At 47.1% G+C, this 254,607-nt stretch overlaps 1 protein-coding gene across 1 annotated transcript; it reads left to right on the forward strand.

Annotated features, from left to right (window-relative positions):
• Positions 1–835: 835 nt before the first annotated feature.
• LOC145343558 (putative ATP-dependent RNA helicase DDX60) lies at positions 836–131,595 on the forward strand. The gene is made up of 37 exons (XM_080189807.1): positions 836–1,433; positions 7,550–7,610; positions 10,195–10,384; positions 11,051–11,404; positions 13,515–13,631; positions 18,025–18,189; positions 21,410–21,562; positions 28,317–28,458; positions 32,973–33,128; positions 36,133–36,238; positions 36,316–36,443; positions 39,741–39,922; positions 41,138–41,393; positions 43,228–43,406; positions 51,730–51,888; positions 60,862–61,011; positions 61,879–61,998; positions 64,069–64,164; positions 65,815–65,930; positions 70,119–70,261; positions 74,150–74,259; positions 75,287–75,391; positions 80,054–80,182; positions 82,429–82,553; positions 87,449–87,607; positions 88,979–89,114; positions 92,676–92,828; positions 99,403–99,507; positions 100,930–101,130; positions 104,956–105,060; positions 109,903–110,044; positions 112,344–112,465; positions 116,226–116,373; positions 117,083–117,231; positions 123,042–123,193; positions 127,416–127,478; positions 131,234–131,595. The coding sequence occupies exons 1-37, from the start codon at positions 1,127–1,129 to the stop codon at positions 131,337–131,339; spliced, it is 5,490 nt and encodes a 1,829-aa protein (XP_080045933.1). The 5' UTR covers positions 836–1,126; the 3' UTR covers positions 131,340–131,595.
• The last annotated feature ends 123,012 nt before the right edge of the window (positions 131,596–254,607 follow it).

Raw genomic sequence — 254,607 nt, forward strand, 5'->3', positions numbered from 1 at the left:
ACCATCAAATAAACCTGTTGGACTTTACCCTGGTGTTGTGAGGCTTCTGACTGTGTTTACCCCAGTCCAACGCCGGCATCTCCGCATCATAATCTGTATGGTACTGGAGATCTTCCAGCTCAGCTGTGAAGGGTGTGGCTCAAAACCCACAGCAGGACTTGTTAGCCACAGGCAGAGGAATGGGACACAGCTTTAAGTTAAGGCATGGTAGTTATAGGACGGATGTCAGAGGTAGGTTCTTTACTCAGGGGGTAGTAAGGGCGTGGAATGCCCTGCCTGCAGCAGTTGTGGACTCGCCAACTTTAAGGGCGTTCAAATGGTCAGTGGATAGGCATATGGATAACATTGGAATAGATTCGGTTAGAGGCTCATTAGATTGGTTCCACTGGTCGACACAACATTGCTGTAATGTTCTATGTTCCATGAATCATTTGATAATCAGCCAGCCCAGCCTGCCAGCAATGAGGAACACTGCGGGGAGCCCCTGACTTATTCGGATTTGCACACTGAGTTTTGAGTTTGCTTCTGCATTTCCTATCATGCTTTCGTTTTGTTAAACCTTACGTGGCAAATGGACTCTGAGGCTTTTGTTTATATATCTTTTTCTAAGACCATCGGTCTTAGAAGGCCGGTCATGAGAAGATCTTGTACGTTGGCCTGTTGTGGCACTGTGCCTTCATGTACAGTAGTTGCGAAACAAAATAGAAATTAGTTGGGAAAGTGAAACTTAACTTGGTCATGTAACATGCAGGAAATGAAAGTCAGTTTTGTATTGGTCAATATAAATACAATGATAACATCTGTGTACAGTCACTGCAGTGTGTTCATTCCCTGGACTGGGTTGGTCCATCACAGGAGAAAGTGGAGACTGGTGAAATTGCTGATTACCTGGGCTACCCAGCACTGAGAAAGCTATTTGCCAGTGCAAGCTGGAATAAACAGGTTGAGGAACAACTGGGCAGCCCAACTGACAGGTTCAAACCTGGGACAAGTGAGCATTCGGAGTAAGCAGGGTCCCCAAGGGCTGGTTCAAGCAGCCAGAAACAGGACAAGGTCCACCCCTCGTTGGCAAGCCCCGAGTCGCTTCTCCACACCCAAGGCTCTGGGTCAGGAAGGCAGGAGCAGCATGGAGGGCGGAAGCCGCTCAGGCTACCCGGACGAGGAAAATGGAAGCGACTTGGGCGAGGAAGAGTCAGACAGCCTTGGAGAAAGTGATGAGGACAGTCTGGACGAGGAAGCTGCCGTGGAAATGAAGTTACGTTCCATCAAGCAGCTGAGCGACACCGTGGGGGAGCTGAAATTGGACAAACTGTTACCCGAGCCCTCCACCTGCGAGGGGTCAGGTGAGGGAGCCGGCACCTTGCAGGCTGGAGCCAAGGGTTTGGGAGTGAACAAAGCCGTTCCTTTAGGGAAAGGAGAAGCTGCCTCAGATGGTAAGTATTGTTTGACAAGTATAGCCACTCCTCAGAGAATACACAAGGGTGAAGTGCAGGCGTCAGGTAAAACTGGCATCTCCTCTATTCTAAGGGGTGTTGTGTGGAGTTTCTGATTTGATTTATTATCAGACTCATAGAGGCTTACAGCATGGAAACAGGCCCTTCAGCCCAACTTGTCTATGCCGCCCATTTCTTTTTTAAACCCCTAAGCTAATCCCAATTGCCCGTGCTTGGCCTTCTGTACCCATCTTATCCATAGAACTGTCTAAATGCTTTTTAAAAGACAACATTGTATTTGCCTCCCTCTGGCGCATGTATCGTTTCTTGCGCTCTACGCAGACAAAGCATATCGTTCATAAGAAAGAAAGGAGAGGGTGCAGAATGTAGTGTTACAGTCATAGCTCCGATGTAGAGAAAGATCAACTTATTATGTGTTAAGTCCAAAGATGTGCTGGTTTGGTGGATTGGCCATGCTAAATTGCCCCTTAGCATCAGGGGGACTAGCTGGGATAAACGCATGGGGTTGTGGGATAGGGCCTGGACCGGAACGTGGTCAGTGCAGATCTGATGAGCCGAATGGTCTTTTTCTGCACTGTAGGATTCTAGGGTTCAAAAGTCTGACGGCAGCAGGGAAGAAACTGTTCTTGAGTCAGTTGGTACATGAGCTCAGACTTTTGTATCTTTTTTTCCAACGGAAGAAGGTGGAAGAGAGAATGTCTGGGGTGTGTGGGGTCCTTAATTATGCTGGCTGCTTTGCTGAGGCAGCGGGAAGTGTAGACAGAGTCAATGGATGGGAGGCTGGTTTGCGCGATGGATTGGGCTACATTCACAACCCTTCGTAGTTCCTTGCGGTCTTGGGCAGAGCAGCAGCCCATCCCAAGTTGTGATACGACCAGAAAGAATGCTTTCTATGGTGCGTCTGTAAAAGTGTCGTAGCCGACTTTCTTCAGCCTCATCAGAAAGTAGAGGTGCATTGCAAAGCCCAAAGTGGGCAGCACATCCTCGAGGGGCCAGAGTAATCTCAACAACAAAAAGATGTTTACATAGCAGCACAACAGAACGAAACAGCCCAACCCTAATTCTAGAGGGCACGCACTGAAGGTGGGAGGGGTAAATTTTTTTTTACACAGAGTGGAAATCTGCACTCGTGATTAGTTAATGCTGTGAGAAGGTGCAGAGGTTGTTTAAATTTGAGCAATATCTTTTGATAAATCGGATTTATTTTGCACCAGAAGTTCCTTGACTGCTCCCTTGTGTTGCTTGGGGCAAATCTTGCAGAAGAAACTAACACAGTCTTGTATGACCTTTGTTACCGATATCAGCTCTTGCTAAATATTAGCCAATTAATTTTTTGTTTACAGATCCTAATCCTGTCCTCAACGTGCCATTCTGGCACCCGCTTGTATCACCAGTTCTTAATTTAATGATGTTTAATGATAAGACATTTTTAATAAAGTTATTAGTATTATTCAGCTCTTTTAGAATCATTGAATCCCTTTGCTACAGAAGGAGTCCATTTGGCCCATCAAGTCTGTGCCAGCAACAATCCCACCCAAGCTCTATCTCTGTAACCATGTATATTTGCCACACTAATACCCCTGACACTAAGGGGCAATTTAGCTTGGCCAATCCACCTAACCTTCATATCTTTGGAGGAAACTGGAGCACCTGGAGGGAACCCAGGCAGACACAGGGAGAATGTGCAAACCCCACATAGACAGTCACCCAAGGCTGGAATTGAACCCAGGTCACTGGTACTGTAAGGCAGAAGTGCTAACCACTGTGCCACTGTGCCACCCAGTGTTCCTCATTTGACAGTACATGTAACTGATGTGATTACCATTGATACTTCTTTTTATGTGGGGTGTGGGCATTGCTAGCTGGGCCAACATTTATTGCCCATGCCTAGTTGCCCTTGTTCAGAAAGTACTTAGTCTATCACATTGCTGTGGATATGATTTGTTTTATTATTTTCACATGTATTCGTATACAATGAAAAGTATTCTTTCTTGCGTGCTATACAGACAAAGCATATCATTCATAGAGAAGGAAAGGAGAGGGTGCAGAACATAGTGTTACAGTCATAGCTAGGGCATAGAGAAAAATCAACTTAATGCAAGGTAGGTCCATTCAGAAGTCTGATGGCAGCAGGGAAGACGCTGTTCTTGAGTCAGTTGGTACATTCCCTCAGACTTGTATCTTTTTTCTGATGGAAGAAGGTGGAAAAGAGAATCTCTGGGGTATGTAGGGTCCTTAATTACATTGGCTGCTTTGCTGAGGGAAGGGTAGACAGAGTCAATGGATGGGAGGCTGGTTTGCGTGATGGATTAGGTTACATTCACGACCTTTTGTAGTTTTTTGCGGTCTTGGGCAGAGCAGGAGCCCATACCAAGCTGTGATACAACCAGAAAGAATGCTTTCTATGGTGTATCTGTCAAAGTTGATGAGAGTCATAGTAGATGTGCCAAATTTCCTGGAGTCACACGTAGGCCAGACCAGATAAGCTTGGCAAATTTCCTTCCCTAAAGGACGTTAGTGAACCAGATGGGATTTTACAACAATCGACAATGGTTTCATGGTCATCAGTAGACTTTTAATTCCAGATTCTTATTGAATTCAAATTTCATCAACTGCCGTGGCGGGATTTGAACCCGGGTCCCCAGAGCATTACTCTGGGTCCCTGGATTACACTACTACATCACTACCTCCCTTGCTATGCCCTCACTCGGGCTGTTCCTTGTAGCAGCCATTTTTTAAAATTTATTTATCAGTCTTTAGTAGGCTTACATTAACAATGTAATGAAGTTACACTCCGATGCCTGTTCAGGTTTACTGAAGGAGAATTTAGCATAGCCAATACACCTAACCCCATCTTTCAGACTATGGGAGTAAACCGCAGCATCTGAAGGAAACCCACGCAGACACGGGGAGAACTTGCAAATTTTGACACACTACATTTGGTCCCCAACTCCAAATCATCTAAATCGTAAAGAATTGCGGTCCCAACACTGATCCCTGAGGAACACCACTAGTCACTGATCGCTAACCAGAAAAACACCTATTCACACCCAGTCTCTGTTAGTTAACCAATCCTCTATCCATGCTAATACATTGCCCGTAACACCATGCACCTTTATCTCATGCAGCAGCCTTTGGTGTGGCACCTTGTCAAATCCAGAAGGAAATCCAAATACACCACACCCACAGATTCCTCATTGTCCACTGCACGTATAATGTTCTCAAAGAATTCCACCAAATTAGTCATACATGACCTGCCCTTCATGAACCCATGCTGTGTCTTCCCAAAGGGACAATTTATATCCAGATGCCTCACTATTTCTTCCTTGATGATAGATTCAAGCATTTTCCCTACTACAAAAGTTAAGCTAATTGGCCTATAATTACACGCCTTTTGTCTACCTCCTTTTTTAAACAGTGGCGTCACATTTGCTGTTTTCCAATCTACAGGAACCATCCCAGAGTCCAGTGAATTTTGGTAAATTACCTCTAGTGTATTTACTATTTCTCCCACCATCTCTTTTGGTACCCTGGGATGCATTCCATCAGGGTCAGGAGACTTGTCTACCTTTAGCCCCATTAACTTGCCCAACACGACCTCTTTCATGATAATGATAGTTTCTAGGTGCTCACCTGCTATAGCCTTCCTGTCATCAATTTTTGGCATGTTACTTGTGTCTTCCACTGTGAAGACCGACACAAAATACCTGTTCAACGCCTCCGCCATTTTCTCATTTCCAGTTATTACATCTCCCTTCTCATTCTCTACAGGACCAATGTTTACTTTAGCCACTCTTTTTTGTTTTATATATTTGTAGAAACCTTTGTTATGTGTTTTTATATTTTGAGTTAGTTTACTGTCATAATCCATCTTACTTTTCTTTATAGCTTTCTTTGCGACTTTTAGTTGACCTTTAAAGGTTTCCCAATCCTTTTGTTTCCCACTAATCTTTTCCTCTTTATATTCATTTCCTTTCAGTTTGCTACCCTCCTTTATTTCCTAAGATATGCATGGCTGATTATCTCTTTCTCTACAGTCCTTCCTTTTCACTGGTATGTACTTTGGCTGAGCACAGTGGAAAAATTGCTTTGAAAGTCCTCCACTATTCCTCAATTGTCCCCCAATAAGGTCCATTCCTCTCTCATCCCTTTGTAGTCTCCTTTGTTGAAGCACAAGACACTGGTATTGGGTTTTACCTTCTCACGCTCCATCTGTATTTTAAATTCAACCATACTGTGATCGCTCCTTCCAAGAGAATCCCTAACTGCAAGATCACTAATTATTCCAGTCCAACGCTGGCATCTCCACATCATCATTACACAGGACCAGATCTAGGATAGCTTGCTCCCTTGTAGGTTCCATTACATACTGTTCAAGGAAGCTAACGTGGATACATTCTATGAACTCCTCCTGGTTTGACCAATTGATATGTAGATTAAAGTCCCCCATGATAATTGCTGTACCATTTTTACATGCATGAGTTATTTCTTTGCGTATTTCTCGCCCCCACCATGATGTCATTATTTGGTGGCCTATAGACGATACCCATCAGTGACTTTTTCTCCTTACTATTTCTAATTTCCACCCAAATGGATTCAACCGTTTTTTCCATAGAACCTATATCATCTCTCACTACTGCCCTGGTGGTATCATTAAATATCAGAACTGCACCACCTTCCTCTCAGTCCCTCCGAACAGTCAGATAACCCTGGGTATTTAACTCCCAGTAGTAGCCATCCTGCCAACCATGTCTCTGTATTGGCCACCAAATCAAACTCCTTTGCAATGATGTGTGCCGTCAATTCATTTAACTTGTTTCAAATGCTACGGGCATTCAGATAAAGTGCCCTTCTGCACTTTTCGTACCTTCTTCTTGAATTTTAGTATCTCCATTAATAACATAAATGTACAAAGAAGGGTTTGACAGAGCTGCAGTATAAATACACCCTCTCCTCCTCCTTCGCCCCAACTGATGTTCCTCCCCAAACAGGGCATGCACCCTTGCACCCCATTGGCTTACATTTTGTGCAGCCTCTCCATTGGATCCAGCCCGATCACATGGCCCTCAAGGCTTGGCCTACTTAAAGGGGACACCTGACCACACGAGCCATTTAAGTAATACTGTACCGATATGTTTTACCTGCCAAAATGAATGATGTCACATCTATCCACGTTACTCTGCATCTGCGTGTATTTGTCCACTCACTCACTCAACTTGCCTAGATTGTCCTGAAGCATTTTAACACCCTTCTCGCCGCTCGCGTTCTCACCACGTTTTTCAAATATCCATTATTGCGGGAAATATTGATATGTCATCATAGGTATAAAAGAAGAGAGCAGTGGGGCAAAAAGGGGAGGGCAACTGCCACCTGCCACAGCTCTCAGCACCATCTAGATGGCAAAGGTACCAAAGAAGGAAGAGGAAAGAAGAGCGAGGCTCTAGACAGAAGAATCAACAGAGAAGGCTCAGGATATTCCAGAAGATACAAAACCTGGTTGTAAAGAGTAACTAAATGCTATTTTGTTAATGAGTGAGAATTGTATATATTGGAATAGCATACCATTAGAATCTTATTTGGATTGTTAATAGTTTAGTAACTGCTAGTTAGATAAATTGTTATGTCTTGATTTTAGAGAGTGAGTGTCAGGGATTTATTTTGTATTTAACCACTAGGAGTTGCTGAAGAGCAGGTCACACTACTTCACACACACTTGTTATAGATTATAAGGCAAAGTCCTCTTCTTTGGAGTTAGTTCTCAGAGGGGGCAATCAACCTTCACTTCATAACAATAAGGTGTATCTGTAAATGTTGGTGAGAGTCGCAGCTGACATGTCAAATTTCCTTAGACTTCTGGGAAAATAGAGGCACTGGTGTGTTTTCTTAACCATAGTGTGAGCATTGGGGGGACCAGGACAGCTTGTTGGTGATTTGGGCACCTAAAAACTTGAAGCCCTTGACCATTTCTACTTTGTCCCCATTGATGTAGACAGGGCCCTGTCCTCAACTACGCTTCCTTCGTGTTGTTGACATTGAGGGAGAGATTACTGTTGCCGCACCTTGTTTACCAGATTCTCTGTCTCTTCCTTTAACAGCACTTAAGGGAAACTTACGCAGTTTGTCACGGTATTTAACCTCCATCTATACAAAAAGCCAGTAAGTATACACCGCTTTAACCAGTGGGGGGCTGGAGATGGGGGGACGGGGGATAGGGGGACGGGGGTGGGAGGGCAGAAGGGGCAGGCTTCTTTGTTGGAGGTCACTCATACAAAATGATTTCAATCCCAGTGGATGACCGGGTTGGCTGTGAACGAGTGACAATTCAGAGCCCCGTAATAGTTTGGGGAACCTCAGTAAAAGGCATGATGGGTGAATTAGCCATGGGTTAATATTTATGGAGTGAATGTTTGCACGTTAGCAGCAGTTGCACATTAATTTTCTGATGCAAACAACAAAACAAGAAAAGTGGCTCAATCATGGGTTCAGAAAAGAATTTAAAGGATGGTGTTGGATCCAAAGAGGAGTCCTAAAAACATGCTGCAAAGAATGGCAAACCTCAGGATTGGGAAGAGTTCGGTATTCAGCAACGGAGGGCTAAGAGATTAAGAGGGGAAAATATAGAGTATGAAAGTAAACTTGCAAGTAACATAAAACTAGATTGTAAAAGTTTATACATGTACATAAAAAGAGAGATGAGTGGTGAAGACAAATGTACCATAAGACAGAAGCAGAATTAGGCCATTCGGCCCATCGAGTCTGCTCCACCATTCAATCATGGCTGATATTTTTCCCATCTCCATTCTCCTGCCTTTTCCCCGTAACCCCTGACCCCCTTTTTAATCAAGAACCTATCTACCTCTGTCTTAAAAACACTCAATAACCTGGTCTCCACAGCCTTCTGAGGCAAAGAGTTCCACAGGTTCACCACTCTCTGCCTGAAGGAATTCCTCCTCATCTCTGTTTTAAAGGATCGTCCCTTTAACCTGAGGTTGTGCCCTCTGGTTCTAGTTTTTCCTGCCAGTGGAAACACCCTCTCCACGTCCACTCTAACCAGGTCTTGAAGTATCCTGTAAGTTTCAATAAGATCCCCTTGCAGTCTGAAACTTTTTTTTTATTCATTCATGGGCGTCGCTGGCTGGCCAGCATTTATTGCCCATCCCTAGTTGCCAGAGGGCAGTTGAGAGTCAACCACATTGCTGTGGCTCTGGAGTCACATGTAGGCCAGATCGGGTAAGGACGGCAGATTTCCTTCCCTAAAAGGCCATTAGTGAACCAGATGGGTTTTTCCAACAATCAACAGTGGCTTCATGGTTATCAGTAGCTTCTTAATTCCAGATTTTTTTAAATTGAATTCTATCATCTGTTGTGGTGGGATTCGAACCCGGGTCCCCAGAACATCAGCCGAGTTTCTGGTTTGACAGTATTTGTGGAGAGAGAATAGAGCCAGCATTTTGAGTCTGAATGACCCTTCGTCAGAGCTAAACACAAAGAAAATGGGAAAAGATTTATTCTCTGAGGCTGAGAGAGGAGGGGGGTTGAGTAGGTGAGCAAAGAGTCAGAGAGAAAGTTTATTTATTAGATGGCACAAATAGGCTCATGTTAACACTGCAATGAAGTTGCTATGAGAATTCCCTAGTCTGCCACACTCCAGCACACATTTGACTGCACAGAGGGAGAATTTAGCATGGCCAAGGTACCTAACCAGCACACCTTTCAGACTGTGGGAGGAAACCGGAGCACCCAGTGGAAACCCACGCAGACACGGGGAGAATGTGCAAACTCGGCGCAGACGGTGACCTCAGCTGGGAATCGAACCTGGGTCCCTGGCACTGTGAGGCAGCAGTGCTAACCACTGTGCCACCTCAGGACTAAGGGAACGAAAATGGTGGTTATAAAGGCTGAGAGTGGTGCCAATAGTGTCCATTAAGAACACTAAAGGCGCAAAGTCAAAAGAGACTAAGAGTGTCTCTTAATGAATGCTTTTTGGGGCAGCACAGTGGCACAGTTGTTAGCACTGCTGCCTCACAGTGCCAGGGACCCAGGTTCGATTCCTGACTTGGGTCACTGTCTGTGCAGAGTCTGCGCACCCGGGTCTGCGTGGGTTTCCTCCGGGTGCTCCGGCTTCCTCCCGCAGTCTGAAAGACGTGCTGGTTAGGGTGCATCGGCAGCAACAATTTACAAAGGAACAACAATTTATACTGCACGAGGAAAGGGTGCTGATCGATTAGTGGGGCAGCCCTGATTGGTCATGGCGTTGCCACGGAAAATGCACCAGGGAGTTATATGCCGGAATTTTACCGCCTCGCCCACCCGAGGCTCGTTAAGATCCCACCCGTGGCCAATGGGCAGTGCTGCTCCGTGAGCTACGCCCGCCCTGGAATCGGGGCCGGGCGGGCGAATTGGCCAGGCTAAATTCTCCCTCAGGGTGCCCGAACAGGCGCTGGAGCGTGACAACTCGGGGGCTTTCGCCGTAACTGCATTGCACTATTAATGTGAGCCTATTTGTGATACTAATAAAACTTAACACCATTCATGTCCTTTTGCCCATGACACCTTGCTCAAATACAGCACCCCCTTCCTCCGCCTCACAGTATCGCCTGCGCCCTATTTTCTTCGTCTTCTGCTCTGATGAAGGATCTTCCAAACTCGAAACGTTGGCCCTATCCTGTCAGACCCGCTGAGATTCTCCAGCATTTTGTTTCGATGGGTTTACCCTTTCTGCTTTCTTTCTGACACACAGGAAATTGAGCTTACTGCGTGACTTTGTGGAGTCCGAGTTCTTTGTTATCGATGGAGACTCTTTGATGATGATGTTCATTCACGAGGATTCCCTTGACATCGGACAGAACCTGCACTTCTTTTACCTGGTGGAGTGTTTCTTGTTTGACTTGTCCCAAAAAATGGCAAAGTATGTCGTTACGTTCTTCAAGGTAAGGACGAAACCTCACCCTCCATCACTTTAATAGTTCTATAGACAGAGAAATCTTGTGGTGCAGTGGTAGTGTCCCTGGCTCTGGATCAGAATTTCCAGGTTCAAGTCCCTGATCCTGCCTACATAGGAACCCGTCCTCTGCAGACAAAAGGAACATGTCCAACATTGTGCCTTTCTTGAATTAAACCAAAGATGTAGGGTACTATTGCTGGAATTTTACTGGCACCCCCCACCCCAATTCCAAGTGGGCATGACTTGCAGAACAGCAGCCTCCACTGGCCGCGGGAGGGACCTTATGAGCTTCGGGTGGGCAAGGCGGTAAAATTCCAGCATATAACTCCGGCATGTAACTCCCTGGTGCGTTTTCCATGGAGATACCATGACTAATCAGAGCTGACCCACGAATCAATCAGCACCAATTCCTCAATTGTTGTTCCCTTGTAAACTTGGAATCTTTACATCTGCCCTGCTGAGTGCAAGACAAAAAACTTTGACTGCCTGCCTCTTTTTCTTCCCAGCAATACTCAGGTCTCTATTATCCGGCCAATTTCCTGTGGAACTGGAAGAGGGAAGTCCTGCGTGATACGGTGGATAATAGGGGCAGCAGGTAACACAACAAATATTCCCTTAATTTCAGCTTGATTGGCCCCTGTTTTCTTCGTAGGACACAGAATGTATATGGAATGAAAGTTGCCTTTACCTCTCAATACGGGCTGCACTGATTCTCCACCTTCAGTACAAGACGAATGTCCGAGTCCACACGGAGTTCTCCAACTGCTTTGATTCAAAATGGATGAGCTTTTTGGAGGAGAACCACCCCTATTTTATACTGATTTCCGACAAAGCTTTTCCTCGGCAGAGAAGGCACCTGGCCACCGGAATGTTCCACACCCTGATGCTTCACACCCTGGGGCACAAAGTAAGTGTCGTCCTGTCATCCGGAATGAGCCAGGACATTCTCCGAGTATACGGGTATCACGCATGCAGCAGGCCATCTATTGTTTCAACATTTCAGGAGGTAAGAGGGCATTTGCTCTGAAATATTTCTCATTTTCTTTCTACCAACCAATTTCAGACTGATGGGTAAAGGAATCTCATATCTATCTGTTTGCCGACCTGCTTATCCATCCATCCATCTGTTGGTCATTATTTTGTTTACCTCACTCCTAAAATTCTCACCCTGCTACTCAAATCCCTCCACCACCCTCCCCCCCGCCCCATCTCCCCGAGCCCTACAATCCTCCAAGACATTTGCACTCATCCAATTACGACCTCTTGTACATCCAGCTGCAGTTTGATACGACCAAGGGCCTTACTTTGCTGGTTATTTCAACGTTTAAGAGGACAAGCATTCTGAAATACTTTTGCCTCTCCTTCTGTTACGAATTCAAGGGGTTGGCACGGTGCTTGGTGCTGCTGCCCCACAGCGCCAGGGATCCGGCTCGGATTCCCGGCTTGTGTCACTGTCTGTGTGGAGTTTGCACGTTCTCCCCGTGTCTGCGTGGGTTTCCTCCCATACTTGAAAGATGTGTAGGTTAGGTGGATTGGATGTGCCAAATCCTCCCTCAGTGTATCCGAACAGGCGCCAGAGTGTGGCAACTAAGGGATTTTCACAGTAACTTTGTTGCAGTGTTAATGTAAGCCTACTTGTGACTTATAAATAAACTTTATTTATACTTTACTTTAAGGACTGATAAATAATTAAATATGTACTGAGAGGAGGGTCCATCCAAGGGTTAGGCCACTGAGTCTATATGGGTAGAATTGAGAAATAAGAATGAGGAAATGACTTTGATAGGGTTGTACTATAGGCCGCCAAATAGTTGGCGGGAAATTGGAAGGTATTTTGAGAGACAGGATCTACAGGCATTTAGAGATGTAAGGACTGATTAGGGACAGTCAGCATGGCTTTGTGAATAGAAAATCATGTCTCACAAATTTGGTTGAGGCTTTTGAAGGGATAGCCAAGAAGGTAGATGAGGGCAGTGCAGTTGATGTTGTCTACATGGACTTCAGCAAGGCCTTTGACAAGGTACCGCATGGTAGGTTGTTGCATAAGGTTAAATCTCATGGGACCCAGGGTGAGGTATCTATAGGGATACAAAATTGTCTTCTTGACAGAAGTCTCACAACACCAGGTTAAAGTCCAACAGGTTTATTTGGTAGTAAATGCCACTAGCTTTCGAAACATTGTTCCTTCGTCAGGTGAGTCTTGACAGAAGCCAGAGGGTAGTTGTAGAAACTTGCTTTTCAAACTGGAGGCCTGTGACCAGGGGTGTGCCTCAGGGATCAGTGCTGGGTCCACTGCTATTTGTCAATTGTATTAATGATTTGGATGAGAATACAAAAGGCATGGTTAGTAAGTTTGCAGATGACACCAAGATTGGTGGACAGTGAAGAAAGTTATCTCCAATTGCAACGGGATCTTGATCAATTGGGCCAGTGGGCTGACAAATGGCAGACGGAGCTTAACTTAGACAAATGTGAGGTGATGCATTTTGGTAGATTGAACCAGGGCAGGACTTACTCAGTTAATGGTAAGGCGTTGGGGAGAATTACAGAACAAAGAAATCTAAGGGCACACGTTCATATTTCCTTGAAAGTTGGGGTACGGAATTCTACAGATTCACAGTCCTTTGGGAGAGGTAGTCTCTCCTCAACCCTGTTTTAAATTTGCTGTCCCTCATCCTAAGGCTATGACCTCTCGTCCCAGAATGCCCCACAAGAGGAAGCATCCACTTCACCTCTACTTTATCCATACCTTTTATCACCTTGTATCATCTCAATTTGATCTCCCCTCATTTTTCCAAATTCCAAAGAGTATCGGCCTAAACTGTTCAATCTCTCTACATACGCCAAACCCCTCATCTCTGGAATCAATCTAGTGAACCTCCTCTGAACCGCCTCCAACGCCACAACATCTTTCCTCAGATAAAGGGGACCAAAACTGTGCGCAGTACTCCAGGTGCGGCCTCACCAATGCCTTGCAAAGTTGTAGCAATGCTTCCTTACCTTTATATTCTATTCCTTTTGTACCGTATCCAAAGCCTGGACTACAAATGTTTAAAGTGAATGTTTTTTTTTCCTGGTTGTCTCTGAATATTTTGCATTTCTTTCCTTCAATAAAGAACAAGGCAAACTTAAGAAGCATCCAGGTTCATCTGGTGAGCCGAGCGCCCAAATTTTCCGAACACATGTTTCAGAATGAAAACGAAGAAGAACTGGTGAAGAGAATGCAGAGTGAGGTAGGATCACTTTCTCCTTAGCTCCAAGTATCGATGCCGAATGAAACTGGAAAATTAGATCTCTTTGTAAATATAGGCCAGAATTCTCCCACCTTTCACGTCAGCGGGGCTCTCCAGTCCTGCCGGCGGTGCAGCTCCAACACGCGGGTTTCCCCTCAGAGCGGGATGACTCAGAGCGGAAATTCCCATTGACAGCGGCGGGGCTGGAGAACCCCGCTGCTGGCAAACAACACGCCACCTCCCCCTGGCGGGAAACATGTGGCTGGGAGGCCAGAAAATCATGCCCATTGTTTTTCAGGCCCGAATATCTACGGCTGGCGAGAGAGCTTGGCCCACGGGGAATGGGGAGGGGGCATACATCCCCACCAACTCCGCTGCCATTTTATGCTCCAATAAATTAGCACGAGTCGGGATTTCCACTCTGCATCCTGGAGGAAGTTTCCATCTTGGAGGTAATTGGCCCGATAGCAGTCCAGCCCCCTCCAGAAACAGTGCTGCTGTGGCCGGAAGAGGTACCGCACCAAGCCTCCTGAGCCTAAGTCCCGGGAGCCTGGAGAAAGGGTAGGTGTCGGGGGGTGTCTGGGAGGGGAGGGTCGGGAAGGGGCGAGTAAAGTTCTGGCTATTGCGTTTTGTGCTCCCAAAAAGACCATTCAGCTCAGTAGGTCCATAGAACATAAAAATCCTAGAGTGCAGAAGAAGGAGGCCATTCAACCCATTGAGTCCGCTCCAACTCTGCTAATCATTATGCTCCACATGAGTCTCCGCCCACACCGTTTTGTAAAGCATTATCTAGTTCTTCAGAACTTCCCTCTAAATGTGCTATGATGAGCTTTGAGACATGCCAAGATCCTCAAACATGCTACAAATCTTTCTTGATACATAATTTTCTGTGAAACTCTTCAAATCTGGAATATATAAAGCTAGTTTCAGCAATGCTGACCATGGAACAATCGTTGGTAGTAAGCAAAAACCTATCTAGTTCACTGATGTCCTTTAGGGTTGGAAATCTGCCGTCCTTACCCGGTCTGGCCTACATGTGACTCCAGAGCCACAGCAATGTGGTTGACTCTCAACTGCTTTCCGAAATGGCCTGGAAAGCCACTCAGTTCAAGAGCAGCTAGGGATGGACAACAAATGCTGAACTCGGAGGCCATCCGGCCCCTCGAGCCTGCCCCGCCATTCAGTAAGATCATGGATGATCTTTTTGTGGGCTCAGCTCCACTTACCCACCCGCTTGCCCTAACCCTTAATTCCTTCACTGATCAAAAATCTCTCCATCTTTGCCTTAAAAACATTCAATGAGGTAGTCTCAACTGCTTCACTGGGCAGGGATCTCAACTCAATCCTAAATCTGCTTCCCCTTATTTTAAGGCTATGCCCCCTAGTTCTAGTTTCACCTGCCAGTGGAAACAACCTCACTGCTTCTATCTTATCTATGATGTGAAAATGCCAGCACAGTAAGGTGGGCATAGTAAGAAGCCTCAAAATACCAGGTTAAAGTCCAACTTTATTTGGTAGCACGAGCTTTCTTCATCTGCTCTTTCATCAAGTGAGTGGAGGATTGGGTACACAAACAGGGCATATGTAGGCATCGATTCAATTTACAAGATAATGGAATGAGAATCTTAATAGATAATCAAGACTTTATAGGTGCAGACAATGCAAGCGGAGAGAGGGTTAAGTACAGTTTAAAAAGGTGTGAATTGTCTCAAGCCAGGACAGTTAGTGAGATTTTACAATTCCAGGCAAGATGTGGGGGGTTACAGATAGTGTGACGTGAACCCAAGATCCCAGTTGAGGCCATCCTCATGTGTGTGGAACTTGACTATCAGTTTCTGCTCGGTGATTCTGTGTTGTCATCGGCCAGTTGGGATATATCCTAAGACACTTTGGGAGACAAGAGATGAGATTGCGGAGCCTTTAGCTTTGATCTTTGGGTCCTCACTGTCCACGGGGATTGTGCCAGAGAACTGGAAAGTGGCAAATGTTGTTCCTCTCTTCAAGAAAGGAAATAGGAATGACCCTGGTAATTATAGACCAGTTAGTCTTACTTCAGTGGTTGGTAAGTTAATGGAAAGGGTCCTGAGGGATAGGATTTATGACCATTTGGAAAGATGCAGTTTAATCAGGGATAGTCAGCACGGTTTTGTGAGAGGTAAGTCTTGCCTCACAAATTTGATTGAATTCTTTGAGGAGGTAACTAAGTGTGTGGATGAAGGTAGAGCAGTTGATAGTGTATGCATGGATTTTAGTAAGACATTTGATAAAGTTGCCCATGGTAGGATCATGAAGAAAGTAAGGAGGTGTGGGATAGAAGGAAATTTGGCCGATTGGATAAGTAACTAGCTGTCTCATCGAAGACAGAGGCTGGTGGTGGAAGGAAAATTTTCAGACTGGAGGCCAGTTACCAGGGGTGTACCACAGGGACTAGTGCTAGGTCCTCTGCTATTTGTGATTTTTATCAATGACTTGGAAGAAGGGGTTAGAAGTGGGTTAGTAAATTTGCTGATGACACCAAGATTGGAGTAGTGGATGAGGTGGAGGGCTGTTGTTGGCTGCAAAGAGACATCGATAGGATGCAGAGCTGGGCTGAAAAGTGGCAGATGGAGTTTAACCCTGATAAGTGCAAGGTGATTCATTTTGGTAGGACAAACTTGAATGCAGATTACAGGGTCGACAGCAGGGTTCTGAGGAATGGAGAGATCTTGGGGTTCATATCCTCAGATCTCTGAAGGTTGCTACTCAAGTGGATAGAGCCGTGAAGAAGGCTTATAGTGTGTTAGCGTTTAATAACAGGGGGTTTGAGTTTAAGAGCTGTGGGTTTATGCTGCAACTATACCGGACGTTGGTGAGGCCACATTTGGAATATTGTGTTCAGTTCTGGTCACCTCACTATAAGAAGGATGTGGAAGCATTGGAGAGAGTGCAGAGGAGATTTACCAGGATGCTGCCTGGTTTGGAGGGTATGTCTTATGAGGAAAGGTTGAGGGAGCTGGGGCTTTTCTCTTTAGAGTGGAGGAGGATGAGAGGTGACAAAATAGAGGTTTATAAATTGATGAGGGGGTTAGATAGAGTGGATGTGCAGAGACTATTTCCTTGGGTGGATGTAGCTGTTTCAAGGGAGCATAACTATAATGTTCATGGTGGGAGATATAGGAGGGATGTCTGAGGTAGCTTCTTCACTCAGAGTGGTTGGGGTGTGGAATGCACTGCCTGCTGTGATAGTGGAGTCGGACACTTTAGGAACTTTCAAGTGGTTATTGGATAGGCACATGGAGCACACCAGAATTATAGGGAGTGGAATAGCTTGATCTTGGGTTTGGATATAGCTCGGCACAACATTGAGTGCCGAAGGGCCTGTACTGTGCTGTAATGTTCTATGTTTCTATGTTGTCATGTGTCTTGAAGGCTGCCTTGGAGAACGCTTACCCAAAGATCAGAGACTTCTTACTGTGCCTATCTTATCTATTCCCTTCATAATTTTAGGTGTTTCTGTAAGATTCCGCCACTGAGCCAGGACTGTTGCCTAATTAGATCATTGCCCCAAAAGAATATAAAAATGCGTATGGTTGTGGGGGACATGTAGGAGAATGTGATTAGACTGAGCAACTCACGTGAAGAAAGCAGGTTTAATGAGATGAACGGTGTCCCAGTGGTTAGCACTGCTGCCTCTCAGCTCCAGGAACCGGGTTTTATTCTAGCCTAGGCTGACTGCCTGTGCCAAGTCTGCACATTCTCCCCGTGTCTGCGTGGGTTTCCTCCGGGTGCTCCGCTTTCCTCCCTCAGTCCAAAGATGTGTAGGTTAGGTGGATTGTCCATGCTAAATTGCCCTTTAGTGTCCAAAGATTAAAGTTTATTTATTTATCAGTGTCACAAGTAGGCTTATGTTAACGCTGTAATGAAGTTACTGTGAAAATCCCCTAGTTGCCACACTCCGGCGCCTGTTTGGAAACACTGAGGGGGAATTTAGCACGGCCAATGCACCTAACCAGCACGTCTTTCGGACTGTGGGAAGAAATTGGAGGAAACCCACTCAGATACGGGGAGAATGTGCAAACTCCACACAGGCAGTGACCCAAGCCGGGAATTGAACCCGGGTCCCTGCCACCTGTGAGGCAGCAGTGCTAACCCCACTGTGCCACCCCAAAGATGTGTAGGTTAGTTGGATTGGCCATGGTAAATTGCCCCTCAGTGTCTAAAGATGTGCAGTGTAACAGGGAAGGGCGGAGGATTGGGCCTGGGTGGGACGCTCTTTTGGAGAGTTGCCGAATGGCCTCCTTGGCAACGTAGGACTCCTATGATTCTCACGTCCAGTTCTCCAGTGGTCACATTTGCTGGTCTGTTAAATGAAACAGTGGGTCACACTCTCTTCCATATACTCTAACTCTTTCAGATTCACCTCAGCTACTCGAGACTGAAGGCGTTGCGGCCCTCGAGATCAGACATCAGCAGGATCGTCTGCGCTGTGTCCTGCTCTGTGGCTCTGAACCTTCACGCCCGCCAGCTGATGAAGGCAGAAACTGCAGGGCAAAAAGGAGCCAGAACAGAAGGCAAAGAGGTAACACTCCCTTTTGTCACCCCTGGTTGAACAGGATGTGTGCCCCTGGCTGTGGGGAGGTCCCACTCAGCAGTGCAAACCGTAACCCGAGTCCGGAAGCTATGGGTGTGCCGCTGGTTTTGGTGAGGCAAAGCTGTGCTGAGATTTCCATGTAAATGTATCATAGAAACATAAAAACATAGGAAAACTACACCACAATACAGGCCCTTCGGCCCACAAAGTTGTGCCGAACATGTCCCTACCTTAGAGATTACAAGGCTTACCTATAACCCTCTATCTTACTAAGTTCCATGTACTTACCTAAAAGTCTCTTAAAAGACCCTATCGAATCCGCCTCCACCACCACCGTTGCCCATTCCACTCACCCACCACCCTCTGAGTGAAAAACGTACCCCTGACATCTCCTCTGTACCTACTCCCCAGCATCCTAAACCTGTGTCCCCTTGTGGCAGCCACTCCAGCCCTGGGAAAAAGCCTCTGACTACCCACTCGATCTATACCTCTCAACATCTTATACACCTCTATCAGGTCACCCCTCATCCTTCGTCTCTCCAAGGAGAAAAGACTGAGCTCTCCCTCAACCTATCCTCATAAGGCATGCTCCCCAATCCAGGCAACATCCTTGTAAACATCCTCTGTACCTTTTCAATAGCTTCCACATCCCTCCTGCAATGAGGTGACCAAAACTGAGCACAGTACTCCGAGTGGGGTCCGACCAGGGTCCTATATATCAGCATAAACCAGAAGGTCAAATCTGCTGCATGTCAGCAGTGGTTGCCGACGCAATAACATCTCGCGGTATTGCGAAGCATCACCAGAAAAATGAGTCAATTTCCAATGTTGAACTCAGGGCAAACCCATTGACGGTTTTAGTGCATTCCTTTTAACTTTTCAACTGGCTTTGATTGATTGCTGATGGCATAGAAACCTGACTGAAAATCCAGTTGGCCCTCCAGCTTCTTAACAACTGAATTCAAGTTTTAAACCTGGTGTTAAGCCCCCTGTAGATGCTTTGGAGACAGTAAGAAGTCTCACAACACCAGGTTCAATTCCAACCAGTTTATTTGATAGTAATCTCACAAGCTTTCGGAAACGGTGTTCCTTTGTCAGGTGTGTGGAAGGTTCTGATCAGAGTCACACACAGTTTACAGAATACTGAAATAGTATTGGAATACTGTATCAGTATTCAGACACACAACAGTATACAGAATACTGTATCAGTATTCAGACACACAACAGTATACAGAATACTGTATCAGTATTCAGACACACAACAGTATACAGAATACTGTATCAGTATTCAGACACACAACAGTATACAGAATACAGTATCAGTATTCAGACACACAACAGTACACAGAATACAGTATCAGTATTCAGACACACAACAGTATACAGAATACTGTATCAGTATTCAGACACACAACAGTGTACAGAATACTGTATCAGTATTCAGACACACAACAGTATACAGAATACAGTATCAGTATTCAGACACACAACAGTATACAGAATACTGTATCAGTATTCAGACACACAACAGTATACAGAATACTGTATCAGTATTCAGACACACAACAGTATACAGAATACTGTATCAGTATTCAGACACACAACAGTATACAGAATACTGTATATAGAATACAGAATACAGTATTCTGTATACTGTTGTGTGTCTGAATACTGATACAGTATTCCAATACTATTTCAGTATTCCGTAAACTGTGTGTGGCTCTGATCAGAACCTTCCACACACCTCACGAAGGGACACCGTTTCTGAAAGCTTGTGGGTTTACTGTGAAATGAACCTGTGGGACTCTAACTCTGGTGTTGTGAGACTTCTTACTGTGTTTACCCCAGTCCGACGCCCCGCCTCTCTACATGATGCTTTGGAGAGTCAGGGATTGGTGGGGGCAGCTGATGCCCCTGTAGCTAGGCGGACCCACTGGGTGAGCGGCCTACCAAATGGGCACCGCCAAAAACATTTGTTATGAAATCAGGAGGAGGACAGCCGAGGGCCGAGGTCTCGACTCTACACCAACCCATCCCTGCTCCCTTTCTCTTTGTCCGATTCCTCCGACTTTCTGGGAATCATAGAGACTAGAAGCAGAGTAGGCCATTCTGCCCTTCGAGCCTGCTCTGCCATTCATTTTGATCATGGCTGATCATCGAACTCAATATCCTGATCTCCCCCCCACTTCCTCCCATATCCCTTGATCCCTTTAGCCCCTAGAGCGATATCTAATTTCTTCTGGAAAATACGCAACGTTTTGGCCTCACCTACATTCTGTGGTAGTGAATGCCACACATTCACCACCCTCTGGGTGAAGAAATGTCTCCTCGCCTCAGTTCTAAAAGTAACTTGAGTAGTCACCTATCTGGGTGCACTGAGGAAGAATTTAGCACGGCCAATCAACCTAACTCACACATCTTTGGACCGTGGGAGTAAACCGGAGCACCCGGAGGAAACTCAGGCAGACACTGGGAGAACATGCAAACTCCGCTCAGACAGCGACCCCAGGCTGGAATCGAACCCAGGTCCCTAGCGCTGTGAGGCAGCAGTGCTAACCACTGTGCCATCACGCCGCCCAGATGAAGCCTCCCTCAGTCTGAAAGACGAGCTGGTTAGGCACATTGTCCGTGGTAAATTCTCCCCCAGCGTATCCGAACAGGCGCCAGAGTGTGGCGACTAGGGGATTTTCACAGTAACTTCATTGCAGTGTTAATGTAAGCCTACTTATGACATTAGCAAATAAATAAATATTTCCGGTGCCTGTGTCAGCTGTGGATGCTTTGTTTCCTATGGATGGAGAAATGCCTTCGCATTGAAACCATTTCCTGTAAACGGCGAGGTTTGCACTTGAAGTAAAAGTAAACTTTATTTATTCGTCACGAGTAGGCTTACGTTCACACTGCAATGTAGTTACTGTGAAATCTTATAGTCACTACACTCTCGTGTCTATTCAGGTACACTGAAGGACAATTTAACATGGCCAATGCACCTAACCGTTACACCTTCGGACTGTGGGAGGAAAACGGAACACCTGAGGAAACCCACCCAGACACAGGGAGAATGTGCAAACTCCACACAGACAGTGACCCAAGCCGGGAATTGAACCCGTGTCCCTGGTGCTATGAGGAAGCAGTGCTAATCACTGTGCCACCGTGCATTTAAGTCAAGGTTTAAACTTCTGGTTTTGCGTGTGTGTGTTGAAAACAGGATGGACCTCAAGGATTGACCATTCCAGCGGCAGCAGACCTATGCAGAATGTATTGCCTCCATGTGGCCCTTCTCCGGAACTTACCTCTGTCCCAGAGAGCACTCAAACCCAACAGTCAATGGACAGGCCCTGCTCGTAACTTCTTACTGCTGGTGAGTACCGATGACAGTATCTATTGGAGCGAATTGTGGAGCCGTGAAACAGTCCAACTGAGTCCGTGCCAGTCCATTCTCCACACAATCCGCATCCTAACCCGATTCATCCAATCCATTTATGAATGGTTTATTCACATGTTATGGGTGTGACTAGCTAAGTCACTATGGTTGAACGTCCTTGACTGTCCTTGGGCAGGTGCTGGTGAGCTAGGGAGCGCTGTTAGGGAAGGGGTTCCTGTGTTTCGACCCAGCGACATCGAAAGGCACAGCGATATATTTTCAAGTGGCACAGGTTTAAGGTGAGAGGGGAGAGATACAAAAGGGTCCAGTTGGGCAATTTTTTCATACAGAGGGTGGTGAGTGTCTGGAACAAGATGCCAGAGTTGGCAGTACAGGCGGGTACAATTTTGTCTTTTGAAAAGCATTCAGATAGTTATGTGGGTAAAATGGATTTAGAGGGATATGGATCAAATGTGGGCAATTGGCACTAGCTTAATGGTAAAAACTGGACGACATGGACAAGCTAGGCCAAAGGGCCTGTTTCCCATGCTGTCAACCTCTATGTGAGATGGTGAGGGCCTTGGAGGGGAACTTGCAGGTGATGGTATTCCCATGCCGTGGGTAGAACCCTTGCTGGAGTTGAACTTGGAGGGTGACAAGGGCAGATGAGTAAGTGAGATTGTGGTGTACCAGGACCCAGATGACCCTGCCTCTGTTCAAGTCAAGTCCTGGGCAGGTTGGTCAACGATCAGCCTTCACACTCCGCCACCACTTAATTGGCCAATTAGTGACCACTTAAGGCTCTCATCCCACCGTCACCTGTAATACGACAGCCACAAGCCTGACACCATAAGGTGTGAACAAGTAGTTAACCGGTACAGGCTACTTGTCACTGCCAGGGCATCCTGCTGTGGGGGTGGGGTGGGTGGTGGTGGGGGGGGCGGGGGGGGGGGGCGGGGGGGGAAGTCAAATGATCAAAGGCATTCAGATCCTGGAAGTGGACATTGGGAAAGGGAGACCCCTACCGTTGCTGCCAACACCTGATGCAGCACTCTCTCTGCAACTCTCAGCCCTTGATGCCACTCCCAGCAGCGACACCCCCACCACCCACCTTACCCACATCCCTCTCAACAACATTCCTTAGCTGTTGCTTTGGTCTGGGATTGTGATGCCTGTCATTCCGGCTGCAGCCACAGCCTCCGCAGTGGCGCTGATGAGCACAAAAGCTGCTGGCCTCTGATTGGCTGGCAGCTTCCAATAGGCAAGGCTTCCGAGCCCTGGGGTCTTTGTTCCAGAGGAAGGCCCACATGGCTGGCCTCACCAGCTGCCTGTTTCGCTTGTGAGTCAGTCAGCGGGAAGGGAAAAGCATTAGCGCGAGTCTCTTGTCGGTGCTCTAGCAGGCAGGCAGGACAACCGATACCTCAACAAGATTCGGCCCTCAGCTGCCCTCGCCATTAGACCATAAGATATAGGAGCAGAATTAGGCCACTCGGCCCATTGAGTCTGCTCCGCCATTCAATCATGACTGATACTTTTCTCCTTATTAATCAAGAACCTATCTATCTCTGTCTCAAAAACACTCAATGACCTGACCTCCACAACTTTCTATGGCAAAGAGTTCCACAGATTCACCACCCTTTGGCTGAAAAAATTCCTCTTCATCTCTGTTTTAAAGGATCGCCCCTCTAGCCTGAGGTTGTGCCCTCTGGTTCTAGTTTTTCCTTCTAGTGGAAACATCCTCTCCACGTCCACTCTATCTGCAGTATCCTGTAAGTTTCAATAAGATCCCCTCCTCATCCTGCTAAACTCCAATGACTATGGACCCAGAGTCCTCCAACACTCCTCATGCAACAAGCTCTTCATTCCAGAGAATTCTAGAATCTTCTCCTCTTCTTCGCTTCCTCTCTTCTCCTTAAAATCTCATTGGTTCCTTGTGAATTCCACTGTCTCAGCAAAAATATCTTCTCAATTTCCTCATTGAATTTTTTTGTGATTATCTTCTGTTTACCCCATCGAGTACTGAGCTCATGCAAGGAGTGAATCCATCTTCTCTACCTCTACCCCTTCGAACTCCTTCAGCCAGTTCTGCTCTTGAGAGAGGGTGAGAATGGCGAAGACTGGTCTGCCATTCCCAGAGAGATGTGGTGGGTGGTCTGGATTGTTGTTTGGGATGGAGTGGTAGCTGGTGACCCTTCTGTCAAGAGTGACCACAGTGTGTTGCACATTGGAAGTAACAGTGGTTAGCACTGCTGCCTCATCAACAGTGACCTGAGGGCCGAGATTCAATTCTGGCCTCGGGTTGCTGTCTGTGTGGAGATTGCACATTCCCCCCATGTCTGCACGGGTTTCCTCCAGGTGCTCCGGTTTCCTCCCACAGTCCAAAGATGTAAGGGTTAGGTGGATTGGCCATGCTAAATTGCCCCTTAGCATCCCAATGATGTGTAGGTTAGGGGGATTAGTAGGGTAAATACGTGGCTGATGGGAATAGGGCCTGGGTAGGATTGTTGTCAGTGCAGGCTCAGTGGGCCGAATGGTCTCCTTCTGGCCATCCTTTCATCCTAAAAGACTGTCCAGAGTCAGCAGTGCAAACTTTTGCAGGTGCAATCCCGGTGTAACTATCATGAACAGTCAGATGCATTTCCACCAGGTCAGAGGCTAGAGATACTCCGGCAAGTAACTCATCTCCTGACTCCCCAAAGCCTGTCCACCATCTACAAGACACAAGTCAGGAGTGTGATGGAGGTTTTTCACACAGAGGGCAGTGGGGGTATGGAATGCTCTGCCAAGCAAGGTGGTGGAGGCAGGTATGCTGGAGTTGTTTAAGAGTAACTTAGACAGGCACATGAGTGGGTTGGAGATGGAGGGATATTGGAGATTGTTTTAAATGCGGGTCATTAGCATTGGGACGTCCCTGGTAATGTATAAGGATGTGGAATGATACTAATGTTTTTCTCTTTTAATTCACAGGTTTTAAGTCGGTCCGCCTTGTTGTCCAATGAGGGGCATACACGTGATGGGTCGTACTAGGGCTGCTCTTGGTTGTTTCGAGAATAGCCTAGTACTTCATGTCGTTAGTGTGTGCTTAAACTGGACCAGATGCTGGGCAACACGACAGCTCAGTGACTATCACTGATTGCTGTGCAGACATATGGATTAGGGCCAGTGCCTGTGGGAGTTTGCGCATTCTCCCCGTGCTTGCGTGGGTTTTCTCCGGGTGCTCTGGTTTCCTCCCACATCCCAAAGATGTGCTATTAGGCTGATTGGAGGTAATAAATTGTCCCTAAATTAGTTTTCCCTCAATGTGGAATGCCATAAGCATAGATAAGGGTCATGGGTGGAGAGGGGGACTGGTAATGTTAAAATGGTGGCGCGGGCTCATTGGGCCGAAGGGCCTGTTTCCCGGGCTGTTTTTGTTCTTTGTTCTTTATACTCCCCACTTGCCTGGATGGGTGCAGCTCCAAGTACACTCAAGAAACTTGGCACCATCCAGTACAAAGCAACCCGCTTGATTGGCACCCCATCTACAAACATCCACTCCCTCCACCACCGACGCTCAGTAGCAGCAGTGTGTATCATCTACAAGGTGCACTGCAACAATTCAAAGATCCTTAGACAACACCTTCCAAACCTGTGACCTCTACCACCTAAAAGGGCAAGGTTAGAAGATACATGGGAACACCACCATCTACAAATTCTCCACCAAGCCACTCATCATCCTGACTTGTAAATATATTGCAGTTCCTTCACTGTCACTGGGTCAAGATCCTGAAACTCCCTCCCAAACAACACTGTGGGTGTACCTACACCATGTTGACTGCAGTAGTTCAAGAAGAAGTCTCACAACACCAGGTTAAAGTCCAACAGGTTTATTTGGGATCACAAGCTTTTGGAACACTACTCCTTCATCAGATAGTGAAGAGTTGTGTTCACAAACACGGCATATATAGACAAAGGCTCAATTGCAAGATAATGGTTGGGCTTTGAGTCTGTACAGGTAATCAAGTCTCTACAGACACAGATAGGGTGAGTGGAGAGAGGGATAATCAGAGGTTAAAGAGGTGTGAATTGTCTCCAGCCAGGACAGTTAGTAGGATTTTGCAAACCCAGGCCAAATGGCGAGGGTTACATGTAGAGTAACATGAACCCAAGATCCCAGTTGAGGCCGTCCTCATTCTCCAAGGCGGCACGGTAGCACAGTGGTTAGCACTGCTGCTTCACAGCACCAGGGACCTGGGTTCAATTCCTGGCTTGGGTCACTGTCTGTGTGGAGTTTATACGTTCTCCCCGTGGGTTTCCTCCCATATCCTGAAAGATGAGCTGGTTAGGGGTGCATTGATCCAAAGAGGCGCCTAACTGTGACTAGGGGAATTTCACAGTAGCTTCATTGCAGTGTTAATGTAAGCCTCACTCACGACTAATAAGCAAGTAAACTTAGAGATAAAACTGGGATCTTAGGTTCATGTCACATTACATGTAACCCTCACCATTTGGCCTGGGCTTGCAAAATCCTGCTAACTGTCCTGCCTTGAGACAACTCTTTAACCTGTGATTATCTCTCGCTCTACTCACATTATCTGTACTTGTAGAGACTCGATTACCTGTAAAAACTCGCATTCCAACCATTAACTTGCAATTAAGTCTCTGTCTATGTATGTCATGTTTGTGAACACACCTCTCCACTCACCTGACGAGGGAGTAGCGTTCTGAAAGCTCGGTGATTCCAAATAAACCTGTTGGACTTTAATCTGGTGTTGCGAGACTTCTTATTGTGCCCACCCCAGGCCAACGCCAGCGTCTCCACATCACGGTTCAAGAAGGCAGCTCACCACTACCTTCTCAAGAGCAATCAGGAACATCAATGCCAGCTACAATCACAACTCACGGATTGTTTTTTTGGCCTTTTTGTCAATGATTGCCAACACTGGCATTTATTCAGCCAGTAGAGAACCAGGTCAGGTTGTCGGTCATCTGGATACCTAAAAACGTGAAGCTTTCCACCATTTCTACTTCCTCCCGTTGATATAGACAGGGGCATGTTCTCCTTTACGCCTCCTGAAGTCAATGACAATCTCCTTCATTTTGTTGGCTTTGAGGGAGAAGTTACATCATCACGTCAGCTGATCACATCATTTTATCTGTCACTATAACAGATCCAATGTTATCATTGATAACATTCTAACAATACATAGATTCTTGATTCCAGATATTTTGTATTGAATTCAAATTCCATTACCTCCCATGGTGGGATTCGAACCCGGGCCTCCGATGAACTGAATTTCTGGATTAGCAGTCTAACGATAATACCACTAGGCCATCGCCTTCCCTTTGTCCAGGACCATTTCCAGGCCTTGACCTCATTCTCCTGGGCAATGTATCCACTGCTGTAATCTTCTGGGAGGTCTCCTCCCAGCTGGCTACACCCAAATCGTCTATAGAGTCAAAGGGAGCCATGCCGCCTTGGAAGGACAGAGGCCCCACTGGCAGCGGTGGGCACTGCCACAGCAGGGAGGGGAAACCATTGGGGGCACTGCCATTTTGAGCAAAGCTCAGGAGGTTTGAATATTTTTCTGAGATGCCCTGTAGCCTACCCCCCACCCTTAGATCAATGAGGGGGTGGAGGGGGGTGGGGCAGGTATGCATGAGAACAGGGGAGGCGATGGCCTAGTGATATTAATCGCTAGACTATTAATCCAGAATCTCAGCTAATGTTCTGAGGACCCATGTTCGAATCCCACCACAATAGAATTTGAGTTCAATGAAAATATCTGGATTTAAGATTCTAATGATGACCATGGAACCATTGTCGATTGTCAGAGAAACCCATCAAGTTCATGAATTGGGGAAGGAAATCGGCCATCTTTACCTGGCCTTGTCTACACGTGACTCCAGAGCCACAGCAATGTGGTTTATTCTAAGCTTCTAACGATGAACATGGAACCTCTGTCAATTGTCGGAAAAAACCCACGACCAGCTAGTGATGCCCATGTCCCATGAATGACTAAAACAAAATTCTTCCCTATGAGGGCTATTTAATTAGTCCCATTAACTACGCTGAAATCAGAAAGACGTGCTGGTTAATTGCATTGATCCATAGTGTGGCAACTCGGGGATTTTCACACTAACCAATAGGTTGAGGGAGCTAGGTCTTTTCTCCCTAGAGAGATGAAGGATGAGAGGCGACCTGATAGAGGTTTATAAGATGTTGAGAGGCATAGATAGGGTGGATTCTCAGAGGCTGTTTCCCGGGGCTGAAATGGTTGCTACGGGAGGACACAGATTTAAGGTGCTGGGGAACAAATACAGAGGAGATGTCAGGGGTAAGTTTTTCACTCAGAGGGTGGTGAGTGAGTGGAATCGGCTGCCATCGGTGGTGGTAGAGGCGAACTCGCTGGGGTCTTTTTAAGAGACTTCTGGATGAGTACATGGGATTTCATGAGATTGAGAGTTATAGATAGAACTGGTAGGTATGGATATGATCGGCGCAACTTGTGGGCTGAAGGGCCTGTTTGTGCTGTAGTGTTCTAAGTTCTAACTTTATAGTTAATGTAAGCCTTACTTGTGACTAATAAATAAACTTTACTTTTACTTTACTTCCTGGTTTTTCCCACTCTCCCTGAAAATATTTACCTTCCAGTTATTTATTGAATTTCCTTAGGAATTTTACGATTGAACCCCAAGCCAACGCTTCTCCGGATAATACACCCCGGATCACAACTAATTGGAAATCACTTTTTTTTCCCCCCCTTTCTAGAGAAGAATGGCGGAGTATCTTTTTCTGAAAAAGCTGCCTGTCACTGGCTGGGATCTTGACCTGACGTATTTGACTGATCTGAGTGACAACCACCTGCTGATGATTGTCGCTACGATGTGCGCTGAAGTGCCAGCTTGTGCAGGTAAATTCCTGAAGCGCTGGAGACAGCATCTCCCCTACCGCCACCTCCCAGCGGGGGTGGGGTTGGAATTGTAGGTTATTATCAACGCATAAAGAAGGTTTTCCTCACTCTCCTCTCCCCTGCGTTTCTTGCCTGAAACCTTAAAGCTGTGACCGCCTCCTTCCCCACCCCCCCCCCCCCACCACCACCCCCCCCCACCACCACCCCCACCACCACCACCCCCCACCACCACCACCCCCCACCACCACCACCCCCCCCCACCCCCCCCCACCCCACCCCCCCACCCCCACCCCACCCCACCCCCCCACCCCCACCCCCACCCCACCCCCACCCCCCCACCCCCCCACCCCACCCCCCCACCCCCCCACCCCACCCCCACCCCCCCCACCCCACCCCCACCCCCCCCACCCCCACCCCCCCCACCCCCAGCCCCCCCACCCCCACCCCCCCCACCCCCACCCCCCCCACCCCACCCCCACCCCCCCCACCCCACCCCCCCCCACCCCCCCCACCCCACCCCACCCCACCCCACCCCCCCCACCCCCCCCACCCCACCCCCCCCACCCCCCCCACCCCACCCCACCACACCCCCACCCCCCCCACCCCACCCTACCCCCCCCCCCCACCCCCGACCCCCTGACGTTGTAGAATCAAAAAGTGTGGCACGGTGGCACGGTGGTCAGCGCCGCTGCCTCACAGCGCCAGGACTCAGGTTCGAATCCCGGCTTGGGTCACCGTCTGTGCAGAGTCTGCACGTTCTCCCCGCGTCTGAACAGAGAACGAAATACAGCACAGGAACAGGCCCGTCAAGCCTGTACCGATCACATTGAACTATCTAATCAATTGCTTATATCCCATCTACTCCCCGTCTGTTCATGCGTCCACCCAGATAAATCTGAAATGCCACTGCCATATCTGCCTCAATCACCTCATTTGGCAGTGCATTCCAAGCCCCCGCCATCCACTGTAAAAAACCTCCCCCCTCACGTCTCCACTGAACCTTCCCCTCCCGTCACCCTTACCTTGAACTTGTGCCTCCTTGTAATTGTCCTTTCTGCCCTGGGAAAAAGCTTCCCAATGTTCACCCGATCTATACTTCTCAATATTATAGACTTTTACCCGGTGGCCCCTCAGCCTCTGTCTTTCCAGGAAGAACAACCCCAGTTTATTCAATCTCTCCTCATAGCTCATACCCTCCACTCCCGGGCAACACCCTGGTAAACCTTTTCTGTACTCTCTCCAAAGCCTCCACCTCCTTCCGTGGTGACCAGAATTGGACACAGTATTCCAAATGTGGCCTAACCAATGTTTTATATAACTATAACATAGTTTGTTAGCTTTTATACTGGATGCCCCATCCAATGAAGCCCGATTCTTGACCACCTTTTTCACCTGTGCTGCCACTTATAAGGATCTGTGGGCCTGTATTCCCAGATCTCTGTGTGTGTCTATGCCCCTGATGGTTCTGCCATTTATTTTATATCTCCTACCTGAATTGGATCTACAAAAATGCATCCCTTTGCATTTGTCCGGATTAAATTCCATCTGCCATTTCTCCGCCCAAGTTTTCCAGCCTATCCTATATCCTGCTGTACTCTCTGACAATCTTCATCACTATCAGCAACTCCACCAATCTTAGTATCATCCACAAACTTGCTAATCAGACCAGCTATGTTTTCTTCCAAGACATTTATGTATATTACCACGCGCGTGTGTGTTTCCTCCGGATGCTCCGGTTTCCTCCCACAGTCTGAAAGACGTGCTGGTTAGGGTGCATTGGCCGTGCTAAGTTCTCCCTCAGTGTACCCGAACAGGCACCGGAGCGTGGCGACTCAGGGATTTTCACAGTAACTTCATTGCAGTGTGAATGTAAGCCTACTTGTGACTAATAAATAAATAAACTTTAAAAGCTCATGGGAACACCTTCTCCTCATTTAACCCAGCTGCAATGCTGTGAACCTCCATCCCATCTCTCCTCAACTTCCTTTCCACCAAAGGCCCAGCTTCCCCAACCTAACACTCCAGCTCTTCACTAAGCCTCCCCTGCTCACCGTGATGGCTGGAGCATCAGGACAAGATACTCCCCTACTCTAGGCAATGGCCTAGTGAATCATAGAATAGAATCGTAGAATCCCTACAGTGCAGGAGGAGGCCATTCAGCCCATTGAGTCTGCACCAACTACAATCCCACCCAGGCATTATCCCATAACCCCACATATTTACCCCTCTAACCTATGCATCCCAAGACACTAAGGGGCAACTTAGCACGGCCAATGCCTGACCTGCACATCTTTGGACTGTGGTACTATCATTGGGCTATTAATCCAGAAACTCTGACAAAGGGTCACCCAGACTCGAAACATTGGCTCTATTCTCTCGCCACAGATGCTGTCAGATCTGCTGAGATTTTCCAGCATTTTCTACTTCTGTATTAATCCAGAAACTCAACTAATGTTTTGGGGACCCGGGTTCGAATCCCGCCACGGCAGATGGTGGAGTTTGAATTCTATAAAAAATATCTAGAATTAAGAATCTACTGATGACCATGAAACCATTGTCGGAAAAACCTGTCTGGTTCACTAATGTCCTTTAAGAAAGAGTTCCAGCACCCGCGATATTTTGCTCTTATTCCGGGATGAGTTGTCTGAAGTCGTGGTGGGTGCATTCGAGTGTGGCGACTAGGGGATTTTCACAGTAACTTCATTGCAGTGTTAATGCAAGTCTGCTTGTGATACTAATAAATAAATCTAAACTGAAAGGGCACTGCAACATTTCTCTGTCGGTCAGTGAGCTGAGTGTAGGGAGGTGAGTTTTGTACTGGGCTACACACCCTGTAAGAATGCCTGGCAGATAATCAGGAAACTGGAGCATTGAAGACGGGCTGTGAGAGGTGTTGTTGTTCATCCATCGTCATCAACGAGGACCTTGACACCATTAGCCACTTTGAGGCTGGTTGTGGTGTGTCTGAAGATGACTGATCAGGCCAATTCGGACACGGAATGTCTTGGCACATATTGGACAGACTTGTGTAGACACTGTAGTTGTTGTGCTGGTGGCTCTGGGCTTGCGCAGCTCACGCTTAAGTTGTGCTTCAGCAATACACCTTGCTTCGTGAGCTTGGCAGCCTTTGTAGATGAGGCAGTGCCAGGTAGGGTGGTTTTGTGCCAGCATTTCCCAGGTGGTCGTGTCAATGTCAGGCGACTCCAGGGAGGCTTTGAGTGTGTCTTTGAAACGTTTCTTCTGCCCTCCATGTGACTGTCTTCCAGCAGAGAGTTCCCCAAAAAGGAGCTGCTTGGGTATGCGCTCGTCTGACATACGGATGACGTGACCTGCCCACCAGGTCTGTGCTCTCATCAGCAGTGTGTGGACTGATGGTAGACTTGCTCTAGAGAGAACTTCAGTGTCTGGTACTTTGTCTTGCCATCTGATGTGTAATATTCTGTGAAGACAAGTCATGTGGAAATGATTGAGCTGTCTTGCATGCCTTTGATACACAGTCCATGTTTCACAGGCATACAGGAGGGTAGTGAGTGCCACAGCGCTGTAGACGTTCAGTTTTGTTGCTGGACTGAGTCCTTGACGTTCCCATACAGTGGAGCGCAGTCTATCAAAAGCAGAACTTGCCTTTGCTATTCTGCAGTTAACTTCTGCATCAATAGTCACTGCTTGGGAGAGGGTGCTGCCAAGATAAGTGAACTGGTCCACTGGCTGTAGTTTCTGCCCTTTGATTGTGATTATGGGTTCTGTGTACGGTGCATGAGGAGCAGGCTGGTGCATGACTTCGGTTTTTTTAATGGTGAGTCCAAAGTTGTCACAAGCCGTGGAAAATTTGTCCATACTGACTTGCATCTCTGGCTCTGAGCCAGTATACAGGGCACAGTCATCGGCAAAGAAGAAATCTCTCAGAACAGTCTCTTTCACTTTGGTAATAGCTTGAAGTCTCCTCAGGTTGAAGATCTTCCCATCCACTCTGTACTTGAGGCTGGTTCCAGCAACACTGTCCTGGAAGGCATCATTCAGCATGGCAGTAAACATCATGCTGAACAGTGTGGGTGCGAGCACACAGCCCTGTTTGACGGCATTGGTGACTGGGAATGCCTCAGAGGGTTCTCCGCCATCCAGTACTCTGGCCATCATGGAACTGGCGTACCATCTGAATGAATTCAGATCTGAATTCAGTCCGAAAGACATGCTGGTTAGGTGCGTTGGTTAAATTCTCCCTCAGTGTACCCAAACAGGTGCCGGAGTGTGGTGACTAGGGGATTTTCACAGTGACTTCATTGCAGTGTTAACGTAAGCCTGCTTGTGACCCTAATAAATAAACGTAAACTGAAAGGCCACACTGCAACATTTCTCTGTCTGGGATGTTGGTCAGTGAGCTGAGTGTAGGGAGGTGAGTTTTGTATCAGGCTACACCCTGGCAGATAATCAGGAAACTGGAGCATTGAAGACAGGCTATGAGAGTGTAAGCTTGTAAATTTGTGATGCCAAGAATATCTACTTTTCCTTGACAGAATCAGAACACCGCTTAGGCAGGAAGATCGGAGGTGAATACAGACACATCTGGGAAACAGTCGCAAAGATATCTCCTGACATTGATGTGGGACCTGCTTTCCCCGTGATGTGTACCCCTGGGATTGTCCTACCACCAGCCTCCGATGCAGAGCCAGGTATATTAAACAGCAGAGCGTCTCACTCTATGTTGCTTAGCTCTATATTAAGAACTGCCACCCCCCCCCACCCCCCAAAACCTTCCTCTTCCTCCCCGGCTCATCTTCCTCATCACCTCCCCAATCCCCCAACTTCAATGATCATAAGGAGCCAAGGAAACCCAAGTTGAGAATAGGCCATTCAGCCCATCAAACCTTCTCCATCCATAGGCAATTCCTCAAACAACAACTTTTCCCTTAACATTGCACAATTCCCCAAGGTGCCTCAGAAGGGCATCATCAAACAAAATACCAGAAATCGCTGAAGTTATGCCCATCATGAAAGAGTGAGCTAGACTGGGAAAGCTGAGGGATGATGTGAACAAAGTCTTCAGACTAACAGAAAGATCTAATCATATGGGCGTAGGAGAGATGTTTCCATGACATCAAAGTTGGAGGCTGAATTCCGGCCTTGGGTGACCGTCCGTATGGAGTCTGCGCATTCTCCCTGTGTCTGTGTGGGTTTCCTCTTGGTGCTCCTGTTTCCTCCCATGCTCCAAAAGATGTGCGGGTTAGGTGGATTGGATGTGCTAAATTGCCTCTGAGTGGAGAATTGCCAGGATACATATGTGGGGATAGGGCCTTGGTGGGATTGCGGTCTGTACAGACACGATGGGCTGAATGGCCTCCTTCTGCACTGTCAGGATTCCGTGAATGCGATTGGCTTATTCAGCTGGAAACCAGGTAGAGCGAGTTCTGTAGTGGAATGAATTCTGAAGCTTAGGCCCAAGGCAGCTGAGGGGTGTGACCACTAATGGCAGGATGATGACCATGAGGACTGTGTGCAAGGAGCCAGAATGAGAGGATTGCAGATATCCCAGTGGGTTGTGGAGCTAGATGAGAAGAGAGAGGAACTGAGGGGGCAGAACCATGAAAACTAGAATTGAAGCTTTGCCAGACTGGGATCCAATGTGCTTTGGGGACGACGGGTGAACAGGATTTGGCACGAGTTAGGATCTTCAGCCGTCAACAACTGTTGTCCCCCCATCTTCAGAAGCTACCTTCAACATCTGGGGTGGGGTGTGTGGGGCAGGGGCATTCAGAAATTAATTGATAATAAATTTGGAGAAGGTTAATGTGTGTCAAATGAATGACTAAGTTGCCAGTTCACGCGATTGGTAACTAGAATTGTATCAGAAAGAAGATGGCTACGACTCCAAAGATGTGTGAATTAGATTGACTGGCCATGGAAAATTGCCCCTTAATGTCAGGGGGACTAACAAGGTAGATATATGGGGCTATGGGCAGTGCAGACTCGATGGGCCAAATGGTCTCCTTCTGCACTGTAGGGATGATTGAAATACCCTCAGAGGCTGGTGTCCCTTCACCAAATTTGTTTTATTTATACATTCTATTCCACTCCTAGAGTGCTCTGGTACACAGCCAGAAGTGCCAGTGGACCTGACACTCCCATTTTTATACAGGGGTGAGGCTCCCTAACTGGGCAGGCAACTATGACCTCAATCAAGGAGCTCATACTCCGGGAGGCCAACCTCATGGTTCTCGTTGAAGTCGTTACAACTGCAAAACAGATCGATTCTGTGCACCCTTATTGAGAACATATCGCAATCTCTGTTAGAGCAGATCCAACTGCGTAACTTAAAATACATGCATTCAATCATGCCCTTTGGAATTCTCCACTCATGTCTCCTACCTGGTCATTTCCCACACAGTTTGACCATGTTCTCAGTACCTCCTGTCCGTTCCCCATCCCTGTTCCCGTGTATTTAGTGTCCCTCCCCTCTTATCCTTTTCTTGTTACTGTAATGTTTTCAGCCCGTGAGCTGCAGTAGCTTAAATAATTGTGGTCCTTCCAACACAGATTATTTAAACCCTCACTAACTCATTCTTGGAATGAGAGGGTTGTCCTAGCAAGAGAGACTAAATAGTCTGGGTCTGCATTCCTAGAAGATTAGAAGAGAGTGAGGGGTGACCTTATTCAAATACAGAGGGTCCAATTTTATGGCCTTACTCGCTGTGGATCCGGAAAATCCCACCCGGGGCCAAGGGATATTTCCACGGTCTTCCTCTTCCCGCTCCGATTCTTGTCATTGGTGGGATGGTAAAACGTGCCCTATAGGTTCCCGAGGGGGCTCGACAAGGCAAACAGGTCCCCGAGGGGGCTCGACAAGGTAACTAGGTCCCCGAGGGGGCTCGACAAGGGTCTTCAGCAAGGGGACAGAGCTACAAGATAAATGGCCGGTCATTTAAAACTGAGGTGCGTAGAAATTTCTTCTCGCAGAGGGTGGTGAATATTTGGAACTCTTTAGCCCAACGGGTAGTGGAGACTGGATCATTAGATGCATCTAGAGTGGGAGGTGGATAAATATTTGATCGTTTGAGGAATAGAGGGCTAGGGGGAAATGGCACAGAGAAGGAGTTGACATAGATCAGCCATGGTCATATTGAACAGTGGGGCAGGCTCGAAGGGCCTTTTGGACCACTCCGACTCCCATTTCTTGAGTTATTATGTGTACAGTGAGATCAGGATGACAATAAGACTTCGAGCTTGTGATTGTTGTTGATACAGGCTCGATGGGCTGAGTGGCCTCCTTCTGCACTGGAGGAATTGTACGATAAGCCCTTTGGTGGCACGATGGCACAGCGGGTTAGCACTACTGCCTCACACTGCCAGGACCTGGGTTCAATTCCGACCTGGGGGGGTCACTGTCTGTGCAAACTCCGCACATTCTCCCCGTGTCTGCGTGGGTTTCCTTCGGGTGCTCCGATTTCCTCCCACAGTCCAAAGGTGTGTGAGTTGGGCTATGCTAAATTAACCCTTAATGTCAGGGGGACTGGCTGGGATAAACGCATGGGAATAAGGGGATAGGCCCTGAGTGGGACTGTCGTCGGTGCAGGCCTGATGGGCTGAATGGCCTCCTTCTGCACATTCTATGATTCTAAGTCGGGGCTATGAGGAGCAGGTCACAAAACTGAACTCCATCTCTGGATTTCTCTCATACAGATACATCCTCGCAGAGAATACCAACCATTGGTTTGATACCAATCACGTCACCCTTAGCTGAAGAGTTTGTTGGGGATCTGTTGGAGCAGTTGCCACATCTCGGCAGGTACAGAGAATACTGGCTGACAACATTGAGCCTCAGGCTTTGGCCCTTACTAACCAGGCTTGTTTCTTTGCCCTCAGTGAGGACCCTGCAGTTGAATCACTCTTGAAGTGGAAAACGTTTGATGAGGTCTTACACTGGCATTCCAGAAAACCGCTTGTAGAAAGCCAGTATGGGATAATGAACGACATGAGAATAACTACAAAAGGTAAAATAGACTGATTTATTTGTTTGTGTAGGTATATAATATGTACTGTATGGAAATATGTATTTTGAATACATTTCATAGAATGTGCTGCCCAGCAGTAGGACCATTGAGTCCAACCAGACCATGCTGGTACTTATACCCCACTTGCCCCTCCTACATTTACTAATCTAACTCCACTATTATAGCCCTCAGTTCCTATTTTCCCCCCCAAGGCTTGTCTAGCTCCTCTTTAAACAGCAGTATCGAACTTCTGTCACGTCTCAGTTGTATAGAACTTTAGTTAGGCCATGCTTAGGCTTCAAATTTTTAAGTGGCCAGATCACCAGCAACCAGTTCTGGTCTCCCCCCCATGCCAACACTATAGATAAGAAAGCCCACCAATGCCTCATCTTTCTCAGAAGACTAAGGAAATTTGACATCTCAGCTACGACTCTCACCAACCTCTACAGATGCACCATAGAAAGCATTCTTTCTGGTTGTATCACAGCTCGGTATGGGCTCCTGCTCTGCCCAAGACCGCAAGGAACTACAAAAGGGCGTGAATGTAGCCCAATCCATCACGTAAACCAGCCTACCATCCCATTGACTCTGTCTACACTTCCCGCTGCCTTGGCAAAGCAGCCAGCATAATTAAGGATCCCACGCACACTGGACATTCTCTCTTCCACTTTCTTCCGTTGGGAAAAATATACAGAAGTCGGAGGTCACGTACCAACTGACTCAAGAACAGCTTCTTCCCTGCTGCCATCAAACTTTTGAATGGACCTACCTCGCATTAAGTTGATCTTTCTCTACACCCTAGCTATGACTGTAACATTACATTCTGCACTCTCTCATTTTCTTCTCTGTGAATGATATGCTTTGTTTGTACAGCAAGACAGACGCATGAAAAAGTACTTTTCACTGAACATTAATACATGCGACAATGACAAATCAAATCTTTTGGAATACTGCAAACAGTTCTGGTCGCCACGCTACCAGAAGGATTAATGGCTTTGCAGAAGGTTTACCAGGATATTGCCCGGTTTGGACAATGTTAGCTATGAGGAAAGATTGGATGAGCTTAGAACATAGAACACTACAGCACAAACAGGCCCTGTGGCCTACAAGTTGTGCCAATCATATCCATACCTACCAGGCCTATCTATAACTCTCAATCCCATTAAATCCCATGTACTCATCCAGAAGTCTCTTAAAAGACCCCAACGAGTTGGCCTCCATCACCACTGATGGCAGCCGATTCCACTCACTCACCACCCTCTGAGTGAAAAACTTAGCCCTGACATCTCCTCTGTACTTGCTCCCCAGCACCTTAAGCCTGTGTCCTCTCGTAGCGACCATTTCAGCCCTGGGAAACAGCCTCCGAGAATCCACCCTATCTATACCTCTCAACATCTTATAAACCTCTATCAGGTCATCTCTCAACCTTCGTCTCTCCAGGGAGAAGAGTCCCAGCTCCCTCAACCTATCCTCATAAGGCATGCCTCCCAATCCAGGCAACATCCTTGTAAATCTCCTCTGCACCCTCTCAATAGCTTCCACATCCTTCCTGTAATGAAGAGACCAGGACTGAGCTCCCTCAACCTATCACAGCTTCGTATGGCTCCTGCTCAACTTGGTTTGTTTTCAATTGAAGATCGGAGTTTGAGGGGCGACCTAATAGAGGTTCACAAAAATTACGAGGGGGCTGGATAGAATGGGTAGTCGGATTCTTTTTCCCAGGGTAGAAATGCCAGTTACTCAGAGACGGTAGGTTTAAAGTAAAAGGGGGAAAGTTTAAAGGAGATGTGAGAGGCATGTTTTTTTACCCAGAGGGTAGGGAGTGCCTGGAATGTACTGCTTGAAGAGGTGGTAGAAGCACATACAATAGCCAGGTCTAAGAGGCATCTTGACAAATACATGAATAGACAGGGAGGGGTTCGGACCACGTAGAAGTTTAGAAATATTCCAGCACAGGCTTAGTGGGCCACCACTCAGAGGGTGGTGAGTGAGTGGAATCGACTGCCATCGGTGGTGGTAGAGGTGAACTCGCTGGGGTCTTTTAAAAGACTTCTGGATGAGTACATGGGATCTAATGGGATTGGGAGTTACAGATAGCTCTATGGCCTGGTAGGTACGGATGTGATCGGTGTAACTTGTGGGTCGAAGGGCCTGTTTGTGCTGTAGTGTTCTATGTTCTATAAGGCCTGATTCTGGGCTGCAACGTTCTTTGATGCGTCTATAATATTCACTTCAACCACTCCATGTTATTGAGTTCCATGTTCTTCCAGCTGTTTGGGTAAAGATATTTATTTTAAGTTCCCTATTGGATTTTGTGGCGATGATCCTACATTGATGGCTTTTAGAAACACAAGGTAGTAGCAGGAGGAGGCCATTCAGCCCTGCTCCGCTATTCAATAGGATCATGGTTGATCCTCTAACTCCCACGCACTCCACATATTCCTCGACGCCTTTCGAGTCGAGAAGCCTAATTCTTTCTCAAAGATGACTTGGGCCAGAATTTTAGCAGCCCGCCTGCTACAGGAATCGGAGTGGGTGGGTTTGCTGACCTCGGGTGGGATATTATGGTTTCAGGACAAGCGAGGCCATAAAATCCCAACCCAATGGACTCCACAACCTTCCGTGGTGGTAAAACACTCTTCTTCACAAGAGGAAGCATTTGCTTCCCCCCCCCACCACACACTCCAGAGGAAATATCCTCAATTTATCCACTCTTATCAAAAACCTTCCAGTGCTTTCAATACTTCTCAGAGTTAAGGTTTATTTATTAGTCACAAGTAAGGCTTACATTAACACTGCAATGAAGCTATTGTGAAATTCTCCTAGGCGCCACATTCTGGTGCCTGTTTGGGTCAATGCACCCTAACCAGCACGTCTTTCAGACTGTGGGAGGAAACCCACGCAGACACGGGGAGAACATGCAGACTCCACACAGGCAGTGAGGTCACCCCTCAGCTTTCTCTTTTCAAGGGAGGAGACTTTCAGCCTATTAATCCTTCCCTGATGTGTGCTGGCATACATTTCTGGTATCACCCTAGAAGTAGTCTCCGCACCCTCTCTACTGCATCGATTTTCTCTATTATATGGTGTTGGTGCATGCAATGTTCTAAGGGTGGGTTGGAACTGCACACCCAAAAGTACAAAGAGTCCTCTCTCGAAAGAGCAAGTGTCTCTTATCTCAATTAGCAAGAGGCACTTTCAATAAACACGTGTGTGTACGTCCACTGCACTCTGCTAATTGAGAAATCGAGTGTGCGTCTTGACTTAATGCACTTTTTCATTCAACCTTCTTCAAAGATCCATGGGAAAGGAAGAAAATATTACGCAGTCAGCAAAAGCAGGTTGTGTTTGAGAGACTTTATGCAGAAACCTTGGAAGAAAACGCAGCAGTCACAATTGTCACCAGTCAGGGTGCGGTTTCCAAAGGCCCATCAAAGCAGCAACCACCCTCCGAAAAGGGCAACAGCAAGAAAGCAGAGGTAAGCAAACACCAGCTTCTGCCCTTTAATTCCTTCATTTTGACAACTTTGATTCCCTTTGACTCCCTTTCTTCCAGAAAGGCTTTTACTCCATGCTTGGGTCTTTCCTGGGTAGCAGGACTCACATACAACTTTTAGCTATTTTTATGTTCCTTGTGGAGAATATTTGTGCTCACTTATCTCACGCCTGACCCACCACTGCTGAAGATGTATTAAACATTGGTCGCCACAACTTTGCCCATGCTTACTTTATCCAGCAGGCAGCCTTCAAGACACATGACAATGCAGAATCGGTGAGCAGAAACTGATAGCCAAGTTCCGCACACGAGGACGGCCTCAACCGGGATCTTGGGTTCATGTCACACTGCATGTAAACCGCACACCCCCTCCCCCCCTCCTCCCTCCCCCCTCCCCTCCCCCCCCCCTCCCCTCCCCCTCCCCTCCCCCCCCCCCTCCCCCCCCCCTCCCCTCCCCCCCCCTCCCCTCCCCCCTCCCCTCCCCCCCCCCCCCCCCTCCCCTCCCCCCTCCCCCCTCCCCCCCCCCCTCCCCTCCCCCCCTCCCCTCCCCTCTCCCCTCCCCCCCTCCCCTCCCCCCCTACCCTCCCCTCTCCCCTCCCCCCCTCCCCTCCCCCCCTACCCCCCTCCCCTCCCCTCCCCCCCTCCCCCCTCCCCTCCCCTCCCCCCCCCCCCCCCTCCCCTCCCCCCCCCCCTCCCCTATCTTGAGGCTGTGCCCTCTAGTCCTGCTGTCCTTTCTGAGCGGGAAGAATCTCTCTACCTCTACCCTATCCATCCCCTTCATTATCTTATACGTCTCTATAAGATCCCCCCTCATCCTTCTAAACTCCAACGAGTACAGACCCAGTCTATTTAGTCTCTCTTCATAGTCCGACACCCTCATCTCCAGTATCAGCCTAGTGAACCTCCTCTGCACTCCTTCCAAGGCCAAAATATCCTTGCGTAAGTGCGGCGCCCAAAACTGCACACGGTACTCCAGCTGCGGCCTCACCAGTGCTTTGTACAGTTGCAGCAAGACCTCCCTGCTTTTATATTCTATCCCCCTCGCTATAAAGGCCAAGCGTCCTATTTGCCTTCCTGATCACCTGATGAAGGAGCAGCACTCCTAAGGCACGTGATACCAAATAAACCTGTTGGACTTTAAACCTGGTGTTGCGAGACTTTTTAACTTTATCTAAGCTGCTTTCATAACCTCTGTCAGATTCCGAAGAAGAAGGACCTCATCATTGAAGCACAGAATAAGAAGAAGAAAGAGGAAGAGGAGAGAAAGTCTATGGAAGCATGGAACACACGGCAAGAATCCATAAAGAGAGAGATCAGCCAGGACATGGACAAAGGAATCAAATCTCTGGAGAAGTTTCTGCAGAATTGTAACAGTGACAACGTGAAGGTCATCGCTGAGATGGAGGCGATTGAATGTTGTTATAAAGCCTGGGTCGAAAACTGCCAATCTAAAGGTAGGAATGGCACGCTCACTTTGGACTCTTATGGGTGGAATTTTCCCATCCCGCCCACCATGGGAGTCATGGTGGGTGGGTCACGGACCGTGCAAAGATCCAATGTCCTCAGGCAGGATTTTCCGGCCTTGGGGGTGAGCATTCCCACCCGATATGTTTTGTTTTCAGGCAGAACTGATGACACAATGAAATCCTAGGGAAGAAAATCGCTCATTATTAGCTGGTCTCACCTACGTGCGACTCCAGACCCACAAAAATGTGGTCGACCGTTAATTTCCCTCAGAAACGGACTACCAAGCCACCCATACTAAAGTAAGGAGTCTCACGACACCAGGTTGAAGTCCAACAGGTTTATTTGGAGTCACGAGCTTTCAGAGCGCTGCTCCTTCATCAGCTGAGTCAGCCTCTCCTCACCTGATGAAGGGGCAGTGCTCCAAAAGCTCGTGACTCCAAATTAACCTGTTGGACTTCAATCTGGTGTTGCGGGACTTCTTACTGTGTCCACCCCAGTCCAACGCCGGCATCTCCACATCACAGCTCAAAAGCAATTAGGGATGGGCAATAAATGCTGGTCTAGCCGTCGACTCCCTCATCCTGTAACAGAATTGTTTCTAAAAGCTCCACTGATGTAAATCCCTTTAATGTAATAGACCTCAAGCGCTACCCACCAGGGAGACATTTAACACTCAGCAAGATATTAGAGCCGCTGGTCTGAAGCTTTGGTGAAGGAGGAGGTTTTAAAGAATGCTTTAAAGTTTGGTGTATATTTATTAGTCACAAGTAAAGCTTACATGAACACTGCAACGGAGTTACTGTGAAATTCCCCTAGTCACCACATTTCAGCACCTATTTGAATCATTTAGGTAACCAATATGTCTTTAAGACAATGGAAGGGAACTGGAACACCCAGAGGAAATCCACACAGACATGGGGAGAATGTGCAGATCCGTGCAGCCAGTGACCCGAGTCCAGAATTGAACCCAGGCCCCTGGCGCGGTGAGGCAGCAGTGCTGTCCACTGTACAACTGTGCCACCATTGACAACGGGAAGGGGGTTAAAGAGAGAAACCCAGAGTTTGGGCATCTGAAGACACCACGGCCAAAAATTCAAATTTCACCATCAAGAATCATAGAATCTCTACAGTGCAGCAGGAAGCCATTCAGCCCATTGAATCTGTACTGACCACAATCTCACCCAGCCCCCATCTCCATAACCCCACCTACTAACCCTGCTAGCCTTCTGACACTAAAGGGCAATTTAGCATGGTCAATCAACATTTGGACTGTGGGAAGAAGCCGGAGCACCCGGAAGAAACCCACGCAGACAGGGGGAGCACATGCAGACGCCACACAGACAGTGACTCAAGCCAGGAATTGAACCCGGGTCCCTGGCACTACGAGGCAGCAGCGCTAACCACTGTGCTGCTCCTATCGACATAGCATCTCACCAAAGCTCATCCCCTGCAGGTCCATATGTTTATTCTGCTAATCCCCAATTTCAGAGGGCATTTAAGGCTCACCCACATTGCTATAGATCTGGAGCCACGTGTAGGCCAGACTAGGTAATGACGGCAGCAATAATTCCCTAAAGGACATTAGTGACCTAGAAGGGTTTTTACAACAATTGACAACAGTTTCATGGTCATCGTTGGACTTTTAATTGAATTCAAGTTTCACCATCGACTGTGGTGGGATTTGAACCCAAGTCCCCAGAGCATTACTCTGGGTCTCTGAATTACTAGCCTAGTGACAATACCACTATGCCATCACCTCCCCTGTGAAAGGCCGCAAATTAAATTGACACTATGTGTTTCTATCTCTAATTTTCTGAGCAGGGAAACACTCAAAGGACATGGACTTTGCAGTGTTTTTGATGCGAAGAATTCACGATGTTCTGGGCAGACATGAGGATCTACTGACTCCCAAAATGCTAAATAAGTTGGCTCAATACCTCAACAGTCTGGGATTCCTGAACCTAAGAGATACCATTATGAAGATGATAGATGCAAAGCAGGTAAGACCCATGTGTCTTCAGCTTATATTAGTATCATAGAATGATACAGCAAAGAAGGAGATCATTCAATCTATTGTGCATATGCTGGCTTTTTGAAATAGCTACACATGACTCTCACACATCCTGATCCTCACCCATAGCACTGTAACTTTTGGCTCCTTTAAGTATTTATCCAATTCCTTTTTGAGGAGTTACTAATCCTTCAAATCAATGCATTCCAGACATTACAATCTGCACAGAGACCAATCATTTTTAAAGAAAAATTGAGCTTCAAATTAACAGCTGAAAGAACATGTCAACATTTCACAACCAGTACTTTTACTGTAACAAATAACTAAAAGAACACTATTGACCAAACATTATTTTCATTTATGGACAACTTATACTGTAAACTATAGAAATAAGCAGTTCCTTTTTATTCATAGAACCTTTTACTAAATTGTTATTACTGTAAACAGTTCACAGCTGCTCCCAGCTTCCATTGGGTTGCTTTATTTTACCTTTCCCGGATGGGTAATTTATAATCGCACAACTGTCTCTTGCAGGGAAAGTTACGCTGTAGATTTCTCTGGTTTCAAGGCATCCAGCAAATCTTGCAGCCTCCCTTACCTCCTCAAAATCTTTGTCCTCAATCAGCACACTAGTCCCACCCACGTTATACATGGTGAACAATGGAGTCAGAATTTTCTCTGCTTATGGTGCAGACTTAGCTTCTTCAACCCTGTCTCTCTCTCTCTCCCTCCCTCTCACACGACTGCTGACCACACAACACAAAACTTCAACTGTTGGCTAGCTGCCTGATATTCTTTCTTTTTAGGGAAGTCTGTAACCTGATCTCAAAATGGCTTCCCCAACCCGCAGCCCATTAACTTTGCATCTAAGTAAAAATGCTAATTAGCTATCCTTGATGCCAACTTTGTTTCATTTCAGAAATAAATGGAGAATTTACAAGTCTCACAACACCAGGTTAAAGCCCGACGGGTTTATTTGCAATCACGAGCTTTCAGAGTGCTGCTCCTTCATCAGGTGAGTGCATGATTCTTCCTCATGACTCATCTGAGGAAGGAACAGCGCTCTGAAAGCTCATGATTCCAAATAAACCTGTTGGACTTTAACCTGGTGTTGTGAGATTTCTTACTGTGCCCACCCCAGATCAACACCGGCATTGCTGCAAAATCACTGCTTATAACCCGATATCTGTAGCACCTTCGTGGGACTTTGGGAGTCTTTATGATCGACTTACAAACTGGTCTCTGAGCACCTCCCTGAGCCTTCCTCAGATCTGTAACAACTTAACTGCCTAAGTTTGCTGCAAGGCAGTCAGCGGAGATCACGAGACCTTACATTTACATATCAACCTTATATTTAAAGCTACTGTCACAGTATATAGTAACCCTATAACCAACAGATATAATCCTAAAATAGAATAGAAACCTCACAATTGTACCACAGATCATAACAATTGTTTGCATAAAAATATTCTCCTTGATTGCCCCATTACGTCTTTTGCCAATTATTACACGGAATTGCATGGCATATATGGCACAGAATCAGACCACCCAGCCCATCTTGTACAGATCAATGTTTCTGTTCCATTCATAGAGTTACAGACATTTACACTATGGAAACAGGCCCTTCAGCCCAACTTGTCCATGCTGCCCTTTTCTTTCTTAAACCACAAAGATAGTCCCAATTGCCCGTGTTTGGCCCATATCCCTCTGTACCCATCATACCCTGTAAATGTGTAAGTGTTTTTTAAGAGACAAAATTGTATCCGCCTTTACTACTACCTCTGGCAGCTTGTTCCAGGCACTCACCACCCTCTAGGAAAAAAATGCCCCTCTGGACCCTTTTGTGTCTATCCCATCTCCTGTTAAACCTATGCCCTCTAGTTTTAGGCTCCCCTATCTTTGGGATATTGACTATCTAGCCAATCTGTGCCCCTCATTATTTTATAGACCTCTATAAGATTATCCCTCAGCCTCCTATGCTTCAAGGAAAAAAGGTCCTTATCTATCCAGATAACTCAAACCATCAAGTTCTGGTAGCATCCTAGTAAACCTTTTCTGAACTCTTTCTAGTTTAATAATATCCTTTCTATAATAGGGTGACCAGAGCCGTACACAATATTCCAAGTGTGGCCTTACCAATATCTTGTACAAGATGTCCCAACTGCTGTTTTCAATGTTCTGACTGATGAAACTGAGCATACTGAATGCTTTCTTCACCACTCTGTCCACCGATGACTCCACTTTCAAGGAGCTATGAATCTGTACACCTAGATTTTTGTTCTGTAATTCTCCCCGATGCCTGCCATTAATTGACCAAGTCCTGCTCTGGTTCAATTGACCAAAATGCATCACCTCGCATTTATCTAAATTAAACTCCATCTGTCATTCATCAGCCCACTGGCCCAATTGATCAAAATCCTGTTGCAATTCCAGATGATTGTGCACTATGCCACCAACCTTGGTGTCATCCTCAAGCTTACTAACGACGCCTCCTGAATTCTCATCAAATCATTAATGTAGATGGCAAGTAACAGTGGAGCCAGCACTGATCCCCGAGGCACACCGCTGGTCACATGCCTCCAGTTTGAAAAACAGCTCTCTACAACCGCCCTCTATCTCACTGGAGCGACCTGATAGAAGCCTACAGGATTATGAGAAGCGTGGACAGAGTGGATCGTCAGAAGCTTTTTCCCCTTGGTGGGAGAGTCAGTCACTAGGGGGCATTGGTTTAAGGTGCGAGGGGCAAGGTTTAAAGGAGACGTATGAGGCAGATTATTTTTTACACAGAGTAGTGGGTGCCTGGAACTCGCTGCTGGGGGGGTGGTAGTGGAAGTGGATACAGCAGTGACTTTTAAAAGGGGCGACTTGTCAAGTACATGAATAGGATAGAAATAGAGGGATATGGTCCCCGTTAGAGGGGGTTTTAGTTACATCGGGCAGCATGGTCAGTACAGGCTTGGAGGACCTGTTCCTGTGCTGTAATTTTCTTTGTTCTTTGTTTTCTGTCATCAAGCCAATTTTATATCCATTTAGCTACCCCACCGCACTCAAGCTTTCTTATTGTTACTCACAATAAATGGCTGCAGTGGAAAGATCAATCCTGACTGTTTTTTTATATATGTTCAAGCCAGTTTATTTATAAGGCACTCCCTCAGTTCTACTGACCAACAAGATTCTCTCCACCCCAAAGTGTTCCAGCTCTCTCTATTCATAGGACAATCAATGTCACATGTTTAACTAGCAATTCCCTTAACGAAATAATTGTCATCTTTAAAGAACTCAACGAGCTCCATGGGGAATCTCTAATTGAGCTTCCAGTGGGGCCTGTTGAATGCAGGTTCCCCTGGTAACAGGCAATGGCCTGCCCAGATGGAATCATCACCTGTGCTCCTTTCTCAGGCAGATACTGGGAAGGGTCAGCAGAGCTATTGTCCCAGTTGGGACTTACATTTGTACGCCATGGAGTAGTGGCATTATTTTGTGTTTATCAATAATTAGTGTTCTTTACAGTCAACCTTCCTGAGTTATTACGCCACACTCTATGATTAATAGTACATTGGCACTTATGCCCTTTACCATCTAATGCTAACAGCATAACCCACTACCTCCTACTCCTTCACATACTTACATAGCTTCCCCTGAAAAGCATCTATTCAATTCAATTCAACTCAACTACGCCCTGTAGTGTGTTCCACACTTTAATCGTTGTTTGGTTAAAGGAGTTTCTTCTCAATTCCCTATCGACTTTCTTGGTGACTATCTTGTAGAGATAGCCTCATCCCCACCAGTGGAACCACTCTCCCTGTGCCTGCTCCTTTAAGACTGAGTAAATGAGAACAGCAGGTCACATTCCAGAGGCCTGAAGTAATGATCTAGGAAAATGGGCAGGAATTTTATCGGATGGTGATGTTGTGGCAAGCTTGCTGCCAGTGGGACTAACTTGGCAATTTTACTGCAGGCAGCTTTCAAGTGGAACTAATCTGACAATTAATTTAAGACAATCAGTTGAGCACATTATGTGACCCATTTACTGGAAGCATATATTTATACACAGAGACCCGTTCACTGCAAACAAAAGGAATATGTTCAAGCCTTTTTTAAAATTACCTGAGAAATTGGGGAGCTCCCTGTTGTGGGATAGCACGGTGGCACAGTGGTTAGCACTGCTGCCTCACAGTGTCAGGGACCTGGGTTCAATTTCCAGCTTGGATCACTGTCTGTGCGGAGTCTGCACGTCCTCCCTGTGCCTGCATGGGTTTCCTTCAGGTGGCTCCAGTTTCCTCCCACAGTCCGAAAGACTTGCTCATTGCCCATGCTAAATTCTCCTTCGGTGAACCTGAACAGGCGCCTGAGTGTGATGACTGGGGGAGTTTTCACAGTAACTTCGTTGCAGTGTTAATGTAAGCCTACTTGTGACTCATAAATAAACTTAAATTCAAATTTAGTTTTCTCTATGGAAAAGACTCAGCCAATCAGAGTCAATTTATCAACCAATCAGCACTCGTTTCCTTTGTAGTCGGAATTCTTGTGATGGTTTGAAATTTGGCATTCTTGTGTTTGTCCTGATGAGTGCAAGATAAAAATCTTCAGTGACTTGTCCCTCTTTTCAGCAATATTGATGGCCAGTGACATCTCCATAACCCCAATACCCACCCCTCAAAATTAAAAAAAAGCTAGCATTAGTAACAATGACCATGAAACTGCAGGATTTCCATAAAAACCTAAACCACCTGGTTTAATGATGACTTTTAGGGAAGGAAATCTTCCAATATTATCTGGTCTGGTCTACATATGACGACAGACCCACAGCAATGTGGTTGCTCTTTTTTCATCCAGTTGTAAAACATGGGCTTTGTTGGCTGGCCAGGATTTATTGCCCATCCATGGTTGCCCTTGAGGTGCCACTTCAGAGGGCATTTAAGAGTCAACCACATTGCTGTGGCTCTGGAGTCACATGTAGGCCAGACCAGGTAACGATGGCAGATTTCCTTCCCTAAAGGAGATTAGTGAACCGGATGGGTTTTTCCAACAATGGTTTCGTGGTCATCAGTAGATTCTTAATTCCAGATTTTTTTTTATTGAATTCAAATTCCAGCATCTGCCCTAGCTGGATTCGAACCCGGGTTCCCGAAACATTAGCTGAATTTCTGGGCTGATAGACTAGCAATAATACCACTAGGCCATCGCCTTCCCTTAACTGTCTCTTAATTGCCCTCTGAAATGGACTCGCAAGTCACCCAGCTGTATCGAAAGCACAACGGGAATTATAATCCATGTGGGATGCAAGAGTTCAAGAACGCAGCTCACTTGCACTCCTCCCAAAGGGCAGTTGAGGAATCTCAAGGAGTTGGTTTGCAGGGGTAGCGGGTTATTAAGAAGACAAATAGAATTTTGTCCTTCATTGCTAGAAGGATAGAGTTTAAAAATAGCAAGATTCAATTGCAGCTATATAAGGTGCTGGTGAGGCCACACCCTGAGTACTGTGTACAGTTTTGGTCTCCTTATTTACATAAGAACATAAGAAATAGGAGCAGGAGTAGGCCATCTAGCCTTTCGAGCCTGCCCCGCCATTCAATAAGATCATGGCTGATCTGTCGTGGCTCAGTTCCACATTCCCGCCCTCTCCCCATAACCCTTAATCCCCTCGCTTATCAAAAACCCATCAACCCGCGTCTTAAAAATATTTAGCGAGGCAGCCTCCACCACTTCAACGGGCAGAGAATTCCAGAGATTCACCACCCTTTGAGTGAAGAAGTTCCTCCTCAACTCCGTTCTAAACCGCCCCCCCTTTATCTTGAGGCTGTGCCCCCTAGTCCTACTGTCTTTTTTGAGCGGGAAGAGTCTCTCCACCTCTATCCTATCCATCCCATTCATCATCTTATACGTCTCAATGAGATCTCCCCTCATTCTTCTAAACTCTAACGAGTACAAGCCTAGTTTATTCAGCCTCTCCTCATAGTTCAACCCCCTCAACTCCGGTATCAGCCTAGTAAACCTCCTCTGCACTCCCTCCAAGGCCAAAGAAAGGATATACTGGCACTGGAGGGGGTGCAGAGGAGATTCACTAGGTTGATTCTGGAGTTGAGAGGATTGACTTATGAGGAGAGACTGAGTAGACTGGGGCTATACTCAATGGAATTCCGAAGAATGAGGGGAGATCTTATAGAAATATATAAGATTATGAAGGGAATAGATCAGATAGAAACAGGGAAGTTGTTTCCATTGGTGGGTGAAACTAGAACTAGGGTGCATAGCCTCAAAATAAGGGGAAGCAGATTTAAGACTGAGTTGAAGAGGAACTTCTTCACCCAAAGGGTTGTGAATCTGCGGAATTCCCTGCCCAGTGAAGCAGTTGAGGCTACCTCATTGAATGTTTTTAAGGCAAAGGTAAATAAATTTTTGAACAGTAAAGGAATTAAGGGTTATGGTGAGCAGGCGGATAAGTGGAGCTGAGTCCACGAAAAGATCAGCCATGATCTTCTTGAATGGCGGGGCAGGCTCGAAGGGCCAGATGGCCTACTCCTGCTCCTAGTTCTTATGTTCTTGTGAGAAATGGGAAACAAGCGGTGGCCCAGCCAGAGATGTCCAGATCCCCTGAATAAATTAAAAAATAGGCTCCATCTGCTCTTAAATTAGTTTATCATTTATTAGTTTAATATTTCTTGGTGTCACAAGGAGGCTGACATTAACATTGCAATGAAATTACTCTGAAGATCCCCTAGTCATCACACTCCGGTGCCTGTTTGGGTACACTGAGGGAGAATCTAACATGGCCAGTGCACCTAACCGGCACGTCTCTCGGACTGTGGTAGGAAATCGGAGCACCTGGAGGAAACCCACGCAGACATGGGGAGAATGTACAAACTCCGCACAGACAGTGACCCAAGCTGGGAATCGAACCCGGGTCTCTGGCGCTGCGAGGCTGCAGTGCTAACCACCGTGCTACCCATGTAACAACCACCTTCTGAACTGTAGTTCTTTTTTTCCCTTTTTTCCCAGTAACTGAAATTGTCAATGTCCAAAATAAGGTCTTTTACTAATTAGACTAATTAGTCTTAGACTAATTAGACAGTGGAATAACGGAGATACAGGTTGGAATTTTACTGGCACACCCGACCCAGAATTGAGGCAGGCGAGGCTTGTGAAACGGCATTCTCCGTTGGCCTCTGGCGGAATCTTACAAATGTTGGGTGCGCGAGGTGGTAAAATTCTGGCATCAATATTTTTATAGTTTTTCCTCTGACAATCACTGCATTGAATCAACTGGTTTATAAATGCGAGCATGGTTTTGTGAAAATAGCAATTGAGATGCTTGAGTATCTGTGATACACAAATGTGAGAGAAAATTGTGGCGTAGTGCTAATATCACTGCATTAGAAATCTAGCTAGGCCATACTGATATGCAGGGAGTATGGGTTTATGACCAACTTCTGGAGTTGGCAGAATTTAAATTCAATTAATCAGTAAATTGTGAATTGAAAAACTCTAATGAAAAGAACGGAACTATCATTGATGGTCATCAAAACACATCTGGTTCATTGATGTATTTTAGGGAAGGAAATCTGCCACCCTTACCTGGTCTGGCCTACAAGTGACCCCAGACCCACAGCAATGTGGTTGACTTTTCAATGCCTCTGAAAAGCTCTCTCAGTTCAAGGGCATTTAGGAATAGTCAACAAATGCTGGTCCACATCCCATGAAAGAATTTAGAGTCATAGAGGTTTACAGCATGGAAACAGGCCCTTCGGCCCAATTTGTCCATGCCACCCTTTTTTTTAAACCCCCAAGCTAGGCTCAATTGCCCGCATTTGGCCCATATCTCTCTATACCCAATGTACCCATGGAACTATCGAAATGCTTTTTAGAAGACAAAATTGTACCCACCTCTACTACTACCTCTGGCAGCTTGTTCCAGACACTCACCACCTTCTGAGTGAAAAAATTGCCCCTCTGGACCTTTTTGTATCTCCCCCCTCTCACTTTAAACCTATGCCCTCTAGTTTTAGACTCCCCTACCTTTGGGAAAAGATATTGACTATCTAGCTGATCTGTGCCCCTCATTATTTTATAGACCTCCATAAGATCACCCCTCAGCCTCCTACACTCCACAGAAAAAAGTCCCAGTCTATCCACCCTCTCCTTATAACTCAAACCATCAAGTCCCGGTAGCGTCCTAGAAAATCTTTTCTGCTCTTTTTCTAGTTTAATAATATCCTTTCTATAATAGAGTGACCAAAATTTTAAAAACTGAAGCTCTCCCAGTTATCAGTGAAGAGTTACATAAACTTAAGCTTCACAATTTTTCACCGCAGGATCAAGGAGTGAAGACTAAAGCGATGGGAGATCCCAAGTTTCCACTCGGCATAGGAGCATCTCGATTCCAGCTGCAATACATGGGTCCTTATCTATTCCGGGAGGAACGGAAGGATCCTGATCCCAGGGTTCAAAATTTCATACCAGATGCTTGGCAGGTAACGTACAGGGGGTCAGGGGCTGTAAAGAAATGCATCCGTGTGGGGTTAGTCACATGACATGCTGTGACATCAACAGAGGCATTCTCAGGGTTCCATCCTTCTCCCATCTCACACCATAAGATATAAGAGCAGAAGTAGGCCATTTGGCCCGTTGAGCCTGCTCTGCCATTCAATCATAGCTGGTATGGTTCTCAACGGCATTCTCCTGTCCTTTCCTCATTCCCTTTGACCCCTTACCAATAAAGAACCTATTTATCTCCGTCTTAAAGACACCTGGCTTTCTGCGGCAAAGGGTTCCACAGATTCACCATGTAGACCAATGTAAATAAACTCTGACTTGTTGGACTGAGTAATGCATGGCGTGGCTGCCTATTCTTTAGCTCTTTGCTGTAGAGGTGGCAAAGTACCCAAAACACAACAGAGGGAGAAGAGGAATACATGGAAATGTCATAAGCAATTACTCTCTGGTTGAAATTATGAATAGCCCTGAGTAGTGTCTGTAAGGAAGGGGGGAAGGTGTTTAACACATTGTAGAATTATTTTCTTTTGCGCTTTTTGATAGAGGTCCTTGTCATGGCACAGCACTGGAAGATTTTTGATTTGATTTATTATTATCACGTGTATTGGGATACAGTGAGAAGTATTGTTTCTTGTGCACGAGGCAGACATAGCATTCTGTTCATAGAGTACATAGGGGAATTGAATTGAATTGATTTATTATTGTCACACATATTCGTATGCACATATTACTTTATGTGTTGGCATTCCTGTTGCAAGGAAAAGCCTGTATTCTTATTTCATGAATTAGAATCAGAGTCCCATATATCATTAAACAAAGTCTGACGCTAAGTCATGTTATGTTTAGCCAGGTGATTAACATCAAATTTTTAGGTGTCCAGATCACCAACAGTCTGTCCTGTCCTGGTCCCCCCCCATGTCGACACTATAGTTAAGAAAGCCCCACCAACGCCTCTACTTTCTCAGAAGGCGAAGGAAATTCGTCATGTCAGCTACGACTCTCACCAACTTTTACAGATGCCCCATAGAAAGCATTCTTTCTGGTTGTATCACAGCTTGGTATGGGCTCCTGCTCTGCTCAAGACCGCAAGTAACTACAGAAGGTCATGAATGTAGCCCAATCCATCACACAAACCAGCCTCCCATCCATTGACTCCGTATACCCTTCCCACTAACACGATAAAGCAGCCAGCATAATTAAGGACCCCACCCACCCCGGGCATTCTCTCTTCCACCTTCTCCCATCGGAAAAAAGATACAAAAGTCTGAGGTCACATACCAACCGACTCAAGAACATTTTCTTCCCTGCTGCCATCAGACTTTTGAATGAACTTACCTTTTATTACGGTGATCTTTCTCTGCACCCTAGCTATGACTGTAACACCACATTCTGCACTCTCTCCTTTCCTTCTCTGTGAACAGAATGCTTTGCCTATGTAGTGTGCAAGAAATAATACTTCTCACTGTGTGTTAATAATGTGACAATAATAAACCAAATCAGATCAAATCTTGGTCAAAGAGTTGGATTTTAAGTAGCATCTTAAGAAGAAAAGTCATGTGGAGAACTGGAGAGGTGCAGGGAGCAAATTCCAGAGCTCAGGACCAGGCAACTGAAAGACCATCCATCAGTGGAAGAGTAATTAAAACTGGGGATACTCAAGAGACCAGAACTGGAGGCATATGGACATAGAAACATAGAAACTAGAAGCAGGAGTAGGCCATTTAGGCCATTCGGCCCATTCAAACCTGCTTTGCCATACATTTTGATCACGGCTGATCGTCGAATTCGATATCCTGATTCCCCCTTGCTCCCGTATCCCTTGATCCCTTTAGCCCCAAGAGCTATATCTAATTTCTTCTTGATATCAGACAACTTTTTGGCTTCAACTACATTAATTAGTAGTGAACTCCACACATTCACCATCCTTTGGGTGAAGAACTGTCTCCTCACCTCAATCCTGAAATGTTTACCCCTTATCCTCAAACTAAGTAGTAATTTCTGGACTACTATCGATGCCTTGTGCTAGTTAGAGTAGGAATAGGAAGATTAGACAGATGAGTGACTAGTAATTTAATTTTAATTTTAATTTAATTTAATTTTAATTACATGGTGACTAGTGGAGTGCCCCAGGGGTCGGTGCTGGGGCCTCAGCTTTTTACCATTTATATAGATGATCTGGAGGAGGGAACCGAGTGTAGAGTGTCGAAATTTGCTGATGACACCAAGACTGGGGGAACGGCAAATTGTGCGGAGGGTGTGGAGAGTCTGCAGAAGGATCTAGATAGGCTGGGCGAATGGGCCAGGAAATGGCAAATGGAATTTAATGTTGGCAAGTGTGAGGTGGTCCACTTTGGTAGGAAGAATGGTAGGAAGGACTATTACTTACGGGGCGAAAAACTGCAGCAGGCGACGGTGCAGAGGGACCTCGGGGTCCTTGTGCATGAGTCGCAAAAACCCAGCTTGCAGGTGCAGCAGGTGGTCAGGAAGGCGAATGGGATGCTGGCCTTCATAGCGAGGGGGATTGAATATAAAAGTAGGGAGGTCTTGCTGCAGCTGTATAGGGCATTGGTGAGGCCGCAACTGGAGTACTGTGTGCATTTTTGGGCGCCACACCTGCACAAAGATATTTTGGCCTTGGAGGGAGTGCAGAGGAGGTTTACTAGGCTGATACCGGAGTTGAGGGGGTTGAGCTATGAGGAGAGGCTGAATAAACTAGGCTTGTACTCGTTAGAGTTTAGAAGAATGAGGGGAGATCTCATTGAGACGTATAAGATGATGAATGGGATGGATAGGATAGAGGTGGAAAGACTCTTCCCGCTCAAAAAAGACAGTAGGACTAGGGGGCACAGCCTCAAGATAAAAGGGGGGCGGTTTAGAACGGAGTTGAGGAGGAACTTCTTCACTCAAAGGGTGGTGAATCTCTGGAATTCTCTGCCCGTTGAAGTGGTGGAGGCTGCCTCGCTAAATATTTTTAAGACGCGGGTTGATGGGTTTTTGATAGGAGAGGGGATTAAGGGTTATGGGGAGAGGGCAGGAAAGTGGAACTGAGCAGCGACAGATCAGCCATGATCTTATTGAATGGCGGGGCAGGCTCGAAGAGCTAGATGGCCTACTCCTGCTCCTATTTCTTATGTTCTTATTATGTTCTTATGAGTGCATGTCTTGAGAGCTGGTGCAGGGGGCAAGGATTTGGATTTTTGGATCATTGGGATCTCTTCTGGGAAAGGAGAGACCTATTCAAGAGGGACAGGTTACACTTGAATTGGAGGGGGACTAACATCCTGGCGGGGAGATTTGCTAGAGCCACGCGAGAGGGTTTAAACTAGTTTGGCGGGGATGTGGGTTCCAAAGCAGTAGGGAAACGAAAGGCTAAGAACAGCACAGAAGTTAAGGAGAGCACATTAAACATTAAAGGCAGTGTCAGTAATCCTATTACCAGACAGACCAGGCAAAAGCAAGACAGAGAGCAAAGCAAGTCCAGATTAAACTGCATTTATTTCAATGCAAGAGGCCTGATGGGCAAAGCAGATGAACTCAGGGCATTGATGGGCACTTGGGACTGGGATATTATAGCAATTACTGAAACATGGCTAAGGGAGGGACAGAACTGGCAGCTCAATGTTCCAGGGCACAGTTGATATAGGGAAGATAGAACAGGAGGTAAGAGAGGAAGGGGAGTTGCACTTTTGATTCGGAGAAACATTACACAGGACTGAGAGGGGATATATCCGAGGGTTTGGCCACTGAGTCTATATGGGTAGGAGTGAGAAATAAGAAGGGGGAAATCACTTTGATAGGGTTGTACTATAGGCCCCTAAATAGTCGATGGGAACTTGAGGAGCAAATATGTAAGGAGCTTACAGATAGCTCCAAGAAAAATAGGATGGTAAGAGTAGGGGATTTTAACTTTCCCAACATTGACTGGGACAGCCATAGTATTAGAGGGTTGGATGGAGAGAAATTTGTTGAGTGTATTCAGGAGGAATTTCTCATTCAGTATGTGGATGGTCCGACTAGAGAGAAGGCAAAACTTGACCTCCTCTTGGGAAATAAAGAAGGGCAAGTGACAGAAGTGTGCGTTAAGGATCACTTTGGGGCCAGTGACCATAATTCTATTAGTTTTAAGATAGCTATGAAGAACGATAGGTCTGGCCCAAAAGTTAAAATTCTAAATTGGGTCAAGGCAGGAACTTTTACAATTTAATTGGGGGAGTCCGTGGGAAGGCAAAGGGGCATCTAGAAAGTGGGAGGCTTTCAAAAGTGTGTTAACCAGGGTCCAGGGTAAACACATTCCTCTAAGAGTGAAGGGCAAGGCTGGCAGAAGTAGAGAACCCTGGATGACTCGGGATATTGAGGCCCTGGTCGAGAAGAAGAAAGAAGCACATGACGTGAATAGATAGCTGGGATCAAGTGAATCTCTTGAAGAGTATAGGGAGTGTAGGTGTAGAGTTAAAAGAGAAATCAGGAGGGCAAAAAAGGGACATGAGATTGTTTCGGCAGATAAAGCAAAGGAGAACCCAAAGAGCTTCTACAAATATATAAAGGGCAAAAGAGTAACTGTGGAGAGAGTAGGGTTTCTTAAGGATCAACAAGGTCACCTATGTGCGGATCCACAAGAGATGGATGAGATCCTAAGTGAATATTTCTCATCAGTATTTACTGTTGAGAAAAGCATGGATGTTAGAGAACTTAGGGAAATAAATAACAATGTCTTGAGGAGTGTACACATTGTAGAGAAGGAGGTGCTGGAAATCTTAGAGGATAATCAAGGTAGATAAATTCCCAGGACTTGATGAAGTGTATCCCAGGACATTGTGGGAGGCTAGGGAGGAAATTGCAGGTTCTCAGCAGAGATATTTGAATCATTGATAGTCACGGGTGAGGTGCCTGAAGATTGGTAGGTGTCAAATGTCGTGCTTTTGTTTAAAAAGGGCTGCAGGGAAAAGCCTGGGATCTACAGGCCAGTGAGTCTCACACCAGTGGTGGGTACATTGTTGGAAGGTATTCTGAGAGACAGGATCTACAGTAATTTAGAGACACAAGGACTGATTAGGGACAGTCAGCATGGCTTTGTGAATGGAAAATCATATCTCAGAAATTTGATTGAGTTTTTTGAAGGGGTAACAAAGAAGGTAGATGAGAACAGTGCAGTTGATGTTGCCTACATGGACTTTAGCAAGACCTTTGACAAGGTACCGCATAGTAGGTTGTTGCATAAGGTTAAATCTCATAGGATCCAGGTGACGTAGCTAAATGGATAAAAAAATGGCTTCTTGCCAGAGCCAGAGGGTGGTCGCAGAGGGTTGTTTTTCATACTGGAGGTCTGTGACCAGCGGTGTGCCTCAGGGATCAGTGTTATTTATCATTTATACCAATGATTTGGATGAGAATATCGGAGGCATGGTTAGTAAGTTTGCAGATGACACCAAGATTGATGGCATAGTGGACAGTGAAGAATGTTATTTCAGATTGCAGTGGGCTGACGAATGGCAGATGGAGGTTAATTTAGATGAATGCGAGGTGATGCGTTTTGGTAGATTGAACCAGGGCGGGACTTGCTCAGTTAAGGACATTGCGGACAGTTACATAACAAAGAGACCTGGGATACAGGTTCATAGCTCCTTGAAAGCAGGGTCATAGATGTGGTGAAGAAGGCATACAGCATACTTGATTTCATTGGTCAGAACATTGAATACAGGAGTTGGGACATCTTGTTGAAGTTGTACAAAACATTGGAAAGGCTACACTTGGAATATTGTGTACAGTCCTAGGCACCTTATTATAAAAAGGATATTATTAAACTAGAAAGAGTGCAGAAGAGACTTACTAGGATGCTACCGGGACTTGATGGTTTGAGTTATAAGGAGAGGTTGGATAGACTGGGACATTTTTCTCTGCAGCGTAGAAGGCTGAGGGGTGATCTTATGTGGTCTATAAAATAATGAGGAGTATAGATCAGCTAGATGGTCAATATCTTTTCCCAAAGTTAGGGGAGCCTAAACCAGAGAGAATAGGTTTAAGTTGAGAGGGGAGAGATACAAAACTGTCTGGAGGGGAATTTTTTTCACACAGAGGGTGGTGAGTGTCTGGAACAAGCTGCCAGAGGCAGTAGTGGATGCAGGTAGAGTTTTGTCTTTTAAGAAGCATTTAGACAGTTACATGGGTACGATGGGTATAGAGGGATATGGGCCAAACACAGGCAATTGGGCTAGCCTAGGGGTTAAAAAAAAGGGCAGCATGGACAAGTTGGGCCAAAGGGCCTGTTTCCATGCTGTAAACCTCTAAGACTCAGTGACTCGATGACCCCTTAATTGTAGAGTTCCCCACCATTGGCAACATTGTAACCTACCCTGTCTAACCCTGCTAGAATTTTATAAGTCTCTATGAGATCCCGTCTCACTCTTCACATTCTGGAGGTTTGCGGAGCGTCAGGTGGTCTTCCAAAATAGCAACCACTTTTTTTTTGATATTTGTAGGATGGGGGTGGGATGCTAACCAGGCCAATATTAATTCCCTATCCCTAATTGTCCCTGAGAAGGTGGTAGTGAGATGCCTTCTTTAACTGCTGCAGCCCATGAAGCATAGAAACATAGAAGATAGGAGCTAAGAGGAGGCCATTTGGCCCTTCAAGCCTGCCCTGCCGTTCATCATGATCATGGCTGATCATCCAACTCAATAGCCTAATCCTGCTTTCACTCCATAACTTTGATTCCATTTGCCCCAAGTGCTCTATACAACCACCTCTTGAATACATTCAATGTTTTGGCATCAACTATTTCCTGTGGTGGTGAATTCCACAAGCTCACCACTCTTTTGGTGAGGAAATGTCTCCTCATCTCTGTCCTAAATGGCCCACCCTGAACCCTCAGACTGTGACCCCTGGTTCTGGACTCCCCCACTATCGGGAACATCCTCCCTCCATCTACCCTGTCTGGTCCTGTTAGAATTTTACATAAGAACATAAGAACATAAGAAATAGGAGCAGGAGTAGGCCATCTAGCCCTTCGAGCCTGCCCCGCCATTCAATAAGATCATGGCTGATCTGTTGTGGCTCAGTTCCACTTTCCCGCCCTCTCCCCATAACCCTTAATCCCCTCTCTTATCAAGAACCCATCAACCCGCTTCTTAAAAATATTTAGCGAGGCAGCCTCCACCACTTCAACGGGCAGAGAATTCCAGAGATTCACCACCCTTTGAGTGAAGAAGTTCCTCCTCAACTCCGTTCTAAACCGCCTCCCCTTTATCTTGAGGCTGTGCCCCCTAGTCCTACTGTCTTTTTTGAGCGGGAAGAGTCTCTCCACCTCTATCCTATCCATCCCATTCATCATCTTATACGTCTCAATGAGATCTCCCCTCATTCTTCTAAACTCTAACGAGTACAAGCCTAGTTTATTCAGCCTCTCCTCATAGCTCAATCCCCTCAACTCCGGTATCAGCCTAGTAAACCTCCTCTGCACTCCCTCCAGGGCCAAAATATCCTTGCGCAGGTGCGGCGCCCAAAACTGCACACAGTACTCCAGCTGCGGCCTCACCAATGCCCTATACAGCTGCAGCAAGACCTTCCTACTTTTATATTCAATCCCCCTCGCTATGAAGGCCAGCATCCCATTCGCCTTCCTGACCACCTGCTGCACCTGCAAGCTGGGTTTTTGTATGTCTCTGAGATTCCTCCCTCATTCAGCGGAACTCCAGCGAAAACAATTCTAACCTAGTCAATCGAGGTTAATGAGTGGGGATCTCACAGAGGTTTATAAAATTCTAACAGAGCTAGACAGGGTAGATGGAGGGAGGATGTTCCTGATGGTGGGGGAGCCCAGAACCAGGGCTCACAGTCTGAGGATTCAGGGTAGACCGTTTATGATGGAGGTGAGGAAATGTTTCTTCACCCAGAGAGTGGTGGAATTCATAACCACAGGAAGTAGTTGATGGCAAAACATTGAATGTATTCAAGAGGCAGCTGCATATAACACTTGGGGTGAATGGGATCAAAGGTTATGAGAAGAAAGCAGGATTAGACTACTAAGTTGGACAATCAACAATGATTGTGATGAATGGCGGAGCAGGCTCGAAGGGCCAAATGGCCTCATCCTTCTCCTATGTTTCCATGTTTCAATCTCCCCTCATACATCAGTCCTGCTGAGGTGTAGGTACACCACAGCGCTGTTAGGGAGGGAGGGATTCCAGGGTTCTGACCCAACTCAGTGGTTTTTCATCAGAAATAATATTAAACTTTGATAGATGCCTTCATGCCAGCTGGAATAGTGCATCCAGTTGTGGGTGCCGCGCTTTGGGAATGTTGCCAAGACTTTGGAGCGCGTGTGGAAGAGACTTACTAGAATGTTAAGACTTTGGTTATGTGGAGAGATTGGAGGAAGATTACGGTGGCATGGTAGCACAGTGGTTAGCACTGCTGCTTCACAGCTCCAGGGACCTGGCTTCGATTCCCGGTTCGGGTCACTGTCTATGTAGAGTTTGCATGTTCTCCTCGTGTCTGCATGGGTTTCCTCCGGGTGCTCCGGTTTCCTCCCGCAGTCCAAAGATGTGCAGGTTAGGTTGATTGGCTATGCTAAAATTGCCCCTTAGTGTCCTGAGATGCTTAGGTTAGAGGGGTTATGGGGATAGGGCCTGGGTGGGATTGTTGTCGGTGCAGACTCAATGGGCCGAAGGGCCTCTTTCTGCACTGTAGGATTCTATGATTCTATTGCTTCCCCTTAGGGTCAAGAAGGCTAAGTGGAGATTGTTCAAAATCATAATACGTCTATCCCATTCTCTCACCAAATAACAACACGCTTCCCTTTCCCCCATAATAATTTGACACAATGGAAACTGAATGTGTATTTAAAAAGTAACTTGCTCCTCTCCTTGTGACAGCCAAACTGGAGGCTGTATAGATTGCTTTATTACAGGATAGAGCAGTAAAGCCTATGAACGTTTTTACGATTGAATTTCAGAGGGAGTTGCTGGATGCAGTGGACAATAATGAATCTGCAGTGATCGTGGCCCCAACATCATCTGGGAAAACCTATGCGTCATACTATTGCATGGAGAAGGTGCTGAGGGCCAGTGATACTGGCATTGTGGTGTATGTTTCACCCACCAAGGTAAGGAACAGCGTTTGGTTCGCTCAGAAACATCTTTGAGTTACAAAGAAAGAAAGACATGCTTTTCCTTCGCTTTCTTTCCTTGACTTGGCTTTTTCCCAGGTGTCAATTACAAGGGGGCACAGGTTGAAGGTGAGAGGGGGGAAGTTTAAGGAAGATGTACGGGGGAAGTAAGGGATATAAGCCAGATATGGGCAGTTAGGACTAGCTTAGAGGTAAAAACTGGATGGCATGGACAAGGTGGGCCGAAGGGCCCGTTTCCATGCTATAAACCTCCAAGACTCGTGTGTGTGTGTGTGTGTGTGTGTATGCATGTGTGTGAATGTGAGTGTGTATGAGTGTGAGTATGTATGCGTATGTATGCATGTGTGTGTGTGTGAATGTGTGTGTGTGCATGTATATGCATGTGAGTGTGTGTGTGTGTGTATGTGTGTGAATGTGTGTATATGTGTGTGTGTGCATGTATATGCATGTGAGTGTGTGTGTGTGTGTATGTGTGTGAATGTGTGTGTATGTGTGTGTGTGCATGTATATGCATGTGTGTGTGTTTGTGTGCGTGTATATGCATGTGAGTGTGTGTGTGCAAGTATATGCATGTGAGTGTGTGTGTGTGCATGTATATGTATGTGCGTGTGTGTGTGTGCATGTATATGCATGTGAGTGTGTGTGTGTGTGCATGTATATGCATGTGAGTGTGTGTGTGTGCATGTATATGCATGTGTGTGTGTGTGTGTGTGTGCGTGAGTGTGTGTGTGCCTCTGCCTCTTTGCTGTTTCTGGGCAGGATTGGGTGAGTCGCTATTTTAAATTAACACCCAGCAGAATCTTGAATTTTAAATGTAATGATATCACCTGCTTCTCCTAACAGGCGCTTGTCAACCAGGTGGTGGCCACTGTCTATGGAAGGTTTACCAAGTCCCTACCCCAAGGAATGGTGGTGTGTGGGTACTTCACAAGAGATTACCGGAGCCATGTACATAACTGTCAGGTATATTTCCAGAGCTATTACACAATCGAATAGTCAATAAGATGCCGACAAATGCCAAGGAGTTAGAAAATAATTCTCCTGGGCCGCATTGCCCATCTTTTGTTACCCTAATTATGTGATAGGTTTAACCATATAGTGTGAGACTGGAGTCGCAGGCAGCTTCAGATCATAGAACATAGAACACTACAGCGCAGTACAGGCCCTTTGGCCCTCGATGTTGCGCCGACCAGTGGAACCAATCTAATGACCCTCTAACCTAAACTATTCCAATGTTATCCATATGCCTATCCACTGACCATTTGAATGCCCTTAAAGTTGGCGAGTCCACAACTGCTGCAGGTAGGGCACTCCACGCCCTTACTACCCTCTGAGTAAAGAATCTACCTCTGACATCCGTCCTATAATTACCACCCCTTAATTTAAAGCTATGTCCCCTCGTGTTAGCCATCACCATCCGAGGAAAAAGGCTCTCACTGTCCACCCTATCTAACCCTCTGATCATCTTGTATGCCTCAATTAGGTCACCTCTTAACCTTCTTCTCTCTAACGAAAATAACCTCAAGTCCCTCAGCCTTTCCTCATAAGACGTTCCCACCATACCAGGCAACATCCTGGTAACCTCCTCTGCACCCTTTCCAATGCCTCCACATCTTTCTTATAATGCGGCAACCAGAACTGTACACAATACTCCAAGTGCGGCCGCACCAGAGTTTTGTACAGTTGCAATATGATCTCACGGCTCCGAAATTCAATCCCTCTACTGATGAAAGCTAACACATCGTATACCCTCTTAACAACCTTATCAACCTGGGTGCCAACTTTCAGGGATCTATGCACATGTATGTACATCTATGCACATGTATGCGCAGATCAGGCAGAGATAAGTCTCCACTGGGTTTTGTACAAGTCTGTCACATTAGTCATTTTAATCGATTGAAACTTAATCTGCTCGTTTGGGTCTTGATTTGATTTGATTTATTATTGTCACATGTATTAACATACAGTGAAAAGTATTGTTTCTTGCGTGTTACATAGACAAAGCACATCGTTCATAGAGAAGGAAACGGGAGTGTGCAGGATGTAGTGTTACATTCATAGCTCAGAGGTGGAGAAAGACTAGCTTAATGTAGGGTAGGCCCATCCAAAAGTCTGACAGCGGCAGGGAAGAAGCTGTTCTTGAGTTGGTTGGGACGTGATCTCAGACATTTATACCTTTTTCCCAAAGGAAGAAGGTGGGAGAATATCCGGGGTGCGTGGTGTCCTTAATTATGCTGGCTGCCATGCCGAGGGAAGTGTGGACACAGTCAATGGATGGTAGGCTGCTTTTGCGTGATGGATTGTTCATGATCCTTTGGAGCAGGAGCCCATACCAAGCTGTGACACACCCAGAAAGAATGCTTTCTAAGGTGCACCTGTAAAAATTGATCTTTGGGTCATCATATGGCCTCCCCTGGGCTGTAACAATTCTGTGATAACCCTGTACGTGCACCATGAGTCCACAGCACCCATGCAATTTGGTATTCCAATTTCATTGTTAGTAGCAGGCAAAAGGCAAGTTACTGAGGTCCGCTCACTGTAAGTCTGGATAAGTTACACCAAATGATACACCTCAAAGTAGATTGCTAATAACAAATCATGCACACTAAGAACAATTTATACCTGAACAACCCACGCAGACACAAGGGGAAAGTGCAAACTCCGCACAGACAGTGACCCAAGTCGGGAATCTGATCGGATCCCTGGAGCTGTGAGGCAGCAGTGCTAACCACTGTGGTACAGTGCCGCCTAGAGATGCATAGGTTAGGTGGATTAGCCATGGTAAACTACCCCACGCTGTCCCAAGACGTATAGGTTTAGGTGGATTGGGCCTGGTAAATGTGTGGGGCTATGGAGCTAGAACGAGGGAGGGGCCTAGGTAAGGTGATCTGTTAGAGGGTCTGTGCAGACTCGATGGGCCGAATGGTCTCCTTCTGCACTGGAGCGGTTCAATAAATGGTGATTAAAGAGTAGATTTTAAGGAGTGTCCTAGAACCATGAAATCAATTTTGATGATATGTTATTTCTCTACAGGTGCTTGTCACAGTCCCGCAGTGCTTAGAGATTCTCCTGCTCTCTCCCCATCTGCAGGACTGGGCCAGTAGGATTCAATATGTGATTTTTGATGAGGTAAGAAAGGGGGCTGGATACTACTGAGCTGGGAGACCAATGCAGGCCACTTAAACATCGCCAATTAAACATAGAAATATCAAAGATAGGAGCAGGAGGAGGCCATTCGGCCCTTCGTATCTCCTCCTCCATCCATCACGATCATGGCTGATTGTCCAACTCAGTAGCCGAACCCTGCTTTCCCCCCATAAACTTTGATCCCTTTCACCCCAAGAAGCATCACTCCCTGTCCCTCCGCCCTCCCCCCACCCCTCAAGGTGATTTCTTGGTATTTTATCAGTGTCCAACATCAAATGGGGAGGTAAACTTTGAGTGACTTCAAGAAGGTCGATACAGCCCTTGGGGCTAAAGGCATCAAGGAATATGGGGGGAAAGGGGGGGATCAGAGTATTGAATTTGACGATCAGCGATGATCAGTATGAAAGGCGGAGCAGGCTCGAAGGGCCAAATGGCCTACCCCTGTTTCTAGCCTCTATATTGAGTCCCGTGACTCGGGAGAGGGGAGATATGAGGGAATATATGCCCCTGATAAGCATTCAGCTGGATTGTGTGGGGAGTTCGCACATAGGCATTACAATATGGAAAAGAGGTCAGTTCTCCCTCCCCGTTTATTCTGGTGTCTCTCCTTCACAAGCACAGGTCGTTCTAATCCCATTTACCCACCCTCTTCCTGGATGCCTTCACCCTCTCGTCTTTGTTTAACCCCTCCAGCCAAATCTCCACCCTTTTGTTCCCCCCCCCGGTCAAAAAGGGCGAGGAGTGATTTCCAGCTCTTTACGCCTCTCTGGATCAATGGGTTTCTCCGGTTCTCTCTTCAGAATCCTACGTGTCACCTCGGTCTGCTGGAAGTGGCAGGTGCTGGAGGTACACAGGATGTGAGGCAGGCCACTCAGCCCTGTGCTGGTGTTCAGGGCTCACAAGAGCCTCCTCCCGCTCTGCTCATAGAGCTATAGAGGTTTACAGCCTGGAAACAGGCCCTTCAGCCCAACTTGCCCATGCCACCCTTTGTTTTAACACTAAGCTCCTCCTAATTGCCTACGTTTCAGTCAGAGGGTGGTGAGTGTTTGGAACGAGCTGCCAGAGGTCGGAGTAGAGGTGGGTACAATTTTGTCTTTTAAAAAGCGTTTCAACAGCAAGATGGATATGGAGGGATTTGGGCCAAACGTGGGCAATTGGGACGAGCTTAGTGACTAAAAAGAGGGCAGCATGGATAAGCTGGGTCAAAGGGCCTGTTTCCATGATTCTATAATTAGGGATGGACAACAAATGTTGGCAATGAATCTCATAGAAACCCTACAGTGCAGAAAGAGTCTGCACCAACCACAATCCCATCCAAGCCCTACCCCCAAAACCGTACAGATTTGCCCAGTAATCTCTTCAACCTACGCATCTTAGGACTCTCAGGGCCAATCAACCTAACCCGCACATCTTTGGACTGTGGGAGGAAACCGGAGCACCCGGAGGAAACCCATACAGATACGAGGAGAATGTGCAACAAAGGATGGCATGGGCTGTGAGCAAATAAATAAGAAGAATCTTGGTTTTGTTCCCGTTACCCAAAATGACCTTTGATGACTCTTTTTGTTTCTTCATTGTTGATTCAGTGAGAAGTGTGAAGTGAGAGTACGATCTGTTATTTTTGTGTTCCAGGTTCATTGTCTGGGTGGTGAAATTGGTGCAGAAGTCTGGGAGCATCTCTTGGCGCTAATCCGTTGTCCTTTCCTGGCCCTGTCAGCGACTATCAGCAATCCAGAAGACCTGACTCAGTAACTTCATAAGTTCATAAATGCATAAGTTTATAAGCTCATAAGCTATAGGAGCAGAATTAGGCCATTCGGCCCATTGGATCCATGCTGCCATTTGATCATGCTCCTCACCCCCATTTTCCTGCCTTCTCCCCATAACCCTTCAACCCATGACCAATTAAAAACCTAACTCCTCCTTAAATTTACTCACTGTCCCAACACCCACCACACTTTGGGGCAGTGAATTCCACAGATTCACAACCCCTTGGGAGAAATAGTTTCTCCTCAACTCTGTTTTAAATTTGCTGCCCCTTATCCTAAGACGTTGGTCTCTCGTCCTGGAATGCCCCAGAAGTGGAAACATCCGGTCCACGTCTACTTCATCCATACCTTTTATCATCTTGTATATTTCAATTTGATCTCCCCTCATTCTTCTGAATTCCAGAGAGTAGGAGACCTAACCTGTTCAATCTCTCTTCACACGACAAACCCCTCAGATCTGGAATCATTTTAGTGAACCTCCTCTGAAAAATTCTGGCAAATGATTACTGAATCATTCTGTGCTGCTGCAGTTACTCATACAAGTCGCAGTGTTTTGCTAATCCGAAATCTGTGTCCTTTGGTAGCTAATCCTCCACTGGAAACAATCTCTACTTCACCATAACTATAATTACCATGGTTAAATCTTGTCTTAACCTTCTTTGTTCTAAGGCATAACGCAAAGGCGAAGGAATTGATTTGATTTATTATTGTCGCATGTATTAGCATACAGTGAAGAGTATTGTTTCTTGCGCGCTATACGGGCAAAGCATACTGTTCATAGAGAAGGCAATGTGAGGGTGCGGAGTTTAGTGTTACAGTCATAGCTAGGGTGTAGAGAAAGACCAACTTAATGCAAGGTAGGTCCATTCAACAATCTGATGGCAGCAGGGAAGAAGCTGTTCTTGAGTCTGTTGGTACGTGAACTCAGACATTTGTGTCTTTTTTGTGGAACGTGGAAGCGAGAATGTCCGGGTGCGTGGGATCCTTGATTATGCTGGCTGCTTTGCCAAGGCAGCAGGAAGTTGAGACAGAGTCAATGGGAAGCTGGTTTGAGTGATAGACTGGGCAATGAACACAACCCTTTTGTATTTTCTTGTGGTCTTGGTTAGAGCAGGAACCCTATCATACATCTGGAAAGGATACTTTCTATGGTGCATCTGTAAAAATTGGTGAGAGTCATCGTGGACATGCTGAATTTCCTTAGGTGTGAGGAGATTTGATTACTCAAAATCATAAGGGGTCTGGGCAAAGTAGGTGGCAGAAATGCTCAGTGGCACTGCCATTGCTGAATCCCTTCATACCAACATCATTGTCAACACCTATATCAACACCAATGATTGGAAAATGAACTGGGTCAATCATATAAATACTGTGGCTACAAAAGCAGGTCAGAGGCTGGGAATATCACGGTGAGTAACTCACCTCCTGACTTCTCAAAGCCTGTCCACCATTGATTCCCCAAAGCTTGTCCACCATTGACTTCCTAAAGCCTGTCCAGCATTGACTCCCCAAAGCTTGTCCACCATTGACTCCCCAAAGCTTGTCCACCATTGACTCCCCTAAGCCTGTCCACCATTGACTCCCCAAAGCCTGTCCATCATTAACTCCCCAAAGCCTGTCCACCATTGACTCCCCTAAGCCTGTCCACCATTGACTCTCAAAGCCTGTCCACCATTGACTCTCAAAGCCTGTCCACCATTGACTCCCCTAAGCCTGTCCACCATTGACTCCCCAAAGCCTGTCCATCATTAACTCCCCAAAGCCTGTCCACCATTGACTCCCCAAAGCCTGTCCACCATTGACTCCCCAAAGCTTGTCCACCATTGACTCTCAAAGCCTGTCCACCATTGACTCCCCAAAGCCTGTCCACCATTAACTCCCCAAAGCCTGTCCACCATTGACTCCCCAAAGCCTGTCCACCATTGACTCCCCAAAGCTTGTCCACCATTGACTCTCAAAGCCTGTCCACCATTGACTCCCCAAAGCCTGTCCACCATTAACTCCCCAAAGCCTGTCCACCATTAACTCCCCAAAGCCTGTCCACCATTGACTCCCCAAAGCCTGTCCACCATTGATTCCCCAAAGCCTGTCCACCATTAACTCCCCAAAGCCTGTCCACCATTAACTCCCCAAAGCCTGTCCAGCATTGACTCCCCAAAGCCTGTCCACCATTGACTCCCCAAAGCCTGTCCACCATTGACTCCCCAAAGCCTGTCCACCATTGACTCCCCAAAGCTTGTCCACCATTGACTCTCAAAGCCTGTCCACTATTAACTCCCCAAAGCTTGTCCACCATTAACTCTCAAAGCCTGTCCACCACTGACTCCCCAACGCCTGTCCACCATTAACTCCCCAAAGCCTGTCCACCATTGAATCCCCAAAGCCTGTCCACCATTGACTTCCTAAAGCCTGTCCAGCATTGACTCCCCAAAGCCTGTCCACCATTGACTCCCCAAAGCCTGTCCACCATTGAATCCCCAAAGCCTGTCCACTATTGACTTCCTAAAGCCTGTCCAGCATTGACTCCCCAAAGCCTGTCCACCACTGATTCCCCAAAGCCTGTCCACTATTGACTTCCTAAAGCCTGTCCAGCATTGACTCCCCAAAGCCTGTCCACCATTGATTCCCCAAACCCTGTCCACCATTGACTTCCTAAAGCCTGTCCAGCATTGACTCCCCAAAGCCTGTCCACCATTGACTCCCCAAAGCCTGTCCACCATTGAATCCCCAAAGCCTGTCCACCATTGACTCCCCAAAGCCTGTCCACCATTGACTTCCTAAAGCCTGTCCACCATTGACTCCCCAAAGCCTGTCCACCATTGAATCCCCAAAGCCTGTCCACCATTGAATCCCCAAAGCCTGTCCACCATTGACTTCCTAAAGCCTGTCCACCATTAACTCCCCAAAGCCTGTCCACCATTAACTTCCTAAAGCCTGTCCACCATTGACAAGACACAAGTCAGGAGTATGATGGAACACTCCCCACTTGCCTGGATGGGTGCAGCCCTAGCAACACTCAAGAAGCACAACACCATCCAGGACACAATAGCCTGTTCGATTGTCACTCCTTCCACAAAGTGGTCAGCACTGCTGCCTCACACTACCAGAGACCCGTGTTCGATTCCTAGCTTGGGTCACTATCTTTGTGGATTTTGCACGTTCTCCTCCCGGTGCTCCGGTTTCCCCCCCACAGTCCAAAAGATGTGCAGTGGGCTAGGTTGATTGGCCATGATAAATCGCTCCTTAGTGTCAGGGGGACTAGCTAGGGTAAATGCACAAAGTAATGGAAATAGGGTCTGGTGGGATTGTAGTCAGTGCAGATTCGATAGGCTGAATGGCCTTCTGCTGCACTGTTGGGATTCTACGACTATAGTAGATTGTTAATGAAGACCATGAGACATAGGAGCAGAAGTAGACCACTCGGCCCATCGAGTCTGCTCCATCGTTCAGCCATGGCTGATATCTTTCCCATCCCCATTCTCCTGCCTTTTCCCCATAATCCCTGATCCACTTATTAATCAAGAACCTATCTATCTCTGTCTTAAAGACACTCATTGACCTGGCCTCCACAGCTTTCTTTTATTGAATTCAAATTCTACCATCTGTTGATTTGATCTGATTTATTATTGTCACATGTATGAGTATACAGCGAAAAGTACTGTTTCTTGCGTGCTAGGCAGACAAAGCATGCCGTTCATAGAGAAGAGAATGTAGTGTTACAGTCATAGCTAGGGTGCAGAGAAAAATCGACTTAGTGCGAGGTAGGTCCATTCAAAAGCCTGACCGTAGCAGGGAAGAAACTGTTCTTGAGTCGGTTGTTGCGTGATCTCAGACTTATTCCCATGGGAAGAAGCCGGAAGAGGGAATGCCCTGGGTACTTGGGGTTCTTAATTATGCTTTTCTGAGGCAGCGGGAAGTGTAGACAGAGTCAATGGATGGGAGGCTGGTCCGCCACGGTGGGATTCGAACTCAGGTCCCCAAAACATTAGCTGAGATTCTGGATGAATAAACTAGTGACAATACCACCAGGCCAATGGCTCCCTGCAGGGAAAGACTCATGTGGAGCATAAATGCCAACATACTGAATGGCCTGCTCTTGGGCTGTTTATTCTGTGGATTCAGTTAACTCTATAATGACGATATCTAACTGTGTTATATTGCTGGCAGGTGGCTCCAATCTGTGAAGACCTATTGGGAGACAGTGGAGAACAGTTCAGAGGAACCTCCTTCAACTAACGCGAAGCGGAAAAGTAAGAAGAAGCAGCAAGGCGAACCTCGCAAGTGCAGCCAGAGCTTTAAAGTGAGACTAGGTACTGAGAACTGGACCATGTGAAAAGAAATGGTGCAATACTTGATGTTTATTTATTCGTGTTTCAAGTAGGCTTACATTAACACCTGTGAAGTTACTGTGACAATCCCCTAGTCACCACACTCTGGCATCTGTTCGGGTACACCGAGGGAGATTTTAGCCTGGCCAAAGGGTATTCAAATGATCAGTGGATAGATATATGGATAATATTGGAATTGTTTAGGTTAGAGGGTCATTAGATTGGTCAGCGCAACATCGAGGGCCGAAGGGCCTGTACTGCGCTGTGATGTTCTATGTGCCCAACCAGCTCATTCTTTGGACTGTGGGAGGAAACCCACGGAGACAACTTGCAGACTCTGCACAGACAGTGACCCAAGCCGGGAATCGAACCCGGGTCCCTGCCACCAACCATTGTGCCACCAATACTTTGCAATGAGTTTCCAGCATGCTCCAGTCTGCTTTCCATTCTTACTACCCATCGATGTGGTGAAGATATTGAGAAACTTTGCAGCTGATGGGTAAAAGTTGGACTGCTCAAGCTCACTGTGAGTGAGGGCAATCTGTGTGGCATGACTTGGGCTCAGGTTTCTGACACCGAGGCGGGCCACTCGAATCCGGCAATTTCCGGTGAAAATTTGGAACTCTCTTCCACAAATTTGGCAGATGGAGTATAATGTTAGCCAGTGCGAGGTTATCTACTTTGGCAGAAATAATAGGAGGAGGGATTATTATTTAAAGGGCGAAAAGCTGCAGCATGCTACGGTGCAGAGGGACCTGGGGGTCCTTGTGCATGAGTCGCAAAAACCCAGTCTGCAGGTGCAGCAGGTGGTCAGGAAGGCAAATGGGATGCTGGCCTTTATAGCGAGGGGGGTAGAATATAAAAGCAGGGAGGTCTTGCTGCAGCTGTATAGGGCATTGGTGAGGCCGCAGCTGGAGTACTGTGTGCAGTTTTGGTCGCCTCATTTGCGGAAGGGTATTTTGGCCTTGGAGGGAGTGCAGAGGAGGTTCACTAGGCTGATACCAGAGATGAGGGGGTTGGACTACGAAGAGAGACTAAATAGACTGGGTCTGTACTCGTTGGAGTTTAGAAGGATGAGGGGGGATCTTATAGAGACGTATAAGATAATGAAGGGGATGGATAGGATAGAGGTAGAGAGATTCTTCCCGCTTAGAAAGGACAGCAGGACTAGAGGGTACAGCCTCAAGATAAGGGGGTGCAGTTTAGAACGGAGTTGAGGAGGAACTTCTTCACTCAAAGGGTGGTGAATCTCTGGAATTCTCTGCCCATTGAAGTGGTGGAGGCTGCCTCGCTAAATATATTTAAGTCACCGGTAGATAGGTTTCTGATAGACAAGGGAATTAAGGGTTATGGGGAGAGAGCGGGAAAGTGGAACTGATCCACTTCAGATCAGCCATGATCTTATTGAATGGCGGGGCGGGCTCGAAGGGTTAGATGGCCTACTCCTGCTCCTATTTCTTATGTCCTTAAATTGCTGCTAAATCTATTGTAAATTTTAAATCTGAGATTGATCGATTTTTGTGAAGCAGTCCTGCTGAGGGATATGGAGGGAGGTCACAGATAGACAGAAGGCGGGTAACTATAGGCCGGTTAGCTTAACTTCTGCAGAGGGGAAAATGCTTGAATCTATCACCAAAGAAGAAATAGCGAGACATCTGGATAGAAATTGTCCCCTTGGGCAGACGCAGCATGGGTTCATAAAGGGACGGGCATGTTTAACTAACTTACTGGAAATCTTTGAGAACATTACGAGTGCGGTGGACAATGGGGAACCAGTAGCTGTGGTGTGTCTGGATTTCCAGAAAGCATTCAACAAGGTGCCCGCACCAAAGGCTGTTGCATAAGACAAATGTGCACGGTAATACAGGTAATGTATTAGCATGGATAAAGGATTGGTTAACTAGTGGAAAGCAAAGAGGAGGGATAATGGGTGTCTTTCTGTTTGGCGATCAGTGACTAGTGGTGTACCTCAGGGATCAGTGTTGGGACTGCAATTGTTTACTATTTACGTGGATGATTTTGAGTTGGGGAGCAAATGTTCGCAAATGACACTAAGATGAGTGGTGGAGCAAAGTGTGCAGAGGATGCTGAAAGTCTGAAAAGGGATATAGATCATCTAAGTGAGTAGGCAAGGTCTGGCAGATGGAGTACGATGTTGGTAAATGTGAGGACATCCACTTTGGCAGGAATAACAGCCGAATGGACTATTATTTAAATGGTAAAATATTGCAGCATGCTGCTGTGCAGAGGGACCTGGGTGTCCTTGTGCAAGAATCAGAAGGAGTTGGTTTGTAGGTGAAGCAGGTAATTAAGAAGGCAAATGGAATTTTGTCCTTTATTGCTAGAGGGATGGAGTTTAAAAGCAGGGAGATTATGTCACAGCTGTATAAGGTGCTGGTGAGGCCATACTTGGAGTACTGTGTACAGTTTTGGTCTCCTTGCTTGGGAAAGATATACTGGCACTGGAGGGGGTGCAGAGGAGATTCACTCAGTTCATTCCAAGGTTGAGAGGTTTGGGGTTTTGAGGAGAGACTGAGTAGACTGGGACTACACTCATTGGAATTTCAAAGAATGAGGGGAGATCTTATCAAAATATATAAGATTATGAAGGGAATAGATAAGATAGAAACAGAGAGGTTGTTTCCGCTGGCAGGTGAAACTAGAACTAGGGGGCATAGCCTCAAAATAAGGGGGAGCAGATTTAGGACTGAGTTGAGGAGGAACTTCTTCACACAAAGGGTTGTGAATCTGTGGAATTCCCTGCCCAGCGAAGCAGTTGAGGCTACCTCATTGAATGTTTTTAAGGCAAGGATAGACAAATTTTTGAACAGTAAAGGAATTAAGGGTTATGGTGAGCAGTAAGTGGAGCTGAGTCAACGATGAGATCAGCCATGATCCTATTCATAGAATCATAGAACCCTACAGTGCAGAAAGAGGCCCTTCGGCCCATCAAGTCTGTACCAACCACAATCCCACCCAGGCCCTACCCCACATACTTTATCTGCTAATCCCTCTAACCTAAGCATCCTAGTCCACCAAGGGGCAATTTTTTTTAGCATGGCCAATCAACCTAACCCACACATCTTTGGACTGTGGGAGGAAACTGGAGCACCCGGAGGAAACCCACACAGACACGAGGAGAATGTGCAAACTCCACACAGACAGTGACCTGAGTCGGGAATCGAAGCCAGGTCCCTGGAGCTGTGAAGCAGCAGTGCTAACCACTGTGCCACCGTGCCGCCCATATTGAATGGCGGAGCAGGCTCGAGGGGCCAGCTGGCCTACTCCTGCCCCTAGTCCTTACGTTCTTATGACAGGCCTGACCTCAGTGAGCTCACTCAGAGCCAAGCGGCTTCCTCCAGTTCTTATGGTTAAGGGGAGGGGATAAGTAAATGAGGGAGAGAGAAAGTGAAGGATGCATTAGGGGCCGGATTCTCCCACCTCCCCCCATAGTTGGGATTTTCCAGTCCCACTGCAGTGAACGGATTTGGCTGGGTGCCAAATTTCCCACTACCGCTGGCAGCAGTGGTGGGGGTGGAGCGGGGGGGGGAGAGGCACTTGAGCCCAGAGGATTTCTACCTAAATGAGTGAGAGTCGGAGAAGGTTGGTGTGCAGCATAGGAGAGTGACTCCTATCCGAGCGCGCCCATTCTACGTAACTGAAACAGCCTGAGTGAGACCTTCAAGTTCTGGGGTGGGTTTTCACCTTATGATTCAATCGAGTTGCGTCGCCAGAAGCAATGATTTTGATTTGACTTTTATTATTCCGTCCCGATATTAATCACACACGCACTGCAGTTTCACCTCAGTCGAAGTATTATTGCGCTAAGACATCGTGCCATTGTGATCTTATCTCTTCTTCTTGTTGCAGTGACCTACGGGGAACGATACAACGACCTCGAAAAATACGTGTGTGACTTTAAAAATAATAAATACAAGTTTGTCCCTTACCATCCCTGTGCTGCCTTAACTGTGAACCATGTAAGTTCTCAATTAGCTGTCGTGTTAATGGAATCATAGAATTACAGAACCTTACAGCGCAGGAGGAGACCATTTGGCCCATCGAGTCTGCACTGACAACAATCCCACCCAGATCCTATCCCCCATAACCCCACGTATTTACCCTGCTAATCCTCCTGATACTCAGGGCCGATTTAGCATGACAAATCCACCTAACCTGCACAACCCTGTTCGTCCATCGTCATCGATGAGGACCTCGACGCCATTAGTCATTTTGAGGCTGGTTGCGGTGTGTCCGAAGATGACTGATCAGGCCAATTCGGGCCCGGAATGTCCTGGCACAGCCTTAGAGTGTGGGAGGAAGCCGGAGCACCCGGAAGAAACCCACGCAGACACTGGGAGAACGTGCAGGCTCTGCACAGACAGCGACGCGAGGCCAGAATCGAACCCGGGTCCCTGGCGCTGTGAGGCATCAGTGCTAACCACTGTGCCAGCCCAAAACGGAGACCGGGCCTCCTTCGAGCCGGAATTGGACCAGCGACCTCAGGATGTCAGCTTTCGTCGTCCGCAGTCCTCCTCCACTCTACCGGCTGCGCTGCCGAGGGGGAGTTTTGGGAATCCGTGTGGAGTTTGCGCGTTCTCCCTGTGTCTGCATGGGTTTCCTCCGGTTCCCTTCCAAAGGTGTGCAGGTTAGGTGGATTGGCCATGCTAAATTCACCCTTGGTGTCAGGGGGACTAGCAGGGTAAATAGGTGGGGTTACGGTGGGTGGGGGGGGAGTAGGGTGGGATTATTGTCAGTCCAGATGGTGGGCCAATTGACCCCCTTCTGCACTATGGTAATCTATGGATATGGAGTGATCAGGGGATTTGGCCTTCTGCAGATCCCCCACTATGGTATAAACATAAAACTGTTTAAACAAATGAACTGAAATGTGATCATTGCGAATTTTGTAACTCTTCACTCAATGACGATCTGTGACATTGCTGAAGGATTTTATTTATTCTGCCGTGTCCGATTCCGAACCAAATCGCACTTTTGTCTTTTTAGGTCAGGAATTACGGAATCCCGTCGGATCTTGCTCTTTCTCCACCCGAAAGCCTCAGACTGTACGACGTGATGGTACAGGCGTTCCCCACGTGGCCCAGGGCACAGGTATAGAAAAACATGCAATGTGGCAGAAATGCCCAAAACACGAAACCTATCACATTGAAGGAGGTCAGTTTGCTCTTACTAATCATTCCCTCTCTCTGATGAGATGTTAAACTGATCCATCAGATAGATGTGGAGTGTCCATTCGGAAAAGGCACGGTAAGTAGTAGTCTCGCAACACCAGCTTAAAGTCCAACAGGTTTATCTGGTAGCTCGAGCTTTCGGAGTGCCACCCCTTCATCAGGGTGAGGGCACTCACCCGAAGAAGGAGCGGCGCTCCGAAAGCTCGCGCTACCAAATAAACCTGTTGGACTTTAACCTGGTGTTGTGAGACTTCTTACTGTGCCCACCCAAAACCAACGCGGGCAACTCCACCTCACTCAAAGGAAGAGGTTCTCCCTGGTGTCCTGGCCAACATTCATCCCTCGCTCAAAATCACAATGGTCACATTGTTGTCTGTGAGGGTTTGCTGTGTGCTGAAAGGTTCCTGGCTCCCCCACGATTCATATACTAACAAAGGTGACTAGATTTCAACAGTAAGTCAGTGACTGTAAATGCCTTTGGGAGAACATAAGAACTAGGAGCAGGAGTCGGCCATCTGGCCCCTCGAGCCTGCTCCGCCATTCAATAAGATCATGGCTGGTCTTTTTGTGGACTCAGCTCCACTTACCTGCCTGTTCACCCTTAAATCCTTTATAATTCAAAAGTTTATCTATTCTTGCCTTAAAAACATTCAATGAGGTAGCCTCAACCACTTCACTAGGCGGGGAAGTCCACAGATTCACAACACTTTGAGTGAAGAAGTTCCTCCTCAACTCAGCCCTAAGAGATGCGAGGCTTTCGTAACGAGATGCGCATATCCAAGTTCTTTGCTCTTTTCATGGTCTGGGAGCTGAGGTTGGCATTAAAGCTCCCCTTTTATCCTGCCCAGTTGATTCTAAAATCGAATCTGCAACTGCATTGAAACTGATTTTACTGCGGCTATTTTCCTCACTATTTTCCTTCATTATTGAATTTCTCATTTCGCCCCCGTCCGTATTTTCCTCTAATCCGAGGAAGCCATCATCGTCTTCAAGACTTAAAGTTTCGTCTACCTGACCACCAAAAGTGGAAAACACGGCGGCACTATAGCTCGCCCGACTGCTTCACCGCGCCAGGGATCCGGGGTCAATCCCTGGCTTGTGTCACTGTCTGTGGGGAGTTTGCACCTTCTCTTTGCGTGGGTTTCCTCCGGGTGCTCCGGTTTCCTCCCACAGTCCAAAGACGTGCAGGTTCATTTTATTGGCCATGTTATATTGACCCTAGTGTCGGGGGGACTAGCAGTGTAAATGTCTGGGTTGTGGTTGGTACAGACTCAACGGCGGAATGGCCTCCTTCTGCACTATAGGAATTCTCTAATCGTAGAATCAGAACCTGATTCACTTCATATCTCTATTGGATTGTTTAAGTTCTCTCTTTCTTTCTTCAGTTTAATATATCCCACCATTTGTCTTTGGTCAGAGATTTTCTTGTTTGTTTCGGATTTTAAAAGCTCAGCAATTTTGCAAAGTATATCTGCTCAACTTTCAGGCATTAATTCTAATTCTGTAAGGGTTTCAGTTTCTTCCTCCGACCAAGCTGAACAAATCTTCCTGCGTTAAAATGTCTGGGTCAATGTCCCGCCATTCCCTCTCAAACAGCATCGTGGGTGTACCTGCAGCACGGGGACTGCAGCGGTTCAAGAAGGCAGCTCACCACAAACCTTCGCGAGGGGCAATTAGGGGGTGGGCAATAAGTGCTGTTACGAAACCCCACTGGCGTTATCCGCGAGAGCGTTCCAGCCGGAAACACCCGTTTCCCGCGGGGTCATTTCTTTTGGATTTACTGAGAATATTAGCTGATGGAAGTGGTGGCAACTGAGACCTCTCTTTTGTCAAATAACAATTAAAGAGTATTAATTAAAGTAGAAGAAAGATAACAAAATGCCACCAAGAGCAACCTTATATTTCGGCAAATTAACACAAAGCACTTAGTCCCTCAAAAATTGAAAACCCAAAAGTATCCATTTCCCCCCGAATCCTAAACTCTGCTGAGATCCCTGTTTCCCAAACAATAGCCATAAATCGATAGGTCAAACATGGCCAGTGATTACCACACCACGCAGCTTACGTGATCAGAACTTGGGAATGATCTTCATAGGAAGAACATCTCACTAACTGTCCTGTCTGGAGACAATACATATCTTTTTAACCTATGCTTAATGCTATCTCCACTCACATTGTCTGCACTTTTAAGACTTGATTAGAAACATAGAACATTACAGCACAGTACAGGCCCTTCGGCTCTCGATGTTGTGCCCAGCTACGTCCAATCCCAAGATCAAGCTATCCCGCTCCCTATCGTTCTGGAGTGCTCCATGTGCCTATCCAATAACCGCTTGAAAGTTCCTAAAGTGTCTGACTCCACTATCACAGCAGGCAGTGCATTCCACACCCCAACCACTCTCTGAGTAAAGAATCTACCTCGGACATCCCTCCTATATCTCCCACCATGAACCTTATTAGCTGTAAAGACTCGCATTCTAATCAGAGTTCTGTAAACCGAATGCCTTTATATGCCCTGATGTGATCGGAACACCCCACTCACCTGACGAAGGGGAAAACATAAGAAGATAAGAACATAAGAAATAGGAGCAGGAGTAGGCCATCTAGCCCTTCGAGCCTGCCCCGCCATTCAATAAGATCATGGCTGATCTGAAGTGGATCGGTTCCACTTTCCCGCTTTCTCCCCATAACCCTTAATTCCCTTGTCTATCAGAAACCCATCTACCCGTGACTTAAATATATTTAGCGAGGCAGCCTCCACCACTTCAACGGGCAGAGAATTCCAGAGATTCACCACCCTTTGAGTGAAGAAGTTCCTCCTCAACTCCGATCTAAACTGCCCCCCCTTTATCTTGAGGCTGTGCCCTCTAGTCCTGCTATCCTTACTCCTGAAAGCTAATGGCATTTGCTACCAAATAAACCTGTTGGACTTTAACCTGGTGTTATGAGACTTCCTACCGTGTTTACCTCAGTCCAACGCCGGCATCTCCACATAATGAACATCATATTAGTGAAGAAAAAGATCTTTTGCACAAACTGGCTTTTGCCATCAGCATTTGATCTCTGTTTCATGAGACTGGCTACCCCCTCGCCCATGCTCTTCTCCTGCCTTCAGCCCCTAATCTCTGGCTGAACTGGTTCATGGCAACAGCTGCCCCTCTCTCTCTCTTGCTGCTGCTTCTTCAACACCTCATCTGTGTGTCTACATTACCTCTTGGCTCACAGCACTCTGACTACCAATTATATCAGTTACAAAGACACCATGTCCTTTCCTTTCTTTGAGTCGCTGCACAGACATAGGGTGGAATTTTCCCATCCTGCCTTGTTACGGGAATCGTAGTGGGCGGAATCCGGACCATGTAAAAGTTTGTTGATCTCGGGTGAGATTTTCTACCCTTGGGGCAAGTGGGGCCAGAAAACCCCATTCGTGGTTTGCATATTGCATGACAGATTGATTTTACTTGTAGAAAAATGAGTTAATTAAAGGCCATCCCATCATTGTGTGACATCGCTGGCCTAGTCACTGACACTCACAGCCCAAGAATGAATTGAGTCTGCACCGACCACAATCCCACCTATTCCCACAACCCCACTCATATACCCTGCTAATTCCCCTGATGCCAACGGGCAATTTAACATGACCAATCAACCCAACCCACGCATCTTTGGACTGTGGGAGGAAACTGGAGGAGGAAACCCACACAGACACGGGGAGAATGTGCAAACTCCACACAGACAGTGACCCGACGCCAGATTTGAACTTTGGACCCTGGCACTGTGAGGCAACAGTGCTAACTACTGTGCCACTGTGCTGCCCAAATTGAATGAGCCAGGGAGGAGGAGAGAGTAGACAAGATCTGTCAGATCCTTAGTGCATATATAGTGCTATAAACTCTTTTTGTTAGAGCCACATTGAATCACCTCCAGTTATTACAATTACATAATAATTCATTATTAGCAATACTATGACATCAAGATCTGACATTGTTACCAAGACCTTGAACATAAGAACATAAGAGCTAAGGACAGGAGGAGACCATCTGACCTCTTGAGCCTGCTTCACCATTCTATAAGATCATGGCTGATCTTTTTGTGGACTCAGTTCCACTTACCCGCCCGCTCACCATAACCCTTAATTCACCCTTGATAACTGCTTAAAAATTGATCTATCCTTGCCTTAGAAACATCCAACGAGGCAGTCTCTGGGTAGGGAATTCCACAGATTCACAACCCTTTGGCTGAAGAAGTTCCTCCTCTTTCTCCTTCTTACTCAGTGGAAAATGTAGTCCTGTAAGTATTATCTTCACCCAGTGCTGCTGCCTCACAGCGCCAGGGACCCGGCTTCCATTCCCGGTTTGGGTCACTGCCTGTGCGGAGTCTGCACGTTCCCCCCCCCGTGTCTGCGTGGGTTTCCTCCGGGTGCTCCGGTTTCCTCCCACATTCTGAAAGGCGTGCTGGTTAGGGTGCATTGACCCGAACTGGAGTGTGGCGGCTCGGGGAATTTCACAGTGACTTCACTGCGGTGTGAATCTGACGAGCTTTAAACTTTAGAACTACCGCTCGCCCTCTGGTTTTTCTGCAGGAACTGGAGCCTGAGGAGTACAAGTGCTTCAAAAACAAAGTCGTCATCAGAAAGCGGGATGTGAGAGAGTACGAGGCTGAACTGAAGAGAGAATTGGTGGGCTGGGTTGAAGCAGGGCGGAGGAACGAGGTGGGTGTGCCCTCACTGTAAAGTCCACCGGGTTACAGAGACATGCAGCTCAACGGGTTCAGGTTTATGCTCCTCATAACTCTCCACCCACCCCTCTTCGTTCAATCCTACAAGCATTCTTACCAATTCACAAGAACGCATGCACAGCAGAAACAGGAGCAGGAATAGACCATTCAGCCCCTCCAGACTGCCTCACCTTCCGGTACGATCAAGGATCATCGTGGGTTTCAACTTCATGGTGCCGGAACGTGGCGACTGGGGGAATTTTCACAGTGACTACATTGTAGCCATAGTGTGACACCAATAACTAATCTTTAGCCAAAGGCACTCATTAAACCATCTGATATCTATTGATCCAGGGCCACTGTGTCCATAAAGCCATTAGCTTGAAGGACTATCTGGGATCACAGGAATGGAAGATAGGAGGAGTCAAGGCTTTATTTAATGCAATAGAGGTTTACAGCGTGGAAACAGGCCCTTTGGCCCAACTTGTCCATGCTGCCCTTTTTTTAACCCCTAATCTAATCCCAATTGCCCACATTTGGCCCATATCCCTCTATACCCATCTTTCCCAAGTCTGAACGCTTTTTAAAAGACAAAATTGTACCTGCCTCTACTACTACCTCTGGCAGCTTGTTCCAGACACTCACCACCCTCTGTGTGAAAAAAAATTGTCCCTCTGGACACTTTTGTATCTCTCCCCTCTCACCTTAAACCTATGCCCTTTAGTTTTAGACTCCCCTATCTTTGGGAAAAGATATTGACTATCTAGCTGACCTGTGCCCCTCATTATTTTATAAACCTCTATAAGATCACCCCTCAGCCTCCTACGCTCCAGAAAAAAAGTCCCAGTCTGTCCAAGCTCTCCTTATAACTCAATCCATCAAGTCCCGGCAGCATCCTAGTAAATCTTTTCTGCACTCTTTCTAGTTTAATAATATCCTTTCTATAATGGAGTGACCAGAACTGTACACAGTATTCCAAGTGTAGCCTTACCAATGTCTTGTACAGCTTCAACAAGATGTCCCAACTCCTGTATTCAATATTCTGAAGTGGAGATGCCAGCGTTGGACTGGGGTAAACACAGTAAGAAGACTCACAACACCAGGTTAAAGTCCAACCAGTTTATTTGATAGTAAACCCACACGCTTTTGGGGTTTGGCCCTTCATCAGATGAATGGAGAGTTATGCTCTGTTTGAGACCAGAATTCTCCACTCATCTGATGAAGAGGCAAACCCCAAAAGCGTGTGGGTTTACTATCAAATAACCTGGTTGGACTTTAACCTGGTGTTGTGAGACTTCTTTAAATGTTCTGACCAATGAAACCAAGCATGCCAATTGCCTTCTTCACCACTCTGTCTACCTGTGACTCCATTTTCAAGGAGCTATGAACCTGTACCCCTAGATCTCTTTGTTCTGTAACTCTCCCCAGTGTCCTACCAGTAACTGAGTAAGTCCTGCCCTGGTTCAATCTACCAAAATGCATCACCTCACATTTATCTAAATTAAACTTCATCTGCCATTCGTCAGCCCACTGGCCCAATTGAGCAAGACCCAGTTGCAATCGGAGATAACTTTCTTCATTGTTCTTCTTCAGTGTCTCACTGGTAAGATGGCATGTCTGACAATGCAGCACTCCCTGAGTACCGCGTTGAGAAATTGGGGTCAGAGAGTGGAGATTTGATGGAGGTATTCAAATTCTTGAGCACGTAGTGGTTAGGGAGACAAAAAAAGTAGGGCCAAGAACTGGGGCAGACTGATTTATAGTGATTGGCAAAAGAACAAATGGTGACATGAGGAAACCATTGTAACACATGGAGTGGTTAGGATTGGGAATGGAATGCCAGAGATTGTAATGGAGGCAGATTCATTCAAAGCCTCCAAGAGAGAATTGGCTAATTACCTGAAGAGAAACAAAAATAAAGGTTTAGTTACAGCAGAAAGACTACAAAATGGGACTAGCCGAATGCTCTCGCAGAGTACACGCACTGAAACGATGGGCCGAATGGTCTCATTCTCCACTTTAATTATTCTATAATTCTGTGTAGTGAGACCTCTGAGACGATGAGCAGTGTTGCCAACGCCATAGTGTCACATGACTGCCGGAATAGTGGAAGGTAGCTGGATCTTGGTTCTTTTCAGGTCTCTAATTCTCCAGTACAGCTGAGGCCTGGCCTTTTAGAATTGCTGTTTGGGGTAGCCATGTTACCATTGGTGATGTAACGTTGGAGTTGATTTTCCTTAGGTTGAGGCTGTGCTGCGTTTGCTGAACCCACCAGCTGAAGGGACATTTGGAAGATACGAGGGAAGCTTCCCTCTTCTCGTTGAAACGCTCCAGAAGATGGATTTGTTACCTGCTTTATTTTTTGCGTGAGTACCTATCAACCATTACTGGGGGAGATGGGACCAGTGCTAGCACTACATGTTGTTATGGTTCAGGTCAGAAACTCCAAAATGTTGTATGGAGTCTACCTGGATCATACGTTTTGCATTTTTGAATTTGGCGAGGATAAGCACAATACAGTCCACTTCAGGTATGATTCAAGTGACCCATGAGGGAGCTTTTATCAAACAAAATTTATTTAAGAATATAGTTAACATGTATAATAAAAAAATTAGCGAGAACTTTTATCAATTACAAACAAGAAACAAATCAACCACTTATTAACAGAGGTTTGAGTTTAAGAGCCGTGGGGTTATGCTGCAACTGTACCAGACGTTGTTGAGACCACATTTGGAATATTGTATTCAATTCTGGTCACCTCACTATAAGAAGGAAGTGGAAGCATTGGAGAGAGTGCAGAGGAGATTTACTACGATGCTGCCTGGTTTGGAGGGTAGGTTTTATGAGGAAAGGTTGAGGGAGCTGGGGCTTTTCTCTTTGGAGCGGAGGCGGATGAGTGGCGACTTAATAGAGGTTTTTAAGATGAAGAGTGGGATTGATAGAGTGGACGTGCAGAGACTATTTCCTCGGGTGGATGTAGCTGTTACTAGGGAGCATAATTATAAGGTTCATGGCGGGAGATATAGGAGGGATGTTCAAGGTAGATTCTTTACTCAGTGAGTGGTTGGGGTGTGGAATAGACTGCCTGCTGTGATAGTGGACTCGGACACTTTAGGAACTTTCAAGTGGTTATTGGATAGGCACATGGAACACTCCAGAATTATAGGGAGTGGGATAGCTTGATCTTGGGATTAGGCATAGCTCAGCACAACATTGAAGGCTGAAGGGCCTGTACTGGGCTGTACTGTTCTATGTTCAACCACTGTAATGTATAACTCTTAATGAATACATCTAAAACATTCCAATTAGAACCAAGCTTCCTTTAGACAAAACTCTTTAAACAAATTCAATACAACAAAGTCCACTGCTCACGTGATACTGCAAATTGAGACCTTTGGTTGAAGTCTGCGGTTCTCTGGATTCAGTCCGAAGAGTTTGAATTCAAAACAGTTTCTCAGAACACCAGGGAGAGACTCCAACCCCAGGATCTTTACTGCAGGAAGGCAAGACCATTGCTTTTAGATAGTCAGCAGAATTTCCAAAAGAACAAGGAGACTCTGCTCCAGCTCTCTGCAAAAGCAGGTTTTCACTCCTCAGGAAAACCAGATCTTGTTTTCAGCTAACCAACAGAGGGAAAGAGACTTCTCTTTCTGCTTGATGCTTCTAACACTCCAATTCCCAGACTGAAACTGAAAATGATACTTCTGCCATCTGACCCACCCGGTTTATTTCTCCTCCCAACAATGACATCACCTCTGGCTGTGAGCATGGACTAAAAAAAACTCTTAAAGGTACACTCACAATGCAACGATATGACAAATCTGTTTAAAAACACACAAGAATAATTTTGCACTGCATGTTGTGATAATACTGAGTGCTATTTTGCTACATTCGATCTTTAACGTGGGGTTGTTTTAAGAAGGAGTGTCTTGTTACCACCAGATCATAAGATGTAGGGGCAAAATTAGATCATGCGGCCCATCAAATCTGCTCCTCCATTCAATCATAGCTGACATATTTCTCAACCCCATTCTCCCATCTTTCCCCCGTAACCTTTGATCCCCTCTCCAATCCAGAATCTATCTATCTCTGTCTTAAATACACTCAATGACCTGGCCTCCCACAGCCTTCTGCGCCAATGAATTCCACAAATTCACCACCTTCTAGCTGAACAAAATTCCTCCTCATCCAGGTTCTAAAATGTTGCCCCTTTCCTCTGAGGCTGTGCCCTCGGATCCTAGTCCCTCCTGCTAATGGAAACATCTTCTCCATGTCCACTCTATCCAGGCCTTCTGGTATTCCGTAAGTTTCAATAAGATTCAGCCTCATCCTTCTAAACTCCATCAAGTACAGACCCAGAGTCCTCAAACGTTCCTTACAAAACAACCTTTTCATTTCCAGGAGGTTATTGCAGAAGGTCAGGGGACATGGAGTTGGGGGTAGGGTGTTAGCGTGGATAGAGGATTGGTTGTCAAATAGGAGGCAGAGAGTGGGGGTCAATGGGTGCTATTCGGATTGGCGGTTGGTGACTAGTGGGGTGCCCCAGGGGTCGGTGCTGGGGCCTCAGCTATTTACCATTTATATAGATGATCTGGAGGAGGGAACCGAGTGCAGGGTGTCGAAATTTGCTGATGACACCAAGATTGGGGGAAAGGCAAATTGTGCGGAGGGTGTGGAGAGTCTGCAGAAGGATCTAGATAGGCTGGGCGAATGGGCCAGGAAATGGCAAATGGAATTTAATGTTGGCAAGTGTGAGGTGGTCCACTTTGATAGGAAGAATGGTAGGAAGGACTATTACTTACGAGGCGAAAAACTGCAGCAGGCGACGGTGCAGAGGGACCTCGGGGTCCTTGTGCATGAGTCGCAAAAACCCAGCTTGCAGGTGCAGCAGGTGGTCAGGAAGGCGAATGGGATGCTGGCCTTCATAGCGAGGGGGATTGAATATAAAAGTAGGGAGGTCTTGCTGCAGCTGTATAGGGCATTGGTGAGGCCGCAGCTGGAGTACTGTGTGCAGTTTTGGGCGCCGCACCTGCGCAAGGATATTTTGGCCCTGGAGGGAGTGCAGAGGAGGTTTACTAGGCTGATACCGGAGTTGAGGGGATTGAGCTATGAGGAGAGGCTGAATAAACTAGGCTTGTACTCGTTAGAGTTTAGAAGAATGAGGGGAGATCTCATTGAGACGTATAAGATGATGAATGGGATGGATAGGATAGGGGTGGAGAGACTCTTCCCGCTCAAAAAAGACAGTAGGACTAGGGGGCACAGCCTCAAGATAGAGGGGAGGCGGTTTAGAACGGAGTTGAGGAGGAACTTCTTCACTCAAAGGGTGGTGAATCTCTGGAATTCTCTGCCCGTTGAAGTGGTGGAGGCTGCCTCGCTAAATATTTTTAAGAAGCGGGTTGATGGGTTCTTGATAAGAGAGGGGATTAAGGGTTATGGGGAGAGGGCGGGAAAGTGGAACTGAGCCACAACAGATCAGCCATGATCTTATTGAATGGCGGGGCAGGCTCGAAGGGCTAGATGGCCTACTCCTGCTCCTATTTCTTATGTATCATTCTTGTGAGCCTCGTCTGGACTCTTTTCAAGGCCAGCACATCCTTCCTTAGATATGGGTCCAAAGCTGCTCACAATACTCCAGACGTGGTCTGACCAGAGTCTTATACAACCTCAGCAGTACATCCCTGCATTTGTATTCTAGTCCTCTCGACATGAATGCTAACATTGCATTTGCCTTCCCAACTACTAACTCAACCTGAAGATAACCCTGAACTCCCATGTCGCTTTGCACTTCCCACTTTTGTTACAAGAATCTGCTGAGCATGCATCAGATGCTAAGAATATAGGACAATCATTGATTTTAGACTAAGTATGCAAAGTCATGTAAGTTTCATGATTGGGTTGATTGACAGAGTCAGCATCATGTGGTTAATAGGGGAGTTCAGCTTGCAGGAACAAAACAGTTTCATTCTCATTTTAAAAATACAAACAGTTGCTGCCTAGGCTACTAGAAGAAAGGAATATCTTTCTGTGTTTCTTTCTCTGGAGCTGCTGTGAAAGCTCTAATCTGACAACCTAAGTTAAAGCAAATATGCCTGTGTTTCACTTTATAATTTTAAGCGTGGATAGAGGATTGGTTGTCAAATAGGAGGCAGAGAGGGTGCTATTCGGATTGGCGGTTGGTGACTAGTGGAGTGCCCCAGGGGTCGGTGCTGGGGCCTCAGCTTTTTACCATTTATATAGATGATCTGGAGGAGGGAACCGAGTGTATGGTGTCGAAATTTGCTGATGACACCAAGATTGGAGGAAAGGCAAATTGTGCGGAGGGTGTGGAGAGTCTGCAGAAGGATCTGGATAGGCTGGGCGAATGGGCCAGGAACTGGCAAATGGAATTTAATGTTGGCAAGTGTGAAGTTGTCCACTTTGGTAGGAATAATGGTAGGAAGGACTATTACTTACATGGCGAAAAACTGCAGCATGCGATGGTGCAGAGGGACCTCAGGGTCCTTGTGCATGAGTCGCAAAAACCCAGCCTGCAGGTGCAGCAGGTGGTCAGGAAGGCGAATGGGATGCTGGCCTTCATAGCGAGGGGGATTGAATATAAAAGTAGGGAGGTCTTGCTGCGGCTGTATAGGGCATTGGTGAGGCCGCAGCTGGAGTACTGTGTGCAGTTTTGGGCGCCGTACTTACGCAAGGATATTTTGGCCTTGGAGGGAGTGCAGAGGAGGTTTACTAGGCTGATACCGGAGTTGAGGGGGTTGAGCTATGAGGAGAGGCTGAATAAACTAGGCTTGTACTCGTTAGAGTTTAGAAGAATGAGGGGAGATCTCATTGAGACGTATAAGATGATGAATGGGATGGATAGGATAGAGGTGGAGAGACTCTTCCCGCTCAGAAAGGACAGTAGGACTAGGGGGCACAGCCTCAAGATAAAGGGGAGGCGGTTTAGAACGGAGTTGAGGAAGAACTTCTTCACTCAAAGGGTGGTGAATCTCTGGAATTCTCTGCCCGTTGAAGTGGTGGAGGCTGCCTCGCAAAATATTTTTAAGATGCGGGTTGATGGGTTTTTGATAAGAGAGGGGATTAAGGGTTATGGGGAGAGGGCGGGAAAGTGGAACTGAGCCACGACAGATCAGCCATGATCTTATTGAATGGCGGGGCAGGCTCGAAGGGCTAGATGGCCTACTCCTGCTCCTATTTCTTATGTTCTTACGTTCTCATGTTGGTGATTTCAAACACTTATTTGCCTTTATCGCTGTTTCAGGTTTGACATAAAGTTGGTTGAACTGGTTGCTTCCGAGCTGTTGGAACACCTTAAACAAAAACTAGAAAGAAGAAGGAAGCCAGAGGATGCTAAAATGAAGAGGCAGGTGGAAAATCAGCTACAGAAACACTCAAAATACCTGGAAAAAGAAGAAACCTTGTAAGCATTTTCTTATCATTTCCGCTTCAAAGGTAGACTTCATCCACACAGGTTTTCCCCTCTAGAAAGATGCCTTGCCAGATTGACCACATCCCAGGAAAGATTAAGACAAAAGAATAGTGGAATAAAACAAAGTTTAAAGTTTATTCATTATTTGTCACAAGGAGGCTTACATTAATACTGTAGTGAAGTTACGGTGAAAAATCCCCTAGTCGCCACACTCCGGTGCCTGTTTGGGTGCACTGAGGGGCAATTTAGCATGGCCAATGCACCAAAGCTTCGTCAGAGCTGGCAATGTAGGGTCATCCAGACTTTGAAACGTTGGCTCTATTCTCTCTCCATAGATGCTGTCAGACCTGCTGAGATTTTCCAGCGTTTTCTGCTTTTGTTTCAGATTCCAGCGTCCACAGCATTTTGCCTTTATCCCATCCATTGACTCTGTCTACACTTCCCGCTGTCCCAGGGAAAACAGCCAGCAAAATCAAAGATCCCACGCACGCCGGACATTCTCTCTTCCACCTTCTTTCTCCAGGGAAAAGATACAAAAGTCCAATCACATGCTAACCCGACTCAAAAACAGCTTCTTCCCTGCTACCAATAGATGTTTGAGTGGTCCTAGTACACATTAAGCTGATCTTTCTCCTCACCCTATCTGTAACTGCAACACCATATTCTGCACCCTCTCTTTTCCTTCCTCCCTTTGTGTGGTATGTTTTGTCTGTATGGCTCAAAAGAGACAATATTTTTCATTGCGTATCAATGGATGTGGCACGGTGGCACAGTGGTTAGCACTGCTGCCTCACAGCGCCAGGGACCTGGGTTCAATTTCAGTCTTGGGTCACTGTCTGCGTGGAGTTTGCACATTCTCCCCGTGTCTTCGTGGGTTTCTTCCGGATGCTCCGGTTTCCTCCCACGCTCCAAAGGTGCGTGGGTCAGATTGATTGGTCAAGTTAAATTGTCCGTTAATGTCAGGGAGATGAAAAGGGTAAATACGTGTAGTTAGGGGATAGGGCCTGGGTGGCATTGTTGTTGGTGCAGGCTCAACGGGTTGAATTGCCTCCTCCTGCACTGTAGGGATTCTATAATTCCACGTGACAATAATCAATCAATCAAGTGGGTGGATGGGCCCCCATTCAATATCACATCCAGAAGATGGCACCTCTGACAGTGCGGCACTCCCACACTGGGGAAATTGACCTGAATTCTGTGCTGACGTCAATAGAGTGAGACTTGAACCCAAAGCCTGCTGGCAAATGCTACCCAGTGTGACAAGGAAATGCCAATGGCGCGTAGCCCCCATTACCACTGACGTTATTTTCCATCCTTACCTCTTTTGTTCAACGGGGTCTTTGTGAATTTTTACCTTGAAAGGACGAACCCGAGCAAAAAGCAAGCTGAGAAACTGATTCTGTGCAGGAACAGGTATGACGAACTACTCACGAAATACGCAAAGCTGACCGAGCTCCCTCCAGACTGCACGTTTGCACAGATTTCTACAGACAGCAAGGTAAGGGATTGGATTTTGTATAATGTGGACATAGAAAGATGGAAACGTAGAAGATAGGGGCAGAAGGAGGCCATTCGGCCCTTCAGGCCTGCTCCGCCACTCATTATGATCATGGCTGATCGTCCAACTCAATAGCTGGGTCAAAATCCTGGAATTCCCTCCCTCACGGCATTGTGGGTCAACCCACAGCATGCGGACTGCAGCGATTCAAGAAGGCAGCTCACCACCACCTTCTCCAGGACAACTAGGGTTGGGCAATAAATGCTGGCCAGCCAGCGACACCCATGTGCCATGAACTGGGGAGGAGTTGGCCTCGTAGTATTATTGCTAGACTATTAATCCGGAAACTCAGCTAGTGCTCGGGGGATCTAGGTTCGAATCCCATCAAACAGATTGTGGAATTTGAATTCTATAAAGAATATCTGGAATTAAGAATCTACTGATGGCTATGAAACCATTGTCGATTGTCAGAAAAACCAATCTGGTTCATCAATGTCCTTTAGGGAAGGAAATCTGCCGTCCTTACCAGGTCTGGCCTACATGTGACTCCAGAGTATGGGTTAGAATCTTAGAATCCTACAGTGCAGAAGGAGACCATTTGGTGCATTGAGTCTGCGATGACAACAATCCCAGCCGGGCCCTATCCCCACATTTAACCGAATTAGCACCCCTATCCCTAAGGGGCAACTTATGCCCCTGCATGTCTTTTGGACTGTGGGAGGGAACTGGAGCATCTGGAGGAAACTTATGCAGACATGGGGAGAATATGCAGATACCGCACAGGCAGCGACCCAAGCCGAGATTTGAACCTGGGTCCCTGGCGCTGTGAGGCAGCAGTGCTAAGCACTCTGCCACCATGCTGACTCCCAAAGACAGAGTTGACTCTCAACTGCCCCTCTGGAAAAGGGCAACTAGGGGTGGGCAATAAATGCGGCCAGCCAGTGACGCCTGTGTCCCATGAATGAATTAAAAAAAGAATAAAGGAATGGCAAAACTCTTACACCTAGAGTGGGAACTATTAGAGAGAAAAACCAGAGAGTTCACGCCACCTGCTTATGACTAACAGCCCCTTCCACTAGAAGGGAACATGCAAAGCATCCCACATCAAAGCACTGGCCACTCCTGCGTGGTATAATCATTCTAGTCAGAGATCAAAGTGGTAATCTGTAATCACTCGATCCAGGTGGGGCTCTGATGCCTGCTGGTGTGAGTGAATTGGATTCAGATAAGAAGCAGGAATAGAGGGAGTGTATGATTACATTAAGATGAGGAAAGAAATGCAAACAAGTAAGAAAAATATTTCAGTGGGTTAAATGAACAATCTGAATAAAACGACAGAACCATTTAATCTGTTCCCTTCCTGGGCATTACATTAACAACGATGACTAGATGGACATTTACGCTAATAATTACCCAACTCGAGCTCTCTGCTGGGTGTTTAATATGCAAATCCATCAAGTTCTTAAAATAGTCAGGGCGGTTACATAGAAAATAGGAGCAGGTGGAGGCCTTTTGGCCCTTTGAGCCTGTTCTGCCATTCATCACGTTCATGTCTGATCGTCCAACTCAATAGCCGTAATCCTGCTTTCTCTCCATAACCTTTGATCCCGTCCGCCCCCAAGCGCTATATCCAGCCGCCTCTTGAATACATTCAATGTTTCGGCATCAGCTGCTTCCTGGGGTAGTGAATTCCACAGGCTCACCGGGTGAAGAAATGTCTCCTCTCCTCCGTCCTAAATCCTACCCTGACTCCTCAGACTGTGGTTGAGGGCACGATGGTGTTTGTGCAAAGCAAACCTTCCTTTGATGGAAATCAAGTAGCAAGTCCGAGAGATTTGTAACTGATAGAGTAACTCTTCAACTCCGAAGGCTGTTGGCCGATTCAGAACAGCGTGAGTGAGTAACAAGCTGTTCTTGTTCTAGGAAGATTTGGTTTGACTATTTTATCGATTAAAACACGCATAAGAACATAAGAACATAAGAAATAGGAGCAGGAGTAGGCCATCTGGCCCTTCGAGCCTGCCCCGCCATTCAATAAGATCATGGCTGATCTGTCGTGGCTCAGTTCCACTTTCCCGCCCTCTCCCCATAACCCTTAATCCCCTCTCTTATCAAAAACCCATCAACCCGCTTCTTAAAAATATTTAGCGAGGCAGCCTCCACCACTTCAACGGGCAGAGAATTCCAGAGATTCACCACCCTTTGAGTGAAGAAGTTCCTCCTCAACTCCGTTCTGAACCGCCCCCCCTTTATCTTGAGGCTGTGCCCCCTAGTCCTACTGTCTTTTTTGAGCGGGAAGAGTCTTTCCACCTCTATCCTATCCATCCCATTCATCATCTTATACGTCTCAATGAGATCTCCCCTCATTCTTCTATAGATGTTATAGATATCTTAGCTTCATCTTATTTTTTTCAAATTGCACGCTGGCAAAAGGATAAGAGGTAAAGCCTGAGAACCATGGAATTCATAGAATCCCTACAGTGCAGAAGGGAACCATTCAGCCCATCGAGTCTGCACTGACTCTCCAACAGAACATCTTGCCCAGTCTGACCCCCTTCCCTACCCTGTAACTCTATGCATTTACCACCCTAACCTACACATCTTTGGACACCAAGGGGCAATTTACCATGGCCAATCCACCTAACCTACACATCTTTTGGACTGTGGGAACAAACTGGAGCACCTGGAGGAAACCCGCGCAGACACAGGGAGAATGTGCAAACTCTGCACAGTCATCTAAGGCCGGAAACAAACTAGGGTCCCTGGCCTTGTGAGGCAGCAGTGTTAACCATTGTGTGTGCGTGCGTGCGTGTGTGCATGTTTGTGCGTGCGAAGTTCATTCTTAGAATGTGGGGGATACTGGCAAGGCCAATGTGCATCACCCTTTCCAAATTATCCTAAGATGAATGCTTGTGCATATGAAGTTGGATATCAGTTCACACACAACACATGTATTTTGACAGTTTGTGAAGTTACATTGAGCAAGTTCTCAATGTATCTACCTGGCAATTAAGTATGTTTTAGTAGCTAAACAGTGGAGGAATGCATGGATTAATGAGCAAATATATATTTTATTCAATCCTGGGACAAGGGTGTTGCTGGCTGGCCAGCATTTATTGCCTATATCTGTGTTCCCCTTGGAGGGCAGCTGAGAGTCAACCACAGTGCTGTGGATCTGGAGTCACTAGACCAGGTAAGGACAGCAGATTTCCCTCCCTGAAGGACATTAGTGAATCAGATGGGTTTTTCCAACAATCGTCGGTTTCATGGTCACTGGTAGACTCTTAATTCCAAATTTTTTTTAATTGAATTCAAATTTCACCATCAGCCGTGGCGGGATTCGAACCCAGGTCTCCGGAACGTTAGCTGAGTGAATCAATAAGCGAGCGATGATACCACGAGGTCATCGCTTCCCCAGATGATGAATTAAGGAATGTGGTTTAACCAGGCAGAACATAGAACATGGAACACTACAGCACAAATAGGCCCTTTGGCCCACAAGTTGCGCCGATCACATCTATACCTACCAAGGTTAACTGATTCCAATTTCTGCTCTCCTAGTTCATGAACAAGGTCTTCTTCCGCATGCGAAAAGTACACATTGCTGGCTACTATCAAAGTATGCTGCGTCGAGGCATCGGCTACCACCATGCATCAGTCAATCGTCACGTGAGGCAAGCTGTGGAGATGTTATTCAGACGCGGGTTTATCAAGGTCAGTAACCATTCAGTAGTGCAGTGTTTGCAATGCGTCATGTTGCAAAAAAGCTCCCTTTGTTTTGTGGGTCAGGATGGCCTGACTATTAATAAACTAACAGACGGATATCAGGTTTGCTGATATGAGCTGAGACGTTATCAGAGCAGTGTGATGTACGAACCGTGCGAGGGGTTGTGGGTTTCAACAAAGAGGAAAGGATGCGGTTCACAAACGTAGATTCAAGCCAAAGAACAAAGGACAAGGAAACGCACTCGGGTCTACGGAGGGAGGAGTCTGGGAGGTTGACCGAGAGTGCAATGGCAAGTTCGACCCTGGCGTCAGGGAAGGCAGGGATTGCAGGTTTCAAAGAAGAATAAAGAAAAGTACAGCACAGGAAAGGCCCTTCGACCCTCTAAGCCTATACTCATTAAGATGTCCTAACTAAACCGAAAAAAACCTTCTGGCCTTACTCCGTCCATATCCCTCTATTCTCTCCCTATCCAGGTACCCATCCAGATGTCTCTTAAATGTTGCTAATGTGCCTGCTTCCACCACCTCCCCTGGCAGCGCGTTCCAGGCACCCACCACTCTCTGCAATGAAAAACCTTCCCCCCGCACATCCCCCTTAAACTTTCCCCCTCTCGCCTTGAACCTGTGACCCCGTGTAACTGACACTTCCACCCTGGGAAAAAAACCTCCGACTATCCATCCTGTCTCTGCCTCTCATAATTTTGTAGGCCTCTATCAAATCTCTCCTCAGCCTCCAGTGAAAACAATCCTAGTTTATTCAACCTCTCCTCATAGCCAACACCCTCCAGACCAGGCAACATCCTGGTGAATCTTACTTGCACTCTCTCCAAAGCATCCAATGCCCTTCTGATAGTGTGGTGACCAGAACTGCACGTAATACTCCAAATACGGCCTAACCATGGTTTTTTATAGCTGCAACACGATTTCCCAACTCCTGTACTTAGTGCCCCAGGTAATGAAGACAAGCATGCCATATGCCTGCTCAATCACCTTGGCCACCTATGTTACCACTTTTAGGGAACGAGCAACAGCAGATTTATTCGAGGAGGTCTTCTGTGTACAGAATACAAGCACACAAGAAAATAAAAGCAGCAGCCCCTGCAAACACCCTAATCTCATTGCCAGCAAATCATGTCATCAGCTCTTAAAGCAACCTGCAATCCTTTTAAATATATAACAAGTAGAGAGTGGGATGGATGTTGGAGTGGGTCTTCTTTATCCAGAGATTTTGAGACTCTGGACTGAGGTTTTGATAGTGTGATGGGTGCTGACTGTCTGTCTCCCTTCAAGAGAGAGCTGGACTCAACCACATTGCTGTGGGTATGGAGTCACATGTAGGCTAGCCCAGGTAAGGATGGCAAATTTCCTGCCCAAAAGGGCATTAGCGAACCAGATGGGATTTTACAACAATTAACAATGGTTATAAACAAAAATTGAGTTTGCACCAACTCTCTGACAGCATCTTTCTGAGACCCTCTCCATCCCTGTAATCCCACACACATTTAGCGTGGCTAATCGCATCTAACCTATGCACGTTTTGGGACACTAAGGGGCAATTTGCCACGGCCAATCCACCTAACCCGCATATCTTTGGAGCACCCAGAGGAAACCCATGCAGACACCAGGAAGAATGTGAAAACTCCTCACAGAAGTGACCCAAGGCTGGAAGTGAATCCGAGTCCCTGGAGCTGGGAGGCAGCAGTGCTAATCACTGTGCCATCGTGCTCTTGTTGGACCCTTAGAAGACGAGAAGGGGGATTTAATAATGGGGAACGAGGAAATGGCCGAGGCCTTAAACAAGTTTTTTGTGTCGGTCTTCACGGTAGAGGAACAAATAGCGTACCGATAAATGACGGTCACGGGACTGTAGGGGGTGAGGAACTTAAAACGATTACTATTACTAAAGAGGTAGTGCTTGGTAGACTAATGGGACTAAAAGTAGACAAGTCCCCGGTCCGGATAGAATGCATCCCAGGGTAAAAGAAACGACAGAAGTAATAGCAGATGCGTCAGTTGTAATTTATCAAAATTCGCTGGACTCTGGGAAGGTGCCAGTTGATTGGAAAACAGCTAATGTAATGTCACTGTTTGAAAAAGGAGGTAGACAAAAGGCGGGTAACTACAGGCCGGTTAGTTTAACATCCGTAGTTGGGAATATGCTGGAATCTATCATTGAGGAAGAAATAGCAGGACACCTGGAAAAGAATGGTACAATCAAGCAGACACAGCAAGGATTCATGAAGGGAAGGTCACGTTTGATGAATTTACTGGATTTTTATGAAGATGTAACGAGTGTGGTTGACAGAGGGGAACCGGTGGATGTGGTGTTTTTAGATTTCTAGGTGTTCGATAAGGTGCCTCACAAAAGGTTGCTGCAGAAGGTTAGGGTGCACGGAGTTGGGGGTAAGGTGTTAGCGTGGATTGAGGATTGGCTTTCTAACAGGAAGCAGAGAGTTGGAATAAATGGGTGCTATTCCGGTTAGCAGTTGGTGACTAGTGGCGTGCCGCAGGGATCGGTGCTGGGGCCTCAACTGTTTACCATATACATAGACAATCTGGAGGAGGGGGCTGAGTGTAGGGTAACAAAGTTTGCGGATGACACAAAGATGAGTGGGAAAGCAAAATGCGTGAAGGACGCAGAAAGTCTGCAGAGGGATTTGGACAGGCCAAGTGAGTGGGCAAGGATCTGACAGATGGAGTATAACATTGGCAAGTGTGAGGTTATCCACTTTGGGAGGATTAATAGTAGGATGGACTATTATTTAAATGGTGAAAAATTACAACATGCTACAGTGCAGAGGGGCCTGAATGAATCACAAAAACTCAGTCTGCAGGTGCAGCAGGTGATCAGGAAGGCGAATGGGATGCTGGCCTTTATAGCGAGGGGGATTGAATATAAAAGCAGGGAGGTCTTGCTGCAATTGTACAGGGCACTGGTGGGGCTACAACTGGAGTAATGTGTGTAGTTTTGGTCCCCATATTTGAGAAAGGATATATTGGCCTTGGAGGGAGTACAGAGGAGGTTCACCAGGCTGATACCGGAGATAAGGGTGTTAGCTTATGAGGAGAGATTGAGTAGACTGGGTCTGTACTCATTAGAGTTTAGAAGGCTGAGGGGAGATCTTATAGAGACATATAAGATAATGAAAGGGCTAGATAGGGTAGAAGCAGAGAGATTATTTCCACTTAGAAAGGAAACAAGAACTAGAGGACACAGCCTCAAAATAAGGGGGAATCAATTTAGAACAGAGTTGAGGAGGAACTTCTTCTCCCAGAGGGTAGTGAATCTTTGGAATTCTCTGCCCATTAAAGTAGTGGAGGCTAGCTTTAAGTGTGTTTAAGTCACAGGTAGATAGATTTCTGATCAATAAGGGAATTAAGGGTTATGGGGAGAAAGCGGGAAAGTGGAACTGAACCACTATCAGATCAGCCATGATCTTATTGGATGGTGGGCCAGGCTCGAGGGGCTAGATGGCCTACTCCTGCTCCTAGCTCTTATTTGCCACCCAAATATCCATCATTAGACTTTTAATTCCAGATTTTTATTGAATTCAAATTTCACCATCTGCCATGGTGGGATTCGAAACCAAGTCCCCAGAGGTTACCCTGGCCTCTGGATGCTTGTCCAGTGACAGTACCACTATGCCACTGCCTCCCCTAAATCTTGAATTAGATTGGTTGAGGCGTTGCCTTGGAGAAGTACCAGGGAGCTACTGACCACCTCCCCCCAATCCTTTTGTTTCACATTGGCTGTTTACAATGTTCACAGTGGCTACAAACGCAGGCCAGAGGCTCAGAATAGTGCAGCGAGTAGCTCACCTCCTGACTGCTCAAAGCCTACCCACCACCTACAAGGCACAAGTCAGGAGTGTGATGGAATACTCCCCACTTGCCTGGATGGGCACAGCTCCAGCAAGACTCAAGAAGCTCAACACCATCCAGGACAAAGCAGCCGCACTTGATTAGCACCACATCTACAAACACCCACTCCCACCATCCCCGACGCTCAGTAGCGGCAGTGTGTACTATCTACAAGACACACTGCAGCAATTCACCAACAATCCTTAGACAGCACCTCCCAAACCCATGACCGCTTCCATCTAGAAGGACAAGGGCAGCAGATACAGGGGAACACCACCACCTGCAAGTTCCTCTCCGAGCCACTCACCATCCTGACTTGGAAATATATCCACCAGTCGCTGGATCAAAATCCCGGAATTCCCTCCCTAACGATATTGTGGGTCAGCCCACAGAACAGGGACTGCAGCGATTCAAGAAAGCAGCTCACCACCACCTTCTCAAGGGCAACTAGGGATGGACAATAAATACTGGCCAACCAACAGTCCCACAAATGAAGTAAAAAAAAGACAGAATGCTGACCACACTTAACCTGCCTGTAGTCGCAACATTCAGACATAAAGCTTAATGTTAGATGCAATTTCATGACCAGTGCCTAATTTGCTGGATAATCCTGGTTATGTTAATTATTACACGAACAGTCAATTTAAGGTTATCAGTCATGCTCGCAATGTGGTTCACTTTTGCTTGCGAGAAGCCATTTATATTCACACACAGGGACCTAACCTCTGCAGATGAAAGGAATATGTTCAGGCATTGCGTCTTTTTTGAATTAACTTTTAGCTTTTATCTAGTAAGTAAGCCACTATTAGAAGGATAACAAGCTATTCTAGATTGGGTAATGTGCAAAGAAATAGAATTAACTAATGACTTCATAACAAACATTCTCCTTGGTAACAGTGATCATAATATCATTAGATTTCACATTCAGTTTGATGGTAATAAGAATGGGTCTAAGGTGAATGGATTAAACTTAAATAAGGGCACTTATGAGGATATGAAGGCACAGTTGGCTAAAGTGAACTGAGAAAATAAAATGAGGGGTATATTAGTAGATTGCAGTGGCAGACATTTGAGAAGATATTTCATATAACAATCAGCAAAGGTACATTCCAGTGAGAAAGAAAGACTTTAGGGGAAAGGTGCACCATCTGTGGATAATTAAGCAAGTAGTATAAAGTTGAAAGAATAATAGTGAGCAACAGGTCAGAAGAATGGGCACAGTAAGAGTTCTCACAACACCAGGTTACTGTGCCCACTCCAGTCCAACGCTGGCATCTCCACATCAGGTCAGACAATTGGAAAGAATATAAAACCCAGCAAAGCTTCCGAGTGTGACAGTAACATCATGCCTGGAGTGAAACATCCTATCCTTGTATTAATGCCAAAATGGCAAATTATTGGGGATCTAGTCTGACTTCATAATATATAGTTAAACTTTATTAGACACAAGTAAGGCTAATGTTAACACTACAACGAAGTTACCTTGGAATCCCCCTAGTTGCCACAGTCCGGCGCCTGGTCAGGTCAATGCACCCTAACCAGCACCTCTTTCACAATGTGGGAGGAAACCGGAGCACCCGGAGGAAACCCACGCAGACACGGAGGGGACATGCAAACTCCACACAGACAGTGACCCAAACCAGGAATCGAGTCCAGATCTTTGGCGCAGTGCTAACCACTGTGCCACCTATATTGGATACATGTTATCTCATGGGCTCAGATGTTGAATTAAGACACTTTCACAGAGGTCAGAACAAAGAACAGCACAGCACAGGAAACAGGCCCTTCGGCCCCACAAGCCCGTGCCGCCCACTTAACACACTCAGTGAGTGCCTTATTCAAGTCTTTCGTCGCTCGTCGACATTTTTGCCTGGAAAACTGGAAGGAGCAAGAGGAATTTTAAGTCATGCATTGATCCAGCTGATCCAAGAACCTAACATCTTATTGAAACATATAAGAGATCCCGAGGGTGGACGCTGGAAAAGATGTTTGTGGGAGAGATCAGAACTACTGAATATTTTTAAGACAAGAATTAGACTAACAAGGCAGTCAAATGTTATCGGGGGTAAGCAGAAGGTAGAGTTAAGGCCAACAATCAGATCAGTCATGATCTTATTGAATGGCAATTTTGTGGTGGTGACCAGTATTTTGTATTGTGTGTGTGTGTGGGTATGTGGGTTATATTTAGTCATGGCTATCATTGTGCATTATTATTGGCAAGGACGGTGATCTCTGTAAAATTATTTTGTATGACTGTGAATGCCTTTGAACTCTTTTATCTGGTGAAATAACAGAAGTGAAAATATATATTAGTTCATAGAAAGTTCAAGGAGTAAGGTTCAAGTAGGGCAGCATGGGTGGCACAGTGGTTAGCACTGCAGCCTCACAGTGCCAGGGTCCCGCGTTCAATTCCAGCCTAGGGTCACTGTCAGTGTGCAGTTTCCACTTTCTCCCCTGGGTTTGCTCCAGGTGCTTCAGTTTCCTCCCACAGTCTAAAGATGTGCAGTCTAGGAGGGTTGGCCATGCTTAATTTCCTCTTAGTGTCAGGGTAAGTGTATGGGGAAAGGGCCTGGGTGGGATTGTGATCAGTGCAGACTCGATGGGCTGAATGGCCTCCTTCTGCACTGTGGAATTCTACGAAACGCACAGTGGAAGACAGAGTTCAGTATAAATGGCTAAACCTTTCTCTTTCTCTATTCAGGTGGTTAGTGCTACCTCGACGCTTGCTTTGGGAATCAACATGCCCTGCAGGACTGTTGTCTTTCTTCAGGATTCGGTGCACTTGGATTCTCTCACTTATAGACAGGTATTAGAAACAGAATGTGGTCAAGTAAGGGGAGGCGATGGCCTAGTGGTATTATCGCTGGACTTAATCTGGAAACTCAGCTAATGTTCTGGAGACCTGGGTTCAAATCCCGCCACGGCAGATGGTGGAATTTGAATTCAGTAAAAATTTGGAATTAATAATCTACTGATGACCATGAAAACGTTGCTGATTGTCAGGGGGAAAAATCCATCTGGTTCACTCCTGCCCTTTAGGGAAGGAAATCTGCCGTCCTTAGCTAGTCTGGCCTACCTGTGACTCCAGAGACAATGTGGTTGACAATCAACTGCCCTCCCAGGGCAACTAAAGATGGGTAATAAAAGCTGGCCAACCAGTAATGCCCATGCCCCATGAATGATAATTGGTTTAGGGAAAGATCATACTTTCTAGTGGTACCAGGCTTCTGGGGCTCAAACTCAATATAAGGCCCAACGTGAGATTATCAGGCCTTTGGGCTGAACCCATCATGTGGCTTTAACAAAGCACATTGGACCTCCCTCACACGAGTTGGACCCAGATACCACCAGAATTGCAGGGGCCAATACAGCCTCTGGCCTGCAATCTTCTGGCAGCCAGTAGGAGGCGCAACTGTTTGGCATAGATTGGACTTTTAATGAATGTTGAGGCCATGATCCACAGCTGTTTAAATTTATTTTACGGGGGGGTGGGGAGGGGGGGGTGGATGTTGAGGGTCTCACTTCTGACTCCCTTCAGACTGCTCCCTTTCTCCATCCACCTCAGGGTGGGGAAAGCGTTCTGTCCCCTACAATCATGCCTCCCTTTAGAAATTGGGTCCTTAGCTAGTGATTAGAAAGCGTAAAGTATCCATTGTTTTACTGTTGTTAACTTCAGCGGAGACACGGGGAGTGCATTTTCCAGGAGGTATCTGCTGACATTAAGGCAGCAACTCCAGGAATGTGAAAGCGAGAAGGTAGGAAATGGTATCAAGAGTAGGCCATTGTCCACCATTCAGTGGCCGAACCTCTGTCTCAGCTCCACCACACTGCCCTAGCTCCTTATTCCTAGATCCCCTCAGAGTTTAAATATCTGTCAACCTCTGCCTGAAATAGAGTCAACTCCAAAGATTCACACATTTCTGAAGACATTTCTCGCCATCTCAGCCCTAAAGACTGAGCCTGCCATTCCTGGTCAAGAGCCACCATTCAAGAGAAATAGACCAGGATTTTACAAACTTGCTTGGGTGGGGCTCGTAAAATCCCGCCCGAGGCCAACGGGGAATTCCGTTCTGCGGGCCTCGTACGCCCCGATTCCGGGATGGGGCAAGGCGGTAAAATTCCAGCCATAGTCGCTCAACACCTCCCCCTGTAAGAATCGACATTGGAACCAGGTATTGCAGCCTTCCTCTATCAGATTCAGGTATAACCGTCTTCCTTCCCGTTACAGATGTCGGGGAGAGCCGGGCGTCGGGGTATGGATAACATCGGGAAAGTGATTTTCCTGAACGTGCCTCTACCGAAGATACAGAGACTGATAAAAGCCAACGTCCCTCAACTGAAGGGCCAGTTCCCCCTGAGTATAACCTTGGTGCTTCGCCTCATGCTGTTAGCTGCCCGGGCAGATGACAAGCTCGATGCCAAGGCCAAGGTACTTTGACATTTTTCTCACTCGGTCAATGTCCTCTTCTTGTTCCTTTGCTGTGTTGCTGTCACCAGACCCTCTTCCCCGATCACCTCAGCGCTCGCTGAGCGATGTTGGCCCTCAATTAAGCAATTCTTCTATTTGAAGATCCTCATTCTGGTTTGCAAATCTTTCCATGGTCTTTCCCTTCCCTATCTCTGCAACCTGCTCCAAACCCACATCCCTACTCTCTTCCAATCCCAGTACTCCCAGTGTTAATCACCCTGCTGTTGGCAGCTCTGTTTCTAGTTGTCTTGCCCCTAAGCTCTGGAACTCCCTCCCTCAACCTCTCCACCTCTCCATCTTTGACTTTGACTTTGATTTGATTTATTATTGTCACACGTATTAGTATACAGTGCACGCAGTGCAGACAAAACATACCATTCATAGAGAAGGAGAGGAGGGGGGTGCAGAGTGTAGTGTTACAGTCATAGCTAGGGTGTGGAGAAAAATCAACTTAGTGCGAGGTAGGTCCATTCAAAAGTCTGACAGCAGCGGGAAAGAAGCTGTCTTTGAGTCAGTTGGTACATGACCTCAGACTTTTGTGTCTTTTTCCCGACGATAGAAGATGGAAGAGAGAATTTCCGGGGTGTGTGGGGTCCTTAATTATGCTGGCTGCTTTTGCGAGGCAGTGGGAAGTATAGACAGAGTCAGTGGCTGGGAGGCTAGTTTGCGTGGTGGATTGGGCTACATTCACGACCTTTTGTAGATCCTTGCGGTCTTGGGCAGAGCAGGAGCCCATACCAAGCTGTGATACAACCAGAAAAAATGTGTTCTATGGTGCATCTGTAAAAGCTGGTGAGAGTCAAAATCCTTTCTATGCCAAATCTCTCTCATTCTCTCTCTCTCTCACTCTCTCTCTCTCTCTCCCCCCCGCCTCTGAGGTATTAGATATATATAAATAAGGACAGCATGGTGGCACAGTGGTTAGCACTGCTGTCTCATAGTGCCAGAGATACAGGTTCAATTCCCAACTTTAGTTGCTATCTGTGTGGAGTCTGTACGTTCTCCCCGTGTCTGCGTGGGTTTCCTCCGGGTGCTGTAGTTTCCTCCCACAGTCCTGAAGATGTTAGGTACATTGGCCATGCTAAGTCCTCTCTCAGTGTACCTGAGCAGGCGCCAAAGTAGGGGATTTTCAGAGTAACTTCATTGCAGTGTTAATGTAAGCCTATGCGTGACACTAATGAATAAACCTAAAACTTAGACTTCAAATGCAAATTGTGAAGTTTATTGAGAGAATGGGGAATAAGGTGGTATAAGGTCAGGATGGCGTTAATACGGCTCAGATAGAGAATAAAGAGCAATATGGGATTGATTCAGACAAAGGGCTGTTTGATAATTTCTACGTAATTACAATAATGAAACTGAGAGATGTTTGCTAGGCATGGAGTGGACAGTCTGGGCAGGTAGATGGAGATCAGTGACACATCAACCATGAAATAACTGAATGAGGGAACAGGCTCGAGAGGCTGAATGGCCTCCTCTTATTCCTATGTTCCTTCCTATTTAATTCTATCAGGGTGGGGGAATGGGTCCCTCTCTCTCCATCTCTCTGACATCTATCCATTTCTCTCTCTCTCTCTTGCTGTCTCTCTCTTTCTGTCCCCTCTCTCTCTAAATCTCTTTCTGTCTCTCTCTCTCTCTGTCCCTCCCCATTTCCCTGCCTCTCCATCTCTCTCTGAGTCTCAACCTCTCTTTTGTCCTCTCTCTTTCTATCTCTATCTCTCTCTCCCTGTCTCTTTCTGTCTTGGTGTCTCTCTTTCTGTCTTATTCCCTCTCTGTTTCTCTTTCTGTCTTTCTCTCTCTCTATCAGGGTGGGGGAATGGGTCCCTCTCTCTCCATCTCTCTGACATCTATCCATTTCTCTCTCTCTCTCTTGCTGTCTCTCTCTTTCTGTCCCCCTCTCTCCAAATCTCTTCCTGTCTCTCTCTCTCTCTCTCTGTCCCTCCCCATTTCCCTGCCTCTCCATCTCTCTCTGAGTCTCAACCTCTCTTTTGTCCTCTCTCTTTCTATCTCTATCTCTCTCTCCCTGTCTCTTCCTCTCTTAGTGTCTCTCTTTCTATCTTATTCCCTCTCTGTTTCTCTCTCTTTGTCTTTCTTTCTCCCTCTGTCTGTCTATCTCTCTCTGACCCTCTTGCTCTTTGTCGTGACATTAGTGTACCTTGAGGAGACGTTTTTAAAAAATCCTGCTCTCACAGCCTAAGCTGATAGCGTTGTTCCCGAGTTGTCTATGAAGTGTCCTTTTATTGCTCCTTACGTGGCTTAAGTGGGGACCTCCGGAACTTTCTGGGATTAGTTTTATGGCCCTGCATTGTTAGGAGGAAAAATGGTTGACAGGTCAGATGACAGGAGCTCTTTCATTTTCAGTTTTGAGCTGCTGTTTATATTTGGTTTTTGAAAGGGACAGCAAACCGAAAAGAAGTGTTTCTCCATCTCCCTGTTTTATTTGGAAATTCTGCTGGTTAGTTGAAAGCCTTTCTGGAATAGAAAATCTGCTGTTGGTTTGTCTTGAACCTCTCTGGTGTTCTGGGAAGCTGTTCTGAATTTAGACTGTTCTGAGTGTATCAGGAGAACTGCAGAATTCATCCAAAGGACTCATTTCCAGTATCTCGTGAGCATTGGTCTTTGCTATGTTGATCTTATTTACAGGGTTGTTTATGGGATTAGTTTTGATTAGAACATCTCTGATTTATTTGTTGAAGGATATACATTGTTGTAGTTCTGTTTTTGTTTGTAATTGATAGAAGTTCTTGCTAATTTTCTTACTACATATGTTAATTATATTCCTAATTAAACTTAGCTTGCTGAAAGCTCCCTCGTGGGTCATTTGAATCATACCTGAAATGAAATATTTCATGTTTATCCTAGCCAAACTCAAAATACAAAACTTATGATCCAGGCATGTTCCACAAAACACTTTCTGACCTGAACCATAACACAGTGTCTCTCTCTCTCTCCCTCTCTGGCCCCACACTGTCTCTTGCTCACTCTCTGTTCACTTGCTGTCTCTTTCTCTCTCTCACACTCTCTCTCTCGCCCTCTCTCTGTCCCTCTGTGTTTCGCTTTCTCTCTCTCACTTTCACTCTTACTCTCTCTCTCTCATTCTGTCTCTTGCTCTCTCACTCCACCTCTCCCTCGCTCTCTCTCTCTCCGACTTTAGCTCTTTCTCTCCACCACTTCCTCTCTCTCTCTATTTCTTCCCTTCTCACAACTGACTTTCCAAAATCAACATTGATAAGTTCTGGGGAGAAGGAGCTCGCAGCGGTTTGTTATCTGAGAGTAAGCTGACATCTAAGAACATATACACGACTAAGGGGTGAGGTGGGAGGGGAGAAAGGGAGGAGGTGGATAGATTGAGGTTTTTATTAGTGTCACAAGTAGGCTTACATTAACTCTGCAATGAAGTTACTGTGAAAATCCCCTAGTTGCCGCACTCCGATGTCCGTTTGGGTACACTGAGGGAGAATTTAGCATGGTCAATCCACCTAACCAGCACGTTTTTGGACTGTGGGAAGAAACCGGAGCACCCGGAGGAAACCCATGCAGACACGGGAAGAATGTACAGGCTCCACACAGACAGTGACCCAAGCTGGGAACCGAACCCGGGTCCCTGGCGCTGTGAGGCAGTAGTGCCAACCACTGAGGACATGTGAAGGGGGGAGAAGAGGGAAAAGAAGAGCGGGGAGACAACCAGGCGGCTGGTGAGGGGTGGGAAAAGCCCATTCGGTGGTCGAACCAGTAAGATGAAGGTTTCTTCACCGAAGTGACTGTGTTAAAAACTCTTCCAAACAGGCGCTGTCAGTGCTGCAACATTCCATGATGACCTACAATCAACCCATAAAGCAGAACATTGTCAAACTCTACTTCCTGTTCACACTGCAGTTTCTGCTCCGAGAGGTGAGTGGATTAGCCATTCGTTGAATCAATCGTGTCTTCGGTATTTGGGCTTTGGAAACCTCCGGCAGGAGATACATTAGTCAGGAATTTCCTCTCTCTAGCCCAGGTTTGACGTTGCCTGAAGCATATTGGAAAATCTCAGTTACTTCACTTGTTGCAAGGTGACAGTGGGAGGGGGGGGGGTGGGGGGGGGGTGGGGGTGGGGGTGGTGCGGTGGGGAGGTGGTGAGGAGGGACCAGCTTCCACCCTCCAGTCTCTGCAATGGAGGAACCCACTTTTCCACATTGATCTGGCATTTATCAGCCACGCCTGTGGGTGGCGCTGTGACCGGCAGATCGAAGGGTACCTCACGGAATATTGGCTCCAAACTCAACCCCTGCAACACCGTCTGTGCATTGGACGTCGATCGGCCTGCGTTCAGATGCATAACCTCTTTACAAATCCATCAAGCGGCAGAGTTGAGGGCTCGGTGGGGGAAAACGTATATTAGGCAGCGAAATAACTCCTCCAAGGCCGGTTCCCCTTCACCAAATTCCCTTCCTTTACAAACTCGATTCCGCTCCTGAGTACTTGTGCTACAAAGTCAGAATCCGGAGTGTCGGTGGCCCTGACACTCCTCAATGTACACGCAGGTGAGACTCCCTGGTGGGTTAGGCAACCGTTATCTCAATCAGGGAGCTCGTACTCATAGGCCTCATTGAGGCCATTACAGCCAGTCACTAATAAAACCAGTCGTGAACTCAGGAGAATTTTTATTCCCTAGAGCTATTGCTGTCACAGGGGATAGTTAAGACAAAAATAGTGAAAATATTCCTCACACAATCAGCAAGGTATGAATGACCAGAGAATCTGTGTTTATAATGTTGGTTGGGGGATAAATATTGGCCAGGGTCCCCGGGCACGGGAGAAGGGCACTATCTCCCCTGTCATTTGCCGAAATAGTGCCACTGGATCTTTTACATCCAGTCAGAAGTCTGACAACACCAGGATGGAGAGTTAACACAAGAACATAAGAACATAAGAAATAGGAGCAGGAGTAGGCCATCCAGCCCTTCGAGCCTGCCCCGCCATTCAATAAGATCATGGCTGATCTGTCGCAGCTCAGTTCCACCTTCCCGCCCTCTCCCCATAACCCTTAATCCCCTCGCTTATCAAAAACCCATCAACCCGCGTTTTAAAAATATTTAGCGAGGCAGCCTCCACCACTTCAACGGGCAGAGAATTCCAGAGATTCACCACCCTTTGAGTGAAGAAGTTCCTCCTCAACTCCGTTCTAAACCACCTCCCCTTTATCTTGAGGCTGTGCCCCCTAGTCCTACTGTCCTTTCTGAGCGGGAAGAGTCTCTCCACCTCTATCCTATCCATCCCATTCATCATCTTATACGTCTCAATGAGATCTCCCCTCATTCTTCTAAACTCTAACGAGTACAAGCCCAGTTTATTCAGCCTCTCCTCATAGCTCAACCCCCTCAATTCCGGTATCAGCCTAGTAAACCTCCTCTGCACTCCCTCCAAGGCCAAAATATCTTTGCGCACCTGACGAAGGGAGAAACCCCGAAAGCTTGTGAGTTTACTATCAAATAAATCAGTTGGATTTTAACCTGGTGTTGTCAGACTTCTCCCTGTGTTTACCCCAGTCCAACGCCGGCATCTCCACATCTTTTACACCCAGCCAGATGGGCAGACAGGGTCTCAGTTTAGCATCTCACTGGAAAGACTGCACCTCCAACAGTGCTGCACTCCCTCAGTGCTTTAAAAGCCAAGCCTTGTCCGCCCTATCAGGTGCCCTGAGAGGGCAGGGAAAAGGAACGAGAGAGTTACTCCTGGTACACTGACTGTTCATTATTTCCCAGCCTACCTCTCTGAAACAGATGATTTGGTCATTTACCACAACCCTGATTCTCTGTAACATTGGTGGACAACCTACAACCCAGGGGACATATGCATCCCGTCTAGGTTCTGAGTATGAGCCACAAGATATTTTGCCCATGCACGAGGTGGCCACATTGCACTGATTTCCATCCATGGAGCTTTTTTTCCCACTGGTATTATTGTTTTTTATTGTTCATTCTTGGAACATGGGCATCGCTGACTGACCAGCAATTATTGCCCATCCCTAGTTGCCCTTGGAGGGCAGTTGAGAGTCAACCACATTGCTATGGCTCTGGGGTCACACGTAGGCCAGACCAGGTAAGGAAGGCAGGTTTATTTCCCTGAAGGACATTTTATAGATTTTTCTGACAATTGACAATGGTTTCATGATCATCAGTACATTCTTAATTCCAGATATCTTTTATTGAATTCAAATTCCACCATCTACCGTGGGGGGATTCGATCCCGGGTCTCCAGAACATGAGCTGAGTTTCTGGATTGATAGTCATGGGATCACAGAAAACTACAGTGCAGGAGAGGCCCTTCGGCCCATTGCACCGACACATGAAAGTCCCTGACCTGCTCACCTAATCCCACTTGCCAGCACTTGGCCCATTACCTTGAATGTTATGGTGTGCCAAGGACTCATCCAGGTGCTTTAACTTTACAGAACAGTCTGTCATTCAGACCTTGTCAAAAGCCTTCTGAAAGTCTAAATAAACCACATCCATTGGTTCTCCTCGGTCAACTCTATTTGTTAATCCTCAAAAAATTCCAATATCTTCGCCAAGCGTGATTTCTCTTTTGTAAATCCATGCTGACTTTGTTTGATTATACCACTGCTTCCAAATGCTGAGTAATAAAAACCTTGATAACGGACTCTTGCAATTGCCCCAGTATCAACGTTAGGCTCACTGCTCTATAGTTCCCTGTTTTCTCTCTACCTCCATTTTTGAACAGTGGGCTTACATTAGCTACCCTCCAATCTGTAGGAACTATTCCAGAGTCTCCAAGCGTTTTGGAAAATAACCACCAATAAATCTACTATTTGAATGGATGTGGGGAATCCCACCTCCGTCATCCTCCCAGGCAGCGCATTCCAGGCCCACACCACCCTCTGGGTAGAAAAGATTTGCCTCAAATCCCACGAAGTGATTTGCATGTAAAGCAAGGTCAAGTGAAGTGAGGTGTGTGTTGATTGCTCACAACACTGACTGTGAGAGTTGTGCACTCCCTCGGCGTCCAAAGTGTCAATATTTCTTTGACCTTTACAAAGAGCAACACAGCACGGGAAGCAGGCCCTTTGGCCCAACGAGCCCGCGCCCCCATTTCGACATTGTGAGTCCCTTCCTCCACCCGTGTCTGCGCTTACGGCACTCCAGATTGGAAACCAGATTGAGGGGAGACTAATTTAGGGACAATTTGTTACACCAATCGGCCTAATAGCCCATCTTTGGGAGGAAACCAGAGCACCCGGAGAAAACCCACGCAAGCACGGGGAGAATGCGCAAACTCCCACAGACACCGGCCCAAATCCAAATCACAGCAAACAGTGATAGTCACTGAGCTGTCGTGTTGCCCAGCATCTGGTCCAGTTTAGGCGTACGCTAATGACAGTGAAGTTGATGACAGTTCTCTGAATATATAAATGATGCAGCATTTTCTATAACTTGTTATTAAATATTTGGCGTGTATTAAATGTATTTAATCTTATTCATGGGGTCATGGTGAGTGAGCAAGCCCCATTTCAATCTTGCGGCTCATTGAAATGAAGGAGGGCCATTCATGAGGTCCAATCATGAGCCTAGGCTGCCTTCCACAACTCTGTAAGAAAGGGGGTGAAAGGTTATAGCGGGTAGATGGGAATGTGGTGTTGAAGCGCGGCATGGTAGCACAGTGGTTAGCACTGCTGCTTCACAGCTCCAGTGGTCCTGGGTTCGATTCCCGGCTCGGGTCACTGTCTGTGTGGAGTTTGCACATTCTCCTCGTGTCTGCGTGGGTTTCCTCCGGGTGCTCTGGTTTCCTCCCACGGTCCAAAGATGTACGGGTTAGGTTGATTGGCCATGCGAAGAAATTGCCCCTTAGTGTCCAGGGAAGAGTAAGTTAGAGGGATTAGTGGGTATAATATGTAGGGATATGGGGGTAGGGCCTGGGTGGGATTGTGTTCGGTGTGGACTCGATGGGCCGAAGGGCCTCTTTCTGCACTGTAGGGTTCTATGAGAAGCAATATTGTATTTAGTCATGATCTTATTGAATGGTGGAATAGGCTTGAATGGCCTACTCCTGCTTCTAGCTTGTCTGTTTCTATGTTACAAACTTACATAGGTCCTAATTCACATGTTTGTATCTTGTTAGTGGGAGCTTTCTTCGCATGAAGGAAATCAACATTAGTAGAGAAATGGTTTGGGGGAAATTGATGGGATTGAAGGTGGGTAAACCTCCAGGTCCTGATAATCTTAATCCCAGAGTATTTAAGGAAGTAGCCCTGGAAATAGTAGATCCGTTGGTGGCTGTTGTCCAAAATCCTTTAGACTCTGGAATAGTTCCTACAGATTGGAGGGTAGCTAATGTAAGCCCACTGTTCAAAAAGGAAGGTAGAGAGAGAACAGGGAGCTATAGAGCAGTGAGCCTAACGTCAGCACTGGGAAAGTTGCTAGAGTCCATTATCAAGGATTTCATTACTCAGCATTTGAAAGGCAGTGGTGCCCAACAAGGCTGTGTCCTCTTCTCCTTACTATGCTCCTTATATACTTATGACTGTCTCTAGGTCTAGTTTCTATAAATTGGCTACCTCCTGCAATAGTGACAACAATTCAAAAGTACAAATTTTTAGGGATGTCCTGTCTAAATATAAGTCTTTCCTTTCTTGCGTCCTTCTATTTCGAGTTAATTTTCTGAAGCGTGTTAAAGTTGGTTTGTGAAAAGGGGAGAGGAAGCTGGGTATTTGACTGCAATGATTGGTGGCTTTAGGGCTATCTGGATCAAGACGGTGAACCGCAGGGATTCGCCGGCCTGGTAATGCACATCCACTACCACGAACCCGCCAACTTTGTCTTTATCCGGTTCCTGCTCGATGGACTGCTCCACAAGGTCTGCCAGCCCCCGAAAGCACGTGAGTTTTAAAGCGTTCCTCAGGTCAGGAATCTCCCCCGGGGATGGGTAAGGACAGCGAGTACCCCGTGATCAGCCTTACCCCCAGCACCCCCCCGCTTTGCTGGCACCTCAGTGACAATACTGGATATTCCTTTAAAACCAGGTTTCCGTCAATCGCGACGGGCCGAATGGCCTCCTGCTGCGCCTCAACGTCTCTGTTTCACCCCCATCTTCTCTCATGGTGGGAGGGCAGGAAAGCCTTCGTGGTGTGCCCGGAACTTCACGCACCCCGGACATTCTCTCTACCACCATCTTCCGTTGGGAAAATGATATAAAAGCCTGAGGTCATGTACCAACCGACTCAAGAACAGCTTCTTCCCTCATGCATTGAGTTGATCTTTCTCTACACCCTAACTATAACTGTAACACTACATTCTGCACGCTCTCATTTCCTTCTCTATGAACGGTATGCTTTGTCTGTATAGTGTGCAAGAAACAATACTTTTCACGGTATGTTAATACATGAGGCAATAATAAATCAAATGAAATCAAGTCATGCGGCTGGGAGCCTGGAGAATTCACAAGAACATAAGAACATAAGAAATAGGAGCAGGAGTAGGCCATCTAGCCCTTCGAGCCTGCCCCGCCATTCAATAAGATCATGGCTGATCTGCCGTGGCTCAGTTCCACATTCCCGCCCTCTCCCCATAACCCTTAATCCCCTTGCCTACCAAAAACCTATCTACCCGCGTCTTAAAAATATTTAGCGAGGCAGCCTCCATCACTTCAACGGGCAGAGAATTCCAGAGATTCACCACCCTTTGAGTGAAGAAGTTCCTCCTCAACTCCGTTCTAAACCGCCCCCCCTTTATCTTGAGGCTGTGCCCCCTAGTCCTACTGTCCTTTCTGAGCGGGAAGAGCCTCTCCACCTCTATCCTATCCATCCCATTCATCATCTTATACGTCTCAATGAGATCTCCCCTCATTTTTCTAAACTCTAACGAGCACAAGCCTAGTTTATTCAGCCTCTCCTCATAGCTCAACCCCCTCAGCCTGTGATCTCTGCCTGATGCACACAAACATATGAATTAGGAGCTGTATATGGCCTCAATTCCACATTCTGCCTAATCCAGTCAGGAAAAGGCCAAGCTTCTTTAAGGACCCAGTGATGCATTCCTTTGATTTGATTGATTATTGTCACATATGTTAACAGAGTGAAAAATATTGTTTCTTGTGCTATACAGACAAAGCATACCGTTCATAAAGAAAGAAAAGGAGAGGGTGCAGAATGTAGTGTTACCGTCATAGCTAGGCTGTAGAGAAAGATCAACTTAATGCAAGGTAGGTCCATTCAAAAGTCTGACAGCAGCAGGGAAGAAGCTGTTCTTGAGTCGGTCGGTACGTGACCTCAGACTTTTGTACCTTTTTCCAGATGGAAGAAGGTAGAAGAGAGAATGTCTGGGGAGGGCATGGGGTCCTTAATTATGCTGGCTGCTTTGCCAAGGCAGTGGGAAGTGTAGACAGAGTCAATGGATAGGAGGCTGGTTTGAGTGACGGAGGCTCTCTTGAAATTTTTAAGAATTGATATGCAACATACTGTTGCAACAATGTCATGTTACGAGTACATTGAAGGTAGGTTCTTGGCTTATTGTCTTCTGATGCTTTGCCCTGAGATACTTCCTTGGGCAGATCTTGCTAACTCAAGGAGCTATCCAATAAGCCTCATCCCTGCTGCTCTTTTCCCCATATCTCTGATGTGGAGATGCCGGCGTTGGACTGGGGTGGGCACAGTCAGAAGTCTCACAACACCAGGTTAAAGTCCAACGGGTTTATTTGGTAGCACGAGCTTTCGGAGTGTTGCCCCTTCATCAGATGAGTTCACTCGCAGTTCTTCCATTCGTTCACCTGATGAAGGAGCAGCACTCCGAAAGCTCCTAATAAACCTGTTGAACTTTAACCTGGTGTTGCGAGACTTCTTGCTGCCCTCATATCCCTGCAATGGTTTCCCCTCACGCCACGACTGATTGTCTCTTTTCCAATGCTGTTCAAAATATTTTAGTTGGACGCAAGCCCGGGTCACTGTTTTAAACTGAGATATTTACAAGCATATTGGTGAGGATGAATGGGTGAGAAACCAGATTGAAATAAGGTCATTGTGTTGCTGCAAATTGTTTGACGATCTTCTTGGCATTTTGTAACATTTGCGTTATGGGGAGATGGAAGCTTTTGAGGCACCGTTCTCGCTAATGATGTGACGCTGAGGGACGCCGGCACATGACCCGCACTTTCATCAGCTTTGCCCTCAATCTCTTCAACAGCTTCAAGGATGTTTTCAGAAGACGTGATGGAGACATTGGTTCTCATTCTGGCAAACCTTTTTGGCAGGAGGCACCTCCCAGCATGCTTGAAGGAAGAGGCGATTACGTTTGATCAGTCCAAGGTGAGTGACGGATGGGCGAACGTGGCTCCATGCCCATTCACCCTTCCCCTCGATATTCACGCCATTCTCTCAAAGAACACAGAACAAAGGAAATTACAGCACAGGAACAGGCCCTTCGGCCCTCCAATCCTGCACCGGCCATGCTGCCTGACTTAACTTAAACTCCCTACCCTTCCGGGGACCATATCCCTCTATTCCCATCCTTTTCATGTAATTGTCAAGACACTCCTTAAAAGTCACTACCATATCTGCTTCCACTACCTCCCCTAGCAACAAGTTCCAGGCACTCTCTTTTACACTCTCTGTATAAAATGTCTGCCTCGTACATCTCCTTTAAACCTTGCCCCTCGCACCTTAAACCTGTGCCCCGTAGTGATTGACTCTTCCACCCTGGGAAAAAGCTTCTGACTATCCACTCTGTCCACGCCCCTCATAATCTTGTAGACTTCTATCAGGTCTCCACTCAACCTCCATCGTTCCAGTGAGAACAAACCAAGTTTCTCCAACCTCTCCTCATAGCTAATACCCTCCATACCAGGCAACATCCTGGTAAATCTTTTCTGTACCCTCTCCAAAGCCTCCACATCCTTCTGGTAGTGTGGCGACCAGAATTGAACAATGTGGCCTAACTAAGGTTCTATAAAGCTGCAACATGACTTGCTAATTTTTAAACTCAGTGCCCCGACCGATGGAGGTAAACATTCCATATGCCTTCTTGACTACCTTCTCCACCTGCGTTGCCACTTTCAATGACCTGTGTACCTGTACACCCAGATCCCTCTGCCTATCAATACTCTTAAGGGTTCTGCCATTTACTGCATATTCCCTATCTGTATTAGACCTTCCAAAATCCTCATATTTGTCCTGATTAAACTCCATCAGCCATCTCTCCAGTCCAACTGATCTATATCCTGCTGTATCCTCTGACGGTCCTCATTGGTATCCGCAAATCCACCAGCTTTTGTGTTGTCTGCAAACTTACTAATCAATCCAGTTACATTTATCTCCAAATCATTTATATATATTACAAACAGCAAAGGCCCCAGCACTGATCCCTGAGGAACTTGTCACAACCCTCCATTCAGAAACGCTCCCTCCCACTGCTACCCTCTATATTCTTTGACCAAGCTAGTTTTGTATCCACCTTGCCAGCTTACCTGTGATCTCAAGCGACTTCACCTTCTGCACCAGTCTGCCATGAGGGACCTTGTCAAAGGCCTTACTGAAGTCCATGTAGACAACATCCACAGCCCTACCCTCTTCAATCATCTTCCTCACTTCCTCAAAAAACTCGATCAAGTTCGTGAGACATGACCTCCCCTTCACAAAACCATGTTGCCTCTCACTAATACATCCACTTTTTTCTAAGTGGGAATAAATCCTGTCTCAAAGAATCCTATCTAATAATTTCCCTACCACTGATGTAAGTCTCATCAGCCGGTAATCACCTGGATTATTCTTGCTACCTTTTTTAACCAATGGAACAACATTGGCTATTCCCCAATTCCCTGGGACCTCCCCTGTGAGGCCAGTGAGGATACAAAGATTTCTCTCAACGCTGTCGCAATTCCCTCCCTTACCTCTCTCAGTATTCTGGGGTATATCCCATCAGACCCTGGGGACTTGCCTACCTCAATGTTTCTCATGAACCCCAATACCTCCTCCTTTTTGATCTCAACATGACTCAAACTATCAAAACATTCTTTCCCAGACTCATCATCCACTAAGTCCTTCTCTTCGGTGAATACTGACACAAAGTACTCATTTAATATCTCGTCCATTTCCTCTGGCTCCACACATGGATTCCCTCCCTTGTCCTTGAGTGGGCCAACTCTCTACCCTCTTGCTCTTTATATATGTATAAAAAGCCTTGGGATTTTCCTTAGTCCTGCTGGCCAATGTTTGTAGCCCTTCTTACTCCCTGCTTTAGTTTCTTTCTACTTTCACACTTGCTTCTTGTGTTCCCAGCCTCCTTCCAGTGAAGGAGCAGAATTAGGCCTGGTAGGGAGGGTCAAACGTCAACCATGGCAGAGAGGCCAGGAATTTATTTGCCACCTCTTTCAAATGGTTTCATGAGAGAGGGCAAAGAGGAGATTTATGAGGATGTTGCCAGGACTGGAGGATTCTAGCCATGAGAAACAATGAAAGCATAGATTTCCTACAGTGCAGAAGGAAGCCATTCGGCCCAACGAATCTGCACCCACTACAATCCCACCCAAAAACCCTAACCCTATAATCCCACATATTTATCCTGGTAATCCCCGACACGAGTGTCAGTTTAGCACGGCCAATCCACCTAACTCACACATCTTTGGACTTGTGGGAAGAAACCGGAGCACCCAGAGGAAACCCACGCAGACACAGGGAGAATGTGCAAACTCCACGCAGACAGTGACCCAAGCCGGGAATCAAACCCGGGTCCCTGGCGCTGTGAGCCGTGCTAACCACTGTGCCACCATGCCGCCCTGTCATTCTGCTGTCGTTCTCCATTTAAATAACAAATGTTGGCCTTGCGAACGAATTAAAAAAGTATGTTTTTTTTAACTGGAGACTGTTATGTCTAAGGGTGTTGACCCTTTAAGAGGGTGGGTCAAGTAACCTGGGGCAAGGGGGTAACATACCTGGGCACCTGTCCCTACAGCAGTGGAGGGCTGGAGTGCGAGAAGAACAGTTCACTGATGAACCCCTAATTGATCCTGTAGCTTGCCTCCATGTGAGTTCTTTGGAGCTACTCCACTCCCCTCCTCCCCCACCAACATTGTCTCTGATGTAACACAGACAGTCTTTTTGAACCTGTATCCAGTGTGACACTTGAAATTCCTTTTGATTAAATTTCCCAGTCCTGGTGCCAGCGAAACAGATTGGGGATCATAAGACATAGGAGCAGAATTAGGCCACTCGGCCCATCGAGTCTGCTCTGCCGTTCAATCATGGCTGATATTTTTCTCATCCCCCATTCTCCTGTCTTTTTCCCATCACCCCGATCCCTTATTAATCAAGAACCTATCTATCTCTGTCTTAAAGACACTCAATGACCCGGCCTCCACAGCCTTCTGCAGCAAAGAGTTCCACAGATTCACCACTCTCTGGCTGAAGAAATTCCTCCTCATCTCTGTTTTAAAGGATCGTCCCTTTAACCTAAGGTTGTGCCCTCTGGTTCTAGTTTTTCCTACGAGGCAAGGCTGAGGGACTTGAGGTTGTTTTCGTTAGAAAGAAGAAGGTTGAGAGGTGACCTATTTGAGGCATACAAGATGATCAGGGGATTGGATAGGGTGGATAGTGAGAGCCTTTTTCCTCGGATGGTGACGGCTAACACTTGGGGACATAGCTTTAAATTGAGGGGTGGTAATCAGAGGTAGGTCCTTTACTCAGAGGGTAGTAAGGGTGTGGAATGCCCTGCCTGCAGCAGTTGTGGATTCACCAACTTTAAGGGTGTTCAAATGGTCAATGAATAGTTTAGGTTAGAGGGTCATTAGATTGGTTCCACTGGTCGGTGCAACATCGAGGGCCGAAGGGCCTGTACTGTGCTGTAATGTTCTATGTTCTATGAGTGGAAACGTCCACTCTATCTAGGCCTCGCATTATCAGCCGTATATAATGGGGCTTTTTAGTCCTTCCTTGTTCTGGAGAGTTTGTGGAAGTCTTGGTGGCGCTCAGTAATGCACCTTAAGCCTGATTGTCCCCACACACACGGATAAATAGACACCTTCCTTTGATTCCGCTCGCACTCTCCATCTGACAAGCGAATCTGCGATTTCAGGTATTCCTCGATGACCTTCCCGATGAGTTTGCGGCCTCCGTTCAGGAATACAACAGGAGCGTGCTTCAGATCTTTGGGAATTTCTTTCTCTCCATCTCCAACCAGGCCAACTTGGAAGAAGAATATAAGCTTCCTCTCTCGGGCACGTGTAAGTACTCCTGTTTATTAACAAAGCAGCCTGATACACTCTGTAGAGCTGCAGGTCACAAGCACATCCCTGAGTGGCCTTCTCCTGCTCTGATCTTCTATCCAACCCTGATTCCTCCTATATCCTTTAATCCTCTTCGCCCCCTAAGTGAGACAACTCCATCATGGTTATAAGCATGCAGTGGGCAGAAGGGATCTCTGGGGTTGCTCCTGGCTTAGTGAGGAAGCGACTTTCTTTGTGCATTTAATTACAATTGGGACTTTTTTCTCTGGAGCGTAGGAGGCTAAGGGGTGATCTTATAGAGGTCTATACAATAATGAGGGGCATAGATCAGTGAGATAGTCAATATCTTTTCCCAAAGTTAGGGGAGTCTAAAACTAGAGGGTACAGGTTTAAGGTGAGAGGGGGGAGATACAAAAGTGTCCAGAGGGGCAATTTTTTCACGCAGAAGGTGGTGAGTGTCTGGAACAAGCTGCCAGAGGTAGTAGTAGAGGTGGGTACAATTTTACCTTTTAAAAAGCATTCAGACAGTTACATGGGTACAGAGGGATAGGGGCCAAACACAGGCAATTGGGACTGCTTAATGGATAAAAAAAGGGCGGTGTGGACAAGTTGGGCCAACAGGCCTGCTTCCATGCCATAAACCCCTACGATGCTATGGTTCTAAGATGGTAAATTTTTGACAATCGTGTCCATTTTATTTACCCAGCGTTTAAGGGTCTCCATTTACCTGGAGCCAACGACTTCTGCTCGGAGATGGCCAAAGCTTCAAGGAGTCCAACAACAGCTGTGTCACCATTCGCCTGCTTGTCCAGACACTCTGATTTTGACCTGTTTGAGGAGGGCAATGTGGATCCAGTAAGTTCCTTCACTGACCTAATGCTAACATCATCACCGGGGGGGGGGGGGGGGGGGGGGTAAGGATTTGGGGTTAAGTTGGTTCCTGCCCCCTGAAGGTCAGTACAGCCCACATCCCCCCAGTCCCTCCTGTGCTGCAAGGTTCTACGAGGTGGCATGAATCTAATGGAAAGTGTTGGCCAATACTTTGGACAAGAGCAATACGTGTTGGTGGGGCGCGGGGGGGTTGCAGGGAGGGGGGAAGCTATCCGTAATCAGATGTTGTCCTTGTCTAATGTTCAGCATCTTGCCTGAGTCAGAACGTTGTGGGTTCAAGACTGGTGTCAGGACCAAGTCAAACAGTTGATACTTGAGGGCAGTGCCGAGGGAGGGCTGCATCACTGAGGGGTCCGTGAGATATTGATCCAAGGGCGGTGCTCGGAGGGACCCTCCTGGGATTATCCGCAGTACCACCCTCAGGAAGGCGGATCTTTCAAGCTTTATGGGATCTTGCTGTGCGCACATTGACTGCCATGTTTCCGATATTACAACAGTAGCTACATCTCAAAGTGTGCTTCATTGCGCACAGAGCGTCTTTCTTGAACGGTGAATCTTAATGGCGGCATAGCACTGATGCTAACTGATGTCTCAACCCGTCCACTCCTCTCCCCTCCCCTCCATCCTTCCCCTCTCCCCTCCTCTCTTCATTCTTAGAATCCCTACAGTGCAGAAGGAGGTAATTCGGCCCATCGAGCCTGCACCGACAACAATCCCACCCAGGCTCTATCCCCACATCCCCACATATTTACCCTCCTAATCCGCCCTGAAGCTAGGGTCAATTTAACATGGCCAATCAACCTAACCTGCACATTTTTGGACAGTGGGAGGAAACCGGAGCACCCGGAGGAAACCCACGCAGACACGGGGAGAATGTGCAAACTCCACACAGACGGTTACCCAAGCCTGGAATGGAACCCGGGTCCCTGGCGCTGTGAAGCCGCAGTGCTAACCACTGTGCCACTTTCTCCTCCTGCCCCCTTTCCTACCCACTTCTTGTTGCCCGTTCATCTCCCTTAGAATCATAGAAAAGCTACAGGACAGAAAGAGGCCATTCAGCCCAACATACCTGTGCCAGCTGAAAAAAATAGAACCACCCATTTTAGTCCCAACCTTCCAGCAGCTGGTCTGTTAGCCTTGCTGCTTACAGCAGTACAGATACACATCCAATCGCCTTTTAATGAGATGAGGGCTCCCACCTCAATAAGCAATTCAGGCAGCAGATTCCAGATGCCTAACCTCAGGGTGAGAAAGGTTTTCCTCATGTCCCCTCCAATCCTTCCACCAATTAACTTCAATCTATGCCTCCTGGTAACTCATCTTTCTGCTTGGAAAAACAAGTTTACCCTGTCTAGACACCTCATAATTCTGGACACCTCAATTGCGTTACCCTCTTAGCCTCCTCTGTTCCAAGGAAAACAACCCTAACCTACTTGATCTCACCTCATAGATGTAATTTTCAAGCCCTGGCAACATTCTTGTGAATCTCCCCTACACTCTCTCCACAGCAATACATCCTTCCTGTATTATGGTGACCAAAACTGTACACAAAACTCCAGCTGTGGCCTAACTAGTGTCTGATATAATTGGATCCTTACACCCCTGTGTTTGCTTACAATACTTAGAAACTAGAAGCAGGAGAAGGCCATTCGGCCGTCACAGCCTGCTTCACCGTTCATCTTAGAACATAGAACATTACAGCACAGTACAGGCCCTTCGGCCCTCAATGTTGTGCCTAGCTATGTCCAATCCCAAGATCAAGCTATCCCCTCACAGCTGATCATCGAATTCAATATCCTGATTCCCCCTGTCCCCCATATCCCTTGATCCCTTTAGCCCCAAGATCTATATCTAATTTCTTCTTGGAATCTCACAACATTTTGGCCTCAATTACATTCTGTGGGAGTGAATTCCACACATTCACCACCCTCTGGGTGAAGAAATTTCTCCTCACCTCAGTCCTAAAAGACTTAATCCTTATCCTCAAACTATGACCTCTTGTTCTGGACTCTCCCACCACTGGGAACATTCTTTCTGAATCTACCCTCTCTAACCCTGTTAGAATTTTATAAGTTTCTATGAGATCCCCTCTCACTCTTCTAAACTCCAGTGAATATAATCCTAACCGACTTAATCTCTCCTCGTATGACAGACCTGCCAATACCTCACCCAATGAAGGAAAGCATTCAACACCTTATCCGCCTGTTCTGCCATCTTCAGGGACCTCAGTACATGCATTGTGGTGTCTCTCACTTCCTCTACATCTCTGAGTACCCTCTGGTTTACTGAGTATTCCCTTGTTCTGCTTTGCTCTCCCCAAATGCATCACCTCCCGCTTTTCCGGACTGAATTCCATTTGCAAACTCTATGCTCATTGATACCACTCTGGAGATGACAGCTAGCTTTTCTATGCTTTCCAGTATCAACTACACAGCCAATTTTAATGCCATCTGCAAATTTCCCCATCATGCCTCCCACATTTAGAAGGTAAGAGCAGGAGTAGGCCATCTGGCCCCTCGAGCCTACTCCGCCATTCACTAAGATCATGGCTGATCTTTTTGTGGACACAGCTCCACTTACCCACCCGCTCACCATAACCCTTAATTCCTTTACTGTTCAAAAATCTATCTTTATCTTAAGATCATATAATGAGGTAGCCTCAACTGCTTCACTAGAGTGGGAATTCCACAGAATAACAACTCTTTGGGTGAAGAAGTTCCTCCTCAACTCAGCCCTAAATCTGCTCCCTAGTTCTAGTTGCACCCACCAGTGGAAACAACTTCCCTGCTTCTATCTTATCTATTCCCTTCATAATCTTATATGTTTCTATAAGATCTCCCCTCATTCTTCTGAATTCCAATGAGTATAGCCCCAGTCTACTCAGTCTCTCCTCATAAGCCAACCCTCTCCACTCTGGAATCAACCTCGTGAATCTCCTCTGCACCCTCTCCAGTGCCAGTATATCCTTTCTCAAGTAAGGAGACCAAAACTGTACACTGTACTCCAGGTGTGGCCTCACCAGCACCTTATACAGCGGCAACATAACCTCACTGTTTTTAAACTCCATCCCTCTAGCAATGAAGGACAAAATTCCATTTGCCTTCTTAATTACCTGCTGCACCTGCAAACCAACTCCTTGCGATTCCTGCACAAGGACACCCAGATCCCTCTGCACAGCAGCACGCTGCAATTTTTTACCATATAAATAATAATCCATTTCGCTGTTATGCCTATTTAAGTCCAAATCATTAACATATACCACAAACATCAAGGGCCTCAATATGGCGGAATACCACAGGAAACAGCTTCACATTCACAAAAACATCCATCAACCTTTGTTTCCCTTCACTGACCCACCTCACCACCTTCCCCTGTATCCCATGAGATCCCACTTTTTTGGACAGTCTGCCATGTGGGACCTTGTCAAATGCCTTACTGATTCCTTGTAGGCAACATCCACTGCACTACCCTGCTCGATCTTCCTTGTTACTTCATCTTCTTCTGGCCGCTCCCCATTCCCCCCCTACCTTCTCTCCTTTCCTCTCCTTCTAACCTCTTGCCTCATCTTGCCTTCATCCCTGCCAATCTCTCTTTGCTCCCTTTTGTCCCAATAGCCTCACCTCTCATTCCCTTCACTTCCCTCTGACCTACTCAATTACACTCACCTCCCCTCTCGTTGACTCCGTCTCTGGGTGTTAGCGGAGGTAAACGGATACCCCTGGAAAGCCTCCCTCTATCAAAGGAATTGCCCTTGCACAATAACAATGCTTTGGATGAGAATATAGAAGGCATGGTTAATAAGTCTGGAGGCATATTGGACAGTGAAGAAGATTATCTATGCTTGCAATGGGATCTTGATCAATTGGGCCAGTGATGAATGGCAGATGGAGTTTAATTTAGATAAATGCGAGATAATGCATTTTGGTAGATCAAACTGGGCCAGGACTTACTCTGTTAATGGTAGGGCATTGGGGAGAGTTACAAAGAGATCTAGGGATACAGGTTCATAGCTCCTTATAAGTGGAGTCACAGGTGGACAGAGTGGTGAAGAAGGTATTTGGCGTGCTTGGTTTCATCGCTCAGAACAATGAACACAGGAGTTGGAACGTCTTGTTGAAGTTGTACAAGACATTGGTAAGGCCACACTTGGAATATTGTGTACAGTTCTGCTCACCCTATTATAGAAAGGATATTATTAAACTGGAAAGAATGAAGAAAAAATTTACTAGGATGCTGCTGGGACTTGATGGTTTGAGTTACAAGGAGAGGCTGGATAGACTGAGATTCTTTTCCCTGGAACATAGGAGAACTAGGGGTGATCTTATAGAGTTTATAAAATAACGTGAGGCATAGATCAGCCAGATAATCAACATCTTATAAAATGTTGAGAGGAATAGATAGGGTGGATTCTCAGAGGCTATTTCCCCGGGTTGAAATGGTCGCTACGAGAGGACACAGTTTTAAGGTGCGGGGAGGAGAGTACAGAAGTGATGTTAGGGGTAAGTTTTTCACTCAGAGGGTGGTGAGTGAATGGAATCGGCTGCCGTCAGTGGTGGTGGAGGTGAACTCGCTGGGGTCTTTTAAAAGACTTCTGGATGATTATATGGGGTTTAATGGGATTGGGGGTTATAGATAGGTCTATAGATTGGTAGGTGTTGATGTGATCGGCGCAACTCGTGGGCCGAAGGGCCTGTTTGTGCTGTAGTGTTCTATGTTCTATGTTTATCTTTTCCCAAAGGTAGGGGAGTCTAAAACTAGAGGGCACAGGTTTAAAGTGTGAGGAAAGAGCTAGAAAAGGGTCCAGAGGGGCACTATTTTCACTCACAGGGTGGTGAGTGTCTGGAACAAGCTGCCAGAGGCAGTAGTAGAGGCGGGTACAATTTTGTCTTTTAAAAAATATTTAGGCAGTTACATGGGTAAGATGGGTATAGAGGGATATGGGCCAAATGCAGGCAACTGGGATTAGCTTAGTGGTTAAAAAAGAAGGCAGCATGGACAAGGAGAACCATAGAACCCCTATAGTACAGAATGAGACCATTCAGCCCATCTAGTCTGAACTGACCACAATCCCACCCAGGCTCTACCCCGATAACCCTACATATTTTACTGGCTAATCCCGCTAACCTAAGCATCTTAGGACACAAAGGGGCAATTTTAGCATGGCCAATCAACCTAACCCGCACATCTTTGGACTGTGGGAGGAAACCGGAGCACCCAGAGGAAACCCACGCAGACACGAGGGGAATGTGCAAACGCCACACAGACAGTGACCCAAGGTGGGAATCCGCTTAGAAAGGATAGCAGGACTAAAGGACACAGCCCCAAGATAAGGGGAATGGGGGGGCAGTTTAGATCAGAGTTGAGGAGGAACTTCGTCACTCAAAGGGTGGTGAATCTCTGGAATTCTCTGCCCGTTGAAGTGGTGGAGGCTGCCTCGCTAAATATATTTAAGTCACGAGTCGATAGATTTCTGATAGACAAGGGAATTAAGGGTTATGGGGAGAAGGTGGGAAAGTGGAACTGATCCACTTCAGATCAGCCATGATCTTATTGAATGGCGGGGCAGGCTCGAAGGGCTAGATGGCCTACCTATTTCTTGTGGGAATCGAACTCAGGTCCCTGTAGCTGTGAAGCAGCAGTGCTAACCACTGTGCTACCGTGGTGCTATCAGTTGTGCTATCGACAAGTTGGGTCAAAGGGCCTGTTTCCGTGCTGTAAATCCCCGATGACTCTACGACTAACAATGTGGATGTGCTTTTTTTTGCCCCTTTCAGATAGTTTTCCGCACACTTGGAATTCACACGCACAACATCCCTGTCCTGCACTTGAAGTGCTACGACAGGCAAGGCCGGTGCATGCCTCTTAATGCCTACGCTCTCGACTTCTACAAGCATGGCTGTTTAGATGCCTTACACAGTGATAATGGGTGAGAATTGATTGTCTGTGTATTTATTCTGTAATTTAGTAGCTTAATTGCTGCAGACTGCACATTTCCCTCTCTTTCCTTAGTACACCTTTGTTTTGATTTGATTTATTATTGTCATATGTATTAACAGACAGAGAAAAGTCTTGTTTCTCGCACGCTATGCAGACAAAGCACACCGTTCATAGAGAAGGAAAAGGGAGAGTGCAGAATGTAGTGTTACAGTCATAGCTAGGGTGCAGGGAAAGATCAACTTAATGCGAGGTAGGTCCATTCAAAAGTCTGACAGCAGCAGGGGAGAAGCTGTTCTTGTGCCGGTTGGTACGTGACCTCAGATTTTCGTACCTTTTTCCTCATGGGAAGAGAGAACCTCCGGGGTGTACGGACTCCTTAAATTACGCTGGCTGCTTTTCCAAGGCAGCGGGAAGTGTAGACGGAGTCAATGGATGTGAGGCTGGTTTGTGTGATGGATTGGGCTACATTCACAACCTTTTGTAGTTCCTTGCAGTCTTGGGCAGAGCAGGAGCCCAGACCAAGCTGTGATACAACCAGAAAGAATGCTTGGTTGGTGAGAGTTGTAGCTGACATGTCAAATTTTCTCAGTCTTCTGAGAAAGTAGAGGCGTTGGTGGGGCTTTCTTAACGATAGTGTCAAGATTGGGGAACCAGGACAGGTTATTGGTGCTCTGGACAGCTAAAAACTTGAAGCCCTCGACCCTTTCTACTTCGTCCTCATTGATGTAGACAGGGGACATGTTCTCCTTTACGCTTCCTGAAGTTGATAACAATCTCCTTCATTTTGTTGACATTGAGGGAGAGATTATTGTTGCCGCACCAGTTCACCAGATTCTCTATCCCATTGCCATACTCTGACTCATCATTGTTTAAGGTCCAAACCACTACAGTGGTGTCGTCAGCAAACTTGAAAATTGAATTGGAGGGCAATTTGGCCACACAGTCAGAGGTGTATGAGGAGTGTAGTAGGGGGCTGAGAACACAGCCTTGTGAGGCACCGGTGTTGAGGATGATCATGGAGGATGTATTGTTGCCGATCCTTACTGATTGTGGTCTGTGAGTTGGGAAGTTCAGGATCCAGTCGCAGAGGGAGGAGCCGAGGCCCAGGCCACAGAGTTTGGAGATGAGTTTTGTGGGAATAATGGTGTTGAAGGCTGAGCTGCAGTCAATAAATAGGAGTCTAACATTGGTGTCCTTGTTATCCAGGGTTGAGTGTAGGGCCAGGGAAAAAAAAATTGCCCCTCTGGACACTTTTGTATCTCTTCCCTCTCACCTTAAACCTATGCTCTCTAGTTTTAGACTCCCCTACCTTTGGGAAAAGATATTGACTATCTAGCTGACCTGTGCCCCTCATTATTTTATAGACCTCTATAAGATCACCCCTCAGCCTCCTACGCTCCAGAGAAAAATGTCCCAGTCTATCCCGCCTCTCCTTATAACTCAAACAATCAAGTCCCGGTACCATCCTAGTAAATCTTTTCTGCACTCTCTCTAGTTTAATAATATCCTTTCTATAATAGGGTGATCAAAATTGAACACAGTATTCCAAGTGTGGCCTTACCAATGTCTTTTACAACTTCAACAAGACATTCCAACTCCTGTATTCAATGTTCTGACTGATGAAACCAAGCATGCTGGATGCCTTCTCCACCACTCTGACCACCCGTGACCCCACTTTCAAGGAGCTATGAACTTATACCCCTAGACCTCTTTGTTCTGTAACTCTCCCCAACGCCCTACCATTAACTGAGTAAGTCCTGCCCTGGTTCAATCTACCAAACTGCATTAGCTCGCATTTGTCTGAATTAAACTCCACCTGCCATTCACCAGCCCACTGGCCCAACTGATCGAGATCCTGATGCAATTGGAGATAACTCTCTTCACTGCCCACTATGCCACCAATCTTGGTGTCATCTGCAAACTCACTAACCATGCCTCCTATATTCTCATCCAAATCATTAATATAAATGACAAATAACAGTGGACCCAGCACTGATCCCTGAGGCACACTGCTGGTCACAGGCCTCCAGTTTGAAAAGCAACCCACTACAACCACCCTCTGGCTTCTGTCAAGAAGCCAATTTTGTATTCGTTTAGATACCTCACCCGGGTCCCATGAGATTTAACCTTGTGCAACAACCTACCATGCAGTACCTTGTCAAAGGCCTTAATAAAGTCCATGTAGACAACATCGACTGCACTGCCCTCATCTACTTTCTTGGTGTAGAGGATGTTCCCACTGGTAGGAAAAGCTAGAACCAGAGGGCAAAACCTCAGACTAAAGGGACGATCCTTTAAAACAGAGATGAGGAGGAATTTCTTCAGCCAGAGAGTGGTGAATCTGTGGAACTCTTTGCTGCAGAAGGCTGCGGAGATCAGGTCATTGAGTGTCTTTAAGACAGAGATAGATAGGTTCTTGATTAATAAGGGGATCAGGGATTATGGGGAAAAGGCAGGAGAATGGGGATGAGAAAAATATCAGCCATGATTGAATGGCAGAGCAGACTCGATGGGCCGAGTGGCCTAATTCTGCTCCTATGCCTTATGTTTTATAGTGTGGCGGGGCAGGATCCAGCTTGTACAGGGAAATCAAACCCGTGGGAGCTACAGAGAGAAGTAACTCTTTCTCTTTCTGAAGATTGGAGACTGGGACCTGCCAGGAAATAAGTCCATTTCTCTGACGTTCTGCTGTTTGAAATTGACTCTTTTTCTAGGGACTGCTGTATGGGAGTCAAGAGACAGGTGTGTGTCTGGATCTCTGTCCAGAGGGGTTAAGAAGCTGGAAACCTATCATCCATGTGCTTTTGTGCTAATTGATTCTGAAGAAGGATATATGGCAATGGGGATATTGTGTACGTTGGAACAATAGAGATAGTCAGCTGTTAAGAACTACACCCGCTCTGAAGAAGGGTCATCTCAGCTTGAAGGGTTGGCTCTGTTCTCTCCCCACAGATGCTGTCAGACCTGCTGAGATTTTCCAGCATTTTCTGTTTCTGTTTCAGGTTCCAGCAACCACAGCATTTTGCTTTTGTATAAGAATTATGCCTTGTTATGTCTCATTATTTCAGTGAGTAAAAGCTATGCTAATTCTTTTTGTTATATTTTAACTGTGTCCTTAAATAAAGTTTGTTTTGATAGCAGCTTCCTAAGGAGGAACTAGGCTTCCTAGTGATCATACCTGGGTGCAAAACATCTTGCGGGGGGAGTGGGGTGGTGGGGGGGGTTGGGGGGCGGGGGGATTCTCTCAGCCCCTGTGCTGTGCCTTAGGAGCAAAGCAGGCTGGAAGAGTCAAGCGGAGGCCATGTAGCGGCCTGCCCCCGAGACGCCGCGACCTCCACCACAGCTCGCCGGATTTCCGGTGTCATCCGTGCAAAGCTGTATAAGATATTCTAATGAGAATCTCATTACCCCAGCGGTGTGGGGTTCACGGGGCTGGCCAGTGATCGGGAGGCCGGCAGCGCGGAGCTACCGCGCACGCGTCAATCTCGGCGCTGACAGACTGGCGCGTGCGCAGTGGCCCACTCAGCGCGACGCTGCCCGCCTCTCGGGTGCCGATCGGTCCCAACTGACCACCGGACGGGCAACACGACAGCTCAGCGACTATCACTGTCTGCTGTGCAGACACACGGATTTGGGCCGGTGTCCGTGGGAGTTTGCACATTCTCCCCGTGATTGCGTGGGTTTTCTCCGGGCGCTCCGGTTTCCTCCCACACCCCAAAGATGTGCTCTTAGGCTGATTGGTGTTAACAAATTGACCCTAAATTAGTCTTCCCTCAATCTTCCCCAATAGGCGTAGGCAAAGGTCATAGGTAGAGGAGGGCAGTCATAATGTTGAAATGGCGGCGTGGGCTCATTGGGCCGAAGGGCCTGTTTCCCTTTGCTGGGTTGTTCTTTCTTCTTTGTTCTAACCCCTGATTTTTGATGAGGTTCACACTGGGGGCACTCTGCAGGGCACAGAGCATGGGAGATTCGTTTTGGAAATCCCGCTGAAAAGAAATCAGCGGGATTTACTCCAGCTTTGATGTGAATCCGAAATTTTTTTGGGACAATCCCGAAACCTTATGCACACACTGATGCCTAAAATCAAAAACGGTCGGGGGTCTGGGCTAACATATCTTGGAATTTCTGATGTGATCTCTAACGAAACAAATATATGTAACTGTGTAAGGCTTTTCTGAGCAGTAAACTTGATTCTCTCTTTAATTTATTAGGTTAAACAGAGGGGAGGCCTTCCAACTGGTCAAAGATTTCTCCTTGGTCATTGCTGCAATCAGGTAAATCTATGTTTGTTTCTCAAATAACAGAAACGCCTTGTTTTATTTTGTTTAGTTTAGTTTTAGCTTGTATTATTTTATTTTAATTATTTTTATTCAGTTGGATGACCTACAGAATCTCAGACAGTAACTCAGGAAGGTGCAGGACTTTGAGGCAGATGGGGCAAAGGAGAGGTGGAGACCATTCAGCCCCGCAAGCCTGTTCTACCAATAAATTAGCACGGGTGCCTCGCAGTGCCAGGGACCCGGGTTCGATTCCCGGCTTTAGATCGCTGTCTTGGTGTGGAGTCTGCACGTTCTCCCCGTGTCTGCGTGGGTTTCCTCCTGCACTCCAAAGATGTGCGGGTTAGGTAGATTGGCCACGCCAAATTGACCCTTAGTGTTAGAGGATTAGCAGGGTAGATACGTGGGGTTACAGGAATGGGGCTTGGGTGGGATTGTGCATACTTGATGGGCCGAATGGCCTCCTTATGCGCTGTAGAGATTCTATGATTCTATTCTATGATTCAGTTAGATCACGGTTGAAGTCCATTTACTGCCCTGCGCTCCTGTCATTGGGTATAGTCAAGGCTGAGATTGATAAAGTCTTGGAAACGAAGGTAACCAAAGACTATGGGGAGCGGGCAGCAAAGTGGAGTTGAGAGAGAAAGATTAATTATAATGCTGCTGAATGTTACTGAATCCTCTGGTTACCAGTGCTGGTCGGGGACTAGAATTCTGCAGCTATTTATCCATTTAATATTTCACCCATTCCACAGTACAAAATGATCATGACACTAAAGAGTTACGCCATTTACACAAGAACCTATAGTATACACAATAATCAATGCCAAAAAGCTTTTATACAGCCTGTCCATCATCGACAAGGCACAAGTCAGGAGTGTGATGGAAAACTCCCCACTTGCCTGGACGGGTGCAGCTCCAACAACACTTAAGAAGCTCAACACCATCCAGGACAAAGCAGCCCCACTTGATTGGCACCCCATCCACCAGCTTATACATTCACTCGGTCCAGCATTGAAGGACAAGGGCAGTAGATACCTGGGAACACCCCCGCCTGGAGGTTCCCCTCCAAGTCACTCACCACCCTGACTTGGAAGAAAATCACCATTCCTTCACTGTCACTGGGTCAAAGTCCTGGAACTCAGAGAACAAAGAAAATTACAACACAGGAACAGGCCCTTCGGCCCTCCAATCCTGTACCGACCATGCTGCCTGACTGAACTAAAACCGCCTATCCTTCTCGGGATCACATCCCTCTATTCCCATCCTATTCATGTATTTGTCCAGAAGCCCCTTAAAAGTCACTATCATATCTGTTTCCACTACCTCCCCCAGCAGCAAGTTCCAGGCACCCACTGAGTAAAAAACTTGCCTGGTACATCTCCTATAAACTTTGCCCCTCGCACCTTAAACCTGTGCCCCCGAGTAATTGACTCTTCCACCCTGGGAGAAAGCTTCTGACTATCCACTCTGTCCATGCCTCTCATAATCTTGTAGACTTCTATCGGGTCTCCCCTTAACCTCTGTCGTTCCAGTGAGAACAAACCAAGTTTCTCCATCCTCTCCTCATAGTTAATGCCCTCCATACCAGGGCAACATCCTGGTAAATCTTTTCTCTATCCTCTCCAAAGCCTCCACATCTTCCTGGTAGTGTGGTGACCAGAGTTAAACACTATTTTCCAAGTCCGGCCTAACTAAAGTTCAATAAAACTGCAACATGACTTGCCAGTTTTTAAACTCAATGGACAATGAAGGCAAGCATGCCGTATGCCTTCTTGACCACCTTCTCCACCTGCGTTGCCATTTTCAGTGACCTGTGTACCTGTACACCCAGATCCCTCTGCCTATCAATACTCCTAAGGGTTCTGCCATTTACTGTATATTTCCTGTCTGTATTAGACCTTCCAAAATGCATTACCTCACACTTGTCCAGATTAAATTCCATCTGCCATCTCTCTGCCCAAGCCTCCAACCGATCTATATCCTGCTGTATCCTCTGATGGTCCTCATCGCTATCCGCAAATTCACCAAACTTTGTGTCATTGGTAACTTCCTCCCTAACGACACTGTAGGTGTACCTTGTTAACTAAGATCCTTACTCCAGTTAATTGATAGACACAAAAACTTTATCTTTAAATCAAATCGCGTCGTTATTACGGAAATGTAACAAAACATGAAATACTTATGACTGCTGCAAGACTGACTCTCACACACTGTATAACAATGGCTGGCACGGTGGCACAGTGGTCAGCACTGCTACCTCACAGCACCACAGACCCAGGTTCGATTCCCAGCTCGGGTCACTGTCTGTGCAGAGTCTACACATTCTCCCCGTGTCTGCGTGGGTTTCCTTCAGGTGCTCCAGTTTCCTCCCACAATCCAAAAGACGCGCTGGTTTGGCGCATTGGCCATGTTAAATTCTCCCTCAGCGTACCCGAACAGGCGCCAGAGTGTGGCGTCTAGGGAATTTTCACAGCAACTTCATTGCAGTGTTAAGTCTACTTGTGACTAATAAATAAACTTTAATTTTGACATGTGATTCCAGAGCCACAACAATGTGGTTCATAGATCATAGAACCATAGAACTCTACAGTGCAGGAAGAGGCCCTTCAGCCCATCGAGTCTGCACCGAACACAATCCCACCCAGGCCCTACCCCCCAATCCCTACATATTATACCCACTAATCCCTCTAACCTCCGCTACCCTGGACACTAAGGGGCAATTTCTTAGCATGACCAATCAACCTAACCCGCACATCTTTGGACTGTGGGAGGAAACCCATGCAGACATGAGGAGAATGTGCAATCTCCACACAGACAGTGACCCAAGCTGGGAATCGAACCCAGGACCCTGGAGCTGTGAGACAGCAGTACTAACCACTGTGCCAGTGTGCTGCCCAATAAGTGACGGGTAATAAATGCTGGCCTAGCCAGCGATGCTCACATGTCATGAAAGATAAAGCAAAATCCATTGGCCATGTGGCCTACTCCAAATAATATTTCTGATTTTCTTAAAACCCTCCCTTGGATCCCCAGTCCTGGAGGTCGCCTGATGTGGAGAGACTGAGTAGACTGGGGCTATACTCATTGGAGTTCAGAAAAATGAGGGAAGATCTGATGGAAACATATAAGAGGGTTTCCTCCGGGTGCTCCGGTTTCCTCCCACATCCCAAAGATGTGCTTTTAGGCTGATTGATTGGGTATTAAATTGTCCCTAAATTGGACCTCCCTGATCCTCGCACATTAGGCCTAGACTAAAATCATGAATAGGTCACTGGGACAGTGGGACGGCGGCGCGGGCTCGTTGGGCCGAAGGGCCTGTTTCCCGTGCTGTGTTGTTCTTTGTTCTTTGTTCTTTATTATGAAGGGAATCGATAAGATAGAAGCAGGGAAGTTGTTTCCACTGGTGGGTGCAACTAGAACTAGGGAGCATAGCCTCAAAATAAGGGGGAGCAGATTTAGGATTGAGCTGACGAGGAACTTCTTCACCCAAAGGGTTGTGAATCTGTGGAATTCCCTGCCCAGTTGAGGCTACCTCATTAAATGTTTTTGAGGCAAGGATAGACAAGTTTTTGGGCAGTAAAGGAATTAAGGGTTATGGTGAGCGGGTGGGCAAGTGGAGCTGAGTCCACAAAAAGATCAGCCACGATCTTATGGAATGGCAAAGCAGGCTCGAGGGGCCAGATGGCCTACTCCTGCTCCCAGTTCTTATGTTCTTAATACTCACAGGCTGTTTTGTTGTGTTTTGGCAGCACCTCTCTCACCGAACTATGCGACAACGAAGATGACTTGGTGGTATTAGCATTTCAGCAGCTGAACGAAAGCTACCACAGCAAGTTCCGGATGGTTTGTAGCTAACAGCAGTGACATCGGAAATTAGCCAGACCACTACACTTAACGCCAGTCACTGCGCTGAAGGATACTTCTTTGCATCTGAAATTCTTTCAATGAGATGTGAAAAAAACATTGTGTATTTCTACATTTATTAAGCATAAATATTGCCCATACAAAATTTATGAAGCGGGCTCTCAGGGAATATTTATGTTGAGATTTGATTTGATTTGATTTCTCTCTCACCAACAGATGCACCAACTTTTACAGATGCACCATAGAAAGTATTCTTTCTGCTTGTATCACAGTTTGGTGTAACTCCTGCTCTGCCCAAGACCGCAAGGAACTACAAAAGGCCATGAATGTAGCCCAGTCCATCACACAAACCAACCTCCCATCCACTGACTCTGTCTACACTTCCCGCTGCCTTGGAAAAGCAGCCAGCATAATTAAGGATTCCATGTACTCTGGACATTCTCTCTTCTTTTCCATTGAGAAAAAAATACAAAAGTCTGAGGTCACATACCAACTGACTCAAAAATAGCTTCTTCCCTGCTGCGTCAGACTTTTGAATGGACGTACTTTGCATTAAGTTGATCTTTCTCTATATCCTAGCTATGACTGTAACACTACATTCAGCACTCTCACTTCTTTCCCTATGTATGGTATGCTTTGTCTGTGCAGCATGCAAGAAACAGTACTTTTCACTGTATGCTAATATGCGACAATAATAAATCAAATCAAAATCAAATGGATTTATTATTGTCAGATGTATTAGTATACAGTGAAAAGTATTGTTTCTTGTGCGCTATACAGACAAAGCATACTGTTCATTGAGAAGGAAACGAGGGAGTGCAGAATGTAATGTGACAGTCATAGCTAGGGTGTAGAGAAAGATCAACTTGATGCAAGCCCATTCAAAAGTCTGATGGCAGCAGAAAATAAGCTGCTTTTGAGTTAGTTGGTACATGACCTCAGACTTCTGTATCTTTTTCCCGAAAATGGTGGAAGAGAGAATGCCCTGGGTGTGCGGGGTCCTTCATTATGCCGGCTGCTTTTCCGAGGCAGCGGAAAGTGTAGACAGAGTCAATGGATGGGAGGCTGGTTTGAGTGATGGACTGGACTTCATTCATGGCACTTTGTAGATCCTTGCGGTCTTGGGCAGAGCAGGAGCCCATACCAAGCTGTGATACAACCAGAAAGAATGCTTTCTATGGTGCATCTGTAAAGGCTGGTGAGAGTCGTAGCAGGAATGCCAAATTTCCTTAGTCTTCTGAGAAAGTAGAGTCATTTCTAAATTATAATGTTGGCATGGAGGGATCAAGACAAGTTGTTGGTGCTCTGGACACCAAAAAACTTGACGCTCTCGACCCTTTCTACTTCGCCCCATTGACGTAGACAGGGGCACGTTCTCCTTTATGCTGCCTGAAGTTGATGACAAGCTCCTTCATTTTGTTGACAATGAGGGAGAGATTATTGTTGCCGCACCAGTTCACCAGATTCTCTATCTCATTCCTGTACTCTGTCTCAGAATTGTTTGAGATCCGACCCCACCACGGTGGTGTCGTCAGCCAACTTGAAAATCGAACTGAAGGGGGATTTGGCCGCACGGTCAAAAAATGGTGCGATGGGATTTGAACTCATGTCTCTAGCTCACTGATCAAGGCCCCCGGACTGCAATCCAGTAATGTATCCACCATTAAAGCCTTCACTCTCTGCATGTTTTTGCGCCACTTAGCACCAGGTTATAAGTCAAAGGAGAGGATTGATTGTCCTATCATTCTGGGAAGGAGGATCCACATGGGAAAACTTGCATTTAGATGTGTTGCTTAGCTTTCCATAGACCACAAGACCATAGGGGCGGGATTAGGCCATTTGGCCCTTCTGGTCTCCTCCGCCATTCAATCATGGCTGATAGGTTTCTCAACCCCATTCTCCCACCATTTCCCCGTAACTTTTGATCCCCTTACCAGTCAAGAACCTATTTATCTCTGTCTTAAATACATGCAATGATCTGATCTCCACATCCCTCTGCGGCAGTGAATTCCACACATTCACCACCTGAAGGAATTCCTCCTCATCTCAGTTCTAAAGGGCTATCCCTGTACTCTGAGGCCTGTTTCCCGTGCTGTGTTGTTCTTTGTTTGTTGTGTCCTTGGGTCCTAGTCTCTCCTACTAACAAAGACACCTTCCCCATGCCCACTCTATCCAGGCCTTGCAGTATTCTGTAAGTTTCAATGGGATTGCCCCCTCGTCCTTCTAAACTCCATCCAGTACAGGTCAGGATCCTCATACGACAAGCTTTTCAATTCCAGGATCATTCTTGTGAACCTTCTCTGGACTCTCTCCAGGGATCCTTCCTTGGGTAGGGGGCCCAAAATTGCTTGCAATATTCTAAATGTGGTCTCACCAGAGTTTTATAAAGCCTCAGCAGCATATTCTTGCTTTCATACCGATAAATCCTGTTGCACAAATGTTGAAGAATGGAAACCGTCCTTTCGATATTTTCTTGCTTTTTGGGGTTTTTGGTTATCAGAATAAAATATCTTCCATTAGTCTGGTGCTTCCATCTGTTTCTTTGACATTTTGATAACAGTTCACGGGATTACTTAAGAGTTTTACAGCGCCACACAGGCCATTCAGCCCATTAGTCAACACAATGGGTGGCGTACTGCTGCTGCCCCACATAAGAACTTGGTGCAGGGGTCAGCAATTCAGTTCCTTGAGCCTGTTCCATCATCCAATACGATCTCATTTTGGCCTCAACCCCAGTTTCCTGACCATTCTCCCTAACTCTTCAACCCATTAGTAGTTAAAAATTTGTCTATATCCTCGGAATCCACCGCACTCTGGGGTAGTGAATTCCACAGCGTCAGGGACCTGGGTTCAAATCTGCCCTTGGGTGACTGTCCCCGTTTCGGAATGGGTTTCCCCAGGGTGCTCCGCTTTCCTCCCACACTCCAAAGATGTGCAAGTTTGGTGGATTGACCATGCTAAATTGCTCCTTCGTGTCCAAAGATGTGTAGTTAGGGGGATTGACCGTGTTAAATGCATGGGAATAGGGAGGGGGAATGGGTCTGAGGGGAGTGCTCTTTCAGAGGGTTAGTGTACACTTGGTGGGCTGAATGGTGTCCCTCTACACAGCAAGGATTCTATCGTCTATGCCAGTGTCCTAGCAATGCTTCATCAAAGTCAACTGGCATAAACCACCACTCCCTCACGTGCTGAGCTCACTTCCCCACCAATCAATCAACAGCATTCACCTGAATTATTCTGGGAGGAGTAAGTGGTACATTCCAAACACGCGCTGGGTGAAGAGGTTTCTCTCCAATTCCCTTTAAATTGTTTGTCACTATCTGATATTTATGCAAACATTCACCAAACCTTCACATTCTGTCGAAGAACTTTACTGGGTCATTTAAATGAGGCTTACTAACAACCTTGCTGACTATCCATCTTGCTCACCACTGAACCTGCTCACTACTGAACCTGCTCATTATTGAACCTGCTCACTACTGAACCTGCTCACTACTGAACCTGCTCACTACTGAACCTGCTCACTATTGGAACCTGCTCACTACTGAACCTGCTCATTACTGAACCTACTCACTACTGAACCTGCTCACTACTGAACCTGCTCATTACTGAACCTGCTCACTACTGAACCTGCTCACTACTGAACCTGCTCACTATTGAACCTGCTCATTACTGAACCTGCTCACTATTCAACCTGCTCACCACTGAACCTGCTCACTATTGAACCTGCTCACTACTGAACCTGCTCATTACTGAACCTGCTCACTATTGAACCTGCTCACTACTGAACCTGCTCACTACTGAACCTGCTCATTACTGAACCTGCTCACTATTGAACCTGCTCATTACTGAACCTGCTCACTACTGAACCTGCTCACTATTGAACCTGCTCACTACTGAACCTGCTCACTACTGAACCTGCTCACTACTGAACCTGCTCACTATTGAACCTGCTCACTACTGAACCTGCTCATTACTGAACCTGCTCACTATTGAACCTGCTCACTACTGAACCTGCTCACTACTGAACCTGCTCATTACTGAACCTGCTCATTACTGAACCTGCTCACTATTGAACCTGCTCACTACTGAACCTGCTCACTATTGAACCTGCTCATTACTGAACCTGCTCACTATTGAACCTTCTCACTACTGAACCTGCTCACTAACCCCCTGCTCACTACTGAACCTGCTCACTATTGAACCTGCACATTCCTGAACCTGCTCATTACCCCCTTGCTCACTCCTGAACCTGCTCACTACCCCCCTCCTCACTCCTGAACCTGCTCACTACCCCCCTCCTCACGCCTGAACCTGCTCACTACCCCGCTGCTCACTACTGAACCTGGTCACTCCTGAACATGCTCACTACCCAATTATTCGGGATAGGATTTATAGTTATTTGGAGAGTAATGAATTGATTGGAGACAGTCAGCATGGTTTTGTGGTGGGTAGGTCGTGCCTTACTAACCTTATTGAGTTTTTTGAGAAAGTGACCAAAGAGGTGGATGGGGGTAAGGCAGTGGACGTGGTATATATGGATTTTAGTAAGGCGTTTGATAAGATTCACCATGGTAGGCTTCTGCGGAAAATGCAGATGTATGGGATTGGGGGAGATCTAGGGAATTGGATCAGGAATTGGCTAGCGGATAGGAGACAGAGGGTGGTGGTTGATGGTAAATATTCATCATGGAGTTCGGTTACGAGTGGTGTGCCTCAGGGATCTGTTTTGGGGCCACTGCTGTTTGTAATTTTTATTAATGATCTGGATGAGGGTATAGTTGGGTGGATTAGTAAATTTGCTGATGACACCAAAGTCGGAGGTGTGGTAGATTGTGAGGAAGGGTGTCATAGTTTGCAGGAAGACTTAGACAGGTTGCAGAGCTGGGCCGAGAGGTGGCGGATGGAGTTTAATGCAGAGAAGTGTGAGGTAATTCACTTTGGTAGGAATAACAGATGTGTCGAGTATAGGGCTAACGGGAGGACTTTGAATAGTGTGGATGAGCAGAGGGATCTAGGTGTATGTGTACATAGATCCCTGAAAGTTGGGAATCAAGTAGATAAGGTTGTTAAGAAGGCATACGGTGTCTTGGCGTTTATTGGTAGGGGGATTGAATTTAGGAGTCGCAGCGTTATGTTGCAACTGTACACAACTCTGGTGCGGCCGCACTTGGAGTACTGTGTGCAGTTCTGGTCCCCACATTACAGGGAGGATGTGGAGGCTTTGGAGAGGGTGCAGAGGAGGTTTACCAGGATGTTGCCTGGTATGGAGGGGAGGTCCTATGAGGAGAGGCTGAGGGATTTGGGGTTGTTTTCGCTGGAAAGAAGGCGGCTAAGAGGGGATCTTATTGAAACATATAAGATGATTAGAGGTTTAGATAGGATGGATAGTGATAGCCTTTTTCCTCTGATGGAGAAATCTAGCACGAGGGGGCATGGCTTTAAATTAAGGGGTGGTAGTTATAGGACGGATGTCAGGGGTAGGTTCTTTACCCAGAGGGTGGTGAGGGATTGGAATGCCCTGCCTGCTGCAGTTGTAAATGCGCCTAGTTTGGGGGCGTTTAAGAGATCCGTGGATAGGTTTATGGACGAAAAGGGATTGGTTTAGGTTAGTGGGTCATTGTTTTGTAACTGGTCGGCGCAACATCGTGGGCCGAAGGGCCTGTTCAGCGCTGTAATGTTCTATGTTCTATGTTCTACCCCCCTGCTCACTCCTGAACCTGCTCACTACCCCCCGCTCACTACTGAACCTGCTCACTACCCCCCTGATCACTACTGAACCTGCTCACTACCCCCCTGATCACTACTGAACCTGCTCACTACTGAACCTGCCCATTCCTGAACCTGCTCACTACCCCCTTGCTCACTCCTGAACCTACTCACTAACCCCCAGCTCTCTCCTGAACCTGCTCACTACTGAACCTGCCCATTCCTGAACCTGCTCACTACTGAACCTGCCCATTCCTGAACCTGCTCACTACTCCCTGTTCACTATTGAACCTGCTCACTACCCTCCTGCTCACTACCGAACCTGCTCACTCCTGAACCTGCTCACTACCCCCCTGCTCACTACTGAACCTGCTCACTACCCCCCTGCTCACTACTGAACCTGCTCACTACTGAACCTGCCCATTCCTGAACCTGCTCACTACTGAACCTGCCCATTCCTAATACTGTTCACTACTCCCTGTTCACTATTGAACCTGCTCACTACCCTCCTGCTCACTACTGAACCTGCTCACTACCCCCCTGCTCACTCCTGAACCTGCTCACTACTCACCCTGCTCACTACTGAATCTACTCACTACTGCTGCTCACTACTGAACCTGCTCACTATTGAACTTGCTCATTTCTGAACCTGCTCACTCTTCAACCTGTTCACTACACATCCTGCTCACTACTAAATCTGCTCACTACTGAACCTGCTCACTCCTGAACCTGCTGACTACTCACCATGCTCACTCCTGAATCTGCTCACTACTGAACCTGCTCACTACCTCCCTGCTCACTATTGAACCTGCTCACCACTGAATATGCTCCCTACCCACCCTGCTCATTAGTGAACTGCTCAGTACTGAATCTGCTCACAACTGAACTTGCTCACTACGGAACCTGCTCACTATTGAACCTGCTCACTACGGAACCGGTTCACCACTGAACCAGCTCACTACGGAACCTGTTGACCATTGAACCAGCTCACTACGGAACCTGTTCACCATTGAACCAGCTCACTACGGAACCTGCTCACTACTGAACCTGCTCACTACGGAACCTGTTCATCATTGAACCAGCTCACTACGGAACCTGCTCACTACTGAACCTGCTCACTATTGAACTTGCCCATTCCTGAACCAGCTCACTACGGAACCTGTTCACCATTGAACCAGCTCACTACGGAACCTGTTCACCATTGAACCAGCTCACTACGGAACCTGTTCACCACTGAACCAGCTCACTACCTCCCTGCCCACTACTGAACCTGCTCACTACCCATCCTACTTCTCCAGCCTTTTCTCCACACAGGCTCCTGGTCACTCTCCCCTGCGCTGCTGTCTGGTCCTGTCCTTGCGCCGTTCCCTGACCCACCCTCTCTCCGCCGACCCTGGGCGCTGCACCAAGTTGGAGCTGCTCCCCGCTCCCTCACACTGCTCACCCTCCAGAGTCCACACTCGCAGCGAGGGCCTCAGGAGAAGGGACGCGGGGAGCGCGGGAGTCGGGGAGCGGGGTGTTCACTAAGGGGAAGGGTCGGAGCGGGGATGAGCCAGGGAGCGTTGGAGAGCGTAGAGCTCGGAGGGTGAGCAGCGAGAGGGTGGGTACGGGAGTGAGAAAGATCCACTCCTCACGGCCTGACATCTGCAAGGACTTCCAGATAAACCTCACGATGTTAAACCAAATATACAGATCCCACCAACCAACTGAACAGAAGGTGCAACATTAAACTGGCACTGATAGTACTATATTGTAAGAAATTTATAATAAGTATTTACTATAAGAAAATAATATATTTCTTAAAATATTAAGAAAATAATATTTTCTTATGTTATTAAGAAAGTAAAATATTCACTAGCAACCACCTCAACAAAGCAAAGCCCATGATAAGAGAGGGGATTAAGGGTTATGGGGAGAGGGCGGGAAAGTGGAACTGAGCCAAGGCAGATCAACCATGATCTTATTGAATGGCGGGGCAGGCTCGAAGGGCTAGATGGCCTACTCCTGCTCCTATTTCTTATGTTCTTATGTTCTCACCCCCTCACTGAGAGACCTGTTTTAATGCAGTTCCTCTCTTGCACAGTAGGGGGAGGTGTTACCCTAGATCACCCAATATCCAGAAGCACACCCCAGATTCTCCCCGACAAATGCTTTTCACTTCACCACTCGCAACTCTTTCTAACGTTCCGCAGATCAGGGAACAGTACAGCACAGGAGCGGGCCCTTCGGCCCGCAATGTTAGAGCAAAGAAAACAGCGCAGCGCGGGAAGAACAGGCCCTTCGGCCCTCTAGGCCTGCGCTAGCCCCGATGCCCTAACTGAGCTAAGGAAAAAGGCCTTCTGCCCTTCCTCGGTCCGTATCCCTCTGTCCTCTCCTTATTCATGTACACATCCAGATGCCTCTTAAATGTGGCTAACGCGCCTGCTTCCACCGCCTCCTCTGGCAGCGCGTTCCAGGCACCCACCCCTCACAGCGTGAAAAACCTCCCCCCCCCACATCCCCCTTCAGCTTTCCCCCTCTCACCTTGAGCCTGTGCCCCCTTGTAATTGACTTTCCCGCCCTAGGGGAAAAAGCCTCTGACTATCCAGCCTGCCTGTGCCCCTCATAATGTTCTAGGCCTCTATCAGGTCTCCCCTTAGCCTCTGTCCTTCCAGTGAAAACAAGCCTAGTTTATACAACCTCTCCTCACAGCCAACATCCTGGAGAACCTAAACGTTCTGGTGATGTTGCGCCAAGCATGACGCAGAATTAAATGAATCGGTTCTCCCTGCCCTTTGTCCGTATCTCACTATTCCTTGCATATCCTTGTGCTTATCTAAAAGCCCCTTTAAATACCCCTATTGTACCTGTCTGCACCACCGCTCCCTGGCAGTGTGTTCCAGACACCTACCACTCTCTGTGTAAAGAAGTTACCCCTCACATCTCCTTTGAAGTCCACCTTCCCTCCCCCCCCGGCTCGCCTCACCCTAACTGTGTGCAAGTCCCCTGGTAGTAGATATTTCGGGCTTCACAGTGGCACAGTGGTTAGCGTTGCTGCCTCACAGCGCCGGGGACCCGGGTTCAATCCCGGCCTCGGGTCACCGCCTGCGTAGCTTTCCTCCGGGCGCCCTGGCTTCCTCCCAGAGTCCAAAAGACACGCCGGCTAGATTGATTGGCCGTGCCAAATTGCCCCGAGTGCCAGGGGAGACCAATAGGATAAAGAGGTGAGGTTAAGGGCCTGGGTGGGTTGGTGCAGACCTGATGGGGGAGATGGCCTCCTTCCGCACAGTAGGAATTCTTTGATTCTACTTGAAGTTTATTTGTTAGCAGGCTTACGTTAACACTGCAATGAAGTTACTGTGAAAATCCCCTAGTCGCCACACTCCGGCGCCTGTTTGGGTAACACTGAGGGAGAATTTAGCACCCGAACCAGCCCGTCTTTTAGACAGTGGGAGGAAACCGGAGCTGCAGTGCCAACCGCTGTGCCACAACATCGCTCTACCTCAAATCTGGAAAGAGATAATGTGGGAGTCAATTCTTTGGAAGAGGTTATTGACCTGTGGGACAAAGCGGGGAGGGGCAGGTTCAGGGGCAGCTGCCAGGCTCAGTACCTGGCAAGGCCCCAGAGGACACACACGGCCTGTGATTGGAGAAGGGCCTCAATCCAAGAACATTCCGGTGAGTGAGTGAGTGGCCAGTCTGTGGAACAGGCTCTCCCGGGAGGCCTTGAAATGTAATTACAATCGATCCTTTCCAATGTAAATTGAATTGGCTTTGAGCAGAAAATAAAATTTTGGGACTCAGTGTGTAAGCGGTTTGAGACGTGACTTGTGGTGATTTGAGCCTGTCTGGGAGGATCTCATGGCTATACTTCCCAAAGCTCTCCCGCCACTGGGACCTTCCTCGGGGAAAGGGTCAACTGGTAAATCCCAGGGATCACAGGATGCAAGATTTCCTCATTCAATCATAGAATCCCTGAATTATACAATCCCCTACAATGCAGGAAGGAGGCCATTCGACCCATCGAGTCTGCACTGACTCTCTGACAGAGTACCCCACCCAGGCCCACACCCTATTACCCCATGCACTTAGCATGGCCAATTTCTCTAACTTTGGACATGAAGGGGTAATTTAGCATGGCCAATCTCTCTAACTTTGGATACTAAGGGGTAACTCATCATGGCCAATCTCTCTAACTTTGGATACTAAGGGGTAACTCATCATGGCCAATCTCTCTAACTTTGGATACTAAGGGGTAACTCATCATGGCCAATCTCTCTAACTTTGGATACTAAGGGGTAATTCATCATGGCCAATCTCTCTAACTTTGGATACTAAGGGGTAATTCATCATGGCCAATCTCTCTAACTTTGGATACTAAGGGGTAATTCATCATGGCCAATCTCTCTAACTTTGGATACTAAGGGGTAATTCATCATGGCCAATCTCTCTAATTTTGGATACTAAGGGGTAATTCATCATGGCCAATCTCTCTAACTTTGGATACTAAGGGGTAATTCATCATGGCCAATCTCTCTAACTTTGGACATGAAGGGGTAATTTAGCATGACCAATACATCTAACTTTGGTCACTAAGGCGTAACTTAATATGGTCAATCTATCTAACTTTGGGCACTAAGGGGAAATTTAGCATGGCCAATACATCTTTGGATGGCAGGAGGAAACTGGATCACCCAGAAGAAACCCATGCAGACACGAGGAGAACGTGCAGAGTCCACACACAGACAGTGACCCAAGGCTGGGAATTGAACCCAGGGTCCCTGGCGCTGTGAGGCAGCAGTGCCAACCACTGTCCTGCCATGTCATCCTTGACCTGGAGCTTTAATTCCCTAGGGTTTGTGACGTTGACCCCTTACCCCGACGTCCGACTCCATTGACTGGACCAGACAGGAAGGCAGTCAGTAACAGCAGCAGCAGGGGTGAGTCCTCACACCAGGGCTGGGGGGAGGGTGGGGGTTGGGGTAAGATCAAGGATGAAGAATAAGGATGTTGACCATGCTGTGGGCGATTGGGGTGTGGGGGGAGGGGAAAATAGGGCTGTTGGGAGGGTCATGGTCAGATGGGGAGGGGTGTAGTATGGAATTAAACCCCTGAATCATAGAACCTCTACAACGCAGGAAGGAGGACGCTCAGCCCATCGAGTCAGCGTTGACTCTCTGACAGAGTATTTTACCCAGGCCTCCTCCCTGTTACCCTACACATTTGCTATGGCCAATCCATCTAACTTTGGACACTGAATCCCTACAGGTCAGAAGAAGGCCATTCGGCCCATCAAGCCTGCACCGACTCTTTGACAGAATATCTTACCCAGGCCCTATCCCCATAACCCGGCATATTTACCCCCTAACCTGCACATCTTGGGACACCAAGGGGCAATTTAGCACGGCCGATGCACCCTAACCCGCACATCTTTGGACTGTGGGAGGAAACCGGAGCACCCGGAAGAAACCCATGCAGACACGAGGAGAACATGCAGACTCCGCACAATTCCACGCCAGGAATTAAACCACCCACAAGTTTCCAAGTTCAATTCTCAGTTGGGGGAAGGGTCGATTCGAATGGAGTCAGCCCGAGGGAGAGGAGAGGGAGGTGAATGGGGGAATGGAGGGAGGAGGGAGGGGCGCTGACAGTATTGGGATCAATCAGGGTGTTGGAGAGATTGTGTGGGGAGAGCGGGAGACACATTCGATCAAGGTGCAGTCAACCAGGGAAAGGGAGGGGGCTTTTTTATCAGTTGGTGGGGGGGGGAGGTGGTGGAGGTCATTTGGAGAAGGAGGGAATGTCAGTCAGGGAATCGATCAAGGGCGAATGGGGGAGTGATTGTGGAGTGCGGAGAGGTGTTACTCTGGATTGGCAGGTCGGGGCGGCGGGGGGAGGAGGGGGCGGGGGGAGGAGGGGGCGGGGGGAGGAGGGGGTTGCGGGGGGGTGGAGGGCGGGGTGGGGTGGTGGTGGACGGTGGGTGAAGCATCCCTGGGATGAAGAGCTTGTTGTATGGGGAACGGTTGAGGACTCGGGGTCTGTACTGATTGGAGTTTAGAAGGATGAGGGGGGGGATCTCATTGAAACTTACAGGATTACTGCGAGGCCTGGATAGAGTGGACACGGAGAGGATTTTTCCACTGGTAGGAAATACTAGAACCAGAGGGCACAACCTCAGGCTAAAGGGATGATCCTTTAAAACAGAGATGAGGAGGAATTTCTTCAGCCAGAGAGTGGTGAATCTGTGGAACTCTTTGCTGCAGAAAGCTGTGGGATCATAGAACCATAGAACGCTACAGTGCAGAGAGAGGCCCATCGAGTCTGCACCGACCGCTATCCCACCCAGGCCCTAGCCCCATATCCCTGCATATTATACCCACTAATCCCTCGACACTAAGGGACAATTTCTTAGCACGGCCAATCAACCTAACCCGCACATCTTTGGACTGTGGGAGGAAACCGGAGCACCCGGAGGAAACCCACGCAGACACGAGGAGAATGTGCAAACTCCACACAGACAGTGACCCGAGCCAGGAATCGAACCTGGAGCTGTGAAGCAGCAGTGCTAACCACTGTGCTATCGTGGAGGCCAGGTCATTGAGTGTCTTTAAGACAGAGATAGATAGGTTCTTGGTTAATAAGGGGATCAGGGGTTATGGGGAAAAGGCAGGAGAATGGGGATGGGAAAAATATCAGCCATTATTGGATGGCGGAGCAGACTTGATGGGCCGAGTGGCCTAATCCTGCTCTTATGTCTTACGGAGGAGGAGAAGGAGATGGGGGCGACGTACGTGGAACTTTCCATAGAATCTCTACAGTGCAGAAGGAGGCCATTCAGCCCATCGAGCCTGCACCACAGTCTCATCCAGACCCTATCTCCATAATCCCAACGTTTTTACCCTGCTAATCCCCCTGGTGCTAAGGGACAATTTAGCACAGCCAACGATTGGAGGGGAAGGTGTAGCTGATGAGTGAATGAGGAACTCTGAGCTGGCTGTGGGGCAATGGGAGAGTGATTGACTGGGTGGAAGGTGCCAGGGTGGGCCATGTGGTGCGGTTGGCAGCCTCATGGTAATAAGGGGCATCAGAGACCCTTGGCGGGGGAGGGGTGAGGGGTGTGGTGGGGGGAGGGGGGAGTGGTGATTGGTATTTTACCTCGGTTGGGGAGTGAGATAGGATTTTTTTCGAGGCTCGGTGGCAGGGCAGAAATCACAGAGCAAAGGAAATTACAGCACGGGAACAGGCCCTTCGGCCCTCCAAGCCTGCACCAACCATGCTGCCCGGCTGAACTAAAACCCCCTACCCTTCCGGGAACCATATCCCTCTACTCCCATCCTATTCGCATATTTGTCAAGATGCCTCTTAAAAATCACTGTCATATCTACTTCCATACTTCCCCCGGCAACGAGTTCCAGGCATCCACCGCCCTCTGTGTAAAAAATGCCTCGTACATCGCCTTTAAACCTTACCCCTCACACCTTAAACCTGTGCCCCCCTAGTGATTGACTCTTCCATCCTGGGGAAAAAGCTTCTGACTATCCACTCTGTCCATGCCTCTCATCATCTTGTAGACTTTTATCAGGTCGCCCCTCAACCTCCATCGTTCCAGTGAGAACAAACCAAGTTTCTCCAAACTCTCCTTATAGCCAATACCCTCCATACCAGGCAACATCCTGGTAAATCTTTTCTGTACCCTCCACATCCTTCTGGTAGTGTGGCATCCAGAATTGAACACTATATTCTAAGTGCAGCCGAACTAAAATTCTATAAAGATGCAACATGACTTGCCAATTTTTAAACTCAATGCCCCGGCCGATGAAGGCAAGCATGCCATGTGCCTTCTTGACTACTTTCTCCACCTGCATTACCACTTTCAATGACCTGTGTATCTGTACACCCAGATCCCTCTGCCTATCAATACTCCTAAGGGTTCTGCCATTTACTGTATATTTCCTATCTGTATTAGACCTTCCAAAATGCATTACCTCACATTTGTCCGGATTAAACTCCATCAGCCACCTCTCTGCCCAAGTCTCTAACTGATCTGTATCCTGCTGTATCCTCTGATGGTCCTCATCGCTATCCTCAAGTCCACCAACCTTTGTGTCGTCTGCAAACTTACTAATCAATCCAGTTACATTTTCCTCCAAATCATTTATATATATCACAAACAGCAAAGGTATTCGGAGTGGATGGGAATCACGGCTTGGAGATAGTGACGAATAGAGAATTTATAATGAGATCGGTTGCCTCAAGGAGAAGGCTGGATGATGTGCTGGTTAGGTACATTGGCCATGCTAAATTCTCCCTCAGTGTACCCGAACAGGCATCGGAGTGTGGAGACTAGGGGATTTCCACAGTTACTTCATTGCAGTGTTAATGTAAGCCTGCTTCTGACATAAAATCAATAAACTTCACTTTAAAGGCCTATGTGGTAAGGCCCAATCACAGAGCCTTCAGAGGTAGGCCCCTGTTTCCAGGCTGTAGGTGTGAAACCCTCGCCTCATGAGCCTTCGCCTGAGGGGAGCTGCCAGGTTCGCTGACGCTCGGAAACGTGGTCAACAGCGGGTAAAATTGAACGTCCGAAAGACATTTTTCCCAGCATTTTCCTGTGTTTATCTCGGATTTCCAGCATCCTCAGTATTTGTCATTTTTCATAGAATCCCTGAAGTGCCAAAGGAGGCCATTCGCCCCGTTGAGTCGGCACCGACCACAATCCCATCCAGGCCTTATTCCTGCAACCCCACACATTTACCCTTCTAATCTCCCTTTCTTTTATTCAGCCGTGGGACATGGGTGTCACTAGCTGGCCAGCATTTATTGCCCCTTCTAGTTCCCCAAGGGCAGTCAACCACATAGCTGAGGCTCTGGACTCACTGACACTCGGGTTAATTTGGCACGGCCAATCCACCTAACCCGCACGTCTTTGGAGTGTGGGAGCAAACGGGAGGAAACCCACGCAGACACGGGGAGAATGTACAATCTCATCATGGACAGTGGCCCGAGGCCGGAATTGAACCCGGGTCCCTGACGCCGTGAGGCAGCAGTGCTAACCACAGCGCCGCCCTGTTTTTATAATGCCTTTCACAGCTGAAGGGCCAGGAGTGTAACCACCCCACCCCATCACAGTGTATCACCTTCTCCCCAGCGGACACCGCAAGCCAGTTAGTTTGCTGCGTTGTTTGGCTGGTCTGTGACAGCCCCTCGAGTGAGAGGGGTCTTCAGATCCTAGCCTGGGACGTTCTTCGCAGCCAAAGAAATTCTTGAGTGGTGCTGTCACTGCCGTGACGTACGGGGAAAGTTTTCCGATTCGAAATTGTTAAGCTGATGTGATTTGATTTAATATTGTCACACGTATTGGTGGAAAGTATTGTTTCTTGAGCGTTATATAGACAAAGCATACCGTACATAGAGTACATAGGGGAGGAGAGAAGGAGAGGGCGCAGAATTTTTTAAAAATTTATTCGTGGGACATGGCGTCGCTGGCTGGCCAGCATTTATTGCCCATCCTAAGCAAGTCTCGATGGGCTGAATGGCCTCCTTCTGCACTGTAGGGATTCTACGAAAAGCAGCTTGGTCATTAATAATCCTGAACCCCACCCCCTGAAGACAGGCGCTTAAACCGTGTGAGTGAAGTAGAAAGATCTTTATTTCGCGTTGACTGTTGTATCAAGGGTTCTCCGTGGAAAGCAGAGCCTATTCCCTCCAGCACTTCCCGTCAGTTAAGAGGCGTTTGATGGGACAGGGGCAGAATCTAATTTACGGTCGTGTCAGCTATCTTTGCCTCAAGACGGAAGCTTCAGTTCGAAACCTCAGTGGCGGCGGCGAGACTGCACCAGCCCACTTCAGCACACAGGGGGAGGCGATTGTGAATGAAAGTTCTTGCGAACTGATTGAGCACTTACGAGGCTTAAGCGTGGAGGATTCTGTCTGATCAAGAGGATAAAGAGTGAAGCTTACTGCTCTTATTTGGTTTCCACTGAGTGTTGAAAGATTGAAAGCGTTATGCTCTCTACCCGTGGTGAAATTCTTTAACGCTTGGCAGATGAGAAAGGCACCTTGTTCTTTGTGTTTTCACGGCTGGAAGGCTGTTCCCAGCGGATTTCTCTAGGGCTCAGTGGAAACTGTACCCCACCCCTCCTCCCCAACTAATTCCCCCTCCTTCCTCTTTATATCAGTGAGTGAGATCTAAATGTAGGAGGCACGATTGAGGAGTTTTCTATTGGTACTAAATTGTGGCTGATAGGGGGTGGAGAACTTTTGAAATCGCAGGGATCTGTCAGTGGATTGATCATGTGGGCAGAATGGGCAACTGAACCTCAGAGAAGTCTGAGGCCCTGCATCTGCACAGGACCATAAGGCATAGGAGCAGAATTAGGCCACTCGGCCCATCGAGTCTGCTCCGCCATTTAATGGTGGCTGATTTTTTTCCTCATCCCCCATTCTCCTGCCTTTTCCACACAATCCCTGGTCCTCTTATTAATCAAAAACCTATCCATCTCTGTCTTAAAGGCACACAATGACCTGGCCTCCACAGCCTTCTGCGGCAAAGAGTTCCACAGATTCACCACTCTTATAGCGTCATAGAGGTTTGCAGCGTGGAAACAGGCCCTTCAGCCCAACTTATCCATTCCACCCTTTTTTTTTAAAACCTGTAAGCTAACTCCAATTGCCGGCATTTGGCCCCATATCCCTCTCTACCCATCGTACCCATATAACTGTCTAAATGCTTTTTAAAGATAAAATTGTACCCACCTCTACTACTACCTCTGGCAGCTTGTTCCAGACACTCACCACCCTCTGTGTGGAAAAATTACCCCTCTGGTCCCTTTTGTCCCTCTCCCCTCTCACCTTAAACCTATTCCCTCTAGTTTTAGACTCCCTCACCTTTGGGAAAAGATACAGACTATCCAGCTGATCTGTGCCCCTCATTATTTTATAGACCTCTATAAGATCACCCCTCAGCCTCCTACGCTCCAGAGAAAAAAGTCCCAGTCTATCCAGCCTCTCCTTATAACTCAATACATCAAGTCCCAGTAGCATCCTAGTCAATCTTTTCTGCATTCTTTTTAGTTTCACTCTCTGACTGAAGAAATTCCTCCTGTTTTAAAAGATCATCCCTTTAGTCTGAGGTTGTGCCCTCTGATTCTAGTCTTCCCTACTTGTGGAAACATCCTCTTCACTCTACCCAGGCCTCGCAGTATCCTACAAGTTTCAATAAGATCCCCCCACATCCTTCTAAACTCCAATGACTACAGACCCAGAGTCCTCAACTGTTCCTCATACAACAAGCTCTTCATTCCAGGGATCATTCTTGTGAACCTCCTCTGGACCCTTTCCAAGACCAGCACACCCTTCCTCAGATATGGGGCCCAAAACTGCTCACAATGTTCCAAATGGGGTCTGACCAGAGTCTTATACAGCCTCAGAAGTACATCCCTGCTCTTGTATTCTAGCCCTCTCGACATGAATGTCAACATTGCCTAGACAACCCAGGTAAGACAGCACACAAAAAGTTGTAGGATTCTGAGAAATGTACAGGAACAGGGAGAATGCATGCCCACAGACCCCTGAAGATAGCAGTGCAGGTGGGTAAGGTGGGTAAAGAAGGCATCAAATACAAGAGCTGGGAGTCATGGTGTGGAGTTGCAGGCATTGGACTGGGGTGGGCACAATAAGAAGTCTCACAATACCTGGTTAAAGTCCAACAAGTTTATTTGGTAGCACAAGCTTTTGGAGTGTCGTTCCTTCTTCAGGTGAGTGACGAGTTGTGTTCACGTGTGACATGAACCCAAGATCCCGGTTGAGGCTGTCTTCATGTGTGCGGAACTTGACTATCAGTTTCTGCTCAGTGTTTCTGCGTTGGCGTGTGTCTTGAAGGCCACCGTGGAGACGCTTACCCGAAGATCAGAGGCTGAATGCCCGTGACTGCTGAAATGTTCCCCGACATGAATAGAACACTCCTGCCTGGTGAATGAATGAAGACCGTTCGACAATCACCAGGCAGGAGTGTTCCATTTCTGTTGGCGAACACTTCAGCCGTCACGGGCATTCAGCATCTGATCTTCAGTTATGTGTTCTCCAAGGCGGCCTTCAAGACATACGACAGCGCAGAAACACTGAGCAGAAACTGATAGCCAAGTTCCGCACACATGAAGACAGCCTCAACCAGAATCTTGGGTTCATGTCACACTATCTGTAACCCCCACAACTTGCCTGGGCTTGCAAAGTCTCACTAATTGTCTTGGCTGGAGACAATACACATCTCTTTAACCTGTGCTTAATGCTCTCCCCACTCACATTGTCTGTACCTTTAAGACTTGACTACCTGTAAAGACTTGTATTCCAATCATTATCTTGTTAATTGAGTTTGTATCTTTCTATGCCCTGTTTGTGAACACAACTCCTTACTCCCCTGAAGAAGGAGCGAGACTCCAAAAGCTTGTCATACCAAATAAACCTTTAACCTGGTGTTGTGAGACTTCTTAACAAGTTTACCTCGGAGCAGAGGAGGTCTTTCAGATAAGATAGTACACTTCTACAACAGCAAAAAGCCGTCAAATTCATTACAGAAATCTGATGAAACAATTTATTTTGACCCATGATGTTTAAAAATATATCTGGCACAAAAATGACACAATTGTGTTCCAAATTAGCACTGCATACACGCAGCTAATTATCCTGAAACTGTACAGGTTTCATTTTCCACCCAGCTGCTATGTAATAATTGCATCTGGTCTGTTATCAATGAAATGTTATAATGCTACAAAACCAATCTCTGTGAGAAGTCATAATGATCACATGCCAGGAATTCTTTTGAAAATAGCCCCTTGGTAGGACCGGGAGTTGAGTATTGCTGGAAATAAGACATGTTGTCAAAACGTTTGGTCTTGCACTCATCAGGACTTGGGCGGCACGGTGGCACAGTGGTTAGTTAGCATTGCTGCCTCACAGTGCCAGGCATCCAATTTTAATTCCTGCCTTGGGTGACTGTCTGTGTGGAGTTTGCACATTCTCCCTGTGTCTGCGTGTGTTTCCTCTGGGTGCTGCGGTTTCCTATCACAGTCCAAAGACGTGCGAGTTAGGTAGATTGGCCACACTAAAATTGCCCCTTAGTTTCCAAAGGTGTGCAGGTTAGGTGGATGGTGTGTGGGGTTACAACAATAGGCCGGGGGAGGAGAGGCCTAACTGGGATACTCTTTTGGAGAGTGGATGCAGACTCCCATGGGCCAAATGGCCTCTTTCTGAACTGTAGACAGACAGTGACCCATGGCTGGAATTGAACCCGGTTCCCTGGCACTGTGAGGCAGCAGTGCTAACCTCTGCGCCACTCTGCCACCCCAACCTGTTTGGCCGTGTTATGAACACACTTTCCTTGACCTTCAAGTCCTGGGGTGGGACTTGAATCTGGAGTATCTGCAGCATCTTCCTGCTCAGAAAGGACAGTAGGACTAGAGGGCACAGCCTCAAGATAAAGGGGGGGGGGGGGCGGTTTAGAACGGAGTTGAGGAGGAACTTCTTCACTCAAAGGGTGGTGAATCTCTGGAATTCTCTGCCCGTTGAAGTGGTGGAGGCTACCTCGCTAAATATTTTTAAGACGCGGGTTGATGGGTTTTTGATTGGCGAGGGGATTAAGGGTTATGGGGAGAGGGCGGGAATGTGGAACTGAGCCACGACAGATCAGCCATGATCTTATTGAATGGCGGGGCAGGCTCGAGGGGCTAGATGGCCTACTCCTGCTCCTATTTCTTATGTTCTTAGAGGCAGGGACGCTACCCTCATCTTAAATGGGTGACCTTTTATTTTTAAACTGGTCCAAGTAAAATTCCTCTAAGCATCCACCTTTGTCAAGTCTACTTAGCACTGCAAAGTTTCGATAATATCCAAGTAAATACCCAGACTCCCTTTAATAGAGTTCTGTGTGAAAAACATTTTGTTCACTTTTTAATATCTAGAATATTATTCACCCCTGGTCACCATATATTGAACAATTAAAAGCAAGTACCTCATTGCTTGTCTGTGAGAACAGTAAATGTTGCTGTATTTTTACAATGTGATTGATTACAATGTTTAGAGCTGTAGAATTGCATTATTTAGTGTTTCTATCAGGTACAATTACAGCATTCATTGCTGGAGGGAATTTGAATTTAAATTTATAGTCGTGAGAATGAGGAACTGCACAGGGTCCAGTCTGCCTCAGACTGTGCATTGTGTTTATCCAGTAACAATAACACTAACTGTTAGGGTGGCACGGTAGCACAGTGGTTAGCACTGCTGCCTCACAGTGCTAGGGACTCAGGTTCAATTCACTGTCTGTGCGGAGTCTGCATGTTCTCCCTGTGTCTGCATGGGTTTCCATAGAACCATAGAAAATTACAGCTCAGAAACAGGCCTTTTGGCCCTTCTTGTCTGTGCCGAACCATTTTTTGCCATGTTCCACTGACCTGCAATTGGGCCATATCCCTCCACACCCCTCTCATCCATGAACCCATCCAAGTTTTTCTTAAATGTTAAAAATGCCCCCACTTTATCCGTCAGCTCATTCCACACTCCCACCACTCTCTGCGTGAAGAATCCCCCCCTAATATTCCCTTTAAACTTTTCCCCCTTCACCCTTAACCCATGCCCTCTGGTTTTTTTCTCCCCTAGCCTCAGTGGAAAAAGCCTGCTTGCATTCACTCTATCTATACCCATCAAAATCTTATACACCTCTATCAAATCTCCTCTCATTCTTCTACGCTCCAGGGAATAAAGTCCTAACCTATTCAATCTCTCTCTGTAACTCAGCTTCTCAAGTCCCAGCAACATCCTTGTGAACCTTCTGCACTCTTTCAACCTTATTTACATCCTTCCTGTAACGAGGTGACTAAAACTGTACACAATACTCTAAATTCGGCCTCACCAATGCCTTATATAACCGTACCATAACATTCCAACTTTTATACTCAATACTCCGATTAATAAAGGCCAATGTACCAAAAGCACTCTTTACAACCCTATCCACCTGTGACGTCACTTTTAGGGAATTCTGTATCTGTATTCCCAGATCCCTCTGTTCAACTGCACTCTTCACAGTCCTACCATTTACCCTGTACGTTCTACTTTGGTTTGTCCTTCCAAAGTGCAATACCTCACACTTGTCTGCATTAAATTCCATCTGCCATTTTTCAGCCCATTTTTCTAGTTGGTCCAAATCCCTCTGCAAGCTTTGAAAACCTTCCTCACCGTCCACTACACCTCCAATCTTTGTATCATCAGCAAATTTGCTGATCCGACTTACCACATTACCATCCAGATCCTCCAGGTTTCTTCCCGCAGTCTGAAAGATGTGCGGGTTAGGTGCAATGGCCGTGCTAAATTCTCCCTCAGTGTACCCGAACAGGCGCCAGAGTGTGGTGACCAGGGGAATTTCACAGTAACTTCATTGCAGTGTTAATGTAAGTCTTCCTTGTGACGAAAAAATAAACGTTTTTAAAAAGACTGGACAAGACATTACAGGGGAAGATTGTTGCAGGGCTATCAGGGTAAAAGCAGGACAAGTGGCACTAAATGGACAGTTTCACCAAAGGGGCAGTCCAGGCACGATGGAATGTGATGTTACTTTGCTATATTTTATTTTAAGGAGGGGTTACTTTGAGAGGCAGTGTTCTGTTACAGGAGTTGATTTGTCTGGTAATCATGCAGCAGATGCTAAGAATACAGCCTAACAACTGATTTTAGTGAGGTGTGTGCTACTTTGTAAAATTCATGTACCTTTTGTTTATTTAAGTTCCTTTGGTAGTTTATACTAGTTATGCAGAGTCATGTGAACTTTTGATTAGGTCGATTGACAGAGACACAGTGGCACAGTGGCTAACGCTGCTGCCACACAACACTAGAGACCTAGGTTCAATCTCGGCCTTAGGTCACTCTCCGTGTGGAGTCTGCACAGTTTCCCCTTGTCTGTGTGGATTTCCTCTGGGTACTCTGGATTCCTCCCAAAGATGTGCCGGTTAGGTGCTTTGGCCGTGGTGAATTCTTCCTCAGTGTGCCCGAATAGATGCAGACTGTGGCGACTGGAGGGTTTTCACAGTATCTTCATTGCAGAGTTAATGTGAGCCCACCTGTTCCATTAATAAATAAACTTATAAATGTAACAGAGTTGTGTGGTTAATGGGGAGGCGGGGGGGTGGGGGGCGTGGGGGCTAAGCCTGCAGGAACAAAAGAGTTTCATTTTCATTTTAGAAATACAAGCAGTTGCTGCCTGGGTTGCCAGAGGAAAGCAGTCTCTCTCTCTCTCTAAAAGCTTTCTGAAAGCTTGGTAACCTGAGTGCAAGCAAGTATGCCTGTGTTTTGCTAACTAATTTTAAAGAGGGATTCAAGTCTATAAGAGAAATATTGCTTGATTGGAATGCATGGTGATAGATCAGTAGTTGAGTATTGTTCAGTTGTTAAAAGTTAAGTAAATTCATTTGTTATAGTTAAACTGTATTATCAAATAAAGTCTGTTTTGATTAAAGCTTTCTTGTTCGTCAGTAGCATTGCGCCTGGAGTGAAACAGCTTATCTTCACACTAATGCCAGAATAAAAAAATATTGGGGTCTCGTCTGATTTCATAATACACCTTGGGGTTCTGGTATCCTAACAGCAATGAATCGTCTTCATTGCAGAAGGGTAGATTGGGACCATTTGAGTATGAGAATGAGCAACTCAGGGTTTAGTTATTTTTTTCCTCATTATCCACCTAATTAGCTTTCTAATTAAGCAGGGATATGGTTACAAGGTGACCAAGTCTGGAGTCTGAATATTCAAGTGTGTTTGACGTTTCGGGATAGGGGAAAGGAAAAGAGGGTAGGGTAACTCTGTTAATAAAAGGATGAGATAAATGCAGTTGTGAGAAATGATCCTGGTTCAGAAAATCAAGAATCAGAAAGAGATTGGGTGGAGATAAGAAAGAACAAAGGAAAGGAGTCACTGGTGAGTGTAGTTTACAGGGCCCCTAAAGGATCAATGCTTGAGGACAGAATCTACATCAAGAAATAATAGGAGTTAGCAAGATAGGTACTGCAAAAATCTTTAATCATCATATCAACTGGACAAATCAAATTGGCAAAATTGGGCTAGAGGGCAGGTTCAAAGGCTAGGATTCTCCATTGGCTTCAGGTGGGATTTTACAAACCTCATCCGAGAGGATCATAAAATCCCACCAATAGAATCCATTTGGGACAGTTTCCAACAAAACCATGTTCTTCAACATAGCAGTGACCAGCCCTGTCTGAAATACCAGAGTTACCTCTGAGTACGGGCTCTGTGATTTTTCTTACCCGGGGATTTGATGGGCTGAATGGACTGTAGGGATCTATGAGTCTAGACTGGCCACCTTTCGACCCTGGCGCTGCTGGGACTTACAGAGCTGTTGTCCAATCAGCTTCGGCATGACCTTACTGGATGGTGGAGTAGGATCGAAGGGCCGAGTGGCCTACTCCTGCTCCTAGTTCTTCTGTTTCTACGGTCATTGAATGGCCAGGATCTCACGGGAGCAGAACCTCCTTCCAGACATCCCACTCTGAATCAACCAAGGCCATTCCCCATGTGTCATCTTCTGAGTTGATGGTCTCACAATGGACTGTACCATTATTGGGGTTGTGGCGGAGTGGGAGGGTGGGGGAGGGGCTGGGGTGAGGGAGGGAGGATCTCATAGAAATGTATCTGCCCAGGAAACTATCCAGCGTGAGGTTGTGAAGGGGCTTGCCAGGGCAGATGCTGTGTGGATCTTCCCCCCAGTGGGGGAATCTTGAACAAGGGGCACGGTTTCAGAACATGAATTCTCCTGTTGAATATAGAGGCGGGGGGTGGAATTTATTCTCTCAGAGGGCCACTTCTCTCTGGAATTGGCTTCCACGTTGTGCAGTGGAGGCTGGCTCGAGGTATTAGAAGGCCTACAACTGTTCTTAACTCCTCATGTACCTCGGATCAGTTCAGAGCCTCTCGGTTGACAGATTCAGAGATTTTCAGTTCTGTCATTCAGAAACTCCTCATGCCTTGTATTGACTAGAAAGACCACAGAAAAGATTTACTAGGATGCTACCAGGACTTGATCATTTGAGTTATAAGGAGAGGTTGGATAGACTGGGACTTTTTTCTCTGGAGTGTAGGAGGCTGAGGGGTGATCTTATAGAGGTCTATAAAATAATGAGGGGCACAGATCAGCTGGATAGTCAATATCTTTTCCCAAAGGTAAGGGAGTCTAAAACTAGAGGGCGTAGGATTAAAGTGAGAGGGGAGAGATACAAAAGTGTCCAGAGGGGCAATATTTTCACACAGAGGGTGGTGAGTATCTGGGACAAGGTGCCAGAGGTAGTAGTAAAGGCGGGTACAATTTTATCTTTTAAAAAGCATTTAGATAGTTACATGGATAAAGATGGATATAGATGGATAATGGGCCAAACACGGGCAAGTGGGACTAGCTGAGGGGTTTTAAAATAAAGGGGTGACATGGACAAGTTGGGCCAAAGGGCCTGTTTCCATTCTGTAAACCTCTATGACATTTTAAAATATTTATTTATTAGTCACATGTAGGATTACACTAACGCTGCAATGAAGTTACTGTGAAAATCCCCTGATCGCCACACTGTGGCACCTGTTCAAGTGCACAGAGGGATAATTTAGCCAATGCACCTAACCAGCGGGCATTTTGGGCTGTGGGAGGAAACTGGAGCAGCCGGAGGAAACCCACACAGACACAGGGAGAATGTGCACAGACCCCACCCAAGGTGGGAACCGAACCCAGGTCCCTGGCGCTATGAGGCAGCAGTGCTGACCACTGTACGACTGAGGAAGAAGACTCAGTGGTGATCGAAGTAATGACAACAATGTTGAACAGGAAGACGTGGGGGTGGGGGGGGGTGGGGGTGAAAAAAACTGTTATTTGTACACTTAAAGAGACCTCTGAACAAACAAAATCCTTTCATTTCACAGCATCAGCAACTTGTTGTTTCAAATTAGCCTATTTACCTCGGGAGAAAGTGCTTTATGTAAGTGGTTTCATGAAGACAATTCCTGGTGAGCTCAGGGCACTAATGAGTACATACACTTTTTACATATGTCACCCTTGATATTTATCTCGTTCAGTTTTGAACTCACCTCCTTTCAAAGAAGACCTTAGGAATCACTCATGCTGGTAATCATGCGCTAGAGCAACTTTATGGTCTAGCAATTAAATTCTCACAGCTAATCTCTAAATTAAATAGTTCTAACTTTCACGCAGGGAGATGGATTCCCACGTCCAAGCCACAGAATGGCGTTCATAGAGTCATAGAGGTCTACAGCATGGAAACAGGCCCTTTGGCCCAACTTGTCCACGCCGCCCTTTTTTTTAAAAACCCCTAAACTAATCCCAATGCCCGCATTTGGCCCGTATCCATCGTCCCCATGTAAATGTCTAAATGCTTGTTAAAAGATAAAATTGTACCCGCTTCTACTACTGCCTCTGGCAGCTCGTTCCAGACACTCACCACCCTCTGTGTGAAAAAATTGCCCCTCTGGGCACTTTTGTATCTCTCCCCTCTCATCTTAAACCTATGCCCTCTAGTTTTAGACTCCCCTACCTTTGGGAAAAGATATTGACTATCTACCTTGTCTATTATTTTATAAACCTCTGTAAGATCACCCCTCAGCCTCCTACGCTCCAGGGAAAAAAGTCCCAGTCTATCCAACCTCTCCTTATAACTCAGTCCATCAAGTTCCAGTACCATCCTAGTAAATCTTTCCTGCGCTCTTTCTAGTTTAATAATATCCTTTCTATAATAGGGTGACCAGAATTGCACACAGTATTCCAGGTGTAGCCATACCAATGTCATGTTCAACTTCAACAAGGCTTCCCAACTCCTGTATTCGATGCTCTGAGCAATGAAACCAAGCATGCCGAATGCCTTCTTCACCACTCTGTCCGCCTGTGACTCCACTTTCAAGGAGTTATGAACCTGTACCCTTAGATCTCTCTGTTCTGTAACTCTCCCCCAACATCCTACCATTAACTGAGTAAGTCCTGCCCTGGTTCAATCTACCAAAATGCATCACCTCACAGTTGTCTAAATTAAACTCCGTCTGCCATTCTTCAGCCCATTGGCCCAACTGATCAAGATCCTGTTGCAATTGGAGATAACTTTCTTCACTGCCCACTATGCCACCAATTTTGGTGTCATCTACAAACTCACTAACCATGCCTCCTATATTCTCATCCAAATCATTAATACAAATGACAAATAACAGTGGACCCAGCACTGATCCCTGAGGCACACAGCTGGTCACAGGCCTCCAGTTTGAAAAACAACTCTCTACAACCACCCTCTGGCTTCTGTCAAGAAGCCAATTTTGTATCCATTTAGCTACCGCATCCTGGATGCCATGAGATTTAACATTATGCAACAACCTACCATGCAGTACCTTGTCAAAGGCCTTGTTAAAGACCATGTAGACAACATCGACTGCACTGCCCTCATCTACCTTCTTAGTTACCCCTTCAAAAAACTCAAATAAATTTGTGAGACATGGTTTTCCATTCACAGAGCCCTGCTGACTGTCCCTAACCAGTCCTTGCATCTCTAAATGCCTGTAGATCCTGTCTCTCAAAATACCTTCCAACAATTTACCCAGCACAGATGTGAGGCTCACTGGCCTGTAGTTCCCAGGCTTTTCCCTGCGGCCCTTTTTAAACAAAGGCACATTTGCCACTCTCCGATCTTCAGGCACCTCACCTGAAAAAGGCATCTCAGAATTTCGGAAATAAATCCACTCTTGCAAATAATTGAGGAACTATCTCTTCCAATTCACAATCAACTCCAATAATCTGCCACCGTGGGAAATTTGATAATTTGGGGATGAGTCAGGAGAAGTATTCAACTGTTCTATACAAAATAAGAGACCTTTTATTCAACTGAGTCTCATTATTTTCAAAGTGCGTCACAGTCACTTAATTCCTCTGAGATAAGATGACTTGTATTACATTGGAAAATGTGGTAACCAATGTCTCGAACAGCAATTATTGTTGTCTTAGACAGCACCTTTTACATCCACAACCTCTACCATCCACAAGGACAAGAGCAGCAGACACATGAGAACGGATGGGATGTACCCCAGGCTACTGTGTGAGGCCAGGGAAGAGATTGCAGAACCTCTGGTGATGATCTTTGCATCATCAATGGAGATGGGAGAGGTTCCGGAAGATTGGAGGATTGTAAATGTGGTTCCTATATTCAAGAAAGGGAACAGGGATAGCCCAGGAAATTACCGACCGGTGAGTCTGACCTCAGTGGTTGGTAAGTTGATGGAGAAGATTCTGAGGGACAGGATTTATGAACATTTAGAGAAGTTTAGTATACTCAATAGTAGTCAGCACGGCTTTGTCAAAGGCAGATCGTGCCTTACAAGCCTAGTTGAGTTCTTTGAAAATGTGACTAAACACATTGACGAAGGAGGAGTGGTGGATGTGGTTTATATGGACTTCAGCAAGGCATTCGATAAGGCCCCCCATGCAAGACTTTTTGAGAAACTGAAAGGTCATGGGATCCAAGGGGCTGTTGCCTTGTGGATCCAGAACTGGCTTGCCTGCAGAAGGCAAAGAGTGGTTGTGGATGGGTCTTTTTCTGCATGGAGGTCAGTCACCAGTGGAGTGCCCCAGGGATCTGTTCTGAGACCCTTGCTGTTTATAATTTTCATAAATGATCTGGATGAGGAAGTGGAGGGATGGGTTGGTAAGTTTGCTGATGACACGAAGGCTGATGGTGTTGTGGATAGTCTGGAGGGATGTCAGAAGTTGTAATGAGACATAGATAGGATGCAAGACTGGGTGAAGAAGTGGCAGATGGACTTCAACCCGGATAAGTGTGTAGTGGTCCATTTTGGCAGGTCAAATGGGATGAAGGAATATAATATCAAGGGCAAGATTCTTAGCAGTGTAGAGGATCAGAAGGACCTTGGGGTCTGGGTCCATAGGACTCTTAAATTGGTCTCACAGGTAGAGGATGTGGTTAAGAAGGCGTATGGTGTACTGGCCTTCATTAATCGAGGGATTGAGTTTAGGAGTCGGGAGATAATGCTGCAGCTTTATAGAACCCTGGTCAGACCCCACTTGGAGTACTGTGCGCAGTTCTGGTTGCCTCATTACAGGAGGGATGTGGAAGCTATTGAGAGGGTGCAGAGGAAATTTACAAGGATGTTGTCTGGATTAGGTGGCATGCCTTATGGGGATAGGTTGAGAGAGCTTGGTCTTTTCTCCTTGGAGAGACGAAGGATAAGAGATGACCTGATAGAAGTGTATAAGATGTTGAGAGGTATTGATCGGGTGGATTCTCAGAGGCTATTTCCCAGGGCTGAAATGGTTGCCACGAGAGGATACAGGTTTAAGGTGCAGGGGAGTAGGTACAGCGGAGATATCAGGGGTAGGTTTTTCACTCAGATGGTGGTGGGTCAGTGGAATCGGCTGCCGTCAGTGGTGGTGGACGTAAATTCAATAGGGTCTTTGAAGAGACTTCTGGATGAGTACATGGGACTTAATAGAATTGAGGTTTATAGGTAAGCATAGTAGGTAGGGATATCATCAGCGCAACTTGTGGGCCAAAGGGCCTGTTTGTGCTGTAGTTTTTCTATGTCCCATGTTCTATCACCACCTGAAGGCTCCCCTCCAAGACACTCTCCAATCTGACTTGCAAATGTATCGCTGTTCCTTCACTGTCACTGGGTCAAAACCCTAGAATGCCCACCCTAACAGCACTGTGGGTGTACCTACACCTCAGGAAATCAGCGTTTCAAGAAGGCAGCTCTCTATCATCTTCTCAAGCCCTTGACAACAAGGCCATATTCAACCGAATGAGGCATCAAGGAGCCCAAACAAAACTGGAATCAAAGGATATCAGGGGGCAATCTCTCCGCTGGTTGGAGTCGTACCTGGTACATAGAAGGTGGTTGTGGTTGTTTACAGTTAGTCATCTCAGCTCCAGGGTATCTCTGCAGGAGTCCCTCAGGGTGAGTGTCCTAGGCCCTACAATCTTCAGCTGCTTCATCAGTGACCTTCCCTCCATCACAATCAGAAGTGGGGATGTTCACCGATGATTGCACAGTGTTCAGCACCATTTGTGACTTCTCAAGTACTGAAGCAGTCCACGTTCAAATGCAACAAGATCTGGACAATACCCAGGCTTGGGCTGACAAGTGGCAAGTAACATTCATGGCACACAAATGCCAGGCAATGACCAACACCAATAATAACCACTGCCCCTTAACATTCAATGGTGTTACCATTAACATCCTTGGGGTTATCATTGACCAGAAACTCAACTGGACTCACCACATAAACACAGTGGCTCCAAGAGCAGGTCAGAGTCGAGGAATACTGTGGCTAATAACTTATCTCCTGACTCCCCAAAGTCTACCCACCATCTACAAAGCACAAGTCAGGAGTGTGGTGGAATACTCCCCACTTGCCTGGATGGGGGCAACACCAAGAAACCTGACGCCATCCAGGACAAAGCAGCGCCACATGATTGGCACCACATCCACAAACATCCACTCCCTCCACCACCGACACTCAGTAGCAGCAGTGTGTACTATCTACAAGACACACTGCAGCAATTCACCAAAGATCCTTAGACAGCACCTTCCAAGCCCACGACCACTGCCACCTAGAAGGACAGGGGTAGCAGATACAGGGGAACACCATCATCTGCAAGTTCCCCTCCAAGGCACTCACCGTCCTGACTTGGAAATATATCACTGTTCCTTCGCAGTCTCTGCATCAAAATCCTGGAGTTCTCTCCCTAAAGGCATCAACCCACAGGACTGCAGCGATTCAAGAAGGCAGCTCACCACCACCTTCTCAAGGGCAACGAGGGATGGGCAATAAATGCTGGCCTAGCCAGCGATGCTCACATCTCATAAATCAACATTAAAAAGTTATTGCATTGGCATTTCAGTACAGAGAGAGGCCATTCTACCCAACTGGCCGATACTAGTGCCTCCATATGATAGGCAGTTTAATCAAAACAGTATGGGCACAATTTTCACAAACAAAATTCAGTGCCTAATGTTTTGTGCCCGCTTTTTGGGTGAGCTTAGTTAAATACATTTACAGTAATCTGTGAGACACTGAGACCATCAGGTGATTCACGCCAGTAAGGGGAGAGGGCGTGGGGGGGCAATCCACTTAAATTTCCCACCCTGCTATGCGACTTGACTAGCATAGAAGGACAGGAAAATCGCACCCTATGTCTTGCTGTCATTGACATTGATGGGACAGAGTCACAGAGTCAAAAAGTTGTTTTTTTCTGCTTCCTGCTTTGATTGCGAGGAAACAACTGCACACGCGCTGTTGTATATTTTATATCTTGCGTCCATGCAGTCACTATATGTGTAGCAGCTTTTACTCACAGTGCTTTCGAATGCCTACTCCATACTCACGGCTTTAACCTCCAGCTCTTTCTGCAGCTTGGTTTACTTTTCTCAGAGTCCACACCCAGGCTTAACTAATCAAGCACAGTGAGCATCAATAGTAAACAGACTTACCTAATTAAATACAGAGCAATTGAACATTGCACACCTGTGGCATAACAGCAGGCCATTCACCCAGCTCTTCAATGCAGTGTTAGTGCTCCACATTAACCCTCTCCCAATATACTTTGTCTCATCCCATCTGCATTTCCTTCTGCTCCTTTCTCTCTGGTGTGTTTATCTCGCTTCCTCTTTTAAATATGTTTCTGTTATTTGTCTCAAGTACTCATTGTGATGGCAAGTCCCACATACAGAACACTGGGGAAAGAAGTTTTTCCTGAACATTTGTTGGATTTATCAAAGAGCATCTAATATTCATGGCCCCAAGTTTTGGTCTCCGCCACTGTGACATAGAATCCCTACGGTGCAGAAAGAGGCCATTCGGCCCATTGAATCTGCGCCAACTCTCTGAAAAAGCAACCCAGCCAGACCCTCCCCTCAATCCCATCGCAGTAACTAATCCATACACCTTTGGACACTAAGAGGCAATTTTAGCATGGCCAATCTGTCTAACCTACACATCTTTGGACTGTGGGAGGAAACCAGAGCACCCAGAGGAAACCCACACAGACATGGGGAGGATGTGCAAACTCTACATAGACAGTGACCCAAGCTGGGAATCGAACCTGGGTCCCTGGTGTCGTCAGGCAGCAGTGCTAACCACTGTGCCACCCATAGGAATGGTTTTTCTGTGAGTGTATATTGACAGGTGGATTTTATCAGATTTGTTGTGATATGCCTTTAAGGGATATCAGCCTGTAACAGGAGCAGGGACAGACCATCCTGTTCCACACGGTGAATCCTCAATCTCTTCCCCGCTTACCCCAGGTCCCTTAATTCCCTTTGTGTTTAAAAACCTGTCAATCCTAGCCTCAAAAATGTTCATTGATTGAACATCCACAGCCCTCTGGGGTTGAGATTCAAAGATTCATGACTTTTTTAGTGAATAATTTGTGAGCAGCACAGTAGCACAGTATTTAGCACTGCTGCCTCACGGCGCCAGGGACCTGGGTTCGATTCCCGGCTCGGGTCACTGTCTGTGTGCAGTTTGCACATTCTCCCCGTGTCTGCGGGGGTTTCCTCTGGGTGCTCCGGTTTCCTCCCACAGTCCAAAGATGTGCGGGTTAGGTGGATTGGCCGTGCTAAATTGACCCAAGTGTCAGGGAGAGTTGTGGAGTAAATATGTGGGGTTATGGCAATAGAGCCTGGGTGGGATTATGGTCGAGGCAGACTCAATGGGCTGAATGGCCTCCTTCTGTAGGTGTTTTAGGATGTGTCTTAAGGGCCTTTCCTCTGGCTTCTCATCTGAGTGGACCATCTTTGGGAAACAGCTTGTTAGCTAACTGTGCGCTATATATATATATATTTTTTGGTTTTAGCCCTTTCACTGCCCACAGTTACGTGGTCTGGTATCACTACAATTCTCTTCCACAATTATTATTATAGGTATTATTCCCCTCAGTGCTTCAGTTTCATTTGAAAGACAGCACCTCCAACACTGCAGCACTCCCTGCGTACTGCCATGGTGTGTCGGCCAATATTTTATGCTCACACCCCAGGAGCAGCACTTGCTGCTGGTTAAAATGGTTAGTTTGGTGATTTATGCCACTGCTGCCTGTGGGATCTTATCGCAGAATCCCAACAGTGCGGAAGGAGGCCATTCGGCCCACCGATTCTGCACTGACTACAATCCCACCCAGATCTCATCCCCATAGCTCTACGTCTATACTCGGCTAATCTCCCTGACACTAAGGGGCAATTTATCACAGCATATCTTTGGACTGTGGGAGGAAACCGGAGCACCCGGAGGAAACCCACGCAGACATGGGGTGAACGTGCAGACTCCGCACAGGCAGTGACCCGAGCAGGGAATCGAACCCGGGTCCCTGGCGCTGTGAAGCAGCAGTGCTAACCACTGTGCCACCATGCCACCCCTTGGTGTGCCACATTTCCTGAACCGCGTAGCGACCGTACTTTATTGACAGTGGAGTGTTTTGGGCATCCTGGGTTCATCTGGTTAGGTGCATAAGAAATAGGAAATAGGAGCAGGAGTAGGCCATCTAGCCCACCCCGCCATTCAATAAGATCATGGCTGATCTGAGCATGGGACATGCTAAATTCTCCCTCAGTGTAGCAGCAATGAATGCTGGCCAGCCAGTGACAAAGTGGAGATGCCGGCGTTGGACTGGGGTAAACACAGTAAGAAGTCTGACAACACCAGGATTAAGTCCAACCAATTTATTTGATAATAGATTCACAAGCTTTCATCACCTGACGAAGGGCAAACCCCGAAAGCTTGTGCATCTACTATTAAATAAATTGGTTGGACTTAAACCTGGTGTTGTCAGCCAGTGACCCCCATGTCTCACGAATGAATAAAAACCTAAACAGGTGCTGACGAGGGAGTATTCACAGTAACATCATTGTAGAGTTAATGTAAACCTACTTGTGACACTAATAAATACATTTTTAAAAAGTTTAAAAGGTGCTTTTTTTTTCATTAACTGATGTGGGCATCACTGACTGGCCAGTATTTATTTACCTCCCCTATTTGCTCTCAATAAGGTAGTGGTGAGTTGTCTTGACTGGATTTGATTTATTACTGTATTAGTGTACAGTGAAAAGTATTGTTTCCTTTGTGCTATACAGACAAAGCATACCATTCATACAGAAGGAAACGAAACAGTACAGAATATAGTGTTACAGTCATAGTAGAGAAAGATCAACTTAGTACGAGGTCGGTCCAGTTAAAAGTCTGATGGCAACAGGGAAGAAGTTGGTCTTGAGTCAGTTGGTACTCAGATTTTTGAATGTTTTTCCTGGCAGAAGAAGATGGAAGAGAGAATGTCCGGGGTGTGTGGGGTCCTTAATTATGCTGGTTGCTTTGCCGAGGCAGTGGGAAATGTAGACAGAGTCAATGGATGGAAGGTTGGTTTGCGTGATGGATTGGGCTACATTCACAACCTTTTGTAGTTCTTTGCAGCCTTGGGCAGAGCAGGGGACATATCGAGCTGTGATACAACCAGAAAGAATGTTTTCTTTGGTGTAAAAGTCGGTGAGAGTCATAGCTGACATGCCAAATTTCCTTAGTCTTCTGAGAAGGTAGAGGTTTTGGTATAGTGTTGGCATGGGGGGGACCCGGGCAGGTTGTTGGCGATCTGGGCACCTAAAAAATTGAAGCTGCCAGCTGTTCCTACGTCATCCTCATTGATGTAGGCAGGGGCATGTTCTCCTTCAACCATTGCATTCTCTGTTGTGTAGGTATAGCCATAATGCCATTAGAGAGGGAATTCCAGGATTTTGACCCAGAGACTATGGAGGAATGGTGATACATTTCCAATGAATGACTAGGAAGGGAACCTGCAGGTGGTGATGTTCCTGTGTATCTGCTGCCGTTGTCCTTCCAGATGGGAGTGGCTGAAATTTTGGAAGGTGCTACCTAAGGAGATGTTGGTGAATTGAAAATCCTTCTTTCATAAAGGGCTGATGTAGGGGTATGGAAAATAGCAAATTGCTGAGCGATTGAATATTAGATATTGTTTTTCTATCCGTTCACAGGATGTGTGTGTCGCTGGCTGGGCCTAGCATTACAGAAAAAGGCCATTCAGCCCATCAACAACAATCCCACTCAAGGCCTATCCCAGTAACACCACACATTTACACTGCTGTTCTCCTTGACACTAATGGGCAATTGAACTTGGTAAGAAGTCTCACAGCACCAGATTAAAACCCAACAGGTTTATTTGGTAGCAAATCTTATCTTGCCACCGAATAAACCTGTTGGATTTTAACCTGGTGCTGTGAGACTTCTTCCACAACTGAGCATGGCCAGGAAACCTAGACCATACATCTTTGGAGCGTGGGAGGAAACTAGAGCACCTGGAGGAAACCCATGCAGACACGGCGAGAATGTGCAAACTCCACATAGAGTTCACCCATCCCTAATTGCCCTCCATTTTAGAGGGCAGTTGAGAATCAAGCACATTGCTGTGGTTCTGGAGTCACACGCAGAACAGAGTGGGTAAGGACGGCTGATTTCCTTCCCTAAAGCGACATTAGTGAACCAGATGAGATTTTCCAACAATGGTCACCACTGGACTTCTTAATTCCAGATTTTTATTGAATTCAAATTTCACCATCTGCAGTGGTGGGATTCGAACGCAGCTCCCCAGAGCGTTACCCTGGATTACTAGCCCGGTGACGATACCGCCGCACCGCTGCCTGCGTTACCACGTTACTTGGCAATGCCAGAACTTGTGAATTGAGGGTTAAAAGATGGAACGGTTCGCTGCTTTGTGACAAGCTGTCACTCCCGTCCTTGCTGAGGTAGAATATTTGCTAAAATCAGCCACTGCCGCCACCACTCAGCAGCAGAAATAATGAGGAAGGATTGACCCTGTTTAAAAAGTTCAGGGATAATTCTCAGCCCACACGACAAAACAACAAAGGAACGCTTTCTGGAAGCCTGATGGGAAAACTAATGGCCCAACATGCCGGTATGAAGTCTGCGCCTCACAAACTGCAAATTGATTTTAAGAGTTGATAAACAATCTCATCAGAATCAATCATTTCCTTCCGTGAGAGGGTGGCTTGTCGCGCTGCACGTTTAAACCAATGGCTGATTTATTGCCACTGGATCGCAGGCGTCTGTATTTCATTTTCACTTACCCCCTGAGAGAATCCCCTCCCAGCTCCATGTGGCTGTCATTACGCGACTCAGTTCCACTTTCCCGTCAGGGTGTTGTAGGCTCTCGTCGCAGTCTGCAGACCCAATCACATCATCCGGGCTGACTTCCCCCACTGGAGCCCTGGGGTTCACGCTGCACTCTTGTTGAGAGGCAGAACGTTTACAGCACTGAAGTAGGCTACCCGGCCCATCACGTCTGCACTGGCCTCATCCCACTTTCCAGTAATTTGTCCGTAGCCGGTTATGACTCCTTCTAAAAAAAAATTTTTCATTCGTTTGTGGGGCATGGGCCAACGTTTACTGCCTATCCTGAGTCACCTTTGAAATATGTGGCTTGCTAGGCCATTTCAGAGGGCAGTTGAGAGTCAACCACATTGCTGTGGCTCTGGTGTCACATGTAGGCCAGACCGGGTAAGGATGGCAGATTTCCTTCCCTAAAGGGACATTAGCGAACCAGATGGGTTTTTCCAGCAATCAGCAGTGGGCAGCACAGTGGTTATCACTGCTGCCTCACAGTGCCAGGGATCCGAGTTCGATTCCCGGCTTGGGTCACTGCCTCTGCAGACTCTGTACCTTCACCTCGTGTCTGCGTGGGTTTCCTCCGGGTTGCCCCAGTTTCCTCCCACAGTCCAAAGATGTGCAGGTTAGGTTGATTGGGCATGCTAAATTGCCTCTTTGTGTTAGGGGGAATAGCAGGGTAAATGTGTGGAGTTGTGGGTATAGGGCCTGGGTGGGATTGTGGCCAGTACAGACCCGATGGGCCAAATGGCCTCCTTCTGCACTGTGGGATTTCTATGGTTCCCTGATCAGTAGCTTCTTAATTCCAGACATTTTTTACTGAATTCAAATTCTACCATCTGCTGTGGCGGGATTCGAACCCCAGTCCCCAGAACATTAACTGAGTTTCTAAATTAAAAGTCTAGCGATAGTACCACTGGACCGTCACCTCCCCTCCAAATGAATTGAGGGTTTCTGCCTCTACCACCCATTCAGACAGTAGTTTCCAGACCCTCCCACCACCATCTGGCAAATATTGTCCCTCATCCCTCCTGCAACTTTCTGGTCAAGTGTTTTAAATCGCCAACACTTTGCACCAACACCTCCCCTCCTCCAAAGAGATAGCGAACACTGAGACATTTAGAGCTTTTAAGATGGAGGTGTAAAGATATTTTTAGGGTAAGACAAGAATCAGATATGGAACAAAGGCAGGAAGACTTAGTGGAGTTAGCAATGGATTTGCCATGATTGAATATAGGAGTAAGCTTGAGGGGCTGAATGGCCTCCCCAATTTTTGATGTTCCGAAAATAAAGGTGAGATTAACAATTTGACTTTGTTTATTTAAAGTTCATTTACTTATTAGTGTCGTAAGTGAGCTTACATTAATACTGCAATGAAGTTACTGTGAAATTCCCCTAGTCACCACACTCCGGCGCCTCTTTGGGTACACTGAATAGCATGTCCAATGCACCTACATGAGAACATGAGAACATAAGAAATAGGAGCAGGAGTAGGCCATCTAGCCCTTCGAGCCTGCCCCGCCATTCAATAAGATCATGGCTGATCTGTTGTGGCTCAGTTCCACTTTCCCGCCCTCTCCCCATAACCCTTAATCCCCTCTCTTATCAAAAACCTATCAACCCGCGTCTTAAAAATATTTAGCGAGGTAGCCTCCACCACTTCAACGGGCAGAGAATTCCAGAGATTCACCACCCTTTGAGTGAAGAAGTTCCTCCTCAACTCCGATCTAAACCTTTACCTTGAGGCTGTGCCCTCTAGCCCTGCTGTCCTTTCTAAGCGGGAAGAGTCTCTCTACCTCCACCCTATCCATCCCCTTCATCATCTTATACGTCTCTATAAGATCCCCCCTCATCCTTCTAAACTCCAACGAGTACAGACCCAGTCTATTTGGTCTCTGTTCATAGTCCAACCCCCTCATCTCCGGTATCAGCCTAGTGAACCTCCTCTGCACTCCCTCCAAGGCCAATATATCTCCGCCTGGGAGAGGTATTCCTGCTGGGGGAGGCACTGGAAGCAGATCCGATAATGAGTTTTAAAGGGCATCTTGACAAATACATAAATCAGATGGAAATAGAGGAATACGACCCATGAAAGGGTAGGGGGCTTTAGATCAAACAGGCAGCTTGGCCGGTGCAGGTTGGAGGGCTGGAGGGCCTGTTCCTGTGCTGTAATTTTCTTTGTCCTACTCCGCACAGACAGTGACCCAAGCCGGGAATCGAATCCGGGTCCCTGGTACTGAGAGGCAGCTGTGCTAACCACTGTGTCACTGGAAGCTGCCCCTACGAGGGTGATGTCTGGAATCGCCCCTTAAGGGGAGTAGTGGAAATCTGTCTCTCACATAAAGCACTGTGGGAGTTGGGGGGGATGACAGTGCAGCTTCCAAGGCTGAGACCGATACTTAGACAGAGACAGCAAGCAGGTAAATGGAGTTCAGTTACAATGAAGCCATGGTGCAGTTGGTTGGCGGAGCAGATTTGAGAAGCTGAGCGGCTAATTCGTTTTCGTAATATTCCAACGTTTAATCAAATTTAATCAAAAATCGATGACTCTGTCTACACTTCCTACTGCCTTGGAAAGCAGCCAGCATCATCAAAGACCCCACGCACCCCGGACATTCTCTGTTCCACCTTCTCCCATCGGGAAAAAGATACAAAAGCCTGAGGTCACGTACCGACTGACTCAAGAACAGCTTCTTCCCTGCTGCTGTCAGTCTTCTGAATGGACCTACCGCATATTAAGTTGGTCTTTCCCCACACCCTCGCTATGGCTGTAACACTACATTCTGCACTCTCTCCTTTCCTTCCCTATGAACGGTATGCTTTGTCTGCATAGCGCGCAAGAGACGACGCTTTTCACTGTATACTAATACACGTGACAATAATAAATCGAATCACATCAAAGGTCAGAGCAAATCCTTCCAAACAATCATGAAAAAAAAGCCCTTTGCGGATTGTGGTACAGGGAGGCACTCTAGGTCGAGAACAATTGCAAAAATACTGAATGATAATGATACCTCCTGAGTATTTCCAGCATTTTCTCTCTTTTAATAATACATGATGAGGAGGCCTTGGCTTGTGAATGAATCAACGTTACAATGCAAACCATGTGCTTGAGTTGAAGTGAGCTCAATTGTCATAATTTAATTATTATTTGTACAACTATTATTTGTATTATTTTATTCAGCGACTTAAACAATGGCACGGACTGTTAAACGACTAGGATTTGTGAGTGAGTTGTCAATCAGGCACAGCGCAGACGCTCTTAAAGTCTCTAGGGGTCACTTTGAAGATAGAATCATAGAAACCCTACAGGGAGGTAGCCATTCGGCCCATTGAGTCTGCACTGACCACAATCCCACCCAGGCCCTATCCCCATGATCCCATGTATTTACCCTACCTCGTCCCCCTGACACTAAGGGGCAATTTAGCATGGACAATCAACCCAACCCACACATCTTTGGACTGTGGGAGGAAACCGGAGCACCCGGAGGAAACCCATGCAGACACGGCGAGAACATGCAAACTCCACACAGACAGTGACCCAAGCCGGGAATCGAACCCAGGTCCCTGGCGCTGTGAGGCAGCAGTGCTAACCACTGTGTCACTGTGCCGCCCTGCCGTTATTTTATTCTCGGAGCGTCACTATTGTTAAATTTATTAGACATGTTGGGTGGGATTTTACGGCCTTGCTTGAATGAGACTGGAAATTCTGGCCTGAGGTCAATGGATATTTCCATTGTCCGCCCCTCACCCACTCCGATTCCGTGGCAGGCGGGGCATGGAATTCCAGTGATAGAGTCAGACACAGAAACTTACATAGAGACTAGAATGGAGGAGGCCATTTGACCCCTCAAGTCTGCTCCACCCTTCATTATGGCCATGGCTGATCATCAAATTCAACGTCCCAATCCTGCCTTCCTCCCCATATCCCTTTAGCCCCGAGAGCTATGTCGAATTTCTTCTTGAAGTCGCAACGTTTTGGCCTCAACTGCCTTCTGTGGCAGTGAATTCCACACATTCATCATCCTCTGGGTGAGGAAGCAACCAATGAATGCCAAATTTCAAAGGGATTTTAAAATTTGACAATCTTGCATTCGGCCTGATGAGTGGAAGGCAAACAGCTTTGGCATTATGTATCTTTTTCAGCAATTTTCAAATTCTGTGCCACCGAGTTACAGATTTGGTGTTTAGGTCTCAGGAGGAGGACTTGAACCCATGTTGCTCTGATTCAAATGCAGGAACCATTCCGCTTAGCCACATCAACTGGTAAAATAATCAATAAACAGTGAAAAGGTAATAATTGGTATAATCTAAGGTGGCAAAATGGCGAAGTGGTTAGCACTGCTGCCGGGTTCCGCTCCAGCCTTGGGTAACCGTCTGTGCGGAGTTAGCACATTCTCCCAGTGTCTGTGTGGGTTTCCTCCGGGTGCTCCAGTTTCCTTCCACAGTCCGAAAGATGAGTAGCTTAGGTAGATTGGCCATGCTAAATTGTCCCTTGGTGTCCCAGGATGCATAGGTTAGGGGATTAGCCATGCTAAGTGTGTGGGGTTACGGAGATGGGAGGGGGGCGGAGAGAGGACCTGGGTGAAGAAGGGAAAGGGTTAATGAATTTAATGCATTCTGTACCTAGCATATATCACAAACATAACCCTTCCTCATGGCTGAACTCCTCAAGCTTATACTGCTCCTGGCATCAACATAAATTACTTATTCATGTTTTCCTTACTTGTTCATGTCTTTCATTCTTTAACTTTCATTTCCACAGGCAGATAGTTAAATGTGAATGTTCTTTTGCAGACATTGCAAACCTTACCTGTTTGTACTAGCTAAACATAGTTAAACAGCTGCAGATGTTAGAGTGCGATAACAGCTATTTGACAGGAGGACCCCTGGTGGGAGACTGCGACCCCACAAGTTACTTCAATGAAGAAGCTGCCAAAGCCACCAGAAAAACTGTGGATCGTGACTGTACCGAAATCTGCGTCATGACAGAAGCTGCCACACGAGCTGCGGGTCCTGGCTGAAGCCAGGGGCTGCATCATGACTGGAATTGGAAGTGCTGCGGGTCCTGACTAATACCAGGGTTTGCGTGGTGACTGGTGCTGGGAATAATGATGTATAAATGCCTGCACTTATTTGTGTTCAGTGAGAAGGCTGGTAAACCACTGTTAGGTGCCAGGTCTCTCCCAAAACCTTTTGCAATAAAACTACTGCACTTTGACCCACTAACAGTCTCAGAAGTGTCCTTTTACCTACAACACTGTGTAAGATGTTCTGTCAGAAATTTGGTGTAGAGCCAATGGGCCGAATGGTCTCTCCTTCACAGTCGGGATTCTGAGAACAGGTGATGATTTCTTGCAAGAGATCCCCTGGCTTTTACTCATTAACCCATTTGAAAATATTAAGCAGAAATAAGTGCTGAGGTTCTGAATTGCATTTTATCTCTGCAAAGTGACTGTTGTGGTGGTTTTGGGTCAAGCGCATTGCCTGAAGTTAGACCAGCAATCCTTAATGATGAAGGGCAAATGCGACGGTGAAGCCTTCCATTGTTTGCTGGAGCAGACGAGTGAGGGAGCAGAGAGACAGATAAGAAATTATCTGTTAAAAACCTGTTTAAATAAGTTTAAAGCACTTTCGTAGTAAGAACTTACCTTGTAGACCTGTTTAAATCATTTAAAAGCATTTTTGCGGGCTTTTTGTATTTACCGCTTTAAGAATTCTAAGGGAGTGGTTAGAAGGGAGTTGTGGGGGACCAGGCTTTAAAACAGCGCCAGGTTTAAAAGGAGGCCTGGTGTAGACAGCGGGCAGTGGAGTGAGAGGGAAGCAGAGTGAGCTACTAGGGCTTAGGAGCAAAAGGGCTTGGGAGAAAAAGGACCAGGTAAGTTCGTGTGGAAATTTCAATACTACTACAGTGAATAATGGAGGGGCATGTGATGTGTTGTTTCTGTATGATGTGGGAGCTGGTGGACCCCAGGGTCCTCCCAGTGACCATGTCTGCAGTAAGTGCAGGTTGCTGGAGGAACTCCAGCTCAAGGTAGATGAGCTGGCCTCTGAGCTACAGACACTGAGGCTCATCAGGGGGAGAGAGGGTGCCATTGTCAATGGGGTGCAAGTGACATCCACCCCCCCCCCCCAGACTGGCTAACTCTAAGGGTCAGAGGGGACTGCTGAGAGGGGGAAGGAGGGTGGGGAGCGGAGGAAGGAGGGTGGGGAGCGGAGGAAGGATAGTGGGGAGCGGATGCCTCAGCCTCTCAATCTGCATAACAGGTTTGAGGTTCTTGCTTCCAGTCTGGACGAGAACGAGGCAGGTGAGGTTGGTGAGCAAACTGCACACAGTACAGTGATGCAGCAGGCCATAGGCAAAGAGAAAGGGAAAAGGAACGTAGTAGTGATTGGGGATAGTGGGGTGAAGGGTATTGACACTGTCCTTTGTCACAATGACAAAGTGCACAGAAGGGTGTGTTGTCTGCCTGGTGCTCGGGTCCGGGATGTCGCAGCTGGGCTGCAGAGGAACCTGGAGTGGGAGGGTGAGAATCCGGTCGTTGTGGTACATGTGGGTGCCGGCGATGTAAGCAAAATGCAGACTGAGGATCTGGGGAGGGAGTATGAAAAGCTGGGAATGGAATTAAAAAGTAGAACCGACAAGGTGGTCATCTCTGGGCTACTGCCTGAACCGAGTGTAGACGGGCGTAAGGTTGATAAGATTAAGGAAGTGAATGGGTGGCTCAGGGATTGGTGTGGGAGGAATGGGTTTGAATTTATGGGGCATTGGCATCAGTATTGGGGTAGGTGGGACCTGTTCAGGTGGGATGGGGTTGGTCTGAACCGTGCTGGGACCAGAGTCCTGGCGAATCGTGTAAATAGGACTGTAGACAGGGCTTTAAACTAATTAGGGGGGGGGGAGGGTGCGAGGGTAGGTGACGCTACGAGGTCTAAAGTTAAGGAGAGGGTACAGGTAAGGGAAGAGGCCGAGGATGTCCCAATAATAGAGGGAGTAGGGGGCGTGAGTACGGTTGGTGGCGTTCTGGCAAATAGGGTCCAGGTGAAGGCTGGGATGAAGGCACTTTATCTGAATGCACGAAGCATTCGGAATAAAGTGGATGAGCTGGTGGCGCAGATCGACACAAATGGATATGATCTAGTGGCCATTACAGAGACGTGGCTGCAAGGTGACAGGGACTGGGAGCTGAATGTACAGGGCTATCAAGTGTTTAGGAAGGATAGGCAGGAGGGAAAAGGGGGTGGCGTAGCTCTGCTGATTAAGGATAGCATCACGGTGGTAGCAAGGGATGATATTGGAGCCAAGGAGCAGAGGGTGGAATCGTTGTGGGTGGAGATTAGGAACAGCAAAGGGAGGAAGACGCTGGTGGGTGTCGTCTATAGGCCCCCGAATAATGATCTGGAGGTGGGGCGGGCTGTTAACGCGCAAATAAGTGCGGCGTGCAGGAATGGGACGGCCGTAGTTATGGGGGATTTCAATCTGCATATTGATTGGTCGACTCATGTTGGACGCGGTGGGCTCGAGGAGGAGTTCTTGGAATGCTGCCGGGATAGTTTCCTCGAACAGTGTGTGTTGGAGCCGACGAGGGAGCGAGCTATCTTGGATCTGGTGTTATGTAATGAGGCGGGTAGAATTAGGGACCTTGCGGGGAAGGATCCTCTTGGAGAGAGTGATCACTGTATGGTGGAGTTTCTGGTGCAGATGGAGGAGGAGAAAGTAGGTTCCCGGACACGTGTCCTTTGTTTGAACAGAGGGGAGTACGGTAGGATGAGAGAAGAATTGGCGAATGTGGACTGGGGGAGCGCGTTGGAAGGTAGGTCTGCTGAGGAGCAGTGGAGGATCTTTAAGGAGATCTTTCTTGGTGCTCAGCAGAAATTTATTCCGATGGTTAAAAAGGACCGTAGGAGGAGAGGTAATAAGCCGTGGATAACGAAGGAGGTGAAGGAAAGTGTTAAATTAAAAGCGGAGGAATTTAGAGTAGCTAAGAGTAGTGGGCGAGAAGAGGATTGGGAGAGGTTTAAATGTCAACAAAGATTGACAAAGAAGTTGATAAAGGAGGGTAGGAGAAACTATGAAGCTGGGCTAGCGCTTAATATAAAAAAGGATAGCAAGAGTTTTTATAAATATATAAAAAGGAAGAGGCTGGCTAGGGTGAATGTTGGACCCTTACAGAATGAGGGGGGGTCTTAGTGGTAGGGGATGGGGATATGGCTGAGGTCTTGAATAACTTTTGTTTCGGTCTTCACGGAGGAGGACGTGAATAATTTGCCGGGTGTTAGCGATAGAAAGGTGGTAGGACTGGAGGGTCTCAATGACATTATTGTTACTAGAGAGGCGGTGCTCGACAGACTGGAGGGGCTGATTGTGGACAAGTCCCCAGGACCGGATGGAATGCATCCGAGGGTTCTGAAAGAAATGGCGGAGGTTATAGTGGATGCCTTGGTGGTTATTTTCCAAACGTCGCTGGATTCCGGGGAAGTGCCGGAAGATTGGAAAATGGCTAATATTATGCCGTTGTTTAAGAAGGGTGCCAGGCAAAAGGCAGGGAATTATAGGCCGGTTAGTTTAACGTCTGTTGTAGGTAGAATGTTAGAATCCGTCATCAAGGAGGAAATAGCGAGGCATCTTGAGGGGAATTGCTTGATAGAGCAGACGCAGCACGGTTTCGTTAAGGGGATGTCGTGTCTGACAAATTTATTGGAGTTCTATGAGGATGTGTCTAGGGCGGTGGATAGAGGAGAGCTGGTGGATGTGGTCTTTCTTGATTTTCAGAAGGCGTTTGACAAGGTACCTCACAAGAGGTTATTGCAGAAGGTAAGGGGGCATGGAGTTGGGGGTAGGGTGTTAGCGTGGATAGGGGATTGGTTGTCAAATAGGAGGCAGAGAGTGGGGGTCAAAGGGTGCTATTCGGATTGGCAGTTGGTGACTAGTGGAGTGCCCCAGAGGTCGATGCTGGGGCCTCAGCTATTTACCATTTATATAGATGATCTGGAGGAGGGAACCAAGTGTATGGTGTCGAAATTTGCTGATGACACCAAGATTGGGGGAACGGCAAATTGCGCGGAGGGTGTGGAGAGTCTGCAGAAGGATCTAGATAGGCTGGGCGAATGGGCCAGGAACTGGCAAATGGAATTTAATGTTGGCAAGTGCGAGATGGTCCACTTTTGTAGGAATAATGGTAGGAAGGACTATTACTTACGGGGCGAAAAACTGCAGCAGGCGACGGTGCAGAGGGACCTCGGGGTCCTTGTGCATGAGTCGCAAAAACCCAGCCTGCAGCTGCAGCAGGTGATCAGGAAGGCGAATGGGATGCTGGCCTACATAGCGAGGGGGATTGAATATAAAAGTAGGGAGGTCTTGCTGCGGCTGTATCGGGCATTGGTGAGGCCGCAGTTGGAGTACTGTGTGCAGTTTTGGTCACCGCACTTACGCAAGGATATTTTGGCCTTGGAGGGAGTGCAGAGGAGGTTTACTAGGCTGATACCGGAGTTGAGGGGGTTGACCTATGAGGAGAGGCTGAATAAACTAGGCTTGTACTCGTTAGAGTTTAGAAGAATGAGATCTCATTGAGACATATAAGATGATGAATGGGATGGATAGGATAGAGGTGGAGAGGCTCTTCCCGCTCAGAAAGGACAGTAGGACTAGGGGGCACAGCCTCAAGATAAAGGGGGGGCGGTTTAGAAGGGAGTTGAGGAGGAACTTCTTCACTCAAAGGGTGGTGAATCTCTGGAATTCTCTGCCCGTTGAAGTGGTGGAGGCTGCCTCGCTAAATATTTTTAAGACGTGGGTTGATGGGCTTTTGATAAGCGAGGGGATTAAGGGTTATGGGGAGAGGGCGGGAATGTGGAACTGAGCCACGACAGATCAGCCATGATCTTATTGAATGGCGGGGCAGGCTTGAAGGGCTAGATGGCCTACTCCTGCTCCTATTTCTAATGTTCTTATGAATAAAACAGTTTAAACTGTCAAAGCATGTCTTCCAAATCATGGGACCTGAATCTTTCTACATGTATCTTTTGGTTTGGGGCAAAATATCTATGGGATGGCATGGTGGCATGGTGTTTAGCACTGCTGCCTCATAGCGCCAGGGACCTGGGTTCGATTCCTGGCTTGGGTCACTGTCTGTGAGGAGTTTGTTTTAAATTTATTTATTAGTGTAACAAGTGAGCTTATATTAACACTGCAATTAAGTTACTGTGAAAATCTCCCAGTCCCCACACTCCGGCACCTGTTCGGGTACATTGAGGGAGAATTTAGCATGGCCAGTGCACCTAACCAGCATATCTTTCAGACATTTGGAGGAAACTGGAGCACCCGGAGGAAACACACTCAGACATGGGGAGAACATACAAATTCCACACAGACTGTGGTCCAAGCCGGGAAGTGAATCGGGGTCCCTGGTGCTGAGAGGCAGCAGTGCTATCATTACCGTCTGCATGTTCTCCCCATGTCTGCATGGGTTTCCCCCGGGTGTTCCAGCTTCCTTCCACAGTCGGAAAGATGTGCTGGTTAGGTGCATTGGCCGTGCTAAATTCTCCCTCAGTGTATCAAAATAGGCGCCGGAGTGTGGTGACTGGGGGTTTTTCATGGTAGATTAGTGCATAGAATCATAGAAACTCACAGTGCAGAGGGATGCCATTCGGCCCATCAAGTCTGCACTGACAACAATCCCACCCAAGACCCGATCCACATAACCCCACACATTTACCCCGCTAATACCCCCCATCTACACATCCCGGGACACTAAGGGGCAATTTAGCATAGCCAAATACCAAATCAGCGTATCTTTCGGACTGTGGGAGGAAACCGGAGCGCCTGGATGAAACCCACGCAGACACGGGGAGAATGTGCAAACCCCGTGCGTTGCAATAATTAATGTAAGCAGTTTTAACGTAAGCCTATTGGCGACTAATAAATAAACTTAATAAAATGGTTTTTAAATACGCTGCTGTACATGTCGTGAGTCTGGGGGCACAGCAAATAAATGTATTGTTCTGCAACACCCCTACAATGTATTTACTTCCTTAGTTTCTGCTTGATGACTGATTTCCTTCAGCAGCGTGACGGTACTGTGATATCCTCGTTGAGAGTCTAGCCGAGCATTCCGGAAGGGGCAGAAGCGAAGATTGAGAAATTTATTCTGTGTAAGTGGTTCACTCTGGAAAGCCCATTTCACATTCAGTCTGGCAGTTTGAGCTTGGGAATTGGCGATCACACAAAGCAAGTGACAGCATAATATCTGCGCGAAAGATTTGACTGCAGCATTCTCTGAGGTGGTAGATATAAGGCGAGAGGAGGTAGGGTTAAAACTGAGATGAGGAGAAACTGCTCCTCTCAGAGGGCTGTGAGTCTGTGGGATTCACTGCCCCAGAGTGCAGTGGAGACAGAATTAATCAACAGGTTCAAAAAAAGAGATAGATATGTTTCTAACTGTAAGCGGGATAAAGGGCTATGGGGAGCAGGGTGGAAAGTGGAGTTGAGACCAGGATAAGATCAGTGATAAGAACATAAGAAATAGGAGCAGGAGTAGGCCATCCAGCCCTTCGAGCCTGCCCCGCCATTCAATAAGATCATGGCTGATCTGTCGTGGCTCAGTTCCACATTCCCGCCCTCTCCCCATAACCCTTAATCCCCTCTCTTATCAAAAACCCATCAACCCGCGTCTTAAAAATATTTAGCGAGGCAGCCTCCACCACTTCAACGGGCAGAGAATTCCAGAGATTCACCACCCTTTGAGTGAAGAAGTTCCTCCTCAACTCCGTTCTAAACCGCCCCCCCTTTATCTTGAAGCTGTGCCCTCTAGTCCTACTGCCCTTTCTAAGCGGGAAGAATCTCTCTACCTCTACCCTATCCATCCCCTTCATTATCTTATACGTCTCTATAAGACCCCCCCTCATCCTTCTAAACTCCAACGAGTACAGACCCAGTCTGTTTAGTCTCTCTTCATAGTCCAACTCCCTCATCTCCGGTATCAGCCGAGTGAACCTCCTCTGCACTCCACTCTGCGCTGATCGTGTTAAATGGCAGAGCTGGCTCGAAGGGCTGAACTGCCCACTCCGTCTCCCAATTCCTATGTTAGAATCACTATAGCATACAAGGAAGCCATTCAGCCCATCGATTCCGCATTAAAGACAGGTAGAAAGAGAATCAGGTGAATTTATAATGGACAATAAAGAGAGGGCAGACCAGCTGAGCAAATACTCTGGATCTGCCTTCACTAAGGAGGACACAGATACCTTTCAGAAATACGAGGGGACCAAGAGTCTAGCATGAAGGAGGAAATGAAGGAAATCCTTATTAGTTAGAAAAGAATTTTGGGGAAATGGCTGGGATTAAAACCTGGAACGTCCCCAGTCCCTGATGCTCTGCATCCCAGAGTACTGAAGGAAGTGGCCCTAGAAATAGTGGTGATCATTGGTGATCATTTTCCAGCATTCTGTAGACTCTGGAAGAGTTCCAGTGGATTGGAGGCTGGCTAATGTAACCCCACTTTTTGAAAAAGGAGGGAGAGAGAATTTGAGGAATTGTAGACCAGTTAGCCTAACATCAGTGATGGGGAAAATGCTGGATCCAGTTATTAAGAATGTAACAACTGTGCATTTGGAAAGTGGTGATAGGATACTGAGTGGGATACTGAAAGTGCATGATCATATGGTACAGACTTGAAGGGCTGAATGGCCTACTCCTGCACCTATTTTCTATGTTTCCATGTAAACTCTCCAACAGAGTGTCCTACCCTATCCCATATCCCTAAATATTTACCCCACTAATCCACCTAACCCAAACACGCTGGGACAATAAGTGGCCCTTTAGCACGGCCAACTTTCAGCTTGTGGGAAGAAACTGGAGCATCCGGAGAAAACCCACACAGACATGGGGAGAACATGCAAATGCTGCACAGATAGTGACCCAAGATGGGAATCGAACCCATGTCCCTGGCGCTGTGAGGCAGCAGTGCTAACCACTGTGTCACCCCATGTTTCTATGAGGTTGTCCAGCACATGTTCACATTTAGATTTTCTTTACCATTGGCCCCCTCCCCACTCCATCCCTCCCACTCCACAACTGGAGACTTTATTCCCTATTCCAACCTTTCTAATCCCAGTTACAAATGCTCAAAGGTACTAGGGTGAAATTTGGAGCTGGGTAAAATGTCATGGAATGCTGATGGTTACAGAGCAATGCAGCGTAAAGCAGCACAACAGATGGGAGAAGATGGCCATGGATTGGAGGATGCAGAAGGGAGCCCTCTGACGGAGGTGGCTTAGGTATGGGCAGCACAGTGGCACAATGGTTAGTACTGCTGCCTCCCGGCGCTAGGGATTCAGGTTCGATTCCCGGCTTGGGTCACTGTCTGTGTGGAGTCCTCATGTTCTCCCCATGTCTGCGTGGGTTTCCTCTGGGTGCTCCAGTTTCCTCCCACAGTCCAAAAGACATGCACTGGTCATGCTAAATTCTCCCTCGGTGTATCTGAACAGGTGCTGGAGTGTGGTGACTAGGGGATTTTCACAGGAACTTCATTGCAGTGTTAATATAAGCCTACTTGTGACACTAATAACTAAACTTAAGATCCCAAACGTCAAAGTTGCTGAATCTTCTGCAGTGATTCCCACTGTAACAAGGACACAAATCCCTGCCTTTGAGTTTATTAAAATTTATGTAGAATTAGGTAGAAATAAAGTAGACATTCTGTCCAATACCATCTGTACCTGCATATGAGCTCCTCCCAGAGTGAACTCAATCAGCATAACCTTAACCTTTCTATTTCCCCTGTGTATGTAAGTGGCACAATAGCACACTGCTTAGTACTGCTGCCTTACAGCGCCAGGGACCTGGGTTCGATTCTGGCCTAGGGTCACTCTCTGTGTGGAGTTTGCACGTTCTCCCTGTACCTGCACGGGTTTCCTCCAGATGCTCCAGTTTCCTTCCATGTTCTGAAAGATGAGCTGGTTAGAGCTGGCCAGCACGGTAGCACAGTGGTTAGCACTGCCGCTACACAGCTCCAGGGTCCTGGGTTCAATTCCCAGCTCAGGTCACAGTCTGTGTGGAGTTTGCACATTCTCCTCGTGTCTGTGTGGGTTTCCTCCGGGTACTCCGGTTTCCTCCCACAGTCCAAAGATGTGTGGGTTAGGTTGATTGGCCATGCTAAAAATTGCCCCTTAGTGTCCAGGGATGTGTAGGTTAGAGGGATTAGTGGGTATAATATGTACGGATATGGGGGTAGGGCCTGGTGGGATTGTGGCCGGTGCAGACTTGATGGGCTGAAGGGCCTCTTTCTGCACTGTAGGGTTCTATGATTCTAGATGCATTGACTTGAACAGGCATTGGACTGCAGCGACTAGGAGAATTTCACCGTACCTTCATTGCAGTGTTAATGTAAACCTTACTTGTAACTAATAAATTAACTTTACTTACCTCGATTCCCTTCCATGTTTCTTTATCATCTGCCTCATCTACTCTTTGTCGTAGCAAGTTCTATGTAACCAACTTTTGGATAAAGAAGTTTCTCTTGGCTTGCCCAGTAAATTTATGAGTATCTTTTATTTTTGTTTTATTCATTAATGGGACACAGACGTCACTGGCTGGCCAGCATTTATTGCCCATCTCTAGTTGCCCAAGAACAGGAACCACACTGCTTTGGGTCTGGACTCATGTATCGGCCAGACTGGGTAAGGATGGCAGATTTCCTTCCCAAAAGGACATCAGTGAATAAGGTGGGATTTTGTGACAATCAACGATGTTTTATGGTCAACACTAGATTCTTAATCCCAGATATTTTTTATTGAAATTAAGTTCCACCATCTGCCATGGTGAGATTCGAACCCAGGTCCCCAGAACGTTAGCTGAGATTCTGGATTAATAGTCTAGTGGTAATACCACTATGCCATTGCCTGCCCTAAATTGGACTCAGTGGCATCTGTGCGAATTGCTTCTTCATGTTGGTGAGTTCCATAGCCCTTGGATGGAGAGGTTTCTCCTGAATTCTCCATTGAAATTACAAGTGATAAGCTTGTCAAAGGCACGGATACGTCCACGTTTCTGTATTCACCTCAGCTACTTCAAGTCTTTAACAATTTGTTGGAATGTCCTTGGCCTATTGTATGACAAACTCTGCGACACCAACAGAAGCAAGGACATTACAGAGGCTGCCTCTAGTAAATATGGAACCGACCCACCTCTTTTAATTCAAAGTAATGACTCACTGCCACTTCTTCAACTGCAGTCAGAGATGGACAACAGATGCTGGCCCAGCTGGTGACGCCCACAATCCATGGATACATTAAAAAAAACATTCCTCTTAAAAGCTATGGCTGGGGGAATGGGGGGGTTTTCCTGCCCCCACTTTCAGTCACACTGGGACAATCCGAAGCAGCTTCCCAAATGGTTTCTCTGCTGGGGGGGGTGGAATTTCCCGTTGACATTGTCCCCACCCCGTCAATAATGGGGACCCTGCCAATAAAGGCCCGAAATGCCATGAGCTGTGTCAATGCCCAACCCCTCGCACCCCCCCCCCCCCGCCCCAATGCCTCCCCGCACCCCCCCCCCCCCCACCGTCTCCCAGTCAGGACAAATAGGGACCTAGCAAATGCACCATCCCCACCACCACCACACTCCATGGGCCCACAGCGAAGTGTTCTACTAGTGAGGGAGAGGGTCATGCCTGGGCAGAACCTTCAGGCTGACATTGCTCACATTCCAGCAGTGCCAGGAGCCCAGTGTCATGGTTAGCACCTGGGCACTGCCAGAGGGGTTTGCGCTGGGGAGATTTGCGGAGAGGAGCTTTCCCGGGGAGGGAAGGTGGGGGCGGGGGGGTTGGAGTTCCCTGCAGGGGGCGATGGAAGGGAAGGAGGTTCCATGTCCGTACAGGCAGTGACCCGAGCCGGGAGTCAAACCCAGGTCCCTGGCGCTGTGAGGCAGCGGTGCTAACCACTGTGCCATGGTTACAGCACAGAAAGAGGCCATTTGACCCACTTTAGTTCTGTCAGCTCCTTTAAGGGGCTATCCAATTACTCCCACGTCCCAATGCCTTTCCCCTTGTTTCATCTTCCAGTGTATATATCCAACTGCCCCTTTGAAACTTGCCGATAGAACCTGCTGTAAGGCACTGTAGCTGTCTACTGTATCCCAGGGAGGGAGAGTAAGCTACAAAAACAAAAAAAAACATCAAGGGCAAAATTAAATTGAGTCCTTACAATCTTAAATGAGACAAAAAGTGTAGAGCCTCGCTGTCAATGTCCCTGAAAGGAAAAGAAAGATTTGTCATTACAGTACTCCCCTTGTATGTACAAACCTTTCCTCTCACCTCACTCATTTATTCCTTTCTCTCTCTTCCTGTGCCCATAAATCTCATTAGAACCTTTAACCTTCACTCTTAACTACAAAGGTACACTAAGATCTACTGATGTGAGATAACAAGCTGAACTGTGCCAGAATACATTAAGAATTCATCCAAGCGTAAAGTGACACATCACAAGCTTGCCAGCAATTCTGAACCCGTTGAATCAAAGGGACTGTGGCAGCCTGGATATGAAGTTAGATCAATTACTGGAAACTGAGATGAGGGGTGAACGGTTTCTTTTTTCCCCTGATTTATGGTTTAAAGTTTTTTCAAGTTTAATTATTATTATCGCGATTAGGCTTGCCCTGACGCTGCAATGAAGTTACTGTGAAAATCCCCTGGTCGCCCACGCTTCGCCACCTGTTCGGGTACATAGAGAGAAACCCAGTCTGACCAATGCACCCGACCAGAATGTCTTTCAAACCGGAGCATCCAGAGGAAACCCACGCAGACACGAGGAGAACATGCAGGCTCCGTGACCCAAGCTGGGGATCGAACCCAGGTCCCTGGCGCGGTGCCACGGTGCCACCATGCCAATAGGGGTGTTGCCCACTCTTAGAATCAAAGGATCCGTGCACTGTAGAATGAGGCTGTTCGGCCCATCAAGCCTGCACCAACTCTCTCTGATAGAGCTTCTTACCCAGGCCCTCTTCCCCCGCCCTATCCCCATTGACCCCACACATTTCTCATGGCCTAATCCACCTAACCTGCACATCTTTGGACAGTGGGGGGAAACCGGAGCACACGGCGGAAACCCACGCAGACATGGGAAGAACATGTAAGCTCCACACAGACAGTGACCCAAGCTGGGGAATTGAACCCAGATCCACGACACTGTGAGGCAGCAGTGCTAACCACTGGGCCACCGTGCTGTTAGGACTCCTGTTTTTCTCGAAATATTAATGAGCTGGATTTGGGTTTGCCGGACACAATTTGAACATATGCGTATGACACAAGATTTGAAAGTACAGGGAAGTGCGGGGAGAATCGTGACGGGGGGGGTGGAATGGTGGCGCAGTGGTTAGCACTGCTGCCTCACAGCACCAGGGACCTGGCTTCGATTCCCAGCCTTGGGTCACTGTCTGTGTGGAGTCTGCACATTCTCCCTGTGTACGCGTGGGTTTTCTCCGGGTGCTCCGGTTTCCTCCCACAGTGTGAAAGGTATGCTGGTTAGGGTGCATTGACCCGAACAGGTGCCGGAATGTGGCGACTAGGGGAATTTCACAGTAACTTCATTGCAGTGTTAATGTAAGCCTTACTTGTGGCTAATAAATAAACATTATAACGCTTTATTAGATTTCAAGAGAACATGGGCACACTGGGACGATTGGTGGACACATGGCAGGTGACAGGTCATGCTGGCGCGTATGAAGTGATGCATTTTGGGAGGAAAGGCCGTACAAAATGAAGGACACAATTACGAGAAACAGAGTGACTTGGGGCAGCACATTGGCACTGCTGCCTCACAGCACCAGGGACCCGGGTTTGATTCCCATCTCGAGTCACTGCCTGTGTGGAGTCTGCATGTTCTCCCTGTGTCTGCGTGGGTTTCCTCCGGGTACTCTGGTTTCCTCCCACAGTCCAAAGATGTGTGGGTTAGGTGGGTTGGGCCATGCTAAATTGACCCGAGTGTCAAGGAATTAATAGGGTAAATATGTGGGGTTATGGGAATAGGGCCAGGGTGGGACTGTGGTTGGGTTACTAATCCAGCGACAAGACTACATTGCTGCTGCCTTTGAGAAAATACATTTCTATACAGCAAGTTATTTGGGGAAAGCACTATTTGAGTCTATTTGAGTGTCACAAGTAGGCTTACATTCAAACTGTAATGAAGTTACTGTGAAAATCCCTGAGTTGCCACATTCCAGGTCCGGGTTTAGACTGTCTACTTCAAACCTCAAGAATAAAGGCTCAGCAAAACTTTTGAACAAAGCACAAAGAATAGTACGGCACAGGAACAGGTTCTTCAGCCCTCCAAGCCTGCACCAGCCACGATTCCTTAACTAAACTAAAAAAAAGGTACGTTTTGTCTGTACAGCGCGCAGGAAATAATACTTTTTACTGTATGTTAATACATGTGACAATAATAAATCAAATCAAATCAAAAATCTTCTGCCTTTACTCAGTTTGTATCCCTCTACCCAGGTACCCATCCAGATGCCTCTTAAGTGTTGTTAATGTGCCTGCTTCCATCACCTCCTCTGGTGTTCCAGGCACCCACCACTCTCTGTGTGAAAAACTTCCCCCGCACATCTCCCTTAAACTTTCCCCCTCTCACCTTGAACCTGTGCCTCCGTGTAATTGACACTTCCACCCTGAGAAAAAGCCTCTGACTATCTCCCCTGTCTGTGCCTCTCATAATTTTGTAGACCTCTATCAGCTCTCCCCTCAGCCCCTGTCCTTCCAGTGAAAACAATCCTAGTTTATTCAACCTCTCCTCGTAGCCAACACCCTCGAGTCCAGGCAACATCCTGGTGAACCTCCTTGTATTCTCTCCAAAGCTTCCACGTCCTTCTGGTAGTGTGGTGACCAGAACTGCACGCAATACTCCAAATGCGGCCTGACCAAGGTTTTATTTAACTATTTCCCTTTTAATTCAAAAGCTTGAAACGTGGAGTCTACCTGAAAGGTAAACAGCTTCCCTCAATGTCATATCAATTTCAGTGTGTCAGCCATAAGTGATAGGTTGGAAAAAAAAATCTCCTAGAAAAATTAGATTGCGTTCAGTACACACAATTGAAACCTCAATTGTCTCAGGCTGATATTATGTCCCACGAAGGGCACATTTTCCAAAGATTTATGGATTTACAGATGTCCCCTTTTGGTTGCTGTTCTTAGATAATTTAGTCAGTGGGAAATATTCTTTGGCTGAAGTGCATTCGTTTTTGCAAATGTGACTTGAATAAAATGAGACGTACATTCTGTTTGTTCAGTTAATGTAATTGTATCATTGCTCTTTCGTACTCTGCAAATTACAGCATAGGTACAATCAAATAGATCTTAACCATTTAGATCTAACTAGCATATTATGAGGATTTAAATTCAATTAATTAATCAATTTTTTAGCTTAATAAAAATCTGGAGCTGAAAGCTGATCGAAGTTATTGTACAATGCAACTATTATCAATTATGGTAACAATTCATCTTGTTGACTGCTTCAGGAAAGGAAATCTGCCGTCCTTACCTGGTCTGGCCTACATAGAATCCCTACAGTGCAGAAGCAGACCATTCGGCCCATCGAGTCTGCACCGACCTCAATCCCACCCAGTCCCTATTCCCGAAAGCCCACGTACTTGTCCTGCTCATCCCCCTGGCACTAAGGATGAATTTAGCCCATCGACCTAACCCGCACGTCTTTGGACTGTGGGAGGAAAGAGGAGCATCCGGAGGAAACCCACGCAGACACGGGGAGAATGTGCAGACTCCACACAGACAGTGACCCAAGACTGGAATTGAACCTGGGCCCCTGGCGCTATGAGGCTGCAGTGCTAACCATCGTGCTGTCCCACCGCGCCAATTCCAGGGCCACAGCAATGTGGCTGACTCTCAATTGTTCCTCTGAAGTGGATCAACAATTCATTCAGATCTACATCAAACGGGCTGCAGTGATTCCAGAGTGCGACGGAATATTCTGGGTGAGTGTGGCTCCAACAACACATAAGAAGTTTGACACCATCCAGGATAGGGCAGCCCCTCGTGATTGGCACCACATCCACCGACCGCACCCCATGGTCCAAGAGGCCTTGCTGTGACCGGCCCATCTGTTTTGTCTGAGCTCTTTTCGACGTTGCGCGTTGGAACCAGCATTTGACGGTCGCGGGGAGGCTGTCAGATTCATGGACACCCTGGGGTTCATGGAATCCAGTTTGGGAAACCCTGCCCAACATTATGGACAACGAGTGCTGGCCTTGTCAATGGTAAAAAGTCTGACAACACCAGGTTTTAGTCCAACCGACTAAAACCTGGTGTTGTCAGACTTTTTACTGTGTTTACGCCAGTCCAACGCCAGCATACCCACATCTTGTCAACGGTGCCCACATCCCCTGAAAGAGTGAAGACAATCATATTGAAGGCACATCAAAACAGAAAAATAACGCAAAGTTCAATAGCTGCATCTGATAGCGTTCACTGAAGAATAAAGATGTCAACTTGATATTTCCCTGAAGATATTTTTCTATTAAATTGCAGGTAAGGTGAACCCTTTGACCCATTCTCACATATCGATCCACCATCCTACTCTCAAACACGTGAATGTCACGTAGTAACTGATTCAAGAACAGTTTCTTCCCTGCTGCTTTTGAATGGACCTACCTCACATTCAGTTGATCTTTCCCTCCACTCCAGCTTTGACTGTAACCCTACATTTTACACTCTCCTTTCCTTCTCAATGAACAGTATGCTTTCCCAGTATGGTGTGCAAGAAACAGTACTTTTCACTGTATGTTAATACATATAACAATAATAAATCAAATCAAAAATAATGTTGACAGACAGTAAATAGCCTGCCCCAGTCCGTGATGAATAGACCATCCTGGACTCCTCCTGTTCCTAGTTTCAATGACATTCGGCCAGTCATACCTGTGCTGGCTTGCTATAAAAGCTACTCAGCTTCACTCACTCCCTATCTTTTCAACATAGCTCTGCAGTTTGATTCTTCCCAGATTAAAACGAAATTCCTTTTCGAAAGCCAGGATTGAATTGGCCTCCTCCCCACATTCAGGCATTGTGTTCCAGATCTGAAATACTCATTAAGTCAAATATCCCCACATCAGACAATGCAGCACTCCCTCAGCACCGCACCTCTGATAATGCAGCACTCCCTCAGCACCGCACCTCTGATAATGCAGCACTCCCTCAGCACCGCACCTCTGATAATGCAGCACTCCCTCAGCACCGCACCTCTGATAATGCAGTACTCCCTCAGCACCGCACCTCTGATAATGCAGCACTCCCTCAGCACCGCACCTCTGATAATGCAGCACTCCCTCAGCACCACACCTCCGATAATGCAGCACTCCCTCAGCACTGCACCTCTGACAATGCAGCACTCCCTCAGCACCACACCTCTGATAATGCAGCACTCCCTCAGCACTGCACCCCCGATAATTCAGCACTCCACCCCCGATAATTCAGCACTCCCTCAGCACTGCACCTCTGACAATGCAGCACTCCCTCAGCACTGCAACTCCAATAATGAACCACTCCCTCAGCACCGCACCTCTGGCAATACAGCACTCCCTCAGCACTGCAACTCTGACAGTGCAGCACTCCCACAGCACTGCACCCCTGACAATGCAGCACTCCCCCAGCACTGCACCTCTTAAAATGCAGCACTCCCTCAGCACTGCACCTCTGACAATGCAGCACTCCTTCAACGCTTCACCTCTGACAATGCAGCAATCCCTCAACACTGCACCTCTGCCAACGCAGAACTCCCTCAGCATAGCACCTGTCAGTGCAGCACTCCTTCAACGCTGCACCTCTGACAATGCAGAACTCCCTCAGCACAGCACCTCTGAGAGTGCAGCACTCCCTCAGCACTCCACCTCTGACAGTGCAGCACTCCCTCAGCACTGCACCTCTGACATTGCAGCACTCCCTCAGCACTGCACCTCTGACAATGCAGAACTCCCTCAGCACTCCACCTCGGAGAGTGCAGCACTCCCTCAGCACTCCACCTCTGACAGTGCAGCACTCCCTCAGCACTGCACCTCTGACAATGCAGAACTCCCTCAGCATTGCCCCTTTGACAGTACAGCACTCCCTCAGCATTGCACCTCTGACAGTGCGGCACTCCCTCAGCATTGCACCTCTGACAGTGCGGCACTCCCTCAGCATTGCACCTCTGACAGTGCGGCACTCCCTCAGCATTGCACCTCTGACAGTGCGGCACTCCCTCAGCATTGCCCCTTTGACAGTACGGCACTCCCTCAGCATTGCACCTCTGACAGTGTGGCACTCCCTCAGCATTGCACCTCTGACAGTGCAGCACTCCCTCAGCACTGCCCCTCTGACAATGCAACACTCCCTCAGCACTGCACCTCTGACAATGCAACACTCCCTCAGCACTGCCCCTCTGACAGTGTGGCACTCCCTCAGCACTGCCCCTCTGACAGTGCGGCACTCCCTCAGCACTGACCCTCTGACAGTGCGGCACTCCCTCAGCACTGCACCTCTGACAGTGCGGCACTCCCTCAGCACTGACCCTCTGACAGTGCAGCGCTCCCTCAGCACTGCACCTGTGACAGTGCAGCATGTCATCAGCAATGTACCTCTGATTGCTGACCATTCTGCCAGTGATCCTGTCAACCTGTTTCAGTTGAGGCCAACCTGCTGCAGGGTTTTTATATTCGCAGTGGTCCCAGTGGATATAAAAGGTCCCATGGCATCATTTGAGCCACTGCTGGGGAAGTTCCTCCCATTATCGCAGCCAGCATTGTTCCTTTCATCAATGGATCAAAGGGGAATTGGTTGATGGAGGAAGTGGGGGCTGAAGATTACATTAACAGTTTAGCCAATACCTGGGGAATAAAGAAATGAGGGCATTGTGGCTCAGTTTGCAGATGATATGTGGAGGCACAGGTAGTATTGAGGAGACAGGGAGATTACAGAAGGACTTGGACAGGTTAGGAGAGTGGGCAAAGAAGTGGCAGTTGGAACACAATGTGGGAAAGTGTGAGGTTATGCACTTTGGTCGGAAGAATAGATATGTAGACTATTTTCTAAATGGAGAAAGGCTTCAGAAATCTGAAGCGCAAAAGAAATTGGATCTCCTACTTCAAGATTGTCTGAAGGTTAACTTGTAGGTTGAATTGGTCATTAGGAAGGCAAATTCAATGTTATCATTTATGTCAAGAATACAAAAGCAGGGATATGCTGCTGAGACTGTATAAGGTTCTGGTCAGACTCCGTTTGGAGTATTGTGAGCAGTTTTAGGTCCCGTATCTAAGGAAGGATGTGCTGGTCTTGGAAAGGGTCCAGAGGAGGTTCACAAGAATGATCCCTGGAATGAAGAGCTTGATGTATGTGGAGTATTAGAGGACTCTGGATCTGTACTCGAGGAAGTTTAGAAGGATGAGGGGAAGATCTCATTGAAACTATAGAATACTGAAAAGACCTGGGTGGAGTGGACATGGAGAGGCCTGGGTAAGATGGGTATAGAAGGATATCGGCCAAATGCGGGCAATTGGGACTAGCTTAGTGGTAAAACTGGGTGGCATGGGCAAGTTGGGCTGAAGGGCCTGTTTCCATGCTGTAAACCTCTATGACTCCATGACTCTGGAAGATGTTTCAATTAGTAGCAGAGACTAGAATCTGAGACATGACTCTTAAGAACTGAGATGAGGGTGGTGACTCTGTGGAACTCATTGTCACAGTGGAGGCCAGGTCATTGAGTGTACTTAAGACAGAGACAGATAGGTTCTTGATTGGTAAGGGGATCAAAGGTTACAGGGAAAAGATGGGAGAGTGGGGATTGAGAAACTGATCAGACATGATCGAATGAAGGCGCAGAGTCAATGGGCCGAATGGCCTAATTCTGCTCCTGTATCTTATGGTAAAATAAACTGTCTGGGATTTATGATGTACAAGGTGATCTGATTTGCCAGTTCATCACCTCAGCGATGAAAGTGAAAATCACTTTCATTATTAGTTTGTTGATTGTTGTAAAATGAAATTATTGATTTCTGTGACCCTAAATTGTAACATTTAGCATACAGGATATTCCAATCCTTGTTGCATAGACCTCTGTCTAGTAACAAGGATGGGATCCTCTGCCAGTGTTTTGATAGGTCACCCAGGCTAGTTTGAGAGTCAGTTTGAGGCGGTCTACAAACCAGAAGTATCACTTACACGGGAAAGGAATAGAAATCATTTAGGAAGTTAATAGAAGGGAGCAAAGAAAGAGCTGCAGTTAGCAGACTTACTCTGCACTGTAGGTCAAAGTTACCCCTTTTGGAGCGGTAGTGTTCTACTTTGCACAGCCATAGATCTGATCGTGTGCTGGCAAGCTAGTGTTTGAGTGCTCTGATGAATCCAGGAAAAAGGAATCTCTGACGGTGACAGTAAACCCTGAGGTGGGCCCTTGTTAAAGCCATCTGAATGGGAGCAAAATTTGGAGAAAATTCCAAGGAGAGATCTTTGATGGTGATGGTGGGAATCCCTCAGGAGACAGTTTCACTGAGATTGTTTGACTTGGTGTCTCCTGACACCTGTGTTGGTTCTTGATAAATCCATGGACTCTGTCTTGGTTTCACCTGTCATTTGCTCTGCGGTGCGATGAGTTTGACAATATATTATCCATTAATTCGTCTGTACCTCATATTAACCCTGAATGTTAGAGTGTGAGATACCTATTGTAAATTGTTTTATCTTTCTGAATTTGCATTATAGAATCATAGAATCCCTACAGGGCAGAAGGAGGCCATTTGGCCCATCTAGTCCGCACTGGCCACAATCCCATCCAGGCCCTATTCCTGTAACCCCACATATTTACCCTGCTAATCCCCCTGACACTACGGTCAATTTAGCATGGCCAATCAACATAACTCGCACATCTTTGGAGTGTGGGAGGAAACCCATGCAGACACGGGGAGAATGTGCAAACTTCGCACAGACTGTGATCCAAGGCTGAAATTGAACCCAGGTCCCTGGTGCTGTGAGGCAGCAGTGCGAACCATTGTGCCACAGTACAGCCCACTATAGTAAAGTTTATTTTTGTTAGTTCTAAGTTCCTAAAATTTTGCTGCCTTGAATCGCAACCTTTATCCACTTCAAACAGGATATCTTTGGTTCATATCCAGATCTTCCCACCACATCCTGGGGTCTGGCAAAGGGCAGCAGGGTGGCACAGTGGTTAGCACTGCTGCTTGACAGCTCCAGGGTCCAGGGTTCGATTCCCGGCTCGGGTCACTGTCTGTGTGGAGTTTGCACATTCTCCCCATGTCTGTGTGGGTTTCCTCTGGGTGCTCCGGTTTCCTCCCACAGTCCAAAGATGTGCGGAATAGGTTGATTGGCCATGCTAAAAATTGCCACTTAGAGTCATGAGATGCATAGGTTAGAGGGATTAGTGGGTAAATAAGTAGGGATGGGGGGGATTGTGGTCGGTGCAGACTCGATGGGCTGAATGTCCCCCTTCTGCTCTGTAGGGATTCTATGAAAAGGTTGTTACTGTTGTTTGTGGGCACACCCCATGAGTTCCCTGCCACTTTCAGACTGACACTCCCAGTGCAGGGCTGAGGGAGTGCCGCATTGTCAGAGGTTCCATCTTTTGGATGTTAAACTAAAGACCTCCGTCTGCACGTTGAGTGAATGTAAAAGATCACACACCACTCCTTTGAAGAAGAGTGTCCTAACTTCCTGGCCAATATTTATCCCTTAACCAACATTAAAAGCTGTTTGTGGGACCTTGCTGTGGGCAAGTTGCCTGCAACGCTTCCATACTTTGCAACAGTGACTAAGCTTTGGAAGGACCCCACTGGCTATAAAGTGCATTTGGACATCCTGAGTTCTTCAGAAGTTGCTATTTTTTTAATTCTTTCATGGGACGTGGGTGTTGCTGGCTGGACCAGCATTTATTGCCCATCTTTGGTTGCCCCGAGTGACTTTATAGAAACCCTACAATGCAGAAGGAGGCCATTCTGTCCATCAAGTCTGCACCGATCACAATCTCCACCCAGGTCCCATTCCCACAACCCCTCAGATTTACCCTGCTAATCCCCCTGACACTAGGGTCAATTTAGCATGGCCAATCAACATAACTCGCACATCTTTGGAGTGTGGGAGGAAAGCAGAGCTCCTGGAGAAAACCCACGCAGACATGGGGAGAATGTGTAAACTCCACATAGACAGTGACCCAAGCTAGGGATTGAACCCAGGTCCTCGGGTGAGGCAGCAGTGCTAACCAATGTGCCACCGTGCCAATTCAGAGGGCAGATAAGAGTCAACCACATTGCTTTGGCTCTGGAGTCATATGTAGGCCAGACCAGGTAAGGACGGCAGATTTCCTTCCCTAAAGAGACTTTAGTGAACCAGATGGGTTTTTCTGACAATTGACAATGATTTCACGGTCATCAGTAGATTCTTAATCCCAGATTTTTTATTGAATTCAAATTCCACCATCTGTCGGGGCAGGATTCGAACCCGGGTTCCCAGAACATTAGTTGCGTTTCTGCGTCAGTGATCTAGTGACAATGCCACTGGGCCATCGCCTCCCAACGAACTTTCCTTCTTCTCGATTGTCCTACATTTTGTTGGCAATTGGAATCTACACACCCCCTTTTGCCTCACCACAATGGTTTGATGTGAAGTAATTCTCTTTTCTCTAATTGCTTTATCAAGACCAATCGAGCCATTTCTCTGCTCTTCTCACTAATCTGCATTCAGTCCATCGATAGTCATTTATCATTGTTAATTCCAAGGAGCTGCCTGCGGCGTCATTAAAGTAAACATTTTCAAAAACAGGCCAACTATATTTGTCACCATGTCTTCTCCATTCTGCAGGATGCACGCAGCTAAGATAATTGCTGAGAATTTCCATGCTTAGTGATAAATTTGTAGATTATCTAAATATTACGAGAGTGTACCAGAAAACAGCTCAGTAAAGGCAACTTGTCAATATTCCAACATGACCTCTTGAGCATGAAGAGCAGCAGAATCGTAAACGAAATGAATGCACAGCATGAGCTAAAACACGCAATTAGTTTATTTATTATTGTCAAAGTACATTAACACTGTAATGATGTTACTGTGAAAATCCCCCAGTTGCCACACTCTGGCACCTGTTCGGGCATACTGAGGAGGAATTTAGCACGGCCAATGCACCCTAACCAACTCGTCTTTTGGGCTGTGGGAGGAAGCTGGAGCCCCCACGCAGAGGAAACCCACGCAGACACGGGGAGAACATGCAGACTCCGCACAGACACTGACGGCTCCTTCATCAGGACTCACCTGATGAAGGAGCAGCGCGCCGAAATCTTGTCGTTCCAAATAAGCCTATTGGACTTGAACCTGGTGTTGTGAGACTTCTTACTGTGCCCACCCCAGTCCAATGCCGGCATCTCCATCTCCTGGTGCTATGAGGCAGCAACGCTAACCGCTGTGCCACCGTGCTACCCCGATATCACTGCCCCCCTGCCATACCCTCACCCCCATCTCAACCCCCCACCCTTAGTTCTCTGTTTTGTTTCCATTCTGTCACTCAATAAGTTCTGACCCCAGGCATGGTTCCAGTATAGCACACTGATGGCCATTTGAAAATCCAATCAACTAAATTGCTCTTGTCTACTCTCTGTTATTTCTCAAAACAATTGAAAAGGTTATTCAAGCATGACCTTCCCTTATTGAAGCCTCTGCTGTCTGCTCAATGTTATATTTTTGGTTTATGTTATATCTTTGAGTAAATATTAAATTATTTTATCCTATCACCGTAGTGCAGCTAACTGGTCTAACGTTCCCCGCACATGCCCCCCCTATCCCCTGTTTAATTACAGCAAGAACATTCACTGACAGGCAATCCTCAATCTCAATTCTAATGATCCGTTGTATGCACAGAGTAATGTCTCCATGCTCTTCCCTAACTTCTTTTAATAGTAGTTCATTCAGAGTAAGGGCTTTTCCACTCTAACTTTGATTAGTGTATCAGCTATCGGATCCCCACAGTGCAGAAGGAAGCTATTCGGCCCATTGAGTCCGCACTGAGTACAATCCCACCCAGGCCCGATCCCCGTCACCCCACACATTTACCCTGCTAATCTCCCCTGACACTAAGGGTCAATTTAGCATGGCCAATCAACCGAACCCTCACATCTCTGGAATGTGGGAGGAAACTGGAGCACCCGGAGGAAACCCACACAGACACGTGGAGAATGTCTGATTCGATTTATTACTAGAACATAGAACATAGAACATTACAGCGCAGAACAGGCCCTTCGGCCCACGATGTTGCGCCGACCAGTTTTTTAAAAAAAAACACTGACCCACTAATCTAAACCAATCCCTTTTCGTCCATAAACCTATCCACAGATCTCTTAAACGCCCCCAAACTAGGCGCATTTACAACCGCAGCAGGCAGGGCATTCCAATCCCTCACCACCCTCTGGGTAAAGAACCTACCCCTGACATCCGTCCTATAACTACCACCCCTTAATTTAAAGCCATGCCCCCTCGTGCTAGCATTCTCCATCCGAGGAAAAAGGCTATCACTATCCACCCTATCTAAACCTCTAATCATCTTATATGTTTCAATAAGATCCCCTCTTAGCCGCCTTCTTTCCAGCGAAAACAACCCCAAATCCCTCAGTCTCTCCTCATAGGACCTCCCCTCCATACCAGGCAACATCCTGGTAAACCTCCTCTGCACCCTCTCCAAAGCCTCCACGTCCTTCCTGTAATGTGGGGACCAGAACTGCACACAATACTCCAAGTGCGGCCGCACCAGAGTTGTGTACAGTTGCAACATGCATTAACATACAGTGAGAAGTATTGTTTCTTGCGCACTGTACAGACATGCAAACTCCACTCAGACAGTGATCCAAGCTGGGAATCGAACCGGGTCCCTGGCACTGTGAAGCAGCACTGTGCCACCCCAACATCTCCCCATTTTACCTTAATTATCTTTACAGTTAGAATTTTCTGTTTCTCCAGAGGTGGGTTGGTAGGAATACTATGATACAAACTTTGGGCATAATTCCATGGGCACCTTTTGTGGTACCTACCTGATCACCCCCAGCCCTGCCACAATTCAGCATGTGGCAGTGGGTGCATTGGGTAGCCCACCCACCTTCAGCCAACTGAGGCCATTAGGAGGCCAATTAACAACAGGTTGAGGATCTTGTCAGCCCATCAGGTCTGAAGCCCACCAGGTTCCACTTCTCCGGCTATTGGAGGAAAATGTTGGGGCTCACCTTCTTTAGGGGACATTTGGCTTAATTCAAGGACCACCCCAAGCTCTCTGGGCTGGCACGGGTTAGCACTGCTGCCTCACAGCGCCAGGGACAAGGATTCGATTCCAACCTCGGCCCTCTGTCTGTGTGGAGCCTGCACGTTCTCCCCGTGTGGGCTTGGGTTTCTTCCGGGTGCTCCGGTTTCTTCCCACAGTCCAAAGATGTGCTGGTTAGGTTGATTAGCCGTGCTAAATTGCCCCTTACTGTCAGGGGATTAGCAGGGTAAATCTGTGGGGATTATGAGAATAGGGTCAGGGTGGGATTGTGGTTGGTATAGACTCAATGGGCTGAATGGCCTCATTCTGTAGTGTAGGGATTCTTTGGTTCTGTTCCTCCTCCCTGGAGCTTCCCATTCCTTTCTCAGTCTGTTGCGTCACATTCCCATCCCCTCTTCCCCTTGCTGTAGCCTCTGTGACTGACCCTAGCAAAAATTCACCCAATTTACCTCTCCAGTGATTACCTTATGTTCTGCAGTCCAAACAGCAGCCATCGTTCTCAGTTAATTCATGCGATTCAATGCAGTTAAGGAACATTTTTATCTTCACAACATTGATATACCTTGAATTTCTCAGGTTATGTTAATTTTTTAAAGTTCATTTCTTTATGGGATGTGGGTGTTGCTGGCTAGGTTAGCATTTATTGCCCATCGCTAACTGACCTGGAGAAGGTGGTGATGAGCTGCCTTCTGAACCACTGCAATCCGTGTAGTGTAGGTACACCCACAGTGCTGTTAGGGAGGGAGGTCCAGGGTTTTGACCCAGCAACAGTGACAGGGCGGCGATATATTTCCAAGTCAGGATGGTGAGCGGTTTGGAGGGGTAGCGGTGCTCCCAGGCATCTGCTGCTCTTGTTCTTCTAGATGATGGCTTTGGAAGGTGCTGTCTAAGAAGCCTTGGTGAGTTGCTGCAGTGCATCGTGTAGATGGTACACGCGGCTGCCACTGTGCGTCGGGGGTGGAGGGAGTGAATGTTTGTGGAGGGAGTGCCAATAAAATGAGTTGCTTTGTCCTAGATGGTGTTGAGCTTCTTGAGTGTTGTTGGAGCTGCACCCATCCAGGCAAGTGGGGAGTATTCCATCACACTCCTGACTGGTGCCTTGTAGATGGTGGACAGGCTTTGGGGAATCAATAGTGGACAGGCTTTGGGGAATCAATAGTGGACAGGCTTTGGGGAGTAAGGAGGTGAGTTACTTGCTGCAGGATTTCCAGCCTCTGACCTGCTCTTGTATTTAAATAGCTAGTCCAGTCCAGTTACTGGTCAATAGTAATCCCCCAGGATGTTGACAGTGGGGGATTCAGCAATGGTAACCATTGGATGTCAAGGGATGATGGTTACAATCTCTCTTGGTGGAGATGGTCATTGCCTGGCACAAGCGTGACTTGTGGGGCAGCACGGTGGCACAGTGGTTCGGGGCAGCACGCTGGCACAGTGCTTAGCGCTGCTGCTTCACAGTGCCAGGAACCTGAGTTCGATCCCCGGCTTGGACCACTGTTTATTTGGAGTTTGCACATTCTCCCTGTGCCTGTGTGGGTTTCCTCCAGGTCTCCGGTTTCTTCCCACAGTCCAAAGGTGTGCAGGTTGGGTTGGTTAGATGTGCTAAATTAACCCTCGTGTCAGGGGGATTAGCAGGTTAAATATGAAGGGTTGCAGGAATGGGGCCTGGATGGGATTGTGGTCGGTGCAGACTCAATGGGCTGAATGGCCTCGCTCTGCACGGTAGGGATTCTATGACTGTTACTTGCTACTTGTCAGCCCAAGCCTGGATATTGTCTAGGCCTGGCTGTGTTTTGATGTGGACTGCAACAGTGTTGAGGAGTTGCCAATGGTGCTGAACATTGTGCACTCTTCAGCGAATGTCCCGATATTTGATGTTATGATGGAAGGACACTACCCTGAGGAACTCCAGCGGTGATGTCCTGGAGCTGAGATGATTGAATATAAAAGTAGGGAGGCCTTGCTGCGGCTGTATAGGGCATTGGTGAGGCCGCAGCTGGAGTACTGTGTGCAGTTTTGGGTGCCGTACTTACGCAAGGATATTTTGGCCTTGGAGGGAGTGCAGAGGAGGTTTACTAGGCTGATGCCGGAGTTGAGGGGGTTGAGCTATGAGGAGGGGCTGAATAAACTGGGCTTGTACTCGTTAGAGTTTAGAAGAATGAGGGGAGATCTCATTGAGACATATAAGATGATGAATGGGATGGATAGGATAGAGGTGGAGAGACTCTTCCCGCTCAGAAAGGACAGTAGGACTAGGGGGCACAGCCTCAAGATAAAAGGGGGGCGGTTTAGAACGGAGTTGAGGAGGAACTTCTTCACTCAAAGGGTGGTGAATCTCTGGAATTCTCTGCCCGTTGAAGTGGTGGAGGCTGCCTCGCTAAATATTTTTAAGACGCGGGTTGATGGGTTTTTGATGAGAGAGGGGATTAAGGGTTATGGGGAGAGGGCGGGAAAGTGGAACTGAGCCACGACAGATCAGCCATGATCTTATTGAATGGCGGGGCAGGCTCGAAGGGCTGGATGGCCTACTCCTGCTCCTATTTCTTATGTTCTTATGTTCTTATGATCTCCAACCACCACAACCATCTTCCTTTGTGCCAGGTATGACTCCAACCAGTACAGAGTTTGCCCCCTGACTCCCATTGATTCCAGTTTCGCTAGGGCTCCTTGATGCCACACCGAATGCAGCCTCAGTGTCAAGGGCTGTCACTCTCACTCCACCTCGGGAAGTCAGCTCTTTCATCCACTCAGTGATGGACATGGACGTCCCTCACCCAAAGTACACTCTGTGCCCCTCGCCACCCTCAGAGCTTCCTCCAAGTGGGGTTCAACATGGAGGGGTATTGATTCATCAGCCGAGGGGGTGGTGGCATGTGGTCAGTACGTCTTACTGGCTAAGATCTTTTTGGTTATCCCAGGACAATGTAACGCCCTTGGCAGCTTATTCCAGACACTCACCACCCTCTGTATGAAAAAATTGCCCCTCTGGACCCTTTTGTATCTCTCCCCTCTCACCTTAAACCTATGCCCTCTGGTTTTAGACTCCCCTACCATTGGGAAAAGATATTGACTGTCTAGCTGATCTGTGCCCCTCATTATTTTATAGATCTCTATAAGATCACCCCTCAGCCTCCTGCACTCCAGGGAAAAAAAGTCCCAGTCTATCCAGCCTCTCCTTATAACTCAATCCATCTGGACTTCACCTTGCATTAAGCGGATCTTTCTCTACACCCTAGCTATGACTGGAACACTACATTCTGCACTCTCTCATTCCCTTCTCCATGAGTGGTATGCTTTATTTGCGCAAGAAACAATACTTTTCACTATATGCTAATACATGTGACAATAATAAATCATCAAATTAAATCAAATCAAATCAAATCAAACCATCAAATCCCAGTAGGATCCTAGTAAATCTTTTCTGCACTCTTTCTAGTTTAATAATATCCTTTCTATAAGGTTATCAGAGCTGTACACAGTATTCCAAGTGTGGCCTTACCAATGTCTTGTACAACTTCAACAAGACATCCCAACTCCTGTATTCAATGTTCTGACCAATCATTATTGCTGAGCTCAAAACATGCATTTTAGCAGTGGCCCCATCTTCTCAGAGAGTTCAATCGCTGACATTTACAGCTCTGTTTGTACAAGTTGCTTCACAATCTGTGGAACTGTTTAAATTATCTCTTAAACTTTCATATCCTTTATTTATTGGATTTCACAGGCACCATGTAATTTGCAATTCTCATGAAAGAAATAAAACATTTGGTGTGAAAGAATACAAATTAACAGAGTTTCAAACAGCAGACAGCTCATTTTTGATTTAGTCTGGGGAGATGACGTCTTAATCTTCCAGCTGAGGCCCACAGTCTCTGGAATTTAGAAGAATGAGGGGAGATCAAATTGAGGTGATACAAGATGGTAAAAGGTATGGATAAAGTAGACGTGGAGCAGTTGCTTCCTCTTGTGGGGCATTCTAGGATGAGAGGTCTTAGGATAAGGGATAGCAAATTCAAAATAGAGTTGAGGAGAAACTACTTCTCCCAAAGGGTTGTGAATCTGTGGAATTCCCTCCCCAAAGTGCGGTGGATGCTGGGACAGTGAGTAAGTTCAAGGAGGAGTTAGGCAGATTTTTAATTGGTCATGGGTTGAAGGGTTATGGGGAGAAGGCAGGAGAATGGGGATGAGGGGCATAACAGCCATGATGAATGGTGGCACGGACTTGATGGACCGAATGGCCTAATTCTGCTCCTATATCTTGCCAACTTATGAACTTATGAAAATCTTATGATTTCTCAAAATAAACTACACAAGAGAAGACAAGTCAAATAGCAGCTGAAGTTAACCATCTGTATTTGCAGTCTATGTTCAAAGAAGTTTGAGTCTTTAGCTTGACTCACTGATGTAGAACCTTAGAATGACGCCACACAGGAGGAGGCCATTCTGCCCATCATGTTGGCTCTTTGAAGAGTTTTCCAAATGGTTCCTGTCCCCTTCTCTTTCCCTGAAGGTGATGATCCATCTTCACTGAGGAATGACTTGTCTCTTCTTCTTTTGCTTCACTGGTCTTCATTCTCATTGGACTAAGGAAATCATTTGCATTTAACTTTTGTAAATTCTTTCACAGGATGTGGACGTTGCTGGCTAGGCCAGCATTTATCATCCATTCCTAGTTGGCTTTGAGAAGATAGTGGTGAGTTGTCTACTTGAACTGCTGCAGTGGTTCAAGGAGGCAGCTCACCATCATCTTCATTGGAGAGGCAATGGCCTGGTGATATTATCACTGGACTATTAATCCAGAAACTCAACTAATGTTCTGAGGACCTGGGTTCAAATCCTGCCACCGCAGATGGCAGATTTGAATTAAATAATAAAAACAATCTGGGATTAAGAATCTACTGATGACCATGAAACCATTGTCCATTGTCAGAAAAACCCATCTGGTTCAATAATGTCCTTTAGGGAAGGAAATCTGCTGTCCTTACCCGATCTGGCCTACATGTGCCTTCAGAGCCACAGCAATGTGGTTAACTCTCAACTGCCCTCCAAGGGCAACTAGGGATGGGCAATAAATGCTGGCCAGCCAGCGATGCCCATGTCCCACGAATCAATAAAAAAAGTCCTTGAAGTGTAGGCACACCCACAGTGCTGTTAGGAATGAGGTCGCAGAATTTTGACCCAGTGACAGTTTAAGGTTTTTAAAACTGTCACTCGTAGGCTTACATTCACTCTGAAATGAAGTTACTGTGAAATTCCTTTAGTTGCCGCACTCTTGGTGCCTGTTTGGGTACACTGAGGGAGAATTTAGCACGACCAATGCACCTAACCCGCACGTCCAGTCGGACTGTGGTAGGAAACCAAAGCACCTGGAGGAAACCCACGCAGACACGGGGAGAATGTGCAGCTTCCGCACAGACAGCGACCCGAGCTGGGAAGTGAAGCCTGGCGCTGTGAGGCAGCAGCGCTAGCCACCGTGCTGCCCCCAACAGTGAGGGAACAGTGATAGATTTCCAAATCAGGATGATGAGTGGCTTGGGGGAGTGTGGAGGGGGGCACTTCAGGTGTTAGCGTCCGTAGGTATCTGCTGTCCTTGCAGCCTGCAGCTTTCACAATGTAAAGGTTCTTTGTAACCATGGAGTACCACCGGAAGTGTAGTCAGTGTTGTGATGCAAGAAACAGAGCAAGCAAAAGGCAATGCAGCGAACCCCACTAAACAGCAAAGTAATGACCAGATAATCTGATTTACAATGCCAGTTGTGGGATTATTATTTAAGTAGCTTTAAAACCTTGAAATAGTGTAATGGCGCATTCTCCGGCCTCACCTACAGCTGAGATTCTCCAGTTCCGCTGCTTCGAATGGAGATTCGGCTGGCAGTGGTGACAGGGTATGCGGGACTGGAAAATCCCAGCTGGAATCTTCTGTATCTACCTGGGAAGGCAGACAAAATGGCAGCATGGTGGCACAGTGGTTAACACTGCTGCCTCACAGCACCAGGGACCCAGGTTCGATTCTGGCCTTGTCTCATTGTCTGCGTGGAGTTTGCACGTCCTCCCCGTTTCTGCGTGGGTTTCCTCCGGGTGCTCCGATTTCCGCCCACAGTCCAGAGATGTGTGGGTTAGGTTGATTGGCCGTGTTAAATTGTCCCTAGTGTCGGGGGCTTAGCAGGGTAAGTATGAGGGGTTACAGAGATAGGGCCTGGGTGGGATTGTGGTCGGTGCATACTCGATGGGCTGAATGGCCTCCTTCTGCACTGTAGGGTTGTGTGACAAAACCCTCAGTTCAGCGTCACATCAGAAAGATAGTATCGGCCTGAAGTGTCAGCTTCCAGACTCGCATGGAGTGACGTTCACACTCAACCTCGACAATATCCCCACCTGAGCCGCAGTTCAGTTATTCCCCTCTCCGGATTGGATGCGTTGATATTTTCCCACACTGTTGAACAAAGAACAACACGGCACAGGAAACAGGACCTTGGGTCCTACCTGTTGTGGTCCATCAGAACCGTCCGCTCAATCCAAAGATGTGTGGGTTAGGAGGATTGGCTATGCCAAGTTGCCCCTTCGTGTCAGGGTAAATGCATGGGGTTATGGGGATAGGGCCTGCATGGGATTGTGATCGGTGCAGACTCGATGGGCTGAATGGCCTCCTTCTGCTCTGTAAGATTCTATGATCCTATGAGAACAACCTTAGCTTCAGAAGCGTCCTTGTGAATAACAAGAGCAGAATAAATCTGATTCTCACTCCACTGACGCTGCTTGACCTGCTGAGTATTTTATTTCAGATTTCCAGCACTCTCCTCATTTCTACATCCTCATGGGCCTACTGCCCTTGTCTCTCTAGCTGGTAGAGATCATTAGCTACTAGTGAAGGGGCCTTGGCAGATTTCTGCAATGCGTCTTGTAGATGGTACACTCGGCCACTACTCCGCATTGGCAGTGGAGGGAGTGAATGTTTTAAACGGGATGGGTTTCCAAAGATCCTGTGAGCAAACTCGGAGTGTTTTCACTGGAAAGACAGATGCTGAGGGGAGAGCTGATAGAGGTCTACAAAATGATGAGAGGCAGAGACAGGGTGGATAGTCAGAGGCTTTTCCCCAGGGTGGAAGTGTCGATTACAAAGGGGGCACAGGGTCAAGGCGAGAGGGGGAAAGATTAAGGGGGATGCGCGGGAGAAGTTTTTCACACACAGAGAGTGGTGGGTGCCTGGAACGCGCTGCCAGAGGAGGTGGTGGAAGCAGGTACATTAGCAACATTTAAGAGGCATCTGGATGGGTACATGAATAGGGAGGGAGTAGAGGGATACGGACTGAGTAAGGGCAGAAGATTTTATTTTTGTTTAGTCAGGGCATCATGATTGGCACAGACTTGGAGGGCCGAAGGGCCTGTTGCCTGTTCCTGAGCTGTACTTTTCTTTGTTTTTTGTTCTTTGGGGAGGCGATGGCCGAGTGTATTATTGCTAGCCTATTAATCCAGAAACTCTGCTAATGTTCTGAGAACCGGGGTTCGAATCCCGCCACGGCAGATGGTGGAATTTGAATTCCATAAAAAACATCTGGAATTAAGAATCTACTGATGGCCATGAAACCATTGCTGGAAAAACCCATCTGGATCACTGGTGTCCTTTAGGGAAGGGAATCTGCTGTCCTTGCCTGGTCTGGCCTACATGTGACTCAAGAGTGACAGCAATGTGGTTAACTCTCAACTAGATACTAGCACAGTGGTCAGCACTGCTGCTTCACAACCCCAGGGACCTGGTTCGATTCCCGGCTTGGGTCACTGTCTGTGTGGAGTTTGCACATTCTCCTCGTGTCTGCGTGGGTTTCCTCCGGGTGCTCCGGTTTCCTCCCACAGTCCAAAGGTGTGCGGGTTAGGTTGATTGGCCATGCTAAGAAATTGTCCTTGGTGTCCTGAGATGGGTAGATTAGAGGGATTTGTGGGTATATGTATATAGGTCATGGGGGTAGGGCCTGGGTGGGATTGTGGTCGGTGCAGACTCGATGGGCCTCTTTCTGTACTGTAGGGTGTCTATAATTCTAGATATGGGCAATAAATGCTGGCCCAGCCAGCAACACCCTTGTTCACAAGTAAACAAAAAAATGACCATGAGGTAAATAGAAGTGAACTAACTGGAACTGCTTATTAACTTGTCTATTCTGTAGCACAATCAGCGCTGGAGAACTAGGCAAGCTCCGCCCAGGGTAGAGCTTGAGTCCTGGCTCCCCTGATCTGTTCTCTTAAGATGACATGCTCAGATATAGATAACACCCGAGGGGGATTGAATATAAAAGTAGGGAGGTCTTGCTGCAGCTGTATAGGGCATTGGTGAGGCCGCAGCTGGAGTACTGTGTGCAGTTTTGGGCGCCGTACTTACGCAAGGATATTTTGGCCTTGGAGGGAGTGCAGAGGAGGTTTACTAGGCTGATGCCGGAGTTGAGGGGGTTGAGCTATGAGGAGAGGCTGAATAAACTAGGCTTGTACTCGTTAGAGTTTAGAAGAATGAGGGGAGATCTCATTGAGACGTATAAGATGATGAATGGGATGGATAGGATAGAGGTGGAGAGGCTCTTCCCGCTCAGAAAGGACAGTAGGACTAGGGGGCACAACCTCAAGATAAAGGGGGGGCGGTTTAGAACGGAGTTGAGGAGGAACTTCTTCACTCAAAGGGTGGTGAATCTTTGGAATTCTCTGCCCGTTGAAGTGGTGGAGGCTGCCTCGCTAAATATTTTTAAGACGCGGGTTGATGGGTTTTTGATAAGCGAGGGGATTAAGGGTTATGGGGAGAGGGCGGGAATGTGGAACTGAGCCACGACAGATCAGCCATGATCTTATTGAATGGCAGGGCAGGCTCGAAGGGCCAGATGGCCTACTCGTGCTCCTATTTCTTATGTTCTTACGTTCTTATAAAATCCACCTTCTCTGCTGTTCATTCACACAAAGGATTTGAACACAAGAATCAGAAGAATGATTTCAAAATTTGCCATTGATTACACAAAGGGGCCTCAGCTTTTTACCATTTATATAGATGATCTGGAGGAGGGAACCGAGTGTAGGGTGTCGAAATTTGCTGATGACACCAAGATTGGGGAAACGGCAAATTGTGCGGAGGGTGTGGAGAGTCTGCAGAAGGATCTAGATAGGCTGGGCGAATGGGCCAGGAAATGGCAAATGGAATTTAATGTTGGCAAGTGTGAGGTGGTCCACTTTGGTAGGAAGAATGGTAGGAAGGACTATTACTTCAGGGGCGAAAAACTGCAGCAGGCGATGGTGCAGAGGGACCTCGGGGTCCTTGTGCATGAGTCTCAAAAACCCAGCTTGCAGGTGCAGCAGGTGGTCAGGAAGGCAAATGGGATGCTGGCCTTCATAGCGAGGGGGATTGAATATAAAAGTAGGGAGGTCTTGCTGCAGCTGTATAGGGCATTGGTGAGGCCGCAGCTGGAGTAGTGTGTGCAGTTTTGGGCGCCGCACCTGCGCAAAGATATTTTGGCCTTGGAGGGAGTGCAGAGGAGGTTTACTAGGCTGATACCGGAGTTGAGGGGGTTGAGCTATGAGGAGAGGCTGAATAAACTGGGCTTGTACTCGTTAGAGTTTAGAAGAATGAGGGGAGATCTCATTGAGACGTATAAGATGATGAATGGGATGGATAGGATAGAGGTGGAGAGACTCTTCCCGCTCAAAAAAGACAGTAGGACTAGGGGGCACAGCCTCAAGATAAAAGGGGGGCGGTTTAGAACGGAGTTGAGGAGGAACTTCTTCACTCAAAGGGTGGTGAATCTCTGGAATTCTCTGCCCGTTGAAGTGGTGGAGGCTGCCTCGCTAAATATTTTTAAGACGCGGGTTGATGGGTTTTTGATAGGAGAGGGGATTAAGGGTTATGGGGAGAAAGCGGGAAAGTGGAACTGAGCCACGACAGATCAGCCATGATCTTATTGAATGGCGGGGCAGGCTCGAAGGGCTGGGTGGCCTACTCCTGCTCCTATTTCTTATGTTCTTATGTTCTTATGTAGCCCAGTGGCTGGCATCCTGCCACTCAGTGCCCAAGACCTAGGTTGAACGCCTGGCGTGAGTCGCTAGGTGGAATTTTACAGGGATGGTCCTAAGTGTCCAGCTGGCATGAAAATGAGAGAGTTCCTGATCCATCTTTTTGGGTGAGTTTTCACTCCCGATCTTACAGACATAAGAGCATAAGAACATAAGAAATAGGAGCAGGAGTAGGCCATCTAGCCCTTCGAGCCTGCCCCGCCATTCAATAAGATCATGGCTGATCTATTGTGGCTCAGTTCCACTTTCCCGCCCTCTCCCCATAACCCTTAATCCCCTCTCTTATCAAGAACCCATCAACCCGCTTCTTAAAAATATTTAGCGAGGCAGCCTCCACCACTTCAACGGGTAGAGAATTCCAGAGATTCACCACCCTTTGAGTGAAGAAGTTCCTCCTCAACTCCGTTCTAAACCGCCTCCCCTTTATCTTGAGGCTGTGCCCCCTAGTCCTACTGTCTTTTTTGAGCGGGAAGAGTCTCTCCACCTCTATCCTATCCATCCCATTCATCATCTTATACGTCTCAATGAGATCTCCCCTCATTCCTCTAAACTCTAACGAGTACAAGCCTAGTTTATTCAGCCTCTCCTCATAGCTCAATCCCCTCAACTCCGGTATCAGCCTAGTAAACCTCCTCTGCACTCCCTCCAGGGCCAAAATATCCTTGCGCAGGTGCGGCGCCCAAAACTGCACACAGTACTCCAGCTGCGGCCTCACCAATGCCCTATACAGCTGCAGCAAGACCTCCCTACTTTTATATTCAATCCCCCTCGCTATGAAGGCCAGCATCCCATTCGCCTTCCTGACCACCTGCTGCACCTGCAAGCTGGGTTTTTGCGACTCATGCACAAGGACCCCGAGGTCCCTCTGCACCGTCGCCTGCTGCAGTTTTTCGCCACGTAAGTAATAGTCCTTCCTACCATTCTTCCTACCAAAGTGGACCACCTCACACTTGCCAACATTAAATTCCATTTGCCATTTCCTGGCCCATTCGCCCAGCCTATCTAGATCCTTCTGCAGACTCTCCACACCCTCCGCACAATTTGCCTTTCCCCCAATCTTGGTGTCATCAGCAAATTTCGACACCCTGCACTCGGTTCCCTCCTCCAGATCATCTATATAAATGGTAAATAGCTGAGGCCCCAGCACCGACCCCTGGGGCACCCCACTAGTCACCAACCGCCAATCCGAATAGCACCCATTGACCCCCACTCTCTGCCTCCTATTTGACAACCAATCCTCTATCCACGCTAACACCCTACCCCCAACTCCATGTCCCCTGACCTTCTGCAATAACCTCTTGTGAGGTACCTTGTCAAACGCCTTCTGAAAATCCAGAAAGACCACATCCACCGGCTCTCCTCTATCCACCGCCCTAGACACATCCTCATAGAACTCCAGTAAATTTGTCAGACACGACTTCCCTTTAATGAAACCGTGTTGCGTCCGCCCTATCAAGCAATTCCCTTCAAGATGCCTCGCAATTTCCTCCTTAATGACGGATTCTAACATTTTACCTACCACAGACGTTAAACTAACCGGCCTATAATTCCCCGCCTTTTGCCTGGCACCCTTCTTAAACAACGGCGTAACATTAGCCGTTTTCCAATCTTCCGGCACTTCCCCGGAATCCAGTGACGTCTGGAAAATAACCACCAAGGCATCCACTATAACCTCCGCCATTTCTTTCAGAACCCTCGGATGCATTCCATCCGGTCCTGGGGACTTGTCCACAATCAGCCCCTCCAGTCTGTCGAGCACCACCTCTCTAGTAACAGTAATGTCATTAAGACCCTCCATTCCTACCACCTTTCCATCTCTAACACCCGGCAAATTATTCACGTCCTCCTCCGTGAAGACAGAAACAAAAAAGTTATTCAAGACCTTAGCCATATCCCCATCCCCTACCACTAGCTCCCCTTTCTCATCCTCTAAAGGACCAATGTTCACCCTAGCCAGCCTCTTCCTTTTTATATATTTATAAAAACTCTTGCTATCCTTTTTTATATTAAGTGCTAGCCCAGCCTCATAGCTTCTCCTACCCTCCTTTATCAACTTCTTTGTCAATCTTTGTTGACATTTAAACCTTTCCCAATCCTCTTCTCGCCCACTGCTCTTAGCTACTCTAAATTCCTCCGTAATGCCACCCCTTTTTTTTAAACCCTGAAACTAATCCCAATTGCCTGCATTTGGCCCATATCCCCCTATACCTATCATATCCATGTAACTATCTAAATGCTTTTTCAATGACAAAATCGTACCTGCCTCCACTACTACCTCTGGCAGCTTGTTCCAGACACTCACCATCCTGTGTGAAAAAATTGCCCATCTGAACACTTTTGTATCTCTTCCCTCTCACCTTAAACCTATGCCCTCTAGTTTGAGACTTCCCTACCTTTGGGAAAAGATATTGATTATCTCGCTGATCTGTGCCCTTCATTATTTTAAAGACCTCTATGAGGTCACCCCTCAGCCTCCTAAGCTCCAGAGGAAAAGGTTCCAGTCTATCCAACCTCTCCTTATAACTCAAACCATCAAGTCCCGGTCGCATCCCAGTCCTGGTCACCCTATTATAGAAAGGATATTTTTAAACTGGAAAGAGTGCAGTTTTGAAGTATCCTTTCTATAATAGGGTGACCAGAACAGCGCGCTGTATTCCAAGTGGGGCCTTACCAATGTCTTGTACAACTTCAACAAGACTTCCCATCTGCCATTTGTCAGCCCACTGGCCCAATTGATCAAGATCCCGTTGCAATCGGAGATAACTTTCTTCACTGTCCACTGCACCACCAATCTTGTTGTCATCTGCAAACTCACTATCTATGCATATATTCTCATCCAAATCATACAAATGGCGGATAGCGGTGGGCCCGGCACTGATCCCTGAGGCTGGTCACGGGCCTCCAATTTGAGGAACAACCCTCTACGGCCACCCTCTGGCTTCTGTCATAAAGTGGTGATGTGGGAATGCTGGCGTTGGACTGGCGTAAACACGGTGAAGAGTCTGACGGCACCGGGTTTTAGTCCAACCGATTTGTTTGATGGTGCTCGCGGGCTTTCGAGGGGACTGCCTCTTTGTCGGGTGGGTGGGGAGTTCTGGCCTCAGACGGAGCGTGTGGAGCGCGGACAGTTTGGAGATTGCTGGTTGGGGTGCGGGTCCTTGCACCTGGCCTGCTGTTCGGGACCTGGGGTGGCTGGCGGTGTGGGTGGAGGGAGCACTGATCACAGTTTAAAGAGATGTGTATTGTCTCCAGACAGTACAGTAAGTGAGGTTTTGCAAACCCAGGCAAGTCACGGGGGTTACAGATAGTGCGACATGAACCCAAGATCCCTGTTGAGACCGTCCTCATGTGTGCGGAACTTGGCTATCAGTCTCTGTTCAGCGACTCTGCTGGTTTGATGACAATGTTGCAGTTTGTCTTGAGAGCGTGGATGGCATTGCGTTGTGCTTGGGTGATGTTCGGGGCTGTCTTGTGAGTGCAGTTGATGTATCTGGTGTTAACGCACCTCCTGATGGTTTGGGCATACAAGTGGCCTGTGGTCAGTGCTCCTTCCGCTCACGTTGTCGGCCGCTTCGGGTCTTGGGCAGCGGGTTGGGTGTGGGGGTTCGCGTTCTGGTCGGTGGTCTCTGAACTGTCTGTGCTTTGTGTGCTCTGTCTGGGGCCGGAGCTCTCCGTTCGCCTGGCGGGGGGGCGGTCCCCTCGAAGGCTTGTGAGTATTGTCGGGTGAATCGGTTGGACTGGAACCTGGTGTTGTCAGACTTTTTATTCTGTCATAAAGCCAATTTTGTATCCATTTACATACCTCGCCCTGGATCCTGTGAGATTTAACCTGATGCAACAATTTACCGTGCGGTACCTTGTCGGGGGCCTTGCTGGAGTCCATGTGGACAGCATCAACTGCACTGCCTCATCAACCTTCTTGGTTACCCCTTCAAAAATCTCAATCAAATTTGTGAGACATGATTTTCCACTCACAAAGCCATGCTGACTGTCCCTAATCAGTCCTTACATCTCTAAATGCCTGTAGATTCTGTCTCTCAAAATACCTTCCAACAACTTACCCACCACAGATGTGAGGCTCACTGGCCTGTAGTTCCCAGGCTTTTCCCTGCAGCCCTTTTTAAACAAAGGCAGAACATTTGCCACTCTCCAATCTTCAGGCACCTCACCCATGACGATTGATGATTTAAGTATCTAGGCTCGGGGACCCGCAATATTCTCCCTAGCCTCTCACAGTGTACTGGGATACAGTTCATCAGTCCCCAGGATTTATCTACCTTGATGTGCTTTAAGACTTCCAGCACCTGGGGCATGGTTAGTAAGTTTGTAGATGACACCAAGATTGGTGGCATGGTGGACAGTGAGGAAGATTATCTCCAATTGCAGTGGGATATTGATCAATTGGGCCAGTGGGCTGATGAATGGCAGATGGAGTTAAATTTAGACGAATGCGAGGCAATGTAGCTTGGTAGATTGAACCAGGACATGACTTAGTCAGTTAATGGGAGGGCGTTGGGGAGAATTACAAAACAAAGAGATCTAGGGGTTCATTTTCACAGCTCCTTGAAAGTGGAGTCACAGGTGAACAGAATGGTAAAGAAGGCATTCGGCATGCTTGGTTTCATTGGTCAGAACATTGAATACAGAAGTTGGGACATTGTAAAATTGTACAAAATATTGGTAAGGCCACACTTGAAATACTGTGTGCAATTCTGGTCACTTTATTATAGAAAGGATATTATTAAACTAGAAAGAGCACAGAAAAGATTTACTAGGATGCTACCGGGACTTGATGGATTGAATTATAAGGAGAGGCTGAATAGACATGGACTTTTTTCTCTGGAGCGTAGGAGGCTGAGGGGTGGTCTTATAGAGGTCTATAAAATAATGAGGGGCACAGATCAGCTAGATAGTTAATATCTTTTTCCAAAAGTAGGGGAGTCTAAAACTAGAGGGCATAGGTTTAAAGGTGAGAGGGGAGAGGTACAAAAATGTCCAGAGAGGCAATTTTTTCACACAGAGAGTGGTGAGTGTCTGGAACAAGCTGCTAGAGGTAGTAGTATAGGTGGGTACAATTTTGTCTTTTGAAAAGCATTTAGGTAGTTACATGGGTACTATGGGTATAGAGGGATATGGGGCAAATGCGGGCAATTGGGATTGATTTAGGGGTTTTAAAAAAAGGCGGCATGGAGAAGTTGGGCCGAAGGGCCTGTTTCCATGTTGTAAACCTCAAAATCTCTATGACTCTATGACACCTCCTTCTCTGTAATATGTACACTCCTCAATACATCAGCATTTATTTCTCCAAGTTCAGCATGGTCAGCATGGATTTGTCAAGGGCAGGTCGTGCCTTATGAGCCTAGTTGAGTTCTTCGATAATGTGACTGAACACATTGACGAAGGAAGTGCCGTGGACGTGGTGTACATGGACTTCGGCAAGGCGTTTGATAAGGTCCCCCATGCAAGACTTCTTGAGAAGGTGAGAGGGCATGGGATCTGAGGGCCTTTGGCCTTGTGGATCAAGAACTGGCTTGCCTGCAGAGGGCAGAGAGTGGTTGTGGATGGGTCTTTTTCTGAATGGAGGTCAGTCACCAGTGGAGTGCCCCAGGGATCTGTTCTGGGACCCTTGCTGTTTGTCATTTTCATAAATGGCCTGGATGAGGAAGTGGAAGGATGGGTAAGTGGGTTCGCTGATGACATGAGGGTCGGTGGTGTTGTGGATGGTCTAGAAGGATGGCAAAAGTTGCAGCAGGACATAAATAGGATGCAGGACTGGGCGGAGAAGTGGCAGATGGACTTCAACGCTGATAAAAGCGTAGTCGTCCATTTTGGCAGAACCAACGGGATGAACGAGTACACTATCAAGGGCAGGAGTCTTGGTAGTGTTGAGGAGCAGAAGGATCTTGGGGTCCGGGTCCACAGGACTCTTAAATCGGCCTCGCAGGTGGAAGAGGTGGTCAAGAAGGCGTATGGTGTACTGGCCTTCATAAATCGAGGGATTGAGTTTAGGAGTCGGGAGGTAATGCTGCAAATTTATAAGACCCTTGTCAGGCCTCATTTGGAGTACTGTGCACAGTTCTGGTCGCCTCACTATAGGAAAGACGTAGAAGCTATTGAAAGGGTACAGAGGAGATTTACAAGGATGTTGCCTGGACTGGGAGGCATGCCTTATGAAGTTAGGTTGAGGGAACTGGGTCTCTTTTCCCTGGAGAGACGTAGGTTGAGAGGCGACCTGATAGAGGTTTATAAAATGTTGAGAGGAATAGATAGGGTGGATTCTCAGAGGCTATTTCCCCGGGTTGAAATGGTCGCTACGAGAGGACACAGGTTTAAGGTGCGGGGAGGAAAGTACAGAAGTGATGTTAGGGGTAAGTTTTTCACTCAGAGGGTGGTGAGTGAATGGAATCGGCTGCCGTCAGTGGTGGTGGAGGCGAACTCGCTGGGGTCTTTTAAAAGACTTCTGGATGAGTATATGGAGTTTTATGGGATTGGGGGTTATAGATAGGTGTTGATGTGATCGGCGCAACTCGTGGGCCGAAGGGCCTGTTTGTGCTGTAGTGTTCTATGTTCTATGTTCACCTCCTTCGTTATCCACGGCTTATTACCTCTCTTCCTACTGTCCTTTTTAACCATCGGAATAAATTTCTGCTGAGTACCAAGAAAGATCTCCTTAAAGATCCTCCACTGCTCCTCAGCAGACCTACCTTCCAACGCACTCCCCCAGTCCACATTCGCCAATTCTTCTCTCATCCTACCATACTCCCCTCTATTCAAACAAAGGACGCGTGTCCGGGAACCCACTTTCTCCTCCTCCATCTGCACCAGAAACTCCACCATACAATGATCACTCTCTCCAAGAGGATCCTTCACCGCAAGGTCCCTAATTCTACCCGCCTCATTACATAGCACCAGATCCAAGATAGCTCGCTCCCTCGTCGGCTCCAACACACACTGTTCAAGGAAATTATCCCGGCAGCATTCCAAGAACTCCTCCTCGAGCCCACCTCGTCCAACATGGGTCGACCAATCAATATGCAGATTGAAATCTCCCATAACTACTGCCGTCCCATTCCTGCACGCCGCACTTATTTGCGTGTTAACAGCCCGCCCCACCTCCAGATCATTATTCGGGGTCCTATAGACGACACCCACCAGCGTCTTCCTCCCTTTGCTGTTCCTAATCTCCACCCACAACGATTCCACGTTCTGCTCTTTGGCTCCGATATCATCCCTTGCTATCACCTTGATACTATCCTTAATCAGCAGAGCTACGCCACCCCCTCTTTCCTCCTGCCTATCCTTCCTAAACACTTGATAGCCCTGTACATTCATCTCCCAGTCCCTGTCACCTTGCAGCCACGTCTCTGTAATGGCCACCAGATCGTATCCATTTGTGTCGATCTGCGCCACCAGCTCATCCACTTTATTCCGAATGCTTCGTGCATTCAGATAAAGCGCTTTCATCCCAGCCTTCACCTGGACCCTATTTGCCGTAACGCCACCAATTGGGACATCCTCGGCCTCTTCCCTTACCTGTACCCTATCCTTAACTTTAGACCTCGTAGCGTCACCTACCCTCGCACCCTCCCCCCCCCTAATTAGTTTAAAGCCCTGTCTACAGTCCTCTTTACTCGATTCGCCAACACTCTGGTCCCAGCACGATTCAGACCAACCCCATCCCGCCCGAACAAGTCCCACCTACCCCAATACTGGTGCCAATGCCCCATAAATTCGAACCCATTCCTCCCACACCAATCCCTGAGCCACCCATTCACTTCCTTTATCCTGTCAACCCTACGCCCGTCTGCACTCAGTTCAGGCAGTAGCCCAGAGACGACCACCTTGTCGGTTCTACTTTTTAATTCCATTCCCAGCTTCTCATACTCCCTCCCCAGATCCTCAGTCCGCACTTTGCCTACGTCGCCGGCACCCACATGTACTACAACGACCGGGTTCTCACCCTCCCACTCCAGGTTCCATTGAAATTAAGGACTAGACCATTTCTAGCTGCTGCAGGCAGTGGGCTGGGCTTAACTCACCAGTCAGCCTAAGGGGGAGCTATTGCGCATGCGCAGACCTCTGACTCTCACAGGCACAATTCCAACAGCATAGGTCAGACAGTCAGAGAAAAAGCTGTCAGACCCCTGCTGTTGCAGGCAGCCTGGACACAGCAACAAAACCCAGCCCATCAATGGACGGAGCGAGCCTGTAAAACTGTGCCCACTGTCTGTGCGGAAACTGCATGTTCTCCCTGTGACTGTGTGGGTTTCCTCCGCCCACTCACAATCTGAAAGACGTGCTGCTTAGGTGCATTGGCCGTGCCAAATTGTCCCTCAGTGTACCTGAACAGGCACTGGAGTTTGGCGACTTGGGGATTTTCATGGTAACTTTATTGCAGTGTTAATGTAAGACTCCACACAGAGAGTGACCCGAACCGGGAATCGAACCCGGGTCCCTGGAGCTGTGCGGCAGCAGTGTTCCTGGCCAACACCTTGACAGGGTTCTTAAAGATTAATGAGGTGTTTGGCAGGCGAGATGTGAAAAGATGGTTCTATTTGTTGGGGAGGTGATGAATAGGAGCAATAAATCTAACATAGTCACTAATGATTCCAGTGTGGAATGCAGGAGGAACTTGTCCCAGAGATTGTTTGCAACGCTGAATTCTCCGCTGCAGGGAGCATTTGAAAGCAATAGCGCAGGGACATTAAAGGATGAAGACGTTCACTCTGTCTGAAACAGGACCCCAACCTTCCGGTGGCTTCCATCTTGAATCAGCATCTTTATCTCACATCCACATCTCCATCCCTCGGACTGCTGCAGTATTCTGGTGAAGCCCAATGCAAACCAAAGGAACAACACCTCATCTTCCAAATGGGCACAGTACAGTCTTCTGGATTCAACACTGAGTTCATCAACTTTACACTGCAAACTTTCTCTTCCACTTACCTATTTTTTGTTTGTCCCATTGCAAAGCACCAGTCCCCTCCTCCCCCTCAGAACTATCTGTCACTTGTTCACTCATAGAACATAGAACATAGAACATTACAGCGCAGAACAGGCCCTTCGGCCCACGATGTTGCGCCGACCATCCCTTTTAAAAAAAAAACAACACTAACCCACTAATCTAAACCAATCCCATTTCGTCCATAAACCTATCCACAGATCTCTTAAACGCCCCCAAACTAGGCGCATTTACAACTGCAGCTGGCAGGGCATTCCAGTCCCTCACCACCCTCTGGGTAAAGAACCTACCCCTGACATCAGTCCTATAACTACCACCCCTTAATTTAAAGCCGTGCCCCCTCGTGCTAGCTTTCTCCATCCTAGGAAAAAGGCTATCACTATCTACCCTGTCTAAACCTCTAATCATCTTATATGTTTCAATAAGATCCCCTCTTAGCCGCCTTCTTTCCAGCGAAAACAACCCCAAATCTCTCAGTCTCTCCTCATAGGATCTCCCCTCCATACCAGGCAACATCCTGGTAAACCTCCTCTGCACCCTCTCCAAAGCCTCTACATCCTTCCTGTAATGTGGGGACCAGAACTGCACACAATACTCCAAGTGCGGCCGCACCAGAGTTGTGTACAGTTGCATCATGATGCTGCGACTCCTAAATTCAATCCCCCTACCAATAAACGCCAAGACACCGTATGCCTTCTTAACAACCTTATCTACTTGATTCCCAACTTTCAGGGATCTATGTACACATACACCTAGATCCCTCTGCTCCTCCACACTATTCAAAGTCTTCCCGTTAGCCCTATACTCAACACATCTGTTATTCCTACCAAAATGAATTACCTCACACTTCTCCACATTAAACTCCATCCGCCACCTCGCGGCCCAGCTCTGCAACCTTTCTAAGTCACCCTGCAAACTATGACACCCTTCCTCACAATCTACCACACCTCCGACTTTGGTGTCATCAGCAAACTTACTAATCCACCCAACTATACCCTCATCCAGATCATTAATAAAAATTACAAACAGCAGTGGCTCCAAAACAGATCCCTGAGGCACACCACTCGTAACTGAACTCCATGACGAATATTTACCATCAACCACCACCCTCTGTCTCCTATCTGCTAGCCAATTCCTGATCCAATTACCTAGATCACCCCCAATCCCATACATCTGCATTTTCTGCAGAAGCCTACCATGGTGAACCTTATCAAACGCCTTACTAAAATCCATATACACCACGTCAACTGCCTTACCCCTATCCACCTCTTTGGTCACTTTCTCAAAGAACTCGATAAGGTTAGTAAGGCACGACCTACCCGCTACAAAACCATGCTGACTGTCTCTAATCAATTCATTACTCTCCAAATAACTATAAATCCTGTCTCTAATAATCCTTTCCAAAACCTTACCCACCACAGAAGTAAGACTCACCGGTCTATAATTCCCAGGGAAGTCTCTTCTCCCCTTCTTAAACAATGGGACAACATTTGCTGTCCTCCAATCTTCCGGTACTATACCAGAGACCAACGACGACCTGAAGATCAGAGCCAGAGGCTCCGCAATCACCTCTCTTGCCTCCCAGAGAATCCTAGGGTAAATCCCATCCGGACCAGGGGACTTATCTATTTTCAAACCCTCTAAAATATCCAGCACATCCCCCGTATCAACTACAATACTATCTATTTTACACCCCTGCACCCCAGTGTCCTCCTCAGCTACATTCATGTCCCCTTGCGTGAACACCGAAGAGAAATATTGGTTCAACGCCTCTCCAATCTCCTCCGGTTCCACACACAACTTCCCTCTACTGTCTGTAACTGGCCCTAATCTTGCCCTAACCAACCTTCTGTTTTTGACATACCTGTAAAACGCCTTAGGGTTCTCCTTAATCCTATCAGCCAAAGTCATCTCATGTCCTCTTTTAGCCCTTCTTAACTCCCTCTTCAACTCCCTCCTAGCCAATCTAAAACTTTCTAATGCACTACCTGAGCCCTCAAGCCTCATCCGAACATAAGCCTCCTTTTTCTTCCTAACCAACGAATCAACTTTTTTAGTGCACCACGGTTCCCACTCAGCACTCAGTGCTGCTTTCACTGAACTTTTTTCTCCTATGAACACATGTATTACCACTATTAGCATGTCTTCAGTCTGTAATGCCACTATTAACCCATCCACTTGTTTTATGTCTTTGGCACTTTGTCAATCTCTCCTTAGCTTGGTCCTATCCCTGAACTTCTATTCTGCCACCACCCACCACCCCCCCTCCTCCGTACCCCCTGAACTCTCCAACTATATAATTCATCACATTTCCACCCCATTCAGCTCTGGAGAAGAGTTACCTGGACTTACGACCATAAAATACAGGAGCAGAATTAGGCCGTTCGGCCCATCGAGACTGTTCTGCCATTCGATTACGGCTGATAAGTTTCTCAACCCCCATTCCCCCATCTTTTCCCCATAACCTTTGATCCTCTTACCAATCCAGACCCTATCTATCTCTGTCTTAAATACGCTCAATGATGTGGCCTCCCTAGCTTCCTGTGGCAAAGATTTCCACAGATTCGCCACCCCCTGGCTGAAGAAATTCCTCCTCATCTCTTCATTTCTTACTCTGAGGCTGTGCCCTCGGATCCTAGTCTCTCCGACCATCGGAAACATCTTCTCCACGTCCCCTCAACCCAGGCCTTTCAGCATTCTTGAGACATTAACTCTTGATCTTTCTCTGCATTTTAACTATGACAGTAACACAACATTCTCCTTTCCTTCTCCCTTATGAACACTTCAAATGGTTTGTTTTGTCCGTATATTCCTCAAGAAACAATACTTTTCACTGTATACCAATACACGTGACAATAAATCAAATCAGGTCAAATCTATTGCTCTCTCCGCAGATGCTTCTGGAACATTTTCTGCTTTTGCTTATTATTGTGAAAGCTGTGATTATTTATGTCCAGCTCCGTGCATGCCTAAGGAACTCTGCGCATGGCTGGAACTTCTCTCCCTCCAGGTTTATGTTGCTCTGTTCACTGAATTACCCCATCATCCATCAACATCAGGCGCTTCTGATGTTAATCCTTTCCTCTACAGCTGCCCCCTAACCATCACCACCACCCACCCCCCCAACCCCACCCCTCCACCACACACACACACACACACACACACACACACACACACACACACACACACACACACACACACACACCCTTTATCTCAGTTACTTACATGCTCCTGCACAGAACATTGATTGGTATCACGGTGATACCGTGGTGAGCAGTGCTGTCTCACAGCGCCAGGGACCCGGGTTCAATCCCCAGCTCGGGTCACTGTCTGTGCGGAGTCTGCGCATTCTCCTCGTGTCTGCGTGGGTTTCCTCCGGATGCTCTGGGTTTTCTCCCACAGTCCAAAGATGCGCAAGTTAGGTGGATTGGCCAGGCTAAATTGCCCCTTAGTGTCAGGGGGGATTAGTTAGGATAAATGCATGGGGCTACAGGGATGGGGCTGATTGGGATTGTGATCGGTGCAGACTTGATGAGTCGAATGGCCTCCTTCTCCACTATAGGATTCCATGGCATTACGGTGGCACAGTGGTTAGCACCGCTGCCTCATAGCGCTAGGGACCCGGGTTCAATTCCCAGCTTGGGTAACTGCCTGTGTGGAGATTGCACATTCTCCCCGTGTCTGCGTGGGTTTCCTCCGGGTGCTCTTGCTCCCCCCCCACAGTCTGAAAGACGTGCTGGTTAGGTGCCTTGGCCGTGCTAAATTCTCCCTCAGTGCACCTGAACAGGCACCGGAGTGTGGTGACTAGGAGATTTTCACGGTAACTTCATTGCAGTGTTAATGTGACACTAATAAATAAACTTTAAAACTTCAAAACACTCCCAGAAGCTGTACCAGAGAAACAGGCCTGAGAATGTGGCGATCTGAGAAATCATTGGGCAGTGACTCAGGCTTGTCAGCTTTGATAGGGGGTGTCGGGGACAGAGACGAGGACCAAAATAGGAGATCAATTATCAGAGTGAAAACCCATGTGGGAATGCAACTCCAAAACACTCCCTCCGATTCCCGGCTTGGGTCACTGCCTGTGTGGAGTTTGCACATTCTCCTCGTGTCTGCGTGGGTTTCCTCCAGGTGCTCCGGTGCGAAGGTATGCGGGTTAGGTTGATTGGCCATTCTAAAATATCCCCTTAGTGTCCTGGGATGTGTAGGTTAGAGGGATTAGTGGGTACAATATGTTGGGAAATGGGGGTAGGGTCTGGGTGGGATTGTATTCGGTGCAAACTCGATGGGCTGAAGGTCCTCTTTCTATGACTCCAATTCAACCATGGCTGGTGGAACAAATGAAAGGGGGAATGTTAAGATTAGTTTAGGTAGTTATAGTTCGCAGGAGTGAGTCCTGCACTGAGTGTAGGTGAGAAACAAACCTATGTATGATTCCATTAGGAAGAGGGTGAAAGCATTTAAACTTTATTTACTAGTCACAAATAAGGCTTACATTAACACTGCAATGAAGTTACTGTGAAAATCCCCTAGCCTCCACACTCTGGCGCCTGTTCAGGTACACGGAGACAGAATTTCGCACCTAACCAGCGCATCTTTCGGACTGTGGGAGGGAACCAGAGCACCCGGAGGAAACCCACGCAGACACGGGGAGAATGTGCAGACTCCGCACTGACATGCTGGGAATCGAACCCAAGACCCTGAAGTGCCAACCACCGTGTCATCTCATTTATCACCAAGTATGCTGAGAAGGAGAAGCTTGATTCCATTTATCTCTCTTGTTTTCTGTTCATGAATCGGAGTGTGTAAGCGGGCATGACTGTCGCTGCTCGAAACATCATGTTCACCTGTTTTTTCCAGCAGGCTGTTTCATTCAAGCAGGGTATAATTTATTATCAAAAATCACTTTTTGGTAAAAGGCACAAACAGCAGGGATTACAGCAGCTGCAGAAGTTTCCTCTAATTAGTAGCTTTCTGCATCTTATTTATCACTTTCAACATATTTTTGTTTACTCGGCTGGAATGGTTTCACTTTTACACCCAGGTTCCAGGTTTAACCGTAACCCTGCTGAGATCTTCCAGCATTTTCTCATTTGGTTTCAGATTCCTACCTTCGCAGTAATCTGCTTTTATCCGGTGTTTAACTTACTGCCACTTCTGTCTCAGGAATGCCTACCCTGAGGAAACACTGATCTTCTCTCCGACAGGATTTCCGTATGTCTCTCCCCTACCCCCGCCTCACTCCCCCCGCTCCGCTCACTTTCATTGCTTTCCATTTCTGCTCAGGGTGGTATGGTAGCACAGTGGTTAGCACTGCTGCCTCACAGCTCAAGGGACCTGAGTCCAATTCCTGACTTGGGTCACTGTCTGTATGCAGTTAGTACATTCTCCCTGTCTCTGTGTGGGTTTTCTCTGGGTACTCTGCTTTCCTCCCACACTCCAAAGATGCAGTAAGTAGTCTCACAACATCAGGTTAAATCCAAGAGGTTTATTTGGTAGCACGAGCTTTTGGAACACTGGCCTTTTATCAGATGAGTGATGAGTGATCAGATGATTTATCAGATCAGTTCATATACAGGGGCATATATCGACATGGACTCAAGTGCAAGATAACGGTTGGAATGTCCAAAGATGTGCAGTTTATGTGAATTGGCCATGCTAAATTCTCCCTTAGTGTACTCAAACAGATGCCGGAGTGTGGCGGCGAGGAGATTTGCACTGTAGCTTCATTGCCCTGTTAATGTAAGCCTCCTTGTGACTAATAAATGAGTTTTTTTCAGAGTTGAGGGCTTTGGCAAAGGATCATCTGGACTGGAAATGTCGGCTCTTTTCTCTCCTTGCAGATGCTGCCAGACCTGCTGAGATTTTTCTCTTTTGGTTACAGGTATAATTCTGATGGTGCAGCGTCAAAATGGATTTTCACTGAATAATGTTGTAATAACCCCCACGAGGGAATCACTGATTGATTTCCTTGTGGGGCTTGCTGAGTACGGGATCCCCTGGTAACAGGCTATCCAGCTGGAACTCATTGCATGAACCTTTTATAAGGCAGGCCCAGGACTGGGCCTGCTGAAGCGTATTCCCAGGGAGGGACTAGTGTATACTCCATGGTAATTGTTTTGCTTTGCATTCTGTAATAAACTCTGTTCCTTTCCAGAGGGGTTTTCTGAGTCATTACAGATTATAGGACCATTCAGCCCATCATGCTAGTTCTTTCTCTTTGAAAAGACCCATTCATTTAGTCCCACCTACCCCTGCTCTTAGAATCATAGAATAGAATCTCTGCAGTGCATTAGCAGGCCATTTGGCCCATCAGGTCTGCACTGACTGTCTGACAAGTATCATATTCACACCCCTCCATCCCCATTAATCTCACACATTTACCATGGCTGATCCATCTTATTTACATATCTTTGAACACAAAACATAGAACATAGAACATAGAACATTACAGCGCAGAACAGGCCCTTCGGCCCACGATGTTGCGCCGACCAGCTTTTTAAAAAAAAACAACACTAACCCACTAATCTAAACCAATCCCATTTCGTCCATAAACCTATCCACAGATCTCTTAAACGCCCCCAAACTAGGCGCATTTACAACTGCAGCTGGCAGGGCATTCCAGTCCCTCACCACCCTCTGGGTAAAGAACCTACCCCTGACATCCGTCCTATAACTACCCCCCCTTAATTTAAAGTCGTGCCCCCTCGTGCTAGCTTTCTCTATCCTAGGAAAAAGGCTATCACTATCTACCCTGTCTAAACCTCTAATCATCTTATATGTTTCAATAAGGTCCCCTCTTAGCCGCCTTCTTTCCAGCGAAAACAACCCCAAATCTCTCAGTCTCTCCTCATAGGATCTCCCCTCCATACCAGGCAACATCCTGGTAAACCTCCTCTGCACCCTCTCCAAAGCCTCCACATCCTTCCTGTAATGTGGGGACCAGAACTGCACACAATACTCCAAGTGCGGCCGCACCAGAGTTGTGTACAGTTGCATCATGACGCTGCGACTCCTAAATTCAATCCCCCTACCAATAAACGCCAAGACACCGTATGCCTTCTTAACAACCTTATCTACTTGATTCCCAACTTTCAGGGATCTATGTACACATACACCTAGATCCCTCTGCTCCTCCACACTATTCAAAAGGGGCAATTTAGCATGGACAACCCACCTAACCCGCACATCTTTGGACTTTGGAAGGAAACTGGAGCACCCAGGGGAAACCCATGCAGACACGGGGAGAACGTGCAGACACTGCACACAGTCACCCAAGGCTGGAATCAAATCCAGGTCCCTGGTGCTTAGAGGCAACAGTGCTAACCACTGTGCCATTATGCCTAGCTTTTTTTCCTGCACAATTTCTTTTTAAATTCCTTTCCAAATGCATTTTGAAAGTAATTATTGAATCTGCTCTCTCCACCTTTTCAAGCAGTGCATTCCAGATTGAATGTTCTGACGTGCCCAGTGCACATCCAGGTACTTTTTAAGAGGATGTGAGGCATTCCGCCTCCACCACCCTCCCAGGCAGCACATTCCAGACCCTCACCGCCCTCTGGGTAAAAAGGTTTTTCCTCAAATCCCCCCTAAACCTCCTGCTCCTAAACCTCGAACCAATGTCCCCTCGTGACTGACCCTTCAACTAAAGGGAGCAGCTGCTCCTTATCCACTCTGTCCGTGCCCCTCATAATCTTGAACACCTCGATCGGGTCGCCCCCTCAGTCTTCTCTGCTCCAGCAAAAACAATCCAAGCCTACTCTCCATAACTTAAATGTTCCATCCCAGGCAGCATCCTGGTGGACCTCCTCTGCATCCCCTCCAGTGCGATCACATCCTTTCGATAATGCGATGACCAGAACTACCCACAGTACTCTAGCTGTGGCCTCACCAGAGTTTTATACAACTCCAACATGAATTCCCTGTTTTTGTAATCTATGCCTCGATTGATAAAGGCAAGTGTCCCATATACCTGTTTCACCAGCCTACTAACATGCCCTTCCACTGTCAGAGATCTGTGGACAAACACGCCAAGGTCCCTTTGCTCCGTAGAACTTCTGAGTGTCCTACCATTCATTGAGTACTTTCTTATCAAATTACTCCTTACAAAGTGTATCACCTCACACTTTCAGGTTAAATTCCATTTGCCACTTATTTGCTCATTTGGCCATTCCGTCTGTATCTTCTCGTAACCCAAAACACTCCACCTCACCCATCCAATCTTTGTGTCATCCACAAACTTATTAATCCAACCCCCTCCCCCCGACAATGTCATTTATAAAGATGACAAATAATAGGGGCCCCAAGACCATTCAAAAGCCTGACAGCAGCAGGGGAGAAGCTGTCCTTGTGTCGGTTGTTACATGGTCTCAGACTTTTGTATCTATTTCCCGAAGGAAGAAGGTGGAAGAGGGAATGTCCGGGGTGCGTGGGGTCCTTAATGATGCTGGCTGCTTTGCCAAGGCAGCAGGAAGTGTGGACAGAGTCAATGGGTGGGAGGCTGGTTTGCGCGATGGATTGGGCTACATTCATGACCTTTTGTAGTTCCTTGTGGTCTTGGGCAGAGCAGGAGCCCATACCAAGCTGTGATACAAGCAGGAAGAATGCTTTCTATGGCGTATCTGTAAAAGTTGGTGAGAGTCATAGCTGACCTGCCAAATGGGAACAGATTACTGATTTGAATGATCAACTGTGACCATTTTGGTCATACCTACCCTCTCTTAAAACATATTCTTGTCATTCAGGCAAGTACATTGACAAGAGACCCCCTTTTCTTTTGACGGTGGCCCCTGTGAGAAGCCGCATGAGTCCTGGAAGATCACTGGGCCACCTCGCGGTGAGCACGCTCACACTGGCAGCCAGATTGGAAACAATAGCATCTGCTTCCTGTCTGGTGGGTCCTGGTCAGATTCCTAGACCCAAGATTCCACCAAGTGTCAGCACCTGGGAGCCTACTGGAGAAGATAAAGCAAGAATGGTATTGTCAACCCAATAACAGATAAATTAAGATGATGAATGGAGATCATTCTTATGAAGATGAAAAAGAGTGGGAGGAGATAGTGCCCTGGGGACGGGATGAGAGCGTTCCATTCCATTTGCTACTGCACAGATACATTAATTTGTGAGGAAACTAGCTGGAGAACTGGGAGGCGTGCTGGGAAGTAATGAAATCATAAACCACTCTGCACAGAGTAAAGATCAAATTGCCCCATATGATTGCACTGTGTGATACATTGTTCAATAAAAATCGGATGCTGGAAAGCTGAAATAATAATAAAATACTAGAACTGCACAAAATGGTTCTGTCCACCCTGTCCTGCTCCGAGAAACAGAAAAATAGACAGAAGGAAAGAGAGAGAGAGACTGAGAGAGGCAGAAGTGAGAGAGAGAAAGAGAGGGACAGAACAGAGAGAGAGAGACAGAAGTGAGAGAGAGAAAGAGAGAGACAGAACAGAGAGACAGACAGACAGATAGAGCAGAGGGAGAGAGAGACAGAAGTGAGAGAGAGAAAGAGAGAGAGAAAGAGACAGAACAGAGAGAGAGAGAAGTGAGAGACAGAAACAGAGAGAGAGAGAGTGATAACCTCTATTGAGGGATTTGGGACTACAAGATATTAAAGGCCGCACTTCAAGTTTGATAAGGCAATTAAAGAAAAACAAATTAAATACTTGGTTTTATCATGAGAGATGGTAATGAACCAATGTAATATCCACCATGTATTCCACTTGGAATATAATGTTCAATTCTGGTCGCCACACTACCAGAAGGATGTGGAGGCTTTGGAGAGGGTACAGAAAAGATTTACCAGGATGTTGCTTGGTATGGGGGGGGCATTAACTATGAGAGAGGTTGGAGAATCTTGGTTTGCTCTCACTGGAGCGATGGATGTTGAGGGGCGACCTGATAGAAGTCTACAAGATTATGAGGGGCATGGACAGATTCCAGCATCCGCAGTAATTTGCTTTCATCCTCAAGGTTTTTGTTGCTTGTGGTCTCTTTTCAGAGACTTGCCCTCTATCTGGGGTCTTCTCCAATTTTCCTGCCCATCTCCCTTTGTTTCTTTCTGTGGTTTCCACTTTAAGTGTTTTGCTGCATTAAAGGCATTATCTCTTCATATGAATTGCTACTTTAAGACTGTCATCTTTTTGACAGCTGTCAGCAGCTGCTGGTTCTCGGTGTTTCTGTGCGCTTTTTGAAGTTTGGGCATAAACTTGCTGTCCTTCTCTTCCAAACCTCACCTTTTTACAGTGGAAAGCTCTCTCAGTGATCTGTGCAGCTTTTAATTGATTCTGAGCTGCCGAGACAGTCGGCTTCCTGTCAGCTTTTGATGTGCCCATTTCATAGAATCATAAAATCCTACAGTGCAAAAGGAGGCCATTTGACCCATCGAGTCCGCACTAACCACAATCTTTTGCCAATTTCAAAGTTCAAAGGACAAAGAAAATTACAGCACAGGAACAGGCCCTTTGGCCCTCCAAGCCTGCACCGACCATGCTGTCTGACTTAACTAAAACCCCCTATATTTCTGGGGAAAATATCCCTGTCTCCCCATCCTATTCATGTATTTGTCCAGAAGACCCTTAAAGTCACTATTGTATCTGACAAAGACAAAGACAAAGAACAACACAGCACGGGAAACAGGCCCTTCGGCCCAACGAGCCCGCGCCGCCGTCCCACTGTCTCAGTGACCTATTCATGATTTTAGTCTACACCTAACGTGCGAGGATCAGGGAGGTCCAATTTAGGGACAATTTAGTACCCAATCAATCAGCCTAAAAGCACATCTTTGGGGGATGTGGGAGGAAACCGGAGCACCCGGAGGAAACCCACGCAACCACGGGGAGAACGTGCAAACTCCCACAGACACAGGCCCAAATCCATGTGTCTGCACAGCAACAGAGATAGTCTCTGAGCTGTCATGTTGCCCTCGAGATGGTCCAGTTTAAGCACACTAACGACATGAAGCAATAGGCAACTCCCGAAGCAACGTCCAAGAGCAGCCCACTACAACCTGCCGCATGCATGCCCCTTGCTGGACTTAAATGCCTGTGGAGACAAAAAAATTCATTATTAAACAGGCAAAGACTAACATCCCTGAGGCAAAACGTATTCCCAAGCCTACAATGTTTAGTAAGGCCTACTATATCCCCCTATATGTAGCCCGCTCATATGGCTGTCTAAGTGACTCTTAAACAACCCTAGCGTGCCTGCTTCCACCACCTTACTCGGCAGTGCATTCCACACCCCCACTACCCTTTGCGTGAAAAACTGCCCTCTAATATTTGTCTTATACCTAGCCCCCCTCACCCTAAGCCCGTGACCCCTCGTTCTATCCATTTCTAATAGCGGAAAAAGCTTACCACCATTTACTCTATCTATCCCCTTCATAATCTTATAAACCTCTATTAGATCCCCCCTCAGCCGACGTCTCTCAAGGGAAAACAGCCCAAGTTCATTCAATCTTTCCTCGTAAGACAGCCCTTCCATACCAGGCAACATAGAACATAGAACATAGAACATAGAACATTACAGCGCAGAACAGGCCCTTCGGCCCACGATGTTGCGCCGACCAGTTACAAAAACAATGACCCACTAGCCTATACCAATCCCTTTTCGTCCATAAACCTATCCAGAGATCTCTTAAACGCCCCCAAACTAGACGCATTTACAACTGCAGCAGGCAGGGCATTCCAATCCCTCACCACCCGCTGGGTAAAGAACCTACCCCTGACATCCGTCCTGTAGCTACCCCCCCTTAATTTAAAGCCATGCCCCCTCGTGCTAGCTTTCTCCATCCGAGGAAAAAGGCTATCACTATCCACCCTATCTAAACCTCTAATCATCTTATATGTTTCAATAAGATCCCCTCTTAGCCGCCTTCTTTCCAACGAAAACAACCCTAGATCCCTCAGTCTCTCCTCATAGGACCTCCCCACCATACCAGGCAACATCCTAGTAAACCTCCTCTGCACCCTCTCCAACGCCTCCACATCCTTCTTGTAATGCATCCTGGTAAATCTCCTCTGCACTCTCTCCAGGATCTCTACATCCTTCCGGTAGTACGGCGACCAGAACTGGACGCAGTACTCCAAGTGAGGCCTAACCAACGTTCTATACAACTGCAACATCAGACTCCTACTCTTATATTCTATACCTCTTCCTATGAAGGCTAACATACCATACGCTTTCCTCATCACATTCTGCACCTGCACCGACACCTTCAGGGACTTGTGCACTTGCACCCCCAGGTCTCTCTGCGTATCTATACTCCGGACAGTTCTACCTTTTATCGTATAACTCCCCTCCACATTATTCCGGCCAAAGTGCATCACCTCGCATTTCTCCGGATTAAATTCCATTTGCCATCTATCTGCCCAATCTACCAGCCTGTCTATGTCCTGTTGCATTGCCAGGCACTGCTCCTCAGTACCCGCCAATCCAACCATCTTAGTGTCATCAGCAAATTTGCTGATCACACCACCTACCCCCTCTTCCAAGTCATTAATATATACCACAAATAGAAGAGGTCCAAGTACCGAGCCCTGCGGCACACCACTGGTGACAGACCTCCAATTGGAAAAGGAGCCTTCCACTACTACTCGCTGTCTCCTCCTCCCAAGCCAGTTCTCCACCCATCTACATACCTGGCCTTGTATCCCATGAGCCTTCACCTTTTCTATCAGCCTACCATGAGGGACCTTGTCAAACGCCTTACTGAAATCCATATAGACGACATCAACGGCTTGTCCTTCGTCAACCGTTTTTGTCACCTCTTCAAAAAATTCCACTAGATTCGTAAGGCACGACCTCCCTGTAACGAAGCCATGCTGCGTATCCCTGATCAGATTGCAGCGCTCCAGATGTTCATACATCCTATCCTTGAGGATCCTCTCCATTAGCTTGCCTATAACTGAAGTCAAGCTCACCGGCCTATAATTCCCTGGGTTATCCCTCTGACCCTTCTTAAACAACGGTACTACATTTGCAATGCGCCAATCCTCTGGGACCTCACCTGTGTCCAAAGAAGAGACAAAGATTTGCGTCAGAGGCCCAGCAATTTCATCCCTCACCTCTCTTAGCAGCCTGGGATAGATGCCATCAGGCCCCGGAGATTTATCCGTCTTTATACTATCTAAAAGTCCCAACACCTCTTCCCTCGTGATGACTATATCCCTCAACGGATCCTCAAACTCCTCAAGCACAGCACCAGACATCAGGCCCCTCTCCTGCGTGAATACCGACGCAAAGTATTCATTCAGGATCTCCCCCATTCCCCCAGGCTCCAAGCATAGTTCCCCTCCTCTGTCCCTGAGAGGACCAATCTTCCCTCTAACCATCCTTTTATTTCTAACATAGGAGTAAAATGCCTTAGGATTTTCTTTAATCCTACCCGCCAAAGCCATTTCGTGGCCCCTTTTTGCCTTTCTGATGCCCCTTTTAAGTTCTCTCCTACATTCTCTGTATTCTTCTAACGCTATCTCTGTCCTCAAATGCCTAGATCTAATGTACGCCTCCCTCTTCCTCCTGACCAGGTCCTCAATATCCCTAGTTACCCATGGCTCTCTAATCCTACCCTTCCCATCCTTCCTCTTGACCGGCACGTGCCTTTCCTGCAAAGATTTTAGTTTTCCCTTGAGAGACTCCCACATACCCAGCGTCGACCTGCCATCAAACAGCTTACTCCAGTCCGTATCTTTAAGATCCTGCCTAATCCGGTTGTATCTAGCCCTCCCCCAGTTTAACACCCTCCCCTTAGGACAGGCTTCATCTTTATCCATTAATATCTTAAACCAGACAGAGTTGTGGTCACTGTTAGCCACCTGCTCTCCTACTTCAACGTCAACCACCTGCCCAGGCTCATTCCCCAGAACCAAGTCCAGTATAGCCCCCTCCCTGGTCGGGCTATCCACATACTGCTCCAGGGATCCTTCCATTACACACTGTACAAATTCCTCCCCGTCAGCACCCTCTGATCTCGGCACCTTCCAGTCTACCCCAGGGAGATTAAAATCTCCCACTACCACCACCCTATTCTTCCTGCACTTATCTAGAATGTCCCTGCTTATCCCTTCTTCCACAGTCCTCGGGCTGTTGGGCGGTCTGTAGTACACACCCAACATAGTAACATCTCCCTTCCTATTCCTCAACTCCACCCATAGCGACTCGATTCCTATATCCTCTATACCTCCCTCCCTCTGCACTGCTATGATGCAATCCTTAACTAACAACGCCACTCCCCCACCTCTCAGCGACCCACCCCTATCACGCCTGAAGCACTTATACCCGGGAACATTCAACTGCCAGTCCTGCCCTTCCTTTAACCAAGTCTCTGTCACCGCCACCACTTCCAACTTCCTTTCGAACATTATTGCCTTCAGTTCATCTGTTTTGCCAGTCACACTCCTAGCATTGAAACACATGCACCGAAGACCCTCAGAAACAATCCGATCCTTCTTCCTACCCTCCGGGCTTACCCTATCCCCAATCCCAGTTCCGTCCACATCCCCACCCCCCCCTCCATATTAGTTTAAACCCTGCCGAAACACTCCAGCTAACCTTCCAGCTAAGATATGCACAGCCTTCCCAGTTAACTGTACGCCATCCCTCTTATATATTTGCCCCTCTTTCATAAAGACTTCCCAATGGTCTACAAATCTAAAACCCTCTGCCCTACACCAATCCTTCAACCACGCATTGAGTTGGAGTATCTCATTATTTCTAGCCCTGCTAGCCCCAGGCACCGGCAGCAGCCCAGAGAACGCCACCCTGGAGGCCCTACATTTCAGCCTAGCCCCCAACTCCCTGAACTGCCTACGTATGTCCCCCCTGCACTTTGTTCCTACATCCTTCTCTCCTATGTGCACTATCACATCAGACTCGGTCCCTCCACCCTTCAAAATTCCCTCTACCCTTTCTGAAACATCCTGTACCCCTGCTCCAGGGAGGCAGACTACCATCCTGGATTCCCGCTTTTGCCCACAGAACCGCCTGTCAATCCCTTTGACTCTCCCATCCCCCACCACTATCTCACACCCTGCACTCTTCCCTTCCTCCGAGGTATTCTGATCTCCCTCCCTTGCCTTCTCTACCCCAGCTGTCACCCCACCCTTGATATTCCGGGGTAATTCCTCCGGGGCGGTCCTAGTGCCATGACTCCTTTTCTTTTTGCTCTTCCTAACTGTAACCCATCCATCTCTCCTCCTAGGTCCTGGTATCTGCTCAGTGTTACTGTCCCTATCCATTATTTCCTCATTTTCCCTAACTAAAAACATATCCTCCAGCCTCAGTTCCAGCTGCCTCACCCGGGCCCTTAATCTCTGCACCTCTAGACATTTCCCGCATATGTGGGCTTTCGGGAGATGTGCTGTCTCCAGAAATGTCCACATATGACAACGAACACAGTGAACACATGTAACCCTAGACCCTGCCATTATGTTTGCCCCCTATTAAGGTGTCCTATTAAATCCTGTTACCGAGCCTACGCTCGCCCAAGCCCAGTGAGCTTAAGCCCTGTTACCTCTCACTCTGCTTCCCGCCTCACTCCGCTGCCCGCTCCCGACGCTGCCCGCTATCTATCTTGGCCTTCTTTTTATACTCTCGCGCTCCCTTCCCAGCAGCCCCCGCGCCTATCTCCCGCTACGGAGCTCCAAAATAATCAAAAAACCCTCTCGAACTAGAATTAAGTCAAAATACAGTAATTACAATGCAGCACACTCACCAAAAGGCAGCCACTCGTCGAAATCACAGCTCCAGAGAACAGTCACAGTCACAGAATCCAGAGAATCTGCTTCCACTACCTCCCCCGGCAGCGAGTTCCAGGCACCCACCACCCTCTGTGTAAAAAATCTGCCTTGTACATCTCCTTTAAACCTTGCCCCTCGCACCTTAAACCCGTGCCCCCTAGTAATTGACTCTTTCACCCTGGGAAAAAGCTTCCCACTCTGTCCATGCCCCTCACAATCTTGTAGACTTCTATCAGGTTGCCCCTCAACTTCCATTGTCCCAGTGAGAACAAATCAAGTTTCTCCAACCTTTCCTCATAGCTAATGCCAGGCAACATCCTGGTAAATCTTTTCTGTACCCTCTCCAAAGCCTCCACATCTTTCTGGTAGTGTGGTGACCAGAATTGAACACTATATTCCAAGTGCGGCCTAACTAAGGTTCTATAAAGCTGCAACATGACTTGCCAATTTGTAAACTCAGTGCCCCGGCCGATGAAGGCAAGCATGCCGTATGCCTTCTTGACTACCTTCTCCACCTGCGTTGCCACTTTCACTGACCTGTGTACCCTATACACCCAGATTCAGTGCAAGATTCAGTGTCCCCGGGAGGAGCCTTTTCCTAAAAACTTTCCATCTTTGCTCTTAAACAGGTTGGGGACTTACTTTTGAAAGTTTGGAGCTTTGTTGCCTGCGGGGACCGCTCCCATGGGACCCCCGCAGTTGCTACTCGAATGGGGGGCCCGGCACTCTGTCTCCTCATTTAGCCACACTTTTGAAGAATTGGCTGCCGCTCCCTGGGGCCTCTCTTCCTTTTCACTCAAACGCTGTTTTCTCTCCTCTCCTTCCTTTCTTCTTTTTGTTTAAAAACTTTGCAGCAACTTTTTGTGCTTTTGTTCAACTTGAGATTCACATTTCCTTAAACTCAGCTCTTGCTCTAAAGGGTTACTTTCTGCTATTTATTTTTCTTTATGCATCCCGAAACTTATGATTTCGTTGGCGAGCTGGGGTCCACTTGCAAAGAATAAAGAACAAAGAAAATTACAGAACAGGAACAGGCCCTTCAGCCCTCCAAGCCTGCACCAATCATCTGCCTGATTGAACTAAAATTCCCTACCCTTCCGGGGACCATATCCCTCTATTCCCATCCTATTCATGCACTTGTCAAGACACCCTTAAAAGTCACTACCGTATCCACTTCCACTACCTCCCCCAGCAACTCTCTGTGTAAAAAATCTGCCTTGTACATCTCCTTTAAATCTTGCCCCTCTCACCTTAAACCTGTGCCCCCCAGTAATTGATTCTTCCACCCTGGGAAAAAGCTTCTGACTATCCACTCTGTCCATGCCTCTCATAATCTTGTAGACGTCTATCAGGTCGCCCCTCAACCTCTGTCACTACAGTGAGAACTTCCATTCACTTCCATTCCTCAGGGTCTGGCAATATCTCAACACCCCAAACAGAAGGGCAGCGCAGCAGTTAGCACTGCTGCCTCACAGCATCAGGGTCCCAAGTTCGATTCCCGGCTTGGGTCACCGTCTGTGGGGAGTCTGCACATTCTCCTCATGTCTGTATGGGTTTCTTCCGTGTTGTCCGGCTTCCTCCCACACTCCAAACAAAGTAAAGTTTATTTACTAGTCGCTAGTCAGCTTACATTAACACTGCAATGGAGTTACTGTGAGAATCCCCTAGTCACTACACTTCGGGGCCTGCTCGGGTACACTGAGGGAGAATTTAGCGTGGCCAATCAGCATATTTTCAGGTTGTGGGAGGAAATCGGTGCACCCAGAGGAAACCCATGCAGATACGGGGAGAATGTGCAAATTCCATGCAGATAGTGGCCCAAGCCAGGAATCGAACCCAGGTCCCTAACGCGGTGAAGAAATATGTCTCTCACTGTTCCATCATGCCGCTCTAAGTAGAGGCTTGCTGGATTGGCCATGCTAAATTGTCCCAAAGTGTCCAAAAGTTTGACAGTTGTCAGCACAGAGACATGGAGAGAATACAAAAATAGGATGAATAAAGGTATAAAATGTAAAACCAGAGATTGTAATGAAATATTAAGGGTGGGAATGTGCCCTGAGAGGGCTTCAGAACATAAAACAGAGGGATCTTATTGAAACAAAGTGGAGGCTACCTCGCTAAATATATTTAAGTCACGGGTAGATAGGTTTCTGATAGACAGGGGAATTAAGGGTTATGGGGAGAGGGCGGGAAAGTGGAACTGATCCACTTCAGATCAGCCATGATCTTATTGAATGGCGGGGCAGGCTCGAAGGGCTAGATGGCCTACTCCTGCTCCTATTTCTTATGTTCTCATGTTCTTATGATTCTTAAGGAGATTGACAGGTTTAATTATTGGAGCATCTATGGGATTCTACACCCTTGCTTGGGCAAGAGTGGAAATTCCTGCTCAATGTCAACGGAAATTTCTGATGTCGGACCCCCGCCTGTGTTGATGCCATGGCGGATGAGGTCATAGAGGTCTACAGCATGAAAACAGGCCCTTCGGCCCAACTTGTCCATGCTGCCCTTTTTTTTTTGGAAAACCTCTAAGCTAATCCCAATCTCCCGCATTTGGCCCATATCCCTCTATACCCATCTTATTCATGTAGCTGTCTAAATGCTTTTTAAATGACAGAATTGTGATAGAGTTCCAGCCCATGAGCCCACTGGGGAAATGGAGTGGGACTGAGATTGTGGCAGAATGTAGACCTGTGATTACAAAATACAATCAAAAACAGCCCAGAAATGAGCTGCAGTGAGTTATGGAGAGCGGGAGAAAGTGTGAACACAGAAAACCTGAGAATAGAAACTGGAAAGGGGAATGAAAGAGACAGCGAGAAAAAGGAAGAGTGAGAGAGAGTGTGAAGGAGAGTGAAAAAGAGAGAATGTGGAAATAAAGAGATGGGGCATAAAAGTGCAGGCGGACAAGCATTTTGGAATTATTTAATTTCCTTACGTCTAATTCTTCTTTGATTCTTCTCCACGCTGACGCCATAGTTAAGGAAGCCCACCAATGCCTCTGCTTTCTCAGAAGACTGAGGAAATTTGGCATGTCCGCTACAACTCTCACCATAGAAAGCATTCTTTCTGGTTGTATCACAGTTTGGTATGGGCTCCTGCTCTGCCCAAGACCGCAAGGAGATACAAAAGGTCATGAACGAAGCCCAAATCATCACGCAAACCAGTCTCCCGCCCATTAACTCTGCCTCAAGATTAGCACAGCCTCAAGATAAAAGGGGGGCGGTTTAGAACGGAGTTGAGGAGGAACTTCTTCACTCAAAGGGTGGTGAATCTCTGGAATTCTCTGCCCGTTGAAGTGGTGGAGGCTGCCTCGCTAAATATTTTTAAGACGCGGGTTGATGGGTTTTTGATAAGAGAGGGGATTAAGGGTTACGGGGAGAGGGCGGGAAAGTGGAACTGAGCAGCGACAGATCAGCCATGATCTTATTGAATGGTGGGGCAGGCTCGAAGGGCTGGATGGCCTACTCCTGCTCCTATTTCTTATGTTCTTATGTTCTATACTTCCCGCTGCCTCGGCAAAGCAGCCAGCATAATCAAGAATCACCCCCCCACCCCGTACATACGGGGCAGGATTTTACAGCCTCGCTCGGGCAAGACCAGAAAGACTCGCCCTTGGTCAACAGAGATCTCTGTTGTTGGAACCTTGGCCACTCCAATTCCATGGCAAGAGAGGTGATAGAGTTCCGGCAACTCTCTTCCACCTTCTTCCACCAGGAAAAAACTATAAAAGCCTGAGATCACTTTTGAACTGACTCAAAAACAATTCCCTTCCCTTCTGCCGTCAGACTGTTAAATGGATCAACCTTATATCAAGTTGATCTTTCCCTACACCCTAGCTATGACTGTAACACTACATTAATGTATATTATTGAATATAAAAGTAGGGAGGTCTTGCTGCGGCTGTACAGGGCATTGGTGAGGCCGCAGCTGGAGTACTGCGTGCAGTTTTGGGCGCCGTACTTACGCAAGGATATTTTGGCCTTGGAGGGAGTGCAGAGGAGGTTTACTAGGCTGATACCGGAGTTGAGGGGGTTGAGCTATGAGGAGAGGCTGAATAAACTAGGCTTGTACTCGTTAGAGTTTAGAAGAATGAGGGGAGATCTCATTGAGACGTATAAGATGTTGAATGGGATGGATAGGATAGAGGTGGAGAGGCTCTTCCCACTCAGAAAGGACAGTAGGACTAGGGGGCACAGCCTCAAGATAAAGGGGAGGCGGTTTAGAACGGAGTTGAGGAGGAATTTCTTCACTCAAAGGGTGGTGAATCTCTGGAATTCTCTGCCCGTTGAGGTGGTGGAGGCTGCCTCGCTCAATATTTTTAAGACGCGGGTTGATAGGTTTTTGATAGGCAAGGGGATTAAGGGTTATGGGGAGAGGGCGGGAATGTGGAACTGAGCCACGACAGATCAGCCATGATCTTATTGAATGGCGGGGCAGGCTCAAAGGGCTAGATGGCCTACTCCTGCTCCTATTTCTTATGTTCTTATGTTCTTATTCTGCACTCTCTTTTTTCCTTCTCTATGAATGGCATGCTTTGTCTGTATAGTGGCACAAGAAACAATATTCTTCACTGTATACCAATACATGTGACAATAATAAATCAAATCAAATCAAAAATCTTCTTCGCAGTGCACAGGATTCAAAGCAATGTGTCCTTGCCAAGTAATTGATGCAACAAGGCTACAATCACCATGTTGACAGCTTGCACAATGTATATTCATGTCACACAAGCTGGCAATAAGCTGAGCTTGCTTCTGTCGAGTACATGAGGTCATCAGACACTAGTAAGTTACCCACTTCTCGGAAGCTCGGGGAATGTGTAGGCACTGATGGAACTGGTGAACATGAATAAACCATGAGCTTGAAAGCTGGCATCTTTAAAATATTTTCCAGGCCATTTTAGTGAAAGCGCACCGCTGTAATATCAACATATTCAGGGCATTGAAACAGTTTAACAGATTAAAATCCGAGCTCTCTCTCGTCCCTTCTGTGAAGTTTCTCAAGAACTGGTTCAGGACTTTGCAATCGAATGTCCTTCACATCAAGTCATTGTTTATCGTTCCTGCTACACTTGGCCAATCTGTACTGAGAGATCAGTGAGGGGGGGGTTCCAAAAATAGGGGCTTAATCACCAATAACAAGTAAATCCAGCGAGGAATTCAGGAGGAATATCTTCACCCAATAGAACCAGGAATTTGCTACCACAGGAAGGAGCTGAGACATCAAAGGGGAGGCTGGCTAAACACGTGAAAGGGGTGGAACAAAGGATAGATTTTATGTTATTCTTTCATGGGATGTGTGTGTCGCTGGCTGGGTGAGAATTTGTTACCCATCCCTTATTGCCCTTGCGCTCAGGAGCTTACTCAGCCATTTCAGAGGACAGTTGAGAGTCAACCACTTTGCTGTGTATCTGGAGTCACATGTAGGCCAGACCAGGAGAAGGACAGCAGATTTCCCTCCCTAAAGGGGCATGAGTGATGGTTTTTACATTAATCGTTGGTGATACCAATCACAAACATAATCTCACAATCACTTGAGACTCTTGATTACAGATTTCAAAAAAAAATTAAATTCAACTAGTTGCTGTGGTGGGATTTGAACCCATATCCCAGCAACGTTAGCCTAAGCCTCTGACTTACTGAACCAGCGAGACTAGCTTGGGTTAGTTCACAAGGAAAGCTTACACAAACTTGGGTTGCATTATTTGGAGTTGATCAAATTTTTCAAGATCCTGCACAACTTATGGGCCGAAGGGCCTGTTTGTGCTGTAGTTTTTCTATGTTCTTTCTATGTTCTAAGATATTGGGGGGAGGGGAGGGATTTTCCATCCTGCCTGCCACAGGAATCGTAGCAGGTGGGGGGCTGACCTTGAAAAGGTCTGTTGACCTCGGTTGGGATTTTCCAGTTTTAAGAACATAAGAACTCGGAGCAGGAGTCGGACATCTGGCTCCTCAAGCCTGCTCCGCCATTCAATAAGATCATGGCTGATCTTTTCATAGACTCAGCTCCACTTACCCACCCGCTCACCATAACCCTTAATTCCTCACTGTTCAAAAATTTATCTATCTTTGCCTTAAAAACATTCAATGAGGTAGCCTCAACTGCTTCACTGGGCAGGGAATTCCACAGATTCACAACCCTTTGGGTGGAAAAGTTCCTCCTCAACTCAGTCCTAAATCTGCTCCCCCTTATTTTGAGGCTATGCCCCCTAGTTCTAGTTCCACCTGCCAAAGAAGACAACTTCCCTGCTTCTATCTTATCTATTCCCTTCATAATCTTATATGTTTCTATAAGATCTCCCCTCATTCTTCTAAATTCCAATGAGTATAGTCCCAGTCTACTCAGTCTCTCCTCATAAGCCAACCCTCTCAACTCCAGAATCAACCTAGTGAATCTCCTCTGCACCCCCTCCAGTGCCAGTATATCCTTTCTCAAATAAGGAGACCAAAACTGTACACAGTACTCCAGGTGTGGCCTCACCAGCACCCTTTTGAGGCGAGCATGGCAGGAAAATCCCACCCATTAAGGGTGTGCATAGATAGTTTTTGTGCTGGTTGGGGAGTCTAAGGAGTACTGTAAAAAAATAGAGCTAAATTGTTCTGATGGGATCCCACCTACCCCCCCACTCAGCAAAAAAAAGACCCGGTAGTCTTTGTGACGTTGATTGAGGGATAAATATTGGCGCGGACACTGGGGATAATTCCCCTGATCCTCTTCAAAATAATCCCAAGGGATCCTTTGGTTCGATTTATTATTGTCACATGTATTAACATACAGCGAAAAATATTGTTTCTTGCACGCTCTGCATACTGTTCATAGAGAAGGAAAGGAGAGGGTGCAGAATGTAGAGTTACAGTCATAGCTAGCCTTTAGAGAAAGATCAATTTAATGCGAGGCAGGTCCATTCAAAAGTCTGACAGCAGCAGGGAAGAAGCTGTTCCTGAGTCAGTTGGCACATGACCTCAGACTTTTATATATTTGTCCCAAGGGAAGAAGGTGGAAGAGAGAACGTCCGGGGTGCGTAGGTGCTCGACAGACTGGAGGGGCTGATTGTGGACAAGTCCCCAGGACCGGATGGAATGCATCCGAGGGTTCTGAAAGAAATGGCGAAGGTGATAGTGGATGCCTTGGTGGTTATTTTCCAAACGTCGCTGGATTCCGGGGAAGTGCCGGATGATTGGAAAACGGCTAATGTTACGCCGTTGTTTAAGAAGGGTGCCAGGCAAAAGGCGGGGAATTATAGGCTGGTTAGTTTAACGTCTGTGGTAGGTAAAATGTTAGAATCTGTCATTAAGGAGGAAATTGCGAGTCATCTTGAAGGGAATTGCTTGATAGAGCAGACGCAGCACGGTTTCATTAAAGGGAAGTCGTGTCTGACAAATTTACTGGAGTTCTATGAGGATGTGTCTAGGGCGGTGGATAGAGGAGAGCCGGTGGATGTGGTCTTTCTAGATTTTCAGAAAGCGTTTGACAAAGTGCCTCACAAGAGGTTATTGCAGAAGGTCAGGGGACATGGAGTTGGGGGTAGGGTGTTAGCGTGGATAGAGGGCTGGTTGTCAAATAGGAGGCAGAGAGTGGGGGTCAACAGGTGCTATTCGGATTGGCGGATGGTGACTAGTGGAGTGCCCCAGGGGTCGGTGCTGGGGCCTCAGCTATTTACCATTTATATAGATGATCTGGAGGAGGGAACCGAGTGTAGAGTGTCGAAATTTGCTGATGACACCAAGATTGGGGGAACGGCAAATTGTGCGGAGGGTGTGGAGAGTCTGCAGAAGGATCTAGATAGGCTGGGCGAATGGGCCAGGGAATGGCAAATGGAATTTAATGTTGGCAAGTGTGAGGTGGTCCACTTTGGTAGGAAAAATGGTAGGAAGGACTATTACTTACGAGGCGAAAAACTGCAGCAGGCGACGGTGCAGAGGGACCTCGGGGTCCTTGTGCATGAGTCGCAAAAACCCAGCTTGCAGGTGCAGCAGGTGGTCAGGAAGGCGAATGGGATGCTGGCCTTCATAGCGAAGGGGATTGAATATAAAAGTAGGGAGGTCTTGCTGCAGCTGTAGAGGGCATTGGTGAGGCCGCAACTGGAGTACTGTGTGCATTTTTGGGTGCCGCACCTGCGCAAAGATATTTTGGCCTTGGAGGGAGTGCAGAGGAGGTTTACTAGGCTGATACCGGAGTTGAGGGGGTTGAGCTATGAGGAGAGGCTGAATAAACTGGGCTTGTACTCGTTAGAGTTTAGAAGAATGAGAGGAGATCTCATTGAGACGTATAAGATGATGAATGGGATGGATAGGATAGAGGTGGAGAGACTCTTCCCGCTCAGAAAGGACAGTAGGACTAGGGGGCACAGCCTCAAGATAAAAGGGGGGCGGTTTAGAACGGAGTTGAGGAGGAACTTCTTCACTCAAAGGGTGGTGAATCTCTGGAATTCTCTGCCCGTTGAAGTGGTGGAGGCTGCCTCGCTAAATATTTTTAAGACGCGGGTTGATGGGTTTTTGATAGGAGAGGGGATTAAGGGTTATGGGGAGAGGGCGGGAAAGTGGAACTGAGCAGCGACAGATCAGCCATGATCTTATTGAATGGCGGGGCAGGCTCGAAGGGCTGGATGGCCTACTCCTGCTCCTATTTCTTATGTTCTTATGTTCTTAATTATGCTGGTTGCTTTGGCAAGGCAGCGGGAAGTGTAGACAGAGTCAATGGATGTCCAACTTTTTCAAAAAAGGTGGGAGAACGGAGTTGAGAAACTTATCAGCCATTATTGAATGGAGGATTCGATGGGTCGAGTGGCCTAATTCTGCTCCTATATCTTATGGTCTTATGGTCTGAATGTGAGTGACTCTCAACTTGCCCTCCAAGGACAACTTGGGTTGACCAATAAATACTGGGCAACCAGCGTTGCCCGTATCCAATAAATTAAAAAAGAATTCTCCTCAACTCAGGCAGAGCTCGAATTAACAAAATGTGATCATTTGGGTAATTTATCCTGTATTGCAGCTGGACTCCCACTTGTTCTTGGGGAATAAGTTCAACGATTGCAAACCAGCGACAAGCTAACAGGCTTCACATGGTCAGCCACGTTTGAAATTGAAGCCTAAGCAGATTGCTGAACATCAGATTCATTTATTAAACTGTTTGGGAGGAAATGAGCCCATAGCTGTAGGTTTTCTAATTGGTAGTTGAGAGAACAGTAATGTTATTTAATTTCCACCCAGTGCCGCTGGGGTCTTTGATGTTTACAGGATGGGAATAGGGAGCTCTGCTGAACTGTATGTTCTCTTCCAGTCTAAAAATAACCTCAATATGAATTCAGATGAACTGTGAGATTAAGTTAGCAATTGAGATTTAACAACCAGATTTGTTAAGGAAGTTCGGCATGCCCGCTGCGACTCTCACCAACTTGTACAGATGCACCATAGAAAGCATTCTTCCTGGTTGTATCACAGCTTGGTATGGGTCCTGCTCTGCCCAAGCAAGGAATTACAAAAGGCCAGCCCATCACGCAAACCAGCCTCCCATCCATTGACTCTGTCTACGCTTCCTGCTGCCTTGGAAAAGCAGCCGGCATAATTAAGGACCCCACGCACCCCAGACATTCTCCCTTCCACCTTCTTCCTTCGGGCAAGAGATACAAAAATCTGAGGACAAGTGCCAATTGACTCAAGAATAGCTTCTTCCCTGCTGCCATCAGACTTTTAAATGGACCTACCATACATTAAACTGATCTTTCTCTACACCCTAGCTATGACTGTAACTATTCTGCACCCTCTCCTTTCCTTCTCTATGTATGGTATGCTTTGTCTGGTTAGCGCACAAGAAACAACACTTTTCACTGTATACTAATACATGTAACAATAATAAACCAAATCAAATCAGATATAAAGTAAGGGGCTGGTGAGACTGGGATTGTTTGCCTTAGAGCAGAGAGAGTTGAGGGGGGATCTGTTCGAGGTGCTCAAAATTATGAGAGAGATGGATAGGGTGGATAGGGAAGAACTTTTCCCCTTAGTGGAGAGGTCAATAATGGGAGCACAGATTTAAGGTAAAGGGACAGGAGGTTTAGAAGAGATTGGAGGAGTTTGCCAGCTGGAGGGTGGGGAGAATCTGGAACTCACTACCTGAAAGGGTGGTAGAGGCAGGAATGCTCACAACCTTTAAGAAGCATTTAGATGAGCAGTTAAAATGCCATAGCACACATGACTATGGACCAAGTGCTGAAATATGGGATCAGAAGAGATAGGTGCTTGACGGCCGGCACAGCTATGATGGGCCGAAGGGTCTCTCTGCGTGTGCTGCAGGACTCTATGACTGATGAGTACATGGGATTTAATGGGATTGAGGGTTATAGATAGGCCTGGTAGGTAGGGATATGATCGGCGCAACTTGTGGGCCGAAGGGCCTGTATGTGCTGTAGTGTTCTATGTTCTATGACTGCATGACTGTTTAACCACTGCACTGATGCTGGGGGAGAAGCTGATGATTGTCAGCTAGAGTAGAGGTGTTCTGTCGTCGTTAGGGACGGGTTATATCCGGGCAATCTTCCACATTTCTGGCTAGATGCCAATTTCTTATCAAACAAACCATTCAGTTTAATGGCCGCTCGGGATGAGTAACAATGCTGGCCTTGCCAGTGATGCCCACAGCCCATGAAAGAATGGAGAGGAAGAAATTTCCTCACACTTATGGGATTACAGGATACAACCTGAGTAAGATGTCGGAGAGTCAGTGCAGACTTGACGGGGACAATGGCCTCCCTCTGCACTGTGGGGATTCTGTGATTTTGTGACTAATATTGCCTCCTGCTCCAGAGAAGGTCTCAATTTCAGAATTCTAATCACTGCTTGCAAATCCCTCCTACACCCCTTGTCTTTTTGAAGTACTGCCCTAAGGTCTCGCCTCTCGTCTAACTCTGGTCTCCAGCCGATCTCTTGTATCACTTCACTATTGACAATCGCCTGGAGCCTAAGGTCTGGAGTTTCCTTCCTTCAAACTCTCTCTTTATTACACTCTGTGAATCTTGTATTGGAAGGCTATGGGGAAGTGGTGTAGGAAAGGAGTTGAGGCTGGCCTAGATCAGTCAAGATTGTATTGACTGGTGGCCATTCCAAGGGCCTGTTCGTCATTAATCCTTCTGTTTCTTGTGTAGTTGTGTTCTCACCTCTTTGAATAAGTTTTTTGTTTACCTTCGCTAAAGATCCTTTCTCAAATTCATCCCGGGGACACGGCGCGTCACTGGCTAGGCCAGCATTTATTGCCCAACCAGAGTTGTCTTGAGAACATAACATAAGAACATAAGAAATAGAAGCAGGAGTGGGCCATCCAGCCCTTCGAGCCTGCCCCGCCATTCAATAAGATCATGGCTGAGCTGTCGTGTCTCAGTTCCACATTCCCGCCCTCTCCCCATAATCCTTAATCCCCTCGCTTATCAAAAACCCATCAACCCGCGTCTTAAAAATATTTAGCGAGGGAGCCTCCACCACTTCAACGGGCAGAGAATTCCAGAGATTCACCACCCTTTGAGTGAAGAAGTTCCTCCTCAACTCCGTTCTAAACCGCCCCCCCTTTATCTTGAGGCTGTGCCCCCTAGTCCTGCTATCCTTTCTGAGTGGGAAGAGTCTCTCCACCTCTATCCTATCCATCCCATTCATCATCTTATACGTCTCAATGAGATCTCCCCTCATTCTTCTAAACTCTAACGAGTACAAGCCCAGTTTATTCAGCCTCTCCTCATAGCTCAACCCCCTCAACTCCAGTATCAGCCTAGTAAACCTCCTCTGCACTCCCTCCAAGGCCAAAATATCCTTGCGTAAGTACGGCGCCCAAAACTGCACACAGTACTCCAGCTGCGGCCTCACCAATGCCCTATACAGCCGCAGCAAGACCTCCCTACTTTTATATTCAATCCCCCTCGCGATGAAGGCCAGCATCCCATTAGCCTTCCTGGCCACCTGCTGCACCTGCAAGCTGGGTTTTTGCAACTCATGCACAAGGACCCCGAGGTCCCTCTGCACCGTCGCCTGCTGCAGTTTTTTGCCACGTAAGTAATAGTCCTTCCTACCATTCTTCCTACCAAAGTGGACCACCTCACACTTGCCAACATTAAATTCCATTTGCCATTCCCTGGCCCATTCGCCCAGCCTATCTAGATCCTTCTGTAGACTCTCCACACCCTCCGCACAATTTGCCGTTCCACCAATCTTGGTGTCATCAGCAAATTTCGACACCATACACTCGGTTCCCTCCTCCAGATCAACCACAGAGTCAACCACATTGCTGTGGCTCTGGAGTCACGTGTAGGCCAGACCAAGTAAGGACGGCAGATTTCCCTCCCTAAAGGGCATGAGTGAACCAGATGGGTTTTGCTGACAATCGACAATGGTCATCAGTGGATTCTGATTTCCAGATTTTTTTCAACTGAATTCAAATTCTACCACTGCCGTGATGGGATTTGAAGCCAGGTCCCCAGAACATTAGCTGAGTTTCTGGATTAATAGCCTAGCGATAATACCACTAGGCCATCACCTCCCCCTTGTGTGGGCCAGGGCCACCTTGGTTAGATGTCACTGCTATGAAGCACTGGAGGATGTTATTCTACAGTAAAGTTGCTATATAAATGCTTGTTGTTGTTGCTGTTCTGATGGCATAGCCAGGCCAAGATTGTGGTTAGCTATTTCACATGATCTCATGGTATGTTCCACCAACTGGTCGTTAACGTCAACCTAAAAAGATTTTAACATAGAGCATAGAATACTACAGCACAAACAGGCCCTTCGGCCCACAAGTTGCGCTGATCATATCCACACCTACCAGGCCATAGAACTATCTGTAACTCCTAATCCCGTTAAATCCCATGTACTTATTCAGAAGTCTCTTAAAAGACCCCAGCGAGTTCACTCCTACCACCACTGACGGCAGCCGATTCCACTCACCCTCTGAGTGAAAAACTTAGCCCTGACATCTCCTCTGTACCTGCTCCCCAGCACCTTAAATCTGTGTCCTCTCGTAGCGACCATTTCAGCCCTGGGAAATAGCCTCTGAGAATCCACCCTATCTATTCCTCTCAACATTTTATAAACCTCTATCAGGTCGCCTCTCATCCTTCATCTCTCCAGGGAGAAGAGACCTAGCTCCCTCAACCTATCTTCTTAAGGCATGCCTCCCAATCCAGGCAACATCCTTGTAAATCTCCTCTGCACCCTCTCGATAGCTTCCACATCCTTCTTCTGACCACACGATTGTCCAACACTGTGAATAAATTCCAATGCGGGGGTAATGCCAGGAATGTCAGCTTGCGTCCAAATGATTGGCTGATTGAATCGAACAGCCCAACTCATTGATTTAATTTGATTTGATTTATTATTGTCACATGTATTAGTATACAGTGAAAAATATTATTTCTTGTGCGCTACACAGACAAAGCATACCGTTCATAGAGAAGGAAAGGACAAAGTGCAGAATGTAGTGTTACAGTCATAGCTAGGGTGTAGAGAAAGATCGGCTTAATGCGAGGTAGGTCCATTCAAAAGTCTGACAGCAGCAGGGAAGAAACTGTTCTTGAGTCGGTTGGTTTGTGATCTCAGATTTTTATTTCTTTTTCCCAATGGAAGAAGGTGGAAGAGAGAATGTCCGGAGTGCGTGGGGTCTTTAATTATGCTGGCTGCTTTGCCCAGAATCAATGGGATGGGAGGTTGGTTTGCGTGATGGATTGGGCTACATTCACAACCTTTTGTAGTTCCTTGCGGTCTTGGGCAGAGCAGGAGACATACCAAAAGGTGATACATCCAGAAAGAATGCTTTCTATGACGCATCTGGAAAAGTTGTTGAGAGTCATAATTGACATGCCAAATTTCCTTAGTCTCCTGAGAAAGTAGAGGCTTTGGTGGGCTTTCTTAACTATAGTGTCGACATGGGAGGACCAGGACAGGTTGTTGGCGATCTGGATACCTAAAAACTTGAAGTTCTCAACCATTTCTACTTTATCCATATGGATGTAAACAGGAGCATGTTCTCCACTACGCTTCCTGAAGTCAATGACAATCTCTTACATTTTATTGACTTTGAAGGAGAGATTATTGCTGTCACACCAGTTCACCAGATTCTCTACTTCTTTCCTGTACTCCGTCTTGTCATTGTTTGAGATCTGACCCACAACTGTGGTGTCATCAACAAAACTGAAAATGGAGTTGAAGGGGAACTTGGCCACACAGTTAAAGGTGTATAAGGAGTATAGGAGGGGGCTGAGGACACAGCCTTGTGGAGGAAGAGTACTGGCAGTATTCACAAGTAACTGCAAGATTAATTCCCTCCAAGTCATAAGAACATAAGAACATAAGAAATAGGAGCAGGAGTAGGCCATCTAGCCCTTCGAGCCTGCCCCGCCATTCAATAAGATCATGGCTGATCTGTTGTGGCTCAGTTCCACTTTCCCGCCCTCTCCCCATAACCCTTAATCCCCTCTCTTATCAAGAACCCATCAACCCGCTTCTTAAAAATATTTAGCGAGGCAGCCTCCACCACTTCAACGGGCAGAGAATTCCAGAGATTCACCACCCTTTGAGTGAAGAAGTTCCTCCTCAACTCCGTTCTAAACCGCCTCCCCTTTATCTTGAGGCTGTGCCCCCTAGTCCTATTGTCTTTTTTGAGCGGGAAGAGTCTCTCCACCTCTATCCTATCCATCCCATTCATCATCTTATACGTCTCAATGAGATCTCCCCTCATTCTTCTAAACTCTAACGAGTACAAGCCTAGTTTATTCAGCCTCTCCTCATAGCTCAATCCCCCCACCTCCAGTATCAGCCTAGTAAACCTCCTCTGCACTCCCTCCAGGGCCAAAATATCCTTGCGCAGGTGCGGCGCGCAAAACTGCACACAGTACTCCAGCTGCGGCCTCACCAATGCCCTATACAGCTGCAGCAAGACCTCCCTACTTTTATATTCAATCCCCCTCGCTATGAAGGCCAGCATCCCATTCGCCTTCCTGACCACCTGCTGCACCTGCAAGCTGGGTTTTTGCGACTCATGCACAAGGACCCCGAGGTCCCTCTGCACCGTCGCCTGCTGCAGTTTTTCGCCACGTAAGTAATAGTCCTTCCTACCATTCTTCCTACCAAAGTGGACCACCTCACACAAGTCAGTCACCATCCCATGACTTGGAAATATATCGCCATTCCTTCACTGTCACTGGGTCAAAATCTTGGAACTCCCTCCCTAACAAGCACTATGGGTGCATGTACACATCAGCGACTGCAGTGCTTCAAGGAGGCAGTTCACCACCAGCTTCTCAATGGCACCTGGAGCTGGGCATTATACTGGCCAATGCCTATGTCCCATGAAAGAATACAAAAGAAAGAGCTAGCTAAAGTGAACTGGGAAACGAGGTTAAAAAGTAGGGCAGTAGCAATGCAGTGACAGACGTTTAAGGCAATATTTAATCAGTCTCAACAAATATATATCCTAGTGAGAAAAAGAGGTTCTTTGAGAAGATGTGTCATTTGTGGCTAAACAAGGAAGTTAAGGATAGCTTCAAATGATAGAAAAGACTGCCCAAATCCGCAAAGGATGGAGCTGGGTCAGAACACTGGTTAGATTGATTTGATTTATTATTGTCACATGTATGAGCATACAGTGAGAAGTATTGTTTCTTGCGTACTGTACAGACAAAGCATAACCTACATAGAGAAGGAAAGGAGAGAGTGCAGTGTTAGCTCAGAGTTAGGATGTAGAGAAAGATCAACTTAATGCAAGGTAGGTCCATTCAAAAGTCTGATGGCAGCAGGGGAGAAGCTGTTTTTGAGTCAGTTGGTGCGTGATCTCAGGCTTTTGTATCTTTTCCCTGATGGAAGAAGGTGGAAGAGACAATGTCTGGGGTGCATGGTGTCCTTAAATATACTGGTTGCTTTGCCAAAGCAGCGAGAAGTGTAGATGGAATCAAATGTTGGTCAGATTTGAAGAACCAGCAAAGAGTGGCTAAAAGAAATAGAGAGAGGGAATGAAAGATTATGAGAGAGAACTAGCTAGCAACACAAGAAAAGTTAGCGCAGACTTTCTACGGTAGATGGTGTATGAGGTTCACCGCCAGACCATTTTTGCTGTCCGCGTTGAGTTCTCAACTCCTTAAAGATCCTGGCATTCCATTATGTGAGGAGTTGTCATTCGCTACCCAGCAATGTAGCAAATAATAAGGATTACCTTGTCGCTTCCTCTCTACACCACCCCAATGCCTTCCCCCCCAAACACCCAACTACTCAGTACACCAGACATGGGACAGCCAGCTCAAGGGAGGCAAGGGGAGGGAAGGGAAAGCACAACAAGCTAGAGGGCAGCAAAGTACAAAGGAATACAGGAGTGGCGCAGTGGTTAGCACTGCTGCCCCACAGCACCAGAGACCCGGGTTCAATTCCCGGCTTGGGGCACTGTGTGTATGTACAATCATGGGGAGACTGTGCAAACTGGACAAAGGGAACGTGAATGGTGATGATAAAGGCTGAGGAAGGTGCTAAAAGTGTCCATTAAGTGATTGGAATGTGTGAATGGCAGAACAAAGGGACAGCTTGTAGTGGGACTACAAAAGGAACGTGACAATTGTCCACAAGGAGGACAGGGTTTGGGGTTTGGGGTTGGGAGGGGATTTCAGAAGTGGAAAAATAAGAATAAAAGTGTATAAAATTGAATGAATGAGGTGAAAAGAAGAAATGAAATAAAACAAATGGAAACGGGATGGAGTTGAAAGGTTAACTGGAAAGGATGGAACATTGTGAGCAGTTTCAGGCCCCATGCCTAAGGAAGGATGTGCTGGTCCAGAGGAGGTTGACAAGAATGATCTCAGGAATGAAGGGTTTATTATATGAGGAACGATTGAAGAGCCTGGGTCTGTCATCGATGGAGTTTAGAAGGTTGAGGAGGGGATCTAAGTGAAACTTACAGGATACTGAGAGGACTAGATAGAATGAACATGCAGAGGATGTTTCCACTAGTGGGAGAGATTAGAATTGGAGGGCACAACCTCAAAGAGGAGGGATTCTCCTTTATAACTGAGCTGAAGAGGAATTTCTTCAGACAGAGGGTGATGAATCATTGCCACAGGAGGCTGTGGAGGCCAGGTCATTGAGTGTCTTTAAGACAGAGATAGAAAGGTTCTTGATCAATATCAGCCATGATTGAATGGTGGAGCAGACTTGATGGGCCGAATGGCCTAATTCTGCTTCTCTACCTTATGGTCTTATGGGCTAACTGTTTATCTCTCCACAGATGCTGCCTGACCTGCTGGGATCACTTTTTACTGGAGAAAACATTAGTTCACTCCCAGCTGTAATCCTGTGTCCTATGCTGGGCATTAACATCTCAAGAAAGATGTGACAGGAGAGGTTTATCGGAATGATTTCAGGGTTGACAGATCACACTTGTGTGGATGGAGTTATAAGTGTCGAGATACAGCAAATAAAAAAAAAACAGATTTAAAGTGACAGAGGCAACATGAAGAAAAAATGAGTGATTAGGATTTTGCACTGCCTGGTACTCTGGTAGAAACACATTCAACAGTAACCCCCTTCTCTGAACTGCTTAACATTTAATTTACGATTCTCTATGATCCATGAGGGTATCTATAGGTTGACAATAATAACCAGTCTTGCCAGCGATGCCCACATCCTCTAAGAATGGATATAATAACATAAAGCACATGAGTTCATTCTATTTTATTTAATTATTTTACTGTTTTCTATCTTTTATTTCTTTATTTTTTTCTTCATTTTTCTTCCCCCCCACTCTTTTCCCCTACTTCATCCTCTTTCGTTTACCTTTTCTCCCCACCCCGCTTTCCCTTTTCTACATTTTACCTCTGTCCCATTCTCCCCTCAAACCTTCATCTATCACAGCTTACAGCTTCTCTGCCATTTAGCCATTCACACTCTCTGTGCTCTCTATGGACCAGCCTTTCTCCTTGTTTCTGTGGCTATGACTCATCTTTCATTCCCTCACCCTGCAGTGTAAATATCTCCCACTTTCTGCACCTTTTAGCTTTGACAAAGGGCCATCTGGATTCGAAACATCAGCTCTTTTCTCTCCTTACAGGTGCTGCCAGACCTACTGAGGTTTTCCAGCATTTTCTCTTTTGATTTCAGATTCCAGCATCCGTAGTAATTTGCTTTTAAGCGCATGAGTGTACAGTTAGCCAGCGAGATATAGGATGGAATCACAAATGTACAGTAATGAGGTAAACCTTCACTGGGGTCATGCGTGTAGTAATGGTAGCAAGTGTCTTGCTTTTATTCCATGGGTTTATCCCAAGGCCTCATGATTTACCTTCTACCCTTTGGCCTTTATAGCGAGGGGGATAGAATATAAAAGCAGGGAGGTCTTGCTGCAACTGTACAGGGCACTGGTGAGGCCACAGCTGAGTACTGTGTGCAGTTTTGGTCGCCGCATTTGTGAAAGGGTATATTGGCCTTGGAGGGAGTGCAGAGGAGGTTCACTAGGCTGATATTGGAGATGAGGGGGTTGGCCTATGAAGAGAGACTAAATAGACTGGGTCTGTACTTGTTGGAGTTTAGAAGGCTGATGGAGGATCTTATAGAGACGTATAAGATAATGGAGGGGATGGATAGGGTAGAGGTAGAGAGATTCTTCCCGCTTAGAAAGGATAGCAGGACTAGAGGGCACAGCCTCAAGATAAGGGGGGGGCAGTTTAGAACGGAGTTGAGGAGGAACTTCTTCACTCAAAGGGTGGTGAATCTCTGGAATTCTCTGCCCGTTGAAGTGGTGGAGGCTGCCTCGCTAAATATATTTAAGTCACGGGTAGATAGGTTTCTGATAGACAAGGGGATTAAGGGTTATGGGGAGCAGGCGGGTAAGTGGAACTGATCCATTTCAGATCAGCCATGATCTTATTGAATGGCGGGGCAGGCTCGAAGGGCTAGATGGCCTACTCCTGCTCCTGTTTCTTATGTTCTTACCCAAATGTTTTTTTCACCTCTGACAGGCATTGTTTGAGACAATGAAGGAAAGCTACAGCACAATAACAGTCACCATCAACGTGGGCTGGTAAGAGGTTTCTTGGCATTCATTTGTACCGACTTTGTTTGCCAGTCACACTTTTATTAAGTGCAGCACTTTCAAAGCGTGGCTGGGATTCGGGACAAGCACCTCTTTGTATAAGCACATTTTACAGCAATTTTGATTCCACCTTCAGCATTGTGCAGCAGTCAGTGCTGTCATTGGGAACAATCCTGACAAAATCCCTCCTGTTTTCTTCTGACTTCTAATATCTGTGTCTTACAGCCAGCACAGATTGTGCTCTAAGTTGAGCCATAATTAAAGCTTTTGTCTAACGTCCCAGCTGAGGCAGGGGAAGAAAGAGCTCCGCAGCCCACTTTTAGTGGCTCCAGATTGTCGCAAACCACCACCACCCCCCGCCACCCCGGGGCTAACCTTTTCGAAGTGTAGTCACTGTAGCAACACAGGGGAGTGCTTCTCTAACCTTTCCAGCTGAATCGTTAGAAAATACAGGATCCCCGCAGTGTGGGAGGGGGCCATTCGGCCCATCGGCTCCATGCCGGCTCTGTGAAAGAATATCTCGCCCAGGGCACACAGATTGGTTTTCACGGACCCGTCTGAGTTTTCGAAAGTTTACGATATGAAAATGCGCCAGTAATGAATGTTTCAATCATTCGTTCACGAAAATCAGCTTTTATTTGCAGGCCTCAGTGAGATGTACGTGCCTGTATAGCAGATTCCCCTATCGTTGAGGTGACGTTTGCATAGAAACAAAGAAGATGGGAGCAAGAGAAGGCCATTCAGCCCTTCGAGCCTACTCCACCATTCATCATGGTTGATCATCAAATTCAATATCTTGATGCCACCCTTCCCCCAATATCCCTTGATCTCGTTAGCGCCAAGAGCTATACCCAATTTCTTCTTGAAATCAGACAAAGTGTTAAAGTTTATTTATTAGTCACAAGTTGGCTTACATTAACACTGCAATGAAGTTACTATGAAATTCCCTAGTTGCCACAGTCCGGTGCACCCGTTCAGGTCCTTGCACCTACTTAGCATGTTTTTCAGAGTGTGGGAGGAAACTGGAGCACCTGGGGGAAACCCACACAGACATGGGGAGAAGGTACAAGCTCCACACAGACAGTGACCCAAGCCAGGCATCAAACAGAGGTCTCTGGTGCTGTGAGGCAGCAGTGCTCATCACTGTGCCACCATTAACCACAAATACATTCTGTGGTAGTGAATTCTACACAGTCTGGGTGAAGAAATTTCTCCTCACCTCTGTTCTAACCCCTTATCCTCAAACTATGATCCTTATAGTTGAGGATTCCCCCACCACAGGGATCAATCTTTCTGAATCTATCTTATCTAACCCTGTTAGAATTTTATAAGTTTCTATGAGATCCCCTCACACTCTTCCAAACTCCAGTGAATATAATCCTAACCGACTTAGTGTCCCCTTATATGACAGACCTGCCATCCCAGGAATCAGCCTGGTAAACTTTTGCTGTACTCCCTCTATAGCAAGGACATCCTTCCTGAGATAAGGACACCAAAACTGCACACAATACTCCAGGTGCGGCCTCACCAACGCCCTATACAATTGCAGCAAAACATCCCTATCCCTATACTCAAATCCTTCTCTACTTTTATTCTCTAGACCCTGTGCAAGGTTATTGGTGGCACTTCTTTATTATAGAGAAACAAATCCCTGAGTAAGTTTCTTTCATATTGTTAGAATCGTATCTTTCTGAGAAATATCTTTCTTTTAAAACATGAAAAGACATTGCATTATCCGGACACGAGGATGCTGACCTGCAGTTTCTTTATCAAAGAAGGGGTTACATGTTTACCTTCAGACTGGAAATAAGTCTGCCTTATTCAGAAAAGTCACCTAACCAGCACACTGCCCGAGGGGAATGAGTTATTTATTTGTTTCATGCTTCAATCACTTTAACTGATGTGGATAAATCTATCAAAGACTTGTGATTTACTAGGATGCTACCAGGACTTGATGGATTGAGTTATAAGGAGAGGCTGGATAGATTGGGACTGTTTTTTCTCTGGAGCATTGGAGGCTGAGGGTGATCTTATAGAGGTCTAGAAAATAATGAGAGGCACAGATCAACTAGATAGTCAATATCTTTTTCCAAAGATAGGGGAGTCTAAAACTAGTGGGCATAGGTTTAAGATGAGAGGGGAGAGATACAAAAGAGTCCAGAGGGGCAATTTTTTCGCACAGCAGGTGGTGAGTGGTTGGGACAGGTTGCCAGAGGTAGTAGTAGAGGCGGGTACAATTTTGTCTTTTAAAAAGCATTTAGATAGTTACATGGGTAAGATGGATATGGGCCAAATGTGGGCAATTGGGATTAGCTTAGTGGTTAAAACTGGGGCAGTCACAGGCAAGTTGGGCTGAGGGACCTCCTTCCATGCTATAAACCTCCATGACCTAGACCTCTACGTTCTCCAGAGCCACAGCAATGAGGTTGTCTCTCAACTGGCCGGGGGCAACTAGGGATGGCCAATAAGTGCTGACCAGTCCCATGTCCTACAAATGAATTAAAAAGAATTCTCCTTTCTTTCTCTCTTTTACTGGGAATCAGATATCAGAGACTGGCTTTAAGATTTGGACTTGTTGTTTTGAATGAGGTGTGTTTCGGAGAATGAGGTGAGAAGGAAGGTTGCACTGATTCGCTCGCTCCCTGCCTGGCCTAAAATTGCGTGTGAATCAACCCACTACCAAGGAATCCTCTTCTGAATAGAACTTGTCTGCATTTGAGAACCTGAAAACCTGAGAAAAGAGGAATTGACCCTGTTCTATAATCCCCTTCAAGCCAAAACTCCAATGGTGAGGACCATTGGACTGATTAGGGACTGTCGGCATGGCTTTGTGAATGGAAAATCATGTCTCACAAATTTGATTGAGTTTTTTGAAGGGGTAACCAACAAGGTAGATGAGAACAGTGCAGCTGATGTTGTCTACGTGGACTTTAGCAAGGCCTTTGACAAGGTACTGCATGGTAGGTTGTTGCATAAGGTTAAATCTCACAGGACTCAGGGTGAAGTATCTAAATGGATACAAAATTGGCTCCTTGACAGAAGCCAGAGGGTGGTTGTAGAGGGTTGTTTTTCAAACTGGAGGCCTGTGACCAGCGGTGTGCCTCAGGGATCAGTGCTGGGTCCACTGTTATTTGCCATTTATATTAATGATTTGGATGAGAATATAGGAGGCATGGTTAGTGAGTTTGCAGATGACACCAAGATTGGTGGCATAGTGGACAGTGAAGAAAGTAAGAGTTGGAGCATCTTGTAGAAGTTGTACAAGACATTGATGAGGTCACACTTGGAATACTGTGTGAAATTCTGGTCACCCTATTATAGAAAGTATATTATTAAACTAGAAAGAGTATAGAAAAGATTTATTAGGATGCTACTGGGACTTGATGGTTTGAGTTACAAGGAGAGGTTGGATAAGCTGGGACGCTTTTCCTCTGGCGAGTAGGAAGCTGAGGGGTGATCTTATAGAGGTCTATAAAATAATGATGGGCATAGATCAACTAGATAGTCAATATCTTTTCCCAAAGGTAGGGGAGTCTAAAACTAGAGGGTATAGGTTTAAGGTGAGAGGGGAGAGATACAAAAGTGTCCAGAGGGGCAATTTTTTTTTCACACAGAGGGTGGTGAGTGTCTGGAACAAGCTGCCAGAGGTGGTAGTATTTTCAGAAGGCGTTTGACAAGGTACCTCACAAGAGGTTATTGCAGAAGGTCAGGGGACATGGAGTTGGGGGTAGGGTGTTAGCGTGGATAGAGGATTGGTTGTCAAATAGGAGGCAGAGAGTGGGGGTCAATGGGTGCTATTCGGATTGGCGGTTGGTGACTAGTGGGGTGCCCCAGGGGTCGGTGCTGGGGCCTCAGCTATTTACCATTTATATAGATGATCTGGAGGAGGGAACCGAGTGCAGGGTGTCGAAATTTGCTGATGACACCAAGATTGGGGGAAAGGCAAATTGTGCGGAGGGTGTGGAGAGTCTGCAGAAGGATCTAGATAGGCTGGGCGAATGGGCCAGGAAATGGCAAATGGAATTTAATGTTGGCAAGTGTGAGGTGGTCCACTTTGGTAGGAAGAATGGTAGGAAGGATTATTACTTACGTGGCGAAAAACTGCAGCAGGCGACGGTGCAGAGGGACCTCGGGGTCCTTGTGCATGAGTCGCAAAAACCCAGCTTGCAGGTGCAGCAGGTGGTCAGGAAGGCAAATGGGATGCTGGCCTTCATAGCGAGGGGGATTGAATATAAAAGTAGGGAGGTCTTGCTGCAGCTGTATAGGGCATTGGTGAGGCCGCAGCTGGAGTACTGTGTGCAGTTTTGGGCGCCGCACCTGCGCAAGGATATTTTGGCCCTGGAGGGAGTGCAGAGGAGGTTTACTAGGCTGATACCGGAGTTGAGGGGATTGAGCTATGAGGAGAGGCTGAATAAACTAGGCTTGTACTCGTTAGAGTTTAGAAGAATGAGGGGAGATCTCATTGAGACGTATAAGATGATGAATGGGATGGATAGGATAGAGGTGGAGAGACTCTTCCCGCTCAAAAAAGACAGTAGGACTAGGGGGCACAGCCTCAAGATAAAGGGGAGGCGGTTTAGAACGGAGTTGAGGAGGAACTTCTTCACTCAAAGGGTGGTGAATCTCTGGAATTCTCTGCCCGTTGAAGTGGTGGAGGCTGCCTCGCTAAATATTTTTAAGAAGCGGGTTGATGGGTTCTTGATAAGAGAGGGGATTAAGGGTTATGGGGAGAGGGCGGGAAAGTGGAACTGAGCTACAACAGATCAGCCATGATCTTATTGAATGGCGGGGCAGGCTCGAAGGGCTAGATGGCCTACTCCTGCTCCTATTTCTTATGTTCTTATGTTCTTAAAGGCGGGTACAATTTTGTCTTTTAAAAAGCATTTAGATAGTTACATGGATAAGATGGTTAGAGAGGGATATGGGCCAAATGCAGGCAATTGGGATTAGCTTAGGGGTTTTAAAAACAAAGGGCAGCATGGACAAGTTGGGCCGAAGGGCCTGTTTCCATGATGTAAACCTCCATGACTCTATGACCTCCAGGCATCTACATATGAGGGGGCTCCAGATCGATAGCATCACAGCCCTCAGGACTTTATCCTTCATGCTGTAAAGCCTATCCTCTAAAGCCCATCTCTGCAGAGATCCTTGGCTGGATTTTACTGGCCTCGCTCGCTCCAACATTGGAAAACCCCGGAAAGTCGATGGACTTCTGTGTGGCCCAGTCCTGCCTGTTACTATTTCCATGGCGGGTGGGACAGGAAAATTCCACTC

The sequence above is a fragment of the Carcharhinus amblyrhynchos genome, chromosome 5 (genome assembly GCF_965287045.1).
Source record: "Carcharhinus amblyrhynchos chromosome 5, sCarAmb.v2.hapA, whole genome shotgun sequence".
NCBI lineage: Eukaryota > Metazoa > Chordata > Chondrichthyes > Carcharhiniformes > Carcharhinidae > Carcharhinus > Carcharhinus amblyrhynchos.

Coding starts and splice junctions, on each gene's coding strand:
- LOC145343558 (XM_080189807.1), top strand. CDS start 1,127: ATGGAGGGCGGAAGCCGCTCAGGCTACCCGGACGAGGAAAATGGAAGC. Junction 7,611..10,194: donor TCCATCTATACAAAAAGCCA/GTAAGTATACAC, acceptor TCTGACACACAG/GAAATTGAGCTTACTGCGTG. Junction 127,479..131,233: donor TTGGTCATTGCTGCAATCAG/GTAAATCTATGT, acceptor GTGTTTTGGCAG/CACCTCTCTCACCGAACTAT.